The sequence below is a fragment of the Platalea leucorodia genome (assembly GCF_965183815.1).
Source record: "Platalea leucorodia genome assembly, chromosome: 6".
Taxonomy (NCBI): domain Eukaryota; kingdom Metazoa; phylum Chordata; class Aves; order Pelecaniformes; family Threskiornithidae; genus Platalea; species Platalea leucorodia.
The window spans coordinates 14,346,607-14,634,964 of record NC_138828.1 but is presented as its reverse complement, the minus strand read 5'-3'; the positions used below and the strand labels follow the sequence as shown (position 1 = coordinate 14,634,964).

At 42.2% G+C, this 288,358-nt stretch overlaps 3 protein-coding genes across 4 annotated transcripts; 2 read left to right on the top strand and 1 right to left on the bottom strand.

The window, feature by feature from the left end:
• Positions 1–27,289: 27,289 nt before the first annotated feature.
• On the bottom strand, positions 27,290–46,737 carry ZNF330 (zinc finger protein 330). 2 transcript variants are annotated; one of them, XM_082315683.1, is made up of 10 exons: positions 46,562–46,737; positions 41,964–42,093; positions 41,668–41,687; positions 41,483–41,553; positions 39,275–39,354; positions 37,786–37,912; positions 36,922–37,026; positions 34,312–34,358; positions 33,043–33,160; positions 27,290–32,366 (listed from the first exon to the last, which is right to left on the bottom strand). In XM_082315683.1, exons 2-10 carry the CDS (start codon positions 42,081–42,083, stop codon positions 32,089–32,091), a joined length of 966 nt encoding a protein of 321 aa, XP_082171809.1. In that variant the 5' UTR covers positions 42,084–42,093; positions 46,562–46,737; the 3' UTR covers positions 27,290–32,088. The 2 variants fall into 2 exon arrangements, with proteins under 2 accessions (XP_082171809.1, XP_082171808.1); XM_082315682.1 differs by having other exon boundaries at positions 27,291–32,366; positions 46,526–46,737.
• A 28,004-nt stretch (positions 46,738–74,741) lies between these two features.
• RNF150 (ring finger protein 150) lies at positions 74,742–194,019 on the top strand (the record flags this gene model as incomplete). The annotated part of the gene is made up of 7 exons (XM_082315275.1): positions 74,742–75,207; positions 147,511–147,761; positions 154,942–155,013; positions 155,435–155,517; positions 163,101–163,197; positions 169,383–169,593; positions 193,887–194,019. The coding sequence occupies 7 exons, from the start codon at positions 74,742–74,744 to the stop codon at positions 194,003–194,005; spliced, it is 1,299 nt and encodes a 432-aa protein (XP_082171401.1). The 3' UTR covers positions 194,006–194,019.
• Positions 194,020–249,407: 55,388 nt separating this feature from the next.
• TBC1D9 (TBC1 domain family member 9) lies at positions 249,408–288,059 on the top strand (the record flags this gene model as incomplete). Its single annotated transcript, XM_082315039.1, has 20 exons — positions 249,408–249,558; positions 255,897–256,015; positions 257,683–257,911; positions 258,974–259,235; positions 260,373–260,580; positions 263,917–264,123; positions 265,866–266,036; positions 266,479–266,629; positions 268,269–268,483; positions 270,400–270,517; positions 271,485–271,770; positions 272,923–273,052; positions 276,431–276,529; positions 276,650–276,718; positions 278,079–278,319; positions 283,520–283,585; positions 284,841–284,927; positions 285,840–285,914; positions 286,046–286,149; positions 287,100–288,059. The coding sequence occupies 20 exons, from the start codon at positions 249,408–249,410 to the stop codon at positions 287,823–287,825; spliced, it is 3,714 nt and encodes a 1,237-aa protein (XP_082171165.1). The 3' UTR covers positions 287,826–288,059.
• Positions 288,060–288,358: the final 299 nt, after the last annotated feature.

Here is a 288,358-nt window from a genome sequence, read left to right as displayed (position 1 = left end):
CTTTCTTTTCTTACTTCTGAACCTCTTTTTCATTTCAGCAACCACGCTTTGCTCCACTCCTTCTCCTGCCTTTTTTTGCCTTTTTCTTTTCTCTGCTTAACTCCTTCTTTCTTTACAGGATATGGCTTTACACGTGTGTGCATGCGCAAACACACACACACACACACACACACACACACACACAGAATTTAAGTAAATTGTAGAATCTGCTTCCAATAGACACCTACAGACCTTGCCATTTACCCAATTTTTCCTCTATGATTTCATATTGTTGCTGGTCTGCTGTCAGTCCCTGACTAATTAGAGTGATCGTGACACCAAAGCAGCATGCACGCACTCTTCCTAGTATTTTTGTCTTTAGTTGCATGTATTTGTTACTTCCTTTCTAAGAGATATGGAGCACCTTCCAAGGCACTGTTTCTTTGAAAATTAGCAATGTCAATGAATGATGTATCAGTAGTGATTTGCTGTGCAGGTGCATTGAGTCTTCCACAAATAATGATGAGAATGCTTAATTTAAAAATCTTGAATTTTATTAGAAAACTTGCCTTGGTCACATGAGAACTTTCACCTGGTGACAAATTTGCCTATATATCTACAGACAGCCCTTAATATGTGCCCCAAAAGATTGAAAAGACTGCAGAGGGAGGAGCTGAGGCTATCCAGAAGTCTGGTCCTCCATATCCCACAAAAGTCATTCTTTGTTCCTGCTGTCACGCTCCACAGCACAGACATCTTCCTCAGTGACAAGATTGGTGACTGCAGTTTGGCTCTGGGAAGAAAACCAGGTGCACAGACTCTATTCTGTGTACAGCGACACAGCTATTTATTTTTCAAGTGGTTGCCCTGTGACAATTCTTCATGAATAAAAAGGTGTAATGAGAAGATTCTCACTGTGACGAACCCTGCAGCACTTCGGCAGTGCTTCCACAGCTGATGACTGAAGTCAGTCAGAGGGAACCAAACCTTAGGCATATCAGCCTAATAAAGTGGATTGTAATGCAGCACTGTCACTTTTTGTCCCTGATCCTTTTAGGGACTTTATTTCTTTCTCATAGAATGATCCAGAAAGGTATCAGCAGGTGACTGCTCACAGAGCTCTTTCTAACCGAGGGTATCACAGTGATCCATTCCCACCTCCCCGAGGCAGCTGGCCAGGGAGCATACCACTTTATCCCAGCTGAAGGGAAAAGCCAGGGATGTTTGCAAAACTAAATACTCTAAATACAGCACACTCTGGGCCACATGAGGAACATGGCTTTCAGCCATGTATGTCCCAGGCTTTACGCGAGCTGAGATCTTGTGCACACACCTCTGAAAGGCTTAACCTCTCACCTTGTAATGGAGTGTTTCTAAAGCAGCCACATACTGTAGGAAACAAAGCCCGGCGCTCACCTCGTAAATCTTGTAACCTGAGTGCATGATAAGAAAATGAGCAGATGCAAAACTAAAGGTAGCATCCAGCTGAGCTTGAGAGTTTGGAATAAGTACAAAGGGAGTAACCACAGCATAGGGGCAATCAGTCACTGTCAGGTGTTATGTGCATGGGAAGGCATCAGTAAGTCTTAAGCAGAGATTTGAAGTGACTTTGTAGATTTTCTTTACAGGAAGCTTTTCATTTGCAAAAGGAACGTGATAAAAGAGGAAGGAGCAGTGCTAGAGAGCACCAGCAGCTGGAGAGCCATCTCTTATCTCCTTGGTCAGCTGCAAGCAAGTACTGACCGGCGCGTGCTTTGAGAGAAGTGGGTAATAGCAAGGTACAGAGCCTGTTTGATGCCTTAGGAGAAGAAAGAGGTAGATGAGGGATGCAGAGTGCGTGAAAATACAGTAGAGGTGGTAAGTCAGCAAGATAATTTTTACTGCAATGTGTTAAATGGTTTTGCAGGGAGAGAAAGATTTGTTGAAATGAGGAAAAGGAAGCTTCAGTTGTGGACATGTGAGACCATGAAAACCTAAACCGGAGCTTTACCAAAGAAAAAGGGGCTGGATTTTTAAGGCAGTATGCAGGAAGAATGAACATGATTTGTGTCGAACAGGTTGCCTCTTCTCTTGCCAGCTGTGCATGTTAAAGAGAATGCTGCTTTTTACCATTCACAGGTTACTCCTCTTAGAAAATTACAGAACATTTCCATGCCTGTCGTTATTTAGAAATGGTTACAATTAAGCTAATCTAATTATTTCAGTTCCCTCTGTTTTGGTTCCTCTTATTGTTGAAATTAGTTCCTCTGCTAGAATCTGCAAGCTTTTGCAACTTTTGTTTTACTCATTATTCCCAATGTAACCGTTTTGTCAGCATAGAAGTCCTCTCAGCTTGCACAGTATTTTTCTATAGTTCTGTCTTAGGCCATATAAGCTGAAATCCTGTGAGAAGCTTTTTGTTCAGGAACCTAAAACTTTAAGACTACCCAAACTGTGTTCCTTAATTTTTATCCTCTTGTTTATTTCACTAGTAAAAGCAAAAGCTCACACAACCGTTGGGCTTTTTTAATTAACCCTGATCTAGCTCCCACTAATGTTCGTAGAAATACTTCCTTCCATGTCACTGAGCCTGATCTGAGTAAAGTTAAAGCCTTAATAATACCAAGCTTACTGCAAGAATCCTGAAGATTGGCATAATATGAGCAAAGACCAATGCTTGTTATGAGCCGTAATGATGATATTGGTAAGAGACACTCTTTTAAAAAATTAAATAAAAATCAGAATCTGTTATGTTCCTACAGCTAATACCCAGGTTTGCTGGGAAAAAAGTTCTGTCTGGAACCATGAGAAATTGCTTAAACTCTCAACTATAGAATCCCTACTTTACCATACTGTACAGAAGGGATGTTTTCCAGTACAGCAGATGTTACTGAGGGTTTTCCAAATGTAGTTTTTACAATCTCTATTTAGCATAAATTGTAGTGTTCAATTCATCCTTATTATATGCAACCTACAATGAAAGAAATAACCCCTCTGGTTTGCAAGCACAAGGGAGGTAGGTAATAGGACACACCATGCCAGAGGGAGGTGATCAGCCAGAGGAACTGTAAGCACCTGGAGCCAGTTGTCTCTCCTGGAGGATGTCAGTGCTGAGAGGAGTCAACACCTGAGTTGGCCTAGGGAAGAAAGGTATGATGCCTTTGGCTTTTGTTTAGTTTACCAGTTTGTTTCCTTAACAAGATGAGAAGAGAAGTCAACGTTGGGCCAGGAGTGAACAAAAAGGAATATTTTGTATTGCTTTTCATTCTCAGGCAGAAAGGAAGTTCTCCAGGTCATGCTGATGTTTTTGTTGTTGAAAAGCATAGATGTGGAAACCCAGTGACTACAGGGGAAAAGAGAGTAATCTGGGGAAGGTACAAGATAGTACAAGACAGCCTTGCTCCTCTTCTTGTTACAGGGCCTGAGACTGAGGATCCAGTTTATGATGTTACGACACTATTCACAAAAACATTCAATAGGACTGACACATGGGGCTGTGGAAGTGAAGGTAACATATAAGGGCACACCTTCAAGCCATGGTCTGAAGTTTCTGACTTTTGTCTTCACGAGACAATACAAGTTTGGGGAAGATGAATAAAGCTGAGGCTGTGATTTTGCAGTCACTCTGTACTGACGCAAGCACAGGCTGCTGCCAAAGAGGCAAAGCCACACGTTTTGGCAACAGTCTGCCCTTATATTTGCTCAGGGTAACCAGGGAGTTATGCCCTCAGTTAACTCAGGCTTACTCGTTGACAGAAAATAGGGTGTTACTCTGGTTTGCATGTAAAAAGAAGCAAAAGACACAAAGGTAACGTTTTATAACTCCCTAATTACATAGGTAAGATTTCTCTTCTAGGTTTAATTCTTTCAAAACTGCTAAGGTGTTTGAGGCAATCTTATCTTACCTGCTACACCCAGTTTTTACATAAATTTGATAGTGAACATCAGCCATCATAGCAGCAAAAAAGGGGGAGAAAAAAATGATACCAGCAGGTTCAATTAGCCATGGGAGCCTCTTGTTAACAGGCATTATGCTCGCTGCGCCCACGAGGAGAGCAGTTTGTCTGTCCCCTGAGAAGGTGTGTTGGAACACGTTGGGTGCCTGGACGTGCTGGTGGCACCGCCTGCCTCCATCCCTGCTGTGCTCTGGCAGTAGGATCCAGCTGCGTGGCGAGCTCCAGCCTTTCTCACTTTCTTGGTACCGACACTCTGTCCGCAGGAAGCAGGGATGCGCAACCTCGGCTCCATTAGCTGCTGCTGGTTCCCGAGATGCTCTCCTGTCACTGCACTGACTCGAAAGGTCACATCTTCGTGGGCATGGTGCCGCCAGCTCAAACAGATGCACAGACTTCAGGAGAGGTACAGAAATGAATTATTCTATAATTAGCAGAAGAGAGGTACAAATCCAGAGAAATCAGCCAAAATCACTCCAGATTACTTGTATGTATTCCTCTGCATGAGTTTTTCATCCACTTGTATGGCATTCAGTAAATTTAAATCAAACTGAGGAAAATACTTTTCTCCTGAGCCCTGCACGCACAGTTTCTTTTCTTTTTTGAAATGCAGTCTCTTTCTCCACTACAGCCAGTTTCCTTCTTCCCTGTTAATCATCCACACACCCCACGCCGGCCCTTTCTTTTTTCTTGGTAGTGTCCAGTCCTCTTTAATGGTATCCCCTTGACAGCCTCTTCAGGCAAATGCCTGAAGTGGTGCCTCTAGCTGACGAGCTCTTTTGGTAACAGCCTCTCAACATACAAACATTCAAACAGTGTGAAGGACAGATGAAGGTTTACACACTGTTGCTAACTGTCCAAAACGTACGCCATCTGTGATTGGTTGGGGCTTTTTTTTTGTTACCCCTCCTCCTGCCCTCCCATTTTATACATGTCTGTATTTATCCACATTAGAGACTTGCCTTTCTTATCTGCCCAACACACTTTACAAGTGTGTGTAGACAGAATGCAGCACTATCATTGATGGAAGCCTGTACGCTAAGCGGACTTGAGAAAGGAGTATGGGCAAAACAGAACTAAAACAAGCACGAGATTAGTTTTGAGTAAAAGGCTGAAAGACTGAGAGCCTGGGGGGGTGTTTAATTCTGCGGGGTCGTATCGCTCCTAACACAAAACCTTCCTAGTGCTTCTCCCTTCCTGAGAGAGGAATAGAGCTTGAAATAGTGGAACAATATTGTTAGGCACAAACCATAAATGTAAGCTAAATGGTTCACTACAAAGGCGTTTAGGTCACTGGCTTTGAAGTTTGCAAATACAGTAGACAGGAGAACCGTAGGCACTTAGGTTTTCCCTGTTTGCGGTGGCTGACTCGGTGAGGTTTCAAACAAAAGGGAATGCATCAATGTTCTGTCTCTTCAGCTCTACTTCGCTACGCAAGGTGATTGTGCTTTTTCCACCTACAAAGGACAATAAAACGTTTTTGTCCCCCTTTAAAATTTTCTTGTGGGGTGATGCCTGAAAAAGCACTGATAGCAGGCCACATACCACAGAAGTGCCTACCCTACTGATCTCTGCTGTCTCTTGTTCTCACCATCTGTTAATTTGTGTTTTACGAAAGGTGTGAAGCAGAGATTACCTGTGTACAAAACCCAGCAGAGTACGGCTTTGATCTGTGACCCGCTCTTATTATCAAACTCATTAATTATAACATGGAGTTCCTTGAACACATTTTTTTGTGGAATACTGTCCCCAGGGGGAGTTAGCATATAATTTCCCCAGTGTCTAATGAAGGCTGTCACTCAACAGGTGCACAAATAGCATTCCTCTTCCTGACTACCGACTTTCATGAAACATGATAAAAGATAACATACAAGAGACTTTTCCATCTCTGTCAAGTTGAATTGCAGCTGGCCAGAGGTTCAGAATGATGAAGGTGGGAACTGAGAAATACCAGACCAAGGATCTATGTTTTGCCTTCAGATCTGCTAAGCTAAAAATGGGCTGCTTTAATTCCAGTTAAGGAAAAACGAAACTGGGATGATACCATAGCAAGCAGCGTGCAGAGCTAGCGTAAAATAGGCCACAGAGCAAAAGTAAGGCTGCCTTACCAGGCTGTAGCTTTAATGCTGTTCTGGGGTGTGGGACTCAGGGTTGTTTGTTTGTTTGTTTTGGTGTAATGCATTGCCAGTAATACATCTTTCTGCTAACAGAGGGCAATACAGAAGAGCGAACATGCACATACGAAGCCTACTCTTCTGTAAATGTGAACTCAAGCCATTTTTCCTTTGCTGCTTCATGTTAAGTCAGATCCATGTTTCTGGAATTCTTGTGCTTCATATAAAATCTTAAAGTATCTATAGCCAAATCTGTGATGAGGATACCCCAAATCACAGTCCTTGTGAAAACCTGCTTCAGTCCATACCAAGTCGCTGTCTTCATACTGAGCTCTCTTGGAACGAAAATCTAGAGGAAGTAAAATGAGATCTCACTATCTCCACTTTTTTCCCAGCCTCTTAGAAATAGTTCTATTAGAAGACAATAATTTCAGCAATTTTAAACCTGGGTTTAGAGGTTGTTGAAGGATTTGCTTTGCTTCATAAGAATGTGCTTCAGGTTCCTCATGCAGAGATGGGAGAAAAAAGTCATGCTGCCTCGTAGTCTGCAACGCTGATGGAGAGAATGCTGGGGAGACAAGCCAGTGTTTTGTGGTTTCTGGCTGGTTAACCAGCAATGGGATAACCAATCAAGTAAATAAATAATAATAGTATTTTTTTATCTTGTTAGATAGATTTGGATTTGGTAGGGATTAAATAGGAAACGTCTGAGCATAATCTTTCCTTAAGTGCACAGCGGCCACTGATATTCACGTTCTATGCCCTGGGTGAGAGGAGATTTCCCATTTGTCATTACTACTGCAGTGCTTCTGTTGACAGAGCGGCTGCATCTCTTGTCCCTCTACAGCAGTTGCACTGTATGCAACAACAGCAGCCAGCAGCACTGTAACATAAATATGTCCAAAATCATACTTCAATTTAATTACCTGTAAAACTTATTCTATAAAAGAGGGGGAAAGAATTCACTATTGCTTTCCTTAAATAGATCAAATTTCAGTAATAATCCTGAAGGTTCCTTTACCTTTGATTTAAAGAATGCAGGAGAGGCCTGGATAGTCACTAAATCAGCTGTCCCCTGGTAGGAGGAGCTTGGTACTGCAGCAGAGTTCAATGCTCTAATTAAAAAGTCTCAAGCTATCAGAATTTTCCATTATGAAAACAGAATGTCTGTTTGCCTCACAATTATGATGTTATCTTGACTTATCTCATATATCACAGACATATGGAAATTAATTTGGGAGAGGGAAATTTAGAATGTGTTCTTTTACAGCATTCTCTTTTGAGAAGGTGGGAAAAAAGAGCACTGACCCTTTAAAGGTCCTAAAATTTGTTTCCAGTGCTTTTGTATTGCATCCCAGTACCTGACTTTTTTTTTTCCCCATCACAAAAAAAAAACCCCACACCATCTGGATTTCTTATCTTGCTTAAGAAGTGCAATTCTGTAGGAGCTATAAAGGGCTTAAAATCTTTACTTACGTTGCAAATTCTTCCAATTTTCTGGGCGTAGGGCTTTGTACCACTGCCTGTATTTTCTCTAAGTAACCTGTTGCAGGTTGGTTTCCATTTCAAAAGAACCTCTTTCATTTGAAAGCATCGTTTCTTTTGTTCCTTTCTAAATATTTCTTGGAGGTCATATCTCTAAATTATGTAGGCAAATCTCCACAAAAAAGGTAGATCCTATCAGGAATCAAAGTCATGGAAATGGTATTCTCTGCTAAGTGGTATCTGGGCATGTTACTATTTAATATAAAGGCAAGAAGGTAATACAGTCCCAAGTACTTAGGAAGTCCTATTGAGAAGAATGGCAGAACTGAAGAATAGAGAAGCCATTTGATGATTGTGTTTTCAGCTGCAATCTGCAATACAAAGTTCTCTTGCTGCATATCTTCTTTTCAAGGTCTATTATAGAGAGAGAGAGAGTGTGTGTGTATATATATATATATATATAAAAAATTGTAAGGTATTGGGCTAGGCAGTAATTGGTGCATGGTGACTTGGCAATAATGAATACTGCGATTCCATAAATGAGCTTGTAAGAAGATATTTTCACTCCTTTGTGAGCAAACCTCCCTCTCTTAATTAACAGAGAGAGGGCCTTTTGTAAAGAGGAATAGAAACCACCCAGGGTAGACTCCTCTTCTGAATTGCCTTTCAGAGGAGCCCTTTTCTCCCTACTGAGAGCCCAGCCTCCTGATTTCAACATCACGATTAAGTCTCCAAAATTGGAATACACCAGGATAAACATCTCTATAAACAGACACTTAGGTGTGTAAGCCTATGCATGTTGAAACTAATTCTGAAAATAAACTCTCCTGAAGCAGACATTGCTTTCTGTAAAGCTTATTTCACACTTCACAGCTCACTTCACCTGAAACCACCTTTTTCACATCTTCTGTGTGGTTGTTATTCACAGAAGACTGTTACAGAACTAGGCTATATCTGAATGGCAGAACTTGGGCATGGTCCCATGCTCACAGACTTAAGCGCACGTCCAGTCACATCCCAACTTATATCAACCTAGAGAATGTAGATTTACAGTTTAGTTTCTGATGCAGGATTTTTGGCAAGTCTATGATTTGAGAATAAATTTGCTAATATTTTTAGTCTGAAATAACTTGATCTGCATTTGTAACTTCTCAAAGGAAATAATAAATACCTTGTTAAATGTGGAGATATTAGACTGTTAATTTTTCCTTGCATTGATTTTTTTTTTTTTTCTTTTTAAACATGCCATTTCTTTTTTATCCTATCTGAATTTTCTGTTTGGAAGAAAGAATCTCCACTTGCCTGCCACTGAATTGTCATGGAGCTCATTACCTCCGATGAGATGAGCAGTGGCGTGGAATAATTAAACTTACTTCCTGCTGGCAAGCGGGAAATCTTTCCACCCCGTTCCTTTTGATTTGACCTTTGACTAAACACATTTCTCTTTGCTACATGGATGGTATTTCATCCCCTGGATGCGGTGTGTTGCTTTATCCTGGATGAGGCAGTGATTTCTACAGCATTGTTTTCAAAACTATGTTTGCAAGAAAGAAAATGTGATCTTTTATATTGTTGAATGAAGACAAGATTTTGCCTGTGCAAATCCTTTTTAGATGGCAATAAAATCTGATTTTTCTGCCTATGTGAATTAATTTCGATACTGGAATTTCATTATTAATACTTTTTAATGAAGTTGTGTTGCTTTGTTTATACAATGTAGTGTTTAATCATGTAAGAATCTAAATCAGAGCTTTCTGGTGTAACCCACCATGTAAAGATAGCTCTTGAGAGGCTTCACAGAGACTCAGGAGTTAATTCATACTGAAATGAAGAGGAATAATGCTTCGATTATAAGTTTTTCCTTAGTTACCAGTAAAAAACATCTGACTTCTTAAAAAAAAAAAAAGCAAAAACCCTAGGCAAGAAAGTAATTTCCCTTCCTTGATTTTTCAGTCTGACCCTATTTTCTTTTTCTTGTTTTTCAGTGGAGAAACTTGCCTGCCAGGGATAACAGAGGAGAACATGTGGGCTCAAGTCCCTCTGTAGCAGAGAAGGGAGGATTAAACAAGGGTCGTCCCAATCCTGGGGGCGTTAGCTCACCCAGCACTGATGAGAACACTGTGCTGCTTGCGATTCTCCACTCCCAGCTGAAAAAGGCTGCTCAGTTTGTAAAAGAAAGATACTGGCACCTTTCCCCTCTGGAGAACGGATGGAGGTATGTCCCTAAAAATCCTGCCTCTCCATGCCAGCTTTGCCTTCTGATGCCCATAGGCATTTTCCTGGGGAGCGTGGGGTACCATGCAGACCCTGCTCGGAGCTACCGACTTCAGCTCGGGTTGCCTCCCCACATACCCCAGAGGCAGCGTGCACAAAACAAAGCTGCCTGGGTCCTGTCTGGGCTCTATTTCCAGTATCCCTGATAAGAACGCACCCACCAGTGAAGGGTCACCTCCCTGTCAGGTGGGAGTACGAAGGCTGCAGAGCCAAGCGCTTCAGGCTGAGTCTCTGGTCCATCCAGCACGGTCCCAATAGACCGTTGGGGACATCTGTGGCATCAGGCTGTGGAAGCAGGTCTGGTATCAGTGTGTTGTGCAGAGCAGGTGAGCTGTTTCTATCTGATATGTTCCTTCTGTTAGGACAAATGTTATCATTTGTTATTTTTAAGTATTGACAATAGTGAACTGGGACTGGGCATAACTCATAACTATGTGAGCTTAAAAACGAAGTGGAAAATCCAACAGCCAGCAACGTACATATGTAACTTTGACTTGAAGGAACATTTTTGTATACAAATTAAGCTCCTCACTTTCTAAAAATGTGTTCCAAAGCATATTAAAAGGTATAACTTTGAAATTGAAGCTGACTTTTAGGCAATAGAACTGAGGTAAAGTTTGCTAGTGGTATATCAGCACAAGATACTAAAAGAGCCTGTTAAACAGGATAGTGATGAATAACAGAATTCTGAGGAAAGTTAAGGATGAAATGTCCAACTTGCTAACCTCCCCCCCTCAAAAAAAAGAAACAAAAAACAACAAAAAACCACCCACATTTATTTGCAATCCTGCTATAGCTAGCTATTATTTACAAAAGGATTTTAGAGGTTCTTTTTGTTGTGCTTTGGGTGATTTTTTTTTTTTTTTAAATTTACTCACTGTAAATTGGAGATCAGTAAGCCTTGCTTCAATATAAAAGAAGTTAGATAAAATGATAATTAAATTTAGTTTTAAATAATGTAGTCCTGAGGTAGAGTGGCTTTTTAATGGAAAATAAAAGGGAGCTCAAAAGATTGGGAGTTAAAAATGTATGAGAAAATAATCTTATGAGGAACACAAAGCACATAATTGACCTCTGACAGATACTCAGTATTCAAAAGATATGGATTACCTTAATTTACTAAACACTTAAAAGGGATATAAATTCTTATGCTTCAGAGTTAAGCACAATTTCTAATGAATGGAACAAAGAAAAGAAACTTTCACTGTATATACGTGTCATTTTTTCATTGCCCATAAGGTAATTTCTTGGGATTCTTCTTCAGTACTAAATTCTGTTGGGAGCAGGTTGCTGGGGCTGATTCTGGCTGGTAATTCAAGTTACACTTCTGCTGTGCAAGTAACTGCAAGGTGAAGCAGATACAGTGCAGAAATGTAAAACATGGGAAAAGGAAACAGAACTATTTCCCCCTTTGAGAAACTGGTTACAGCACCAGCATGTCTTTTAGGAGATTTTTGTATCCCTGCTGTCCTCCTAAGATGCCCTAGTTCAGCCACTGGAAGGAAGACACATCCCAAATGACCCATTAGCAAAGAGCGGAATTGGGAGGCGCACACAGAAGAAAACAGGATCCCACAGGCCCTTTTATATTTTTTGTGCTTTGTGCAGGATTCACGTCAAAGGGAGTTTTGCTTTAAAAATATGTTTCTTGTTTCTAAAAAACCTTCTTTGTGAGAATGCTAATATTCTTTCCATAGCAAGGAAACTTTTTTCTTAAGCTTTGGCCAATGATCCAGTTTTTTCCAGCTCCTTTCCAATAAAGTTAGTCTTCTGAAGTCCCCAAGTGCACAAACAAGATAGATTGTAGTAAGCTCTCTAACAGCAGACTCTCATTTCACTGGAGTCGCAAGCAATATAATTTTATCCATATATCCAGTACCAAAAGGCTCTGATATGGTAATTTTTACCTCCTTTACTTCCCTTTCTCCTCCTTCCTTTGTATTCATCTCAATGTATTTAAAGCAAGAGACACATGGCTGTGTATATGCATTCATACTGGAGAGCTGAAAAGCACATGTGCTACACCCACCAGCGAAAACCGGAGACTAGGGCTGGCTTAGGATATATTCAGGCTGCTCCATTTTATCAGAAATAGCAGCTGAGAAGAGAACTGGTCAGGCTCCTCTCAGCAGAATGGTTTGCTGGATCGAGTTTGCTGTTACCACCTTTTTTTTAATTGCCTACTTGCCTTATAAAAGGCACCCACAGCTATCATGGACCCCTTGTAGTCAGTTGAATAAGCACAGCTTCTGGCTTTTAATGTGATTCCTTTCATAGCTTTCGATTTTCCTGTCAACTCAGAATTAATATTTTGGTAATACTTTCACGTACTGTCTTCCGGGGGCTCATACCCGTTTATTTTTTCAAAAGCTGCTGAGTCAAATTAAAATTCTAACAGATCTTTGGTTCCCTGATACCTAAGTTGCTCTTGAAAACTTTAAGCTGTAACTTGTTACATAAAAAAAAATTCAAAGTTTATATGTGTCATTTAAAAAAAAAAAAAAATGGTATTGAAGTTGCAAATTTTGACGTTCATCCTGCTCAAAGAAACTGGATTAAAACACAAACGGGCCTAAGGTCTATGTAAGCATTGTAATCAGAACAGGCAACTCTTTGTAATTCAGTCACAGCTATGGCGCAGAAAATTTCATCTCAAGTAAGAAAGGGAATATTCAAGAAAGTATTTTAGTTTTCTAATACCTCGTGTAACACAGAAGCAGCCCTGGGATGCACATCTAAGGCTGCATAATCCGGGAATTAGCTAAAGAAACAATGGCAGTAAAGATTCTTTAATTCAAAAAGCCAAGCGCTCAAACCACACAAAAACTGCTAAGAAAGTGCTACAAAAGATGAAGTGAACAAACTGCTGGCCATGTAATTATTCTCCCAGCAGGCTCATCAAACAACTCCCAGCATGCCCTCCTGCCTCTTCTGGGGATGTTTTGACTAAATCTAACAAAATAATAGCCGCAGTCACCTCCTTTTACAGTCACTTGCGATACAAATTGGATGCAGTGTCAAGCCCTTGAAGGAACTGATGGTTCTCATCAGCAGTATTTGACTGTCAGATGCAAACCACCTGGCAGACATGCAAACCTTTTGAAGGCAATTGGAAAAAACATCCATTTTTTTCTAGACTGAGAAATCCTCAGGGAGGAAGCATGCTGAAATACGTACTTCCGCTATGTTTCTTTTTAAGAGGAAAGAGATGGGGTTTTTATATCATTTTAGGTTGGTTTAGGAAAAGGTATCAATGCTTTTGGAAAATTCTCAAGCAAATCACTCGGTTCACTCTCCCTTAGCATAGGCATCATCTTTGTCCTCATTAGGAATAAGCAAGTTGAGCAAAACTAACTTTAGAAGCTGTTTCAAGGCACTTGTCCATTCATTATGTCTTTTAATCCTAATCATAAATATTTATTGTTTTAAGAATTTACTTCCAAAAATTGAACTAGAACTCAAAGCTTAATTACCACAGGTCTTTACCATGAAAATGATTCTCAACTTTAACACGCCTTGGTGAGACTTGAAGTGCTAATATAAATGTTTCTTTCATCCTCTGCATGACAAACCCAGAAAGTAGCCTAGAGCCAGAGCTTCACGGTTAGTTAGGTCTTTCACACCCATTGACCCTACAGCACAGTTTTGATAACTATAGCCATGTTTTATGTCTGAGTAGCATATAACAATGGCAGCAATTTTAGCAACTTGTGAGTTTTAACTGTAGAAAAAGCTGTCATATCTCCCAGAAGAATAACAGTATGATAAATTTGCAAGGTGAAGTGTGATTTCTCTGTGTCTTTCTGTACACTATCAGACATAAACATAAAGCAGTCTTACAACTCCTTTAGCTCATAAGAAGCTGAAAAAAAAAATCAGTTGTCCTCCTCAATGTACAGAAGTCTGATAGTTTTCACTAATAATGAGCAGTACGAGTTCACACAGCTCTTAGTCAGATTTTCTGGATTTGAATGAGGAATATCTTTGAAATCCACTTTTACTATCAGACATGAGCTTCCGAGCACCTCCCCTTCATTGTCCCAAATACAAGGCTACGTGCCTGTCTGTTAGTGGGAGAGGAGAGGGCACCACCCAGAATATCTGAGTAAGATCATGGTGGTCAGGATGGAGAGCTGATCTGTTGTCACCAGGAAGCTGCAAGGCTACACTAGGCATCCGTGAGACTTCAGGGTAGAACTGGTAGGAGATCCCATTTAGGTTTGGAGGGCTACAGCAAGAGGCTTTAGCCCTAATGTATTATGAGCCTGTCCTCCACTGGAGATTTCTGCTAATGTTGGATAGGCATCAAAATGCATTTCTCCCTCTCCCGACATGGAGCTGAAGCAGTACCTATGGCATAAGTCAAAATGGTCCTGTTGAAATCAGTTACCTCTGAGAGAAAAAAAGCATGATTCCTACTGCATGTGCTAGCTGTGTCTTGTCATACTTTTGTGGGGGAGAAAAGTTATGAATCTCCTGATGTTTCTGACTGCTTCAAAAGTTCATGTCCTTTAAGGTGAAGAAGGAACATTAACCTCTCTCTCTCCCAGCTGTGCCTCACATGGGTCACAGCATCTCATTGTCAGTGCAGCAAGGCATATAACGTGCAAGTTAGGAATAAGGACAAAACAAGGCCAGAATGAAAGCCCTGGGGTGCTCCTCCTGCTGCATCCCCCGAGGGCCATAGGAGCGTGTTTGGTGAGTGCCCACCCAGCACTGGCAATGAGCCCCCACCTCCTCCAGCCCAGGCAAGAGGCCCTGGCTGCCCCGTCCTAGGTAGGGAGGGAGCTATGCTTCTAGAAGTACTTGCTTGTGAAAAGATTATCAACTGGAAAACGTCGTCTTAACCACCTCTTTATATCACTGTATCCTCGTAAAGCAGATCATTTTAGTTTTGTTCTTTATTTTTTTTCCTTGCCTCTGCATGGTTTACAAGCTTAGGAGAGCTGAAAAATCCAACTTGCCTTTGGAGAAAGCTGTTTTCACTGGTGACAATTCAAAATGTTAGACTTATTCAAAACATGACATTTGCATGTCTAAGTGGATAGATCAGTTTCAGTGTGTGAGTTAGAAAGTCTGCTCTCATCTGTCATTGAGTTTATGGAAGTGTATGTTCTTGGAACAGGCTTCCCTATTTTTTAAGGTCCTTACCCACAAACTTCACCATCTCAAGTTACAAAATCAATACCGTGTTGACACAGTTTACCATGGTTTTTACAGCCTTTAGGGTAGTATGTTGGATAATGGATGACTTGCTCCAGATTTCATTGTAAGATCAAGTTAACAACAGGGTCATCCAGAATATTCCTCCTTTACACTATTTCAAGAATTGCAAATGTTCTTTCTGTACTAGCATGCGAATACAAATATGATCCCTAGCCTTTGTGAAGCTAAATTCCATGTGAGATAACTGGCAATTTCCTGCATCTTCCAGAAAGATTCCTTATCTTCTTCAGTCCTCAAGAGATCTGTTTCTCCTTTGTCTGGCCTACCCCACCACCTTTTCCTGGTCACGTTTGCTATGTAAGGATTGCTTCTGTCTCCACTGTCGCCTCTCGTTCTGGATCTAACAGAGCCAGCACTGAGACCAAGTTAATTGACTCGCGGATATGGCTGCAATGCTTTCCAGATCTCCTGCCTGCAGGAGCACAGGGCCTGCAGGACTTGCCTGCGTGTCATGGCCAGAGCTAGCACAACTGCGCCACAGTCCCAGCCTCTTTGCTGTCCCCAAAAAAGGGCATTTTACTATTCCCACTGAATTCAGTAGAGCCGGGATGTGGCAGCTGCTCCTTCTGCTCAGTCCCCAGAAACTTGTGTCTGTAGGTATAGACATCGTGGGTTCAGGCTGGACCATTTCTTCTGTCAGGATGGCCAGGAGCACAGGTTACAGTGGCAAGGAAGGGTGCGAGAAGACAAGTCCTCACCGCCTTCCTCGCACTCACGGGGATCCAGCCCCGCTCCATCTCTGCCTGCTGCAGCTGAAGGCAGAGCCAATCCCTCATCTTTCCAGCCTTATAGTCGTTCCCCTAAGGTCCCGAAGGCATTGACCCACTGTTTTATCTGAAAACTTCTAGTTTAAGATGCACTCTGAGAAAAAAGAACATTCTTTGTCTTTGGGGTATATATTTCCCCCTGCACATCTCATTACAGCCTGGTCTGTTTAAACATCAAAAGTGCCTGTGTAAATATATACAATGAGGCTAAGTGATTAGAATAATCTAATGCAAATTTCAAAGACTCTGAGCAGATCTGAGAAATCAACACTGTCATAAGTTTTATTTCCATAGCCTGAATGGAAGTAATATAACTAGAATACAGGTTGTACTTCAAAGAAAAGTAGTGTTGAAATTCTAATAAGTAAGAGGATTGCTTGAAGGTGGGGAGGGGAACATGGCAGGTGGAGGGAATACTCTTTCCCCGGTTGTAGATGCATTTTATTTGTTCATAAAGGCCTTTAAAATGTAATAATGTCTCCGCGAGCAGTGAGGCACTCTTTTCCATTAACTTTTGCCGTATACTATTTTCACACATCCTCATTCACCCGCTGAGCCTGGCTTCAGCTTCACAGGCAGTCCCTCCCCGGGCCATCACCCCGGCCTCTCCCGGCGGCACCGGCTGCGGCCACCGCAAGCGCTGAGGGTGAGAGCCATCTACAGGCGTCCCAGGGAAGGGAAGCGCTCCTCAGGCAGCACCCTGCCTTCAGCCACCCCTTTCCCACAGGCAAGGATCCCTCTTCAGCAAAAGAAAGCCTAGCAGAAAAGCAAAATACGGTGCACAGATTACCTGAAGGCAAGAAAGGGTGGGAGTGGCTAAGCCCCTACAAGATGCCACGAATCCAATATCTGCAGTTCTTGAAGTGTTTGTGGTCTGTCTGCCCTGTCCCCCGCACCTCCCTGATGTGGTAGCGTGTGTCACCGCTGAAGGGGACGATGGGGAAGAGAGTTAAGGTGTAGAGGCATTGTGTCTCCCGTCTGATGGGGACGTGAGGGAGCCTCATTAAAACAACCACTTTGGATCCCAGCTTTCACGAGGCTGCACAGCTTCGCCTGCCAGCAGCGAGCAGCAAGTTGCAAAAAAGCTCCCAGGCTCTGGAGCTGCCAGAGCAGAAGCTGCTGCCTCCCCATGAGGGAAGTGTGGTGCAGAGCAGATGGCACATCTGGTCCCTGAGCTGGTGCTGAGTCTCCCACCTCCCTTCCCTCTGCGTTATCCACCGAGACCCAGGGCAGCTCCACAGTCCAACGCGCTCATTTCCTCCATCGTCATCACTTCCACCTAAAGTGCGGTGGGTGCCTCGTCAGGGAGCTGATGGAGAGGTTGGCACACCAAGGCTAGGCATATGTCTTTTTTTAATTCTGAGGAGAGGCATTTTCATGAGAAAAAAGGTACATTTTTAGATCAATAATAGGTGAACAGTTCAGAAATAAAAGCCTTTCCCTGAGAAATGCAAATCATCTGGACTGCTCTAACATCTTCAGGGCTCTAATGATCCTAAGGCACTGTCTTTTTGCTGTCTGCAAAGCAACCGTAGCTTGACCTGTGAAGGACAATTTCATTTCAAGTGACCTGGGGAAGCAATAAAAATGCAAAGACAAAATGGAAATAAATATTTATTTGAACAATCATGGTACTATTTTTATTTGCATCATAGAGATCATTGACCAGTTCTGTATGATCTTTCCACTCCCTAGAAATTGCAATGTTCCACTGTAGCAAATGCACAGAGTTTAAGGTCAATGTCGAGTCATAAAATAGCTACAAGTACAATTTAAGCATTTGCAATTATGGGCAAAACAAGAAAAAAAGGTACTTTGTACTCCATCTGGAATTCTACTCGCTCTGTACACAGTGTTAATAAAATACAGATGCAACTCAGGCCAGCGGTAATTAACATCAGAAGCTGTTCAGTGGCCTGTATGAATTGTATTTTGTTGGTCTTAGCCCAGTGCCCATTAGACAGACATCTACATTACAGCCAGAGCCTTTGTGTCATTGGCAAAGACCAAGGGCCATAACGCATTTTCTCACTGAATTCCCCTTTTGGAAGTAGAGCTAATCACTTTTGGACACTGTGGGGCCCCTCCTCCTCGGCACTGCTCGTGCTTATAAAATTCGTGGTCTCTGAGGGCAGAACGTCCATCTGCAGGGCTGCTGGGTAAATAATAAAATTCAAATATGCATGAGCCAACCGAGAAAGCTGTGACTGATGTAAGTGCAGCAAGTAAAAACTATCAGACTGACTGTTTTACACGGAGAGGGGTGGTACCTCTTCACCACCTGCCCATCCAGAAGCAGTCCCATGTGCTGACTGCAGTCAAAGGCATTGCTGCAGACAAAAGACACAGCGTGCCTGCAAAGCAGCTCTCTAGGTGCACGACATCCAGCACTGTCTAATAGAACTCTAATCAATTAGAAGAAAAAGATTTGTAAGCACACCTCTCTTCTCTGCCGTGCAACTTCTCCCTAACCTGCCTGTGATTTTTCCCCATGGGAGGTTGCTAAATTCAGAGCTTAACACTGAGGCAGCATCTCCCATAGCACTCTCTCTGGTTTGTCCTGCTCTCTGTAAACCAGCCTGTACTTGCATTTGGCATGAGGGAGGCATAGGTTTCCAGTCCACATTTTGCAGGATCACCCTTTCTGAGAAACAGTGTCATTCACTGCCAGCGGAGCATGCCTTAGCCCACCACTCAGCCCAGCTTTCAAGCCTCATCGGATCCATATGCTTCGAACAATCAGGGTGATTTTTCTCCTAGTTTCTGCATGGGTATGACTTGTGGCTATCTCATCCATGCAATGATGGCCATATGCTCTTGGGTACTAGCAGAAGCATGAGAGAAAAGATTATGATCTTCAGAGAACTGTGTCTGTCGTTAGCGCAGCTGCCACCGTAACAGTACAGGGCCAGCGAGCTTCAAGTTTTCCTGTTAAGACTCGCTATTCTTCTATGACGTGACCTTTTTGAGCTCGGATTTGTCATGCACCTCACAGGTTGGAAATCATATCCTGAGCCATTAAATCCCCCAGTCCTATCTCGAATAATACGCTTTGTAGAAAAATTTCTTGAAGGCATTTCTGTGAAAATACAAGTAAATTTGTTTTTTAAGGCTGTAAGGATCTGGAAATATGTATTCGTTCACTGAGATGCTTTAAAAAGAATACAAAGCTTAGCAAGTGAAAATAAAATAGGTCTGATTTATACAGTAATACAGTAAAAAGGCTGTGCAGGAAAACTGCAAACAATCATTTTATATATGTTTATGCACATTAACTCTCTAAGTGATTATACAGTCTCTAACATCTAGATTTTCACGGGGTTTTGTAATGCTTCAAAGCAATATAGCTGCAAGTAGACAAGTATAAGTTTCATTTCTCTCACTTCAGTAACAGCAAACGCATATTTTTGCTTTCAGAAGCTGCCTCTTCTGTCAGTTGTACTTACATTTTTTTCTGCTTTTATGCTGATAAAATTCCACTGACATCAGCTATAGCAAACCTTCATGCTTCATAAATGTGTGACCAAGAAGAGAATCAGGGTCATACTAAACAAACAAATGTCAATCATCAAGGAATAAGTGGGGGTTTCAGCCTGCTCAGAGGAAAGGTAAGTGGAAGGGCCTTTGTATAACTCTTCCCCCATGCTCAAAGGTAATACGTGGATGGCTTTAGCTAAATAAAAGCTTGGTTTTTGCCTTCTTTTTTCCCTTGTGAAATTGGAAATGGAATTGAAAAGGCTAAAGCCACTGACATTTTGGTGTTGTGAAAGAGTGAGAATGTAAGCCAGAAATTAATGGAAATGCTCCCCTAAGTATATGATCCATTAAGTTGTTTTGCAACGCTGAGAAATGAAGCATAGAGCATTTTGTTGAAGTCAATATCCCATGGGGATGAAAGCAACAGTATGATCTTTCACTGCAACAGGCCAAGCCCTGCCAATGAGCACGTAGGTATAAATCCAGAATACCTCTAGTTTAGTTAAAGGAACCACCCTGAATTCACAGCGATGCAGCTGAGGACTAACCCAGGGCCTGTATCCCCAGTTCGGATGTCTCTGGGCCCGTGTGCCCAATGCTGTGAACCAGCCGGTGGCAGCTCGCTGGCCTCTGGGCAGAGAACTTCAGCCAGATGGGTTGATACAGGAGCAGCACAGGACATCACGGACTTCTCCTGCCCGCTCCGAAATGAGGGATACCTTGTTCAGCACTAGGATTTACTGTAGTTTTCTGAGTGACTTTTGTTTTGTTCTGACTGCATGGGGTTGCTTACCCTTTCAAGAAAATAAGATATCCAGTCAGTGGAGAAAGGGGTTTGTGCTATTTTTCTGCAAACAGCGTTTATAAAATTCAGTCTTTAACGCTTTGCCCACAGCTCTAGCACCGAAGGACGGCGTTTCACTCTGCCCTGGCAGAACAGATCAATTACCAGTTTTCACTGGTATGTATCTTGATGTGCTGCTGCCTTTTTCCTACAACTGCTGACTACCTTGACACTGTAGTTGCATTGCTCAGCAGTTTCTTCTCGATCTGCTAGGCATTTAGCTATTCACTTGGCGTTCCAGCATATTTTCTTCTGCTTTGCCTACAGACCTGAAGGGTAGGAAAAGGACCTCCCAGGCTTGGCCTGAGATGGATCTGAACCGGTGTTTTCAGGGGTGCTCAGCTGCAGCAGGTTTTCTTTTCAAACTCAACTCAGAGGATGAAATAAAGAAAAATAACTCTCTGGGGGTTTTCTTTGTACTGCATACCTGAAACTTGAATAAAAAGAGAAACCAGGCATTAAACAACTGCCAGCTTCAAAAAGTTGTTGGCACTGACAGAACGTGGCTGATCAATGGTGTTTTGTTGCTACAAGGGGAGCTTTAACTGAAGCTGTTTCCCCTTGGTATGCTGCCAGGGACAGCAGCAGAGGTCTCTTCTCTGAGGAGCTCAGGAGGGAAGGCAAAGGAGCCTGGAGGAATTCCTTTGTGGCAGTGGCTACAGACCAAGAGAAACCTCTCAGCCACGTACATTTTGTACAGCCAAAAGCTTAGTAAACATTAAAAGCAGGAAGCGTGCTGTTGAAAAGGAAGGCAAATCCATCATCAAATACCCTTTTCATGGTATTCTGACTTCAGGTTTTGTGAAATGGCAGGGGAGGTGAAACACATCTGAAGACAGTTGGGTACCTCTCCATCTTTCCCTCTGCATTTGGCATACTGCGATCTGAAAAGCAGCAGAATGATGAAGCCGCGGCTGCCCAGAGTATGGGCTCTCTCGCATCGTCAGTTCAAGAAAAGATCAGACCTCAGCAGGAGTTTTGCCCTAGTGAGGAGTCTTGCCCAAGCACAGCAAGAAGTTAGTTTGTGAAGGTTAGTGTGCCTCAACCTGAGATCTCCTGGCTGATCCCACGCTAGAGGTGCAGCAAGTCTGATGCTTCCAAAAACTGACATGTGCAATGCACTCCTGGAGCACAAACGTATGGGTGCTGTGCAGAGAGACTGACGCTCCCAGGGCACAGCAGACTCGCTCTCCTCTCCCCCCGGGACCAAGCAGTGCATTGCACAGCGAGCGCGGGCCTTGCTTGGGCTTTTTAAGGGAGGCTTCAGCCTCTGCTGTGAGTAGGTCTGGAAGCCATAGTGTCAGACTTGCAACATCAGGCCACATGTTGAGAGACGAATTCTGGCCCTACTGCACACAACACTGCTTTAGGGTACCCCGGGCCCGTGACCCAGGACTATGCTGTCTTGTACAGATGTACCCAAAGGAGCTTCAACCCACGTGGCTCAGGTGCTGCTGAGGCACCTTGGGCTCAGGAAGCTGGGGGCTCACCCACTGGCTTTGGGTGGGTTTTTTACCGCTTCACAGCTAAATCAGGTTTGTTTGCACAAGCTAAACCCACGCGTGACCCGCGCAGCTGACGTACTCCAGTTAGTGCCTCTCGGGTGGTGAAGGAGTTGTGCTGAAGTTAGCAGGGCTGCTGGTGTGACCGACAGTCACGTTTAGTAAGGGGTAGAGGCAGGACCACTGTCATTTTGCAGACTTAAAGTAACTCTGTCTTTCCAGTTCTGTCACACACTTTTTGAAGCAACGATTTTTAATTTTTCTTCTGGAAATAAAACGGATGCTTTTCATAAACAAGCAGAGCCCTTGGGTGCTGCATCTTTTTAACCAGATCACAGTGTGGCTAGAAACCATCTCTCAATATGATGACTTTTGCCTTATCTCTAAAGTAACACATTTGCCTGATCAATCGAATATAAAAATACAATGGCTACATGTTGGTTTTCTGAAATTCACTACATCTTTTGACTGTTACTCTTCTCCCCTAAGCTGCAATACAATTTTAGTTAATAACCTTCTCCTTCACCTTACAGTATAGTCCCACCAACGCTCCTTTCCTTTAAAATAAACTGATTTGATTTTTTGGCTGCTGCGGGGTGAGGAAAAGGAAAAACTGAGTTTGGAGAGGAAGCAGGATTGCTTTCGTGTTTTGCTTTTCTTTCTGTGCATATAAAATTTAGACAATAAGTAAACCTTTCCCACCTGTGATTATGCAGAAGTAGGTTACATTGCCTAGAGCGATTGCAATAACTCACTTGCCACTTTTACAGAACTCTCTGCTTTATTAGTTTTGTGCTGATAACTTTACAATTACTTTCCATATAAAAAGTAGGTAATCGAAATCACAAAGGTAGCTGAATACCTGAGTTACCATGTAAGCACCTGAGTGCATCTGAAACTGGATTAATACTATGTTAACTCTTTCATCTGGGCAGTGATGTAGTTTATGTATCAAGTAACTGACTGTTTTCCGTGTAAGGTGGACAAGTGACGGAAGGACCTCTTTTCCTGACAGTGCAACTTCTGTAATATTTAGGAGCACAAAGTTAAGACCATCTGGTCAGAAGCTACTCTTCTACTGATAAAGGAGCAATGGGATAAACCTGGAATCCGAATGTTTGGAGCAGTGGCATTAGTAACAGCAGAAAATTCTACGAATCTGCAGGATCTTCCAAGTGTTAAAGAACTTGGGTTTATTTATGTCAAAAGCTAGTACTTTCATGGCTTACAGGCACAGATGGAGAAACAGCTTGCACCATTTCGGCCATAATGAAACATTTCACAGTGGCTAACAGAATGCAAGAGTGAAATTAAAGACTTCTCTTTCCACTGCAGAAATAAGAATGAAGACCATGGGTTTCTGGTGCAGCCAGATCTCAGGATTAATCTGAACTGACTAAGGATGGCATGCAATTCCAACACCTCAAAATGTATCGCAGTATTCAGTAGACCTTCTCCTCCCACCTCTACTTAATATTCCACATCTTCAAAAGGCATTCCTTCAGTCCAGCATCCTATCAGTTTCCTCTTCCCTGCGGAGTGTGGCTGTAACAGCAAACGGTTCAGTCAGGGTGCCATAAATTTCCAATTAAGACGGCAATAGAGGTCTCATGGTATGTGAAAGCTCAATTTGGAAAAACTGTTTTCAGATTGGGCCCTTAGAAGCAACGTAAGGTATTTTGTTGTTCATATAGTAACAATTGGAAGCGGATACTTGGTATCTCAGCACATTTCCAACTTTCCCAGGATCAGTTGCACAACTCCCTTAATTTAAATGACAGGAAATTATCGTTTGCTTATTTCCTACACTAAACACAGAGGTAATCTGACCTGAGTATTAAGCGAGGGGTTTTTTAAACCACAGTCACTAATTCTACATTTACATATATTCATTAATTTTGTTTCTCAGAAGGTGGAAAGTCCTGTCATTAGCAGAAAACCAAAGGGTGCAAACAGCTTTTTGTGCTGGTCTTTCTGTTCAGCTTCAGAGAGAAATGTTGTGTGCTGTTAGCTTCGGTTAGCAAGGCTCTGCGCAGAGGCATTGCTCAAGAGAGTGTGGGCTCTGCCAGCAGCTGGAGCTTGTGCTCTTTGCCTTGGTCCTTGATTAGACTCGATTCTTTAGGCAGAAATGGCTCCCTGGAAACCAGTGACTGGTGCCGGGCTGAGATTCCTGAGACTAGAATTGCCTTCTGCTGTTCCCAGCTGCCAGCTCTCAGTAAATAAAAGTGAGTTGTACTTGGGCTCTCCGTCACTTACCATACTGCAAAAGCAACTTTCAAGGCTTCAAATGTTTGATCTCACATACTAAATGATCAATATTAGTGCCAGAAGGAACACTGACATTGGAAAATGGGCAACGCAATGGTGTGGCCCCTGCCGCAGTTTCGAGAGGCATGTCTGAGCCCCAGGGGGAGCGAGCAGGCGACCCCCCCCCAGGTCCTGCAGGCTCAGGCGAAGGAGGAGGTTGTCCAAAGACCACGTTCGCCCAGTCCACAGGCTATGTTTCATTGGCACCCAGCTCATCCTAACAGAGTCACGGCTTACTGGGTGCTAGACATCAGCTCCTGCAGTTCGACTGAACCTGACGGTGAGTGGGCAGCAGTGGGGTCTTTGGCAGGAGGGAAAAGCGCAGGGACTGAGATGAGCAAAGGACCACAGCCCACAGAGCGCTGTACGGCGCACAGGGAGCTGAAGGGCTGGAATAGATGGGTACAGGAAAACCATCCCTCAGGTTTATTAATAATGTGGTTTGACAATATTCCATGTATTAGAACAAAATGCAGACTCTACGCTTAGTCCAGTAAAGAACATGACAGATCATTTGGAAGTGGTACAATCACAGTCCCTGGAAGTATTCAAAAAACGTGTGGATGTGGTGCTTAGGGCCATGGTTGAGAGGTGGACCAGGCAGTTAGGTTAACAGGCTGGGCTCGATGATCTCAGAGGTCCTTTCCAACCTTAACGATTCTATGATTCTATGATTTGGCTTTTGTTCTCACCTTAGGATATTTCACCAAAGGACCTGAGCTTAGCTGGAAACAAAATCCCGTGTCCTGCAGCTTCATGGGTCAGATCACTGCTTGGGCTGCACACTACTTCTCTGTCGGCTCCAGCAACGTGTCACCCCAGGGCATGTTCTTCTGCTGGGCTGCAGCTTATGAGACCAGCAATGGAGCAAGCGGGAAGACCTCTTAACTTTCTCTATGAAGCTGGAAGCAAGCTGATTACCTGAAAGCCAAACACCTCCAACAGGACAAAGACTTTCAGCTATGTTTAAATTGCACTGTAGGGGCTATGGCTCATTTTTGCTGTTAATAATCTGATACAGCTACAATTTTTTTTTTTTTTTTAATATCCAAAGACAAATTACAGCATATAAAAGACCATGAGGTTATATTTTAGTTTTCTAGAAGCTGAGATAGTCATACTAATATATTATGAAGGCATTGTAACAAGAGTGCTAGTATTTTAATGATAAAACATCCAGGGTCAGTAGAAAATATATATCATCATCTGCAAATTCATTTTAGATGTAATAAAATAGCATAGCATAGGAGATCTCTCACATTTTAAATAGGATAAATGTTATTTATACTTTTTATACTGCAACATTTTATCTTTTGAAGCAGCAGGAAGGTGCAGCAGAACTCGGTACTTGATCACACAGCATCTGCAAATGTGCAGAGGGGCCATGGCAGCTCATCTGACAGCAACAGGCAAAGGCTGCGGTAATTATCGGGCTTGCTGATGCTGAAGGCTGGCTTCAGAGAGAGGCCACGCTCCCCTGTCCCGTCAGGGAGGGGCCAGCTGGGCCCTGCTGACGGGGTGCAGGTGGGGAGGAAGGTTATAAACAGGGGAGCAGGCACTAAGTGTGCTGTGAGCATCTACGGTGCAGAGGAGCATGGGCTGGTATCCTGGTCTGGAGTCATTTTGCCTGTGGGTGAGTGATAGTTTAGCTTTCTCTACAAGGGGAGTGCGATGGTCAGCACGCGGCAAGGAGCAGAGATGGTTCGTAGGCCTGGAGAGGAGGGGGAAAGCTTGTGGTGGTGAGTGGTGTCCCTTGCGAGCGAGCTCTGGTGCTTTCAAGGGTGGCTACGCAGGGCCGTGGGAAGGTGCTGCGTCTATGTTCTTGCATCCCGTAGCTGAGCTTGGGGCAGGGTTTGAGCATCCTGCGGTGCAGCAGCCAGGACGGAGCCCAGGGAATGGCGGGTGTATGTCTGCTCTCCAGTACTAGCAGTATGTTGGGTGCAGGTCCACCCTCAGTTGACTAAAACTTACTGACTTAAACCAAGGCCAGAAATGTTGCTTGCTAGAAAGGCTTCTTAAGCTGTTAATTTGATCATGGCTTTGTGAAGTGTTGGACAAAAGAAGAACAGTGTTCTTCCAAAGGTGTGATAAACCTAGGTGGTACCTGCTACGTTTTATGTTGGCAGTATCTGCTTAGAAGTGATTCCTGATGGTAGATCAGAGGAGCGTGCTTGTGCAGTATTAGCATGTAAATGTCATGCTGGGATCTTTGAAATACATGTAACATCAAGAAAGTGGGGAGAACATGCAATGAATGCAATTTATCATCTAACTTCTAAATTATTCTTAATGTTCCAAATCTGGTCGCGGTGGTTGTTGCACTAAATGCCTAGTAAGAAATTGTACAGTGCTCCTTTGGAACTGTTAATGCTTTGGCAAACAAAACCCCCGACGTTAAGCTCTGCGTAATGCTTTCTTGGCCTGCGCGTCCAAACTTAAGAGGAGTGCAGAAAAAGCCAATTGTGAGCATATGGTATTGTCTCTGCATCCCTCTCTTCCAAAGTGCTCAGTACGGCTTTGTTGTTCAGCTGTTGATAGGGTAACATCTTTATTTATCTTTCTGTTGCTGTTTCTTTTTCTCACTTAAATCCATGCTCAATAGATTATTATATTTTTAAAAAGGAAAAAACCAGTAATAATGATGTCTGTATAAGCTTGTGGATACATTCTGTTATCCCCGAGGAAGAAGTAGAGTGAAAAATACCTTCTTCATGGGATTCAGCTTTGTAGTTGTTGTTTTTCCAGCCAGTATGCATTTAAAGAGAGGTAGAGGCTGCAGCGTTTGGGTTTCTGCAGGCTTCCGAAATAATCTAGTGAAAGGTCACGTTTCAGTTGTTACCACCTTGAACTGGCAGGAGAGCGCACCACTTTGATGCTGACATCAGGGGCGAGGTCCTTGCGCATCTCTCCTGCTGGTGGGAAAGTCTCCAAGGGGCTCATCCTTGGCTCTGCCATCCAAATAAGGCTCTGAATTTAAATCGGACTGGAAGCAGCCCAGGGGTTTATGTGCCTGACTAGCAGTGATTCACTTTCAAAAGAATCAACCTCTTTCTCTGTGCCAAAAATAAAACAGTAGGAAGAGCAATGGGCAGCTATAGCAGTAAAATATTTGTATTACCTGCTAAAGAAATGGTGGGTCTTTGGCATTCTAATGCTATAATAAAAAATTAAAAAAAAACCAACTTAGTGGTTTTGTAATGTGAAAATCTACAACAGATGTCATGTAAGATCATGATGAAGTCAAAATATTACTCAGGCCCTGTAGGCACTCAGTACTTCTCATTTCAGAGGGGAAACAAAAGTGAATTTCCAATTACAGTTAAGTTTGGGGAACACTGTGGAAGAATCACTGGCTTCAGAAGCAGGGTTAAAAAGAATGCAGCAAACATCTTCGTGTACTTTAGTGTTAGAAAATAGTAGTAAAGATAGCTACAAAAGGCTTTCTCATGCTTTGCGGCTGTTTCTCTTTTGAAAAAACTTTGTGCAGTGCTTAAAAATGGGATGGTTGTAAACTAACAGTAATCCTGCATGCTTATTAGGAGTAGCTTAATTTGGCGAGAGACTGAAATGTGATTTTTTTTTTTTTTTTCCCCTCCTCCCTCCATATTGCATGAGTATCTAATCAAGTAAATAGCTGCAGCAGACAAAGTACAGGCTTGTGAGCCTATTGTTTGTTTAGCAAAGGGAAACCAGTGGCTTTGCCGTGGAATGATCCTCGTGTCTGCGACATTCTCTTGCTGATTTTCTTTTTGTCTGTCCTGGCGATGGAAGCTAAAAACTAGGCCCTGCTTCAAAATTCAGATGTGTGGTAGCTCATTACAGTACACATAATCTTAATAAAGAAGTGTCATTAGTTATAAAATATGTTTACTCTAGAGTTTCATGGGTAGGAGATGGAGAGTCCAAGCTGTAGAGGGCTGTTGCCAACTGGATGGCTCAGGCTTGATTTTGTCCATTACTGTGTTTTCTATTTATGTACCTACAAAGCAGAGATGATAAAATCTGTCTGTGTCCTAATTGCCTTGAGCTTTTAGCAAATGTTTATGGACTATGTGCAGTCTTTCAGGAGATGAGTAATTAGATTTCTACATCTTGTTAAATGTGTTTTGTAGAATCTTCTCTCTTCCTGCTGTAAACAGCTTCTTTCAGTCTTGAAAGCACTTTCCAGTAGAATTGTTGAAATTTGGAACAAATACTTTTATGCTAATGGTAGCACATTAACCTCATGTTAAGCTTTGCTCCATCTTCCTCACTTCAGCTTATCCTCATGTTTTGTTCCATAATGCCTCTTGACATTTTAAGATGAACTGTAAATACTAAAGGTTATTAAATTGCTCCCACTTGGATAAATGGAAGCATTGCCATTGGTTCCTCTGGAAATAGGATCAGGACCCGGATAGATGCATGGAATGTCTTGTAAGACACGCTAATACACTTTCTGTCTGACCAAATAGGACTCCAAGCACTTCTCAAGCTTGTCCTCTCGTTCTCTGTGACATGCATGCTACTACTTGATCAACTGGCAATTGAAACTGTTCAGTACATTACAAAGATCTTCACATTAATTTGCTGGAAACAAAGCCAGCAGCAGGATTGACCAAAAGACTTCCAGCCACAGGTGCTAAATCACACCTAAGTATCAATGAAAACGCATTAAATCCACATAAGCACTCCACGAATTCCTAATGAGCTGGTGCTGTCACCGTAACAAACTAATGCCAGAAAAAAAGCTCACAGAGGTGGCCAGAGCTCTTGTCTTTTGGGGTCTAGAGGCACAATAAATATTACTGTGATTTTGATTCAAATTCTACTTAAGCTTTGTTTAAATGTTTGTCATAGAGGTGGAAAAAAGCTAAAGTAAATGTAAGACTTTACCAAGATCTTGGCTTCCTGGCATACTATACATACCGCTCAGGTATTCCTGACTACGTGTTCAAACTATCCTTCTCTCAGCTCAGAATTTCCTTTAATCAGGGACAGGATTTTCGATGGAAAAGTCAATGCCATGTACAATCTCAAGATTTTATTTATCTGACTCTTGCCCCACCAGGAAGCGCACTCTGCAGTCTTAAAAACATGGAGTCATGCATGGGGTTTTTTGTGTGCCCAGGCATTAAGTCCTGGATTCCAGTGACTTGAAAAATCATCTCTTTTTGACAGAAGCAGCTCAGCAGTCACCTGAAAGTACTTGGTGGATTGCGGCAGTGTCTGAACTAGCTTGAGATCCTGCGAGTGGTAAAACCTATGCCATCAGTACCGCAGCATCCTCACCTTCAGATTTAGCAACAGCTAAATCAGCTGCTGAATTCAGAAGAATAAGTAAATGGAGCGCTCATTTACATTTTTAGGTGTCGAGCTGGCTTACTGCCCTGTCAGTGCCCTACTAACAGTCCTCCAAGACGCTTCTTCAAAGCAGACTTTGAATAGCAATGAAAAAAAAAAAAGGAGCTGACAAGATTGGAAGTTTGTCCCAGACCCGTTTTTCAATAAAGGTAGGATACGCGTTCATTCTCTATTTCATCCTGTTCCTGCAATTTACCTTAAGACAACCAAAATGATGCACTTTCTATGAAAGCAAGCTCTGAGGACCTATCCCCAACAGGCCACGTGCTTTTAATTTTACCAAATAAGCAGAGAAGGATGAGAAACTGCAACCCGCAGCATCGTATCCTGCCTGTCCCATCACAAACTGACCACCTCCGTTAGTAGAAAACAGGGTCATGTTTCTCTATTCTAGCTTGAACCCACCGGATTACTTTAAAGCAGCTTAAACTTGCTTGTTTTGATCCCCCGGAGGCCAGCCACAGCAGGTCGAATACCTGGGGCCTGTTTCCAGCCAGGCTGCTAGCACAGGCGTTTTCAGGGGTAGGACCGGCCGTACAAAGAAAAAGCAAATAAATGCCTCTGTCCGTTGAGTGGTGGCCTTGCTAAACTACAGCAGGTATCCTGGGCATCTGCTGCAGGCAGCGCTGTGGCCTTCTCTTACGGCAGCGTCACAGGAACACGCGTTAGCTCTGGAGGATTGATCTTGCAAGGATCAGTGCAAGGACATCTCAATGAGAAAATGAGTAATTCTTTACTCTGATTATGATGATTAATTCTGTTACGTCAGCAGCCTTTGGCACAGCCAGTGACAGCAGCAGATTTCATATGGGAAAAACCTGATTCAAGAGCCAAGAACCTTAAAGGGGAATTTTGTGTGGTTAAGTAGTAATATTAATAAATGACACACAAGCAGCTATAATTTTACATATATGCAGAAATACACATACTTTCCTCAATCCTATATAAGACTTTGTACTGATGTATAATTGTTTTGCATTTGAAACATCAGCCAAGATAAAAACTGGTGTTGTTGCTGGAACTGACCAGCCACAGATGGACTCAGCTGTGGAAGCTTTTGGACCGCATGAAGTTGAGCAGAAATTCTGCCACGGGTGCCAGTTTTACAAATAAGTAATCCCTGTTGAACTGGCAGGCATCCCACTTCCCTCACTTTGAGTTTGGTTATGCAAAAGACTAATCAAGACATCTATCAGGTACGTAATTTAAGATGGGTAGGTCTCTGCTAGCACGTGTAACTGGATGGCCCTAGAGTTTCAGTTTTTGAAGGGGATTTGGCTTTCGGACGGTGCATTCCCTCTCCCGTTCTGAAGGCAAGCACTTGCCATGCACTGATCAGGTCGTGTCTCTCTCTCCAGTAGTTTCTTCCCTCAGCTGCCATAACCAAGTTGTGCTCTTTGTCAGTTTGTTTTTGTCTTGGATGCATTCCAGCTCATGTCTTTTATGCATTTGAGAGGCATTTAGGAGGGGAGTATCAAGGCCAGGTTCCTCAATCCTGTTTTGTTAAGAAATGCTCATTTGGCAATCCTAACATCATTAAAAATTATTCTCAATAGGGTATGCTCTACTGACGTATGACCTTTAGCTGTTAAGAAACAGTAGAGAAAGCACCACAAAAGTAGGTAATTCTATAATCAGTTCAGATATTTGTCAGATAACAAGAAATAGCTCTCTTGCATTTAAGCATGGCATTTAGAAAGCTGGAGTAAGACTTCAGGCGGCTGCCCTTGTATCTTGATCTGTCTGCTGTTAAAGTTGCTATCCTCTCAATGTTCCCCCACAGGAGGAAACTAAATACTATCGCTTAGATATGTAGCTTGGTAATTAACATGTTGACTTTCAAATCAGAATCACTGCAAACTCTTCTGCAAGGGTCACCTCCTCAGCTCAGACGTGCTGGTCGCTTGCCTTGTACCAGCAGATTTGCACAGAACAGTATTTGAACCCAGTGTTGTGAACACCCCTGTTTTCTCACCTTATCAATTCATATACAGGGGGTGTTTCCTAGCAAGCGTTTTATTTTTTTGTATCGCGTGCAAGGAAAAGAGTTGAAGGCTAGGCACAGAAGAAACCAGCCTTTTTGATCTAATGAGAAATTGTCTTATCGATTGTAGTGGCAGAGAGGATACACCAACATTTTTATTGCAATAAATTTTTTTATTTTCTGGGGTGCACTTGTAATGACTGCATATAGCCTCACTGATTAATATCTAATACTAAAAATGCTGGAAAGGTAATGTTCAAGTACATAGATAACTACATTGATCTGCCTTACCTACATAAACAAGGAAGTTATTTTAGTGTCAATTTGCACTTTGTACACAACCTGCTTTCCAGCTATTCAAGGGAGATCAATATTTATGATAATTCATTAGAGAACGCAGCTGACGTTTATTGTGCAGACCAAAAACAAAAATATGCAGTCACCAACCCACCACTACATTAATTTTATGAAATCAGTTAACAAAATTATTGTAAAAAATAACTTAATTTCTGATGAGCAAATGGAAACAAGTTGTACAGCTCTCCCACGTTTCTGTATTGATAGGAGAAAATGGCATTGAGCAGTTATGCTCAGTAACTCAATGACAAAACCACTTCCGTTGTTTAGGGGAATAAAAATATTCCTGTTTTCTCCCCCAGTCCCAAACCCAATATTGGTTTATTAAAAAAAAAAAAAAAAATCTCACTTGGAGTTACTGCAGAAGTCCCACACTCTTTGCTCTCTAACTTTGATATGTAAGTACCCGATAGAGCTACCCTACTGGCGTGTACACGATTCAAGTGAAGCACTGCTTGGCTCCTTCCAAGTGTTTTTAGCTTGCCAGTATACTCAGCTTAATCTGCTGGTTCCTCATAATGTGCATACCCACTAGCATAGGTCCTTCCTAAATTCAAATTGCTGAATACATCCGTGGTCTCAGTATCGGAATCCTTCCCTCCCTCATCATTGTCATCTTCATCATCATCTTCTGCTTCATATTCATCATATTCATCCTCACGGTCACCTGCATCTCCAGCCTTGCTGGAGGAGAGGCTCTTCCAGTAGGCATCATAACCAGAAGCTCCATCTGCATCTTCACCTCCAGTCTGTCGGCCAAACTTCAAAGAGCGCGCTGCAGACAGAGAAAAATCATCATGTTCCCACCCCTCAACAGCAATTTGAGCTGAGCATCTGACATTTCTGTCCATTTTCACTACTCAGCAAAGAGCATACAATGTTAGACAGCCTTTTTCTAAGTAAGTAAGTCTGACATTTTCAGATTTAATCCTTACTCTGACAGAACCTTTCTGCTACACAGTCTGTCCCCCTGCAGCCATGTTTGTATAAACAATAACTGCCCCTGGAGCATGACTTAAGTTTTAGGATAAACCTTTGGTACTCTAGCCAAGAAAACCTGTAATGGGATGTGCTTTGCAGACACGATACGTATTGTGATTTATTCAAGAGCAGTTGAGGTAGATTGTATGCATGTCATCAAATCACACTTTGAAATTCATTAGCCAGCTTCTTGCAGGTGACATAAAGGCTTAAACAGTGATTTTTTTTTTGCAATTTTTCCATAACTAAAATCTCAAACTAAAAAGCTTTCCCTGTATTGGAATCAATTGATGATTAAGAATGAGACTGCTCAATTTTGGAACTAAGAAACACAAAGTTTTTCCCAAAACAAATGCAGCAAAGCCTTGCAAAACAATTGAAAGTAATCGGACTTTACTCAGTGCTCCTATGCAGAAAAGTAGTCACAATGTGGTACTTGTATGGCGTGTTAGCTAGAGAAGCGGGCTTACTTGACATGCTCAGATCCTTTGTCTGCTGAGTTTCATGGCCACATTTAGGGCAGGGAGGCTCTTTTCCTTTTTCCTGCTTGAAAACCTTACTTCGCACATGATCGTCACAAAAACAAGCCTGTGGGGTGAAAGGAGAATAAAAAGGCTAAATGTTTTAATCATAGAAGCATACTCTTCAGCAAGAAGCAAGCAAAAAACTGTCTAACAGCAGCAGGATTTTCTGGTTGGGATTAAAATTTAATGAGCTCTGTCTGTGGTGGAACTGGAGTCTGTGCACAGAGCAACCACTTCTGTGTTGAACGTAGTTTCACGGCTTCCTGGGGAAGAGGCTGGATGAAAGTGCTAATAAACGAGTGGAGAAAGTAACATACTGAAGGACTGGATTATAGTGCTTGCCCCCAAGGAGCCTGGCAAACTTTGGTTTATGTTGGCAAGCTTAAATAAAACACAATCAGAGACGTATGCCAGAACATAACTATGCAGTGACCTGAAGGCAAGAATTAGAGATTGAAATTTCACATGTCGAGCACCAGGGTGCCAGTGAAGTTATCTGGAGATGGGAACAATTTGGAATATGAAATCGATGCCATGGGAGACTGCAGGGAAACATATGGAGGGTAAGAAGGCTAAGAGCAGGCAATGAACCAGCACCTGGAGAAATCTGGGCAATGCTGATGATGAAGCAGGTGGAACTTTTTACACAGAATTACTTCTGAGTGTGTAAAATCAAAAGCCTGACATCAACAAATTAGCCTATGCATGTGTAAAACTGGATTAGCTGTGGTGATTACTTCTGTTGGATCCAGGCTGCAGTGTTTTCTGGTCAGATCACTACTTGACTGTACTTAAAAAAAAAAAAAAAAAAAAAAAAAAAAAACAAAACCACCCTTTTTTTAATTGTCTCAGTTCTATGCTGGATCAAAACATATTCCAAAGCCTTGGATTCTGTTCAAGACCAAGGATTTGGTTTGTTTGCCTCTTCTTTTTTAAAAGGCCCAAACATGGTGCAGCCCCAATTTAAACACAGAGGGCTGGACAAAGTGAAAATCGCCTCATCTGACGTAAGGATGCACAACCCTGGTTTGTGGTTAACAGGCAAGCAGAGCTGAAAGCCCTTTTGTCCCCCGTAAGTCTGCCCCCAGGTTTCAGAAACTAATACAAAAGTATGAATATTTTTTAATAACGTAGAGGAAGGCTCGATACCAGCCTGGGAGGCTACGGAGAACAAGTCTAAAATCATGGCTACTTGCAATGGCCTTTGCTCTTTACCTTGCAGCGCAGGCATGAATGCTGCCCCAGCCTGTTACAGGAAACACCTGTTGGAGAAAAATCAATATGTAAAATTCAGTGCTTGGAAACTGCATATCTGTGGTGTTTTTAAAACCTTGTAAAAGCGTGTAATAATGTAATTGAGGCATTTATTTTTAATTCCCTGACACAACTGCACTTTGGCAACACGAATCAGTCGCTTTACCATACAGTACCATTTTACTAGATTTTTTTTTTTTCCAAGTCTAAGCCTCATTGCAATAATGTAATTTGACACAAAAAGTACAAGTTGAAGAGGGGAAAAAGTTTAACTATTTCTTGAGTTTCTAAACTTTTAAAAACAGAAGCTTCAGAACCAATTTGGTATTAAGTGATCATCTTGCTTTTCCTTTTCTCACAATGTCAAAAGAAGGAGCGCTAGCATTTTACAGTTGCTTTTAACAATGCCATGGCAGCCGTTATTACCTTTATCTCACTTAAATGGGATGTGAGAACACTTAAAGCTTGCAAACTTCCAAACCGAGAACAGTTGTTTTGCTCTGTATTTTCTGTCATGTCCTCTGGAAACACACTTTATTGCACGCAACTTCATACGAAAATCTGTGTTAAAGAATTGTAGCTGGCACAGAATCGGTGCTCAAAATCTAACTTGTCTTGAAGCTTCAGACTGGTTTCTTTACTCCACTAGAGGGACTATAGTAAAGGCAACCACACAGGAATAGCCAGCAACACGAAGCTGGGTGAATAGTTACTCCTCAAGAAGTACTAATATGTATCTTATCAGTCTCTGCAAGTACTCATTCCCTTCCACCTTGCCTTACCCCTGTGCCAACTAAATTTTTGAATCTGAAGTAATAAATATTATGAGTTCTCCACATGAGCAGGACGGTTATGGGATTTAGTGCTCTGTCATGTGTTTGAAGATGGAATTGGAAATGCTAATGTGTGTATATTCAAACATTTCTGGAGTATCTGCACTTTAAAAAACTTCTCTCAGATAGCGATGGAAAGTAACAGCACCTTTTTCACAGCTAGACTGGGATTTAGACTACAATTGCATGACTGCATTTAAAGTTTACATATTCTGCAAAAGTTCAGGTTTTATGACCTTGTTACCACATGCTGACAAAAATCCTGCCTCTCTACCAAGACTGCACTGTGCCATGAAACGTTGACCACAGTGAAAACCCTCAAAAAAGCAAGTTCTCTGTTCAGGGTGTGACATCACATCTGTGAATTCAAAGCTTCCAACAATCACTGAAAAAACATTCTTGTGGAACAGCTGTTGCTGCTTCAGTATTGCTATGCAGGAAGATATTCTGGCAGAACACATCAAGGGAAGCTAATCAAGGCTTAGAAAATAGCTGGCTGGGAAAAAAAGGATGGGAGATGAAAAGGAGATAAGAGATTTCTAAAGACACAGACTCTAACATTGAAATCAACAAACATTCTGAATTGGGAGAAATCAATTAGGACCCGAGATCAGTCAGTTCTGAAGAAACCAGTCATGATAAAGAGCACCTTGAATTTCTATCATAAGACTTGAAAATGTTATAATGGTCAAAAACCACACATGCAAGTTTTGGAAAGGACAAATGCTTGTCTCATGGGATAAACCAAACAGTAGTTAATGGTGGGTAGAAAAGAAGTACTTCTACAAAAGATTAGTTATTTCAAACATGCATAGTCTTGGTTTGGTTTGAGGTTTGTTGTTTTTTTTTTTTTTTTTTACTTCCCTTGAAGTTTCCCTGTTTCAGCCAGAGATGAGTAGTGGATGAGGCATGGCCATCATGTGCTCTTACAAATACCAGTTTCAGTTTTGTCCACGCAATCAAAGTCAAAAAGGACATAAAGTCTTCAGCTACCTGTTCTTTACTCAGTAAAAGTGGACACGTATCGACATTCGATACATGATTGACACACATGTCCACTGGCCAGTGAAGAAACTAACACTGAGCTCATGCTCTGGATGAACACTATTTTTGTTACTTCCTTCCGTGCTCACCCTGTCTCTCTGAATCAGACAATGACTGCTTCCTGAGCCATGGCCTTCCTCAGGACTTGCTGCTTTTGCAAAATCGGCAGATGCAAACCCTCCACCAACATACAGGCCACTGACAGCAATCTGGGAAAGTTCAGCCAGGCTAACAGGTGGTATTATTTAAGGCAGCTGTTTTCCATGAGGAACAGCTATCTAGGAATAGCTCATCATATGGTCAGAAGACTGGAAGAGAGCTCCTTCTTGCCTGCAGAGCTTTGTAGAGTAAAAAAGCAGCATCAGCAGTTCTAGCAGTTCTGCTGCAGTTCTGGCCACTGCCAACACTGCAACTTCAGAGACTGCTGGCTCCTGCAAAGGCAACTTCCCACGGGAGGCCTGTAAGCACCAGGCAGGGAAACAACTGCCACGTACAGTCTGGCATAGAGGAAGGTCAGAGACAAAAGCTCTAGTCTAGGTAAGTGGACATCCAGACCAAGCACATAGGAAAGAGGCCCTTTCCTCCAGTGGTGGTAAAAGCCATTTGAAAAAGGCGAGGGAGAGTATTCTGGAGCACAGAGGAAGCAATTGGAGAGTCTGCTTAGCTGTTGTGAAAGGGATTATAACTAACTTACATTTAAATGTCTCTGCTTCCAGAACTTGGCAGCTGGCTTGATGTTCAAACTGATCATCTTCACAGAGGAAATTGTGGCAAAAAGAGCAGGCGAATATTCTGCCTCCTAAAAGATTTATCAAGGCAAAATAATCAGCAATGGGCATAGGCATCAAGTTCTGCTCTGCAAATAATTTAGGCAGTAACTTTGACTGAAGACCAGTTCTTCCTTCTGTCACAAATGCTTTGACAAAGTCCTAAATTAGACACTGCCATCCATTATTACACTGAAAAATACATGTATCCTATAATATAAGACAACATAAATATTAAGCAAGTATTACTTCTAGTCCTTTTCTTCGTATTAATTCGACTGTGGCATTACGTATTTTTTCTTAAATCGGATCACATTCTCTCTCACCCAGCCTCCTTCCCGCCCACCCCCTCACCTCTGATGCATACCTGCAATAGACACTTTAAAGGATTCCACACACGGAGATCGGTATGGTTTGCTAAGCAATTGGGAATCCAAATACCTGTACTAGCACAGATGCATGGAGTGGGAATGGCAGAAAATCGTGTGTTGACAATCTGATGCAGCGCTTAATTATGTGAAGCACTCAGCTGATAGGACAGTTAATACTTTAGAAGACATAACCATCCCCGAGTTGAGCACTGTATGTTGTTGAGCAGGTCGTTTACATTCCCCACTGCATAAGGTCTGTTTTTAAAACGGGAAGAATGCCTTGCTTCGAACAAACATACTGCAAGGACTAATCAGTGAAGATTAAAAATGCCACGTTAAGAATATAGGTACAACAACTTAAGCAATTTGAGGAGAAAAGTATTGTTTAGGTTTTCTTACTTTTAAGTGTGAGCAACCTACCGTGGTCCCAGACACTTCTTTCGCACTCAATACATTCTGCATCTGCGAGAGGGCAGATACACGCGTGTGTGCTGAGACACTTCCTCCCGTGACACACCCAAGCTTCACAGAAATCACAAATTGCACCCTGTAATTACAGAAAGATATCATCCTGGGACTTGTGCAATACCTAAGGGGAGACTCTTATTCCATAACCCTGAATGTATCCAAGTATCTGTTCTCTCAGTGGGTTCATTCCAGTTGAGCGAGAGAGTATGAACTGCATCTGTATTCCTATCAAGCTGCTCCACAGTTCATCTTGTTTGTTTGATATTCATTTCTGCAGCATTAAATATAACGCAAAATAACTTGGTTTTCTCCTTTTCTGTTTTTTTTACATTTCCTGTCTTAAATCTTATGCATGAAAACTGTGTCCTCCAGCTGAAACCTGAGATCCATAAATGATAACAATGTTCTGGCAAAAATGCAATTTCAAAAGAGACCTGAAAAATGCCACTAGATTCTTGCAGCTGAAATCACTCATTCAGATTTTAAACCATGCTAATTAGAACACAAGCTCCAGAGAAAGCAAAGATCAAATAACTCATTAGAAATAGTTAGACTCTAACTTTCATTTTGATTAAGCTACAAGATCTACACATCAACTATCCCTTAATTGTAGCATTTAAGAAGCCTTCTCAGCCCATATGTAATAAACTACCGTGTGCATTACATGCACACAAAACTAAGAAAACAATGGTGAATCTAAATTAATTGTTGATGAAAATATTGCACCAGTGAAAGCATGGAATGTGTTTAGGAACTTCAGACTGGAAAGGCCGGCTGTGCTACTGAGAAAAGCTGACTGCTGACTGGAGGCAGAAACAGGACAGAGGTTTGGTCCATACCGTATTTAATCCAGAGGCTATGACATGTCATACCTTGCTTTCCAGAATGGAGTAAGTAACTTGTCCTTCTCAACAAAAATGCAAAGGCCATAAGCTATGATTATCTCTGTTAAGAGCCCAAATTATTATTTTTTTTAAATAAAATTCCCCCCTAATGCCATGGAACAGATTCCTCTGTCATACTACTGATGGTTTCTGCAATACTGACAGGACAGTGACAAAAGTCCACTGGTTTCTACAGAATGATCCTAGATCTTAGTGGAGACTGGGAATTGGCTACGGGCCACGTAAGCTCCAGCGCTGTTAATGCGTGTGCTTACGGCCTGCCACCAACACAGATCTGTTAGCATCCAGGACATGTGTCAGAGTTTGCAGGAGTTGAATCTATAAATGCAGAATTTGGGTTTCCAGTATACGAGGAAAAATCAGTTTGTGATGGTAAAATGAGGAAAAGAAAACAAACAAACACACACCAAAAAAAAAACCAACCAAAACTTGGCATGGTACATGCTGTCATTCCGTACATCTGTGTTATCTTTTTCAGAAAGATTTGCATAGAATAACCCCATAGTGCAAAAAAGGCTGTAATTTTGTATACATACCACCATTGCTAGTCCAGTACTGTATACGCCAGCATGTTTTATAACACAGTCCGAAGACTTCATCATGCATTTGGTTTTTCCTGTTTGAAAAAAAAGGCAAGCAACCAGAAGAAAATTATATAAAAATAAAAAAAATTAGAATGTATGTTCATATAAGAGCAGTACTTCAACTAAATGCCTGTGCTTAAATGTAAATCTAGGTAAAAATAACACAAACACGTCTGCAACACACCCTTACATCTCCCTTAGATCAAATTAATTATTGTCTGTTTTCAGCCAAAATCTCTTGCCCCAGTCCTGAGACAGAGCAAGACAACACGTTGCCTTATTATGTTTTGAGGCATTGGCAAGAATTTCAAATGTCAAAACAAACCAAAGAACAAAATTAAGGTGAAAGTCAAGCAATGACATCTTAAGAAGTTGCATTTAAAACTGCTGCTAGTTCTCTCCCACCATAAAAGCAGCATGTGCTGTGTGAAAAGCTGAGGTCCTCTGAAAAAACATGTGCACCTGATGATTTCATTACTTACAGGTACTTGGATGCTTGGGTTTTTGGTGGTTGTTGTTGGTTTTTTTTATTTTTTTTAAACCATCTAAGATATTACTTCCTAGACAAAATAATTCCCTTTAAATGCTGGGGATGGGTGGGAGAAAAAGCCATACTCTGCACTCAAGTCATTCTGACACAAGCAAGCAGTTAGGGTGACAGCCTTCCCCTACTCCTTGCCTCTGACATAAATAGCTCTGCCAGAATGATCCACGCTCTGTATGCAGTTACACAAGCAAAAAAATCTTGTAGCTAGCCCTGGCTACTGCAGTGGAGTTTTATCACTGATTTAACTGCCCTGCCACAGACCCCTTTGGTGTCTCTGTTATTGCCTGCTTAGAGAAACCAAGGGTGCCCCCTGCAAACCCATTCAGGAGCTGACAAAACCAAATTCTGCTCTGAAAATGTAATTAAATCCCAGTATGCGGCATCAGCAGAGATACCAAATGGCACTTGGAGGGTGAGGAAGGACCAGTGGTGGGCTGAGCTGGGCAGTGTGAGGTGGTGGGGGTATTACCGGGTCTGGAGCACTGCAATACAGCTACCCTGCTCCCATCCCTCAGGGCCTTCTCTAAGAAAGATGCTGTTGGTTTGTAGGGGCTGTCCCCAACGCTTGATTAAGCGCCAAACAGCTCTAATGGTCTTTGCCTTGGAAAACCCTGGGACTCAATGTAATTTTGTGGTTGTTACTAGGAATGCTTTTCCTCCAGAAACATACTGTAGATTAAGATAAATTCAACGCACAGGAGTCAACTGCAGATGTATAATATACTGTTAAATAGACAGCACGGTTTTGTACTTCACTGCATGATGACAGAAGGAAGACTTATAAAGGATGACACGCTGCCACTGCACACTAACAGCCTGGCTTCCAGAAATGCTCAGTATCTGCAGGTCCCAGCAAAGGCACTGGAAGCTGCAGATGTCAGCAGCTCTGAGAGTCAAGCTACAAAACAGCCAAATTGCTTAATGACAAATTGAAAATCTGCAAGGATGTGTCGAAACAGTAAAACAACAAAATTCACCTCAAAGTATGAAATGATTATCAACGTTCCCTGCAAGCAAGCAGCTGTTTAAAAGAAACAAGGGCATTTTAGCCTGATTCAGAGCCAAGTTCTGTCACTAGGAGTCATTCTCTTGTTATTTCAAAGCATTGGCCCTTTAGCACATATAAATAACATGAGCAGCATATTACATTACAAAACCATGCAAGGTGAATAATGTACTGTTGCTTTAATTGATATTAAACTGATCAAAAATTATATCAACCCCAAACAGCAGTATTTCTAGGCACCTTGCTGGCAGTCAGAGCATTTTTAACTTTGCTGTTGTCATGAAACAATATCTGACACAGTCAATCTAGGGAAATGGTCAGTCGGATGTTCTCAATCCTAAAAGGCAGTGAGATAAATTCTTCTGAACATCAAATACTGAAGACAAGCCCGTGACCCAGACTTGCAAACCTCTGGGGGTCACAAGCACACGCATTAGTGCATGACCAAGCAAGATCTCTTCTCAAGGAGGATATTCACAGCAGACTTAAAAGAATCTGCTCCAAATATCACAAAGGTACTTTAAGACAAAGGTAATCTAACTGCTGAGAGTTTAACACCACAAATGGGACTGAGGATAGTATGTTTTCCTTCATTATTTCTACTTACCACATTGTGCACAAATGGGTAATTTTTGAACAGAGTTACAGAAGTAGCAAAAAGCTCTATTCTTCTGTCGTCTAGGCACATGGAGGGGAAAAAAAAAAAGAAATCAACCGTTAAAAAAAACCCTGTAAAATGTTTGAAACCAATTAACATTAAGCTACTGGTTTTAGAAGCGGAAAAATACTTACCTTTGGCACTTATCACATTCCTAAAGAAAATAAATAAAATACTGGTAATTATTTTTATTCTGGGTAAAATACACAAAATGTACAGACCCCACAGGGACTCTGAATTAGGTTCTGATTAGGAACCAAACTTTTTATTCGAGTATCATACATCTGATACAAATGTAACCTTAAATATAAAGGAAGGATGGCAGGAAGAATGGCACTCTAGTGGCATTAAATAGTCAATGTAATAATCACTGGGTTTAGATAATTTAAATTCAAGTATTGTAATATAAAAATACTTTAGGCTATTTTACCATTGAAGCATTACAAGGATGTTTGGCTAAATCTATGTTGGCTCTTGAAGCCCTTATCTGCTTTTCACGTTCACGACGGTTCTCAGCTTTCTTACGAGCACCAGTCTTCTTTTTAGGCATTTTTCACTATCTGTGGGGGGAAAAAAATAGGTATGCAATGAATGCGCACAAACCTATGTATGTAAATACATGGATACACATGACACATCCAGCACTAAAATTGCATTGTGGAGTTCCCATGTTAACTCTGTTTCATCTCCATTGGTTTCCTTTTCTGAGAGTTTCTTTTTCAAACGTAGAATAAGGGGCCAGTCCCTTAGGAAGAGTCACGTGATGAACCATGAAGAATCTTGTGATCTGGAAAGGACTTGGCTGTCTTAAACTTTGTACTTAACTATCTTTGAAGTGTTTTGCCTTAAAAAAAAAAAAAAAAAAAGGCAAGCTATGTTTTGTAGGGTTGTTTGTGATGGGTCTCTCTGGTTTTGGTTTGCCTTGCCTATTTAATAAGGACAATATTCAGCTCATTTTCTCTTTTATTTCTCTCTCATGCTCACTAACCACTTCAATCAGTTAAAAAGCAATCCTCAGGTAAGCGAATCATGGTGTACTGCAAAAATGCAAATTTCACACTTCTTAAAGGCTTAGAAAACAAAATGTCATTATACAGATTTAAAAGCTGTGACAAAGGGATGTCTGCACTGCTTATTTATCATTCCACCACATTAGCAATAACGAATAGATGAGCATGCATTGCTTTGAAGACGCCACTGTTTCCCAAGAAGGGCCTAGGCTAATCTAATTCCATCTGGTTCAACACGTGTGTCTTATTTTAGCATCCTAGGAGGGAACCAATCCAATACAGTGGTGAGACCATCAGGCAATCAATCAGACCACTGCTCTCTTGTCACCTCCACAACGAACTGCGCAGTACTCACATATGCTTAGTCTACTCTGTGTTTATAATAAATTAGGCAAGTATTGTCCTGACTTCATGAAATGGAGAACTGCGAGATTAAAGCTGTGATCTGATGTTAGAATTTCTCTCGTAACACAAGCACTCAAGATAGACACCCTTCCTTACGCTCCATCTTTATCATCCCCTCATTTCTGCTGATGAAACTGTTGTCAGTGTCACATTCTACACTAGATACAGGTTAAAAACAAAAAACCCAAACAACAAGCACCCCCAAGACCCAGATTAGCACAATCTGGTGGGGGAAGACAGTGAAAGGGGTAGCAGTGGTAGTTGCTTAGCAAGCATGGGAATAAGAAAGCAGCTAAGGAAGAGGCGAGGACCTCTCCACTGACCAAGAAATTGCCTTATTGAGCAAATTTCTAAAAAAACACTCCCAAGTCTATGGCCCAGGTGGGCACACTTCTTTGTGCTTGTAGCTACCAAACCATACTTCCTTGCAGATGACAAGATGGCTAAATGTTTGGAAGGGTTTAGCTCGTATTTTGGTACCTCACTACAGTGCTTCTGTTTTGAAAACCTGGCCTCTCTAGCAAGTTGCCCCAACACATATTGCACTGTACAACTAACCTGCAGTTCTTTTAGCTACAAGTACACCTAACGGCGCTCTGCCTTTGATTTCCCAAACTGCAGAAATATACTTTCAAACAATTGACAACTGAGCCTCAAGTGTCATCTTAAAATCTCAATCTCCGCTTAAGGAATTTGAAGAAAATCGCTACAGACTTGGGGCTTGGCAGAAATCAGCCCACATGATGGGATGGCTCTGCGCAGGCAAAGTTCTGCTGATGCTGGTGTGTCTGGGTGGCTACCAGGGGCCGCTGGCCTGAGGAAATGGGAGGTACCTGCTCTCCCCAGCCTCATCCCTAACTCCACGTAGACAGACACGCTGGCATCTGTAAGGAGAGCTGCAGCATCAACAGGCAGCGAATTGTGGCAGCTTAAACTTGGAAGAAAATTAGTATCTTTGTTCAAAAGGTCTTATAAAATAAACCCAACAATCAACCCAACAATCCTAACTTTCCCAAACAAAGAAATATATTGTCCTGACCAAATACTAAAATTTGGTTTTGATAGCACACATAAATCAGTTTGCTCACCCTGCAGCATTCTGCACCATGTTTAAATTGTATTAGTGTCACATTTTGTAGTCAAAATCATATTGCTGAGCTGCTTGCTAGCAACTGTCATTATTCCAGAGCATGGTATTTCTGACACTGGGAGTCCAAGATGAGGCTGCACACTAATTTTCAAACTGCTCGAATGCTGATTTAACAACAGAATCTAATGGTTAGTATTTATACCTTGACTTCTTCACGTTACCTCATAATCGAAAGCATCAAAATGACAAATTGTTTTCATGACAAACATTGTCTCAGTGATTACAGAGGACATAGATTATAAGAAATCTTTAAGACGGTAGTTTTTAGAAAGTTGCACTAAACTAATAACAAAACTGCAATGTCAGGTCCTTTTAACAAAGCTATCAAGTCAATATGGGCTTTCAAACACCATCCAATAAATAACAACATCCTATAGATCAATATTCTATTGCTTTTTCCCTCTGAGCTTCCACTTAAGATGTCTGTTGTCTTTGCCCTGAGTTCTAAACTTTTAGGGAATTTACCATCTTTTAATTTTCTGACTAGAGCTATTTTTTAATTTTCTGACTAGAGCTTAATAGTGTTATGATGCCAGAAATTGATAGTAGAAACTGTTTACCTGCAACTCCTTTCAAATCAGGGTATTGCACCTTTTAAAAGCACTAATCAGTATTTAAAATGCCTCTGCAGTATGTTCCACCTCCACTTTCCGCAACGCTTCTGTAATCTGAGGCTGATGGATGACCCAAAAATGTATTCAGGCACCACACCACCATTACTAAATGCTCAGACAGGAAAGAGCCAGTGGCATCTGTCTGCAGTCCAGCTCCCCCGCAGGGTGCATGGGAGAGAAAAGTGCCTCTGGGGCGGGCCTAAAACACCAGGTCCAATCATCAAGGAAATGTCTACAGCGAGCTACTCACTTAAGATCTGCTGGAAAGATTGTGTGAACCTTTTGCTTAAACAGAGTCTTTTTGCTGAAGGCAGAGACTTAGAGCCATGCTAGCACCCTCCTTTTCATCTGTGACGCTGCTGTTAGAGAAATTGCCCAGGACGCAGTAGGTCCATGCTTGGTTCCCTCCTCAGCCCCAGAAGGTATGATCCTGCTGCCCTACAGAGCATCTGAGCTCCCGAACGGGGAGCAGTTCTGCACGAGTGGTTCTTCTCCATTTGAAGTTTTCTACTCGGGAGCAAACTGCTAGAGTGACTGGGTCAGAGCAGCAGCAGGAGCGAGCGTGACTCTCCAACTTAATGGCTGATGCTGTGGCACAGAAAGCACAGAGTTCAGATATCAGGAGGCTGTGTATGAGGTGAGCAGTAGTTCGCAGGAAAAGGCCTAAAATGTGTTGCGTGCGTACTGGGTCCCCAGTACTGTGCATTTCGTTCTCTAAGTTTCACCTCCTGTTCCTCAGGTGCTGTGTTATTTGCTAAGGTAAACACAGGCAAGGACAGCAGAGTTCCCACCACAACTCGAAAGACCGCTTGTGTATTTTACCTGATGGTTGTGCTATCGAAAATACATAAACAATGTCTAGCATCTAAATTCTGCTGAGGTCGTAGCATGCCTATGCCATTTTTCCCCCTCTTGAAGATTGTCCTTGATGAGGTCCCAAAGACACACGCTAAGTTTGCAGCAGACAGGAAAGCACATTGCACCAGCAGATTTCTGGATCTTCTGTGCTGAGGACGACATACCCTTGCGTCGTATTATCTTATGTGATACGCTAACCACCCTGCTGTCACAAATACAATGAACAGCTGTATTCATCTGGGGGGCAGGGGAACTGTCGGGTTACTCTTGTCAGGCCACGCAAATACTAACAGCCAAAAGAGACTTTCCATATTCAAGACTTCTTGTACTTCACCACCAAATAGCTTCTACTTCATGCATAGAGGGATCAGGGTAAATTTCCCAGGTCACATCTGATTCTATTCAGAATTCAACAAAATCTGTTTTACCGCTTTGCAAGCATTACACAAGATCCCAGTATTAAAAAAATATGTATGTATTAGCAGTATTTCATACTTATGTCATTCCAGTCCGTGACGCCTCCTAATAATGAAATCATGTCCAAGGCGCTGTGCTTTCAGTGCCTGCCTCCACCTTTTAGTAAGGCGGCGGCTAACCGCACGGGCTGCTGCGCTGGCGAAGGGCCCAGCTGTGCACAGCGTTCCTCGGGCACGTCTCTCACCGATTCCCCCCTCTGGAAACGCACCTCGGCCCCGCCGGTAACGGCCGCCTGCCCGCCGGTAACGGCTGGCCCCGCCGGTAACGGCCGCCTGCCCGCCGGTAACGGCTGGCCCCGCCGGTAACGGCCGCCTGCCCGCCGGTAACGGCTGGCCCCGCCGTGAGGCCGACGCGGTCTCACCACCTGATTTAAGGCTGTTAGGTGAAACGCCAGCAGCAGGCTAGCTTTTCGCAAAACACGCGCACACTGCAGTTTTTCAGCTTTCGCTATTTTGACCTTATTTTTTAGTATTTTTACCTCGGCCCCCAACCCGTGTCGCAACACGTTTCCAACCTGGATCGCCGTGCTCCGTGTTTCCCGGCACTTATCTCTGGGGAAGCCAGCGACCGCTTCGCTTGCTCAAAGGGGGAAGCCGCGGGGGACCGGGACCGGGACCGCCGCCGCCCCCTCAGCGCCCCCCGGGCCGCCCGGCTCCAGCGGCCGTGCGGAAGCCGGAAGCGGTGCGGTGCGGTGCGCTGCCCGGCCGGCCCCGCGCGGCGCGGCGGGAAGGTTCCGAGGGCGGCCCCCCTCAGGCAGGCCCCTGTCCCCGGCGGGCCGCCGCCCTCTCCCGCCTTTCTCGTCCCGGCCGCGGCAGGCAGCCGCGGGGCGAGGGGGGGCACGGCCCGGCGTGCTGGGTCGGGGAGCCTGAAGGGGCAAAGTAAGCAGAAATGGAGGCTCGGGGAACCGGGAAAGCCTGAGGCTCTGTCTGACGGGAGTTAGGGAGGGAAAGAAATGCCAAAATAGCAAGTCTGCGCTTTCTCCTCACAGAATTGCAGTGTCCGCGGGTTGGACATCGAATGGTTGGGAACCGAGAAAGGGCACGATTTCCACACTGCAGAGAAAGGTGTTGCCAGAGTTTTGGAAGGAGACATCATAAAAAATGGTAAATATATGGATACCGAAGACAGCACTCTTAAGCAGGAGTAGTTAGCACCTGCATCTTGTGTACTAGTAAGCACTTGGTGTTATAACGCAAACTGATTTGCATGCACTTGCACCTTCTTGACACAGAAAAAAAAAAAAAGCCAAACTGCTATCTCCACATGAGTGTCTGTGTTCTGAAGAGAAATTAGGAAAAAAATGTCTTTTGGTGTTATTTTGAGGATCCTAATTAACGTAATCTTCCTCCTCACTTAAAATATGCTGTTGGTTTCACTGTGGTTGGGAAATCATTGAAGTTTTTATAAGCTGCTTACATGGATGTTATTGTTCAGTGTTTGTTCCGTTCTCAACTTTTGTTTGCTTTCGTAGGGATTGCCCCACAACTTTCGCTTGACAGAGACCAAATGTAGGGCACGGTAATTGCAACAATATGTTGTGATTGTAGTTGATTAGGGTTGGCACCTGAAAAGTTATCTCTGAAATCTTTCATCAGTGCCTCCATCTGTTTTCAGAATAAAGTGTTGTTTAATCTTAATGGTAGGAATATAATGTAGCTTAAAAAGGGAAATAATATCCGTACCATAAAAAAACCCCTGTATACAGCTCTGTCTCGCCTGAGGTTATGCAAGTCATGCTTTGTCACAGATCGACTTGCCTTTCAGAAGGAGAGTTCAACTGTTTCTCAGCAATTTCTGCTCATTTCCCAACTCAGCCATCTAGAGGTCTGGAACCTAGTGGTGCTTGCTTGACTTCTGCAAGAGCTGTGAGCTCTGGAGCTTGGTTTGGTTGGCACACATGAAAGATACCGCATGAGGTGTGAAGCGGTATGAAGTATGTGGTGATGCTGTATGGACTTGCTGCTCCCTTTTCTTTTTACGTAGGATGAGCACTTACTTAACTCCTCCTCATAAACAGCATACAACACAAGTAGAAACGTAAGGATGTCTTTGAGTCATTTTAATGTCAAAAGTTCTTCCTACAAGCATATTTATTGCTTTCGTGCGTATTGCCTAGAAAACACTTCGTGAAAATCATTAATGATGTATTGTATAGATACTTAAATGAAGATGAGTGCAAGGATCACAGAGCAGTTACATTCCAGTGTGTTTCATAGTCTTTTGCCTAGGAAGGGTTTGATACATGTTTCGTATAAATTAGTCCTAGGGCAGTGTTTTATTTCTTGTGTGCTTTGATCATCCATTCACTCAGGTGGGGCAGTTGTATTGCTTCAATTGTACGTGGTCATGCTCTTCTTCCTGAAAGTCTGCTGCTAATTACAGAACGTGATTTTGGCTTAATGAGAGAGGCAGGTATTCACTGGCCACCATTGCCTTTCCCGGAAGACTCTCTTAACTTTTGTGAAGCCAGGGTTGTATCTCCCACAAAAAATTGTTTGCTTGTCATGCTTTTCTTTCGAGATGTAATCTTCACACCAGGTTAGTGGGACACACAGAGAACAGCATTATTGTTTAAGACAATAATTCATGATGATCACTCAACTGGGCATTTCTCCTTTGTAAGAAAGTGGATGGAGAAGTAATTTTTAACTATTGTCAGTAGCCATGGCTACATGCTGTTTAACTAACAACCTAGGTAGAAAATATGATCTTTTGTATAAGACCTTAGAGCTTTTTTGTGTCATTCTCCCTTTTCTTAATGAATGCCATTAATCATTAATATTCTTTTATTCTGGTGGTGACCATTCTAGTCTGTTTTAGGCAGCCATGAATGCAAGAACACAATGAGAATAAATAATATAGCACTGGCAAAAAATACAAACAGAAAGCTTTAATCTATTTTAGAGTAAGTAACCTAGTCAGCTAATCTGCTTTCATGAATGAGTGGAGCTGTTGAAGAAAGGACTTATATACATCCATAGGTGTGATAATTGTCCTCTCATTTGAATGGGCATTTTTACATAAACAAACACATGAGTGAAAAAGAGGGAAAAATCTAGAAAACCCACAAGGAGACAGGTGGACACTAAGATTTTTATCTTAGTCTCACTTAAATGGCTTTTAAGCAGTTTTATTTTATCCTGTGGACCTGTATCTGCCTCGATTATGTTCCAGAACCACCCTCTAGATGGCAGGAGTTAGTTACTTCGCTCATGAACAGTAAAATATCTTCTTTCCAGAACCAGTAAAGTGGCCTAGGGCTGCAATACAAGTGAATAAAAAAAAAATTAGATGAGAATAGCCAATTCAGAGCTTACAGAATTGCCATTAGCAATACTGGACTACTCTCTGGGGGATTATTGTGGAGTATTGTTGTTTCAAAGATACATGCAGAAAGTAGTGAGAGTCACCCTCATTTTTAAAGGTGTTTTCAGTGACTTTTATAAGAGAAGCCATGGAAGGACAGTGTGTGTGTGTCTCTGAACTATCGTAATTCCATATTACTTTACAGACAATCGGAACTGTCATATTTTTGCTTAATGGCCACTGTCTGTCTAGCTGAGAAGACAGGACAAGACTCTGAGGGCCTCCCTACGTTGCTTGATGAAGGTATTTCAAGAGCTTGCATGACAGCACAAATATCCATGACTGTCTTAACCCTAAGCTGTGCTACCTGCAGAGTAAAAGCTGTACACTAGAGAGAACTGGCAGTGAAAGTCACTCTTGTAAAGTAAATGATGCAATGACAGCACAGCTGTCTTGGTTGGTATTTACGCGTTCAAGGCATGCCCTGCAGCATGCATTGTTTTTCATTCCTGTTTTACTGTGCTACACTGCCACGCATCTCACAAAGTTAGTTTCACCTATGCAGAGGGCCACAGGATGCCAATAAATCAGAATCCCTCCAAAATAAATTGCTGTCCAGGGTGCATAACAACAAAATTTTGGGCAATGTCTTTCCACCTCGCTTCTTTTTTCATTCACATTTTGGAGTCATGGCAGGGCAGAGCAGTAGCACTATGGATTACATACTGACCGCTGGTCAGATACGCATTTTTAAGGCAGTAAATTCACAAACATTTCAAATGGGAATAATTCAGTGAGAAGACGTGTTGGGAACAGTTGTCTGAGGGAAGGTGGGGGTTGCTTTTTCCAGTGACAAAGCTGAGTGGTACCATTGCAGCTCATGTGGGCACCAACCATCTTCAGAATTGCCCTGCTCACTCCTTCGTCTGCTCATCTCATAGAAATTCTTCCTTTCCAGTGAGGGCACGTTTTGGGGATGGACATTTCTTTATTCCTTAAGCTACTCAAGTAATAACAAAGGATTCATGCCATCTCACTTCTACTATTGAAAATTATTGAGATCAGAAAGGAAAATCAGGAAATTAAGCGTGTGCACAGTCTCTATCAGAATGGCAATATTCTGGGAGAGATAGGACCTTCATATGCAGTGACACTGGACTGTGCCGGATGGCAATGAAACGTTTTTACTGCCTTTTGCTGTAATATCTCAGTCCCTTTAAAGATACAATAAAGCGTGTTAACTATCAACTTGAAATAAATACTGACCTGAGTTGTTGTAATTTACTTTTAATTTAATACACTGTGATTTCTTTTCCTCTAAATAACATGCTTATTCTGATCTAATTAAGCCCCTATTATCTACCTACCTATTACCATAATTATCTTCATTATTGCAATGTCTCCTTACAGCATTCAATCTGTTTGCCTCCCTGGGGGTTGCATTGTAAAATGGGTGCAGCATATACCTTTCTAACTGACCTTTGAAATGGCATACATCAAATTTAATTTGTTTTTAAATCCTGGCCTTGCAGCAACTGACCTTAAAAGTTATGTCAATATTTGTTTGATGTAAGATAATTTTGTCTGTAGACATTTATCCTTGCTGATTTAACTACATAAAGAAAAGCAAAACAAGGAAAAGAACTTGAGGCAAAAATCTTTACTGATGTCTACTGAATTGGGATGTTCAAATATAATATTTTAAAATGGGCCTTCTTGAATTAGGCGTTGGAAAGACCTTTTGTGTGCGCATTTTCTTTTCCCCTTGCTATTACAACTGATGCTTACAATCATTAATCTTAGCCCTGGAAAATTATCCCCCAAGAAATTTCTAAATGGTTATTTTGTCTGGTCAATGTTTGTGAAATGTATCAAAAGGGAAAAGAAAACAAAAAAAGGAGAGCAAAGAGAAAGAGAGAATTTGCTGTTACGTGACTAGAGTCCTGATTCAGGGAGCCCACTCAGTTGTCAATTTCTTTATTAAAATCTTTATTAATCTTTCCTATGATATTCAAGTTGTATATTTTCACATTTCTTCCTTCACTTCAACAAAGAACTGAACGGCATTTTATTGTGGTAGCTTGTTGGGGCTTTTTTGTTTTGTTTTTTAAGATGAAAGACATGCAGTAAAGCTAATGCTGGGATTTCTGTAACGCATTTAATGTGGTATCATATGTTAATTATCATATGTTAATTAAGATTGCTGAGGTGAGGGGATAGTGCGGGACTAATCAGTTACTTATTTTCTAACAAAAGGGGTAAGCAATAATTACTTGTGATGGAAAAAGAACTTGTTGGCTCGTAGCAAGTTATTAGTATTGTTTTTCCATGATGAGATTGTAATGTCGTAAATTATCTTGTTTCTCTTCCCTCTGACCCCATCAAAAGACTGGCACATGGTGATAAATTTGCTGTGTATGTGACACTGGGAGGCTTTGTGTGTGAAGAAGAAGAGGGAGATACCTGATAGAAATAAACAGGAGCACCTGTGTGACAGAAATGGAAAAAGTGGAAAAAAAAAAAAAGAGGTCAGACAGTGGATGATTGATGACAAGAATTTCTCTCGCAGTGCTGGAGGCTTGTCAGGTGGAAGTGACAGAGGAGAATGAAAAATGTGAATGTTTTAATTGGTCACAGGATATGAGATTAATTCACCTAACTTCAGCTGTGTAATGATGAGCTCCTGGGTCTGAGCCTGTTGTCCCCCTCTCCCTCTAATCACCAGAGAGAGATGGGCACCTGAAGGAGGTCAAGCAGGGTGCCTACCAACTGTCCGTGCCAAAGAAAGTAAGGTTCTAGGGTATGCTGAAGGTGGTGTTTCCAACAGGGCTAGCAAAGAGATAGTGGTATCAAAAAGGTATCATGAGACATTATCTAGAATACTTGGTACAGTTACCCGAGTTCAGCCGTGATCTGAAGTGGGGGCTGCACAGCTGCAGCTGTACCCCATGAGTTAAGAGATGTGTTACACTGGAGGATGCTAAAGCAGAGAGGAAGGAGGAAGAGGGGCTGAAGTTTCTGTAGACTTCCCGCAAGTCCCCCTATAAGCATGGACCAATTAATACCCATTTATCCTTGTTCAGGGTACAGAATTCATACAGCCAGGTGGAAGGAAATTTTGCCAAGGTGATCAGGAAACTAAGAACCCCATCACACAGGAGGAAGCTGAAAAGATGTGCTGTATCTGGCAAAATGAACAGTCAAAATGGGGTGGGGTGGGGTTCCATCAGTGTGCTAAGTAAGGGGGGTGAGCAAAAAGCCCGTTCTGGCACAAGAGCAAATGGGTATGAAACTTTACAGCCTGGGGCCACATGGTGCAAGAGACATAACAACTGTGGGAGAGCATCAAGGTTCAGGGGCTGTAGTTGTGTGATATGTGAAGAGGTGGTTTAATCTAGAGAAGGGAAGGCTGAAAAGATCTAATTGCTGTTTTCAAGCACCTAAAGAGAATTTACAGAGAACACAGAGCCAGACTTTTCTCAAGGGTACACAGTGAAAGCATGAGAGGCAAGTCACAAGCTGCAGCAAGGGGAATTATGACTGGTATACAGAAAAAAATAGTTCATAGTGAGAGTGGTTAAGCAATTGAAAAGCTGTACTGAAGCCTCATACATTGATGACAAGAAACTCTTTTGTAATTTAGAATGGATATTATTAAAATAGCACAATGAATTAGATTAGAAGGGACCTCTGGAGGTCACCTAGCCAAGTCTCCTGCTGAAAATTTCCATATCAAATAAGGTTGGCCAGGGCCTTGTCTAGCTGAATCTTAAATGTTGCCAAGGATGGAAATTGCGCAACTGCTCTGGGCAACCTTTTCCCAGGCTTAACAACTCTCCCTGCAAAGATCCTGAATAGGAGGATCCTGTTGACTTCAAAGGCAGCTGGATTATGGCCTAGATGAGGCAGAGTATTTGTTTGCCATCATTTTCTTAAATATCTGTGCTAACAAATTCAGCATTTCAGCTGTTCCATGTTTTTCCTCAGTTATCGAGCTGTGTGACATGTTCCTCTTTTGTGTCACTTCTTATCTAGATGGCAATTTTTCTCCTTTAATTATGGCTTTTCCTTGTTCAGTAGAATTCGGTTGTAGAAATCTTATGCAAATACGAACTGAATGGTTTTCCTGTCTAATTATAGCTCCATTTAGATGAGACTAATGTCAGTGATACTGAGTGCTGGCTGAATTAAATACTGAATTTATTCAGCTAATGAAGGCTGAAGGACAGACTGTTTGCTTTACGGCATACAACATGGGTGGTTTAGCTGTTGGTTCAGAGGACTGAAAGAGGATTTTTGCAGCAACAGTTCACTTCCCTGATATTGCAGGGAACCCTCTCTTATCATCTCTTTCACAAACTTAACAAGCTCCCATCTTAGTTGCCCTCACCGTGTTTTTGAAAAGCATTGCGGATAAAGAACAGAATGACACCCAATGTTTATAACACCATCACTCAGCAATTCATCACATACCGAACTTCATGCTGTAGATGATGTAATACCTGTGTTATAAATGAGATGTTTGAATGCAGGTAATCGAGTGTCAAATCATATGCTTATGGCACCGTGAATAACAAGACTTGGAACCGTTTCTAGGCATGGACATCAGTCCTCAATATTCTGATTGATTTAGAAAACCCATTTGGTTATGTTCCACTGCTGTTAGCTGATATTCTGACGATAGTTTCTATTCATTCTCATTTGTATTTTATTTGTTAGATTTCATTTATAGTACAAAGTTACAGTAACAGTTCTATTGCTTCTCAAGTACCTGTACATTTAAGAGTTACTGAAGTGTCACTATAAATAGTCATGTGCTCACAATGTTCACTACACTCCTTATTTATATTTATTGTGGAGTAATGAATCTGTAGTCCTACTCTGAGCTAGAGCTTATCAATGGGTGATGTATTGTGAAATACATTTTCCTTTTATAGTAAGTGTTCCAAGTGTGGTGGTGTTAAAAAGCAGAGCAAAAGCCTTTTTAATGGAGTATAAGGGGGAACTGAAGAGTTTGTTTCAATTATTTTATTGTATTTGTGTATAACACTGGTGGAAAACTGCAACACTGAGGTACCTAAGGTAAAACTCTAAGACAAGGACAAGAAAAAAGCAAGCAGTTTCTGAAAACAGCATCCTGGACTGGCATCTGGTTTCTTTGCTAATTTTTACTAGGTTATAGTTCTTTTTGACAAGATGGAGTTCTCTCTAATCCGTGATAGATGTGCAGTCTCTGCATTGAGTGCATGTCTGATGGGTCATTGGAAGCATCATCAAGGTGTCTGAGGAGTTGTTTGCTTGTTTTATTATATTTCTTGCTCCTGTCATGTCACCGGACAGCCCGATGCCATCTGCAGCTAGGATGTGGCTGTGTATTTCATATGAAGTTAAATATTTGTCTACAAGGAATAGGGCCTTGAGGCTATGAATTTGCTATTTGCATGATGATGAGTGAAGATTGATAGCAATAACTTTTGGTCACTGCCAGGTTCTCTTGGTCTGACCCACTCTGACCTTGAAGACCTTCCAAGCATCCTACAAAAGCTAGCTGCATAACAGATTTGGGCTGCAAATGGATGGATGGGATGCCCCTGCCAGCCAGTAAGTCTCCAGAGCATTTCCATTTGTAACATTACCCAGCTGAAGTAAAATGTCACCTCCATTTGTTTTTTTCAAGTGGCTGCTTGGTGGAGTTTATTTGCACAGTGGTATTTTTGTCACTGGTCAGTTCATTTTAAATCTAATTTGTTTCAGAGAGCTCAGACCTTTTAAATGAGCACACTTTTTTCCAACGTTAAATCCAGCTAAAACAGCCTAGAATGAATTGGAGCACTGGCCTAGAAAGGAAAGGCTTCACAGCCCATTACTGATTCCCTGAGCCATCTCATCCCCTTGACTGTCATATAATGTTTGTTTAATGTAAAATTTCCATATAAAACAAAACAAAATAAAACCCGAAAAGCAGAACAGCAGCTCTTTGGCATTAAGATATTAAAATGTGAAGGTAGTGAAAATGAGATTTCCTTTCATAAGTACATTAGCGACCTTAGGGGAACCCTCAGCAGCAAAATGCTACAGCGGTGAGAGAAGGCTCCGCTCGGAGAAGGAGGTGGATGAGCGTGTTTGGCAGCGTGGGCTGGAGTCGCTGGGGAGTTTTGTTTTCAGCTTCAAGGGAGAGGAGGCCCTTCTGGGAGCCTGCAAGGATTTCTAAAATAAGTGCTCTGGGCCAGTCTGTCGCTGTGCATGATGTTACCAAGTATGTCTGGGCAGGAGTGTGTCACTGTGTTACTGAGGATTGCTATGCATAAGTAAGCACGTCATTTTGTGAGTCACTGAGGATTTCTATGCATGAGTGACTGTTTCTGTGCTCGAATATGAATAAATAACATCCAGAGCCTCCAGTCATTCTAAAAAGGTTTAATCAAGGCTATCAAATAACTGGATTGTCAAATAACATAGCTTGCTGAATTTATTCACGAGCGTTCAGGGACCGAAGTAAATTCAGCATCCCAGCAGCTTCTCCCAGGTCTTTTAAAGTTCCCAGGAAGATCAAAGAAAGACCCCTAATTAAGATCCTTAAAAGTGTAAAACCAAAATGGGATCGCTTGGGCGGAAGGTGGAAGTTGAGAGTCCTATGCACGTATCCCCTTTCGTGGGGTGCTCTCAAGTTCAACAAGTGTCTCCGCGGTCACTGGTGGATCTGTAGCTTCGCAGGGTATCAGGCATTGACTGTAACTTTCATCCATTGGTGGGCTGGGGATTGGAGGTACTTGGCAATGAGGAGAGTGTGTGTAAAATGTGAGTGACAGCCTGCAAATACCCGCTGAAGGTACCGGGAGAATGCAAGGGAGAGAATTTCAGAGCTCGCTCCCTGAGCATACGTTAACATGACGCTTTACCTAGTTGCATTTTCACGCAGGCCTACCGAGGCTGGCGCTTTCAGCGAGACACTCGCCCCAGCCTGCCCCTGCGTCCCGCTGCCGCTGCTGTCATCCCGGCCTTGCTTTACCTCCGCCTCGCGCTGGGACCCGGGGCACGCTTGTGTCACAGCCTCCCCCGCCTGCAGGTCTGTCATTTCATCTTAATCTCTGGGATGCCATCGCTCCCACCCACCATGGTGTGGCACAAATGAAGTTAAATGAGGTCAGTAGGCCGTTCTGTGGATGAATATAAAGACATCCCAGGAGTGAATACAATACAAAGAATTAAGACACCTGAAGGCTATCCACAGAGGTCAAGTTAGGAAGAAATGAATGGCTGAAAGGTTTATACAGCGGTCTTCGAACACAAGTTATCAGGCCTGAGCCCCTCTGTCGCAGCCCTTTCCCACGGCAGGCTTTCACAAGGGGAGGCTCTGAAGTCACCCTCTGCGCCCCGGGGAACCAGGTACTTCTGTGGTACACTTGCAGCAGGCTGAGCTCTGAGTAAATGGACCTCTGCTATGAACCTACCAGAGCTTTTCTAAAAGGCTATTTTTTTCACCACGGGTGTCACAGACTTGGTGAGTGAGTCTGAGTTTGGCCCTGAGAAGGCAAGATGCAGGTTTTGGAGCAGTACTCGTTAGAAAATGGTGTCATTTTTTTCATTTCATAATTGGGTAGGCACAAGCGTAAGGAGCCTCAGTGAATATCTGTGCCGTGCATCCCTGGAAGAGCACTGGGAGGGTGTCCTAAAAGAAAGCTAAAGAAATGAAACATTCTTTCCTCTCCGTAACCCAATCCGCCATTACATCAGGCTTCCTTGGATTCAACTTCAACAGTCGCTCTTCAGCCTGGTGCTGATCTCATCCAAATGTTTGGGTAGCTGGCAGATGGCATTGTTTGCAGCCGAGGTGAAGCTGATGTAAAGTTTGGACTGATTTTCTTATTGCTGATACTTTATCTTTGCTATGGAGCAATGTACACTAGAGGCTTACAGAGAACTCTGTGTGACACAGCCCATCTAAGAACAAAGCTGGAACTGAGGTGCTAAAATAAAAGCAGTTATTGAAAGCTAGTCAAATATTATCTGCAGAGAGTTTGGTGCCCTATCTCTGTTGTGCAGCTACATCTCTTGTGCAGCCGTCGCAGTTAATAAATAGGGTGCGGGAATACTACAGCCATCCTTGGAAAAGAAGGATGCAGAGATAAATGCAGATAAACACGAAATACAATTATCCAGCTTGGAAATGGGTTGCCACACAATTCTTATTGCCTTTCCTTTGGGGAATTTTACAGAAACAGACCTTCCACTTTCATTGTCTGATAGAAGATGACACCTCCCACAGCCTAATACACATTAGCAGCCCTCAAAAGCTTTTCTTCATTATTGACTGAAAGATAACATCCTCGCTGCCTACCAAATCACTGACTGACAGGGCTGCGAGGTTTTCCCTAGCTGAGGCTTGTTGGCAGTTGACTGATGAGCAAAACCTCTCGGCCAGCCCCGGGTAATCCCAGGGGTGCCCCCGCTGTGACTGGCAGCTGGGGGGGTTCTGCTCTTCCAGGGCAGGCGATGGAGCTCTCCGGGCTGGGCAGCAGCTGGAGCTTGTGGTGGCTGTGCCACGTCTGTTGGCTCGCATCCTGGTTTCTGTCCTGAGCTCGTGGGACTTGGCCGTTATCTCGGGTTCTGTTTCTGGCCATGGGTCCTCGGCGATATAACCTTGCTCCAGCCCTTGGCCCTAACAAATGGGCGAGATTGGTTGCACAGCCTAAGGCTGGCACTTCAATCCCCTCTCAGCCCATATAGTTATAGGGTTGTAGTGGTAAATCCCTGGTCGCTTGTGGGTCTGCACGCCTAATCCTTTTTCTGCATTTTCAGCTCCTAGCTGTGTTTGCCTTTCCTGTTGCAGCTTTTCTGCCTTTCATTCTGATTTCAGAGCTGACTCCTACAAACTGGAGGAAAAGTAAAATTGCAGTTCTTCTCATGCAAGAAATTCAAATTGCTAAATATCTCGTCTTTTTTTTTTTTTGCTTTGAAATAGTAACTCATTCAATAAAACTGAGCAAAGTAGAACTGTGGAAGAGAGAGAGGGAGAAGGAAGTCTCCAGAATATGCTAGGTGTTTGAGTGCTTCCATAAGGTGTGTGAGAGAAAAGGGCAAGATATGCAGTCCCCTGTCATCTCGAGCTGGGGTATGTGCAAAGATCACAGCTGTGGATAGTCATCACACAGAAAGGAAGCAAGCAGGAGATTTTTTTTCCCTGTGTTTTGAAACACACTGGATTAAATCTTTGGCACTAACAAATGGGACTTCCAACCCCTCCCTTTGCAATGGCTTCATGAAGTCATATTTCTGAGTAACACGTAGCTGATGTAGCAGGTGCATCACTCAAAGCAGAGGCAACAGCCTAAAACCATGGTACGTGCTAGCAAGCTGGAGTACAGCGTGGCCACATGTAGCATGTCTGCACTGGCCAAGTCCAGTAACAGAGGCATAATGTAAGGCAGGAGAAGAAACACAATTTCTTGAAGTGGCACTAGCTAAACCAGGGTATGGTGTAGTCTTTGTAGAACCCCTTTCCCTTGTCACTTGGGACTCTTTGCCACCTTCCCTGGTGTAGTTATGCCTGTAAAACTTGATAATGCAGGGAAAGCTTGTGTGGCTTTAAGCGATAAACCCAGCTACACTTTTTGGTTCCTTATCTAGCTATCTGCAGGGAATTAGCAGACAGAACAGATAAGCTGAGAGAAGATACGACAAAGGATTAGTAGATACAGCTAGAAGAAAGGCAGTTACTTTGGGTAGGAAGTGTTTGGGGTCAAATGCTGTGTTGAAGCCATGAGCAGAGAAATTTGGGGGGAGGGGGTTCCCCTGAACACAGAAAGAATCAAGGTTTTGTGTAGGATTTCTGAATAAAAAGGAGTGAAAACTCTGTCATCAATTTTCCCTTGTTTCATGAAATGCGTGGGGGATATTGAACTTTGAACTACCGAAAAGGGCCTGGATTCACTACTGATTGCAGAGCTGTGCTGGATTCATCTGTCTGGCTATAAAATAACTGATTTAGCAGAGTAATGAAAGCTAGCATACTTTTGTAACGCTTGGGCATTAATTAACAGAATATCTGTGCATATGCATAATATGATTTAGCAGACAATGTTCATTTGATGGAAGGTGGAAGATATGAAATCTTACGTTAAAGATAATTGGTATAAGCATTAAGAATATTTGGTATAAAAATTAAGAGAACTTTGCCTGCGTAAAGTATGTTGCAATTTTCATGGGAAATACAATAGAGATGTAAAACAATTGGAGTTGGTTTTGTTACACTACAGGAAGTAGCCGTAATAAGTTAGAAAATTTTAGACAGTACATTTTTTACTACATTCCTCTTCATGTAACATAAAAATGTATTGTCAGGTCTAGTAATCTAGTTAGAGTGTTCAGAGTAGTTGAATGTTGGACTGTGATTCATATAGTGTAAAAAAATAACCAACACTCTACATGAGGAGAAAGTCATCTGTTTGACAGAGATAGTCAGTAATTACAGCTTTCAAATGTAAGCCACAATACTGCGCTTTTCTTATACGTTAGTTGTATACAATTATTCAGAATATCTAACACATTTTGTCTGTACTGCAAGTTGAATGTACATCAGGAGTACATTTATTTCTCCAACATAATTCTTTTTCAGTTTGAATCTCTGTTTCTGTAATGTTAGTTAACAGCAATGCTGGTTAGAAAAAGTGAGATGAGGAGAGTCACGGATAAAATATGAAATAAATATTAATTGTGGAATTCTTTATTAAAAATAATTTTAAAGTACAATGACAAATATACTCTATAGCTAGAAAATTTGCATGTTGTAATATATCCATGAAATTAATGAATTGGGTTTCTTTCCTTTTGCAGTATCTGTCCTGCAAGCTTTTAGTATTTCAATAAATCCTAGCTGCTTGTGAGAGCAGCCTGACACTGGTGCTAATTGAACGCTACTGGATTGTTAGCTTTGATCTGTGATGAGGTTTCCATGGTGATATCAGCAGATGAGACTATGGCCACTACAACAATTTCTTTGTGCTGATGTGATTCTGAACTGCCTACCTAGCTGAGGATGAAATCCCAGCTCTGCGGAAAATCAATAGGCGTTTGCGGTTCATTTCAGTGAATGTGATATTATCTCTATCATGACGGGATTTGGAAACGTGCTCTGGAGTCATATAGGTCCCAGATGAAGGCAGTCTGTAGTCAAGATAATACTTTTGTTTTAAAGTGTTCACTGTGTTGCTAGAAGCCAGATGGAATTTGCTGACGTTCAAACCCATTCCCAGACTGACCATGTCTCCACATTAAATAAGTTATGCAAGCCATTTCCCTCATAACTTAAACCCTTAGTCTGTGCTTATTCGATTTCATTGCATAGAAGCCCTTAGAATGGAGTGGGACGATATTGCATAAGGGATCATAAAAATACAGAAGATCGTTCCCCTTCAAAGAGCTTACAGCTGGATACTGATGAGCTTATGAGAAAGACTGGGAAAGAATGAGGTAAGGAGAATTGGCAGTGATCAAAGGAAATCGGTTGCCTGACTGCATTGGGTTTGATATTTTGCCATTTGAATAACTGACATTGGTTTTAAGGAGGCTTTTGAAGGAAGACAAAGTGATTTGCGCTTCTGTGTGAAGCAGGTGGAAAAAAGCGTGACAGTGGTTTTTGGAAATTGAGTGGGCAGCAGAGACTGGCAGCGTGGGCAGAGGGATGGCAAGGCGGGTGAGGATGCAGCAGGGGCGAACCCAAGAGAGATTGCCATGCCCCTCAAGGCGAAGTTGGTAGCAAAAATTTAGTGTGACCAGGAAGGAAGAGCTAGTGGAGGAATATAAAGAAAGGGGGGGAAAGGGCCAAGATAAGATGATGATCTTATTTTAACAGTACTCTGAATTGGCCTAAATATGGCAAGACTGTATTTGCCAGGCCAAGACAAAAGGAAGCGCCTGTACATACATGAGATGGGTGAAGCCCCTTTTAGGACACGAGATGGGCTCCTAGATAAGAATTTTTACGTGCAAGTGTGGTTAAGAAAGTCTGTACTTTTCAAGAGATTGTGTGAAAAGAAATTGGCAAGCTTTAGATGTAATCTCTGGAGGGCTCTGAGTATAAAACAGTTTTCCAACTTTTCTACCTTTGTATGCTAGCAAGACAGCCTTGTATCAGATAACAAAGTAGAGAGAGAAGCATTTCTGTAATATTTCAACTGTTTTTTAAAGTTGAGAAAGGGACAAGGGACAGGGTTGATCGTAGAAGGTCAAAAGATCTCTTAAGGAAGGACATGAGCTGTGATTTTTACCATCCATTCTTTTGGACTGATAAGTAGCTGTTTTTCCTAGCAAGAAAAATATCCCAAATAATATCCTCTTCTTCGATCCTTGTGTTAAAGTTGAACTATCAGTGTGTGGAAAGGTTCAAGAAAAAAATTTAAGGGAAGTGAGAAAAGATGTATTAAAGATAAAGGTACATATTTTAAGAAATCGCTTTGAATTTATTGCAGAAACTCTTTGTTTTGCCTTCTTCATTAAAAAAAAAAAATATCAGTTGTGCCAGGTTTACGTTCAGTTCTTTAACTCGTGTAAATGTTGAGTAAATCCAATACACTTGCGAAGACACCAATGGTTTTCTTACCAGACTGCAGAGAAACTGTTCTCATGGAGCAATGATGACCTCTTGTGGTCATCTGGTAAAGCTTCAGGTTTGTCCCATGTATAAAGGCGTTCGAATTTTTATTAAATTGGGGAGAGTCACAACATTGGCTGCAACACAAACTATTCCTATACGAGTCCTTTATTTCAGTGGGGAGTACAAGCTGACTCTCAGAGAGTATGGTTTTGCCTCTTTGCTAGAATTTCACTCATGTCGAGGTTAATGTTCGAAGCTGAAATGGTTTGGTTTTTGGTTTTTTTTTTTGTTTTTTTTTTTTAATCCATAAAAGTGAAACAAAAAAAGCAAATAAATTTTGTGCAATTAAAGCCTTCTAGGTAAATGTTCCTATCAGTGTAAATGTGTGCAACCCAAAAGTTGTGGCACTGTGCTAGAGTACAGGAAAGTATTGTATTTTCACTGTTTATGCTGACTGAAGTACAGAGACTAAACATTCTGCATCAGCTGGTGAAAAACGTATTTCTGAAATTACTTCCTTATAAATAATCTAACTTAAATTCACATTGGCTAGTGTTTTTAATGATAGTTCATGCTCACAGTGTTCCCTTAGAGTTACAAAATTACCTTTAATCATGTAAAAAGCTTGTATTATTTAAGTTGAAATTGTTTATGTTCAACCATGGACCGAAAGTTGAAAATCTTCTGACTGACTTGAAATGTGGTTTAGACCAGCAGTGGGTTTGAGGGAGGAAACTCTCTCTCTCTTGTATAGCATCAAAATTATTGCTAGACTTCCTTTCTGCCTCTGCTAGGTAGTGCAGTATGCTGTGCAATGGGATGTGTAAGTAGCCCTCAGTGGCTGTGTACAGACCTGAGGTATGTCGTTTTTCTTTTGTTATGCGTTGCCAATGGAAATGTAACAGCCGTAGCCTGAAGATTGGGAAGTCAATATAAAAAAATTCTCATCTCAATATATTAGTGAAGGAGCACATCTAAACTTCTCAATAACCTTGGGAAGAAAGGCTTGATTAGAAACATACAGACAGACTTCATTATCATGAGATGTCATCGTAACTGAGAGTATTGGAAAACTCAGAGACTAGACTGTGAGGTATTGCAGGGTGCATCTTTCTGGTGGTTGATGCTAGCACAAAGCAAAGATCTGGTGCTTCAAGATTTAAGACAGTCATTTCTGGAAGGCAGTATAGTATGAGATGGAGGCAATGATGAGAGGACAAATCACCTCACATCAGCTTAGCATTGGGCTTTTTGTACCTTCCAATGTGTTTCCTTGTTTTGACCATTCAGAGGTGGGATGCTGATTCACGTAGATTTTATGTCTGCTAAAAGACATCCATTTCCAAGGTCCTATGAATAAATCACTAGCTTGATCATCAGAAAAAAACAGACCACCAGAAGAAAGCAGTTTTCTTTCCGCACAAATCACTCTGATATGCATGAACACAACACAAATATTTCCTAAATAGTGTGGAAATGTTGCCACTACCTGTGGATTGCAGCACACCAGGTACGTGAGATGTTTATTTTCCACCTACCCTGGTTGCTGCATCTCCATGGTTAGTGGGCACAATATTCTAGCGGTGTTACCTGGCCTGTTGTCCAGGACAATCAGTGTCCACAGGACACCAGAAGGTCTGCAAGAAACCCAAATTTAGAAACCATCACACATGCACATTACTACACAGTCAGCCAGGCATGAAGCAGTGCCTACACGCAAGCATTGTCCTGGTCTGCTCCTAACCTGTGTCAGTGACAGACACCTGCCCATTGTCCCTTCTCTCAGGTGGCCAACAGGCATGGGACACAAATGATGGATTTTCTTCTTTTGGTTTGTTTTTTTTTTTTCCAGGAGTCAGTAGCCCTCCAGTTTTGAAAGGCAGAGAAATGTTGAACTGTGGCTGCTGCTTGTAAGTTCCCATCTTGATTTAAAACACTGTGAGGGAACACTGGTCACATCCCTGGGGTCAGCACTAAAAACACAAGAGCAGCCTGAAGTTACTTATATGAGCCGTCAGTTCCTCAGGGGGCTGATCCATAGCCACAGATGAACTCTGGGGATGGCTATCAAGTGCTTCCTTGTACTGAGGGACTGGCTAGCTACCAGGTACCACATAATTGCCCTAAAAGTTTTAAACATATTTACAGAGGAGGTGGAGCATTTTCATGTTGGTGCACTTTCCCTTCTGCTTTAAAATAGAGAAGGAAGATACAGATGATTGTGTATCTGAGAGGATACTCATCCAGAAGACATTTCAGCAACATGAAGGTGCCAAATGAATCCCCTGATCCTAAAAGACATAATAAATAATATTTTTTTAAAAAGCAGAACATTGGCAGAAAATTCGCAAGTCTAGCTATCTCTGTAAAAATTGCACACACATGTTGGCAATCCTATGATCTTCCACCCCTCTTAAGAGTGTCAAGTAATGTTTCTCAATCACAGCCTGCCTTCCCTTCCCTTCGCCCCTGCAGCGCAGAGCCCCAGTTTGCCCCCGCATGGTGAGGAGAGAAGGCTGTGAGGCTTCTCCGGCTTCAAGGTGGAGAGAAAGTCTCTGTTTGCTTTCTCTGACCGCTTTGGAGGTCCTAGCAGACCAAAGGGTTGAGGGCTTCCTGACAAATCATTTCAGCCTCGTCTTTCCCTTGCCTAAAGGCTGATTTTCTAAAAGCTGGACTATGGAAGGCTTGATATTTGTAAAATATAATAAAATATTTCTTAGACCTCTCCGGGCTATTTAGAAGCAAGCAGGCTGTTGAGAGAAAACTTCTTGTTAGCTTATATGTGTCAGCTTATATGCATTCAGTTACTAAACCAAGCACTCTGTTTAGGACCGAAGTATTCAAGGTAAAGAAACCAAAACAAGGGGATGCTATGCCTGGAGAAAAGAACCTTGGTTCTTCTCTAAATGCATGTTTTACATTTATATATACTTTTTGTCATGCACAACATGAGCGGAGCAGCCTACCACCTATTGAAACATTTTGCTAGTTTTGTATTGACGGTTTGGATAGTAAGAGGAAAATGATTTATAGTGGAAGTAACATTTGCCTATGTTCGTGGGTAGCTTAGGAGTCAACTAATGAATTTGTACAAACTTACTTTGAAGATAAAAGAATTAGTTTGTAATGTTTGAGAAGTATAATGGAATATAAACCCTATGTAAATTCTTGAAATGCTAACAAGTTGAAAAATTACTTTTTTCTTTATGTCTCATAAAACATAGATCTAGGAATGATATCTGATATTAAAAACAATATTAACAATTTAAATGTTAATGACATCATTAGCGTTGTAGGAAATCAGAATAGGTGATCATAATGGCCCCTCTTACAGGAATCCTAATTAGTCTTTGCAATCTGTAACAAAAACAAACCAACCCATACTGACTCCAGACAAGCCTTTTATTCTCCCAAGACGATGTTATAATGAACCATTACATTGACTTGTATCACAAAAAAACTTTTAGTCTCTTCACAAAAAGAAGCTTTTAGACAAGATATTGACTAAGGCATACGCCAAATAAAGGTGCAATGTAATAAAGGGATTGGAGCAATTTGAGTTTAACTCTGTCAGACAAACAGCAGTGTTATTGCAAACTGCTGTGCTCAATTCTATATTAAAAAAAAAAAAAAAGCCCACATCAGAGATTAGAACTAGAACTTGATGAGCAAACTTCCTTGAACAACTTTTTTGCTAAAAGTACTTATAAATCATTCAACAGTTCTTACCCTGCATGGAACATTTCTCTGTCACTCTAGCATGGACCATTTCTCTGTCGTTCTAATTGTAGTGGTAAATGTAGTGGTAAATGTAGTTTATAAATGTATGAGATAAGAAGACACATTACAAAGAATAGGGCTATTATCTAAATTCTAAATGCAATGTCTGAAGCATTTGAGTGATGAATTCAGAACACTCACTTTTAAATACTAGCCTTATAGGAGGACAGAGATCTAAAGCACAAAGCAGATGAGAAGTGGTAATAGCCCTAAATTAATAAAACCCATCTGAGCTCTATCAATTTTTTAAATAACAACTAAGTGTACTTTTTCCTTTAACTCTATGTTCAAAGTCTTCATAGGCTGTAGTCTGAGTCGCAGTCCAGGTGACAAATATCCTTCCACTTAATTTAAAGAAAGATCCAATGAAGGAAATAAGAAAATGAGACAGCAAAATCCTGGGCGCTCATCTTTTTCATGTGCTTGGCATCCCTAAGATTCAGTGCAATTTTCATTGCACCCAGTGGTAAAAATACTATTTGAAGAGGAATCTTAATATCTACATATGAAAGTGCTTCCTTTCAGCAGTAGCACTGCTTCTAAGAACCTGTTGAGTCACAGATTTGAGCAGCAAACAAACTTTAATAGCATATGCAGGAACATCATAAAATATGCTTAATGTGACACAGCTACACAGCATTTTGGCCGTAACCTATAAAAATGGAAGTCTGGATGTACTGAGCTTATAAATCTGTCTGTGACAGCACCATCTGGTGTCTTTCAGTAATACTATTTATGCTATTTTTAGGGGAGGGAGAGGAAAGAAATATCCTGTCAACTTTTAAAGCTAAGTTTGGATATAGATAAAGGGGATTTCCTGGATCATCCAGTTCAAACCTTGCTATTGCATGCAATCACTTAATAATTGCTTCACATCAGTTTATCATGTCTTCTTTAATTCCAGTTAGGTAATGAGAAAATTTCACAGATCTATTAATTAAAAACTTGCCTTCATTTTTTGTGCATTCATTTATATACAATCAACTTGCAGTCTTTTTCTTAAGTGCCAAATCCTAAATTGCTATTTTCCTTCCACTGCATTTAGCCTTCCTGATATACCAACAGAGAGCAATCACATTCCCTTTGGCCTTCCCCTTGTTGCCAAGCTTTTAACTTTTTCATAAATAATTCTTCATTCTCTCTCTCTCCAAGCTGCCCTTTTCTGCATCTTCTACAAGTGCAGTCCCCTTACGCACGGCTCCAGGTGGGTTTTCATGGGGCCTCATGTGAGAAGATTTGTGTGCCCCCATCACTGCTGATCCTGACTGCTAATGCATTTTAAGGCCACATTTGAAAGGTGGTGGGAGGGGAGGTGTGTGTGTTAATGGGATCTTTGTGACATTGACATTGTTATGAACCAGTATCCCAACCAATGAGCTTCTAGTTAAGAGCAGAAATATGTTTTTTTAGTCTGTAAATTCATGAGCCGGCATTATGTACTATTGAATTTCATCACATCTCTCTCAGTCAGATCAATACGTTTCTCCTGTATTCCATACATGCCTTTCCCTCTGTTGCCGATGGCACCTTATTTTATGTCATCAATGAATTTCCCATTTTGTTTGTACACACCATGCTCATTAATCATCATATTAAATATGATAAATCCCAGGAATCACTCTTGGAAAACCTCCATCAGTACCCTCACACATCTCTTTTCAGCAGAATGTATTACTGTCTCCCATTTGGCCAAGTGTCTGTATTTGCTGCCCATGTGGCACTGTATAAATGCTCCGTTGAAGTTCATCAGCAAGGCGTATTAGTGTAGGAAAATGCCCAATTAATTCAGGGATATGCTTCCTGTCTCTCGAGCAAGACCAGGAATCTCTGCATGTGTCTGAACTGGGCCACGTAAACATTCCCACCATTATCCTGGGTATATTTATTTTCCATTATTGCATTCAGAGGCTTGTTGGTGGAAGTCTTGACAAGCATTAGCATCTCAGTGTCACTGGGTACACTCAAGTTTTGCTCTGGGTGTGGCAGCTTTATGGAAGTGTTACACTGCAAAGGAAATGTCACTTGTAAGCACAATCTCTGTATCCTAGCTAGGATGTGCACATGTAACTTGTCCTCTCTCACACACCTACTATGCTGGCAATTAATAGCTTCATTTTGCCAATGGTGGAAGAAATTTAGGGGTGTCCTTTCAAAAGCTGAGCCTCCCCCTAGAAAACCTTTCAGGGTGACTATGCCGCTCAGAACTTGTAGTGTAGCCTTGGCAAGGTGAACATTGTCTTTTGTAGCTCTGTACCGTCTTCTGCTGGTGATTACTTAAGGAGCAAGACGCAGGATGTCTGTTGAGCGAGTAACTTTGTCCGTGTGAATACTACCTCTTCTGCAGCATATTCACTGATATGTTCCAACAAAAATAGTATGAAGCAGGGTTCTGCCACTAATTTGAAAACTGCAGTACTATTTAATATATGCTGTCCACAATAGACAGTGTGCTGCTTCTGCACAGAGACAGATCTCTGTGTTTATGTCATGCATTAGAGAAAGGCATGTAGCTGGCAACCTCTACTACCAAGACTTATCATTATACCACAGAAGTTATGAGCCACCTAACTAGCACTTAGCATGACTCTCTTCATTCCAGATCACATGAACTTTCAGCATGAGGCACAGATGATCGCTAATCACACATTTCTATGCGGTTTCTGCAGCAAATACCGCTCTTTACACAATCTTGTCTAATACATTTCCAATTTGTCTGGTGTTATGGAAAGAATCTCTGTTAAAAGTTACAGCTTCTTTTAGGTTCTTCACAATATTTCCTCTGGAAGATGATTAAAACACTAGGAACTGGCACCGTTTTCGAGCTTGAATTCTTGTGTGTTAAGAAATTCTGCCTCAGCAGGACTGCGCTTCACTCTGTGTGCGCCTGTCAGCACCAGAACAGCTAGCACAGATGCAGAGATACAAATTTGAGCCTTATCCCACACTTAAGCTAAAGGCTGTGTCCAGTCGGTCTGGCTGACCGTTCAAGAAAGAAGAGGGACGTACCTGGATGCGATGCTGGTCACAGTAGTTCCCTCCCTTCCCCCTACGCTGCAGGCTATGGAAGATGGTAAGCTTAATAACAGTAGTTTATTAGGTCCTGGTAGACCTTTGATATATTTGGTTACACATGCTCTGCCTTAGGAGACAGGTAGGAAAGGAGCAGTAAGTAAGGTGAGCTCTTGTAATCAGGTTACCGGTGTGCTGCAGACGAAGCCGCCCGGCTGGGGTGGCGGGAAACACCAGCCCAGTGCTGACACCTTGGCTGCCCTGCAGAGCTGGGGCTGGATGTTGTCAGTTCACGTTTTCTCAGAGTAAGACGTTTAAATAACCCCCTTTATAGGAGAGCAAGGAAAATAACCTAGTAACAGGAGAAAACTAACTTTTTGATATTTTTACAGAGCAAAGGAAAAGCCAATATTTTGCCTGAGGGTTTAGTAAGCCTCTATAGGCGAGTAATGAGAAATGCAGAAAGTGCCTGAAGTGTAAGGGAGCTGAGTGAGCTATTACGGAAGAGAAAGAAATTGCAGAAAGGAGACATGTTTCTTTCAAATGTTCTTTGTTTTTAAGAAGCTGTAATAGAAGAAGGAACAGGCAGAAAGATGCTCATCAGCAGCAATCTCCTGGGTTCTTGGAGCTTACAAAAAAAATCTCTGTAACAAAAGCAGACGCTAAACAAACATGATAAGACATGGCAATTTTTGCCTCTGGGACACAGTGAGCACCATCTCACTGTGAAAACTTAATAAGGATCAAACAAGATAAAGCTCCCTTCAAGTCTTTTCATAATTTTTAAATGAAAATGTCACTTTCCCTATAAATTCTATTGAACCTTTCCTATAGCTCCCATGAGGAGTTTATCTTGGCTGGAACACAGGCTTTTTCTGGAACTTTACTCTGAAGATTTCTTTAGAGCATCAGAGCATTATCAAGAATATTAAATTGACCTAAGTAAATGAAACCAGAACTACAGTAGCAACTATAGTAATTCAAACAATGTTACAGAAGAATGAAGCAGTATTCCAATCTAAGGCAGGATTCTGTAATAAAGTAAGTGACAGGCAATACAGCTATTAGCATATGAATAGGAAGATGGATGGAGTATTAACAATGTCACTTAGGTCAAGAAAAGATGTATTGCTCAATTAACTCTCTAAATGAACAAACTTGCTAGGGTTTTTTAACTCAAAGCACAATACTGGCAGCGAACGGCTGAGGCGATGGTATTGCTTTATCCTTTGCGTGGTCTCCCGGTGTTAACATCTCTTCTGTTCTTCTCCAGCTGTAAACAAGAATCAATTTCAGTCTCATAGCTAGGGAAGGCAAAAGAATGCGTTTTCCTCAGCACCTGCAGAGAGATGGTATTTCAATCAACTTTTCCTGCTGTCCATCAGCATCAAGAAACCTTCAGGCTGAAATTAGCTCTAACCCTAAATCTCTCCCAGCTGGCACCTGCTGGGGTCCTGCCCCTGGGGGGACTCATCACACTCAATGCAGAGGGAACTGAGCTGCTGACCGAAGCCTCCTGAGAGTAGAGGTGGGATTTCTCACCTGCCCTTTGGTGTGTATTTTCCGTAGGTTTGCTTTTGCCTGTGCCCAGCTCAACACAGGATCACTGACCTTTGGGTGTATCTAGGTCCTATATACAATAAGGCATCAAGTTTGCACGCTCTGAATTGCTTGCTGGAGGATCTTTCCCTTAGTGGTAAAGGGAGCCAACGCACCTAATTTAGGCTTTTTCAATACCCTGCAATGCCATCTTCAGTATTCTTCTGGATTAAGATTCCTAACTTCCAGGTAAATCCCTACTTCAGCAGAATTTAGGCAGCCTAGTCTTTGAAAGCCTAGCTTTTAAACCTTTTGCCATTTTGCCTCTTGGCAATGATTGTCCCAACAGGCTGAGATAGAGGTCTCCAAAACACCATGGGATTCCATAACAGAGGGGCTTAGCAACCTGGAGGAGATTCCTCATCTTTAACTGAAGCAATTTCTAACCATTGCCTTTGAGATTGTTTGAAATTTTGGGTACAGACACAAAATCCAGCACAATCTAAGCATAAAAAAGTTACCTTATAAACCAAAAAGAGTATAAACTAACAAATTTTACCTTGTGAAAGGGCAATCTAACAAAGTATTGTGGCACATACTAGAGGTAGTCATGTAGTGAATTTCAGTCTGTCATTTGCTCACTATCCGGTGTTACTGAAATCCAGCTTCTGAGTTTCTGTATATCAAGAATCTGGAGCTGGAGTTCCCCACATGCTACTTCTCTTCTACTTACTGACCATATTTCACACACTCAATTTTGAATATGATGGTATTGTAATTTTATACAAGGTATAGTTCAGCTGGAATTACTCTCGCTTCAGAAGCGTGGAAAAAGGGGAGGAGAATTTGTAATATGTTATTGAAGTCATAAATAACATCCAAAATTCAGAGATACACCCCTCCACGCCAATGATACAGATACTGTAAAATGATTTTCAATAGTATTTTTCAAAGATTTCAAAGTAGAGATTTTCAAAGAGTAGATTTTCAAAGTAGAGATTGTGCTTTTTACTGTAATCCAGGCAAGGTGATCTGTGATCATGCTGGATGAGTGCCTTGTATGCTTCTGTGGAGGCTGGAGTGGGACAAAAGTCACAGGGTTTGGTTGTTAGCATAGGCCAGGGTAAGGTGGTGGCAAATGTCTTGTTGGCCTGAGAGGAAACATGTTTACAGCTGCTTGGACGTTCATTGAAAGTTCGGTGTTCTTGTGCTGGGACCCGAACAGAGCTCTGGGGAGCCAGGCAAAGAGAGTACCTCAGATGTTCCTGTGAACAGAAACAAATAATGTGGGAAGAACCACCACCAACTGTTATACCAAACTGGGTGATTGTAAGTCAAAGCATTGATCTAGTTAATTGTAGTTCAGCTTTCAGCAACAAAAGTAATCAAATATTCTGTTGTTTTTCATTCAGGAGTAATTTTAAGGTGAGAAGCGACCACTAGATTATAAATTAATTGTGAAGAATTTCATATCTTGCACTTAAAGCATGCTCTCCAGTGGTATTTTCGTTCGTTTGTTTAATTTCAATGTAAGAGTAGATTGTCTTTCACTTCCCAGGACAGTCTGACTTCTGAATTTTCTCCAATGGACAATCGCTGTTTAATGAGCTACTTTTGCTCTAAGGTACGTTGTCTAGTTTAAACTTTGGTTCTTCTTATGCCTTTATCCACTAGTTTAAAGAGCCTATTAGCACCTGCTGTTATATCCCGGTGATGGTACTTATACAATGTAATCATATTGCCTCTTTTCTTGAGAAGCTGAATAGACTGGGCACCTGAAATCTCTCCCCAAAGAGGAATTACTTCAAATTATTTTTAGGGTTCCTTTCTTAAACTTATGTAGTATTTCAATATCCTTTTTAAAATGCAGATACCAAAACTGGAAAGCTTCCAATATCTGTCTCACTGATGCTTCATACAGAGAGAAAATTGCTTCCCTACTCCTACTTGTTACTCCTCTGAAACATCTGAGGATAGCTGCATCCTCTTTAGGCCCTTTTCCCTAGGGGTACAGCACAATTCCTTCCTACTCTGACCACCAAATCCTTCCCTGTGTGCAGAGTAAACCACACACTCCCCAGTTCTGCTCCACAGTGGCTGGCAGTTTCGGTCACCTGGAGTCATATTTCTGCGTTGAGCTCTATTAAAACACGTTCTGTTTCAACTAAGCTCATCTTATCTCGTGCATAATAGGTTACACGTGTAATGAGAATGTCATGTATCATTGAATATCACACTTTTGAAAAACCTGTTATGGCCATGGCTGTGTAATTTTACTAACCACACTGATAATTTCCTCACAAAAACATGAATCGTGTTTGCTTTGGCAGGCCACTTCCCATAAAAACGAACTATCCATACATTGGATTTTTTTCTCTTGTTTTTCATGGGGTTGGTTAACGTTAGGCTAACCGGCCTGTAACTACCTGGTGGCCATAATTAATTTTTCTGGATCAGAAAGACCAAACAGTCTTTCAAGATTTTCCTGTTATGCCAAGACTTACTTGAAGTAGTGTCAGAGACCTGGTTATTCCCTCCGCCCTCCTGCCCACTCTTTTGGGACCCATGTGTGCCATTTTTCCACGTCTGCTGTTTTTTGTATGTTCTTAGGAGATGATGCTTAATCTCTCTTTTATGAGTCAAAAATCTGGCAAACACATCCTCCCTTTCTTTCCAAATATAAACCTGGAATATTTATTCAGCATTTAGACATTTTTGCCTTCTCTTCTAATACTACTTCTTACTCTCCCAAATATACAAATACTTCATTGCCCATAGCCCTTCCAGGCACAGATTTTCTCCTTATGGCTTTTGCTTCCCTTGGGAGATCTCAACACTATCTACTTAATGTTGATTGCCATCTACTTTCATCTCTCAATGTTAGTTCTACATGGTAATTTTTTCTTTTCAGTTTTTGACTTCACTTCTCCAGGAATGGGCTTTGAAGGAAAGTTATCCTCTTGCTTGATGGTAGGCTTTTTGGCAACCCACCATATTTCCCCTGTAAACTTCTCTATTTTATTCCCCTATTCGCCTGTACATTTTTCTCCCAAGTTCACTTTTTTCAGCATTGGGGAAATAACTTTTTCAAAGCAGCTTGTGCATATTTGTAAAATATGGTTAAGCCTGTCGTCTGTTTGCTTAGATCAATGGCAGCTATGGACATAAACTGGAAACGGGCAAATATTGACACTAGCGAGATACTCAGGCATTGCATCTAAAGGAAAGGGAATGGTATTTCTAGCAGCAGATTTTAATAACGAGGGGGCTAAAATAGGCAATATCTATTAATCTGGTGAAACATCCTTCTGTTACTGAACGTAGTTATGGAAAAGCAGGATTTTTGCTACTCACTTGCACTAGGATAGACAAACATAGAGTCAGTTGTGTGTTGACCCTTTTGAAAGGTATTTGAGTCTTGGCCAAAATCCTTTTGGGGGTGTTTTATACACTAAAAATCCCCAAATCTGGGCTTTCACTGATGGTGGAGTTCGAGCGTTCCCAGAGAGCGGCTCGGTCGTTCTTCGAGGTTTCACCTTCGCGGTTCTCTGTGTCCCTGTCAGTAGCGCACCCAATTTTGGTCAGCGTGCCTGTATAGTAAGAAATGTATTTGGTTTGTATGGTAAAACCTGGCGTACAAGCGATTATCCCTCTAAGCTCTGCGGCACAGTTACATTATAACACTGACTTTTGCAATTTTTTTAACTTATCCCACAGCAGTGAGGAAAAGAAGGGAAAAAGAAAATCGCAGTTAAAACCACGAGCCGGCTGCGCGACCGACTTCATGGCAACGCGCCCCGCAGCCGGGCTCCCCGCGGCTCCGCTCTCCCCCCGGGAGAGGCGCGGCCTCGGCTCGGCCCCCACCGCCCTGGCGGGGCCGCCGCTGGCGCTGCCGCCCCTCTGCCGCCAGGTGCCGCCGCCGCCGCGCCGCCCGCTCCTCCCGCCCTCACACGGCGGCCGCTCCTCCCTCACGCGGCGGCCGCTCCTCCCTCCCTCCGTCCCTCGCTCCCTCACGCCGCGGCCCCCCGCCGCCCCGCACCCCGGGGAGCGCAGCCCCTCCGCCGGGCTCCGCAGGGGCCGGGCCCGCAGCGGGAGCGGCGCCGCGCGTTTGTGCGTGCGTGTGGAAATCTCCCCCCCCGCCGCCTCCTCCTCCTCCGCGCCTTCCCCGCCCGGCGGCCGGCCGGGCCGCCAGCAGCGGGGAGGCAGCCGTGCGGGCAGGGCGAGGGAAGGGAGAGGGGAGGGCGGAGACGGGGCCAGCCCGAGGAAATCAAACGGCCCCGACATGAATTAGACAGCGGGCTGCAGAGGGGAGGGCCCCCCTCTCCTCCCCTCCCTCCCTCCCTCCCCGCAGGGCGCCCGGCGGGCTCAGCGCCGCCCCGCACGGAGCCGGCTGCTCGGGGCGCGCCGCACGCACACACAGGCAGGCGGCGGCGGGGGCGGGCCGGCCGGGGCGGGGGGGGCCCGGCAGATGAAGATGGCAATGTCCGTGATCCAAGCGTGCCGCAGCCTGGCTCTCTCAACATGGCTGCTGTCCTTTTGTTTCGTGCATCTGCTGTGCCTGGACTTCACCGTGGCCGAGAAGGAGGAGTGGTACACGGCCTTCGTCAACATCACCTACGCCGACCCGGCGGCCGGCAGCGCCGAGCTCCGCAGCGAGAAGAGCGAGTGCGGGCGTTACGGCGAGCAGTCGCCCAAGCAGGACGCCCGCGGGCAGGTGGCCGTCTCCGCCTCGCCCGCCGACCGCTACGCCTGCGACCCCGGCACCCGCTTCAACGCCCCGGCGCCGGGCAAGAGCTGGGTGGCCCTCATCCCGCGGGGCAACTGCACCTACAAGGACAAGATCCGCCACGCCGCCGCCCAGAACGCCTCCGCCGTGGTCATCTACAACGTGGGCTCCAGCAACGCCAACGAGACCATCACCATGCCCCACGCAGGTGAGTCCCGGCGCCCTGCCCGCGCTCCGCGGGCGCACCCCGGGGTCTGCGCTGGGTGGGCGGACGGGCTCCATTTTCCGCTGCGTGGCAGCCCGCTCTGCCGTCCCGCATCCTTGGGGTGGGAGCTGCTGGGGGGGAAGGTGTCCTTGCACCTCCTGGCAGGGAGCAGGGTGGGCTGCGGGCCTCGCCGGGCGCTGAGTGCCCATCCCGGGGGCCGTGGAGCACCTCTCCGTGCTGCCACGGCAAAGGATGGATGTGCCACTAGCAGCAATGCGCGCTGGTGCTCCAGGGGTGAAAAGTTTGGGAGATGATGTAAAGTTCGGGTCTAGTCGGAGGAATGGATGGGACCCTGAGCCCGCTGTGGGGCACCGATGTTTTGGTGTGTCCTGAGGATCCTCTGGCAGGTGCCGTGTGGGATCGGGTGTGATTGAGACCTTCAGAAGAGGAGAAGCCTAGTGTTTATGGTGCAGGCTTATCAAGAGGTGCAATAAAGTAGGGAACACAGCGTCCACTGTCTTGCCTATGATAGTATAAAAGCTGTGGGATCGCGTAGGAATGCCGCGTATCTGATTTGGTGAGAACATGAGCTATTTTGTCCAGGACTGGGGTGGGGTGTGGGGAGGTTGTCACTCTCCCAGGTGAACGCTCTGATGGAGTTTGTGCTCGTAGTGTCAGCACATGGGTGCTTGGGTCCCAACATGTGCTCGTCAGCTAGAACCGAGCAGAAAGCCGGTCGTCGGAAACAACCCTAACCTAGGGTGATGCCCACAAAAAGCGCTGTTTTTGTAACAATGTCTGATCTGAAATAATGTTGTTTTAAAAACAGATCACCAGCTTTATATTTAGGGACGGTGTTTTCTGCCAGGGGTCACTGGTCTTTTACACCAGCAGCCTATGCCATGGAGACTAAAATGCCACCTATTGTGAAATCTCAGTTTGGTTTGCATCCAGTAACTAATCATGCCCAGCTGTTTCATGCCAGTTGGATCTTAACAGAGTTAGGGGTAAATTGAAACACAGAAAGGCTGAAAAACAGGATGTTATTCTAATGCCATTTTAAATTTCCACAGAAAACTAGCTGGCGTTGATGTGCTGAAAAACAATTTGTTGCCTAACTATAATGCTATAATACTGCTGATGCAAAAGTAGCGCTTTTGGAACCGCTTGTGTGCAGCCTCTTTAAGAGATTAACCATTTATTTGAGCAAATTCATGTTTCTTTAGTAGCATTGGTGGAAGATGGGGTTTTTTAGTGTTTTCCATTGGTTTTGTGAGACAAGCACTTCATAACCTCTTGAGCTTCTTAAAACCGTGCTTTATAACCTGTACATGGTTTAGTAGCTGTTCAGATTATACTTCTTGGTACTTTAAGTATCAGAGATTATATCCTAAGCAGTATAAAGTAGTAGGAGTTTGGCATACTTACACACCCTTAAAGTAAAGCTCAGGCTGTTTCAAAACGTAAGATGCATCACTTGTTCTTGTCTAGTGAGTTTCTCTAAAACTGCCAACATGTTGGATCAATTAATGGTTTGCCTGTTTTTAAAGTATGCACTAAGCTGGTTTCCCACACAAATGGTGTTTTATTAAGAAACAGTGGGAGTAAAAAATGTGTCTAACCTTTTAAAATGTTAGAGCTTTTGTTTGTTTTAAAGTCTAAAATGAAGTAAGCAGGGGATCTTTCGTACTGAGTGGCCTCAGCTTTCAAAAATACAAACACTGTATCACTTATCTTGGGAGCAGCTTCTTTTATGTCATATGACTCCTTACAGTTTATTCTGAGAATCCTTTTTGCGTACTGAATTGATACCCAGCAGTGCGACTGTACAGTACCAGACACTGAAATGAAAGGAAACGTGCAGAAAATAACCTGGACTTGTTGAACGTGGTCAGTGAGACTGAAGGGCTTTGCTGATTGATGGTATGAAGTTGTCTTCGTTTTAAGGATTTTTGTTCTGTGAAGTTGAAAAATGGTTGTTGGTCTTACCTTAGGGAAAACCTGCCCTCTGTGTACAGGCAAAACTCAGAGGAGTTTTACAGCTTAAGTCTGCTGGAACAGGAGGAAAAATAGTTATTCTTAAGTATTTAACAAACTAGCAGGGATTCAGAACTGGATTTATCTCTACTCTTCCTGTTGTACCACCGTTACACTGGGACAAAGTGAATGTACAAGCTGTGTAAAATTATCTTTCTGACTTGCAGCCTTTGACATTTGCTTGGTTCCAGTCTAAATGATAGCACAAGATTCAAGGGAAGAATGAATCAGGTTCTTGGTTTCTGAGTTCAGCAGCATCTGCGATGCTCAACCCACGCCAAATCTTGGAGTGGGAAGAAGAAAATTCCATCCTGGAAAATACTTGGGGGGTGGGAGGGGAGGGTGAAATAGGACCTAAAAAGCAGTTTCAAAGTCGAAAGAAATATGATGTTACTCCCTCTTTTTTTTTTTCCTTTCTTTTCTCCCACAGATTTTTTTTTTGAGGTTTCATATAAGCTTAAATAAACTCTGTCTATACAGAAAACAGTATATCCTGTTGCATAACAATGTGGCTCTTGCCCTTACTGAAGAACTATTACTCCTATGAGAGATATTTTTCCTTATGTACATTCTTCTCTTCTGATGCTTTGCCTTCTTTCTTTTACTGTCATTTTATCTCTTTGTGCTTTTTTTTCTGCTCCTCTCACCCCCACTCTCGTTTCTTCAACTTTACCCTTGTGCTTCATTCCCTCTCTTGACCATGTTACTGTGCTACTTCATAGTGCTTTGCCCTTGCCACTCTCTTCCCAAAGTTCTTTTTCCTGCCAAAGATCTTACTTCACAGCTGCATGTTTAATTATATTTCCTGTTTTCTGCTACAGTGCATGTCAGTGACCCTTTGCTAACATGGTGCCTTCTGATTTTAAAATCTATAGGCAACTGAAGCAAGATACCATTCTTGAATTTGAGGGAGGGCTGGTAGACCCCCCCACACACACACTCCCCAGTCAAAACCAGGGTGGTATTGTATCGAAGCTTGTTGTGGAAATCTTCAAATACAGCTTTCCAGGATTTATTTATAGTGCACCAGACAGAACAGACCAAGTGTTCGATTTGAACCAGTTCACTCAGAGTATTGAAAGCCTTTGCTTTCAGGGAGCTTGTACGTAGGTGACTGCTTGTACATGCAGAAGAGTGAGGTAGATTTGTGACATCTGCGTTCACAGGGAGTGCAGAGCTCTGTGGTTCTCGCGCTAGGACACGCTTAGCTTTTGCATCATCTGCTACAGCCTTTGCAAACCGGCATCTTTATTTTTATTGGCTTGAAGTGTGGTATAGGAGCTGCGAGCCCAACTTTGTTTGCTTTTTGACTAAGTACACTTCAACCAGAGAAGGAACAAAAGCATCTAGAATTTCTGTTTCAGATGCTTTTTATTTCTCCTAAATCAACTTTTCTTGTAGAAAAGTACTCTAATAATATAGAGCATGTTCTTTTTCCTCCAGAAGAATAATCCATGGTGTTGGCCAGGGTTTCTGATTGGCATTTTTTCTTATTCAGAACAAATTAGCTGTTATTTAGGTCTGAAAAGGCTCTATCCACTGTCTCCATTTAATAACTTAGTATTAATTGGAAGTGTTCTTACTACCTGTTGTAGCACGTATCCTAACGCTTCCTCTGAGCTCTGAATAGATACAATAAGGGAGCCTTCCGGAAGATGATTCAAGATGAGAACTTCCCTCTCTCCAGCTCTTATTTGAGGGAACCTAGGTTGGCCACTTCTAACTTGGGCACATGTCAGGTGCTTGGGGCTAGGGAGGGATGTTAACTGCAGCTGCACACGTGATTCATATGTGGGCAAAAATCAAATCTTTAGTATTCGGTACAGCTTGTAACATTCAGTTTGAATTCTGGGGTGCATCAGGATATCTTACAGAATGGATATGATGATTACGTGAAGTAAATTACATCCTAAGTATTTCGCACTAGAAGCATATGTGAGTCAGGCAGTTTTGCATTCTCCATATTCTGCTTTTCCAGTGCATGCCATCACAAATTTTAAGTCACGTGCTGCGTGTGTGACAGCCTGTTTTCAATGAGAGGCAGATGCCTCGTTTTTTGTAATGGCTCGTACACACTGGCAGCAACTGTCAACTGTATCTTTGAGACATGAATCTCATATGTGGTCTAAGATGACTCTGACTTCTTCCCTCCCTCTTTGGCCCTCAAGTGCAGCATGTGTGCACCAGAGTGCATGAGGAGGGCATGGCCATCCCACTGCAAAACCAGGTGTGTCCCTCCACACATACTGTGAATGTGGCCAGCCTTGATTTGTGCGCATTCAGTTCTATAACAGTTTCTTTCCTTGTACTCAGATTTTTGTTCCACGATCAATGACTAGTCTTGCCCTTTACGTGTTTCAAGATGTGTTGGTAGTAGTTTTGGCTTTGGGCTGCCCTGTAGATTTGTACTGATGTGCAAATTAGAAGTTGAAGATTTCTCTCTTTACAGACTTAATTCAGCACTGTAGCTACATTTGTTCCTTTACTAAAACAATTGTTTTCCTAAACTTTTGTTGAATTCTAATGAGGAAAATGCGCTGACAGCACTCACACTGAATTTACATATGGATAAGTGTGAATTAATCAACGGTTGGAGATTTCAGGCTTCCAGGGCCTGCTATAATTATTTTCTGTTCCAGGCACCCAGGATTCATTCCCCAGCTCAATGGGGGAGGGAGATGGAGATTAGTGCATCTCTGAGCCTTACCCATCATGAAATTGAGGCATGGCTGGGGTGGGCTGCCATCCTTAGTAACTCAGAGGAGCTCCTGGATCCATCATGTAGGCCTGGCTTTCAGTAGTTTTTGAAAATCTGGTTCTTGATATTTATCAAAATTAAGGATTTATAACATTGGCTAGAGCCAGCAGTAGTGCCGACAAGCTGTCCCACTGCGTTCACTAGTGAGCCACACTTCTGCCTGCTGGTTCTGCTGCAGCTCAGTGCTCGACTTCCCTACTGCGGATGTGTTCAGTTATGCCAGGTGGTGGGGGGACTTTGTGGTGTTAGGTAACTGGTTTAGCTTTAACTGAATTAAAAGGGATGAATTTGACCTACAAGGACGAGAGCAACAAAATAATCTTAGTCTCCGGTACTACTTGGGACAGCCACTTCGGCACTGGGGCATTGAGTTTTGTCATTAGATGAGACTCGTTCTGCCTTGTTGAATCTCGCATCTTCTTTCAACCTCATGACTGGCTCGTGTATCCCCTTCAGAGCCCATTGCAGTCAGTGGAAAGACAGTGAGTCCACTGAGCTTTGGATCAAGTTTGTAAGGTACAGCTTTCCCTATAAAGTGGTGAAGTATCGATTCATTGAAGATTGCATTGATCCTCCAAGCTTACTGATTGCAAAAGCAGTTAGATTTCTGCATGCTCTTTGGTTATCTGCAGCGTTTGTTTGCAGTGATATTCATACAAGTGCTGTCTTCAGATCTCTGCAGTAAGAAGTGACACAGCAAGAAGAAAATCTTTCTCAGAAATAAATCAGCATTGATTCTAACCGCTGCCTGTTAATCTGGAGCACCTTTTGGTATACTGTCCTTAGGAGAATGGCTTGCTTTTGATGAAGTGATGGTTTGTTCTAGTGCCATTGGTATTTTGGCTTTAAAATGGTATATGTTACCTTGGGTTATTAGAATACTGTGGCAGCCTGTGGCTAGTGTGGCAACTCCATTGTAGCTCACTTAATTAACGCAGATGTATATCTGTGCTGCCCCCTTCATGGTACGTCACAGAGCACAGGAACATTTTCAGCAAAAGGGAAGTGAAACCTACGGTGAGTTCAGTGTTGGCACTTTAAGAGTCTCTTTTCCTGGTAAGAGAAGAGGACACTTTCTACTTTTCTCACGTAAGCGAAGGACTAAAAGAACCCGTTATTTTGCCGCACTTGTTTGATGGAGCTCATAGTGCATTGTCATGTGAGATGAGCGAGTTTCAAGTGACCTCTGCCTCCTTACACCGCAAGCCAGGCTGGTGAAGAGTTAGATCTTTATGAAGGGATAGCCCAACGACTTCTCCACTCTCCAATAACTTCTGCATAGCTAACCTGCACAGAAACAGCATTCATTTCGAGACAAGCCCCACTTCTGCCCTTTCAGTTGCATTTGAGTACTAGTCACTTGATGACTTCTTTGGTACAGAAGGGAGCGAACAATACGATCATTGACTCATAGAAATCAGATATGGAAAAGACCGAGTAGTCCATGTAATCTCTCACTTTACTAATGCAGGACTGCTTCCTACAGCGTTACCATCTACTGCTGTCACAGTGCTTTTTTGCTTAGCATCTTGCAAAGGAAAGCATCTTGGGGTGCTTCAGAACCAAATGCAGTTTATGTAAGCAGCAGAATGGTGCTGAGGCAAGAGGTATAAAATGTAGGATATTAAATAGTAGTACTATATATTGCAATAATATTTAATTCTCATAACTTCCACATAGTCATCTTGGCAGAGGCATAACTGCTAAAGGATAAGGTTTAAAGGCAACTGTATCCATTGTACCACACACTGTAGGGGAGTATATGGCAATTGCAAGAAGAAAGAGGAGACAAAATATTTTGTAATTGGTTATGTCCAAACAGGCTTACTCTGCTGTGTCTCGATTCCATAGTAGGATGTGACCCAGGACTTCATTAGTGCCCAGCTCTCTCCTCATTTCTCTCCATAGTGTTTTGGTTTCTCTGGAAGAGAAATCTAGATGGATAGGCCACATGTCAGCCACTGCGCAGTTTGACCAGGTCCTGAATGTGGATGAGCCGGGGTCACGGACCCCCCAGGGTACCCTGCTTGTTCATGAGAGCATTTAGGTGTAGCATCTCAGAAGGTAATTCTATTAAGAACTACAATTTCTGTTACCTGGAGGAGAAAACCCAAATCACTTAGGTGAAACCTCAACTTTTAAAATTTACTGTATTAAATCTAGCCAGCTTTATGTCTACTGTCTGACCCACTGCCCATATTAGTGGATGCCAAGCTTCATAAACCTACAAGTTTGCTAATGAATTTGCTGTGAATTGAAGCTCATCAATAATAGACTTACTGTTCTTCAGTGCATTTTGTGGACCACTTAGAAGTAATCCTTCAGCCAGGATAGACTGAAAATTACTGCTTCAGGTGAACTTACTACCCTGGTGGAAACAATGGTTTTTAGTTCAAAAATGGATGACTGGAAACACCTCTTCTTTCACCAGTTCTCGTAGATGGAGAAAGGTTGTAAAGGTTGGTTTGCTTATGAAACAACAGTACTATGCAGCTGTGTTTTACAAGAGAGGCTTAACAAGGGCATTATTTATTTTTTTGGCCCTTCTTCAATAAATTATTTGAGATAGACCTTAGAAAACTGAACTGAGGAGAACTGAAGGAGATCATGAAAAGATTAACCTGTTTGTTTTATTGCTATTCTACATTAAAATATGAAAAGCTGGCATCTTTGATTCTTTGCTACTTAAAGATATAGCTTTTTCAAATAATTTTTTCTTTTCCCTCTCAAGAGTGACTTATAAATACCATCAATAAAGTGAAATGCTTGTTCATTTGCTTCTGACAGTATAATCATAGTGATAATCAATTATACTGCTAGACCTAAGTGTGTGTCAGAGTTTCGATCTCAAATTTGATGTGTTTAACTGTGTTTATGTATGTAATATTCCCTGCTGTAAATTGGAAAGGTAGCCTATTTATCTTAACCTTATTTTCAGTTTGAGACAAAATTGGAGGAAAAAAATGTTTATCTTTTTAGTTCCCCAAACACAGAAACTTAAATTACGGCCACGTAACTCCATAGAGTCCTTGTTTGAGTATATCTTGTATACTCCTTAAACATGGATAGATGCATTGCATCTGCATAGGAATGTAGTTCCTCCAGGGATACATGGAAGAGGATGAGTTGGCAAGTGCTCCCTTGTGCTACACACTTAATGAGACATAGCTTTTTAAAATTAATTCATGTTCCATAGTGTCTCTAAGCCTTTATCATGAGAGAGGACCCCTGTCACTGGGGTACTCCATAACAAGACAGCCCCCTACTACTGACATAGTTGTCTATGAACCATCATCATTTATCCCTGAACATTAGCTTAATTATATAGGATATTATTCTTCTTCATAATTTGTTCCATACCTTGGGCTTCCTCCCTTTTTATATGCTCTTTGGTTTGCCTCTTGCTGTTCAAATCTCTCCTTACAAGACATCTCTTTTTTGCAAGTCATTGTAAGAATATCTCACCAGATAATATATGTATTTTAAGGAGAATTATGCATCACATTGATCTCCAGCTTCCAGTTTTATAAATCACACATCATTAAACTGTGCCCTTCTATTTATTGCTTGATCTTGCAGTCCTTGTCAAAAACTTCATTTCTAGTGCGGTCACTGTTATATTATGTTGAACGTGTCTGACATTACACAGCAGCACTAGGAATGGACTCGAGCCTAGTAAGTAGATTCATCTTTAGTTAATATATATGTCTAATCTTAAGATTACTGTAAAATGTGTCAACATTAGTTGAATGTGTGTTGTGGGTTGGCTGGGTTCAGACACAGTACAATAAGCTGTACAGTTTTGTTGTTTTACTTAAATTGATTTGTGGAGCACTTGAGAAGCTTTTGCACCTAGTTGTCACTGTCATACTAGCAGAGCAATTCCAGTTCCTCATGATCAAAGCTCTGGGTGTCTAACAAGTTTCACTCTAAAAGATTTCTTGGATTTTCCAATTATGCAAGAGGTCTGTATTAGTATCTGATAAGGATCTCTCTGGTTTTGTATCCTGTGATGCCGGCTAAAATGTTAGTATTCTTTTTCCTTTTGCATTTCAGTATTTTCTATTAGAAGACAGAAATATATTTCTGCTTTTCCTTTGCTCTTTCAGAAGGCTCTGTATTAAAGAATCTTAAATATTTCACCATATTTCTGGGGCATGTCTGTGTTCGTACTCAAAAAAAAAAAAAAAATCTTTAAAACAGAACAGTCTGATGCTGCAGTCCAGTTCATGATTGCTTCTTATACTTGTACAGAATATGCTTTCCCTTCTTGTGCCTTTTTAAGCTTTAATTTTACGCTCTCTGTCTCCTAGTTTTACCTGCCAGTGTCATGTTCCTTGAGTAAGGCAGCTTTTGCAAGATTGTGTAATCTCTGTGCCTGGTCTCTTATCGCTCTTTATATGTCCATGTGTTTGAAGTGCCATCTGGTTGTCCATGAAATTCATACCTTTACTAAATACTATATCAAGACTTCTCATGCTGGAAAATGAGAAGCTGTCTAAGTAAAATCCATTATGTCTTGTTATAATATTGCTTTGATGTCTTTCTCTTGCCTTATTTTTCCTTCAATCCTCTATCCTCTTCATCTTCTATTTAGTTTTTTTTCTCTTTTGGGGGGCGGGGGGGGGCAGGGAGTATAATTTCTTTACTTTCCATGCTTCCAATAAATCTTTCCCTTGGACTTCTCGCCCATTTTTTTTTTCTTCTTCACGTCTCTTTTTGTGGGCTCTGCACCTATTTTTCATCTCTTCTAGTTTTTTTTCCCTTTCTCCCCACCCCTTACCAGCCAAAGGCTATTGCTTTACATACAAAGTTGACTGCAAGGGGAAGCAGAGCAGCATTATGCTCTTCTGGTTGCTTTTCCTTTGCAGCTGACTCTGGGTTTAAAGAGCATCTGCTGACTGCTGTCTGCTGCTCAGGGTGGGCTTGGAGGAGTGGGACACCCGCAATCGGGAGGTGTGGCAGTGCCGTTTATGAACAGAAGACTGCCCATCAGGCATAGCACATTTGCTATGCAGAGAATGGCTTTGTGCTGAACACTCCTAAGTCTTTTTCATGAATTCTTAAAAGACTAAATTATGGTCCCCTCTATGTAAAGAGGCAGATCCTGTTCTTTCATGCTTTTGCAGAAGATGATTAAGTTTCTCCTGCTGGGTGCTAGAAAAACTGACTGGGAATTTTTCCATCAAAACTGTTTTTCTTTAGTAGCAAAATAGATTTTTTCAACAAAAAACTGTTTTGGAAAGTTTTTGCCTTCCAGAAAAGATCTTACAGTTCTGAGTTTGAAGAAAGATTTCATTTTAGTAAATATTTAATGTCTCAGAATTTCAGGTTCAGAACAGTTTGGTTTCCCTTTCCTTTTTTGATGATGTATTACATTTTAATCAGCTTCTACCAGCTTTAGACACTAGTTCCACCCCAGAGCACAGACCTGACGTCTTCCCAACTCAAATGTTACACTTCTCCAGGAATCAATGCATGCATTTGATTACAAGTAATATTTAAAGAAATTGAACTCAGGTTTGCAATGCTGAATTTCTTTTCCCTGTGACAGTGTGCCAGCAGCTTTCTGTCTGCCCATAGCTCAGTCCCTACGCTGTAAGATCTTTGGCCCTTGCTGTGTGTGTATATATCCTTACCAGCAGGCTAGACGTGACTTTAGCACTGTGTCTAGATACACGTGGCAATGATACTTGGTATGAGAGAAAGATTGCCCTCATAGGCAAAGACATAACAAGGATCAGTAGTTGTCAGTGGAAGTGAGACAAATCCAGGCTTGTAGGAAGATGCAATTTCCTAAATGGTTGCCCATAACTTAATGTTATTTGAATGGGCTTGGATAGCTCTCTAAATGTCCCATCCTGGAAGAATTACCCCATTCTCTGGGAAAATTGTGGTAGTATATGTACAAGGAAGGTTAGAGAAGGTGATCACGGTAGTTCCTTATGGTTTTAAGGACTGTACCTCTCTGGAACTACCACCCAGCTCTTTTCCACACTTGGAGATTGTCAAAACAGCTCTGGCAGAAGCTCTGCACAGCGGGCAGAGGTAAACCTTGTGGCCTGAAGCATCAGCTTTTCAAGATGGGATCTCTGCATAGCACGTCCTTTATCACCTGGAAGGAACTTAGCTGGGTGACGGTGATGAACCCATGTCAGTTCGTTATTTCTTTGTGACTGTTGCTTATAGAATAAGAAGCTGCAAGAAAACGCACTTGCAAGAAAAACATAGTCTGAGCGACTTCTGTTTTCTGTGTCTGAAGATAGCCAACAAATGCAGAGAGCTGCCTGTAAGCCTCCACAAAACAAGCATTTGCTGGAGCGTCTGTCTTGCATCGTAAAAGAAGTTGAAAGCCTTTCTCTTCCAAAACTTCTATTTAAATGTTGAATGCCAGCACAAGGGAATATCATGATTAAAGGCAAGCCAGAGCAGCAAAGGTATCACAGGTGAGGATGAAATACTTCAAAAGCCAATGGTACCATCATTCACTTTGCCAGAGAAAGGGCTAAAATGGCCATTAGATGAAAGTCATGTGAATGAACCTGAATCCTGGAGAGATGAATTCATGTTGATGGGAAAATAAGAGCCGTGGAAGTAGTCTGTGACGCCTGTGACATCATCACCAGGGAGACATTCTTCTTCTCAGAGACTACGAAACTTATTTGATTAATCCATATATCTTAATCCCTGTTTCAGTTCTGTACTGACTCCCAGGTCTCACTGGTACGCACTTTCATGATCTTTGAAATTTTCTTGTTTGCTGCCTCATTGCTGTTTGTTCCAGTCCTTCCTTGCTGCCTTTACAGGTGGTGGGAACATTCCCTGAGATGATGAGGATCTTGGTCACCTTGTGCTCAGGTTTGAGCTTGTACCGTTTCTAGTTGCCTTTAGCAGTTTTGCATGTTGCTTGGTGTTTGAGTATGGGGGATCGTATTGCTCACAGAATATTGCCCAACTGGATCCATAGGTGAATTAGACAAAGCTACCAAGCAGCTTAACTGCATGGGAAAGTAATGAGCTGTGTCTAAGGCAGTCGGGATCCTCTAGTGTGTATTGATTCTTCAGAGAACTCCTCTGTCCTTTTCACTCCCCTGGCTTGCCAACCCCTGCTTAAGAAACCACATAGGAAAATTTCATTTTTTTTAGTGTTGTTTTTTTTTTTTTTCCTCTAGAGACATTCTTTCTTTTTTAAATCTGTTTAAGTCCCAGACAGTCTCTTTTTTGTCTTTTTTTTTTTCTATCCAAGTCTATTAACCAGAACTTCTTGACATCCAATTTATGAGAGTCCATAGCTTATTTTTAAGAGAAAAATATGACTGTATAACTATTTTTTCTGAATTTATAATTTCTAATGGTTGGTAGTTCAAGGAAATTTTTGGTAACAGAGAATTGATATTATCTGGTTTCTAAATACACATGACCTATCACTTCTTTCTCCAATAATTAAGGGCTTCATTCCCGTTAATTAATTTATATAACCATCTTTCTGCTATTAGACTTACGAAAAAGAACAAAGCAAGCACCGAATTTTTAGTATAGAATGTTTTCTGTTGATTCTCTTGTACATTTGATGTGTAGAATCTGTTCTTAGTTCTCAACCAATAGTGTGTTGAGTCAGCACAATGATTGGTGTTGGTCTATTTTGGACAATTTATTTTCTGTCTAGAGAACAGAAACACTTTTTCCCAATGCAAAGATAACTCTGCTGGTTTTATCACAAAGCTGTCGTCTTTGGCTCTGACTAGCCAAATCTGTTGTGGATTAGCCTGCAAAACAGGAGCTATTGTGCATATGTAAAGCAATAGACTGTTTGGTAGTAACGATAGCAGGGAGGCAAGCATAACTGCGTCTCACCTAGGCCAATACGGCAACTCCTAAAATCTCTTACTTGCAAATGAGACAGATACTTAAAAATCACTTCTTACTTTACTAAGGTAGTGATTTTGCTGTCATAAAACTCACTAGTAGGTATTTTAAAAATTAGGTTAGACATTATTTCTAATGTCTACATTACATTAAGGTAATTTGGAGAATGCTTCATGTCCCAGTTCGAGATGATGTTTGCACAAATGGTTATAGTTAAGTTCATGGTTAGTTCTTGCTAAGAATGGGCCAGAAGTTGAGCACCTTGACTAAATGTGATTGAAAGTGGTTTTATGAGAAAATGTCATCTAGGAAAGAGGTAGAAGTGTCTGATGTAGCCCAGAGGTTTATTACTAAGAATGTTACTGTGGTAATCTTGGGGGATCTTATGCCCCCCTGTAGCACCGTGAATAAATAGTCAAGGTCCTTCCAGTAAGGCGTTTTTATTTATAATTGTAAATATAAGAGATATACTTTATATGTTTCATAAAAGAGGTGCTTTATAAATACCTATTAAAAGAGATGCTTTGATTATTTTACATTTCTCCACATAGATTGGCTTGTGCTTTCTGGGTTATCAGAGATGTCTGCATCACAGTAAGAAGCAAAGGTGCCTCTCTCAACTTCCAGTGAACACTGTTCCCCTTCCATCTGAGGAAGAGTTGACCACCCTAACCCTTTAAAAGCCAGGTGCTGTCTCTTCTTACCTGTGTTTTATTTCGTGTCTGTTACCAGTGCATGCGGAGGAACAATCATAGCTGTGAGAAGTGTCGATAGCTGATTCGTTATTTGCAGATGTCTCGGAGATTTCTATCAACCAGTCAGTTGTACCTGCTAGGTGAGCTAGAGGAGTTCATGTAATTTAGAACAGCCAGACAGCATTTCTTGCTAATCAGGGAGTTGCCTAATTTGGAAATACATACATATCTAAGGCCTATCAGATACACAGCAGCTCCATATCTTACACCCATTCCAGTTTGGGAGTAATATTGTAGTGTTTTGCAGATTTGGTTCCAGCAGATAAAATTTTGCATCCTTCCTTGTGGCCTTATCAGTCTGGTAGCTTCATTTTGCTTTGAGAAATTCAGGAGGGGTTTCCTTGATGTTCCCGATGGTACGTATCGATTTTGAACAGAACTTTCAGCCACTTGGACAGTTAGTTGTTGGGGTTATATTGAGAGGATGGGAAACTGAAACCAAGGAGGAGGGAAGTGTAAAATTAACAGATATTCCTCCATTAGACATTCCTAACAAGTTAACTGCCACATTTAGTTAGAGGGATCTGCCTGGAAATAATACAATACTTATTTTTAGTAACCTGTAAGTATGTAAGCATGCCCCACGACAACTGTGTTAAAATCACAGTAAGACTTGTCAGACTAGTCAAATATTAATGTATAATATGCAAATAATAATGAATACCTCAGGTGATTCAGTAGTGTCTTCAGTGCTCTGCAAATCTGCATTTATCAGCACAAGCCTCAGAGGTCCTCCATAATCTCCATCTGAAGGGACATCAGTGGGAGTGGAGGTGATTAGTATCCATTTGTGGGTGCTGTGCTTTTCACAGGCCTGGGCCTGAGTTTGCTTTCTCCTGTGTCTCCTTGTTTAGTAAAACAGAATTGGAATCCCTCCATCAGAGAATTATTGCAGGTGTGATCAATTTGAAAATAAACCTGATGTTCCTGCTGTTATCCAAGTTGTCTCCACCTGGTGACAAAAGTTTCAGGATCTGAGAGTGCATTAGGTCTTTATTCAAGTGCACAACATTCAGTCAGCTGCAAAAAAAAAAATAAATTACAATTTCATTTTTGTTTTCCATCTTTAATAACGGCAATGTCCCTATCACTGAAAGGGATAATATACACAGCATTTAAGCACCCTCAGGCTATAGCAATGAAGAGATTGTACCTTTTACTTGTGGAAAGATGCTATGCTGTGCAGACTTGGTGTCATGGAAACTGGAAGAATGTATGAAGTTTTAAATAGGCGGATGAATTTCAGATCTGTTTCTCTAGCTACTTTGAGGAAGCACACAAACGTCTTGGCTGGAAAAGTCACAAGAAGTTCACAGGAAAAAAAATTCTCCAGCACCAATATGATGGTCTCCATAGTTATTACATGGGGTATTGGGATTTGACTGGGCTTTAAACTGACTTTTCACAGGCCATATTTTCTTTATGCAGACTGCTTTCAGGCCAGCTAAGATGCTAATTTCTGAACTTTCAGGTTGGCCACCATTACTTTAAGAGTCTCCCAAGTCCCCATTTCATTTATTTACTTTTTTTTAATCTTATTAAGAGAAAACCAATAACCATCCTGTAAAATTCCAACTCCCAAATTTTCCATTAGAAAAAGCATTACAAGTTTGCTGATGGCCAGCAATGCACTTACCTATGCCGTTAATTTGTAACCTCTCCTTCTGAAATCCTAACCCTGCTGAAGTCAATGCCAAAACTTCCTAAGGATTTCATTGCCAAGTAGTTAAAGCAAGAAAATAAATACCTGAACTCATTATATATCTTCTGCTGCCCCCATAGTATTTCACACATTGTTGCCAAGTACAGAAAAGCCCCATTCATCGCAACCCAATAGAAATAGTTCCAGTCTTTCACCAGCAATCTCGGTGAAGTATTAACAGTCTTCGTTTTATATGAATTGCACACATCTATCGAATTCAAGTAACACAACAGACGACACCAGGGCTTCCTTAAGGTCATTTTGTAATTGAGTAGAATTATGGGCCAGCCTGTGAGTGCCTTGAAGCTGTAAGTATTAACTTGCATGAGTTCTCCAGCTCATTTAATAAAAGGTCCACCTGGCCTCAAGTGATTGTCTAAATTATGTAGCCCTTGTTACATTTATAATATAGGTAGAAGTTAATTTTCTTACTGTTTGAAGTGCTTGAGAATAGTAGGTCATGTCTTATGTGTATTTCTTACAGCGGGCTTCAAAACAAATTTTTCTGAGATCTACCGACAGCTAAAATTTAGTTCTTGCAAGGCTTACGGCTTTTGTGTGAAATGAAAGGAACCGGGGGGGTGTGGTGGTGTTAGAGCTGTGTTGCAGGAAGAGGCTGAAAAGCTTGGTTTGCAAGATGCACATGCCTGCTCGCTCATCTCAAGAACAGGGAGCAGCCAGGCTCACAAGAGCTGCGAGAGATGTTGCTGCCTGACAAAAGTCATAGCTGAGATAAAACCTTCTAAATCTCGAGCAGGTACTGGCTGGACACACTGCAAAAAGACCTGTTCTATGCTTGAAGGCCGAGAGCAGTATGGTTTTCACACCTTTCTTCGCTAACTGGTGTGCTAAGAAGGAATGGCAATGATGACAGCCTTATCACGGGGGGAGTGCTTCAGTGATGGTTGTTAGGAGAATGCTCAAAATTAGTATGTGCAATCTCCAATGAAGGAGTAGAGCCTACGTTTTATACCATCCATCTATATACCAAATAAATGTGGACAGTTGTCACAGAAATGGTTACAGAAACAAAGTCTATCCACATTAAGTCTAGCAGAGGTCATTCTTTACCTGTTTCCAGTCTGACCAAGTTAAGATGGCATTTAATATGGGCTGAATTTGTTCCAGACAGAGGATTAGTTATTAGATCTTGAAATATGTGCTTGGTTGGTGAATTTTCTTCTTTTTTTCTTAATTTTCCTGGAAATACCGTTCAGGTGAAGAGACAACTGTGCAGGCAATACTCCATGGCGATTTTGGTGCCTTTGTTCTAACATGCATATTGTGTTTTGAGTGATGCTGAGCTGTTTTGAGAGCTTGTGGGATTTTCAAAACCACTGCTACGTTAATCTCATTTGGCTCCTATAACATGCTTCAGATCACTCTCTCTTTTCAGGGTCTGATGACAAGATATTGAATGGTGTGATTTGTACTGCAAATGGTTTATTTTCAGTTTTCGCTACACCTTCTTTTGGAAATCTGTGACTGTTAACCCCTTTGTAAGTCTTCAGCATGCCTTATTACAGTGAATTTCTTTGCTAATTGAGATGTTTGCTAATGAGAGAATCGCTGTCTCTCAGTTAGTGTAGGCATTGCTGTATCCTGAAGACACTTTGCCTTTTGATCTCTTTGATCCAAATTAATTGTAGGAGGCTAAATGCAGACAGAAATATCAAATGCACAGCTATGCTTAACAGAAATGTTACAATTACATAAAAGTATCAGAAATCAAGAGAGAGATCCAGATAGGTGATTCAGCAGAGAAATAACAGGGTAGCTGAAGTTCACGATTTGAGCTGGTAGTTCTGATCTGCTCGTACTTAGGCACTGAGTCATCCAAGGCATAAAAGCTAAATGAAGAGAGAGCACATAAGCCATCATACAAGAACCAAGGTAACTAGAATTACCCTCCTTTCATGTCCTCTCACATGTGGGCAGAATTGGTCTCTGATGCAACCCAAACACAGGAATATGAGCAGCAGAAATATTACCAGCAGAGGGAAATTTCCGATAGTTATGACTAGTATTCCTCCTGGGGAGCCTATATGTGTTTTGTTTCTTGTTGGGTTTTTTGGTTTTTGAAGGAGATGGGAGGTGAAACAGGTATGTAAAATAGCATGCAAATGTCCGAAACAGCATGATACAGCATCTGAGTTGCATATTCAGGGAATAACTAGAAGTTACCATTAAACTGAAGACTGGCTTAAAACAAACCTTGGTTTGGATTCAACTGTATAACTTAAATACATCCGTTTCACATCTTCAGCTGCGTCTTGTGTACTAAAATTTGCTAAATTTGGTGCAAGATTTAGTTTCTGAACATCTTAGAACTTAAGTGTTTCATATCAAATTCTTGTTTCAAGTCATTTAAAGAGTTATGAAATTCACATTCAATCTAGAACTCTAATCTGAAATTTCTGGCTCTGGTACATGTTCAGATAATAAGATTTCAGTAGGGGAGTATGGCACTTACCTTATCTGTTGCAGATAGATCCAGCATGGAAAACCTTTATAATCAGCAGGTACTATAAAGAGATCTGCTCTGGTATTCATTTGAGTATTAAAAATAAGGAATCTAATTAGCAATGTACTGTGATATCAGCATTATGTTAAGTGCATTTGCTTTCATCATCCTCAAAGCTTGCCTAAATCTCACCGAGAAATGATGGAAACCATATAATGAACCATATAACAACATCAGTCACAGCTGTACAAAATGTAGTGTGGGCAAAAATGTGCTTTTCTGTGAAGCCTGCAAATACTGACAGGTAACTCTGACAAATGCTTTGTTTCAGAAATATGAGCACATGCAACGTGCTCTGAAGAGATCGTTTCAGTAGAGCATCATGAATTTGCCTGAGAAGTAAGGGGAATTTATTTCTGACTGAATAGTCAGAAGCAAAGTCTGTATTGCCATGTTCCTATAAAAGGAATAGTACAGAGGAAGGACTCTGCCTGCTTAAAACAGATTTATGCACATAACTTCCATCTAGGCATCTAAATACCTTTTTTTAGGAGTAGATAGCGTGAATCCTTTGCCTGTAGATACAGATGTGAGTATATGCCTATGTGTCCTTATTCACACACACGTATCTGTAAAAATAGTAACTTCCTCCAGGGAGACTGGCTACAGCAGATAACCCGCACCTGGTCTTGAACTCACAGATGAGACAAGGCATGTAGATATCAGATATAGTTATTTTGCCAATGAATGATCTATGTAGACATAAACAGCCCTAATTTGAGTCGACATGGCATGGTGGTAGTACTTTTGTGGGTTGCTTTGGGATTCATTTCAACTGCAGTTGTGCAGAACATGGAAAAAATGAAAATAGAAATTTTAAAAAGCTCTCTTTTTTTGACTGTTTCAAAGAAGCCCCTTTTCTGTGCTCCTTTCTGATTTGGAGGGGACTGAGGAGAGAGGGAGGAAGCAAAAATATGTCTCAGCTCTAATCCTTAACCTTTCAGGTCTTAGAATGTACATAAAATGTGTTATACAGTCAACTCATAATGCTGTCCTGCAGCATGTATATGCATAGGTGTAACAGAGTGGGGACAGGAATTTGTCTTCTATTCATTAGCATTTCAGAGTACTAGAAGCAAGAGATTCCATCTGGAGATGAGTTTCTCATAGTTTCTGGGTACAAAAATGGAATAAATGTTGTTCCCATATTATTCTAACTGCTTGATTAGAAATGAGTCAGCGAGTGGTCTCTGTCTTCTCCATCTGGACGTGTGTACTCCATGATGAGCTCAGATATGAAACTAAAAATTCTGTTAAAATGTTTAGCTCCTCAGCTAAAAAGACAAGGTTGTTTGTAGGAAAACTGTAGAGATTAGTTTTACAGTCTTGGGCCCTCACGCTGAAAATACTCATGCGGGCAAGTACCTCATGCATGTAATGAACTTGCTTGATCTATTTATAGCTTTATTCAGTGTATGTTTGTACCCAGATGGTGCTCCTTAAATTTCACTGGGCTGTGTGTATGGGCAGCAGTTCACACTACAGATCACAATGCAGGACAAGAATCCAGGTAGCAAACAAATATACTTAATTAAGTAGATGTTCACAGTTAGTTAATACAATACTTATGACTTTTTTTACTGGCGTCTCTCTGCAAGAAGGATCTGTAACTGACAGAACTTGCAAAATTGCTTTTAATTACTTTTTTAAAATTTTGGATAATTTTCTTTACAAGGATAAATAAATAACATTCAGTTTTAAGAATGGAGAAACTGACAAAAAGGGTGGAATAGCCAAATCTTGCGGTGTGTCAGGAGCAGATTCCAATCTTCCCGAGTCCCCTTCTCTCAGTAGTAATAGGTCATTTCCATCCCCACAGCACCTTGCTTCGCCAAGCTTGTTCTTTGCCAGTTTTGGTTCTCTATGTTTACTCCTTCCATATGCTTGAACTCCCATCAAGATTGGTTTGATTTCTTTTACAATAAGATTCTCTGAAATTTTCCTCCGTGCTTAACTGAAGTCCATTTGTATTCGCTTCTTCCATAAACTGTTCTCGTAATTCCATTTAAAAAATACATTGTCATTTTAATACATATTCTGAAACTCTACATCAATCTACCAATTCACAGTTTTGTAAATCTCAAAAAAAAAAAACGTAGCTGTGAAGGGGGAACATAATCCAGGCAATGAATGCTTACAGTGAACTATAGTTGGAGCAAATGCATTTCCCTGTGCCCCTCCCCTCCTACTGAAATAATAGATTTCATGTTAAATATAAAATTTGAATAATACACTTTTTCTGGACACCTCCAGCTACTGAATGGTGTTTCATCTGCTGATATTCTGATACTTGCAAAAGGTATCTGGTACGCATGAACACACCTAGGATGGCTAATTTGAACACTTGCAGGGGCAGAGATTATGACTGTGTGTAAGGATGCCTGCAGCTGTCTTTGAGAGGGTTACAAAGGAAAGCTCGCTATGAGTCCAGGCTAAAAGTACAGGGTTTTTTTTGTTTTGTTTTGTTTTCCTGTGCAGCAAGTGTCAGGAGGCTGGCTTCCCTTGTGCCGTTTGTTACTTTTAAAACCATTTGAAAATACAAATGTAATGATTTATCTGGGTGCGATGATTGCAAAGTATTTTCTATGACTTTTAGCAGGATAAATTACTAGATTGGGATTACATCAAAGAAACTGTAGGATTATTAGCGTTACAAATCTGCTTCTTGATCAGAACTATTTACCACATTGATTCAGCACATTGAGCTCGAGGTGGTGAGATTAATGTATTTCTGTAACGTGAATGAAACCCATCTCAGGTTCTAATACAGCCTCTTGTGCACAGCATATAACTTGACTCTGGAAGTAGCTAGCTGCTATGAGGCGCTGATTGCCAGTTTTAAGCTAATGGTAATTCACTGATTCTAATTTAGGAGACACTAAAAGTTACAGAGAAGCAGTGAAGAAGGGAATACTGCCTCTTTAGTCATAGCACTCCCAGCAGTAGCTCCGTCTTTATTGTAATTTCTGTACATTTGGCATGAAACCTTTATTTTTTAGAAAAGATTTTTGTCACTGCTCTGAGAGGACAGAGTTGAAATGGAAAACGTCCTTTGAAAAAAACCGGCAAGATCACTTTAATGAACTTTTAAATTTTTTCAAGACATTCATATATATGTATGGGTTTTAATACTGTTAGAAGTTTCGCATTAGTCTCCTCTGTCCTCCTTGCTCTTCTCTCCATGGGACAGTCTCTCCTTTCTTGTGGTCATGAATACCCCAGGTAGGACAAATTCTGCAGATTGTCTGCAGCAGCCCTGAGACAACACGAGAGTTAAGGACCCAGTGTATTTTCTTCAGAAGCATAGACGTCGTAGCAGTCTCTCCCCATTCTCCCTTGCTCTCTTCCTTCCTTGTCTTTCTCCAAGCTACTTGTTTGCCATTCCCATATTGCAGTTTTCTGCCCTTTTAGCTGTTCCAAAGTGAGCTGGGCTTTAAAAAAAAAATTAAAAATTAAAAAAGAAAAAAGTCTTGGGTTTTAGATCATATCAGACCTGAATCACCCTGCAGTCCCTTAGTACCATGTTGGCCCAGCTGAACGGTAGGTGAGTGGTGGTGCTGCGGCAGGAACAAGCAGCTGTTGGTGGGAAGGGTCAGTAACTTTGTAAAATGGCTTTGTTCCCAAAGAAAGTGTGTGGTGAAACTGCATATGGATTATGTCTTGAGTTGAGCATCAAATGCAGCTGTGTTTATTACACTGCAAAATAGAGCAAGAGTGTGCAGGCAAAGCTCAAAAGCCCCTTAGTGGCTTCCTAATCTGAGGTCAGTTGAGAAGGGATTCCCCTGCTCCTGGATTCAACTTCCAGCTTAGAGGAAGGCCCTGTACATAGATCTGCTGCATTCAAATGTTATTTGAAGTGGTTTGGGCTACAAAAAAAAAAAAACAGCTGATAGCTGTGTTAGAGGACCAAGGGACTGGAATTAGTGTAAATAACTTACATGTCATATGTGGGTGTTGGACTGTCCATATAATGTGTGCATGCCCCAGCTTCCCAGCCTCAGGCTGTTGACCTAGTCCTTCCCTGCCATACATCCCTGCCATGCTGTTTTCTTATGACAGCACTTCTATCGCAGCAGCTGCAGCTTCCCACTCCCCAGATCTTGGCATGTCCTGTGGGTTGGCTGGCTTGATGATATTCCCTGTTACAGCAGAGCGGTCTCTTCCTGCAGAACATCTATCATATCCTTGATGACCTCCTGTCCCGTTAGCAGTGCATCCTCACTTTCAGTCTCTTTCCTCTCTGTTCCGACTGTGATTTCAAGTCACGTCACATGCCACGCTGTTACAGAGCGTGTGTTTGCTCTTTCTTAGCCGTGTGCTTGCCTGATCACGTTAAATCAATGCTTTTCCTAAGGGTGGTCTCTAATTTTCTTGCAGTTTCAGTAGCTGCAGCTTGTTCAAACAGCTGTAATATTCTGACATGTAGTAGAACTAAATGTAGAATGTCTGTCTTTCCATCCAAAACATTTTAAGGAGCAGGGATTTTCAAAGAAAGGTAGCTGAGGTCAGGGAAGAGCAGTTACCTATGCTGGAAAATCTGTGAAAGCATCTCGGGTAAATCTGCCTCTGGCTTCTTGGTGGTGGTGGGGATGTTAATAGTTCCCAATAGCATGTACAAATGCAGTGTTCATGCTCGTTCTTCACATGACATGGCTGCATGGCTGTTCATTTCCTACCCATAGCCCAGTCAGATGTGGAGGAGCTATAAGTAAGCTGTATAGTAAGTGCAACTCTTCCCAAGTAAGCTTTTCTGATCAAGGCTACAAGTTGTATCTTCCACTCTATGTGTCTTCCTTCTGTCCTTTATGACTTCAATGAAAATCAGAAGCAGTTTTCTTCAACTTTCTTTTGTGTGCATAACAACTTCCTCATTGCAGCTTCAGGGAACCATTATGTTTTTCTGCTCCACTCTGCTATAGTCATCCGGCCTCTACAGATCGTCAGATGCTCTTCAGACCTACCAGAAGTTACTTAAATAGCAGAAACTGAACATTGCAAATCATGTCAGGATTGTGAAAAGCTGCCTCAAACTCCAAGTCCAGGTCAGACCTGACCTGGAGTTGTTGGCTTTCTCTTCTGCGTAGACCTGAACTGTTACAGGTATGGCTCAGTCTGTCTTTAAAATCAAGGCAGACCTTATTTTGTGGAGGTGTATCTGATCAGTCTAGTACATGAGTACCCTACTGCACAGCTCTTGCTAATGGCAATGAATTATCTGCTTAAGTTTCTGTCTGTATCACACTGTCTAGGCAGTGGATAGCGTCTTCTCCTTGTCGTCCTTCACATCTCTATTTATGAGTTTTCTTGTCAGTTAACAGAATTAATATTAAATCATTGCAAACAAATAGAAAATCTAGTCCTAAAGCAGTTATCCAACTTTCTATAAGACTTGGTGAATAAACCTATCTTTGGTTAAGATTCTGGACATTTTAAAATGCATTTGAAATTATTAAAATCCTTTTATAGACTATATTTTGTCCTGTTCTGTCTCCCTGTCAGAGATGTACTATTAATTCATTAACATGATTTTCTCTGTAATTTTATTAGCAGGCTTGGCAAAGGTGAAAATTGTAGCAATTGAAAAGGGGAGATAAAAAGTGAAGGTATTTGCTGACCGCAGTAAAGAGTGGAAAAGCATTTTTCTCAGCAAATGAAAAGGTTTTTATTTTATTTTGCAGATGGGAGATGTAACATGCTAAAAATGCGACTTAATATGCTTCCACATCTCATTTGAATAGACATCAAGCAAAGCAGATCTATATAGGATCAGAGTACTTGGCCTCAGTATTGCATAAACATGGATTGTTATTTTTTGGCTGTTTTGGTCTCCCACAGAGTCCAGCATATACTTTACATTTGAAATATGTGCTCGCGTTGCATTTGAGATGGGGTCCTTGTGTATCAGGAAAATTTACCAAAAGGTCTGTGATAGCAGCTGCCTTCATTAAACATTGCTTTTAATACATCAAATGTTACAGAGTAGGTACAGATTAGGAGAGAAACATTTTGCCTCTTAGGTCGGTGAGGATGGATGAGGAGTTAAAAAGCTGGTACTGGATTCTAGTATCAGTATAGGCTTATTGTCAGGCTGTTCATCACCAGCTGGAGAGCAGCGTTAGTAAAAATATCTATTATCACAAAATCTTGTTAAGAAGCGCATACTCAGGCTGCAATCATTATATCTTAATGCAAGAAGAATGCATTCTTTGGTTTTGGCTCTAGAAGAAAACGAAGTAGTTACCACATTAGAAGACAAGAGGCGAGCATAATTAAATGGTATTGTGTGATCTTATTTCACTTCTGCTTCCAGTTTTAGTTTTCTAAGTGCCATGTGTACCTAAGGCATCGCGGACAGTGCTAGCAGCGCTGGTAGCTACTTGTAGGAGAGCAGTTTATGGCTCAAGGCGGTTATTTATTTTGTTTGTTTAACAAACAGATTAGTAGAGTTGACTGTCCAATACATAGCTCAGTAAGGCTACCTGTGGCACAGCAGACTTTGAGCATTGAAACAGTCCCATCTGAAGTCAGAGACAACTTGTTTCTAAGGTTGGGCTTATGGTCAAGTATCCTTGTTGTATCAGGGCCTGTGACAAGGAGCCTTCTGAAGGAGGCTAATAACAAGTTTCCAGGTTTCCTTATTGTGTAGCACATTGTCTCAAAATTACATGTGCTGTGCCATCATTTCACACAGTTTCATTGACTCATCAGAGGCTTGTTGCCAACATTGTGCTTCATCAGTTACTGCCAGGAGAACAATCTCGTGAGAAGGCAGGCGTGCACGTTATGGAGCTATTCAGAGCTCCAAACAGGATGAGTGCTGAGAAAGAGGAAGCAGAAATGACAAAAAGCTACAGATGTGTGGAGAGCCAGAAGACTAACGCAGGAGCTGCCAAAGAAAGAACAGATAACAGCAAAAATAAGTGGAAGAGAAACACAGGAGTGTGGGATGTGGTAGAAATCCTTATGAAGGAAAAAGGTTTGAAATATTTGTCAAGATAGGAATCATCACCAGACCATGAGTGGTTTATGGCATTTCCTAAGGTCTTTTCTGTTTCACCACAGTTTGGTGATTTGATTCTATTTGATGAGATGATTTTCCTTCTGTTTATACTCATTTTCCCAGCTGAATGCTTGTGAGCTAGCAGAAGTATCATAGGTTTGTAGCCTTATATAGGATTATCTTGTTGTAATGTTTGATAACATTCAGTAGAAAAGGAAAGCTGATGGCCTAGAGTATTTGAAATGTAATTTTCTACAAGTATTTTAAGTGGGGTTTTTTATCAGTATTCTGAAAAGAAATACCTGTTCTTCCCTAGATCTGTGGAATTAAGTTCGGATGTAACACTAATATAATGAATACGCAATGACAAATCGGGGGCAAGCTTCGTCCCACAAGCCAGCTTAAGGTATGCTCGCCTAGAAAACAGCGGTGTGTTTATAACCCCTGAGGCCAAGCAGTGTTATCCTGGACTGGTAATAACAGCAGTGAGTGCTCAAGAGCATCAGCGGTGCCTGCATCGGCAGCAAGACTGTGTACTCCCGGCCTCTCCTGCTCGGTTTGCTACTGCACACTAACGCCCACTCCCTGTGTCTTCAGTGTTACTGTTATTTGTGCTAGCTGGAGTAAAGCGTGACAAGTAGGCAGCTTGTGTCACTGTACAGACATCCTTCTAGGCAAACTTGGTGGCTTGCCCAGCTGGGAGGTGGCAAAAGGAGGCCATTGCAGCAGCCAAGGAGTGCCAGAGAGCACAGGTATCTGTTAGCCATCCTGCTCTTTCCCCATATCTTCACGCTGTTGCTTCACACTATGAAAAGGTTCCTTAGGTTGTCACTTAACTGCGAGCAAGGTAAAGCACAAGTAACACAACTATCTGCATCGTGGATCCCGTCATTAGTGTTTTTCCTTCTGTCCTGTCTGTACTTTTCATGCCAGTTAGAGAACCGTCTCTAGCGCCCGCTGAAGCCTTCACTGAGGGCTGTTGTGCAGACAGGTCCTGCGGTGCAGAAACCTTCGGAAGGTGCATTTCCGTAAAGCTAAAGCAGAATCCTAAACAGCAGCCTCTTCAGGGTATTTCCTATCTCCTCTATGCAAAATATCAGTGTAGGCCAATCACAAACTCATTTTCTGCAGTGCTTGTAAATATAACGTTGTACATTTGTTAAGAAGAAAATGAGTTTGAATTTCCCTGTGAAATATGAAAAGAAGGTAGTCGCACAGTACTTCAGAGAGAGAGAGCTCCGAGATGTGTTCTAATGCTACAGCTGTCAGCCTCTCTATACATGCAAATGTCGTACTGTCAGAATTTAATAGGGTGAAATAGGTTTTCATTTTAGATGAACAAGAACTCCAATTATAACCTCTTACAATTCCAGTTACTGTACTCTGGGTGAATGTGTTTAACAGCAATTCAGTGTATGGCACAAAAAAAGTCCTTTGCATGTTGGCTGGAATTACAGTGCTAGTTACAATATCACACTGCCCCTACAATAGGGTAGATAAGGCCCTTCCATTAATCCCCCTGTATTTGGTTTTTGTAACTTATTTTTAACATGTCTTTTAAGCTTCAAGTTGTCACTCTTATTCTTAATCCAGAAGTCAGTTTCTCTTGGTAATTGGTGAAAGTCCCACCTGGCTAATTTAGAGCTCTCCAGGTTTTTAAAAATGGAGGTTTATGATTAGCTAAAGAAAAATAGTCTTATTCCGTGTTTTAACATTCCCGAAATATGCAAGATTAGAGCACTTAATATCATGAAAGAATGGTGATATCCATAATTGTAAGCATAAAATTTCAGTTGGCATTTTTGTTGTATTTCTGAAGGCAATTGCTTTGCTGAAAAGAATTATGTAATTGGTAGCGAAGTCAGTAAACTGTTACCAAAGTTGTACATGTGATCCTGAAACACCTATTTTGAAAGAGAATGTTCATGCACTGAAGTTAAAAAAAACTCTGCCTAGGTTTTATGTATCTCTTTGCATATTGAGATAAAAAACACAATTCAAATATTTTAAAGAATTCAGTTTATAAAAAAGAAAGCGTTTCCATTTTAAATTGCCTTTTGTGATAGTTTGGAATCACAATTAAAGTTCATTATAAATTTATATTTACAACCTGATGCATCTTCCTGTGCTACTTGTGTAAAAACAACATTGCTTTTTAACAAGATGGGCTAATTTGTTACATTCAAATCTATGCAATTTTACAATATTAAGTTTATATCTTGAAATCTATGCCATTTTAAGATACTAAGTTTAGACCTCCATTGAATCATAGTCCTGAGTTTTACAAACTGTGGCTCAGTCCTGGAAACACCCAGGAGCTTAGAGAGTGACAGGGTTGATGTCTGAGACAAGACAGGTAGGAAAAACTATTCCATTTTACTTTTCAAGGGGAGCCTCTACTGTGTAAAGTAGCTTTGGTGTGATACCTTCTTCTACTAAAGACATCTTCCCTGTATACACTCAAATTAATTCATGTTTATGGTATTTTTCTGTAAGGTTTTGAAAAGTTAACATAGCAGATAATTATCTGTCAGCGATAAGTTCACTTGCGGCTGCCTGTGTGCTTAAGCCTGTGTCTGTTATCGTGGTGCTGAACAGTTGTCCTGTGAAGACTGGAGAATACTGAAGGTATACCAAGACTTAACAGCTACAACAAAGCTTGACTCATTCGTTTGCTTATTTACCAACTGTGAGATATAATTTTATTTGTCGATTAAGAACATTTGATATGCAAGTTATTGAAAAAAACTGGTTAAAACTTCATGTGTCTCTTTCCTCTGAAATTCCTTGCAGAATAGGATTGTCTGGAGAAAACAGTCTGTTACTGCAGTCTGAAATGTTACTACTAGCATTAGTATATATTTCTGTTGTAACGGCTGAAGAAAGCAATTTGCTTAGAAAACCCATGTACCTACTATGGGCTTGTCATTTGTATAGCCTAGCAGCCTTGGTGTCTTTGTGTAGATCTGTGGTTGGTTTGCGGGGGGGGGGGGGGTATTTTAAAAAATACATATAAGATCAACACTGTTTATTACATATATATCTATTTCATGATCTAACTTTTTAAAAAAATATATGAAATGCAATACCTATAAAATAATACATAGCTATAATAGATTAAAGTATGTAAGAGTATTATTTATCAGACATTTCATCAAATTCAGACCTGAAAAAATAATCCATATCTGGGCTCTGTGATAAAAATAAGTGGGATATATTTTGATCACGAACTAAAATGAAATTCAGCAGTCTGTCAACACTGTTGATCTATTTCTGAATGCCATTTAATCTGGTAATGAAAGCCACAGTATCTTTTTTCTTATCCCCCCCCCCCCCCCCGCTGCTTAACTGGAACAATTTTTTCAGGTGGTAAGCACCTGTGACTCCAAATCAAACTGTAAGTGCCTTGCCTAGCATAAATTGAGAATTCTGCTTCAATCAGAAATGCTCTTCAACAAGTCCTTTTTATTGCAGAGATGACCGTCTGCCCTTGTAAGCTCTTGACAGTGCTATTTTAGGATGGTTTCACTAGTTAGCTCTGGAATGATTGGAACACATCTTAACAGCAACAAAAAACCTGATCTAAAACAAGTGCACTTAACTCTAGCTCTGACATGCTGGTAGATGATTCAACATCATATTGTGTTTGCTTCAGAGGAAGAAACTTTGGAGAAAATAATGTGAACGAACAGTGGAAGTGGCATTTAAGGCACGCTGGCAGACTTTAATTCCAGATTAAGCTTTACTGTCTGAATGCCAGTGCACTCACTTCCTTGCCATAAAAAGATCCTGTCTATCTCTTCACTTTAGTTGATTGCTGGAACGTAGAGAAAATGCTCACCGATGGAGTGAGATACAAAATGAAGTGCTGCAGATTAGTGCAGTCAGAATTTGCAGTGCATGGTGACTTCTGTCTCTGAGAAATTATCCGTTTAGGCATTTAAATGGGGCTTGGGGCAGAGAGATTGGGTTTTGGTTTTGTTTGTTTATTTAATGGCAATATTCATTTTATTGATGGAGAAATATGTTTGACAGCAGGGTATGCTTTTCACAAAATGAGTGTTTAACTTGTCCCACAGTAATTGATGCCTGGCTTGACCATGTCGTGCTCACATCCACTCTAAAATTACCAGGAAAAATGCAAGTGGAGTTGAGGGCAGAAACTTCTGCAGATTTACTCGCCTCCTTCCACCCCTAACTGGGGCTCTCAAGTTCAGAAATGAACACACTTGGAGAATTTGAACAAGAAATATTAAAGTAAGAGCCAATCAAATGCAGAATGTGTCACAGAGAGTAACTGATGCTGTCTTTTAGGAACAGCTAAAATATAGCCAGTTATCTCAGCACAGATAGCTTCAGGAGAAAAAAAAAAAATCCCTAAACCTGTGTCGTATACTTTATGACATAAATGTGAGTGTTTTTTCTTGTTACACGGTAAGTTTTTGTACATGCCATTCCTCACCAACTCCCACTGAAGCGGGAAATTACTCTTGAATCTCTTAAAGAGAGTGGGGAGAGTCGGATAGGGCACACTGGTCTAAATGGATGCTGCAGTTCTCTTCCGTGATCGCTTAGAAGAGGGCACGCCGTGAGATGCATGCAGCACAGCCTCTCACCACAGGTGACAAAATGGCACATTTTGGGGGCTGAACCTGTTTACGCTAATAATAGGCACTATTTTTGTTCAGTGCTGAACTGAATCATCAGGAATACTTTCTTTTGCTGAACTGCTCTGTCCTATGGGACAGAAACCTAGTAATGAGGTATTTGGATTATTTTGGGTTTACTGTGGCCAAGTTCAGGTTAAAAGTTTGGCAGTTTTCTCTGTGTGTTTTTCAGTACTGGCTGAAAGAAAAAAAAATAAATGCAACAAACTTTACATTTTAAGTGCACGTCCTTTTGCATGGGTGTAAATCTTCATTTGCTTGCTTTAACCACATTGAGCCATTGTAAGTTTGTTCTGTTGCGTATCACTGCTGCAGATTGTGTCAGTTTTAATGAGGAGATTTACATTATTATGCGTGCTCAAATTTGATACGAAAAGTTGCAAAGAGTGAACAGCTATGTCCTTCAGTGATTTAACTTTGGCTTCATGCATGGTCTTTTCTGAGAGATGCTGAGCACTTGCAACTCTTTTTGTTTTTTTTTTTCTTTAGTGAAAACAGTGGCTACTCAGGACCTTTGACAAGTGCGTCACAAATCTACTCGAAAATAGCCGTGATCCTCAGAAGCCCATTTCTTGGCATAATTCAGAACAAAGTAAAGGTGATTATCTCTGTGCAAATGCTCCAGTGTACAATTAAGGGCATAGTTTTCAGTGTTTCAACAATCAGAATGATTTTGACCCTGAAATATGCTATAGCGCGTCCCCAGGCTGCCTTCTCCCAGAAAGCATCACCTTAAGTTTAATAATATCAAACCTTGAGCAAAAAAAGCATTTTAAACTTGAAGTTTTTCTAGCTAGTCCTTTGCACCATTTGGATTGAATGGTTCCTTTGTCCCATCCCTGAGCATGTTTTCCTTAGTGCTGCTTATCTATAATGATGTGCTTGGTGGTTCAGGCCTATTAAGGAGGTTATTACAGCAATAGAATAATTTTCATTTGAACTTACTCAGAGGCGAATACAAATACCTATAAATAAGCAAAATTCACTTTCTTCATCTATCATTGCAGAGACATCTAAAAGCCAAAGATTCAAGAAAGAGTGGATAGCAGACAAAAGATAGTTTTGTTTACTCAAATTCATGAGTTTCTGTTCCACAGGACATTGGAAATTTAAAAAAAAAAAGGCAGGGGAATGCAGTTAACAGGAGACCGGAATGGGGGTGGGAAGTTGGAAAATGAACTTGACTAGGTGCATGCCCTTGTTGGAAGAGTTTCTGTAAATCACCAAATTATGGGCTCTCTGAGTCTTTGGATTGTCCCTTTTCTTTAATTTTAACATTGACCAAATAGCCTTTAGCAGGTCCAAGGAATGTGGAGTGCTTATTCTTTCTGTGAGAGCTGTTATTTAAGATGCAACAAGGTCCCTTAGTATGGAGGCCTAGGTACCAAGAACACTTGTAACATCGTAGCAGTGGTAATGAATTGACCTGCACTCGCTTCAGGGTGGAGTGAACACCAAGAGCTTCCCAATACTTATTGATCTGGTTTTGGAGAGTTTCCAGTGCTTTGTCCCATTTTCAGAGTACTTTCTGTTGCATACTGAGGATTTGAGTAACATGTGAAGTGCCTAAGTGATTGCAAGCCCCAGTGGGATAAAATTAAAACCTTGTAAGACTGAGCTCCCCCGTGAGATATCTCATACTTTGAAATAGTAAGGATGAATCTGGAAAAGATTATCGGCAGAGAGGACACACGTGAGACCAGAACTTGGCCAAGAGATGTACAATATATTGATGGTCAGGAATAAATGTTTTGGGTGTATTAAGAATCTGGTTTTATAACACCCTTTAAACAGGATTAAAATGGAAAAATAGGCAGATCGAGGTAAACGATTTAGCCTTCTCCCATGAAAACATTGAAGACATACTATCAGGTTCTTACTGGTGGGTAATTTGTCTGCTGATAGTGATGGATCCTTGATACCTATTCATTTTGCACTTTGATAATTCCTCTGAAAAGCTGGGGCAGTACGGCAGTAGCCTGTAATCAGTAGCTCACAGAGCACCAAAAATCAGGGAGATGTGGACTCAGGAGAGCCGGTATTTCCCATTTGGAGTTGTACTGCACACACTCCCCAGTTGCCAGGGGTGAGCGTACAGTTGTCAGTGGTGATGACTGGGAGGAAAATCAGAGATATAGTTTTATTTATTAACACTTAAGTTGGGTTTTTTTTTTTTTAAAAAAAAGTCACTCCATTATTTGTGTTATTGGGAAATATGCTGCTTACAGATCAGTGAGAAGATCTAAGTGCTGCTTAGGCCATGGGAACGAAGTACTTCAGGAGGATGCACAAGGAAAACAAGAGATTTCAGGCTGTAGTTTTAGGAACTGCATGGATTTGCAGTCCAAAAATCCAATTTGAGTGAAGTTAAAGTGGGATCTCTCATACTGGACCTCTGTTTTCATGTCAGAGCTCGCAGACTTCCGCAGAGCTTCTGGTACAATCAAGAGGCTTTCCTAGCAGATGGTAAGGTGAAAGTGGGACAATAGACTCAAATACTGGCTGTGGTTTGTCTCCGTGTCTGCGCTGTGATTTTAGTGCAGTTGGGAGATGTTTGAATTTCATTGTCTATTCAGCGATTGAATAGTATGGTTACTGGAATGTTTCATTAACCACCCTTTAAAAACGTTTCTTTTCAGTCTTCTCTTCTCCTGTTCTGAAAGCAGATAAAATATTTTAACGACGTCCAGCTTTTAAATTCTTATGAAGGTGTATTTGGTCAAAGAAGATGTTGCATTTCCCTCAGAAAGGGTGAAGGTTTCCTCACTCTCTGGGTGAAGGTTTAATCAGAGTGGATGGAATTAAACAGAGATTATTTAGTACTGCTTAACGAGCAAAGATTGATTAGTCAGGTATAAAGGCACAGTACTCTTCCTTTCTCTGAAAGCCTATTTCAGATCGAATTCCTCAGTTCAATGTAAAAGATGACTTGATCAGCTTGTAGTGAGCTGTAGCTAAATTGTACGTAATGAGACAGGGAGCTGTGTGTTGGAAGCGTCTGTCTGTATGTGTGTGCGAGTGAGAGGGGAAGGAGGGAAGGATTTTAGCTTGTTTAGAAAATAAAATGCATCATTAATCTAAATATGACAGTAGCATAAGCTGTAAGAGCTGTCTTCCAAACAGCATGCCATGAGCTTGCTTTGTTTGCTGCTCTCTGCCAGCTGCAATCACGTTTTTGCCTAACTGCTGGTTTGCTTGGATGGACCAATCGCTGCCTCTGCCAGAAAAAAGCATTGCGGGGAAAGACTGTCTGAAAAACGTCCACGGAAAGAATAATCTGCTGGGATGCAGTGTAGTGGGAATGCAGAGAAGAGAGATGCCAGTTCGTCACCGCTCCCAGCTGAATCTGAACACCGTGGAGAGACTTCATGCCCTCTGCCTGGAGTCTTAGAAAGAGATGTGCATGTTTGGTAGTGATGGGGCAAAGCTAGTGGAAAAAAGGGATTTGATAAGAAAAATCTGGCTGCAAAAGCTGGTTTTGTTTCATTTTTATTCTTGTTGGGGGTGACCTTTAGAATGATCACCTTTCTAGTTTGCTTCCCTTCTTCAAAAGCTAGATACAAAGGTAGTTACAGGACAGAATATGAATAACTAATAATTTCATGTATTTGTTACCGCACTGTTTTGCATACACAGTAGTTTTCTCCCTTCCCTGAATAGATGTTTTTCCTTTAAACACCCTGCAAGGTTTTGGTTTGTGGTTTTTTGGTTTGCTGCTGTTGTTTTTTGGTTTTGTTTTTTTTAATAACAAACAGGTCATGGGCAGGAGAGTGCAAAAGCTAATAAACATAAAGCGAACAGCAATTATGCATAAGAAATGCATGGAGAAATATACATAGATGTACAGGAAGTTTTTAAATAAACTGAATATAAATACAGTGGAAGCAGGAGAGGCTGAACTGCTGCCAGGAGGATAATTATATAATTGATGCGCTTGTCTATGAGACTGTTTTTTTCCGCGGTTTGATATATAGCTCCAGTAATGAGGTAGGTCTCACTCCAAGAATTTGGTCTCCTGTTCCATGTGTAAGCTTTAGATATACTTGGACAGCTCTATGAGGAATATGCCTGCAGCCTTTTGGAAATGAAACGCAGCTCTTCAAGGTAACGCGTACCGTGTCTTGCTGGTTTCTGGGCCACGCTATTTGCCACTTCCCATTCGGCGGAAGATGGCAGTGGAAGTTGGTACAAACAGAAAATTAGAGTCATTTTGTGCACACAGCGATTCGCCTCTCCTTTCCAACAGGAGTCATGTTTATTTACATGTATTTTCCTGATTGCTTTTGTAACTGAGTTCTCATTGAGCCTCCTTTGCAAATTAATCATACTCTTCATCTCATGCTTAAGCAGAAACTGATCTCAAGGGCAGATTGATGTGCTGATGAAGTCCGTGAAGGTCAGAAAAAAGGATGAGGTTCATAGGTGTGTGACTGGACGAATCAGGTTGTTTGCTGTTGTGCCACACCAAAGTACTGGTGCTTTGAAAAATAATTGAGTCTAAGCTGAATAATGCATTACCTGGGACCAATGAGATGACTCTGGTTGAAAATTTATTTTACTGTTCTGTTTCATTTGAAGATTATCAGATATCTATTTTTTTTTCCCTTGCTCTTTCTTTTAGTTTTCTACTATCCGAATTCTCTTCGTGTCTTTGGGCTTTCCTTGTAACTTTGTTCCCTCCTCGTGTGCACGCATGCACACATGCGTACACACTTCACAGGAGGATGTTGAGAAATTTCCAAGGTCCAGAGCTCCATCATTCTCTTTCAGAGGGGCAGGAAGATGAGAGGTTCCTCAGGATTTCTGTTTCCTCCTTTGCCTGTATTTCCATCTTGTCCCAGCCAAGAGTCCCACAAAGCAGTATTTCTTTGCTCGCAATTACTACTACCGCAGAAGACATTAGCATTGCAGCAGCCTGCTGGTGAGGCAAAGTGTCTCTCAGACCCTCCTTGAGTGAGCAGTGTGTCTCTGCCACGGTCCCAGGGCTTAACACCGACAGACACATTTCGATGAATATTTTTTCTGTAGTTCTTAAGAGAATGCTAATTAGTAACTAACAGCAAAAGTCCAACGTACTCCTGTTTCCTAGCATTCTATCTCTTGAATCTCTGTATATTTGTGTGCTGATTTATGTTCTCCAGTGACAATTAGATTGTCAAATCTGGAAATCCTGCATTTTAATAGGTAAGTTTAAAATAATTAAAAGCGGTTTGCAATTGATACGCTTTAGACAAAAGCACAAAGGAGACTAGTTTAACGATACAGACCAGAAGTTCTAGATGAATCTCCCAGAGTTACGCATGATTGTGCAATATGTACCTGAAAAAGAGATCCCAATGCGATGGGACAGCATCTGTTCACTGAACCAAAAGGACCGGCTCTTCTGCTCTGCCAGGCTTTGCTTTGCCACTTACACATCAAAGCTGGCATTTAAACCTTTACTGGAGGTATGATTCCTTAGTCTTGAAAAGGCACAGATCTTGAAAAAACAGGCAACAAACCATTAAAAGGGCGTTGTACTGCCAGAAAACGTGGGTTATATGCATGCAGCCTCAGATGGGAAGCGTGCCACCAGGGTCACTTAAGTGTTACCGGACTCTGGGAGCGGGATTCAGTCACTTAAACGGGGATTTCTAGTACCCTTGCAAGCACTGTAGCATACCCTGCTGCCCACTGGGCTCCCGAAGGTCCTGCGTCGTACCTGCCGGCCCTGTGCAGGTTTCTCACACACCCTAAGGAGTGTAAAGCGGCACTGGGCACCTCTCTTCAGGCCACTGAATTTGGTGGCAGAAGGAAGTGGCTGGGGGGCTACTAGAAGAAATGCCAGGAGCTGGGCAGCAATGAAAGCACAGCCAGAGCACGTGATAACGGGGGTGTGAGTGAGGCAAATAAAAAGAGTGTAGGTGCTGAGGAGCAGGCAGATAAAGAAACTTAAAATATAGGAGCCTGATTTTTATGCATTGACATGTGTTTCTTGACAGAAAATCACATTAGCTACTTTCCTCCTGCAGTTACAGAAAAGTAGTTCAGGCTGGATTTGTCTTCCCGTAGATCTTTTCCTGTGTATAATATGTTGCTGTGCTGTGGGTTAGGTTTGTTGACAAAATTCCTCTCCAAAGGGTTTGCAGTGTGCAAACTCACTTATTTGTCAATACCGTACGTGACTAATATGAACCAAATTGATGTTTCAAAACTGTTTGGAAGTAGGCTGGTCTTGGCATAAAGAGATATTTTCAAGGAAGTATAAAGCCAAAAATAGAGGTAAAGAAACTATATGCAGCAGAGCCATGACTGGAGAGTCATTAGCAATGATGTCGCTAACTAGGCCACGCTTAAAAAAAACCAAAAAAACAAAAAAACCAACAATCCAAATGGGAAGAAATGTAGCACATGTATGCTGCAGCGGGAAGCAGTATCTGGATAGGCTAATGAGAAGTGAGTGCCAGGTTTATGAATTTAAACAAAAAGTTCATGCATTTAAAAATCTGGCTGTAGACAGAACAACTTGGGAGCAAGTCAGCTTCGTGGCCAGAAGGAGAACGCGAGCGCTGCTCAGGACGGAGCCGAGCCAAGTCAGCGCTGCTCAGCGTGGCGGGCAAAACTGCGCTTTGTGGCAGGCCAGCCTGGGCAAGGGCCCCCCCAAAGGAAGAGGCAAGGAGGGAGCCAGTGAAAACTAAGAGGCGAGGACCCCAGAGAGGGTGTTTTGCAGGACCGTAGCTGCAGAAGGCCGGTGCTTGTGCAGCGCTGTGGCTGCACCTCCACGGTGGCTGCCGAGCCACGTGCTCCGAGCGAGCCCTGCCACAGCACCGGCAGCTGGCCTGGCTCTGCCCTTCCCTGACCTAACGCTGTCCCAGGCATCGGCCTGATTTGTCTAAGCCTAGACCTTGCTCCAAGTTACCCCGTGAATTACTCACTATTATTCTTAATGAGTTGTCAAGAGCTAGGTTAGCTCGGATCTTAGCCAGCAATATGTGGTCAGTACATTTACATTATTATTTTTAACTTTGTAAAGAGACTGTTGAATATATAGCTTGTGTTTCTTCTGGCAGTAAAAAAAAAAAATTTCCTTTTTAGCACTGCCATATCTCTTAATGTCCTCCTCTACCTCTGTGGTATTTTTTAGTTATAGCATCAATTACAAAATAATGTCTTAAAGTTTTGCAGCTTTTTACACAATGATAAGATGGTGATTTCTTTCACCAAGGGAGGCCATTGCACTAGGAACCAATTCTTCCTACTCCAGCATCTGGAAGTGAAAAAGAAAACGGGCCCATTTTGTTTTGTGGGTGGCCCCTGGCCGCCGGCACTCAGGCGCTGGGGGATATGCCCAGGAGCAGGCGTCTCCGTGCCTGGGGAAGCGTCACATCTCATACAGGTACGTGCAGTGAGCTGATGTGCCGACACGGTGAGCAGCACAGGGCAGCTGGAGAGGAGGTTGCTGAGTGACAGGGAGCAGGGGTACGCAAAGTCTCTCCAAGTCTGCATTTAGGTCCGACCCTTTGCAGCCCGTGTCTTTGGCAGCTCTTGTCAAAAATATGAGTCATTTGGCTGAAGACAGGGCAGTATATGCTTGTACAAGGTCCCAGGGTCGTCTTTTTTCTTTTCCTAGCTCTAAATGGCAAAGTATATGGGACTCACTTATATACTTGAAACAGGTGTTACAAAGGCCAGTATTAGCAAGGTGTCACAGCTGAAGAATAATTAAGACTGCCATGAGGAAGAAAGGTGGATTAAAACTTTTGCAATTAATCAGATTAGTTAGTTAGCACATTAAGTCAGGATCCAATCATGATCCATAAATAAGTATGTCACAAAACTTATGCTTATTGTAGATAGCAGGAATAAAAACATTGTTGGGAATACTGCTTGGGAATATAAAGGCACTGTGACTGAGTTTTAAATCTGCTTTGCAAGGGTAGTTTTGATATTGTTGAGTGCTATTGTTTCTTGACAAAAAGGTGTATTAGACGGTGTCTAATATTTGTGTATCAGTGGCATTACTAACCTTGTGATACCATAAAAATTAGATCTGCTTAATGTAACCACTTTTGAAAAAGAAAATCTTTAAATTTCTTATGCTGTTATTCTTTCATTTTTTATTAATACATTCCATATACCTTTTTCCCTAAACTTGTAGAGGATCGGTATGAAGCTGACCATACAGTATTTTATCCTTTCTAAACGATCACTTAAATTTACTCAACTTTGTTAATTTTGATACTTGTGCCTTTTATGCATCATTTGTTACCCTCTTTGCCTGGTATTTAAGCATTTTGTTTGCTCCAGGTATATATTGAGGGAAATCTTTAATATCCTTGGATGGCCGTGGATGTTTGACTGATTTGATTACCTTCTCTTGTCCGGTTTTCCCTTTTTTCTGCATGAAGCACAAACCTTATATTCATGCATATTCTTTCTAGTGGTTACCCTTACTTCCCTGCTTTGAGAAACTCCTGTAGAAGAGCTCATTGCTGCAGCCATTGCCTCTCTGACGTGTCGTTTGTGAAGTTCAGGTTCTTTTTTTGCTAATATTACAGTCATGGATAAATACCACTTACAAATTCTGCTCCTGTCCTTGACAAGGTGAAGTTATTAAGACTCATTTACAGCCTGTTAGAGGAGATGTCTGGAGATGAAGTCTAGTGCTACTAAAACATTAGTATATCTGTCTACTTGTTACTGATCATTGCTGTCAGGTGAGAAGACCTGTGGTACACGTTCCTCTCATCATCTAAGAATTTATTCACACGAATCTTAACCAGCATTAGTCTGAGCTGGAAAGAGAAGGGAGTCATACACCTGCCAGAACAAAGGCATGCCTGGAAAGTTCATGTTGCAATTAAACGTACAAAAGAAAAAAAAAAAACAAACCAGGAATATAAATGGTAGGCAGGTATGAAGACAGGTTAACTAAACATTGGGCTCTCCAGTTTCCGCTAGCAGAAACATAAGTATTTGCACAGAGGATGTTTTGCTTTTGTTTTCCTTTTGTTTTTTTAGTTAACTTTTTTTTTTTTTTTTTTTTTTTTTTTTTTTTTTTTTTAAATAAGCTATTTTCCTGTTTGGTTCACACTAGTTTTCAACTTTCCATTTCAGTGCTTTACAGAAGCCTTTTTTCACCCTCAGCACTGCGAAGGGAAGCTGCTGTAATGTGACCTTTTCAGAAACTAGGATCAGTGTTGCAGAGGACAAAGCTGTTGCAATAGTCCTCTGAATTTTGAGTGTTGACTAATCTCCCCCAATGGAAGAAGAAGTAATGATGCTAATTAATCCTCTGTAAAATACATTAAGAGCTCTGATTCCCATATAGTTAAGTTTCTTTAAATAAACAAAAAGTGAAGAGATACAATTTTAATTAAATACGAGTAAGATTCTTATTTGTCTATACGTGAATCTGTTTATATAGCATTGCTTATACCTGGAGAATGACTGCAGGAATGTCAGGAAGTAAAAGGAGAAAAGTTGAAAACCATTTTTTTAACATTCCTCTCCCTTCCTTACCCACCCCTGCAGTCCCCTGCTATGAATTTTATTTTAAGTATCCATTTCAAAATATTCTTTTACCTACACTGATATAGTCCATCCTCACATATTTCGTTTCAGGCCTCCAACCCTTTGAAAATGCAGTCTTTTCAGCCCTCAGCATTCAAATTTCCATCAGTTAAGTTCCCCTTTCCAACCCCCAAACTGAGACAAAAAAGTGCTGTAGGTTTTTTCTCTGTTACTTTCTTGTGTGAGACTTGAAAGTGTAGTCATTTTAAACTTTTGCTTTTTTTTCTTAAGGCTTTTTTTCTTTTTTCCTCAGAAAAAGCTCTGAGGTCCAGAAACATTTTCTAAGGAAAGTTGAGGTTCATGCATAATTACTTAATTTTTCCTTCCTCCACAGTGTCCTCTCATCCCCTTAGCACTTCTATCTAGCTGCTGAACATTCAGATCATCTTTTATCTGAGGACTTGTTTTTGGAGAAAAGATGGATGGCTTCCCCACAGCCCTGACACTGTCTTTGGACTGTTTTAAGAGGTTGCTGAGCATCCCACACTGGGAGCATCCCGCAGTCATTGAGTGCTTTGTCATTCATCCCATGGGCACTACCCAGAGCTTCAACAAGGTGTCAGGATGTACAGCTTCTGCAGCAGGATACTAAACGGGTGAGGTTTTATTTCAGGAAAGACTTGCAGAGCTATGTGTCCTCCGGTCTACTTTGTAGTGACGTTTGCAGGTGGGAGGGATGGGCACATATCGAAGTCAAGAGGGAGAAAGCAAATCCACCAACTTGCTAAATGAGATTTCCAACCCTAATCAGACCTTCCATCACAGTCAGGTTTTCCAGTTATGTTTACGAGAAGTTAATCAAGCCCAATATGTGGAATTTCTGGGTACATTCAATATTTTCATTACTTTTCCAAAATATGGTTCCAGGTCATAAGATTAACTATGCTTGTTACAGAATCCCAACAGAAATTTAAGACCCTCACTGTACTGTGTTGTCAGCCTTGTCTTTTACCTCTCAGTCATTTCATGTGTTTCTTTGAAGCTTTTCTTTTTTAAACCATCTTTTACATTGCGGAAATGAAACTTCCAAATTAAGTGTGAAATAGTCCCTTTGTCGACAAGTAACTTATTGCAATTCTGCTGTGTTATGGATATAGGTGTTCTTTGAAAGATGAACTGCTGTTTTTGCTCTGAACACTCACTCTTTCACACTTTGTACGGGCTAGGAAAAGGCTCTTGTACCTTTTCCCTTTCTTCTTTTTCTCCCCCAGTGGAGTATTAATGAATTATTCATCCAAAACTCTCAGAACACAAGGCATAAAAAGGAAGAGTACCTGAATTCCCCGAGATCTTCATTTTGCGCTGCTTTTCACTAAAAAAAAAATCCTGAAGTGATACATACATCCAGGTCTGCAAACAAGCACTATCGAATATATAATATGTGATCCTGGGAAGATCCATGTGTGTTTTAAGTGCAGGAGCCATTGACTTCAAAAACACAGCTACTGGTAATAAGCATTCTATATGAACCCTCATATGTTAAATATAAAAGAGCCAATTCTGTGGAAAGAAGCTGGACTTCTTTATTCTGCCAACCTATGGTTGTCTTTTCTCTTGATTTATTCCCTTATTTTTCTTAATTTTTTCGTTATTCCTTGCTTTGTGGTGCTTGCATGTAGAAACCTGTGACAGTTAATGATGGTAATAGAGAGAAAGCCAATAACTATGCATACTTGAAATCTCTGTTGTTCTGCTGGGAGCAACATTTCCAATACAGCATTAATTTCAAACGAGCTTGCTTGATGATGGAGAAGTCTTTTAGAATATTTGCTTTGAGACTTTATGCTTGGTTGTGTCAGGTATGATGCCTAATATTTTTAAGACTTCGTTAAAATAGGAGAATTAGGAAATCGGGGGGGGGGAAGGAAAGTAAAGATTTTTCTCTTCTTGATTTGAAATATCATTTCTGATGGCAGCCTGACTTCTCTTAGTCTAAAGAGCTATTGTGGAAGAAAAGTCATAACTGAAAATAAAATAAATTGTAAAGTTTTTGTCTTGGTGCAAGTTTTTTTGCATTTGCATATAAATTAGTCTCAAGGTTCAAATGTGATGCTTTAGAGAGTTGTCAGCAATTGTACCACCCTGCCTTTTTTTTTTTTTTTTTTTTCTCTCCCCTCCCCAGTGTGCTTCAGAAATTAAAATAAAGGCATGGAGAATTTTATTTCTCCTAACACAAAAAACCTGAAATCCTCTCATCTCATAAGTGATACATTTGGCATTTTCAATTTTGTGGCCCTTAACCATTATTCAAGGTGATCGTGAACAAAATTTCTGGTATCTGAGGAGTCCTTCTGCTGTTGAATCCTACTGCAAGTTACATTGCCTTGCCTTCCCCCCCCCCCGCTGAAAAAGTGCCCCATGGTAGATGTAAAAATATTGGTAGAGGACTTGGTTCTAGACAGTGCAGAAAGTTATTTCCTTAGTGTAATTTTACAATAAAAGCTTTTTCTTCTCATTCATCTCATTAATTTTGTTGGCTCAGTGTTTTCAGAGTGCTTCAGTTACAAGGCTCAAGATTCAGGAGAGGTCTTCTGCCATTAGAGCATAATGTGATGAACCACTACAATATTAATTTGTATATTTAATGTGGTTCATAGTATGTCCATTGTGAGTAGAGATCTTTGCAATTAGAATTATAGTACAGTTCCCATAATTGTTTTCTTTGTCTGGATCCACTCCTTGTTTGTCTGTCCTCCACTCTGAAAAGCCTGATCTAAGCTGGTATTAAAAGGCCAAGTTCTGCTGCATCTTATTTTGAAGGCTAAATGATTTAGGAAAGATGGACTAATGTTCTTTTCATCTAGAACATGGAAAACATTTTGTTTCAGATTTTTTTTTAAGTAAAAAAACAGTATATGTCAAATGTGGATTGATTTGGATAGGAAGATGCATGGAAATGGCAGAACATTTCATAGACATTTTTGCAGAAAATTTCATTTTTCATTCTCCAGCAATATTTTATTAATATTTTGAATAGAAATTAATTTTTTTTCAGTCTGTGTTGGCATAGATTCATTCTACAAGGAACAATTTTTAGTTGTCTGATCTGTCATCAGATCCATGAATCCTCAGCAGTTGTTTCTGCTCCTATATTTTAGCCACTTTTTAGTTAGAGAAGAATGAAGAATACTGTTCTGAGCAAAAAAACTATAATGGTGATGATAGAAGTTCTAACCAATTTTATGCAATGAGCTGTAACAAAGTTACTCGTGTTTACATGCAGTATGAGAACAGACATCAAAGAGAAGTAAATATACTAGCACTTGAAATTTGTTTAGGAGGAAAAAAATGTTGGTTTTACTTAAATATACCTATATTTTCCATTAATATAGAATGTGATTCTAATATAATGTAAGCCAAGATAATGTAATTCACTACATGTGTACCAATAGCTGGGTTAGGGGTTGCTTGTTGTCAGTTTGTTGGTATGATAGTGTCTACAAAATGATGCCTTTCTTTCTCCTGTACTCTTTTATGGATGCAGTAAGCTGTAACCCTGCAAAGCATCCTTGGTTTATAAATGGACTACAGCAAAAAGGCCTAGATGGTGCGGAAATCATAGAATGGTTTGGGTTGGAAGGGACCTTAAAGATCATCTGGTTCCAACCCCCCGCCACGGGCAGGGACACCTTCCACTAGGCCAGGTTGCTCAAAGCCCCGTCCAACCTGGCCTTGAACACTTCCAGGGATGGGGCATCCACAGCTCCGCTGGGCAACCTGTGCCAGGGCCTCACCACCCTCACAGTGAAGAGTTTCTTCCTTATATCTAGTCTAAATCTACCCTCTTTCAGTTTCAAGCCATTCCCCCTTGTCCTATCACTACCTGCCCTTGTAAAAAGTCCCTCTCCAGCTTTCTTGCAGGCCCCCTTCAGGTACTGGAAGGCTGCTGTAAGGTCTCCCCGGAGCCTTCTCTTCTCCAGGCTGAGCAACCCCGGCTCTCTCAGCCTGTCCTCATAGCAGAGGTGCTCCAGCCCTCTGATCATCTTCGTGGCCCTCCTCTGGGCTCGCTCCAACAGGTCCATGTCCTTCTTATGTTGGAGGCCCCAGAGCTGAACGCAGCGCTCCAGGTGGGACCTCACGAGAGCGGAGCAGTGAAGGAGAATCACCTCCCTGGACCTGCTGGCCACGCTTCCTTTGATGCAGCCCAGGACACGGTTGGCTTTCTGGGCTGCGAGCACACATTGCCAGGTCATGTTGAGCTGCTCATCAACCAGCACCCCCAAGTCCCTCTCCTCAGGGCTGCTCTCGATCCATTCCCCACCCAGCCTGTATCTGTGCTTGGGAAATGTTTGGTTTGTGCTTTGTCCCAACAGAGAAAACTGACCTTTTAAGTCCATCTTGCTATTAACAGGATGGTGGGATGAAAGTAGGCAGAGAAATGGGAAGTACACAGGGTTTTTTTTGTTCATTGGACATTGGAAAGCTGATTTCTGTTCTTTCTATAGTAGATCTAGGAAAATAAATGTGTACAGAACTATCTTCCATTACTCAGTTAACAATAGCATAGCAGACAGAGAAACAAAAAGGTAGAATAAATTCTTTCTTATTAGTCATAAAATATCATATTTTACCACTTGCTTCATGCTCAATAGTTATTCATTCAGTCAGGTTCCTCCCGGAGCACAGCAGAGGTGGCAGGATTAGGCCCAAAATTTGAATGACACCCTTATGTTCTGTTTAGCTGCAACATTATGGTTTAAATGGAAGTTGATCCATCTGGTATTTTCATCCTACATCAAAAGCTCCTTCTTGAAAACTGTTTGTTATGAGAAAGAATAATTAGACTGTCTAGTTTAATACAGGGTATTGAAATTGAAAACTGTGCCAAATACTTATGTAGTTACGGAGGAGAACAGGTCTATTGGCAGCGGCCAAAGTGATGTGACATCAAGGTCATCTATCAGTGCAACTTAGCGGAAGTTGGGAAAGTCTTTGCGGTGCATAGTGCTTTGGCTTTTTGCACTCCAGGGAATGCTGGACCTACGAAACACCAGATTCCTAAACAGCACCATAAGAACCTTCAAAAAGTAAAACACTGAAAACATACCATATTTATAGTGGATGTTTTTAGAGAGCGTAGCGTAACACAGTGGAGTACGATGTGTTGAAAAAGGTCATTGAATGTCTCTCTTGTAAATCTTTCATAAAATATACCCTTCCTGTCTCAGAACTTCTGTCAGCCTCCCATCTCCTGACTTTAACAAAACTTCAGTTATTGACATCAAACTTATGTGTGGCGGTACTGGGTACAGAAGCAATAACCTCTTTTTTTTTTTTTTTTTTTTTTTCCTCCTGCCTCATGGATTTACTTATTTGAAATGCATTATGAAGGGGATCCGCAAAAGATGAAAGCGTAAGACATTTTGTACAAGGTGTGGTCCAAATCCTTTTTAACTCCAGCTGCCTCCAATCTAATTACCTACTTTGTCCAGCTAGGCTGTTCAGACAGGAGGAGGAAACTGAAGAATTAGATTGAGAAGCTGAGCAGGCTGCTCCCAATTTTCTGTTCTGTTGAACCAGTGCCCTGGGAGTGAGGGACTTAAACACTTTCCCTGAGATCTCATTAAAGGGGCATGCTTCTTTGGTATTAGGTTTTGCGTTTGCCTTTGGCTTTCACCACGTACAAGGAGCCTCAGCACTGAAAAGATTTTTATAGTGTGTTATAGAGGAAAGGTAACTTTTACGTGGGGATGAAGAATTCCGTGTGATAAACCTCTTTAGCTTAGAAAGGAGGAAGATGGCAGGTTTTCTGCCTGTGGTGGTCCTGATTTCATTATGAGTGTTTTGGCTGGTTAATCGCTTTTTAAACAGAAAAAAAAAACAAAAACAAAAACAAAACCTGCAATGCCTTAACCAGATTTGAGGTGTCTGAGAAGTTGCGTGCTAATGTTTTGAAGAAAAACTACTACAGAAAACCTTGAAGGCCACACACATACACACGCAGAAGTGGGGGAATCAAATAGCAACTTGTGCTTTTTGGCAGTGGCGACTTACACGTGGATCCTCAAATGCAGAATGCCTGAGCCCTTGTGCCTGAGGCATGATATGTGACATGGCAGATGTGGCAGATCTGGGATTTCTCCTAGCTTAGACTGGAACTAGCATAAAAGTCTTTCTTGACCAAGAAGAGGTTGGACTAGAACCCCAGCTAAAATTTTGGGGGTCTATAGATATGTCTAAAATGACGTAAGACCATTTTTACTACAGAAGACATTTGATCATAAGAAAGACTTTTGGACTAGCTTTTAAGATCGGTTTGGGGAATCTTTGGAAATTTGGCCCTGTAGGTGGTATCTTTCCTTTCTGCTGAGATAAGGACTTAATCCTCAGAGGCTGATTGTGTTGAGATCCAAGGGTTTGGCTCAGAACCCGTTTTGTACGTTAATGATGCAAAATTGCAGGAACTTTGCAGGTTCTTTGCAGCCAGGAACAACTGAACTATATACTTATGGAGAAATCAGCCAGGCTCCCGCTAGTTAAACTGTGGTGGGAGAAAAGTTGCACACGTGGAACTTGACTCTATTTCCATTGAAGTCAAGGCATTTTCATTCCAAGAAGAATAGGATCTGTTTTGGTTTTCCTCTCAACGTTGGAAATGAGTCTCTCGCAGATTTTTGAACTCTGTGAAGCATTGTTAGAGATTTTTTTCCATTTAGTGTAACTCTGCTTCCACTTTCTGAATCTTTTTGTTTGTTTGTTCAAAATTATTATTGGCATTGTTAGAAAAAATATATATGCTATGTTGGGCGGGGTGGTGGTTAATTTTTAAAGAGCTGTTTAGTTGCCCGACATAATTGCAAGCATACATTTCTATATCGCTAAAGGCAATGACTTACACAACTTTAGCTTGAACTAAAGAGAATGTTTTTGTGATTTCAGAGCTGGTTTTATGACAGTATGAATTCATGGCTCCCCTACAAAAAAAAAAAAAACTGAAACCATATTGTTTCATTGAATGGTGCCTGTAATTTTTGGTGTGGCAAAGAACCAAAACATCCCTAGGAAGCTGTATGTTTGTTTGTCTTTTTATTAACAAGCTGTTGGCTAAATAAATTTCCATTGTTGAATGACTAAGACAGTCAAATATTTATGATGCAGACATAGGGCAGTTCCTTTTAAAGGCTGTGTAAGAAACATCTGGCCAAATGACTGAACATCTTTTGTAACAGGGAATTTCTGGGGTTAATGGTCAAGGATTCTGACTAATTGCAGGCACTAACTCTCAATGAGTGCCAAATGTGCACCTGCTTGCCTCTCTCCCTAGCACCTCCATAAATATGTTGCATGGATGATGTTCTGGTGGGTGGTTGTTTCGTACTGTAGCTTGAAGGTCATTTTTTCTGCAGCTCCATTTTGTTTCACACATCTGGGCACATCATGCACACAACAGGATGTCAGCACTGTTATTCAGCTGGAATCTGATGGCCCTACGTATGCACTAAATCAGTTCCTTGGGCTGTACTTACAAATTCTTCTTGTACTTATTGCTCTGTATTAGACAACGTAGTCAACTGTTTTGTCAGTATTTGTCAGTTCTTCAGAATTTCAGTGATTCTGTTCTGAGATGCCTTCCATGCCCTCCAGCACATAACATTACAGCCTAAACAAAGGCAGAAGGGTTTGCATTGACAATTTAGGGTCTGGATCACTACTTTGCTAGTTTTAGATGGATTTAATGCCACTGCAGGGAAGCAAGCCCAGGGAGGACGTGCTCTGCAAACCACAGTCCCTGTCTGGCAATGAAATTTGCAGAGAACAGGCCTCAAATACCCCTTCCAAGCCCAGTCAGTGCAGATCTCACCCCTGTAATCTGTACTGATTGCTGAGGTACCTGTGCTAAGCTGTGCCTTTGCCTTCAAGGTGCTAAACAGGCTTACAGAGTGAAATTCCCTCATCTGCATGGTCCCTATGGACCAATTTAAGCCAGGGCCTTCCTAGGCGTTTGGGAGATTTCCAGCAAGCATGCAGATTTGTTGCATGGAGAACCTACAGCACACATGCAGTGTTGCTGTACAGAGAGAGACGAGTGTCACCTTGCACTTGCAATGTAGGCTCTCGTGCACCTGTGGAGCAATAGGTCTTCTGGCTGTAGGGATCTTCAGAGATGGAGCCCCAGAATATAGGGTTGTGAAGATATCACTGCTTGAGTCCTCAGGACAGAGTTAGAGTAGGGCAGAACCTCTTACTGACAGCTTTCTTCGGGTGCAAAGTAGCAGGCCAGCAGTCCTGTGAAAATGTTTGGCTTTAATATTATAATGCATATATGCCAGAGAGAGAAAAGTGAAACAAAAAGAAATTTAAGAAAATTAGAAAGGACAGCCTACGGGCAAGTCGTGTGCCGGTAAGGAAACTAATAAATGGGACATTTGGTGAGCTAAAAGTAGTGGCCCTTATCCTCAGTTTAGGATTACAATAAATGCGTTGTTGAACTAAAAATCAATAAGGTGAAACTTTCACCTAAATAATTTTGTAATGGCTACTTAAATCCATAAAAACTTCCTCTGTTGTGAAATGTGGTATGGGTTAGTTTGCGGTATGACTTTGAGAATCGGGTACTTAACAGCACCTTTGTGCACGTCTCCTTTCCTTTTTGCACTTAGGAATTCATTCACTTCATAATATTTAGGAAAGACTTAAAGTGACACAGAATAATGGTTTGTTTCTGAAGCCCAGACAAAACAAATCAAGATTCCTAGCACCTGTGTAAATGTGATAAATTACAAAAAGCAAACTCAGGTCCTAATTTTGAAAAGCCAATGTACTGCTATGATGTTTTCAGCTTGTTGCTGTCCAGCTGCTCAGAAAAGCAGCAGCTGCTGTGCTTCATTGCCTGCTTCTTTCCTGGAAGGTGCTTTATGATTTAAATCACTTCCTTGGGTGGAAAAAAGCAGACGTCTCTAATTCAGCAACAGCCATTTACATTGACTTGACACCAAGAAATATAACCAATTGAAAAAGGATCACTGCAAGGATAGAGAAGAATAGGCTTAACTAATAAAAAGCTGCTGAAAGCAAAATAAAAAAAAGAAGACATATTACCAGGGTTTAACTCTCTACTTCAGAACATAAAAAGCATGCATGCAGTTTTATGCATTTAAAAGTAAAGTGTTGTTTGGTGGGGTTTTGTTGGTTTGTTTTTTTAAGGCAGGTTTTATAACTTTCATTGCTTATAGGTCTAGAATAATCTCTTAAATCAGAGAGCAGCATCCATGTGCTATGTGGGCATTTTAAGTAAAGAGCTGACTGTCACCACATGAAATCCTTTTGCCTTTTTTGGCTGGAGAAGAAATGCTTCCAGACTCAGTGCAAAGGCAAGAGGAGGACCAGCCTTATACAGCCTGATATTTGTGACTCTTTATGCCATGTGCTTTTAGCAGAGTGTGGCATGGCTAGCGGGTACCCCCCCGCCCCCCATCAGATTATCTACCAGTTAATCTGTTTTGTTGATGTGCTGAGTGACAGCAGCTCAGTCGGGAACAGACTCGGGGCGGGAGGGGGGAGCACTTCTGAGAGCAAGCTGTTTCAACCAGGCATTTTCCTTTTAGTGATTCGTAGGATTAAATTTCAGGCTGTTGCCTATGGTTAACAGCCAACGCGTTCGTCACGTTAGCTTTTCTCCTGAACTTCCCTTATGGAAAAAAATAGAGCTGTAGTTTGGCACCATCAGTCTCCCTTGACCAGCTTATAAGGCTGTGATTACCCTTTTTCATCGCCTTTTAATACTGCCCGAAACAGAGGTGGTTAAATTCACAATCCCCTCACCTTTTTTCTTTGTGTCTGTGTGTGTTTCTTTTCAGCATATACAGAATAGTTCTGAAATGAGCTGGAATTATCTATGCTACTGTTAACCTCCTTCCTTTCTAGACAGATTATTATTATTTCTCAGCATACGTGTGTATGTAACCATCCATATTCAAGCTATGTAGTAAGCCTCCTCACCTAGAGGCAAGGTGGGAATACAGGTCTTGTTTTGTCAACGTTTATTGCACTGTCTTTCTCTTGTTTCAGTTAAATCCATTAGTCTGTAGATCTTGATATGGCTCCTGAGTACCAGTTTATATAGTGCTTGGTAGTTTATATAATGTCAGAATGGTGAAGCCTCTTGTAGTCATCTTTCTCTCTTTTCATGACAAAGGGGGCAGGGAAGACCGAAGTCTAATTAGAGTGAATGAATCTGTGTCTTGTACGTGCTGCTCAGAGGCTTTGCTGTCTCTTATCCATATTACTGTCGCAGCTGAGGAGCACATCACAAGGGCACCCTGGTGCGGACCCCGGGTGCTTTATCTGTGTAGATTACTGCAGTGTGTTCGTGCAGGGTGAATCCAGACTCTGCAGCTTCGGCTTTCACAAAGCCTCTTCGCAAGGGGAAAACAAATTATGTTAGCTAACATGTAGCAACTGTCAGGAGGTAAGAGCCTAATGAAATTAAGACAATGTGCAGTTCTCACAGGTTGAAGCAAGTGCTATGGGGAAGCTGAGAGATAATCAGAGCCTGGTAATAGGCACTAAAACTACAGATACCTTGCCTTTTCCAGAACTGCATTTCGCTTTAGTCTATGTGTAAATGGTGTAAGAACATATTTTGACATCACAGAGATGAGATTTCAGCCAGTACAGACAGGGCTGAACCAATAACAGTGTAGGGGACAAGCCAAGAACTAGACAACCTTGCCAGGGTAACAGGAAACCTCAGCGTGGAGTCACAGGGTCATAATGTGTGTATTTTATTTGAGAATGCTGTGTTTGCTTAGCTGGACCTGCTAAACTTGTCCTAACCACTGTAGGGAAGCATCCTGTCTCATTATATACCTATGGTATTTGTATCTGGATTTTTCTGTCTGTGGAGAGTGTATAAATTGCACGATATTTCTCACCATGGTGTTTAGAAGATCCTGAAGGCAATAGATTGAGAGATGCCAAGTGGCCTTTTGGGAGGGCTCAGTGGCACAAAATGCTGGGAGAAGCGCCAGTTGTGGTGGTGAAGGAGAGGGTGTAGTGTCCGTGTACGAATGTGATGGCTTCAGGGATTGTCCAGGGCTGTGAGTAATCTGGGAGCCACCGTAGTCAGGAAAGAGTCCCCTTGGGCTACTGGATCGATAGAAGTGGATTTTTAGCTTCTAGACAAATAGCTAGAAGGGTCACAAATAAACCTTCTCTGTCTGCGATCAAAGCTGGTGGTCTGCCATCTCCTCTCCATTTCCAAAGGATGGCGAACAGCAGTGGCTGGAGCAGCCCAGGTTGTTGAATCTTCTATTTGTCCTCTCTGAGCTTGCTTTTTTCCCATGTTATTTTTCAGGTCTGCCCTATATATGACTCTTGACTCCTGCCCTAACCCTTAGCCCTATTGTAAATGTAACCCTTTCACTCTCCTTTGATTATCATAGTCAATCAGTCTGTTTCTAAGTCAACGCCTGTTATTCTGGAGGGTTCAACATGGAGAGACACCTTGTACAGTGCCACATGGTATCCAGCCACAGCCCTCATTCCCTCTGATTCAGCAAGCTGCCCTGAAAACCCCACTGAAACAAAGCACCCCTTTGGCCCGCTGTGGTTCAGGCACCGGTTTTATTCTGTTTTGAAGCCCAGCGTCGGTCTACCTTGGCCCAAGATACAGAACTGCAGAAGTCTTCTTTCTTTACATCCCCAGATGTCTGCCTCTCTTGGGTCAGTTTCTCCAGTTCCTTCTAATTAGACTTGTAAGGTTTTGCCATCAGAGCATTTGGCTAATATAGTATGCCAAACAAAGACAGTTTGAAGATTAACTATCTGCATGTCAGGAGTATGTAAATACTTACTATTTGCTTATGTAACAGGTTCTTTTAAGTGGTGACTTTTGGCAGCTACAGTTCAATTTTACCAACTGTTTCTTTCTAAAAATGAAGAAAATATAAGATAGCAAGAGCAGAAATTATACTTTTTAAAGTAAACAAGTTGGGTTTAGGGAGTTAATGAATGAAGCAACTATTGAAAGATGTAAAAAGCATTGTATTAGTGAATAGAAATGTGAAGAGCCATGTATAATTCAAAACCAAATCCCCCAGGAAGAGTTCACATAATGTACATGAACTGTTGAGAGGCTTAATAAACAAGGAAACTGAAAAGGGCAGCATCCGCTGTAATCCAGACGTCTTGTTAATGCATACAGGTATCTGCAGCCAAGCGAAGAACACTGTATTTAACACTGAAGTGTATCTGAGGGAGAAACAAGACAGGGAATTGATAATACCAGAGTGGTTAAGCACTTTAGAGTAATACAGCAGTCTTCTATTCCTAAAAGGCAAGAAAATTTTATCAAACCTCTGAAACCTTTTGGGATTCACTTTCCCAGTCAGGAGTAGCGATACAAGAATCTCTAAACTGAACATCTGAACTCACCGCACTCCAGCGGCATTATGTGTTAGTAACTATAGAAGCCATTACCAACATATAACCTGGCAGCATTTGGCTTATTTTCAACAAGCATTGTAGAGATCACATAACAGTGATACGAGAGTTTCGGTTCCTTCGGTGGTAACTTCTTCCCAGGGTCTTGGCAAAATGGAGAGCTCTAAAAACTTCATGTTGTAATCAAAGCTCCGGTGAACCAAACTTTGCTCCAAGTTAAAGAGTAATGTCATTGATCCACGGAAGTCACTTTGTATCATTTGGCCCAGATGTTACTTTTTTTCGCAGCTAAATCTGAAATGGGAATCACCATCCCAGCAAAAGCCACTGATGTAGATCTTCAATGTGATAGCTGAAGTGTTTTCTTTTTTTGCAGGGTCCTACTGCCCTTTAGCATTTTCGGTAGCGCTCTCAGTCAGGCTTTACGTAGCAGCTATCACCAGCTTGCACAGGCTACAGCTTCCAGCCAGAAGCAGGGCTCCCTGCCTCGGGATGACTGCTCTGCCTGGTTTCTCTGGGGCTAGGTGAAAGTCAGCTTTTGTTTGTCTTTTTTGTGCTCTGCTTTGTGCTGTCTGAGCTGCCTGACATAGGAGAACTGATTTAAAAGCTGCCCAAAATATTTCCTAATAGAAGGAAGTCTGAAGAAATCAGACTGAAGAGAACCTTAGATTTTTGCATGCATTTTGTGTGTGTGTGTATTTCTGCATGGCTGTGTACCTCCGCACATACGGAGAATGAAAATATAATGGACTGACATAGATTTCAAACCTCTAGGTCAGTGCGGCTCACTGTGGTAATTGCCTAGTGACCTCCCTTTTGGGTCCTTGACAAAGCCTGTCTTTTTAACAACACGCACTTCTGCTATGACCTCTGATTATGGATATAAAAAAAGTATTCCATTCTTGGTCTTTCTCTCACTTCTTGTCAACAAATAGGTGTTGACTAGCGTGGTCTTTATTCCCCGAGGGCTTTCTGTAACCATTTTTCAAATAAGTCTATACTGAGATGAACAGCTTTGTGGTTCGGGGCAGCCGTCGGTGTGTGGAGATCGAGTTCCTTGGTCTCCCACAGATTTTGTTTAATGACAGTGGGTGGATTGCTTTGGAGGGCATTCATTCTTTTTTTTTTTTAACCAAAGTTATCTAAAAGTGAGGCCACTAATCAGAATGAGTCAGGTGGGCTCCATTTATTGTTGAAGAGGAGAGCAAGGCATCTGCAGAGGGTGAATATCTCATCTATTTTGACTGTAGGAAGAGCATTGAGGTAGCTAACTTGTTACCAACTGAGTTGAGGTGACATTAATTCCATGTTACGATTTTAAATCAGACCACTCATTGATTTTGATGGGAGCACACCTGAGCACCCTCTTATTTCCTTTTCTGGGCACTGACTCATCCAACGTGAGGCATCCCATGTTTAGAGTATTAGATTTAACTTTTCTGTGTTTTTCTTATCTTTCCTCTACCGTTCAGATTGCCATATTCAGGTTTTGAGATGAAACTCACTAACAACTGATCTACAGAAGTGTCTCAAGCAGAATGCATTGTTTCTATGGGGTTTTTCCTACTTTTTCTTTTTTTTTTTTTTTTGGCAAGTACATTTCCACTAAATATTTTTAGGAGCTACCATGATGCCTGTAAGTGCTACAAACTAGTAACTGTGAGAGAATCATGTAAAAATAGCATTGGAAGGGAGCTCAAAAAGTCATTTAGACCATCTCTCTACACTTCAAGGTAGAAGCAACTGTTCTTACGGGGCACAAAGGTTTGGTTTGCATCTTTATTAACCTGAGTGCTCTTACTCACTGGTGCCCTTTCTGTACTGGCTTAAATGTTTTTCACAATGCACCAGGATTTTGAAAAAGGCACATCTTTTATTAAGATAGGTGCGTTTTACTTTTATTTTGTTTGTAGATGGGATACTGTCTGAAATGGCTGCGCCATATGTGTGGGACTCCATCTTATATTGTTAGTAACCTGACAGTGCTTCACAGAGCAAAGCGGTAGTCCATCTGCAGGGAAGAGAGAAGGTCTAAAAGAATTCACTAACAGACCTGAAATCTTTGTGGGTATACTTTGTTTGCATCGCAGTGCTGTGTTGAAAGAACATTAAAAAATTACCACTGAAAGTCTGGATAGGAGAAGAATTTCATTCAATTTTGGGTCTTTTTTTATTCTTTCTCTTTTGGCTTCTGGAAGTGGCTGTTCAGGTTTAAGTGTCTGGAGCATATTTTTGGCATAGAAGACTTGTATATTTTGACTTTTAACATACCAATCTTTGAGGCTGCCAGCCTCGCCTTCTGGGGAAATTTTATATAATTGGAGCGTCACATAAAGTATGTTGCTTTTTTATTAAATTCCTTTAAAGTCTTTGGTATTTCCCTCTTTTATTTCTGAAGTTCCTTCATTTCATGTCATAAATAACACTGAACTTGCTGAATCGCTGCCCATGAATTGCTTCAGGACTGGGTGAACAGAACAAAAAGGGAAGTGAGAGAGGATTTATTCAAACTTGACATTAACATGAGTGACTGACACCCTGAGGTGCTGCCCTAAATACTAAGAACCCCAAAACATTTACAAGAATTACAGTACTGATGTGCTACTTTAAAGCCATCCTGAACCTAAGCAGAATCAGAAAAATTAGCAGGAAAGACCAAAGGTTAACAGTGCTGCTGCCTCATGACACAGAGATTTAAACACCCAAGCACACAGACAGCAGCGTTATCGTTGTTAAATGTGTATATAAGGCAGTAACTTTGCACTAAAAAAATCCACATCCTTGTATTCTCAGAATTATCATCCTTTAGGAATGTGGGCTCTCAGGAAATCGGTTTTGCTTTCCATGAGCTTTGGCACCTCACGCAGGCGCAGCTTTGATGGTAAGTGACCACACGTTCCTTAGTTTCTGCTGCCCTTGCCTTGCGTCGCTGCTTGCACCAGTGGTACCCGATCAGTTCTGCCTACTTTGCGGTCACTCTGCGCTCCCGTGCCTTGTGTGGGTGCAGAATGATGCCATAAAAGCCACACAGCCATGTTTTTGAGGCTTTTATATTAACTGTCGGAATAATGCTGAGGTTTTTGCAGAGGATTATTGCAGACTTTGTTTTACATTTCCAAATGAAGTATGGAAGAAACATCTATATTCTTGGAGAATCTTGTATCTCCTCAAGTACTACGTGAGGGCTAGGTGTTTCCTCCATGTGGTGGTGACTCTTCTCCTGAAACCAGGCTAATCCCTGGGTAGTAGATACGAGTGATACAGTAATTGCCCTGTTAGTCCAGAATACCTCCCCATGGGGCAGGAAATACTGTTTTATTTCTTGATTTCGTTTCCAGCCTTTGCTTAGTGAATGTCTTGAGAGCCTCTGAATAAAGGTAATTCCAGGAGAAAGGTACTGAAAGTGTTTGCAAAGAAAAATGCTTGAAAAAAAATTGTTGGCTGATATTTTCACTGAAGGAGATTGCTCTTAGCTGCCCTGGTGTTATAAATAGTGGCTTTAACAAACACAAGATTTTCTTTGCCCAATGTAGCACATACTGGACGCGTATGCAGTTGCATGTATATCCTGCATATCCTAGCGTCGTTGGAGATATCTCAACTTGATTTGAATCGTGTGTTTTCTTAAGTCTGTGTTTCCAGTGAGAATACTTAAAAGGCTAAGAAGCATTGCATGTAAACATAAAGAAGATTCATTTCTCTGTATCATTCAATTATGAAGCATACAGCTCTATAGGGTTTGATAATGGTGACATAAAAATAATGGTATCTTTAAAGAAATATAGAGATGTTATATCTGAAAGGTACGTCAGAGCTATAACCCTTTTCTTCTCATCATGCCCACGTGCTTTTACAGCGGAAAAAGGATGCGCTGAGCAGCTGAAGAGGGATTTCTTTGTCTGCAGGGGGAGCGTTCTTCAATAATTATAACTCCTTTTAAGTAACTCTTCGGAAATAGCATCTCTGAAATGAGATTGTGGAGTTGCTTTAGCCAGGGCATATATCTGGCAGTGATTCATTCAGATGCTGTTTAAAATGGCTTTTCATGAAGTCTGCAGTTCTACTTTGCTGACAATGACAACCAATAAAATGCTGGGACGTACTGTAGCATTTTAAGACAATGTTTTGCTCTTACACCTGCCAGGACTTTTAGGGCCCTGTTCCCTTTCTCCAGGATGTCTGTAACTTCCATATATAATCAATAGGAATTGCTCATATCCTGTTCTAGGAAAATAAGGCCTGTGAGACAGTCTTTTAAAACCTATTGTCTAAAGAGCAGTGTATAAATACCACCAGGTTTTTCACTGGTGGTAGATGTTTTTCCCTCTCTTATGTAGACCTTTAATAGTTGGCCTTACGTACTAAAGGTCTGGTTCTGCATCATTTTAAGCCAGTGGGGGATTTAACTTGTGGGGAGAACTGGCCTTGTGGAGAAAAGGTGCATGACTTCTGAGTAGAAACATGTACCTCTCCTCCCTGGTTGTAGGGTGGGAAAATAAGGTTTATAAGACATTTGCTTTTCATGCATTATAAATGTGCTTTTGAGGTGTTTATATTACTGTCATAGCAAGGTCTGCATTGTAAAGATTTTTAAAAGAAGCTGCGTATCCAAGCTCCACGTAGATTTAATAATCATAAGGTCCCAGACTATAATTGTTTCTCTGTATTGCATTAGAATGCATTCCAGTGACTTTCTTCATGTGAAGTCAGGAGAGATAAACAGTGTGCCTCTATAGAAGTATAAATATTTTTCTCCAAGACATTTAGACTTTCACATGCTGTTGAGGGTTGTTTTTCTTTTTTTCTGCTGTGAGAAGGCCTGCATATTCAAAACAGTTTCAGGCTTGATGTGTAGTTTTAGCTAAGGGTGGGTGTATCTTGCAGAGCTTGAGGTTTGGTTAACGCTGCCAACTATTTCTGGGTTCACACAGTTCATTCGTCTAGTTGAAGCCTAAAAAAACACTTCTCCTGTGTTTCATTTGTGGAGTTTTTCCTCTTTTTAGTTTGCTTTTGTTTGTTCTGTTTTCTGATTTGAATTAGGATTTCTGCTCTGTGCTCGAGTTGGAACATCACCTTATGAAAGATTGTGTGTGTTTTGTAATGTGCAGCTTGTGGTGCCTCTCCAGTCTTGCTCCTGGAGCCAAGGATGACCAGCTCAATAACAAATATTACGGAATTCTTTAGTGAGACTGTCGCATGTGAACAGCAACATCTGGCGATCTTGAACTTCCCATCAAATAATTTCATTTCAGCACTCCGGTTACTTTAAGCCCAAATGCAAATGGTAGTTCCAGTTGCCATGGCAAGTCTTGGTCACTGTACCGAATAAACACACGCACGTACATGTCCTCGCTGAACGCTTGTTTGGACTTCTGTCCACGTGGAAAGAAACCCAGTAAAGTGCATATTTTGTCAAACTTTGTTCTTGTAATAGCTGAGTGCGTTTGAAATTAGACCAGGTAAGTTTACCATCCCGAAGTTTCAAAGCTTCTGAGAAGCTGGAATGCACATCTAAGAAATGGCAGGGTGCTTTTTACGTTTTTCTAATCTGATCTCTTTACTACATATAATCAAGCTTCAGTCAGTTTCTCCTGCGCTGTCTGAATAGGTTATTCAGCTCAAATTACATGCACTCCCAAAAAAATACTTTTTCCCCTGTCTAATCACCCTCACGGTTTAAAAATTTGTGATTTATTTGTGATTTATTTCTGATTTGAAAAGACTACCTTAGGTCTCCGGCTATTGATTTTAGCTATGCCTTTTTCCAGGTAGACAGAGGCCCTCTTACTAACCATTATTTTCTCTCATTCAGAGCATGTGTACAGAGAGAGGGAGGTATGTGTATACATGTAATCAAGTCACCTCTTGGTCCTGTTTTCAATAAACCAAGCTGCTGGCATTCTTCAGGTCTCCCTGAAACCCTTTCTCTGCAGCCGGGAGCAGTTGCCTTATTCTGCTGTTCCTCTCAGTTGCTCTTTGCTTCTGCTCACTGTTTCCTGTTTATAAATCGCAGGATCGTACTTTTTTTGCCACAAGGTTACCCTTGAACTCCATCCTGATGTGGCACTTTTTTGTTTGGTTGGCTATCCTGCCAGAAGAACTGCTTTCCCGGTTTCAGGCTCTTTATTTTTTCTGGTTTGTTTTTTTTTTCCTTTCCTTTTTTTTTCTCCTCCCCCCCCTTATTTGTTTGCCCAGTCTGGCTTCCTGGTTCCTAGAAATACTACCTTGCTTGTAGGCATGTATTAGGAAAAGTGTATTGCCTCAGGGGGCCAGGTGACACCTGACAACCCTCCTCTGCCATTCAGTCTGCCTTGTTACGCTATTTCATATAAGAAACAGGCGCTATTGTGATATGCACGGTTGGGCTGGGTTTTCCTCAGGAACATTACTATGTGTTGGGGAGTTACACAAAGTAAATGTAAGAACTGATGTATCGGAAGATATTCCTTATTCTGCGTTGGGTCATTAGTGAGTTGGATTGCTCTCTCCTGTGCTTTAGTGGAGCCAGAAAGCGGGACTTGCAGGCTAGAGCATGGGTGAGTCGGGGAAGCCAGAGCTACGTTACCAGCTCTGCTATTGATTTTCTCTGTGACTTGGACACCTTGCCCCACTCTAAGCCGATAATATTTACCCACTACATTACAGCCACTGGAGAAAGAAGGTGATGGTGTTACAGCTGCAGAGAATAACATCCAACCTTTCGGTGGGATCAGAAGCAATCATTTCTAAACAGGGTCAAATGAAAAAAGCAGAATCCATGGTGCAAGCCAGGTTAGTTCAACTCGCTGGTACTGCTAAAGACTGGCACAGAGAGAGCTCAGCGGCTGTGATGGTAAATAGAGAATTTTAGGTGCTTCCAGACATTCTTTTGCTATGTGAGTCAGGGCTCAGGTTGGTTATTTATGTAGACTGAACAGAAGCAGACAAGGTTAAATCATCCCTACCCTAGACTACTGAGCTGGCAGTTGAATCGGTCACTCAGAGGAATTTTAGCTAACACCAAGATAGCTCACTTCGGGGGAAAAAAAACCCAAACCAAACAAAACAAAAATCTAGGAGTCTATTTAAGCAAACCCTCTGCCACCCCAAAACAGCATTTTTAGGTGGCTTGTTCTCAATTTTGTCTCAATTGTTCTCAATTGTGACATAGTTATGTCTCTATTCCTGTTATTCTGTCTTTTTTGTCATATAAACCAAACTGCTACTGAATTTTGTGTGTAGAAAACCCTGACACCATAGTTGGAAATGGAGTTTGTTACGTGCCAGACCTTTTCCATGGTGTACAAAGAGGCCCTGAGAGTTTGACTTCATTCTAAAAGCTCTCTCTTTCTCTGAAGTTGATGTTTTTAAAAATTGTTTTAACCTGGTTTGCATTGGTGTAGGTAATTTAACTAAAATCAGATTTCAAACTGATATAGTTAAGCTTATGTCTGTTCATAACGTAGGAAAGACCTAAAATTTATCTTCTGCTTGATTTTTTTTTTTTTTTCCATTAGACATTTTAAGTGTTGTTTACCCTAAGGGACTGTAGGGACAGCTGGAGAACTGCAAAATTAACAGTGTTAGAGACTAATGAAATAAAACTTGATTTCTTGAGAAAGAAGGTGAATTTTATTATCTGAATAATATGGTTTTGCCCTGATTTTTGTCTGATTTATACTAGTTTTAACTTTTTGATTTCAGTATGTGGAATAGGTCCCCAGTTTTAAGTGACTTTTAACCAAACTACATGAAAATGAAGGCCAAAGGTTCAGCAGCTCTGCCCCATCCTCAGGATGGAAGGTTTCCCTGACAAGGTTCTTGAGCAAACAAAATCTCTCCGGCAAAAACTACAGAGACTTTATTATTCCTGTTTATGTCTGAGGTAAAGTGAAGTAAGACATGTCCCCCTCTATTTTGAAGTGTTTGCTTGATTTTTTGTTTCTTTATTTAATTCGGGAAGTCACTGGCATTTGGGTTTTTAACAGCTCATAAACAGGGGCTACAGATGTTCCCTCCTAATTGGTGTATGGCCTTCACCAGGCTGGGGCAGCGAAGAAACCTTCTGCAGTGGGGCTGGGTGACATTTCGAGGGAAGCAGCTGGCACCGCGCTGCACGTTTCCCCTCCTTTCCTTCCTCTGCTCCTCGTGCCCCAGCACGCGAAGGGTGCTTTCTTTCCCATTCTCCCCAGACCTGGAAGACGTGCCGTGCTGGGTTGCTGGTGTGCAGAAAGGTTGCTTTGCAGGCGAGATGTGAGGCTGTTGCTGGACCCATAGGAGTGGGTGTTTTACCAAAGGGTTGGGAAGGCATACAGGGAAGGGTTACTTGAACTGAAAAATAAGGACATTTCCACATTTCTTTGTAGTTTTCTCAACGATTTTGTTATCACTGGTGAAAAACAAATGAGGGCTAATTCTGCATGAAAGCTAGACTGCCACTTTTGCAGAAGGTACAAAGACTTGTGGCATCGGTCATCCCTGCGACACTAACATGAGGTGACAAAGAAGGTGGTTCAGGCTTGTGGCTACAACTTAAACTGAGCGTAATGACCAAAGCCTTTTTTCTTCCTGGGAAAGTCTTTAAGATGGCAGCAACTAGAAAAAAAGTGATGGCAAACATGCTACTGTTAATCAAACCTATCCATCCCCTATATGGAAAAGTATGTTCAAAGGTATGGAATGGCTTCCGTATGAGGAGCAGCTGAGTAAGATGGGGATCATTCAACTTGGAAAAGAAATGACTAAGAGCACATATTGTAGAGGTCTACAAAACTGCCAGAAAAATCTAATGGCACTGAGATTTGTTCAGCAATTTTGGAGGGTTTGGCAATGTGTTGGTGATACTCTGCCTCAGATTTGGCTTGTTCCATTCTGCTCATGTGTTCCTAGCCTTCTGCCTGAGATTTGGCTTATTTGTCCTTTTGCTTTGTTTTTACTATTCATTTTCACCGTTGTCTTTCTTTTGCTCCATTTTAATTCATTGTTCTTATGGGTTATTTTTAATCCTATCCCCCTGCACAGAGTGATAAAAGCAGTTAGTGTTTTTGCACCTTGGGGGAAGTTTTATCTGAGCGAGGCCAGAGGAAATCCCCTGAAGTAATTTTACAAAGTTCCCGGATTGCTGCTCCAAACCTGTTTCTTGCCCAGCTAATTTGAGGTCACTTGAACTGGAACATGCCCAGCAGCGTTGCTTAAAACCACACCAAATGTGCTGTGCTGTTTTCTAGCTCTTTACTCTTTCAGTCGTCTGTGCTTTTTAAATAGCAAACCACTCTGGCCCACGCAGAGCCATCGGGGTTGTAGTATGTGGCTTCAACCACAGTTGTCTTAATCTCTTGGTTTGGGGATTTTGCATGTTGGATTTGTAGGCAAAGGTGTCTGAGGGACGCTTCATCTTCTCTGGAGAAAAACAGGTGCCCTGTAAGGCTGCTTGGACCAGCAGGTTTGCTGGTGCAGGAGGAGGATGTGCACAGTCGTGCCTCTCCAAGCAGCAGACAGCATTGCCACGTCCCCTTTCCTCCAGCCTGCAGCCCTTGGCGCCCAGTCCTTGGGTCACCGTGAAAGGGGGGGAGAGGGGGCTGCAGGGAAGCTAAGGCAGCCTCGAGCTGTCCCTGTGTAATAATTCAGATGCCGAGGTGGAAGACCTTCAGCAGGAGCCCTGCCAACTGGTGGGATGACCTGCTGCACCTAGGAGGTGCTGGGAGAGATGAGGAGGGTGCAGGAGAAATCAAGGGTCAGAGCAGCACCGCGGCGGGGGCTCCGCAGTGCCCGGGGGGGCCCTCAGCAGCCCGCAGGTCCTGCAGTGCCTTTGAAGCTGCTCGGACTTGCACTGGGAACTGATGTAGTCCCAGTCATGGGGACCGGTGATGATAACCGGTGATTAAGAAACCCTCATCTGGTCCCCATCTATTTCCTTTAATGAATAGTTTTCAGCCAGAGTTGTAGATGAAGCCTCATGGGTTTAAGAGGTATTTTCAGCTGTGTTAAAAGTGTTTGAAACATCATTTTAGGACACAGGCATTTCGGTTGAAATGAGATTTTTGCATATGTATCTTTCTCCCTGTCTTGTTTTCTTTTTTTAATGGTTTAGAAAGTTCCTAATGATACTTTACTCTCCAGGGTCAAATACTGTTTTATTTTGCATACGGCACTAATGTTTTTTTAACACTTTCTCTGACGTTATGAGTAAATGGGCAGGATTTGTCACTACATGAAAAAAATCACTGATTCTGACTCTGAATTTAGGTTAAAAGCAGTAATTAATCTACATAATAATGGCTACATTTTTTTCTGGGTGTAGTCTCATGCTTATTTCCTAATTTTCTGTGTGTTTTCAATATTCTTTGTTCATGAAGTTTGCAAAACACAAACAGCACATAACTCTATTAGCAGGACATAATTCCATACAGGTTATTTAATTATGCAAACAGCAGCTCCTGTTACTTCCAGTGTCATTAATTTGTTTCCCTCATTTTATCTTTGAGTATTCCATGCATCTTTGCGCACCTGTAAGTTGCATTTCTACCGAACGTGTTCATGCATTGTCAAGGTATAGGATTAAAGTTCGGAAGGAGGAATTGCAGGTCCCTGCTGCAGTTAGCCGTGCTAGAGGTAGCTGGCCTGGTGTTCGCAGCGGGAAGCTGTGCTTCTTGCCAGGCTTCACCAACTCAAGCCTCTCCTGGCTGCCGGCACTTCCCCGTGCCGGGTGTTGTGGGAGCAGTCACAAACAGCGAGGAGTACTGCCCTCCTAAACCATGCGAGTATGATTAGCTGACTGTTTTTATGCCATATTCTGTGCAAGCATCTTGATTCACCCAAATATGGGCTTACCTGGGGAGGGATCTGTGGTTTGAAGGGAGGAGGGTTTAAAGCAGGGGTACAGTGACAAACTCGGCACGCATTTGTCCGTCCCGGGCAGGGAGTGGACAACGATGGCATCTGCCAGCTGTTGCTGAATTGCCCTGCTAGCAGAGGGAAGGGCACCTCGGGCAGGCAGGGCTGTGCTGAACCCTGCCTCTGTTTCCAAGGCAGACGTGAGCAGCTCCAGCCGTTCTGCTTATTCATCCTGCCTTTTTGGAGGAGGATCGGTGCTGCTCGCCTGTTGGGGATGAGCCTGGGATTTAGATGCTCTGCCCTTATCTTTCATGAGCCTTTATCAAGTTGTTCAGCACACTTGCTCTAGTTGCCCCATTTGTAAATGAAAATATATTTATATCTGTTCTAAGAGTGCCGGGCACCGTAACTAGCTTGTCTTTGCATTGTACTCTACCCTGTCTACGTAAGATGCTATTTAAGACATATTTTCTTTTGGCACGATTACAGTGAAGATAGCAAAGCAGCTTCTGCTTTAAACAGTGGGTGTGTTTTGCCACAACTCTGAAAAGGTTGTATTTTACTAATAAATTATCCCTGTAGCATATTTTGCTCTGAGTTGGAGCATATCCTAGCTGTAAGGCCTGCATGGAGTCTGTCTGGCCACCTTGTACATGAAAAAAATCATAAAGCATTGCAGTGCAAATTCCAGAACAGAGAACTTGCAACAAGTGGCATATGCCATTAACAGGATATGTTGTTTAGAAACTAAGGGAGATTTTTAGAGAGGTCTTCAGTACAAATGATCAGCAGTTATAATGAAGTGCTATCCTGGTTATGATAACAGAGTCTCAAAAATTTGTGCCTTGGGTTGGGGTCGGAGGAAACCTCTCTGAGAACCACCCGTTTTCTGTAATTAAGTGTGAATAAGTAACACCACTGTGGTTCATGAGCATTGGTTAGTTCAGCAGACTAATGAGCTGACGCTGTGGGAACCAAGCCCAGGAAAAACGCAGCTATCATGCTGAATTTGATTTTGTGAGTTATGTAGCTTTTTACTTCTTTTTCCTTTGCTGCAGTTTCTGCATAAAATCAGAGGAAGTCAATATATTCTGAGCTCTTACAGCCTTGGCAAGATCAGCGTTGATTACAAAAACATGAACAGAAATTTCTTTGTCCCTAAACAGTAATAAACAGTGGCTGAGACTGCTTTTCACAGGAAAGATCACAGCCAGAAGCATCTTGCCTCTCCTGGTTTTAGCATCGAAAGAAATGAACCGAGAGCAGCTCTGCTGGAGGTTATTGTTGTTCACATCAGGACCCAATAGAAAACTTTTGTATCTGTTACTTAAATACTGTAGCCAGTCATTAACATCAGTAGGTGTTTTTTCTTTACAGGTCACTTAATTATCCTACGCGATATCTGTGCTTCTGCAATGAAAAGCGTTTCGTGACAATAAGGTTGTCCAAGAAAAAAAAATAGTTTGCATAAAAGAGTTTCCTTCTTTTACAAATGGGAAAAGTGCTGTAGGGAAAAGGTGTCGCTCCTCTCTCTGTGGTTGCTGCATTTGCCTTTTAAGGAAACCTGATTTACAGTTAAATGTTTTGGAAGATGGGCAAAGGACCAAGGCGAGTGCTAACAGTGCCAAGGAGAAGCGGGAAATGAGGGAGAGGATAAGTTGAAGGAAATATCTCTCTGCTTTTAAACAGAGAAGGAAAACAAATTGGAAACATGGGTGGGGGGAGATGAAAGAACCTATGTCATTGCAAAGCAAGGGCTCTGGACTAAAAAAGAAAAAAGATTATATGGTGAAAACTCGTGTTCTGATAACTTCAGTAGCTTGATATCCACAAAAACGGAGCTACGTGCTGTTATGCTGTCTTTGCTTCTGGCCATCCCCTGCATTTTTTTTAACTCTCAGGCTGGGCACCCTAGAAGGGGGTGAGCTCTGCCTGCTTGGTGTGTCGCAGTTTTAGCAGCGGGGACGGGGAACGGTCGCGCTCTGCTTTCCTTTGCTGGCTGGCAGCTCTCCTCCTCCAGCCGGCAGGGTGCGAGGGCAGAGGGGGGCTGCTGCGTGGGGGGCAGCTGGGGGCAGGCAATGCCTGCGGGCCCCACAAGTGGGTAGGCAACGACTTCTGCATCCTGCTCTGCAGCCTTCCATCACTGGAGGGTGAAATCTTTCCCCAAACCTCACCAATCCCTTGCCCTTGATGGCAGTGATACCCTTCTGGGATGGGCACTGAGAGAAGAGGTAGACAGGCCCATCTGCAGGACCCAGGTGTGATGCTCAGTGTAGAGGGTGATGCAGTCCCTCTCTCCGGGCTGGCAGGTGCTTCTCCCATCTTGCTACTGCTTTCCTCTGCTTTGTGCCTGTGTTCACACCCCCAGGGTGGCAGCTGAACACTTGATGCTCACATATGGGGTGCACAGCTCTGAGCTACCAACCAACCCTCCTGCCTCCGCATCAGAAACACACCCTTCTGCCTTGGGTCAAGCCCTGACTGGGGCTTTGAGAAGCAAGAGGCACCAACCATCTTGGCCCCAGTCCTTTCTTGTTCATCACTAGCGCGCTGGTTTTGTCTGGGATAGTTTTCTTCATGGTAGCTAGTATGAGGCTATGTTTTGGATTTGTGCTGGAAACAGTGCTGATAACACAGGGGTGTTTTAGTTCCTGCTGAGCAGTGCTTACACAGAGTCAAGGCCTTCTCTGCCTCTCCCACCGCCCCACCAGCGAGCAGGCTGGGGGTGCGCAAGAAGCTGGGAGGGGACACGGCTGGGACAGCTGACCCCAACTGACCAAAGGGCTATGCCGTACCATATGACATCATGCTCAGCGTAGAAAGCTGAGGGAAGAAGGAGGAAGGGGGAGACGTTCAGAGTGGTGGTGTTGGTCTTACCAAGTAACGTTACGTGTGATGGAGCCCTGCTTTCCTGGAGCTGGCTGCACACCTGCCTGCCCATGGGAAGTGGTGAATGAATTCCTTATTTTGCTTTGCTTGTGTGCATGGCTTTTGCTTTCCCTATGAAACTGTCTTTATCTCAACCCATGCGGTTTTCTCACTTTTACCCTTCCGATTCTCTCCCCCACCCACCAGAGGGGAGTAAGCCAGCGGCTGTGTGGGGCTTAGTTGCAGGCTGGGGTTAAACGACGATAATAGGTATGGTTTCCCCACTCTGTCTCAGAGAGGGACTTTTTGGCATAAACAGACCTCTGACTTTGGCCCTGTTGTTTCGCTGTCATGACTTGACTTAATCTTTCTTCTCTCCAGGGGAGATACAACTTCCAGTTCCCAGTTAACGTAAAAGCAAGTCTATGGTTTGAGACCAAAGGTCCATCTGTCCCAGCATCGTGTTTCTCATAATGGCAAACAGCAGCTGCTTGAGGAAGAGTTTAAGTGCAGGGTGAACGTTAAGTCCTGTCTCCCCAGAATCGCTCTCCCAGCCTCCAGCAGTTTGTGGTCCCTGTGTGTCTTTTGTACTTGGTGGCTCTCTGATGTTTTGGAACACCAAGATCCTGGTTTTTAACCCCTTATTTTCTCATGTGAGGCCCTTCCTATTTTATTCAGAGCCACCTTTTTTACTTAAGAGTCTTTGATGAGGAACCTCACTGAATAACTTTGGACAACCTGATCTGTAGTTGCCCATATCTGTTATGAATCCTCATTAGAAACTGGTGTCCTTTCTAGTCCTCTGGCATTGAGACTGTTTATGCAAGAGATCATAGATGACAGTTTGTAGTCATTTCACCTATGATATATGATGTATTGACTATGTATTACTGTTACTTATTATATATTGCTCTGCTCTTTGCCAGTTTTTTCTATAGTCTCATTTGCTGATACTTCAATTTGGGACCAATGTCGTGAATGCCCCATAAAGGAGAGTTCCTGCAGGGAGCAGTCCTTTACCCAGTTTGATTTCTTACTGGTAATCCTTCCCAGTCGGCCTACAGAAGAGTCTAGGATGTTGTTTAAACAATATTATGCTGCTGCTTCTCTGAAATGGGTGAAGCTCGGAAATCAGCTTTTCTAAAATACTGCTTTGGTTTCCAAAAGTAATTTTTGAGATCACAAAAATGTAATTAAAGCCTATGTTTATTTTTAAAGGAGAAAAACAGGTAACAGCTGATACTCTTGTCAGTTTATAATTGCACCATACAGAACAGAAGAATTGGGACTGAACTCTCATTGGATGGTCTTAAAGACTTGGAACCCTTGTTGCAACTATGAAAATATTAGAACAATTTACATAGCATTAAAATTCAATTGAAATGCCATCTGATTAACCTATCTACCATTTCCCATGTAATTTCATTGTAAAGAAACCAAACACAGTTATAAAGCAATACTATTTTCAAAGAGAACGAGGTCTGTAGCAAAAGGTAGTATCTTCTGATAGCCTAACACACCATTCTTGGTTGTAGCTTAGACAATCACAACTACAGCACCATCACCATGGATTCCTTTTCATTCTCTCCAGTACTAATTTTTCAGCTGAACTGCTGTTCTGGAGAAAAAAAAAATATAGTATTTTTTAAAAAATAATGTCTGTGCTTCGCTCCAAATTTGCTTTATCCAGATCATACTGTAAACTCCATTCACACAGACGCAGGCAGCAGCAGGAGCTACGGCAGGACAGCGCTGGCGTGGTTGGCAGCACAGTAGGTCCTTGTGCGGAGCGAGCGCTGCTGAGCTCGCAGGAAGCACCACCGCCGAATTGGCTCACGCTGCGTGGGGCTGGCAGGACCCACAGACCACGGGCTGAGCCCGGGGAGGGTGCTCCAGAGCTAGGCATGGGCAGGCTGTCGAATTGTTTAGATCTACGTTTGTTTTGCTTTTTTCCAATAGCTGATAGTTACTGAAATTGATTCCTAAAAATGAGATTATTTCTTCAAGAAGTAAAGGAAGAGTTGCTTAGGTTCTTGCACCCTCCTGCGAGGTTTCTGTTCCTGGGCTCCGAGCAGGACTGAACACTATCTGTTTTGTCAGGGCAATTTCTGAACTCTAAAATAGTGTTTGAGTTTTCAGTAACAAAATCTGAAAAAGGAAATACTTTAGTACTTGATTTTGATGTACAACATAAAAGAAATCCTTATTTATCTTGGTAGGATATCTTGGAGAAGACTCTGTATGCCTCCCAAATTGGAATTCTATTCAAATAATTAATTACTTCTCTAAGTGACTTCTGACAGTCGCCAAGCATGAAAAATTAAATCGTCTCTTCTAAGATGTGTCAGAAACGTACCACTTTTTAGAACCTCCATCAAAAATGGACAAAAGCATTAAAGCAGCAGCCCGCCACTGCTGGGCCTGACTGCTAATTAGGAGAACAGAGGACCGTTTTCAGTATCACCCCTGAAGCTCCCAGAGCAGAATGAAGAAATATCACAGGTTTGTCAGCACAGCCTGTGGCCAAGGTGGAGAATTTACGTACATCTTCTGGCCGTAAAAATCTGTTAATTTCTTCTACAAAAGCCACTGCTACAGAACTGAAGTCTGTCTTTTCCCCTGTCACCAGTGGGTAGATTGTTACACTTGAAAAAGTTTGCAATTTTGCCTAAAAGCATCCCAGCTGAAATGTATTTCCATAGCCAAGTACTGTGTGGAGGAGGAAGGTTTGGAGAGGGTCTTCCAGGTCTTTTTCCAAAGTCCGTGTCTTGCCATTGAAAACACTCTCTGACTTTATCGCTGCTTCGCAACTCTCGTCCGCTGCCACGTGTAGGTGTCAGAGGGCGACTGGCGCCTGCTGCAGGCTCGCTCTGCATCTCCCCTCCCTCCGCGCTTCCTCCTGCTCTTAGCAGTTCCTTAGGAGATGGGACTCCTTCTCCTGCAGGCTGGGGTGAGGGAGAGCCCAGGATGACCCACACAGGAAGGTACAGTGCTTAGGGGATTCAGTACACCAAGGTCTATTAATTCCAGAGCAACTCTTTGTACGTGAATGAATTAGCCACAGCTTGGTGTGGCTGTTGTGCTGTCGATGGATCAGCCACAGGGCTACGCGTTTGGCCCAGTGACTGGGAAACAAGCTGAGCCTGTCCACAGCTCTCCAGCACGGCCCTTCGGGAGCCAGCAATGCCCAAGCCTGTCCACCGCCCGCTGATAACCGTGCCGATGGCCCTCCTACGTAAGGCCGTGGGATGCAGAGCCCAGAAGCAGAATAGCTGCCTGAAGACCGGCAGCACATTTTCTCCACCCAGAAATATTTGATTAGGTGAATATTCTGCAGTCAGTTAAAGTGATTTAAATCATCCCAAATGCCTGTAAGTTCTACCTTACTTGTTTTGTTTTTGGCTCATAAGGAGAGAGCACTGATATGTTAAATGTTTCCTAAGCCAAAAAAAGAAGAAGAAAAATCCATTCACTGCAGCCTGAATACCTTTGATTTATGAATCTCTGATTCATCCTGACAGCTACTTAAAAATTCATGTCAAACTCTGCATTAATCTTGGCCAGAAAAAGAAAAGAAATGTGTTAGGTAACGAAAGTGCCACAAAATGCAGTTACTATTGTGGGTGTGTTTAATGAAAGGCATCATTAGCATTTAACTCACCAGAGAAGCATCAGTACATATTACCAGATACTTTCTCTTTTCTGAAGCCTGTTGAACAAATGTGTACTTGGGTGTAGAAATGCATCTCTAACATTGATGTCTCATTACATTATTTCCCTTCTTTAATGTGTATAGTTTTCATCTATGTCAGAGCTTCTCGTGTGCCATTAGATACTGAAACTGAGATAATACAAACATTTTGTTGTATAAGGGAGGAAAAGGAAATAAATTACTTGCTCTTTCTTTTTTTTAATTTTCTTCCCAATATTGGGCATATTTGAGATTGAAAACTTAGCTTAATGACTTGATTGATCAAATAGCATTCTCTGTAGTGCCTTGGAGAAATTACCATAAACTCAATAAAATGTTTTAAAAAAAAATTCCTGATTATTATTTGTTGCTGATTTGGTTATTTTTTTCCAAAAGTGCTTCATTACAAATGGTAATGTTTTCCAGGAAAATAACCAGATAGCCTGAAATTTGAATATATTAAGGGTTTGAATATATAAAAGCAGCTGCTTTCCTCTTGCAATAGCTGTCTTCTACTTTGCATTTCTAAACGCAATTTTACTTAGCATATATCCGTGGCAATTTACTTACTCTCTTGTGTTTTTTAAAGTATCTCAGAAGGCCCTAGGCCCAAGGTGGCAGTAGACCATCCTGGCGGAGATGTAAGGAGGGAGCAGAGAAGGGAGGCGTGTGGCTGCACTCCTGTTCAAAACCAGTTATGTTTCCACCGTGAATTGAAGCCAGAAAGCTGTGCTGTAGCTTAATTAGAAAGGGCAGGTGATGAAAAACATGAATGACATTAAATTTATGCAGGAGATCACAATTTTTTTCCTCCCTCTTTCATTACTTTACTGCTAAAGAAAGATAGGACATTACTGTGGGGTGCTTGTTTTATTATTACAAAAATATTAATTTCATAACTGAACAATTGAATGTGATTCTTTATTTGCAATATGCCATATCTGGCCTGTGCCCATTATTTACACTTCTTCAGAAATACACTAAGCTATATTCAGCTGAATTAAACATAATTAAACATGTTGTTAAAGTTTTTAAAGAAATTTAAGATAATTCATTTTAATAAGATTTTACTTAAGATAATTAAACAGTTAAGATACTACCTGTATTTTCTACGGAAAATGTTTTTGTCTGTATCTCCCATTTTATAGGCTTTCAGGTACCATCATTCATACAGTGTCCCAGATTGTACTGAAGATGATGTTAGAGGTCCGTACCGGACAAGTGAGTGGTCAGAATGGTGGCTTTTGAGAGGAGCTGGTGAAATTAATTTTGGGATTTTTGGCTGTGGGATTTTTCACTATGGATTCTTTTTGGCTATGTGTGAGGTGGTTGCTTTGGTTTTCTTGCAGAGTGATTTTAAAATTTTTATTTTCTTTAAAGAAAGGGAAGACAACAAAGGCAGGCATATGGGCAGCCAAGCACTGCTCCAGACAATTTGTCTTATTGACTGCAGGAAAATTACTGGCATGGCACCAGTGCCCTTCTCAGCCACTTTGAGACTTGGCAAATTCTCCCTAGGTTGTTAGGGTAATGTTTGCATTAGCCTTTTGTAATAAACAGGTATCAGAAGAGTTGCAAAGGTAGGTTTATCTTGGCTGCTGAAGGTGAGCTCTTACTAAACAAATAAAGGGAAATAGCTGAAAATTATTAATGCTTTATGGAAGAATATCAGTAGAAAGGTTAAGTTTCCTGTCACGGATATCTAAAATTCTTGCCTCAGCCAAACTATTGATTTCCCCCTATTGATTGACTGGCCTGTTCATAATCAGGAAGGTGTTATGATGGAAAGTCTCATGAGAGGAAGAGTGGTGCAGTTTGCACTTCAAGACTTGAGAGAGGAGGGTTCAGTTCCCAGCTTTGCAGCAGATTTCGTGTGTGAGTAGCAACAGTCTGTCACAGCTATTTCAGTACTTCCAATTGATCCAGGCACCCAGCAGAATTTGATAAAGTTTCCACCGCGGTTAGTGTTTTACATTGAACGCCACCCACCTGTCTGCTTTAGTATATCCAAAGTCCCGCTAGACACCTCCTGGTCTTTAGCATCTAAATACCTTTGAAAACCTGGTTTATATCTCCCGGGGGTTTTCGGTGGAGAAATGTCTGAGCCAGCCCATGAGGACCAACGCACAGTGCTGCACCAGTGAAGCTCGGGCTGGATATCAGCTTGGAGGGGGATGCTGTTGGAAATACAAGTCGCCCTCTCACATCTCCATTCATGGCCGAGCAATCCCTTCCCGCCTCCACGAATGTCCCGAGGCAGGCAGCACTTTGTCCTCCTGCCACAGTCAAAATACAGGTAGCCATAACAACACGCTGGCTGATTTCCTGGGATTTCAGCTGAAATTCTGAAACCCCAGCCCAGCATCATCTCTCTGACTTCAGATACCCCCAGTTCGTACCTTTCTTTCTAAATGCCAGTTTGTGATCATTGCATATGCTGTCATTTCTAGCATGTTTCTGCATTAAAATACATCCTGTTTGTCCTTAGCCGCTCAGTACAATTCAGGATTTGACTATTGCAAAACATAGCTTAGGTGTAAAAATTGTCTACGTACTTGGTTTGTGAAATGGAAGAACAGAATGTCCCTAATATTAAACCATAAAGCAGTGATAGTTTATTTAGAAAGCCAGAAAAGGCATTTAACAAGCTACCCAATCCCTGATAATTTCAGACTATATTTGTCATGTACATAGGGGACATAAAATTATGAAAGGAAAATAGTTTCAGCAGCATGTGATGCAAGTAAAATGAAACAGCACCGTACAGAAAGGAAAGCTAGTGCAGACTCGAGGCTTGATAGATGGGTGGAGGGCCCATTTCACGGGGTCGTGGCTTCAGAAACATTGACAGGACTGTAGGAAGTCCCTGCCCCATCCCATTAGTGGAGACCTCTTTGCCCCCTCGGCTGTGCTGACTCATGTCCTGGTGGGGCCATGCTGCAGACTGTGTTGGCGGCTGATCTGGGCTGCAGTAGCATTTTTCGTGGAATAAAACAGTGCTCTTGACTTTAAACTTGCATCAGTTGGCAAGTCCAGCTCCCAGCAGGGGCTCCCAAATGTCTGCGTGGGCTCGGGCTGTGGGGAGCCTCCGGCGGCATGGGGCAGCGGGTGAGCCGGGAACGTGTTGAGCTGCTCTTGTCCCTGCAGCCTTCTCCTGTTGCCAGCCCCGGGCGAGGGCAGCGATGCTTTGGTGCCTTCAGGCTGTGAAACCAGGTGGGGGTTTGTGATTGGAAGTATTTCTGATCTGAATGTGGAGTTTAGAGGGGCTTCTCTGACAGACTCGTGACCCTGCAAAATGGGTTATGGTAAATGTACATGGAGTGTTGAATGCAAGGATGCTGGCTGCAGAATGTCTCCCTTTCTGCACTGCTTACAGCAATATCGTCTAGGTAAGCCTCAGTAGCACTGGCAATCCATGTTTATGTCAACCCATGAAACACATTTTACATATCTCACCGAGACTAGTTTATAGAAACACAGTGTGTAACTGGTTCTGGTTGAAACCTTCACCAGATCCATCTGACTTACCTTGTGGTGAAAACCAGCAGGAGAAAGGGGAGCTTTTTTGTTACTGTGTTTTGCCCTCTTTTTTTTTTATTTTTTTTGCCTTGCCACGTCCTCTTGTCACTTTATTATGAGGCAATCACTTGTTTTACTTCAGGTTTCTTTTCTCTCTCTCCTGTCTGATAGGCCTAGAAGATGTTGTAGCAATAATGATTCCTGAACCCAAAGGAAAAGAGATAGTGAGCCTCCTGGAGAGGAACATTACTGTGATGATGTACATAACCATCGGGACACGCAACTTGCAGAAGTATGTCAGCCGGACCTCTGTGGTGTTTGTCTCCATCTCCTTCATTGTGCTGATGATCATCTCGCTGGCATGGCTGGTCTTCTATTACATCCAGCGATTCCGCTACGCAAATGCCAGAGACAGAAATCAGGTGAGCGGTGCTGGAATGGCTGTTTGTGTTTCCAAAAAGTCACCATGGGATTCAGCTTAAAAGTAAAATTTGAGGAAATTGTGAATATGTGGTAAAAAAAAAACAAAAAACAAAACACCAAAAAAAACCCCAAACCAAAACAAAAAACAAGAAAGTGAAAAGAATGACGATATAAAAATGCCTGTGTTTGGGGAAAGCCAAGACTTTGTCAATATAGATGGGATTCAGGAAAAAAGAAATTAATGAATATAGCGTGTATATATTATGGGGTTTTTCCCCTGCACAAAACGCAAAAAATAGAAAGTTGATAATGTTTATTAGCAAAAAGATTGCCTTGGTACATATAGCTAAGTGACATAGAAATGTATATAACTAATAACCCTTGAGATCAAAATATAGTGAGGTATGTGAAGGTCTGTGTGTGAAACAAGGGTTCACGATAAGTGAAAAAAGAAAAAAAAACCAGAAAGTGTTTTCATTTTAATACTTCTTTAGAAGGGTCTTGGGCTTGAAAGGCAAACATGTCTCTGTTCATTTGACAATGATCACTGAACATATAAGTGCTGTAGCGATAGCCACCAATATTGTTAAACCATTGCTTTTGGTTTTGGCATCTTGTCCAAACCCCCTGAAAGAGATACAAAACCTACAGAGCTGGAGAGAAGTCAACAGCAGTGGGAATGAGCCCTAGGTCCTGAGGCCCTCTGGATTTATAAAGCGCTGTGCATCTTTATGGTAGTTCAGCAATGAATAATAATAGCAATGATAATAATAAATTTAATCTTTTCTTGTCTGGATGCAAGTATCTTGGCATCAGCAGAACTGTGAAGCTGAGGCTTCTACATTTCATTCTAATGGTACAGCAGAAAATGTTATCAATGTATGAAATCTGAGGAGATAACCATTTTTCTGCAGGGGAAAAAATGCACTGTAATTTGGAGATGTTTCTGGACCCTTAATAAATTACTCTTGGGGCAGGGGAAGGGTTGCCTTCCTTGCTCTGCAGAAAAAGTAAAACTGAGAATGTTAATAATCATCTTGTAGAGAAAAGCACTGCCACACATTCTGTAACGTGTACTTAACATATAGGGATCCCTCACCCTCCCCCACTGAAATTCAGGCATCCTCTGAGATAGAGAGCAGCTGCTCTGTATTTACAGACAGAAAGAATATATTTTCCTTTTAAATATACAGTATGAAATTTTGGATAGCGAGAATGAGACTATCCCAGCTGGAATTTGAACATCACTGGCAGCAGATTCGCTGTGTCTGTAACGGCTGTGATAATTTTTAGATGCTTTGGCTACAAAAGCACATGTGTGCCTAATTTATGTATGTGAGTACCGTAAGCGTGCTTTCAATCAAGTAATTTTACAGGCAGAGTAGCAGCGTAAATAGACATACATAAACATGAAACCAGCAAAATAAGCAGCTCATTCAGGTAATATGCTATAGTTTGGAACTCGTAGGTTTAGATATTCAAGAAGACTTCCTTTTCAGTATTTTCTTTCCAAAGTTTAAACAAGACTAACATGTGCACAAGCAATTGTCCTGTGCAGAAGTTTTAGTAACTTTGTTATTATATTAGTTCTGTTCTTCAGAAGAGTAAGAAAGCATGCCTCCTAAACAATTATTTATTACTAATTTTTTGCCAAAGCTGTAGTAATGATACGGGGCAAACTAGAATTTCTTCATATACTTTCTTCATCCAGTTTTGCCTGACATCTCCTCTAATCTCTTTATTAGCTCTTGTCATATGAAAAATGGTAGTGATATACAGGCGAAGCTCGACCATTTGTGTTAATGAGTTGCTGTGGTTTGTTTTTTTTCTCTTTTAGTCCTAGCTATGGAATATAATGATGTAGTTAGTTCAGCAAAAGCTCAGCTTGCTTTTGCCCTTTCCATGAGCGTTCCTCTTTGTTTCCCCTAAAGTTCTGCTTGCCTTTTTTTTTTTTTTGCCTTGACACATTTTCTTGTAGCACAAGGATGGGATCACAAAGTTCTGTGTTAATATCTTGGATATTCAGATACATACAAGAAAAATTGTGTTGCTTTGCTGCAGCAAGATTCTTTTGTCATTGCACTCAAAAGCTTTTGCAATTATAACTTGCGTGTCTGTTTGTATGAGGGTATTGTGCTTACTTGTTGGAAAGCCTTGCATGTGTTGTAAGCACCTTCATTACTTTATTAAGCAACTTTAGGAAAGATGCTTCCTTCTATTTGTATTTGATCTACTCAGGCTAAAGTTTATCCAAAGGTTGAAATGTTTGGATAAACAGAGCATCAGATGAAGGGGGAGCCAGCTGGCCTATTCAAAGAAAGTTGTGCTATCAGTTCCTACCCCGCAATGCGATAAAATCTTGACTGTGCAGACTGACTGCGCTGTTCTGAAAGTGTGAAAAACTGTGGCTCATGTATTCGACTTCAGTTAAAATTTAAAATAATTTAGAAAGCTTAAATTCACTTTGACATCTGAATGACTTAAAATCCCACAGTTTTAAAACAAAGGCTTGCGAGGGCCCTATGCCTACCTCTTTAACCTCTGTCATGCATGCGTTTCCTAGGTTTGGCTGATACTGGAGTTGCTACCAGCAGCAGTTCAGCCTCCTCTGGATTGGTAGTCTGGGCACTGTGCTGAGGGAATGGGACAGTGTGACTGACTGCAAAATATGATTGGCAGAAAAAGCTGTTATCTCCAAGCAGGAGGGGTGTTGTACTGGTACATGAAAGCAAGATTTCTGAACATCTTTCCTTGGTCACTCCAAGTCTCCCTAAGTCGTGTCCCATTTTGCCTCTTCCAAGCTGACCCATTGCAACTATGTCTTCCTTTCATGAAAAACATGGAGTCTCCTTTTGTCAAGCCTCATAACCACCTTTGCCTCCTTGTCCTCTTTTACATAGTGACCCTTCTTTCCAGGTCCACTTCCCTTCTTGCACACAGCATAAGTTGCTGATCAGGCAGTAAACCCAAAAGGAACTGATTTAATTATCCATCAAGAAAGCAATGAGTCCAGCTAGTGAGAGAGGCAGCTAGAAAGACTGAAGAATCTCCTGGAAACATTTCCCATGACTCCACAGTGAGATGAAACCTAGACATAGAGCATGTACATCTTTAGCCACCACTCTTCCTCACCATGTGTGCAAAATCCAGGTTCATGTGCCAGAAGGAAGACACAGGTCACTCCAGTTAGGTGCCTGATTTTGATGACTGGAGAATCAGGACTTCAAGGATTCTCACTGAATGCCCTTGCCTGTTCGTCCCAACTTGACTGGGAATTAATGCAGCGGAGTGCAAAACTGTCTTCCATTATGGGTTTGTGCACCTGCAGCCAGGGTGTCAGCTACAAATATGGCTAGATTTCAATTTTGATTTTAATACATTTAATCTTGAAGAGTATCTCTAGCACAGACAACTGTACGGTACATGTGGAAGTAGAAGATAAGTAGCGATATTCACATGGATGAAAATCCAAGGCCTTCTCTTTTTTTCCCACCTAACAAGATGTCCAGGAAGTAGGTGGTTGCCCTGATGATAGGCCCCTTTGATACAAAGAGGATAAATTTGTGTAAGGAAAGCGTAGGCAATCTGATTTCTCAGTGGCTTATTCCTGGAGCTCTTCTGAAGAGGAGAGAGTTTCTCTGTGAAAGACTGCGGGAATTGTTTGCATCAAGAGACATCAGGTTGCAGAGGTAATTGAAAGCAGTTTGGAATTACATGACAAGTTAAGTCCTAGAGATAGTTCAGCAAAATGTGACTTGCTGTCTCAGCCCTGTAACAGCCAGGACACAGGCTTTAAAAAAAGAAAAAAAACCAACCCTGTCAGTGTGTCAGATTTCATATTTCACCAGGAATAGCAGAGTTCTCTTTTTGTTGTCTGTGAGACGGGAAGATGGCAAGGGGATGATGTTTAAGTGCCAGGCCTGCTGACCATATTTCTTCCATGTCATTTCTTGTTAAGAAGAGGTTTTCTGTAAAGTCATTTTGAAACCAGGTGGGCTCCGTGAGTTTTGTAGGATAGCAAAAGCCAAAGCAGGCAGTGATCCCACTGGGGCTGAGGGGGGTCCTGTGCATCCTGGGTTAATCTCCAGTGAAGGATCTCATTTACTATGTGACTGGCAGCATCTGGAGGGTCAAGCAATTATCTGAGAAGGAAGACTGATGGCCGTGGCTTTGAATGAGAGTTTTGGGCTATTGAATAGAGGCATCAATCTTTGAAACAGTCTTGGGAAGAAGCCTCCCATGATGGAGTCCGCAAACTTTATCTGTGGCATAGGAGATGTGCCTGATGCTTCATTCTGCACAAGGCACAAGGCAATCTCCTCCCTGCGAAGGTGACAGTTTAGTAAGGCCATTAAGAGAGAAGCACTTACCATAATTTCTCTTCCACAGCATCTGTGGTCGTTTACTTCCTCAGGAACAGACGAGTGATGCTTTCCATGCTACTGTCCTTTCTTTTGAACTAGTATCGCCATCTCCACAAGACCACTGCATCTGATATGCTTAACTCATTCTGTTCCAGTACTGACTGTTGCAGCCTTGCTAATGAGATTATGAGATTTATGATTGTAAATCTCTAAGCCTCACTTTAAACCCTTAAACTATTGTAATGCCTCTTATCTTTCAGGGGAAGTCATTGGTTAGTGATAGCATGCCTTTTGTTCAAATGGAAGAATCCTTTGAAAATATGACTACTCCAAGATATTCCTGTTCTTTCAAAAACTAAATTATTCTCATTTGCATGTAAGTCATGAACTTGTCTATTTAAGATAGATAAGAGAAAGCAAACATGAAAACAAGCAGATCAAAGATGTACATGAGTCTTTAATCTTGTCCTTTCCCCTTGAAGAACGTGCAAAAAAGAACTGAGACATTTCATTAGTTTAAGTAATAATAATGATAAAAAGAAATCACAAGCAATTCCCAAAGCAGGACATAATGGCTCTTGTCTTGCTGTATGTTATCAGTCTGTCTTTGATTACACTAAAGAAACAAATAACTGGCAAGAAATGTTTCCAGCTCTTGTCTGATCCCTTTATTTAAGGGAAACTGTGAGAAAAATGTACCACAGAAAAGATATTGTATAACTACAGGATACTCGCTCATGTGTAATAATTAGTTATGCTGGAAAGCTCATATGTAAATCTGGTATGATAGCCAAGATTGTTTTTACCTCTTTAGCCAGATCTGAAATTGCTCTTTGCTTTCAGTATTGCATGCATTTTGTCAGTCTTCCATGTCTTTCCAATCCAATAAGCTTACTCTCTAAATTTAATTCAGTGATTTTAATTGAATCTGAAGAAGAAAGTAGTAATTTATTAATTGTATCTGTATGGTGATTAGGTCTCAATTTACAAACTACATCCAGCTTCCTTCCATTTTTGGCTTCATGCTCTCAACCCCTCCAGCTGGAAACCCTTCCCGCTGACAGGCCCCTCTGAACTCCGGCACAGGCAGTGTTCCCAGCCCGAAAAGTTGAATGTCTTCTGAGTCACCAAAGCTCCTAAGACTCCCTCCTATCTAACGACACATGGCTGGAAACATGGATGGGGAGGAGAGGTGAAGAAAAGAGTTTAAGTCATTTATTGGTGGCAAATTGGGATGCACTGTGTCATGAACTGTTATAAAACTGACAAGAAGACATCAGAGTAGGTGTTGCTGCATTAAACTGTACTAGAAAGGCATGAAAAAAACTGGAGAGCGCCCAGAAGGGGGTCACCAGTGGGATCTGGGGACACGAGCACACAACATCCGAGGAGAGGCAGAGGGAGCTCGGCTTGCTAAGCCGGGAGGGGAGCAGAGGAGGAGGAAGGGCTCTGCTTGCAGCCTTCAGCTGCGTAACGGGTGGTTGGAGAGGAGGCAGAGTCAGACTCTTCTGGGAGATGCACAGAGAAAGGACAAGGATAATGGTCACATATTACAACAAGGCAAATTCCATTTGTATGTTTAAGGAAAAAAAAAAAAAGTGAGACTGGTTAAGCACTGGAACAAATTATCCCCAGAGGTTGTGAAATCTCCCTTCCTGGAGATATTCGAAACTTGACTGGACACAGCTCTGACTTTGAAGTTGACCCAGCCTTGAGCAGGGGGTGGGAGTACATGACCTCTCCAAGACCTTTCCAGCCTGGGAGTCTGTCTCCAGATCGCCTTGTTGTTGGGTTAGCACAAGCAAGCAGCCAAGTCCTTGGAGCACATAGTGCCTTGATACAGGCACAAGCTCGATAGCACAGGGTGCAGAGGTAGCTCTGCTGAGCAGCGATTGTATGAACTGCCCCATAATGTTCTCAGCCTCTTGCAAGAGGCAGGCGTCTCCATCTTCAGTGTTTGAGAACAGGGTGTTTTGCGTCAGGCTGTTATTACATATTTCAATCCTGAGTGACTATGACCCTGCCAGCACAGTAACAGTGTTTTGGAAATATGGGAGAACAGTCAGAAACATCATGTGGTAAGCAGTTCATGGTCCGCTGGAGGGAAGGATATAAGGCAAAGAACAAGCAAACCGTTATGTACGGATAGGATGTTACTGCAGGACTATATAGTGCTTTACCTGTAAGAAACTGCAGATGCTTTCACCTTGTTTTTATACCTTGCATTGCTCCTATAAAGTAGGTAACTCTGTATTGCAGGAAAAGAGAACAACAGAGATTATTCATGGTTTTTGTGGTTAACAAATTAACAGCTCACTTTCAGCACTTACATCTTGCTGAAGATCATGAACTAGTTCTGGAACAACGTAAGAATAAAGACCTTCTGAATCTTAAGTCCAGTGTTCACTCTGCTTACTAGCCCAGGCCTCATTTAACAATGTATTTTTTACAAGTATCATTAAAAAAGAGAGGGGAGAAGTAGGATACCCAAATAGTGGACTTGTTACATGCATTGCTACTCACTGGAATAGTAAAGGTGCTGTAGTGTAGCATCATGATGGGCTCACGTGCAGTCTCCACTGGAACTCCGTTAGAGCAGCTTTGCCTCATTGGCCGTGGGTTACCAGCAAGCCCGGAATACCTACTGTGCCCTTGTTGTGAATAACAGCATGACTGACCTCATCTGTTTATATTTATGCAGCACTGTCCTGTTTCATGTACAGTCACTTCAGATTATTAAGAAGCCTAGGGAGAAAAGGTGATGATTTCTGCATGAAGAGATACTCTTTGCTTAAGAGCAAATTTTGTATTACAGCGCCGGCTTGGAGATGCTGCAAAGAAAGCAATCAGCAAGCTGCAAGTCAGAACAATCAGGAAAGGTGATAAGGTAATTTTTTAAATTGCTCATTACCAAATGAAACTCTGTACTGAGGATTCCTTCAGACCACTGGGACAAGGAGGCAGAACAGAAATGGCAATTGCTTATTTAGCTACTATGTGTCCTTCAGGCGGGGAAGGAATACTGGTAAGTAATTTACGGGTGGAATGGAGTAGAGAGAGAAGAAGGTGATTCTGTGAAGATGCAGAAAATCCTGAAAGTTAAAATATGCTAACTAAATCTGCATGCTTCCCAGGGCAAGTTTCCAGCTGGAAACATGTTGGAAAATCTGACTCGCTTGTCTTGAAATGCATTATTGGATTTCCAGCATGCCTCAGTGACTGTTTTACTTTGTCACATAGGCTGTTGTATGAAGAGATTAGCTGACAAAATCAAAAAATTAAAATGATGAATCTTCTCTTTCCTGTAGGAAACTGAGCCAGACTTTGATAACTGTGCTGTTTGTATTGAAGGCTACAAGCCCAATGATGTTGTCAGAATTTTGCCTTGCAGGTAAGTTGAAGGTTGAAGGTGCTTTTGGCTTTGATAGTCTCTCTACTTCAAGACAGGCTCTGTTCTCACAGTATCGTGCTGATGAGATTACCTGAGAGCTTGGGGAGGGAAGGGTGAGTTTATCATTTTGATTTATTCAAAGTCTGTCCTGTAAAGATATCTGAAATGCCTCTTTATTCGACTTGAAGTGAAAGTAGTATTAATGGTGGTGAGAACCTGAGTTGGTAGTCAGATAGCATGATAGTCAGACATTTTGTCTGATCTGGACCTATTACAAAGTCTTAGGTAGGATTTTTAAACTAAAGGTTTTGATTCCTCTATTTTGCTCACTGGTTTTATATCAGTCCAGAATAACTCCCTTAGAAGAATTTGCCCCTGACTTCATAGGGTGCCCTGGGCACAACAGCCAGGGATAGAGCAGGCTCCTGCTCCCCATGGAGCCACTTCTTTTGCTGTCCTGGGCCATGTCTAGACGCTGAGAAAGGGGTGACTTTACCAAAAAAAACCACAAGCATAAGAAGAGATAAGCTGAGTAGAAACAGTAAAGCAAAAAGGGAATGTGGCAAAGACCATATTATCTGTTGCTGCCATGAAAATATTCTCAGGCATGTGGGACATGGAGGAGACAAGAAGAGCTTTTGGGCTTGTTCTTTCTTTTTTCTTCCCCTCATATGAACATGCCCTGTGCAGTACATACACTCGCAGTGATGTGACACAGGAGCGCAGCCTCTTGCCAGCCGTAACAGTTGTATTCATCGCTCTGTGCTGTTGTATTGTCATCTGTGAAGTGTTAGCTAATGAAGGATTTGTCTAAGGAAATCAATTTCTTAGGAAATTTCCTAGGAACGGTGCTTCCCTTAGGAGTGCAAGAGCAAGTGTTTGATTTCCCTAGAAATAGGAATCTCAAGTGCTGTACATACAGAACAGATTTTTTTTTTTTTTTTTAAATAGAATTTATTTCTTCTCCCACAGGCATTTTCACTGGCTTGAGAAACTGAAATATTTGTTTCTTTTCCTGCTATGTTGTTCCCTAGTAGATATTTGAATGTTACAAGCTGTCCATTTCTGTTCGTTCATGTGACTCATTAAATCTGTTTACTGACATCACTAAATGGCAAACAAAAAGCAACAGATTAATCATAAATTTGACCTACTGTAAATCCTCCACAATGACAAATGGCATGTGAACTCTTTTTTTCTACAAACACACACAAACGCATCACTTCATGAAGCAGAAATACAGAAAAATAAGAAATTACCAGAAAATGTGGACCTTGGCTTGACATCAAGCCTGTTTTCATAGAAGCATAATAAAGCTTGGAAATTTTGCATGATGGAGACAGGCAGTTTTTGGAGGTAGTTATACAACAGTGAAAAATATGTCTAAGCTCTAGCTTTCACTTGTGTCTCGCCTCATAATTCAATGAGGCTCCAGTCAGACTTTGTCATCCACAGTATTGAGTCAAGCAGAGTGAATAGGAAACACATAGTTAACAGGTGATGTTCAGTTCTTGGCTGACTTAAAAGGTCGCCTAGAAAATGACTCATGCTAAAAGGTTAGCAGCAGCAGAACTGTCTTGTAAAATACTCACAGTTTGAGCCTCAGCAGTTCTGAATTACAAAAACTCAAAGATCTTTCTCGAGCAGCTACTTCACAAACCCTGGCTTTCCTGCTACGCAAATTGTGAGGGCAGTATTTTACACATTCACATGGGTTTGGACTTCCAAAACAGGAAATGGTAGTCATGATTCTTTCTGCTGTTGTCAGTCTCGTCTCCTCATCGGAAAAAAAAAGAAAGGAAAAAAAAAAAAAAGAAAGAAAGGAAAAAAAAAAAAAAAGAAAAAAAAAGTGGATTAATTTCTGTCTCTGTTAAGTGAGTAGGAGTGTGTTATATCTTGATAAAGACCTACAGACTCTGTAGGTTTCTTCTTCCAGCATCCTCAGTTAAACTGTGTGCAGTTTCTAGTATGGGAACCTCATTAGGCTGCTGTTTTAATAAGAGGCTGGCATTTCACCAGGCCTTACAGAAACCAGCACGATATGACACCAGTGCTGACTGACCTTGATGTTTCTATCCAAGAGGTGCTCAAGATGTAGAACTTTTTACCTGCAAAGCCAAATATGCCCCAAGAGCTGCACATGCAAGATGCTGCTTTGTACTGCAGACAGTACTGGGAAAACTACTGCTAGCAGGCACACTCTGTATAAGTCCTCTATATCTTGAGATTTCTTTTGAAGGCTGGTGGAGCCTGAATCTCCTAAGAAACTGGTACCAAAAATCCACCAGCCAGTATTGCAGTGGATGAGCTCTGAAGTCACGTAGCTACGTGTTTACTAGTGCTTACGCGGTTTCCTCAAATGTCCTCTCTTTTCTGTTGGCAGAGAGCAGGCACTGGGATAGCCTGTTGTTACGTATCCTACTCTGGAGAGCTAGGAGGAGAATTCCAGTTAACTTGTACTTCTTCCTCTTTGTCCTCTTCAGCCAGCTCCCACAACTGACTGTATTAATAAACTTCACTCTACAGAATGTATTAAATAAATAAGGACTGACGCTTGATAAAAAAGAAGTGTTGGCTTGCAGCTGGTTTTATGTTTAATGGTAGCAAGCATCACTGAAGTTATCTTTGAGGGCACTGACACAACATCAAATATAACCAAGTTCATTGTTCCCAGAGTGACATCTCTTGTCATAGCCCTAGTTCCTTCTGCTTGTCCTCCATCTCTAGCTTCAAAACGCCTTTGTCTTTTTTACTCTGCCTTTGGAGAAGTTACTGGTGCCTTTTACTAAACTTTTACTAACTTTACTAAACTTCTACAGACAGGCAAGACAATTCTTTCAACCTCATCTCTACTGAGTTCTCCATAAGCTCTTTTTTTGGTTTCATTTCTCTTACCAATAAACACGCTTTCTGACCCCGTTCCAGCTCGTTCCCTTCCCCTGAACCTTCACTTCATGAACAACTGTGATTTCAGAGACCGCTTCACTCCTCCTTCCTCTTTTTATTAGCTTCCTGTGAAAATTATTTCATCACACACATTCTTCCCTCTGATTCCTTCCTCTCACTTACCTTCATCATCAGCTTCTTTTGTCCTTCCTTCTTCCTCAAAAATAAACGAATAATACCATATGTGCACCCCCAAAAGCCCACACCTCATTGGATACTATGGTGCTGCTCAGTCTCTCACCAAAACCCTTCTTAATCCTCTGCTTCGGCTCTATGTCTAATCCAGGCAACTGATGCTCTTACGTGGGGTCCCTAGGCATGTACCTCTCTTTCTGCTTTTGCCTCCTGTTCTCTTAGCTCATGCTTTTCTTCTGAGAAAAATTACGACTGCTAGGTTTGTTTGCGTACAGTTTGGAAAGTTGGGACTAGGAGTAGAAGGTGGGAGGAGAACAGTTTCCCTTACCCTGGAAAAAAAGCTTCTCAAAATTATGGGCAAGCTGAAAGCTTTACAATAGTTTTACAACAATGAAATTATTATTATTTTGGGGTGAGCCCAAAATGAAATTTTTTTCCTTGTATGATTAAAATTGCAGCTTTAAAGAAAATTTAAATACATTTCAAACAAAAGCAATCTCCAGTTAAAAAATATGAAGTGCTATTTAGTTAATAGTAAATTAAATGCTCTGGGATTTTGAGGTTCTTTTTCTCTGTGCTCTGTGAGCTTTACACAGCAATGTGCAGTCACAGAGTCGCAGAAGAGAGCAGGAGGGATCCCAGGAGGCCACCACCTCTGGAACAGCACAGGGGCACTGGCCGTGCACGTGTCATTCCTGGGAGTTTTTTTCCAACACATCCTGCAGTCTCCTGGGATGAAGGCTCTGCAAATTCCCCTGATAATTTATTGCAGTGCTTCGCTACCCTGATTGTGGTGAAGCTTTTCCTATTGTGTAACCTGGATCTCACTTGCTGCAGTTTAAACACATCACTGTGTCTTTTATCCCTGGGAGAGGTGCAGAGCAGTTGTTTCCTTTCTCCTTATGGACGTCTTTGTTTTGTATGAGGATTCTTACAACATCTCCTCTCCTCTCTCCTTCCTCTCTCTCAACTAATCAATTACAGTTCTTTGGAGAAACTTTTCAACCCATCCAAATCAACATAGTTTTGCAATGCATGTGGTTGCACACAACAGAAGGAAACCATATTTTTTTGTAGCTCTGACTGATTGTCAAAGCCATGTCCTGAGCCTGTGCTTGAAACATCTCTTCTGCTGTCTCCCTGTATGGGTCATTACTTCTGAACTCATCCACAATGCCCCTACCCTCTCTTTCCTTTTAAAACTTGCAACAGTCAGAACTGCAGAGGGAGAGGGATTTTTGTTGCAGTTGATCTTTTAACATCTTTGTCTTACCATGTGGCAGTGAAACATTGCAGTTGCTCTCTCATCTTACTTTGTGCTGACCCTTATTTTGCCTGAATTTGGGTGATAAACTTATCAGGACATCAAACAATTCACAATTTGTTGAAAGCCATAAGCATGTATATAGTGCTGTAGCTAATAACAAATAAAATAAACTTTGAAATCCAAATCTGCAAAGCCTGCCACCTCACTTCTCTGCACAAATGTTTACGTGTTCAAAAATAGATATTATGAGCACTCTAATTATATAATGTGGTACAAAAATTTAAAAATGCAAATCTTTATCTGATTTTCAGTAACATTCCATTTCTCTGTAGATTTCCGTCAAATAATCAAGTTCCTTCTGTTGTTCACATTAAATCTGAAAATAATAGAGCCATAATACACTGTGCTAATTTAATGTTGAGAAGTGCAAAGTGACATGATCTGTCATGTATTTAAATTATTCGGCATTGGTGGGATTTCTTTTAGAATATCGTTTTTTTGAAGCCAACTTCAGGAACACTAAACTTCAGTTTTTAAAGTCTTTAAGGCATGAAAGTTCCAAGCTTTTGGTGATTAACAAACATTATGAAATGCTGTAATACGAACCACAGCTTGACTGAGGCTTGCAAAGCTTGAACTTGAAAACAAAAGGAGACTTTCTAGTCCATGGTAAAATGGCTGGATGGAAGTTACGTATTTTTTATCCAAAACAGATTTTGGAAATCTGGTTTTTTTCAAGAGAATAATAAATATGTCAGATTTTGTAAATGTACTGATTGTTTTGGCACGAATGTGTTTCAGATATTTGCAGTTAAACATACTTGTTTATGAATTTGAGTATGTAATCAAAGAAAACCAATCACTATCAAGAATTTCACAGTTATTTCAAATAGCTGAAAAGCAAGACATTGACTTTCAGTACTCTCCGTGAGTCAACACACTCAAGGAATTCTGTTGGTTAGACTTCTAAATGTAAAATTACACGTGCCTGAGGACTGTATCTTTATGCTTTCACCTATTCAGAATGCTTGCCTGATGATGTGCTGAATATGTCCCTCCTGAGAGAAAAGGAGGGAAGAGTTACGCAGGACAGAGACCAAAATTTGACATGTTGTGCTTTTACCCAGTAAAGCAAGTCTTGTTTGGAAGGAGGGTTGTGGACTTTAGTAGCCTCTAGTAAAGTAGTGGTTTAAACTTCAAGTATCATGATACTTCATTTGTGTTAATCATGTTGACATACGGGATCAGATGAGGTTTGACAAAGTTTGGTATTGCAGCCAACTGATATAATTAGATTAGGTCAAACTTCCAAGAACAGATTTGCCCTTTGCCATAGTTGTGTGAAGTCGGGCCAAGTACAGGAATGTAATAATTTGCCATGTAGCTTTGTTCACAAAGGACCCGTTTCTTCTAGAAGTAGTGAGAAAAAACATCACAGTGAAAAGAATAAGATTCTGAGATTTCACACAGTTTTGGCTTTGAATTTCTAGTGTTATTTAGGACTGAAGCCAGCTAGTAAGCCAGCCAGCTAGTATGTGGACCGATACCGTGTTAGTAAGAGCCAGGGTTGCAAATCAATATTGGTGAAAGTGCACCTAAACATCTTCCATCAAGTTGAAAGGCCGTGTGTCTCTTGTGTGAGAAAGGCCGTGACACAATGCAGCAGCCAACCCATTCAGCTGGATACGTACCACTTAAATATTTAAAATTATTTGGGTGCATTAAGTGATTCTAGCTTTCTCAGAGACTGCGTTTCCTCGTGGCGGCTGGTATGTGCCCTGCGCCGGACGGAGCCTTGGGCAGCTGTGAGCTGTGCCCGCCTGCGGTTACCTGGCTGTGCTGTACGAGCGACGCGCACGGGGCAGTGACAGCACAGGGAAGGACAGGCTGGGTGCTGCTCAAATGTGAAAGTTCAAGCAGACTGAAACGTGGCTATCAGGCTCTGCCAGCTAAAACATGGGACACCTGTTGCAAGCTTGAGAAGGGAAGTTTAGAGCTGATCTATATGGTGTTTCAAAACAAGCAAATTAGTCTTACTTTACACCTTTTGGAGCAAGACTGTATGTGTATCGAGCCTCATATTTCAGAATAAAATGCCCTTTTTCAATTTTACTTAAGTTATTATTATTAAGTTATATTAGACAGTTGGACTAAGGTCCCTTCCAACTGAACTACTCTATTCAATTAATTGATTAAAAAAGATTTTTAGGAAGGCAAGTCAATTTTCAGTTTCCTACGTGCCATTGTAATTTCTGGCTACGTGCATGGTAGGAAACTTTCCTTCTTCTCTTCAGAATGAGTGGGGCTGAACAAACTTCACTGCCTTGGGCTGAGCCCCGACGCCTCTACTTGACCTACTCAATAGTGTTTCTTAAATCCTGAGCCACGTTCCTGTGTTTTATAACGTTCGTTCTCTATAACCACAAAGTAGCAGAATATGCTCGCAAGAGAAAATACAATCTGACAGTCAGGTACATGCACTAAATCTCTCTATAGTCAATCTCAGTTTGTGTCAGGAGAAGCTAGGCAAGAAGCTTTCAGTTCCTCCACCTGGATAATGTCTAAGAAAAGCGGCCCGCAGCAGCCACAGGGCCCAGGTAGTTGCTTGGTGGTCACCTCAGAGCGAGCACAGGATTAGCAACAACCCTTTCAGGGTTGGAATTGTTGAGGAGCTCACTCTGATGGGCAGCTTCTAAAGAGCAGGAAAGTCAGGCAGAATGTTTAAAAAGCATCATCCTGTTTTTTGCATTTAAATGAAAAGTAGCATTTTTTTTAAATTCACTTTATTTCCTTATGCCTGCATCCTAAAAAATACCAGACCCCCATGGCTTCACATTTAAATTATGTGTAATCAGGTTTGTCTGTAGAACCATCAAAAAATACTAATGTGCTTTTTACCTTTATCAGCAAGCAGGTTTTGTTTACTGACAGCCTTTAACATTTAAAGAATATGGGGTTTGCTGATGTATTTTGTGTATTTTTCCTAATTCTCTAATTATGTACATGTCTTCTTTTCCAAACTCAGTTGAGCAACAGTGTGCACATGTGCTTGAGATGCTGCAGAAATAATTTTACTCTTGTGTGCATAGGATGTAGTTTTGCAGTCCTTGCAGAGGTCACAGACAACACCATTTGGAATACTCTCACTTTACTGAATTCAGAACGAGCATCTGGTACTAAGTGGTAAATTGTGCTGTGGTGGATTTGAATTAAAATATCCTGGTTTTCATTGCAGGCATCTTTTCCACAAGTCCTGTGTAGACCCCTGGCTGCTAGACCATCGTACCTGCCCGATGTGTAAAATGAATATTCTAAAAGCTCTAGGGATCCCGGTAAGCACGTCGCAGAGCAGCCGGTCGGGGCAGAAGGGAAACATCAGCTACTTGGGTATATCGCTAGCCCTTTGCCTGTCTGTTCCCACCTTACTCTTCTTGCCATGTTATTGATTTATTAATTGATTTATTAAGGGGAGTACAAGCTGAAATGTCTGACTCTACCTCTCTTCTGCACCCCACTTTTATTAGCAAGCAAGAGTGTGTGTCCGGGTGTTGGCTGGGTATTGAGATTTGTGTGTCTGTGGTTGCCTGCTTTGTGGAGCAGAGGGTTGTTTGCTGGTGTTTTGGTGGATTTATAGATTCTTTCACATAGCTTTTGTTTGTGTTTTAAATGAGGACTGGATTTACTTTTTTAAGCATGCTCTCAGTTCAAATCTCAAAGCAGAAGGTCTGCAAATAAAATTTTCCCTGCTATCCTAGTCGAGGACAACTAATTGCTCATTCTTGGGAGCCAAATCTTTTTTTTTTGTCAGATTTCTCTTGAAGTTTATCTGTAGCAAGCTCTGTACTCCTAATTCCAATTAGGGAGCATTTCTCCCAGTAACTAAGCGTGGGGCGGACCGCATGACATACAAGAAATTGTTAAGCTCTTTGTTATTTGGAACATTCAGATGTGGCTAGAAGCTGCCAAAGCAATTGATCTTTTTAGGTTGTGTGTTTACATTCAGATAGTGCACGTCTTGTCTGCCATACAGTTTCCTAACCGCAGCTATCACAGAGATCAGGGGCTTCACCACGAAGAAGTGAGTCACTTTGTCACACCGTGCGAGCCTTGCTGCATGATAGTGAAGTTCAATACTGAAACGCTACCAGTTGATGCGTTAACAGGTGCTGTAAATACCCTCCCCAGTTACAGATGGTGACGTGCCAGCTCACGTATGAAAGAGCTATATAAAGTAAAATAGCTCATGTGAACATACTAGGGGAGCTGATGCAGCCATTCCTCAAGAGTTCCTTTTCATGGAGCCTAGGAAGCCAAGCAGGTTGCTGCAGAACGGGTTCCGCAGCAAGTGAAGAAGTATGTTTTTACTGAAGTAGGCGGATATGTTAATCAACCTAATATAATCCAAACTAAAAACACGTAATGGGAAAAAATGAAGTAGAGCGTTGTAGTTAGGGTAACATGTCATCACAGTTGGGCTACTTTTTCTGCTAAGCATGTATATTATCTTTAGAATATTAAAAGATGATACAACTGTTAAATCAGTATTTAAGATGTCAGGAAAGGCTGGAATGAAGGCTGGCTCTGCCATTCAGCATCTCTGCACCTAGGCTTAAATACAGAAATTTTTCCGCAGGTTCCGTGTCTCAGTTCACAGGCCTGCCAGTGAGCAGTTACCCAGGATTTTGACACCTCTTCTCCCTACCCAGTATATTGTTCCATGGCTTTCTTCTGCACCACGCAGGACCACACGATTTCTGCTCTCACACTGGTCCATTCACATTTCTGCCCAAGCATTTCATTAACATAGTCTTCATCCAGCTTCATAATCAGGGGATATAGACAAATCAGACCTCCACTTTTTGGAGGCCTGCGGTGTGATGTTAAGGTCTTTCCAGAAAGTTTAGTAGCGTTAGTATTTACATCCAGAATACTGCTCTCACTGACTTCACTGACAGCTGCTGAAGGCTAAACGTGTCCGCAGGCTGTCTGAGGCTGGGTACATCGAGGGGAAGGGAAAACATGCCCAGAGGCATGGTTTTGGTAAAGGTTTTGGTTTACATGACTGGCTTTTACTACACATGAACAGCTCTGTAGTGGCAGATATAGAACCTAATTGCCAGGAATAATTAAAAGCGCCATTCAGTTTCCTCAGCCATTGTTTCTCTTCTCACAGCTCTCTGTCGCATTCTCTCTGTACCACGTAGCAGAAGGGGGATCCATCCTGCTCCCCTCACAGAGAGCTTTCCACATGGAGCTTCTGTGGAAATAATTGTACTGGGCATGTAAATAAAGATACTGCTGTAACCAACATAAACAACTGGGTCAAATTAAGATGTCAGAATCAGCCTTAGCGCTGGCCTGTCTTAACACTAAAAATCAAGCACTTGGATGTTAATGTTCCACTAGCAAAGTTTGTTTAGAGGATTTTAGCGTATGAATTTCTGTAAAAAATTCCCTAGGTTGTTCTAAGACAACAAACTGAAAATAACCAGCACCATCATTTGGAGAAAGCATACTGGCTCCCGCCCGCATGGATCATCAGTTGGGCTCGTGAAGGGAGAGCTGCATGCTAGAGCCTTACCCCTCGAGCTGACTTACAGTAGGAGCTGTTGTCCAGGGGAACTGGGAGCAGATGGTAGCCTTCGTGACAGGGGTTTCCTCTGCTGACAGCAAAGGAAGTGGGAGTCTAAGAGCATCTGGTACCTTGGGGGTTAAAAATTCCTATAATGCTATCAGTTGCTCCTCTCCCTCTGCTTTCTCTGCCTTCTCTTTCTAAAATATGCCTGTGGGGTGCTTTCTGGTGGCACCGTCAGCTTGCAGGCACCATGCAAAGCCCTCTTCTCTTTGCAGAGTGTAGTAGTTGGTCCTGAATAAGCCACCAGTCTCTATCAGCACACATGAACTGATATTTTCAGAGACTCATAACTTAGCCAGATGTCAGTAGGCTGTTGTGGGAAAGGACATTTCCCTGGAAGAAGCTGTAAAGCTCTAGGGCTTCTCAGTGAGAGGTGGCAAACATTTCTGTAGAGTGGATAAAGCAAAATGCCATTCCCTAACCACATTCTTGAGTCTTGCTGAGCAATCTTAGCAGAAATTTCCACACACAGAAAAGCAGCCTTAGGCAGGCAGCAGTCTCTGATGGGATACTTGAGCGCAAATTTGCCAAAGTCCTTTTGCAGGCTTTTACAATGGGAGGGATGAGGACCTCGTACCATAGGCAGGGCTAATATGATATTTTTTTTCCTGCCAGCTGCCTGTTTGTCCTGTGGTTGTTATTAAAGAGCTGGCTTATGTGACTGTGGATATATTGCGCTTCATTTAGCAGGAAGACTCAGGATTTTCCAGGAAATGATTGGTTAAAACCCAAATATCCAAATGCTTCAATTCAGTTCACATCTAAACTCTCCATTTACTTTGTAACAGAGACTTCAAATATTATCTGCCCTAAAACCAGGTTCCCCAGGCTGCTGTGAGGCACCAAAATGACTGCACTCATTTTCACGGTAGCTGAGCACCCTAGCATCTCTGCTTTTTATCATGGCTCTCTGCAGTTCCAGAGGATTATTAACTATCTATCTATCAGCAAACAGCTGGCATTACGTTTTCTATTGTCTCTTTGCTGGTGAATCCAGCTCAGACTATACCTATTTTGGCTGTAATATTTGAAGTGAATTATCAGTGCAAGTGTCTTGCACTTTCAAAGAGCTACATTGCTATTGGGATGATCATATCACATAGAATAGTTTCCCTCTGCTTCTCCCCCTTTTCTGCAAATATCTGCTGGATATGCAGACAGCTGCATTTTTGGCAGCAGATTGGATGACTTGAAGCTATTCACTAAGAGCCTTCGCCAAGCCCTCAGAAGTCAATACAAAGCCTTCCCTTGACTTCAGTGGAATTGTGCCCTCAAAGCACTTACATGCAGGGAATGAGTGAAAGCAATATGATTAAACTTAGAAAATGTATCTGGGCCACTCTGACAGCAAAAGCCATAATGTATTTTTTTTTCAATCAGTATTTCATATCATTAGTTTTATAGTATGCTGCTTAGTTTGGGGTATTTTTTCCAACAAAAATGATTCAGGAGTAAAGGGGTTCATTATATCGAGCAATGCTGGTTTTGCATCTTTAATGTTTGGTTTGGCTTTCAATTATAATCCCCCATTTTTAAAGGTTTAAAAGTTAGTGATAAAACCCCATTCTAGGAATAACTGGAATCAGAGCAAAGGACAGACAACTGATCCCCTGAAAAAAATTTGAAATACTTTTTCCTACAGTAGAAAAGAAAAAACAGGCTTTTTTCTTTAAGATACACTGCCATCAAAGCCAAATTTAAGTTAAAAATGAAATTCTGAAAGCATTTGTTACAACAGCTAAGGGTGAGGGAAAGAGTGATAGATCTAAGGAATAATTTTGGATCCAGGTCCTGCAGATAAATGATTGGTATTTCACTTAGACAAGTACAGGTTCAATGAGTTTCATTAAAACCTGGTATAGCTGAAGGTGCCTTTATCCCAGTTCTGAGGAGCTCTCGCTGCTTGTGGATTAGACTGGAGCCAGACAACAACAATTCTAATTTTTATCCCAAACTTCAGTTTGTGGCTACAAGTTACCTGAGAATTGTTTAAAATGCCTGCCTTTTTCACTAGGAACATTTGTGAAAAAATATTTGTGAGGTAGCAATAATCAGAGAGGGAATGTATGGGAAAATAAAAAACATGCTAAGTTCCAGGTTCTGCAAAAAATGTAAGCATATGGTAACCTTCTATGCCTGAGTTCAAAGGGATTACTCTTGTGCTTAAAGCTAAGCTTCTCTTTAAGTCTTTGCTGTATCATATTTTGCTTAGTTTCTAGGTGCCTGCTGTTGGAGATAGGCAGGTAGTGAGATTTTCAAAAATGCCTTAGCAAGTGGGACAGCTAAGCGTACCAAAATCAGATCCACAGAGCAGAGTACATCCCCTCTGACTTTAGCCATCCGGACGCTGGATTTCCAGTCCAGCAGCTTAAGCCCCATCTCTGCTTAGTGCTGAGCAGTGGGAAGGCAGAGGGGGTAATTCGTACCACTTACCTGAGGGTGGGATGAATCACACAGCGAAATTGTCTCAAACCGTTGAAGTTAGAGGAAACCTAAGTGACTGATCCAGATTAGCTGTCTGACTCCTGGACAATAAAGATAAATGGGAACAACTTAACTTTACGTTTCGTAACTTAACAAGGTATCTGTGTAATTGCAGCTCGACCTTGCTATGTCCCTGTGTCATTTTGGAAGCTTCGCACCCTGACACACAGCATCCTCATTTCAGAATTAGCCTTGTTTTTGTTAAAATATGTTAAAACTTCAAAACCTGGTTCTTGAAATAGTTATGCAAACAATTTTTCTTCATGCCTTGGGGAGAACTAGACCTGGTTCTATGGGCAAATGGCGCAATAATCTGTTTCCTCTTAGAGGAAAAAGAGCTTTTTCACTCATATGTTTGTCACCAATGTTTATGGGGAGCTCCACAGAAATCACTGCTGTATGAATGGGAGCATCGGGCTTATAATAAGCCCAGAGAAATCAGGGCTAGAAACTAGTCTGACTGTTTTAAGTGCCCAGCTTGGACATAGTGTCACTGGACAAACGACCCTCATTGCCCCCCAGTGCCCACTTGAAGTGTCGGTGCCCTTTGTGAAGAGGCGCTCAATGTGCAAGAGAGGTGGGCACCACAGCCCCCCTCATTGCTTCCCTATAAGGCCAATGGAAAGGCAGACACCTGACTTGAAGAGCTTGGCTCATTCTGGAGGTGTTGGTGCGTTCACTATGTAACTGCAAGAGAGAAGTGTCTAAATTCCCCAGAACTGGGTTTCATCCTTGGTCTCTCTGAATCACAATGCAAGAAAGACCATGGATTGAATAATACTCTTCAAAGTCTCATTATTGCTTGTTTGTTTCTTTTCTCATAATTTTATTTTGTAGGAAATATAGGATTAGTAAAGGAAAAGATCTTTTGATGTTAAAAAGCTTGTCTTATAAACAGCTTTAGCTTCTATTTTTGCACCCCACACATAGATGCGCCCACAGGCAGTTCCCTTGAATTCCTATTCCTGAAAGCTCTGATATCAGCTCTATAAAATGTGTATTTAGGGAAAAGATAATCATTCCCCTTCAGCTACCGTCTCTGTTTACATTTGTAATCTGACTCAGCAGTCTGCCTATGTTGAACAGATCATATCAATAAGTGAGTTACTTTTTCAAGGTACACTCTCCCCAAAACCTTTAAAAAATATAAATAAGAATATTTAGAGATTGTAGGTGACACAGTTTAATACTGAATATTTGCAATGCATACTTCAGGTCTCTTTTCCAACAATTTGTAGTAAGAGGTTTTAAGTACATGAAAACAAACAAACTGTGCATGTTTATTCATTGTATGGTGCCATTTTCAGTACTGAAAGAAAGTGAAAAACCTGAAAGTGAAATGAAATCTTTTTATCAGGTGGAAGCTCAAATTTCTTTTTTTTTTTTTCTTCCCATTAGCCAAATGCAGACTGCATGGATGATATACCTCCAGACTTGGAAGCTTCCATAGGAGGACCACCAACCAACCAGATAACGGGAGCCAGCGATATAACAGTGAACGAGAGCTCTGTAACCCTGGATCCTCCGGTGCGGACTGTGGGAGTACTACAAGTCATCCAAGACGTAGACTCCTTTCCCCAGGTTGGGGAGGGTAACTTCACAACAAGCAGTAAGTTCCTCTTTCTGGCAGAATTTGCACTGAAATAAATGTTTAGGAACCCAAATCACAAACCGATCTCTAGTGTGGGAAAAAATGGCCTTTGAGGGCTTTTTCACTGGAGCAATGGCCTTACTTGAAGCCTACCAGAAATCTACAGGGTAAGTAAACTGTAATATCATGTCATTCCGCTGTACTGCAAACACTTCCAGCCTGTGTGCAAATCAGTGTGTTGAATAGCAAACTCTAATTGGAGTCCCCTGCATGGACAGAACAAGCTATTTCAGTCAACACAAAACAATATAAACTTAGGTCATCTTCAGCTATTGCTTATAGTAAGTGATCCCATTCACCATGACAACCCGCCAGGTATCACCTGGCTTCTTTGTGAAGCAGATAGGTGCATGTCCTTTGGCCTGCCATTCCTCACTGGCCTACATGTGACCTTGTGGAAGTTACTCTTACCTGCATATCATAAAATAAATAGTGAACGCAGCAACCACTTTTACTGCCTTTGGTCAAGAAAAAAAAAAGAATGTTGAATTCTGGTTTTGCCTTTCCTTTATCTTCTTACATCAACTTAAGTTTGTATGGTTATTTATTCATACTTGAACTTCTCATTCCGGAAGGACTGATGGTCAGAGTTCCTGTACTTGAAAACCTGAGCGTAGTGAAATAACGCTGCAGATTTGTACAAAAAAAGGAGAATTTTGGATGCTTTCAATGTGTTTAGTTTTCACTTGTTTAAGGGGCACCATTTGAACCAGTAACTCTCAAAATGTCTGCATGTCTCACTGTTCCTAAAAATGATGTTCTTTGTTGAAAATCTACCTCTGACAGTTTAAAAAGAATGTTGTCAGCTGTTTTGAGTGAGGGTTGTACTAGTCTGAAATTCTCATTTTTAGGTAAAATAGCAGATCAGTAGAAAATACATATCTGTGTGATACCAGTTGGTGTATTAGTATTGACAAGACTATTGTAGAAAATCATCAGATGTACTTGAAGGGAGGTAGAAGAATGTGATAAAATATAGGTTTGTGTATGGAGTCAGTGTAGGTCCTGGAAAAAACTATACATTTTCAACCATTTCTAGGTACTAGTATGTGCCTGGGCGTGAAAAAAAAAAGGCAAGTAAAAATATGATGTGTAAAAGGTAGGAGAAAGATGAGGGGACTAGGCTGAAATGATTTTACATTAGTCTCCTTACTCTGTGGAGAGACTTGATAATCCCATTTTCCCTCATATTGCAGCCAGTGTCATGGCAGTGAAAATAACTTCTGGAAACGCTGCACTTGCGACCTTAGCCACAAGTGACCCAGAAGTGGATTTTTAAGTTCTCCCTTTGTGGATTAGGTACCGGTTTCAGGTTTGGTCCTTTTATGGTCTAAGTCCTGGATCCAGCAAGGGGTGAGCAGCAAGGTTATAGGCCCAGCTGTCATCCATGGCCAGCCTGTCAGCTGGTGGCATACAACTTTCTCAAGCCTCCTGGAGTGCTGGCAAGAGCTGTTCAAAACAAGATGTTGTTTTATTCTAGGGGTAGTCTGTGCTTTTTGTCCCAGGATCTTGGCACACCAACAAGCAGTTCTGGTTTGTCATCAGGGGTGACAATGGTGTTGAGGCAGCCAGGGAGCACGAGAGCTCAGTAACTCTCCAGCCGCTCTTCCCCTCCAGTTTTGTTTCCAGAGTCTGCAGAAGGATCAGTGTCAGTCCAAACACATTTGTTCTTCATTTTTCAAGTTGCCAACTAAGTAACTGGATGAAAAAACTTGCTCTGAGCCAGCAGAGCCTGCAGGGCCTGCAGACATGCTTTATTTTGCCTTGGTGCTCTCTGTTTTCCCCTTACCTTTAATAACATTGGGCAATAGACACCAACACTGGGCAATCCTAAGGGCTGACAGCAGAGCCCATGGACAAGGAACTCACACCAAGACCAGTGGTCTGTCCAGGCACATGGGTAATGTGCAAATCATGGAGCAAGAGATCTCCATCACCTGAAGAGGCTGGCCATGTGGTCAGGGTTTTTTCTCTGATTATTTGAGACAGAGAGGGAGAAGAGAGCAGGGAGGGGAAACTGGCAGATGGCCTAAGCTCTGTGAAGGTTGTGAGCCTCACGCCATCACAGGGGTGGCTGGGGACCCACTGCTAAAAACAGACCTTTCCAGTTGTTTTGTGAGGAAAGAAGAGTCCTGAGAAAAGCTCAAAGGACCGTGGGAGCTTCCAAACCCTGGTGGGTGCCTGCCTACGCTGCGGCTGTCACACACAGTTACTCAGGGAACTCTGGTTTAATGCTTGGTTAGCTGTTGTCACTCACCCGTCATTGATATGTAGACATGAATCTTCATCTGAATTGCTTATCTGATATGTAGACATGAATCTTCATCTGAATTGCTTATCTCAAAGTGGAGTACAATACTTGAATATTAGTCAGTGGCAGGTGTTCAAGTTTACATGCTGTCATCACCACATCCAAAGTGGTGCAATTTGCAGTAGTTTACCGAAACAGAGCCGTTTGGTCCCTTTTTGCAGCAGAGCTGCAGCAAAGAAGAGGTCTTTGGTTGGGAGTTAGGGGCTGAGTTCCAGCTGTGATGGGAATTTGTCCCTCCAGCTGCCTCATGTGAATTGGGGTGTTCAGGCACTCTGAAAGGTAGAACTTAGCATCTTAGGCAACCTGAACTCTTAAGCCAGTGAAAGGGGAACGTCCAGGACCACTGTATAGTTGTGGTGTGAAACCAGATGCTAACTAGATCAGAGGGCAACTGTAGGCTAAATAACTGGGTCATAGCTGTCATATAGATGGGGCTTTATAGGTATTGTGTCTGTTTATTGGATTCAGGCATTGTATTTCTCATTTCCAGAATCCTCGTAGTTACACAACTGCAGAGCTTTCTGAGCGTGCCCTTTCTGTGAACTAGCCTGCCTGGGAATTTGTCAGCGATGACGCTGATTGCTCATAGGAATCTTTGCTGAAGTTGCTAGGTTCTGGCCTCTTTATATAGCATTAGTGACGGGAGTATACTCCAAGGCTGAATCTGTGCTAGAAGTTTTTCTTCCTCTTGTTATTGAATCTGTGCAGACTGCCTCCAGTGCAGTCTTGACGTGGCACCCTGTACCCAGCACCACGGGTCCTTGCATCCCTCCTTATTCCTGGCAAAGTTTGGTAGTCCAGGAGGTAAAGGAATTGCTGCCTTCTTTCCACCCACTTCTGCAATACTTTTTGCTTAATTGTTGTTGCATCCTTTTTGTTTGTTGATTAATCATTCTGGTATTGTTGTCTTGTTTGGGGTTTCATTTCCCTTTCTGTGTTTCCAGTGAGTATTCAGAGCCAGAAGAGCTCCCACAGTGTGTCTGGAGGGAGGATATTTCCAGAGTACTGTTCACATCGGGTGAAATTCTGTCTCCATTGAAATCTGGTGGCAGAGCTCCCACCTACTTCAGTGGGGCCAGATTTTAATTTCTGGAACTCAGCCAGTGCTTTTCTTTTTATTTCTCTGTGTGTGTTCAGCAGACATTTCCTCATCTCTCCCTCCCTTTTTCTCCCCATGCTCCTGAATAGATAATGTCTTCCATGGGACTCTGGGCAATATAGTGTACTATGAGCATCTGGATGGGACTTCATTTGGGGGCCCATCCCTAGGGTTCCTTGCTAAACCAAGCATCTCCTGTGTAGTATCACTGAGCACTTAAAAATGGACCAGCAGTTTCTCTCAGCTGTCTTCTACCAAGATCCAAGCCTTCATCAAGTCCCTGGGGCGTATCTACAGCCCCAAGTCTGTTCAGTATTTAGTCTTCGTGACTGTTTGCTCTCTGTGGTGGGATTTTGTGCAGGATCCTGGGATAGTATCTTGTAATGTGATATTTCTGTAATCAGTTGCTGAAAATGGATGGATGGAAAAATTGAAAAACTGGAATTGGAAAAAAAAAAGGGGGGGGGGGAATTGTGTGAAATACATAAGAGTTCATCTCAGCTGAGTTTCCTGCTTTGACCCTATTACTTTTCAGCTCTCCAGAGGGTATGAAAGAAGATAAGCTAAGGATCTTTTTCCACAATAATGCATCATAGCAATCTGTGTTGCCTAATTTTTAGTAGTGAGTAATGCAAAATGCTAACATCTTTGGAAATTGCAGCGCAGGTGGAATTTCCTGCTCTACAGATGATGTGAGTGTGAGCTGGACTTGGACTTGGCTAAGATCTGAACGTGAAGAAGCTCTGAGCTACACCAGCTTGGGAGGAGAGGAAGGTGGATTTGGGATTTGAGGACGACATTGCAATATTCTTTGGGTCAGGCTCAGCTGGGATTGAATGATATGGTTAAAAAAAAGTAGTTCGCTGGGAAAGTAGCATCTAGATATTTTAAAGGTTGTATGGTGACACTTGCAGGGGAAAAAGTAGTTATTCATTTTTTTCATCTTTTATAGCATCCGTGGTCATTCGTCTCCCTCAACCCATGCCGCACTTGCTAATTTCTGCAGTAGATAATATGCACTGCCTGAATCTTTGCTCTCTGTTGGTAAATACCTCTAGTTTTTCAATTTAGACAAGCTTTTATGTTCTTTTCGGCAGGATGTCTCATCACACTGCATAAGGCTTCAGAAATCCCACCAGCACTGTCTCTGTAGTTGGAGGAAGAGCCATAAATAATTCTACTGCAAACATGGGCAGGAGTTTTAGTACGAAAAACCACACACTCTCCCCCAAGGTGTCATATCACCTGCAAAGTCTACCAAGTTTGGCGGGCTGTACAGCAGTGGGGGCAGTCTAGAGAATGCTAGCAGTTCCTTTTCTGCCTCTTGTTTTGTTCTTTCCATAAAACCCTGCCAACGTATAGCTCATCGTGACTGTTAGGACACTTTCAGGTCTCTGATAGCTCTTCATTAAATCTATTAATATAACTTCTCAAGTCATTATTTTGATCTGTGTATGTTTAAAATGTCTTTGTGAAGAATAATCAGCCTTTGGAAGTGGATGAAAGTGCATGATAAGAATGTGATCCACTGTTGTCTTGCGACCACTTGACTGTTCCTCCTTGCTATTAATGGGGTTTTTTTAGGTAGAATGTAAAGGGGGAGGAAAAGGTGGAAAAACTCCCTAGACAGTAGTTAATACGGAAAGTTATTAACACTTGCATTAGCACCTAACACTGTCCTGGAGACAGAATACTGATGGGACCTAGTTAAAGATTGAGCAGATTGGGTCCCATGTGCCTGGAGTATGACATAAGTCCTAGTGGCTCTATTAAAAGCCTGTGTGGGGGTTGCACTAAATAGTTATCATGAACTGAAAATTCCAGTGAGCTGAGGTCCTAGATTCGTTTTGAGACTCACACCAGTGCCGACATAGCACTGGTGGTTTGAAAGGCCAGCAGTGGTTTGAAAGAATCACCAAGTGAAACCTAACCGGCACTAAAAATGGGCTCTGGATTATTACATACACCTACAAGACTCCTGCCAGGCTCTGTGAATGGACAGTGAAGTTTTCCTGTTATAAAACTGCTCTTCCTTTCCATATGTTAAGATGTGAAATAAGACGAAGTGTCTCTGTACAGCAAATTGCAAAAAGGGATGTACAAAAATGCTGTGAAACAAGGAGCAAATGTAAAGTCTAATTTTTTTTTTTGTTTTCTGTTTCACGTCTGCTATGTACACTGACGTTGTGTGCAGAGCAAGGATGAAACCATCGGTTCCTGAATCTCCCTTCTTCCCTGCAGACACACTGAGCTGTCTGTGGCCCAGTCAGGGGGCGTGGTAGGTACACGTGGTAGTCTAGCCTAACCTAGGGTGCCAAAAGGCTGCAGATCTTAAGAAACTTGCTTAATAATTGACTCTAGGGAGAGATTTAGAAGAAAAGGTTCTTCCTCAGTAGTGGAAGCTCCATTTAGAAGTCTGTCTCTACATATAAATGCTGTGGCAGTTACCAGCTTGCCTCTCTGTCCTGGATTACTTGTTCCTGCCTCCGTGTTGCAGCTACCTTGTGAGCCCAATCCAGAAGCTAACCAATTTCTTCCTGTTGTGGTTTTTTTTTTTTTTTTTTCATTTGGATCAGTTCCCTGATCCAGAAGTAGTTATGCCAGTACAACAGGAGGAAAGAAATGTGGAGCGCAAGAGAAGAGAGGGACAGATAAGCCAGCTTTCACAACACTGTTGCCAAAAGCAAGCACGCTATCTCAAGCACAACTAGACTCTATACAGCTGTCTGTTTTGCCCAGAAATCAGGATAAACAAATAGGCAAAGTAAGCATGAAGTTTCAAATCTCATTTGAATGCGCATGTCTGAGTATACAGGCATTTTATTAATGGTCAGTGAATATGAGAGACATAAGGGATTTATCCTCTATGATAATGAAACTCAGTAAGGAAAAGTGGCATTGTAAAAACTGATGGCACACAAGCGTGTCCTTAGAAACATCATTCCTCATTACTCTGAATGTGCATTGCACGTGTTCAGGGAAAAAGGGGATCTGAGGACTGGCATCAGTGATAACATAGCTTATATCTGTCTTTATACTTCACTGTCTTAAGCAGATAGCTAGATAAAACATCGAACAAGAAAGCTTTTAAAGCAAAAGGGACAAATAATATAGAGTAAAATATAAATCTGAACTGGAGAGAGATGAGATGACTTAATACTAGCTGGTCTCTTTGATTTATACTTGAGAATCAAAGCCTTGCCTTGCAAGAGATGTTTAGCATCTTGCATACAATCTGCTTGATTATTTAGGACTCATTCTCACATCTCTAATGTCTGCGGAGTTTTTATTCTCATCAGTTTTTACACAAAAGCCTCCACTGAAATTGTCAGGAAGTGCTGTTTAAGATACAATGTGCTGCTGTGATTCTGAATCTTTTTCTGACCAATTCAGGAACAAAGACAAATGGGAGATACAAGGAACCAGCTTGGATCAGCACCTGAATGTGAGAATTAAGAAGTAAGACTGAGTAACAGCCCTCTAGCTGGGCAGGCAGAGGAAGGGCAGGATTCCAGGGTCAGCCCTGCTGGTTGCTGCCATTATTTCAGACAGATAAGCAATGCAAAAGTAATGCTTGCCTGTACTGCGCAGACCCCAGAGACCTCTACCAGGGTCAGGCTCTGCTGTACCAGTCATTATATACACAGATAGTAACAGTTGGACCCACTTCTGAAAAATTCACAGGGAAGAGCGGGTTATAGCAAGCAAACAAATCTAATAAATTTAGTGGGAAAAGACAGACAGTGAAAAGGCAGCTGTGCCTATGGGAGAGTAAAAACACGAGGTGGAGACAGAGGAGGTACTCATAGAAAGTAGCACCATTTCTACAGCGGTCACCCTTCATTCTGCTTGCATGTGTTTTGTTCTGGTTCCATTGCTTCATAACGGAGTGTACATTTGCCTCAGTGCTCCCGTAGTGTCATGACCACTTTGAAGGTAACTCAAATGAAAGAAGTATGCTAGGCAAAAGCTCTACTGATGTACTGTTTCCAATCATTGGTATATAAGGTTTTTTTTTTCCTTATTCAATCTAGACTTTGAGTCTGTAAACGTACAAGAGAATCATTTGCACATGGAAGCCGTCTGGCTTCTCACAAGCATTTAAAGGATCACGTGCATGCTTACACCTGCACTTCTCGTGTTATAACCAGCAGTTTTGATTTCTCACAAAGCATGACAGAGTTGCATTTAGAGGCAGATTAAGTGGAAGAGGTTTGTGCCCGTGTGATGTTTTTTGTTTGATAGGTGTTTGTCTTTCAGGAGTTGTTTGGCCTGCAAGAAGCATCCAAAACTGCTCTGCTTTAAATTTTCTCCAGATCCTTCTAGGGACAACAGCTCAGATTTCTACATACAGTGTCTAGTACTTATGATTTCAGCCTGGGCAAAAAAATTTGGTAGTAGTATTTGCTCATAAAATACCAGTCATGTCCCAGTGTGTTTTTGAAACAACTCTTTCTTTTGTTACTTGCCTCCAACTCCAGCAAAAATTAGGGTGGTTCAGGGATCCCTTAGGGTTACCACAGTAACCAGGTCACTTCATCTAGAAGTGAGAGTTCTCACTAAATCTTTAGTAATTGGACTTGTATCTTTATTGTGCTGGATGTGCGCCGGTTTAAGTGAAGACAGTGCCTGAAACTGATGCTTTGAAACCGATAGGCCAGATGGAGAAAACGGCTTATGAGTGTTTATAAAAAACATGAATGATCAGAAGAAAAGTAGGTATGGCATGGGTGTTAGGGGAGGATTTTCTCCTGCCTCAGAGCCTGGGGGGAATGGGAGAGATGTAAGCCCTCACATTTTGGGGTGCTGGAAATAGGACCCACGTGGTTGTATTCTAGCCCAACTAGATGCCACCTTTGCCACTCCAGTGACAAGGCTGATACCCTGAGGAACATGCTCAGGCTGTACTCAGCACAGTAGCATCAGAGTTCCATTAATGACTATCCGGGCTTCCAAAGTGCCCAGGAGATACATGATGAAATATCCACCCAACTTGGCCTTTTATTGTGACTATCTTTTCCAAGTGCCAATACCTTTGACTGTTCTTTTCCTTTTAACTCATGTTAACATATCTGAGGCACTCAGCATAGAACATATGCTCTGTTGTGGCAATAATTAATCCCTATGTTAATTCACATATTAATGTGCAAAACAACTTAGCTGGAGATCTCTGGTGAATTTCTGCTCTATTTGCCACTGTCTAGGTAGCATAGTGCTGTAAGACAATGAAAAACCATACTCCTACAGGAAAAATGCATGGAAAATGTATAGAACGAAGATACCACTGGTGAAGTCAGAATATGAAAAGCACTTAGCTAAAATAGCTTTATTAAATCGTAGTATTTTCGGGGCGGGGAGGGAGGGGGGCTATCACACAAAGGAGGCTTAAAATCTGCCAGTTCCTTGTGCAGGTAGTTAAATAATGCAATGTTTTCAGCTGCTAACGTTTCTTTGGCAGACAGCCACCAAATGTGGTATGTCAGGTACAGATGACAAACCTTGCTTCAGATTTTGCCCCCATGTGCAGGGGATTTTGAATTGAACTGAGATGTTGCTAAACTTTATTGCTTCTTTAGAATTGCTTTTTGAAAAGGCAGTGGCACCAGCAAATTGTCTTTCTGTGCATGAAAAGCTATCAGTCTGTAAGATCAAAGTAGTCTCAGAGTAGGAGATTTTAGAAAAATGACCCTCTGCCAACCTGCTCTGGGAGGTGTAACGTGCTCCTAGCTGCCAAGTAACCTGCAGCCTAAAGATACACTTCAAAGGAAACAGTTTTGAAGAAAAGCTATGACAGAAATATTATATTTTCAGTTGTTCACCCTCAAAAGTGTCTTGTTAAACTACTGTAATGGCTGCATATTCCACAGGGTGGAAACAATTACGCTTGTTTGTGGTAATTCATTCCTTCTGTTTCTCTCTCTTCCCCCCCCCCCCCCATTAATCCTTCAAGTTTTGCCTGATTATGACTGAAAGATGCAAGTCCATTTCCCTTGTAAAAACTGAAAATTTACTGGAAATTTATATTCATCTAAAAGTCCTCTTTCTAGACTAGACAAATAGTGTAACAATATTTTAATGTTTAATTTTTTCTGAAAGCTCCTGAGGTCTAAATATTCTTCTGGAACTGCCTGGGAACCTTCTGGAAACTACGACTTTTCAATGAGAAGAGTTGAAATTGAAGAACTTGAATGGAAAAGGAGAGGCAGAAGGGGTTAAAACCAAACTTAATGTCACAAAATTTTGACTCTAACTTTACAGTAGTGTTCCCAGGGGAAATAATAATGAACCAGTGCAAAGGCATTTACATTTTTTGAAGTTATATGGTTGGTTTCCAGGTTTTCAGAGAGCTTTTGTTATTTTTACTTTTCCAGGTACGTATTGCATAGGGTAAAATCTCTTTCTTCTGCCTCTCTGAAGAGTGAGAATGCTCAGAACGTAAAAGAAGGTGGGACAGGAGTATATATTCACTGAAAAGATTGAAACAGAGATAAAATGTTTTAATGCAGAGAAACAGTATTTTAAAATTACTCTGTTCCAATTTGAGTTTCACTTGTGGAGTGTTACGGAGGTCTTGATGGTAGTGGTGGTGTCCAAGTGACGTAATGAACATATTTTCTAGTAAAATTCCAGCTATAATTTGTTGAAACTTAAATTGACCTTTCCCCTCCGCTGGTCCGAGAAGAAACTCTGAAAATTGATGTCTTGGTCTTGGCCTTTCTCATGTTCTCGTGAGCATTTCAGCAAGAGTCCCTGATAAAAACAGTGGCTTGGAGGGGATTTTCTGATGCCAGAAGTTGTTCGCTTGAAACTAGATTGTGACTGCAAGCTTATTTGAAAGGAAATGCTAAATGGTCCTAGATTTGTATAGCCTAAAACTAGTTTCTATTGATGTCCCTACTGGGTTTCCTACCAGCCAACCCCAGGCCTTCAAGGGCACTTGGCCAGTGAGAAATTAGCCTGGGTGCTAGGACTGAGGTGCCCTTCTGGCACATTTAGTGGCCCTTAGGTGAGATTGAGTTCCCTCTTTAGTGTTAGCCTTGCTGCTTATTGTCCTGGTTGCCTCTCTCTGGGTTTTAATTGTCACATCTAGCATTTTGTAAGCCAGAAAATGGAGCTCACTTTTTTTGTGGTGTCACTTGTGTGAACCATGAGCAAGGAAAGCAAAAGGAGCTAGTTGATTAAGGAGGGAACACACACGCGCTCTTGCTTTATGCTGGTGAGACAAAACCGCTGGTTTCACATCGCAGGTCAAGGAGTCAGGTCAAGTAAAACTGTGCTATGTTCTTTTTCATAAAGGCCCATTTTGGGAGGAAAGGGAGACAGGCAGGAAGGAGACACGGGACCGGAGGGAGACTCACATTCAATTAATTCAAAATCTTTAACTCAGAAAGCTTGTTATTTTGGTTTCAGTTTTTGTAAAGGCTGATTTTTTTTTTTTTTTCCTTCTTTACATAAGGCATTTTTATAAATGTATTTTCAGGTAAGAGTGAAATGTAGCAGGCCTGGCCTGGCAGATCAAAGATTTATTTTTTAGCGGGAAAAAACAAAAATGTTGAGGTATTGCAGCATTGTCAAAGAAGCATTCCAATCAAAAAGAGATTGGCATCAATTGATTTCAGATTTCTTAGATGAACATAACAAAAGATAAACTGTTGACCTTTTTCTTTATTAATATTTTTCTTGATTGTTGTTCTGTACTCCTGTGTTTCTCTGTGAATGTGCATAAATATACACAGCCTAGCTTGTTAGAATTTTATCTGGTGCACTAGCCCTGCTGCAAGAAACGATAACATTTTGGACATTTCTGTTCCAAATAGACAGTGGTTCTGTATACCTCCTAGTCGTATTTTAATCCTCCTTTCATGTGCTTGTAATGAGTTTTAAATGTGCTTATTTTTCTTTCCTATAGAATGCTTTTGGTTATATGAAAAATATTGCTAAATCCTTTAAGCAAACTGTGAAAGCAACCTAAAGGAGATCCAAAGGGCATTTAAGAGGTTTTACTTTTCCAAAAAGAAAAGGTTTTGATACAGTCTCTGTTGGGGGGCAGGGTGGTGTCTCATTTCTAAACTAATGAAAAGAGCCACATTTCTCATAAAAACCACTATGCAGAGACAGATTAAATCAGTTTTTTTGCTTAAGTTTGCAGGAAGTCCTAGGAAATGTTCCTGCTGGAAATCATGGGCTGTTTCTGGCTGCATAGATCTACTTTACTCTTTCCGCTAGTACTCACGGTTATACAAGATTTCTAGATTATACCAGCACTGACAACGTCATATCCCACCTGCCAATCCATACATGTCAGCAGCAGGTTGAGTGCCGACCCACAGCCTGGCAGAAGGCACCTTCTGCTTACACCTGCCCAGCGGCACACAAGGACCTTCCTGGTACAGGGACCATGCCCATAGTGGGAAGCTCGCACTTTAGGAAGCCTTAAGTACAAAAGTTCACTTTTTGATAGGGAGCTTTCTGTTTGTGGCCATGGTCAGATTCACTTCTGAATCAGAGAACTGGCCACAGCTGTAGGTAGCAAATGTTACTGATCGTGGAACTATTGAGTAGGCTGCAGGGAAGATCAGAGCTGGAATAATTCCTGTTCAAAAACTGCATAATTACCCTGGAATGTAAAATGTGTTGCAAGGTTTGATAGGCTTGTGAGGTTTAAGAGAAAGGAACGTTAGCAGCTGAACTCATCTGTCATCGTAGGATGTAAAAAAAAATTTAAATCTCTGTGGGTTGGTGTTGCATGAAGGGCTCTTTTGAAAACCAGCTATAATAGCTTTTAACTGACATCCGGCTGCGGTTCTGCACTGGCAAAGAGATGAACTAAGTAGCTGGGGAGCTTGTACAGTGAATGATGCTAATTGCTAGCAAATCTGAAAGGGATTATATCGTGCAGCCACTACAATAGTGGAGAGTAGACTCAACTACCCAGGACATCCCTTCCAGTGCAAGTCTTCTAAGCCTTCCTCTTTAAGTAAAGAGAGATACTCTGTGCATTAAAGAAATTGTGCTACTGAAGCTATTTTGAAGCATGGTTTCTGCACTATGCACCCTTTCTTGCTATTGTTTTAAAACAACATCATCACTTAGACTCCAGAGCAGATGAAGAATCTGAAAACAGTGCAGCATTACAGGTTACTTATTTTAAAGGAGACATTTATGGTAGCTCCAGCAGTTGGTAGTGACTCATCTTAAGTGTTTGCCGGTGCTCAGTGAAGGTCAGGGCTGTCCTTCCTGTGCGCGTATGAGGGAGGATCAGACACAAGTACCTACCAAGAGTGCATCTGAACACAGGGCACTAGAAATGAAGTGTACACTGTTTTCGATTAGGGTAAAATTTCCTCATGTAAAGATTCTGTGAAACTGGATATTAAAGAAAGCTTCCTTGCAGAATTTTTAAATCATCCTAGGGGCCTCAAAGGAGAAGTGTATGAATGCTGTAAGAAGCCTGTAGGAAGATTCAAATTAGTAGAATATGTTACTCTGAAAGCATCTAGAATTTATTTTAAAAAACTACTGCAATTCTAATGAAATTAAGGGGTGACACTTCAGCTTGTCACGTTATTTTTCTTCATTGCTAATGCACATATAAATGGCTGAAATTGTTTCTTCTGTATGGAAAACTGGATGCTCGTATTTAATTGATCATTCTATTAATTCTTAAGTGGTTTGCATAGACATAAAAAAATGCCTGGCTAACCAACTGAACTGTCCCCTCCATGTATTCAGAAAAATGTCTATTTAACTATGTGCCCATCTTAGCACATATATAGGTTACGGCTATAGGATACGGCTGTAGTCATCTGTTCAGGTTCTTTGTTCCAATACATGCATCAGACCTGTCTACAGAATACTGTACTGTTGCTGATGCCACACCATCAAGAACGACTATATCTTCCAGTACCTGGGGGAGTTTGTGAGACTGAAAAGCATGCACTTTGCTTTTAAGCAGGGGATTTCTTACAGAGTCACTGAGGCACTGTACAGTTGAGGCTCCGTGATTCTGCTTTTCTGTTGTTGTTGTTACAAGAGATTTTTCTACAGCTGAATTGCACTTAAATCAATCTTTGTCTTTTGAACTACAGTAAGTAGATAAGCCATGGCCTATGACAAAATATATAATTAAGCTGTCCAATTCAAATCAGGTTGGACAGTCCCGTAAAGTTCAAGAACATATTTTCTCTGGGTTGTTGTGCTGTTTCTGTCATGTATTCTCTGTTTTTATGGACTTTGAGAATTGATCTTTAACCAACTTTGGTCAAATGTCTCCCCATTTTTGGGGGGCATGTACCTGACAGTCCTGTAGGAGCGTGAGCATGTGACAGGAGACTAGAAATGGTCAAATCCTGCAAGTCCACATGTGGCTGGTGGGAAGCAAGACACTGATTTCACTGCGAGGTGTCAGGGGGGAAGTGTGACACACAGTGTTATGGTCTCTGCACGTCTGTTGTTTGTGGGCACCCCTTGGGTAGCGTGGGGGATGCTGAAGCTGTGTGAATGGGTGACCACTGAATGCCATACTAATCTGCACAGACTTGGCAGGCATGGTGGTCCCACAGCTGTGCCCTGCTTCAGGCATCGGAGCTGTTGCTGCATCAGAGCCAGACTCGTTCTCAGGCATGTTGTTTCCCTATGCTGAACAAAAAGGAAGACTCTTTTCCCCTTAAGGTAAAAGTTACACTGTTAAAAGTTGTATTTTGCTAGTGACAGCAGTAAAAATCACATATCCGATATGCGGGTTCCTCCACCACCACTGTGGGATTTTTCTCTTTTGGCTTCATTGCAGTGTGCATTTTTTTCATATCTAATGAGAAGACATCCCTGGGTGAAATTTTTATTATGGACATTTCTAACGGAATTAAATTTCAGTCAAGCATCACCATCACCAACATGCGTGGTGAGGATGGGGACCCTAGCGACATGCACAAAATTCAAGAGGAAGTGCTGGGCTAATGACTTGCCCCTTCATCCTGGAAATGTCCTGGAGCCCAGTGTTAGCAGCACTGGAAAGGAAGGCAGGACCATGCGTGTGAGAGAGGGAGAGAAGATACACATGCACTTTATTCAAGTAATTCCATCACTGTTGAGCTTTTCAGCCACCTCCTTGTGCGTTTTCTTATTAAATCCTCTAATATATGCACAGGCATTTTTGTGATGTCTTTGCATAAGGATGATCTTTGTAACTGCTCTTGAAAGTTGTGGATATGATTCCTCAGTACTGTGTTTTGCTAGTGACCTAGGTTTTTTGAGACCTTATGCAGTAAAAGGTATTTAAAGAGACAGATTTGAAAATCATGCACATGCTGCCATGACAGACGAACTCGGCCAGACTAACGTGAGCTTTTCCAACCCCCTCATTCAAAAATTAACAGGAGTCGTCTTTAAAGCAAGCTGTTGTTTTCTGTTACAGCTGTGTGCATACTTGCGGTTGAGGAAGCAGTTCATAGCGATTAGGCAGAAATGGGTTTTTTTTCTGCTTGTCACAGCAGCCTGCGTTTCACATGAAGTTCTCAGAATTAATTGCCCCTGTGCAGATTTTCACTGGCTAGTAGCCACCTTGTACATGAGCTGAAGCAGAAGTGAGAAGCTTCTAACATCCTTGAAGAAAAGCTGCAGTAATCTGAGATCTCTTACAACAACCTAGCCAGGCCTTGCTCTGCAGGTCCACTTTCATGTGCTGGTCTCGTTCTGTGCCCTTGGTGGGTTGCTCTTCCAAGCACCAAACGCCCCTTCTTGCGTTCCCCTGAGTGCCAGAGGTGGCACTCCCACTTCCCAGCAGGGCCGCAGTCCTGGGTGCCTTTGCAGGATCCCACATTTCTAAATTACCCCATGAAAGGATGTTTCTTACTTATATTCCGTAAGAACCGAACAGAACTGAAGTTTCTCTTGCCATTACATCCTCGCTCGTTCAATCCAGCACATGATATGTCTGAGTCAGGCTGTAATTTCCTTCTCCTTTCAGGCTCGCAGGAAGCAGAGTGCACTGCTGACACGGGTTTTTAAAATATGAATAAGAAAGTTCAGTCACAATAGCAGTCACCCGTATAGCCCATGGAAACTGCGATGCACACGATTAAATTGTGTGATTATACTTCTTCGATGTAAAAGTCTCTTTATTATGAGAGCCTGCCAATAGACCATATAGCGTATAACACGTGCTAGTACATACAGCATTTAACTCTACTTTTGTCACATACCTGCTGTCTCTTCAGTTTTTTAAATGGCTGGCAGTGTGATTAAAGGAATAGCAGAGCTGACTCAGGATAGGTGGCAGGAGGGTGAGCTAGGGCAGGGGAGCTGGACTTCCACTTCTTGGCTCTGTCATGCTGCTGGTACACGGAACTATACATCAGCTAAGTCAGAAACCTGGTCTGCATACAGAGAAATTAAATGGAAGAATAATAGAAATGATCAGAGAATAATAGCCGCACATGAAGTGTTTGTAGTAGTGCTTGGGATGGCACGATAATAGTGATTTTAGTTCAGTCTGGGCCTAAGAGACATTTTTGTGGGTGAATTTGGTGAAGAGTTGAATTAGACTTTTTGTTTAACATGAAATGGAAAACGTAATTTAATGTTTCTTAGGATTCTTGGAGTGGTGTAGGAAATGGCAGGATGTTACTAAAAGTAGCTAAATTCTTTCAGAATTAAAGATCTTTGACTATTTAATATATTACCAGACGTAGCTAAGGTACTTGAGAATCGAAACTGTCATGTAGTTACAGCCCTGTGCTTCAGTATTTGTTAATCTTTTCCCTTTTTATGGGAGATCTCATTTTCTGATTTTCAATGAAATACATGAATAATTTTGCATGTTCTACATAATAATAATTTCTAAGAGGCTGTACAGTGAATGAAATGCATTCAGATTTATTTCTGAAACTTACTGTGGGCATCAGAAGAACGTGCTGTCCTGACCAGAGGTGCTTCTGGTGCAGGATTTGGGCACTGAGGATGGCCGGTGGTGAACAGTAAGGAGGGTGTGCAGCGGCATCCCACTGTCACTCTCCCCTTCCAGAGAGTGGGAAGGCTTGGAGGGAGAAAGGAGAAGCAGCTTTGCAAAGGTTTAAGAGGCTGGATGCCCTGTTGTGAAGGAAGTAGGGTGGTTCTTGTCTGGCAATCAAACAAGGGGAGAGTGTGAGACTGAAGAACGGGGTCAGTCAGAGATGGAAGAAAATACTTTGTAGTGAATAAGACCAGATGCACAGATAAACTGTGAAGGACCTTGGCTATGGGTATTGGCTGATACAAGAGCATAGAGGCTGGTGCAAGAGGCCTTAGTGTGATGACTCAATTGACTGTTCAGGTAACCTTTCTGATCATATTTTGACTGAGTTTCCAATAGGAAAAAAGGAAAGACCAGTCATGGGAAGAGAAAATGGTATTGCAGTATCTAGGCCACAGAAGGAGTTTCCCTGCTGGTCCCCGGGCAGGAATGTGATGAGCATGACCCATAAGAGTAAGAAGAAAGAGCAAAGTATACTGAAAGCAGAAATACTAGGTTTTCTTGTGGTGCACTTGGCGGAGGCATGTTCATTGTATCACAGAGAGGGTTGGCAGCTCCCCGCTAAGACGGCTGATCAAGAGTTCCCAAAACATCAGCCAGCCTCTCCTAGAGAGAAGACAGATCTCCAAAGTGTTGAGTCCTAAAATAATGTTAATCGTGCTGTGAATTTCAAAGGCTTTGTGTTCTGATTCGCGGACAAAGTCCCAAGGAGCTAGTACTTGCTCATTAAAGATAGATATATCAAATGAAAAAATGCTTTGCTTTTCCAGCCAATCAGGTCCAACTGTCTCCATGCAATAACATCTGGTATGTGTTCTTGCCCTTTTGCTCAGCTTTCTGCAAATGTGTTTGCTATCTGCTCTCTGTGCTTTATATCATATGTCCTCATTCAGACAGATTTTTTTTTTTTTTTTTTTTTTTGGAGAGAGCGTTTGGGTGCTGATAGTTTCTACGCTGTTTATGAAAATGAGTTTAGTGGTCTTGCCAAAACACAAAATGTCTTCTCAGGTAACTGGTGTTAAAGTTTATTACTTAAGTACAACATGTTCCAAATTTAGGCTTCAGAAAATTGGTTGTATTACTAATAATTTCCCCTTTGCTTTTGATGCTTGACTTGAGATACAGGGACATGATTTCCAGGAGTGCTGAGTACTTACAGCTGAAGCTGAAGTTAGTAGAAGACATGCTTGGGGCATACAATGTGCAGGTTAATGCTGTAACTGAAAAATCAGGTTTACAATGTCTTAACTGGGCACCCAGAATCAGTGAATGCCTTGCAGAGTCGTGACTCTCCATCTCAGTAGCTCATGTCTATAATGATGATGATGATGATGTTACCCCTTCGCACTGCAGGCTGTTTGAAGACAGAGAACTATGTCTTCAGCCGTTTTCCATTAAGAGATGCTGTATGTTCTCCCAAAACATATATCCTAGAGAAAGATTAAGGGAAGAAAGTTTGTTGCCTTCTCACTCAATAAGAAGAAAAAAACAAGTTTGCTTTTGGGAGGGACTCTAGTGTTTTATGTCATATCCAGGCCCATCTATCACGTCTCTCAACTGCTTAGGGGTTTGATCCAGTTAAACACATGTTGTCTTGAATGAATCTTGCCAGGTCATGGCATTTGGTTCGTCCTGGTGTGCTGATATTGGGTGCTTTTCGCAATATGTTTCAGACATCATCTGCTTTAACCTCTGGATGAAGCCCTGTTGCCGTTAGTACATTCACAGAGCTCTGGCTTGTTATTTATGGAAAAGACTCTAACCTCTTCTTCCAAAAGTAGTTACCATGCTCAAGTACTTTTTTCCCCTTGCTGCTCAGATAAGTCTCTCTCTGATGCTAGGGAACAGCAATAAAATATTTCCCCAGTAATTTGCTCTCAACTGTAGCCAGCCAGACTTCTTCATCCATTTTATTAGCCTCTGTGTACAAAAAAAAGGTGTTAGTAACAGGTTTTTTATAACCCTTTCTCGTCAAACATATTCCCACTACTTCTTTGGCGTTAGAGATTTTATAGGCGTTTTTTCCATGTGTTTTATTTCAGTCGTTTTGTTAGTGCAGCTATGGCCTGTTCTAAAGCATTACGATTATCAAGATGATATGGAAGGAATTACTTATAAAATGATCCAATAAGAAGTATTGGATGATTAATTTGAGAATAATTTTAAGAATTGGTAGTATTTTTAAAGAAGAGGGTCTTAGCGATAAAATTAATTTGATTGGTACTGTTGTGGAAGGAGTTGGCACTTGAGGTACTAACTGCATAGGACCCTGCTCCTCCTCTCAGACTGTAAGCTGCAAAGCGATGCTGTGGCAAGGCTGCAGGAGGAGGGAGCAATAAACTGTAATGGTGGAGTGCATTCGTGGGCAGACAAAGAAAAACAGAGGGCTCTAGAAATGTCTCTCTCCCTGTCATAAATCAAATGTGATGAATAGTGTTCTGGTTGTTCTGATACTGGAAGCAAAATCTGGATAACACTGCTTGCGTTGGCAGTTCGTTGTGGCTTCATGCTGAACAGAGTCCGTTTTGATAAAGGTCCCATATCAATGCTTCTAATGACCCCAGATATATTTTCTTCTCAGGTCCTCAGAGCTCCAGGAGATGATCACATTTCTGGTTTCTTCTGGAGCAAAATGCTTCTAGACACATCTGACTGGGGGCAATGTTTGTTTAGTAGAAGTGAGCCCCAGACTGGAATAAGATTCATACTAACACATACATTTTAGATATTTGTCTAGATCCAAGAGCATAGCTGTCACCAGCGATTTCATGTTTTGTCTTGGGTCTATCTTCAGAAAATGAAGAGTTCTGAAATAAGGTGTATTTCACAGTAGTGAGAATGTGAAATGAATAATGAAATCAAGTTCCAAGTTTTGCTGTATATTTATTGTCAAAACAAGGTTTTAGACAGAGTCCCATTGTCCGCTGTACAATTTCTGCCAGCAAAGGATGGGATAGTAACTGATAAATTTTTCACAGCATTTCATTAGATGAAGAAATCAATAATTATTCATTCCTCCTCAAAGCTGGGCATTTACCATCAAGAACGGAAGATCTGTACAAAGCAAGGCTTGTTTCGTGTGCTAAATGCTCGGCTTTATAGCTAGGCAAATAGGTTACACCTAAGTCAGTAGCACGGTAGCAGCTTTTCCTTACCTGCTGATTCCTGTGACTGTCATAAGATGAAGAAAACCATTAGCAGCTGCACAGCTCTGTGCAGCGGTTTAATTGTGTGTGGAGCAGGACTGAGCATGCTGAATTAGTTCACGGAGAGCTGATAATAAATGAGGGAAGGGAGACTGACTCCCAACTGCATGGTTTATTGCTGTGGCCCATGTTTTTAATCCGCAAGAATAGGAGATTGGTAGCTTTACTTACACTTTCAGTAGATGAATTACACACTTGGTGGCAGCTCTCATTTGACGTGTAATAATCGATACTTCTCTGCTTACTCACAAATTAGTGTAATAGCAGAGAGCTACCTGAAAGCCCAGAGAAGGAAAAAAGTCTGTCATCTTGGACAAACTTTGTACGCATTCAATGGTGAGAAACTTTTGCTGTACAACATTTTAGTGTATTCTATTTTTCTGCTGATCTCCTGCATGCAAATTGCTTGGGGACCTTTTTGAGCCCAGTCATGGGGTTCTGCGGCTTTTCCAGCTCCGTGAGCTTGGGGGAAATCTCAGCCTCAGGGGCAAGCAGGAGCAACTTTAGAAGAGCCCCGTGGCACTGCCCATGTCCTAGGGACATCAGAGCACAGTGTCAGATGTGGCCTCCTTGGGAGAAGCACAGTGGTGAGCAGGAGCGAGGGCTCCACGACTGCAAAACCCGCCACACTTCTATCAGCTTGTTCCTCATCCATGAGTGGGTCGTTACTAGTGTATCTTGATTTGTGCCCTTGCCTGTATGCTTACCTACACATGGCAGATGAATGTTTTTGTAAATGAACTTTTTGCTCACAGTTGAGTGCTTAGGTCCCTCCCAAGACTCTTGCAAACAGTATCAAATTCTTAGAAACCTGTCATCTGACCTTTTTCTTGTGGAATATTTATTACAGTACAACAGCTACAGACTTAACTCAAAGTGTAGCAGCAAAGAGTAGCAGCAGCAGTAGATAACTATTACTAGTGCGCAGTCTTACTGTTTTTAAAGCACCAGGGTAATTAGCTATTTTCATCCTTGTTTGATTGCAATTATACTCAAATATAAACATCACTTAATGAACTTTGCAACAAGTAAGGGCTGTACCACTGTTATGTAGGGCAGTTCCGTATCTACGTGGTGATATTCTTCCTGCATTACCATAATTAAATTTAAAGTAATATTGGCTAGAGAAGGAGTTTATTTTATTGCACCTCTCAAACGAATGTGTGTCAGGGAATATAAGTGAGTGGAAAAAGTCTGTCTGGAAGTAGGCAGCCTGCTGTGGTGTATTGTGTTTCGCTGACATGAGAGGAATGTGGCAGTGAGGTCTACAGTTGCCTGCTGTAGGCACTAGCACTCGGGCTGAAAAGCAGCTTGGGATGTGCCTTTTGCTTCATTAAGCAAAAGGCTTTATGCCTGTGACATGAGGTGCTATAGCCACAGTGGAAGTATTATAGTGTATGTTGTTAGACAGGATTGCCAGTCTCAAACATCTAAAATCACAAGTCAGATACTCCAGCATAAAATCTGTCTAGAAACTAGGGATATGGTTTTTTTAAACTCTATTTCCTTTTTACTCCTTAAGATTCGTTTAGTTTTAAGTGAAAGCTGAGATCTTCACTGAAAGTTGAGATCCTTACCTGACTTCAGGAGCTTTAAGAAAAACACCAAATTTCAAAAAACTTGCAAAAAGGTCATAAAAATTCTTAACAGTGAGTCAGGCATCTTCTCTAGAAGCTGTGTGATTGTATAAGCTTTGTCATTGTAAATAGGATCTAAAAATCAGGGATGCAAAATGCCCGCTAAGCTCCTGGCACTTGCAGTTTAGTTGGGGGTTGCTTACCTTTAACAAATGTCACTAACTGTGGTGGCTCATGTTATTGAGCAGCTGGCCAAAAAAAAACAAAAAAAAAAAACCACACCCAAAAAACCCCACCACCACAGTCTAGAAAGCCTGTGTTGGGGGGGGAGGCTGCGGTGAAGCCGTCTGTAGACTTCGCAGGCAGAGTTGCCTACAGCTGAGCTGTATCTGGTGTAAGTTCTGCAGCCTCCCAGAGTTTCCTCCTGGGCGTGTTGGGGTCAGGAGCAGGACTCCTGTTTACAAGAGCAAGCATGTAACGCTGAGGGATGCATTAATTTCCTTGTGTTGTCTGCGTCTTCCAAAGAAACATCAGTGCTAACCCCTTGCTGAAAGGGAAGGTGTAAGGGCTGGTGACGTCCGAGTTCTTCTCCCCACTGCTGAAGCGGCAGGCTGTAGCTTGAGGATTTTGAACTGCTGCACTGTTAGCAAGCAAGGAAGGTGGAGCATTCATGTTTCTAGGCACTTTCGCAGTGCTGGAAAAGCAATGCCAGGGCATATGTGTGGGCATTTTTAGGATCCTTTTTTCATTGTTCCTACTGACCTGCGCTTCAGTCCCAAAGACAACAAACTACAAAGCCTACACTTTGGAAAGACTAAGATCCAAGAATTTGAATAACTGTGTAGGATTTTTCATGTAAAATTCAAGTTTGCTGGTTTGGAAAGCGAGTGCTCCTGTACCTAGCTGAGACAGTTGGTAGGTGAGCTGTAAATCTGCTTCTGTTCTATCTGCCTGTCTTGAACTCAGTTGAGATCTTTTTCTGCTGTGCAACCCTAGAAGAAACGACGATTCTTGAAATAACATTTCAGCATCATAAACACTTCTCATTTGACGCTATGACATTTGGTGTTGGCAGCTCAGCCTGCCTCTTCAGCATGCGTGTGGCTGTCACCATTCAGCCAGTCCTTCTTTCCTGCACAGCTAGTTCAGATGAAAATCACCTTTCTCTCAAGAGTGCTCCAAGCGGCTGTTTATCACAGCTAAGCCTCAGGAACTCTGTCATGCAAATATAAACTTGCTCTTAGGTCAACATTTAAAGCATCATTTTCATTGTTTTCAAGAATCCTATTAGTTACAGAGGAATGATAAATAATCCAGTGGTCTGGAACCACATCGTTCTGGCTCAGGGAGCTGTTACCACTACAGATGATGCTTTAGGTCTTGGAGGTGCATGCGATGCACTTTTGTACTCTTGGGTCTAGCAGTTCACCTAAGGGTCCGATGTAATTGAAGCTCACTGAAGGCTGTAGGAGACATCATTCACTTTATAAATACTTCCTCCACCTCCAGTGGAAACATTTATAGTCAGAAGCAATGCCTTGAAATGTTTTACTACTGTCATATTGTTAGGAAAAAAATATACAGATATAAAGAGGTTGTGTGCATTAATTATTTATCTTGCAATCAAGAAAGTATAAAAATAATCCAGGGTGAAAATTGGGAAGGGTTGTAAAGGAAAGCACTAGCTCATTCAGTTTGAATAATGCAGACCCCACTCAGGCTTTCTCTGCAGAACATGAGGTCTAATCCCAGCACAAGTAAATATATGTTTTTTTCTCTAAAGCAGATTTAAAAATCATGCCGCTCTTGAGAGGAGACTAATTGTGCTCACTTAGCTTCAAGTGAATAATTAAACTGTGTAGAGTTATTCTTTTCCTGGCTCCACTGTAATGTTTCTTACTTATTAATTCTTAGTTATTCAACTTTTAGACTTTTTAGCATCAATCAAGCTCTGCTTCTATTGTCTGAAAAATAAAATACGTAAAGGAAAAATTGCCACAGATTTAAATACATTGTATTGTTACAGTATAAATATCATCGTTGTAATTAAACTACTTGAAAATATGAACCATCAACTTTTTCTCCCAGGGACTCAGCCACCTATGGGATTTTTGTGCCTTTGAAAACCTCCCCAGAGATCTAGTGTGCTTTGCTGCTTCTGATTGTTCTTGGAATAAAATTAGCTTTTAGTCCTTTAGAATCTGTTGGCTTTATCTGCTACTAAATACACACACAGTAATTGCTGTGGGATCAAAACAAAAACAAGTTACTCCTCCTACGCTTGTAGTTTTGATGGGACTTGCAGTTTGGCAAAAGTCAATAATCCGACTCTTACTGTATTTGGGGTCATGGTGGATTAAGGTAGATCCCTTCGGCCTGGATCAAGAACCTGCAAGGTATCTTCAAACCAGAGGAAAGGGTGAATAGAAAAGAGACTGGAAAAGGATGAGAGAAGGCACCTGAGAAGGCAGGTAGCCTGGTCCTGAGTCCTGGGGCGGAACTAATGACACCCATGTTGCTCCTTCCAGACATTAGCCTAGCACCCTCTTAAAAGTCTCTGCTAACAGAGATTCTGTCACTTAACGAGGGCTTGGGCAGATTTTTTTCCTGTTAGAAATGTTTCCCTGATGGCCGTCTCGCTCCGCCAGGTGCCTGTGCCTTTGTCCTTGACTGGCTGCCTTCGTGGGGAGAGTGGGATGATGCCAGGGTGAGGAAGTGAAAGGGGACGGGGAGGGAAGTGCTCAGGCGGTGGGAGGAAGGTCATGGAGATGAAGGGCCTGGATGGAGAGCCCTGGGAGGATTAGGAGGAGAAGAAAGTGCTACCCATCCAGGCTCCTTGTCATTGTGTTTCTCACTACTGATGGCTTCAACTTTCTGATATTTTTGAAATGCTTTAGACAGATACTGAATAAGAGCAAAGTTTGGAATCTAAGCACCACCTCAGTGGCGGAGAAACCTCTGGGTCCCATCTGTAGAACTAAAAAATAGTAATACATTGACAGAAAGATGTGATCATAATGCCCTTTTTCTATCTTTTCTACCCTCACAGATGAACAGGAGCCAGCAGTCAGCAGTGATTCAGATATTTCATTGATTATGGCAATGGAAGTTGGACTGTCCGATGTGGAGCTTTCCACTGATCAAGACTGCGAAGAGGTGAAGTCTTGAAAAACAAACAGAGATCCAACACTAAACTACAGGGAAGGGTCACAGGGAGGGACCGAGTCAGCTTTCTAGGATTTGGACCAGTCATGCACATGCCTCCAGAGCACTGTCACTCCTGCACACTCCATTCTGAGATGGTCACGAAAAGCAATAGCAACAGTTGTGTCTGCCTGGATGCAGTTTCATCATCTACATACGTTCATTTTGTTCACATGGGAGATGAACACTTCCAGTTTACCCACGTGCTTGAGAGCAGTCATGTAACTCTTCAGTGGCTCATAAATACGCAACTGAAATGACAGCTTGAGTGTTTTCTACACTTGTTTGATCCGGTTTTTGTTTCTTTTTTTTGAAAAGACATATGTTTGTTACGTTTTTTTGTTTGTTTATAGTTTGGTATGGATGGACACTCTGTTTTTGTTGACTGACCCCAGCTTTTTCAAGAGTTCAATCCAGAAATCTGAATTCCCGTTCACTGGTCACTTCATGATCTGACTCCAGAATTTATCATTGCCTTGTTGTTTCTGCATGAAGTACACGTGGTTTCAGAAGCATGGTGCACCAGCACCCTGCATTAATGTGAAGCCTGCTTTCATTAAGTGGGAGCCTTGGAAATGGTATATTCTGAAGGCCTTTATTTGTAACAGAGCTCTGGATTAACAGAGATTGCTGAGATTTGGGTTAAAACTGTATTATGTTGGCTTTTACTTAGAGCTCTGTTCTAGAAAGTATCATACAGTGTGAAGGAGAGAAAGAAAAGCTTAAAGCTTCACTCCGTCCTTATAGTCCTTTGCTATATTTTATGCTATTAGCAGTTGTCAGTACATTAATGGTCTTCCTTCAAGTCACAATTCAGTAGCTGGAAAAGAAGATGTAGTATAACATCATGTCTTTTCTTAATTTTACAGACCAAAATCTGACCGGTAGGCTAAAGGAGTGTCTGAGAGGTTTCCAGAGACTGCTTGTTAACAGCTCTGCATTACGCAGATGACAAGAATATTCTTCGAAAGGGTCTAGAGATGCTGATATCGGTGTCAGAAATTGCTAATGAAGCAGGAGGCAGCTGTTTGGAATGTTTACTTCCTAGTTTGATTTGGTTTGTTTTTGTTTTTGTTTTTTTTTCCTTCCTGCCTTTCACTTCTTATGTTTTGAGGGCAGTTTTTGCCTGCTTGTTGTTGAACACAAGAGTTCAGGTGGTTCCTTGCCCTCCAGAGTCCCTGTCAACATTGTTGCAAGCATAATGGAATACTTGCAATTTATATATAGACATACATACCAAAATATTTTAGGTAGAGGGGAGGGAATTTGAAAATAAACAGAACTAACATAAATCAAAACACCTAAATAATAATGACCTGTGGTGATTTTTTTAGTTCATCCTGACCTCTGCTTTCCAGGGGAAAGCTTATTGTTACTTGTTCAGCGTACGATTTTGTTTTTCAGTCAAAATACTCAACTGTGAAGAAGCATTTTTAGCTTACTGTTATACAAGAGTAAATGGTTTCTGATGACAGTCAGATGGTTTGAATCACATTACTGCCTCCTGAGTAAGTCCATAGAATCAACAATTCATCTTACATCGAAATTTCATGGAGAGGTCAAATGTTTTGACTTGATGGTGTCATGGCAGCATCTCAAAATGCAACTGTTAGAGTTCTTGCTGCATTTAATCTTCTTGTGGATTTACTCGTTAGATGTGGAAACCAACTTCCAGCCAAAACTGGGTTTGTCAGATACTATTTAGGAACAAATCTGTTTATTCCTAAAATTTTGGCCAACTTGCTTCTTTAGTACAGGAAGAGGAAAAATTGTACTTCATGCTTTTCGGGCCAGTTAGAACTCAGTTCATTTTATAGCGTAATTTTTTTGATGTTCTTAGTCACTAAATAGCAGGGTAACTTTGAGGCAAAGGAGCACAGCCTAATCATCCCTCAAAACCACGATCCGGAAATGTGCCGTTACATTTTTCTAAGCCATTTGAAAGGACATTGCTTTTTAATTAAAGAGATAACAGGCAGCTGGAAATCTGCTTTGTTTAAAAAGAAAGTTAGAGATCATTCCAGAGGATGCAGCTAGGTCAGTCTTGCCAATATTTGTGGGTCTGTAATCGTATTTTCCTTATTCTTTAATGTCTTCTCTGTTCCTTTCTGCTATGGGAAAGGCCCACAGCGTCAGGGGAACTGACCCCTACACAAAAGAGTTTGCACAAGGTACCACATCAGCTCCACTTAAGCTCTGGAAATAACGCTGAAAGGGGATTTAAGTGGCGCTTACACCAAATACTGGCCCTTCACACAGGAATGAAATTCATCTCAAATGACTGCAGGGGAAAGAGCGAAGCTGGTTCTACACAGTCAGGTCTCCCTCTGGAAAGTACACACACTGGAACAATTTCTTCTCTAGCGCTGGAGCCTGGGTGCTACATGTCACAGGAACATCAGGAACACGATGTCCGAGTTGTCAGCGATCCTTTAACATCCGCCCGCTGCAGCCCAGCATGCAGGCAAAAAACTCCCGGCCGAACTGTTTGGGTTTCAGAGGAGCTGTCGCAAAGTCTTCATTTTGTTTCACAAACTTAATTAAGTTAATCTCAATGGATAGATCGACCAATTATCTGTTGCTGTAGCAGAGTCGCCCGCAGCACAGCAGAGCGAGCAAGGTCTGTGGAAAAGCAAGGCAGGAGGCGAAACTCCCAGCTGATACGGCACTGCATCCTTTGCCCAGCAAAATCATTAAAGGGAGCTGTGCTCAAAGGGGCATCACACTGATGGTAACCGAGACCCTGCCCGTATTTCTAGGAGTTAGTGAAGGATTTTGGAGAGGGATCGCACTGTGCATGCTCTTTTCCTAAGGATCCCATATTAGATGTGGTCTCTTGGGGTCCACAGGTGGCCACTGGCAGAGGCAGGCTGCTAGGCTGGCTGAGACGTTTTTACATATCACCATACTGTGGTCTTTCAAAAGCGGCGTCCTAGCAAATCTGGGTCAGGAGTCTTCCTGCTTTTGTTTTCCCAGTTCTACCTGCAGTTTCGCTCAGGAAAGATGTTTTTCCGTCCCTGTCCTCAGGTGTTCTACAGCTCTGAGCGCTGTGAAGCGATAACGAGCACAAAGCCAGGTTACACATCCCTGAAGCCAGAACTTAGGAAAGCACCCAAGTAAATATTTTCTTCCGTCCTTCTTCAGAGAAGCACTTATGACTAATTTTGGACTTGTACCAAAATCATGTTATTTTCAACAGGTCTTCTATGAGCATAACTAAGCCCCTGTGTCAAATGGAAATATTTTCCTATGGCAGGACCTGGCTGACAATATTCTTTGTATATATAACCTGTGAAATGCCTTGGGAATTTGCGGTGCTTCATAAATATTAAGACCCCCAGATGTATGTTTGTAACACGTATGAAAGCCTTAATTCTGCAGATCTTCATGCCCATGCACATTTTTGCTTACGTGAGTCTCTCCACTGAGATTCCTCGCAGGGTAAAGTTAAACCTCCCGATTTTCAGCTTTGGGCAAGATTAGTCCCATCCTGAGCATGGTGTGAGTCCTCAGTATTGCTGCCCACTAAGCTTGGGCTTCGGCATTAAATACGTTGGATTCAGATGCCGGGGACACAGCACTGCCTGTTCAGACGGGAAAGCAGCCTTTAGCATTCAGCCAGGAAAAAAACAAAATCCTCTGGTGCCCTCTGACGAACAAGTGCTCATGCACATAACTGTGCAGGCTCACGGCGTGGGCGGCTTTGCCGTGGCTGCCGCTGCCAGCCCAGCGTGGCCGGGGCAGAGGGGCACCTCCTGCGTGGGGCCAGCGGCCAGGGGACGGTGCAGCTCTCTGAGAAAGGCCCTCTTGTCATGAAGCTGACCTTGTGGCTCTGCGAGCTCTTCCCAGCCTGTCATCTGAGGCTCGTTTCTTTTCCGTGAGCGAGTCGTAGGTGGGAGAAGCATTCGCCTTAGCGAGGCTCATCTTCATTCAGGCTGGGTTGCAGGATGGAACTTGGACAGACAGAGACTGCGCTCTGAATATCCTTTGCTTTTTCATGGGTTTCACTAAACTGCCTTCCCAAAGGTCTGTTCAATAGGTAGGACACACACAAAAAATTTACGTGGGCAGATTTTTGCACTCACAACCAACCTAATGTGTGCGTGCGGGTGTGCGAGGCACCAGCTCTGCGTCCCTTCCCCACAGCTGACCCATTCTGGTGGGGATACAGATCTGGCACTTGCGGAGGGTTTGGGTTTTTTTTTTTTATTTTCTGACTGCTTTAGAGCCTCAAAACCAGGATCAGGACAATCATAGCACTGCAGTTCATTCTTTAAGCGTTCTATAGAATTAAATTGCCATGTATGCATATAGAAGTACAGTGCTATGACTATGGAAACTGTATTGTAGTGAAAACAGAAGCAGCTGCCATTTTTAGACTTTTTATATGAGGGAGATTGTGGCACTAAAGAAAAAGGCTTTATAGAGGAAATTTGGAAAAAAAAAAAAAAAAAGATTATTGAAATCACACATCATAAGAGGTCCCTGGGATCTCACTACTTTAATGACCCCTGGATCAGATCCAGAGGAAGTCATTGCAAGAAGGGCCGTACTTCGTCTCCTGTTGAGTGACTCCTTTGGGATACATTCTTCTTTTGTTAACAAAATGAACCCAAGCACCAGAGATGGATCCAGCTCTGAATTTAATCTTTCTCAAAGAATATGCATTTTGTGATCCAAAGGTTTTGTTATCAAACCTGTAAACCCACCCTCTTTCCACCCTCGCTAAATAAAAAGAAATGCTTGTCCAATTTGAAAAATGTCTAGCTCAGAAGACCTTTGCGTATGGGCAGGTTGCCCTGGCAGGTATCTGCAGATCACCTAACACTTCTGTGTACTTTTAGTCATCAGTACAACACAGTTAAAGATTTTCCATAAAGTGTGTTTCATTTGCCGTTCTTGTTAAACCTGGAGTGCAGTCGTCATACAGATTTTCCAGAGTTTTGCCTTACAGACTTTTTCCTTTGAATATATGCCACAGCCCTTTGAGCAGATTCTGTGGTTAAAAGGCAAAGATCGGGGCACAAGTCTTTATATATAAATCTCTGGACTGCAAGTCCTTGTTGTGGCAACTGGTCTGTACTGAAATGACGACAGAGGTTATGCGTACCTGCGGGAAATGCCTTTCAGCCCAGGCAGCTGGGAAGCTCCCGGGCTCTTTTTGTAAGAGGCTCTTTCCTTCGTGGTCTCTGTCTGTAGAAGAGCTCATGACTAAGCATATAGTTTGAAATAAGTCAGGAATAGGAATTTATAGGCTGTGCAAACCAAGAAAACCAATAGTCATTTATTGATTTCTATTCGTTAGCAATAATGGACTTAACCATTTGTTGTTCTTGTAGATCCCCATTGTAGGGCCGAAGTTACCAGTTTGCTAGGAGTAGGGCCCAGGACAAGCTGACACTCTAAACAGAAGAGGGAGGGCTTGGTTTGCTGTTGGGATGCATCCCTTGCGCAGGACTGAAATGGCAGAGAAATCCAGCCTGTTCCTTCCCAGCCCCTCTCGCAAATGTTTGCTCTAGCGGGAGCCTTCGCTGCTGGGGAAGGAGATGGCGGGATCGAACTAAGGCTGTGCCGCTCCCTCTCCGGCGTTTTGCGCTGCCTGTGTCTCTCCTTGCAGGTGGGACAGCTCCCGTTCTGCACGGGGGAAGGAGCCAGCCTAAGTTCAGCTTAAGGGCTTAAGGAAAGATAGGCCCAGGGGTTAGGGCAGCCGAGCTTCTTCGTAACCACTGCTCACCGTGATTGCTGCTTCACTGAAGAACGCTGAGCATTGACTCGTTTGGTTTATAGGTGCAAAATGTGCGAGCGTGTATGGGGCAACCAGCGTGACAGAAATTAATGGGCTTGGTTAACGCAAGCGGTGAAAAACAATGTCATGAAATATTTCAGGGGCGAGGGAAAATAAGGGTGAAGGTCTTGTTTTAGCAGACTTTTTAAATAGGGACAATTGATCCAACGCAAGCGCTTCTTTTATTTTACCAAGCTGTTACCTGAACTAATTGATAGTTTCGCAGTTGGAAGAGGAACGCCAGATGGACTTTTTAGTCCGGATTTGTTTGCGTAGCAGATGGCAGCTGCGGGCTGGGACGGCGAGCGAGGGAGAAGGCTGCCCTCCACCACGCAGCTTTCCCCGCCGGGCTGGAAACCCGCTCCGCTCCCTTTCTCTTCTCTGGCACTTCTTTTCCAAGAAAAAAACCTTCTGAGCAGGAGCTATATTTCAAAGGGAGAAACAGAGAAGATGAATGAAAGATGTTGCGGATTTTGCATGAAAAGCCAATGGGTGAATTTTCCATCTGAAATTAATCTTGCCTCTAAACTATTTTAATTGTGAATTGGTGGAAGTTATTTCTTTCTGGAGTGAATGCAAAAAAAAAAAGGGGGGGAGAGGAAAAAAGAAATAGCGTTTTCCCTTTCTTGTTTATTTCTTGATTCTTCTGTGTAGCATTAAAAACAACAGCAAGATTAAGATGCTTGTCTGCTCTGAATGTATACAGTTATTTTGGATGTCAAATACGTAAATGTTTTGTATGTGTACGTAATACCATCCTTACTTCTTGTTTCATGTTAGGAACCTGAAATGACTGTACCGTTTTATAATTAGAAATGTAAAGAGGGGACAGTGGGTGGGAGGGTCTGTTATTTTTATAGCAAGATGTTCCTTGTATTTAGTGAACATTTAAAATGGTTTTGTACTTGTCAAAATACACATTCCATCCATTTCCAGAAGAGAATTATTTTTATTTAGATTAGTTTTTAAGCAAACCAAAAAAATGTGGCGTCCCACTTGTACGCAGTTCATGAACAGAGCAGAAGTATCCTGGTTTTCAGTGATGGCTCCAAAGCTTTTTCCAGCCGTGTCTCTTCTCAGACACAAATGCCAATGTTAAAAAGGGAAGAAAAATCTCAAGCGAAAGAAATACCATATGGATCAGTGCACAGCTTACCGAAATAACTTCCAGTTTGGAGACAATGGTCTGTCCCAGTGAAATTCTCCAAGGTAATCAGTCCTGCTCTGGGCAGCAGGACTGGGTTTACTGGGAGGCCTTCAGCCCTGCCCCTGCCCGGCGGGGCTGCCGGCCCTGGCAAGCTGGGGGGTGGCAGGGTTGCCACGCTCGCGCGCCGCGTCGCCGGTTGCGCTGCGGCTCCCTCGGGATGGGAGCCTGGTTTTGGCTGAATTTCTTTTGCTGGTAAGGCAGCAGGTTTCTGCAGGCTGACCACGTTGTGTTTCTTTTGACTCTGGAAATCAACCCTTCTTCTCCACGTTAAAAAAAAAAGTTCCTTTCTCCAGACATCTTGTGCTTCGCTTTGCAAAACACCTAGCAAAGACCATGGCAAAATCACACAGTGGCATTTGCATAGGCGGTTCTTTTTCTTGTAGTTAGCTTTTCTCCCCCCCCCCCCCCGCTACCTGTGACTTGCTGCCAAAACAGTGCAGTAGCAGTTTGTGAAGCAAGCCTTTTTTTTTCTAGCATTACTTTCCGTACAGTATTGCAAATATACTTTAACTCTTTGCAGATATTTTATAATGTGTACATCTTCCCCTCCAATGCACTTTATCTCTCTTGAAAAATGTGGGGGTCGGCTAACTACCATCTTAAAGGGATTTGCCTGAAATCATGAGGCACACACTTTTTATTTTTTTTCCTTCTTGCTTTGTTATATACTGTAAATGCTAAAGAGCATGGACAGTGACTCAGCTGGGGGAAGTACCGAAATGTTGAGGCTAGCATTTGGAAGCATTATTCAGTAGTACAACATGGCTATTTTTGTTATATAGAGGATTATAATGTAAATATGTGAGACTGTGTTATTATGTACTAGTAAAATATTGCAACTCTCGAAGTTAAGATGGTGAATTCCAAGGAATTTTATTGCAAGTTTTTTAATAAAACAACTCTGATTACTGTGTGGTACATATTTTCTAACGGACTGTGTAAAACTGGCATTTCCTGACGTGTGGAACTTGCTGATTGTTTCGTCCTGAACTCGGCCGCGGCAGCCTTTGGCGTTCGCCGGAGGCAGAAGCTATAGCGGGAAGGGACCCGAGTGGCCGCCCGGCCTCCGGGCCACCCCTCCAGCCCCAGTCGCTGCTCTGGTCCCCCCGTCCTTCAGCTTCTTTTGATCAGAAAGCAGCGGCTGTGTGGGAAATAAATGCCCCTGCTTCCCTGAGGGAGAGCCGCAGCCTCGCCCCAGGTGCTGGGCACGATGGGTTAAAGTAGCTTTAAAGGGTGACGGCTCTGCCATGCCTCAGTGGGAGTCGCGCTGCCGTAGTGCGGGGTTGTCCGCTGCTCTTCCCTCGCCCCATCGGCCGCCGCTCCGTATCCCTGGGAGCAGGGGGCCGTGGCAGAGCCCCAGGCGTTGTCATGCCATCCAGCAGAGGTGTGCGGCTCGCAAGAGGTTCGAAGCACAGTAAAAACCCTGCCTAAAAGAAATCTGAGAGACTTGAAGAAAAGTTTTCCAGTCGATGCAAAAGAAGGCAGACGGAAATCCCTGAAGGAGGGCCAAATCCTGGCGCGAGCCACAGCCCCGCCGCGGGGGCCCAGCCTGCCCCCATCCTGGCCCACATTTTGTGCTTGCTGGCCGGTGCCGCCGGCGCGGATGCCTCTCTCCCCCAGCCGCAGCGGTGCGTTCGAGGCATCAACGTGCCAAATCGGGTGGGGCCCTAACTCGGCTTTCGCCCAGGAGCGAGGAAGGCAGCAGCCATGGGCTACATCGCACCCAGCCCCCCGTGCCTCCTTGCTCCCATGTGCCCACCCTCCCGCCGGGCTTTGCTCTTGCTGTTCACGACAGAGAGGCAGCAAGCTGGCTCAGAGCAGGAAAACTGCCTGTGATTTAATGTGGCTTTATCAGCAATGCCGGGAATTATTTTTCCCCTCCCAACCCGTGTCAGCCAGTTGGCGGCACAGCCTGGAGCTCCCCATCCCACCAGCCCTGCTCCGAGGGCAGAAGCCCTCCGCACCGAAACAAACCCCAGGCTGCCTTCGGAGGGAGATTTTAGGTATTGCTAGCCAAGGAACCTGGTCTCGCTCTTCCCCATGCTTCTCCCTCCCTGCCCGCTGCTTTGTTCTCTGCCTTCATTTAATGACTGGCCAGGGGAGCGAGCGAGCGGGGCCGGTTTGCCTTGGCCGGCAGCTGTGCGCAGTTGCTATGTGATCTGCACACACAACACAGCTGCTGCCGCCGGCGCGGATCTGGCGGGAGGCAGCGCGCCCGAGTAGCGCGGCAGAAGTAACGCAGCGTGGAGCTGCTGGGAATGGCACCAGGGCTATAAATAGCAAGGGGCGTAAGGCAATTAATTCCAGGATGCAAGCACATACTTAGAGCTTGGGTTACATCACTCTCTTCTCTACTGTATATGGGATTCGTTCCTGGTCAAAATACACAAATAAAGCTGGGCTGGCCTACGCTCTGGTTTTTTTTTTTCTCTCCAGAAGAAACAAGGCAAAATGTATTCACTCCTGTGGTTCAAGGAGGTGACCCTCAGACCCGTCACAGTCCATGGAGACAACTCGGGGTTCAAAGGGTATTTATCCAGATTTGCATGACGCAGGGTCCCTTCTGACCCGTGATACCCAAACCATGCTAGGAAAGAAAGCTTTGTGCTGCATGTTTGAGGGTGCCTGAAGGGGAGCCGCAGTCGCCCGTGCTGGGTCTTGGGGAGCCACTCCAGAAAAGCCACTCCGAGAAGGCAGTTCTGTAACATGGGGAGATCGGGTCTGGGGGCATCCCAGAGGGAATCAGAGGACTTCACAGCCCGAACAAAATCTAATGGGTTGGTGTATTTGTCATAGGTAAGCCACAGGAAATCAGTGCTCAGTAAGTGAGGGTGTAATTTTGCAACACGCTCATTCCTCAGCCTCCAATCCCCGTGCAAACAAGGTGCTGGCAAGCCCTGGCAGCGGCAGAAGCGGGCAAAGTGTCACCACCCTCATGTGCCTGGGCCACCCTCTGCTGCAGGCCATCCCATTGCTCCTCTGGACACCCTCCTGGGCATCGGCATCTCAGCAGCTTGGCTTCAGAGTCCATCCTCGCACCTGAGAGCAAAGGCAGGCTTGCACAGGGAGGCCGGCAGCGACTCGTGGTGGTTGAAGCCCAGCCCTCCTCCTGCTCCAGCTAGGAAGCATGCTAGCTCCTGGCAGAGGAACAGAGCAGCCATCTGGGAGCGGTAACGCCGTAGATGCGTTGGCAGAGCCCCAGAGCTCGTCTGTCAGAGCCCATAGCTCCAATGAAGTTGTTCCTCTGTCCCTGCTTGGGCCAGCTGCGCTGGCTCAGACCAGCAGCCGGCCCAGCCCGTGTCTGACTCAACCGAGGCCAGGAGCAGGCGCCCACAAAGGAGCAACACCAGGGCAGTCGCCTCCCTCCACATCGCTCTGGGTTTTGCAGCGGTCTGGTATATCCCTGTGGTGTCAACACTTCCCAGCCGCAGGGGCTGAGCCTGCTCGGTCGTGTTTGGTGGGACGCTGCTCCGTGCCTCAGCACGGCCTCGCTGCCTTTCTCCGGACCCCACCGCCCTTTCCTTAACTGCACGGCGTGGGGGTCCCAGCCAGCGCATGATGCCAGGAAGGGAGGATGGAGACAAGATAACCAAGGTATCACCCAGCGCCGTGGCGGGAAAGCCCCCCAGCTCCCACGGGCTTCGGACGTGACCTGCGTGCACCGACCCAGCGTGCAAGCGCTGCACCCCAGCCAGGTGCTGTGGGGCTTCCCCAAAGGGCGGGGCTGCCAGCCCCCCGTTACCATCGGTGTGAGAGCTGATGTTTTCTGCCGAGCCTCAGCTTTTGGAGGCAAAAGAGCGAGGGTCAGAGGGGAGGGAGGGCGAGGCCGGCGTGCAGCCCGGACGGCGGAGGAGAAAGCGCTCCAGCCAAGGAGCGATGAGGGGCGTGGATCGCCCCGGGGGCGCAGGCGGCTGCCTGGATCCCGCGCGTCCCCGCTCCGCCTCTCTCCAGCAGGAGGCTCCCCCGCCCCGCAAATCCCTCGCCCAGCCCGGGCACCCACCCCTGGGCCTGCGGCACCCACCCCTGGGCTGGGGCACCCACCCCTGGGCCTGCGGGCACCCACCCCTGGGTCTGTGGCACCCACCCCCGGGCTGGGGCACCCACCCCTGGGCCTGCGGGCACCCACCCCTGGGTCTGTGGCACCCACCCCTGGGCCTGCGGCACCCACCCCTGCGTCTGTGGGCACCCACCCCTGGGCTGGGGCACCCACCCCTGGGCCTGCGGGCACCCACCCCTGGGCCTGCGGCACCCACCCCTGGGTCTGTGGGCACCCACCCCCGGGCTGGGGCACCCACCCCTGGGTCTGTGGGCACCCACCCCTGGGCCTGCGGCACCCACCCCTGGGCCTGCGGGCACCCACCCCTGGGCTGGGGCACCCACCCCTGGGTCTGTGGGCACCCACCCCTGGGCTGGGGCACCCACCCCTGGGCCTGTGGCACCCACCCGCGGGCCTGCGGGCACCCGTGGGCTGGTGCGGGCCCCTCCCGCGGCCCCCCGGCGCCGCTGGGCTGGCTGGGGCCGCCGGCTGATGGTTACATCTCCATCCAGCGGGACTGGCTTTATTTATTGAGTTAAATCACCGAATAGTTACCGTGTGAAATAAGTGAAAGGCACCACTGGGGAGTTTTTCCCTGCTCTTCCTTGAGTGTTCCCCCTTGCGCACCGCCCGGGTCTCCCCCAGCCGATAAAGCAGAGAGCGCCCTGCCGGGCTTCCCCCCGTGGCCATCACACCGGCGGGGAAAAGCGCTCTGTCCTTCTCAGCGGCGTGAGGAAGCACAGGGGTCCCCCCAAGCCAGCCCCTCCAGGTTTGGGGCGTCAGTCGGCATGGGCCAGAGCAGCACAGCACCCTGCGGGACGGGACCGAGGGCTGGAGGTCACTTAACTAACTGGCTGCGATTAGCCCTTGATGGCCACTTGGAGAGGTCCCCCAGGGTGTATCTGCAGGAAAGCCCAGGAACGCTGTGAGCGCAACTGGGTTTGTGCTTGCTGCCACGTCCGTCGGGCCCAGTAGCCAGCAGATTTGGCGGAGGGGAGCAGGACTGCTACCCTGGTCCATAGACAGGAAAACCAAAGCAAAACCCAGCAAGGACACCTGCTGACGGTGGCTTTAGCAGCAGGACAGGGACAAGAACGGGGCTGGAGACCAGCGCTGCAGCCCCCACCACAGCCCAACCCTTTGGGTGACTGAGATGGCACATTTTAGCTACGCTTTAGCTTTTAAAGCATATCGGTTGAACTTCTGTTTGTGCACGCACTTACACCATTGAAAAGTGGGTTATTTTGGCATAGCTTTGGCTACAGATGGGTCTGTGGGGGCACGACAGACCCAGGCACGAATTCCTGGAGTCACCCTGCATGGGGAATTGCACTTGAACGGGAGAAGGACTTTTTGGGGAGGGGGGAAATCCCAAATTGGAGCATGATGCCCATTGTAGGGTGCTGGATCTCACTTCCTATTCTAGCCCAACCATGAGAAACCCCGATTTGTACACAGGCACCTTTAACTGGACTCAATTCAACCGAAATCCGGGTCCGCTTCAGTACCATTCACCGCCTCAGCCAACGTCCTCACCTACCCCGGCTGAGTTTCGGGCCCGCGAGGCACAGCGCAGGCAGGCGGTACGGCTTCAGGGTGTGAATTACTTCACCCCGCCAGCCCCGGTGTGCATTCACCTGCAGAGAGACGCTTGGCAGCAGCTCTCTTCACCCTGCAGCGCTGCCGGGGAGCAGGGGAGGGTGTTCGCACCCAGGCGGCTCCGCAGGAGCTTTGGGGCGGCAGGAGATGAGCTTCGCTTTCAGCCTGACTTGGGTGCGAAAGTCAGAAAATACTGAAGAATGGATGAGGAGAATTGCACGGAGGTGTGTTACAGTGCTGTTGTGATGAGGGTGGTGGTTTTAAAATAATTGTTCTAAAGGACAATAGAGAAGGGGCTTTTCTTACAGAAAATTGACCGTGACTGACTTTCAGCTGTGAAGCTGCTCTGAAAAGGATTGTTAGCACCGAGGAAAAAAACAAATCTCTATTTGCTTATGCTCAGTGAAGTCCTAAATACAAGCAGCTGCCAAAATTCCCCAGCTGCATGTGACGACTCATGAGCAATGCCCAGCCTGGGTCATTCCTGCTGAGCCAGGTGTGCGGGAGGGGGGATGCTCCGCAGGCTGGGAAGGCAAATGTGGTACCTGGCGGGGCTGGTGGTATAAAGCAAACCCACAGAGCCTGTGAAAAGTGCTGCTTGTTTGTTTTCCTTTTGCTTGCTGTGCCTTAGGGGCTTTCTTTGCCTTCTTTTTTGGTGGAAAAAAAGGGCTCAGAGGAACACCAGGGAGCTGTTCTTCAGGGTGTGAAGAAAAGACTTGCCTGTGCTTTGACTGGTAGGAAAATGTATTTTTTTCCCTGAAGCTGGTCGTCCCTTGCTGGAGTGGTCTGCCCAGCTCCTGGCCTAATATGCTCCTTGAGTGCACCTGGTGCGTTGCTGCCTGGGACCCTTCGCTTTGCTTGGGTTTGTCATGCACCCCTTATTAAAAGATAAAATGTTTTTCCCCAAAATCACTTGGGCTGGGGGCCTCCCCTGGTGGCTTAATTTGGGTGAATCGCTGACGGAGGGCTGAGTGAACCGACTGAGTGCATCCTCAGCAAACGGCCTGGGGGGTGATAGCTATTGCTTGAGCGCTGTACACGTGTTTTGCTGGCAGCCAGACTCCATCAATGGCGAGGGAGCTTTGCTCTGACCACAGAGTTTCTCTCTCCTGTGTTGAAGATGATAATCGTATGCAGCGGTGAGATCATCTCTCGTGAGATGAAATCTTGCCAGCGAAGGAGCAAATCCACGCTACTGAATCTCGCTCCTCAGATGTCTGAGATGTTAAACGGAGCAATTCAGAAATGCATTCAGCCATCTCCGAGATGTGAAGTCTGACTCCACACAAGTGACACGTTAATACAAACTGCATGTGGAGCGTAAATATGATTTTGACTTTCTAGCAGAAGAGTGTCAGCTTGCTTTGGTTTGCCCTTGATTGTAATGCCAGAAACCTTCCTAAATACCGTTACTCTTGCTGGTGTTAGGAAACATTATCTGTCTTGTTTATTCTCTAATTTGGATGGAAACAGAGATTACTCCTGCCTTTTGGTTTATGTAATGCTTGCTGATAGCCAGGGAGTCAAATGCTTTTCTTTTGGTTTAAATTCTTTACTGTAAATGTGGTCATCCTTGTTGCTCCTTTCTCACTGACTTTGTTACCCCCTTTCAAAGGACTGTGGCCCTCTGATACCAAACGGGGGCTGCAGAAACTGCAGGTATTCCAAGGACCTGACTGAGAGCTTGTATTAAAGTGTTTAAAGCTCAGACAGCATCCATGCTTCTGTTCTCTCCTCTTCAGAAGGAGGTGACACTGCTGACCCTCCTTTTTTTTTTTTTTAAAAAAAAGGAGAAAAAAATGTTTTGAAGGCAACATGTCAAAGTATTTCATTTTTTTATAGAGATCTCGGGGGTTCAGCTGGCTGGAGGGAGGATTCAGTGTTGTACATGGTATGTGTGCATTAAGGAAGAGGTGTTTGTTTGGTGTTTTTTTGATGGAAACCATTGGAGCTGGGAATCGATGGTCTTTTGGAGCACTGGTGTGAGCTGCAAGAGCAGGAGCTCAGCAGGGCTGTTCAGGAGGTGCTGTTTAGGACTTTTTTGCAGGAGGGACGCTGGTGGCCAGAGAAGAAGACCAGTAGCTCAGGCTGGGGCAGCACCTCAGTGGGAGAGACCCATGGGATGGCATCTTTTGAGTTTGATAGAGGAGCAGGAGCCAGACCTACAAGTTGCTTGCAGACCTGCTGGGTGCCTGCCTTTCCCACACGTGTAAGACATGACAATAGATGGAGTCCCCTAAACTTCCCTTCTTTTGTATGATTTTTGGCGTGGAGCCTCTTGGTCAGACCCAGTTTGCTGTTCCAACCCTGCAGGCATTGATGGCTTTATTCCTGACTCCCATTCAGTGAGGTTGCAATCAGGCCTCTGGTTCTTTGGGTTATGCTTATATTTCCTCTACCACTTACTTCTGCAGAAGTCTTGATGCTCAGGAGCATTTTCCCTCCTTCCCTGCCTTTTCTCCATTACTGCTGTAATTCTTTGTGTTGACCTGACTTTGAGCTTGTCATGTGGCAACAAATTATCACGTGCAAACAGCTGCAAACAAGTTATTATGCCTTAAAGATCTGATATATGTACTGCCTTTTCTGATGTAGTCCAACTTGCAAAGCAGAAGAAATGAGGAGAAAAGAAGGGGCATACCAGACGACACAGCCTCCTCATTTCTTTACGCCCCAGCAATATTTATGTGTGCGGAACGGCTTCAGCAGGGAATATGCCCCCGCTGGTGGTCAGGGCTGAGCCCCGAATAGCTGCTGTAGGTCGCTCACCCACCCTTGGGGACGCTTGAAGCCTGGGGCTGCCATGTGGAAGGGTTCGTCTTCCTCCCCATGTCCCAGCCAGAGGGAAAATGCCCCCCGTCAGTCAGGCCTCCTGCCGACGGGGCCCACGTCTGGGAAACCAGATAAACATGAGCGGCACCCAAACCAGTCCAACAGGGCATGTCAGGCACCGTACGGCATCCCAACGCCTTTTCCAGTCCCTTTTCCTTTGCAGGGAGCAATCCCTCAAAAGCATTTTGGGCAATACACAAAGGGGGAGGGCAGGAGTCCTCTCTGCGTTGTGCCTCTGAGGTATCCTGGCCAGGCACTAGCAGCAAATCACTGGCAAAAAGCAGCGCGGTTATTTTGATGTATTTCGCAGTGCATTTTTCTTTTTCTTCTATCCTTTTAGTGCAAGTTTTCAGCTGTTCATATTCTGGTCACACAGGAGGAGCTATTTTCTGCAGCAACACCTTTCTGCGTTGGCTGTGCTCATGCAGCTCTGGCCTGGTTTTTGCTCATCACTAAAAAGGTGGAGGAGAAGGTGGTTCTCTGTGTTTGGGGTGGATATGAATGAGCTTGAAGTATGGTGGGTGTTTTTTGGTTTGGGATTATTTGTTTTCCACCCAAAATCTTTGCGCTTTGGCTGTGGGGAGTCTATAATCTCCCTGCAGTTTGTACCTACAGAAATTCAGGCCCAGCAGCTGTGTGCCTCTCACAGCGATGGGCATCATCCACCTTCACTTATCATCTGCTCTGCACGTTCAGAGCACCACAAGCCCAGGCTCCTGGGCAACATGATGGCGGGGAAGCTTGCCCTACAGGGATGCAATACAAAACCCGCGTTGGCGATGCACGTTAGCAAGGAAAGCCGCTCGCTGTGTGTCGAGGGTTGTGCCTCTTGCAACCTGTCTTCGGGAGCTGGCGCGGGCAGGGGAGACATGGCTGCCGGCCAAGCTGGCTGCTTGGAGGGGCTGGAAATCCCACCGGGGTTCGTGTGGGCTGGTGTTCAGTCCTGTGTCTGCAGTGCTTTGGGCGCCTCCAGTCAGTCCTCAGAAAACTGATACCTGCCATAAGAAGCACCCAGAGAGCTGTAAATTTTGTAGGATACAAAGCACTTTCCACCCCCATTAAAGACGGTTTGTACAGGAAGCTTAAGGGATGTGTAAAATACTACTGCAGAAAACAATAATGTAGTTATTTACTCCTGCCTGAGATAAAGGCATGAAAGATGTGAAACCTAGAAGCAATGAAAGCAAATACCATAATGCAACGTCCTATTGATCTGTGGGATTCACTGCTGCTTAAGAGGATGGTGCCACAAGTAACATTTGCAGCTGTACTAACTAGAATTAAAATCATTATAGGATGGGAACAAATCAAAAAACAAGCTCCTTCGGCTTAAATCTTTCTGCTGCTCACTTGTTAGCTGGTGAGGCCCAGAAGAAAGGCTTTCTGCCATCCACGCATATTACTGCAGTGCCCAGTTAGACATGCTATGAATGTTTTATGTCTCGCTCTAAAGTAGCTCATAACATCTCCTCGGGAAGGCTGAGTGCCAGGCCCTCGGCTGATAGAAATCGATGTAGCGCCACTGACTTTGGAAGCAGGCTGCCCTTGCCCTGGGCTCAGCCAGCTCCCTCCCAGCCCAGCACTGGTAGGGATCTCATGCATGCAATAAAATCGTATGATGTCCAAAAAAATAGTAAAAAATGAAGGAAAACCCTACCTCTGCTGGCGGCGGGGCGGCGGGAACATAACTGACTGGCACCTCAGAGCAAGCAGGGGAGCAGGCACCAGCGACTCGGATAGCAGAAGGCAGCGGGATGGTGCAGTGCCTGCCGTGCAGGCTGGGGAGGCAGCAGGAGGGACGGTGTTTTTAACAGCCCCTCTGCGCCGGTGCCTCTACCCCCCAGCATGGCAGGATGGCTGCAACGGCTTAGCAGCTGCCTGGACTTCTACGGGTGGCACCCATTTGTGGTCGGAGGTAATCAGGAGCACCGTGGCACTAAGCAAATGATGAATTTTAATTATGGTGTATCACAGAGCTGTAGTTGAAAGCATTTTTCTTAATTGCAAGCCCTAGTTAATACATTGCTGTTAACAACTAGCCCAGCAAACGCAGATGTTGAATATTAGCACACTGAGCAAGTGTGAGCGCTGGAGGACCGGCAATAGGAAAGAGGCAGCTCGACCTTTCCCTAAGCACCGTTTCTGTGTGCATTATAACAGTTTAGCGTTGTGGATGCTGCTACAATAGCTTTTATTTCTTCCTTTTTCAGAGTCCAGAGAGGGTCAGGCTCTTCAGGAGCTGCCTCGCCACCCCCACGGAGCTTCCCGGCTGCCCACGTCCAGCCTGGGTATGGAGATTCCTTGCTGCCTGCTTGCACTCAGGTCAGCTACGTACTTGAGGGCATTCATGCCAAGCAATAGATAACTGCTTAGATGATTTCTTTCCAGTACGCAGCCAGAGTTTCCATTGCACTTCAGACCAAATATACTTTCTGCTATCAGAAAGAAAAGAAAAAAAAAAAAAAAAAGGCGCAAAAAAAAAAAAAAAACAGGGACTGCAGGAACCAGGGGGCTGATTCTTGGAAAGTTTTGGCTACTTTTGATTTGCATTAAAGCTGATCAATGGGGGCTCAGGTTGCATCATCCTTTATAAGAGAAACCCAGCTCACAGGAATAGAAGCTCCTCCAGTGATGTGCTGCTTCAACAGGCAGGTCTCGGAGACTGCACAGGGATGTAAACATGCAAACTCTAGCCTCCAAGGGTATCCCCATCCGCCCTCTCTGAAGTGATGCATAACAAAGTTATGTATAAGAACAAGGCAGTTCACAAAAGACGGATGCCTTCCCCCCACAACCCGCCCCAACCCCAGTAGCTCCTGTATCCTTGGACCCTACCAAACAGTGTTTACTCATTGGGTCTGTGGGTCTTCTCTTCACGACAACCCGTAGGGAGACCAGGTGGGAGCTGAGACTCGAGCAATGGACTTTCATACAGGCAGGGAAGCAGGGGCTTCAATTATTACCCACAGGACTGGCTGTGAAAAAAACCTCAAAATTTCTGGGTTTTCAGCTGTGCATCTAGGAGTAGGCACTCGCAAGGCTCTGGTTTTGTTTCCACCAGTCCAATAATGCGTGAGGGCAATGTTCCTGTGAGAGCCAGGTAAGAGGATTTCCCTTCCAGTTCCAAATATCCTGCTACCTTGCCATAACACCTTGTTTCCCATGTTCAGTTTCTTTTCTAAAGAGAGCCCCAAAGGCAGGTGAACAAAAGCCTTTGCCCGCTTTGACTCCCTCTCTCGTATGATGCTTCAGCACGGCTTTGAATGAGGCTCCGGTATCAGCCCACAGGGATTTTGCAGGCTCCGTAGCGCAGTGTCTGAGTCATACTCTAAAAATAGCCAGGAAAATGTCAGCCCAGCCAAAGTCATTGGCTGATTAACAATGAAGTTTCATGATTACAGCTACCTCCAGATACACTCCTGATCTTAACTATATATCTGAGCTTAAAAAAAAAAAAAAAATGGGTAGGGACTTTCTATTTAAAGAAAAAAATGTTAGAGGCAACGCAGAACCAGCTTTCCCTCTCCTCACCAGGAAGGTATGTGATTAACACAGCGATCAGGTAGTAAAGGGCGAGAGGGACTGTCCGGCTGGAAGTGCAGCATGTCCCTTCTAGCAAGAAGAATGAGAAAGAACTTAAAAACTGGACAGGAGTGAAGCTGAAGCAAATCTTTGGTCCTTGAGGCAATGCGGTACTGTGGCCGCTGCCTCCCATGGGAGTAGGAGATGGTCTGTGGACAACCGGGCTCCAGGACATGGTGGGGGAGCAGCCACGGTGCCCGTCTGCAGCCCTGGGAGCTGGCCAGGCACAGGCCGGGGGAAGCCCCCTTGTCAGGAGGAGCTGGGCTTGCCCAAGGAGGCAGCTCTGCTTTACAAGGACCCATCCAGTTAAAGTCTCCCTCCAGCACTGGTGTGCAGTGTTGTCAGGGTGCCTGCGGGCGAGCGGCCGGTCTCTGAGCTGTGGCCAGACAGGGGAGCTTGGCCAGAGCTGCTGATGGAGGCAGGAGAGAACGCCCCAGCGCCAGAAATGTCTGTCTGCTGCAAGGGCTGAGGGCATACCTGAAAGAGCATCTGGCAACAGCTCCTTCAAGAGCCTTGGAAAACAAATAAGATGAAACTAATAGCTCTAAAAGCTCATGTGCTGCCAGCGCAGGGGCTGCAATGCTGCAGCAGCACCTTGTGACGGCCACGTGTCCCTCGGGCCAGGCACACCAAATGGCTCGCAGTCCAAACGTGGTACAGACAGAGGCCCTGGGGAAAGGAGCTGCAATACCTCATCTGGAGAAACAAGGGAATGAATCAACAGTGAGCAGATTGGGCACTGGTGCCTGACAGCTATCACCAGACAGTGTACGCTTTGCTGGCTGAGTTACCTGTTCCTGTATTCGTTCTGGAAAAGGCTTTGCTCCTGGTTGCTGATTTCTTACATGGGGGGCTCAACCAAAGGCTGCTGCCCGCATGGTCAAGGGGAGAAGAGGAGGGATGCTCAGACATAGCCAAGCTGTTGGAAATGGCAAGGACAAGGGTGGTGACACTGACACCCTGTCCAGTAATGGGTCTGCTTTGTGTGCCAGGGAGGGAGCGTTATTTTACTGCAGCTTTGGCAGTCCCATCACATCCCCCTGCTGAGCTCATCACCAGTACAGTGCCCAGGCGAGTTATACTGGGAGCCAGGACCATACCAACAGAAGTACAAACGGGCACACTGCCCCTGCATACAGTCCCTAAGTCATCCTGGCAAGTAAATGAGCTTTTCTACAGCTTATTCTCAGGCAGTGAGTATGTTAAGTTACATGAAAAGATGTCTACCTAGGGTGAACAGCTAAACAAAATTGCCATTAATGGCAAGGAAGCAGGGGGGGAAGCTTTTAACCTGATATTTCTGCGGAGCTTTCCTTCGAAAGAGGAAGGAGATGCAACTCCCTGCCAGACCTCATCACGCTTGATGCAGCACAGCAGGATGCTCTCTGCAGGTGCACGCTGCAAATAGCTTTTCCACCTCAGAAGTCATCACCTTCCCCCCGCACAGCACGGCTCTGGCGTAAAATAAACAGTGCTGGAGTGGGGTCACCCTGTGAGAGGCCCTGGTGCCTCCTTGGGGTGGATGTGCCTCTGCATCCAGCCAAGCAGATGCTGGTGGGAAAGCTGCTGACACCCCTGGCATCACTCCCAGTGTTTGCCCTTTAAAGGTGGACGCATGGCACTGCCCGTCTGAGCCAGTGGGTGGGAGGGCTGGGCGGCACCCATCGGGGAGGGGGTCACATTTGGCACCCCATGGTGCTGCAGGGGTGTCCCAGCAAGGTGACAACAGCCGGGCTGCAAGTGCCAGCCCATCCCTTGAGTTGATGGCTCTGCAGGGGCAGCCTCTGCCCCCACCACGGGAGCTTCTTGTTTCTCCTGAGCTCACTGCCTCACCCCTTTTACTTTTAAGGTCACTGACACGTGGAGGAGCTACCTTCTTGTCAGCTTGCTGAGCCTCGTGGACATTGCCTCCAAGGCTGATGCTCAGCTGCTTGGCGTGTGAAACACTGAGGATGTGCAACTTGCTCTCCTGGGTCCCTCCTGTGCCAGGTAAAGGTTTCCATCTCTTGCAGAGGAAGCCTGACTCCTCTCCAAAAGCATTTCCCTCCCGGTGCACCACAAAAACCTTTGTGTGCCCCAGTGAGGGAAGGTGGCAGAGCTTGGCTGACCCCGTTCTGGGATTTTAAATAGTACCCCTTGTTCACAGTGCCATAGAAAGGTATATTTTCATGGTAAGCGGAGCAGCCCCCCTTTTCCAGCTCCTGTCCAGGCCTAGCTGCTATTGGAGATTAGAGAGGTGAGCGAGCAGCTCTATGCTTCCCAAAGAGGATGCAGAGATGGGGGGTGGGTGGATTCCTTGATGCACTCTGAAATCCAGATCTGCTGGAGCAAGGGCAAGGCTGCGGATCTGGATCAAGCAGTACAGGAAAGCCCGTGGCAGTGACCCGGCTGGTGTCTGAATTAATGCAATTATTAGAAAGAGGTTTAAAAGTTCAAAGGGATGAAATGTTTAAATCTTTCACTGATGCTGTGTACCACTGAAATGTATGCTATGAAAAAGAAAATATTTCTACCAAGGGACTTGTAAATAAGTATTCTTCCACGACTTCTGAGCTTTAGTACATGCATTTTTATAAGCTGAATAAATGCAAATTAGCAATAATGTTTCCCTGTTTTGGCAGTCCTTCCTCTTGCACTGAGGACAACGGAGGCGCAGCAGATAACGGGGGTATGTTTATCTATGCTAGGACAGGCCTCTTCCTTCTCAATAATCAAAGAATAATTTTTCATGCCATCTTGGTGTGGTAATGTGCTCTCACCATCTATCAGTCTTCCCCTGCATTGTAACCCCATCTCTCATCCCTCATAAATAAGTTTGAAAGCTGTGATTGTTAAGCCGGCAGTGCAGCTTTATCAAATAAATATTTCAGGAGCACAGATAACAAAGCGGAGCGAGGCAGGGGGACAGAAAATCTCCTCCATGATGGGCCTCGCTATTCTGGCCGTTACCAGACCACCTTCCAGCTGAGCATGTGGGTGAGCATCTGGAAACAAGCATGCGGGCACTCCCGGCCACCCAGGCCGTCAGCATAGGGGGAGATTGGCCAAGTTGGGATGCATGGCAACAAAATATCAAGTTGTTAACTATAGATCCCGAGAGTCCAGAGGCATATCTGAAATACATCGGCATAAGTCTGTTGATGTGTTGATTTGCACCAGGTGAAAGCCGCGGTTGTCTTCCCCGTGGTGTCACTCCAGTTCTACCCTGGTCTGGGTCTGTTGGGCGAAGCGACGATTGGCAATCGATGGAAAATCCCCAAGCCTCCAAATTATCCCTGCTGCCATGTTCATTAACTAAGATGCAGCCACTAAAGTATCATTTGAAAATATTTATAATAGGAATCATTTTTAATTTTGTCCTTCCGCACAGCACAGGTCTACACATGAAAATTAAGGTAGGTTATGGGAGGCTGTGGATTCATACTGCGATATTTGTATCTGGATGATTCCTTGGAGCATAATCTTACTCGGGGGGGCGGAAAAAGGAGTCCCTTAATCCAGATCAGTATAATCCACTTTCGGATTTATGCTTGATGAAAGCAAAATTATTCTTAAATGTGTCTGAACATGGGGTTATTTTGGAATGATTACAGAGGTTATTCATTACATTGGAGCTTTGTTCTTTGAACAAATTACCCAGATTACACTGACTTTATCTTTTTTTCCCCCCCACCTGTTTTTCTCCTCCTTCTTCTCCAATTACTTTGATACTCAGCTACTAAAGAGCACATGGGAAATGCTGAGAGACTGACTGACCGCTGGCAGCCAGCCCATGAAAAACTCAACAGGTCAGAACAATTTTTCTTTAGCACTGTTTTTTTGGTTTTTTTTTTCCTTGCTTTTTGAAACTAGTACTGGCACTTTATTGCCAAGACTATCTGAGGGTAAATGCCTCTCTACAAATCAGCTGGGTTTGTGTTTTTGGTTTTTTTTTTACGGCAAAGGTAGAGGAAACAGGTGTGTAACTATTTTGCACATTCTCCACCTGTGACTGGAGCTCTTATTTCTTGTATATGTTAAATGTCGTGGACTGACTATGTCACCCTCTCGTTATCCTGCCGAGGGCCTGCACAGGAGAGTGCTCTTGAGCTCCTTCTGCATTAGGAAGGCACATTTCTGCATCTGAGCCAAGCGAGAGACAACTCTAAGTTTAAAGAGAATTTATCTTGTTCATGATCACCGATTACAGGAAGCTTCCAACGAGGATGGTGGCAATTCATGGATCCCTTCAGCGTTGTTCTTGCCCAGGTTTGTGTTTGGTGTCTGAAGATGTGAGAAGTTCCCTTTGTATTTTTGGGGACACTTAACGCTCCCACAGGTTTGAACCAAGGGCGTCAGATACTTTTGCAGGCACACTCAGAGGGCTGGGATCTAACGCAAGTGGCAAAGCCACGTTCAACAGGTAGTGAGTGCATTTAGTGTTACAGACAGCTAAACTGTTGAAACTTGCAGGGTTGGCTCCAAAAGGCATTTTTGACTACACCATCAGTTTTTACGAAAACAATCAGAATGAGAAGAACACACCGTAAAAATGTAGATGGGCAAGAAAGCCTGTGACTGCTTTGCTGAAACATGCATGCAACAACAGGACCTTTGGTTACCCAAAATTCGTCTGTGTACGCGTTTGTGTGAGCCTGTCTTCATCTTCTATAGCAATTTCCTTCTGTCTCAAGAGCTTGCTTCCTTTATTTTTTCTTGCTTTTTTTAGAGAAGAAAAAAAAAAATCAATATGATTAAGACACATTTTCCAGTCTCTGAAAAGCTCTGTGTCTGTTCTTGCCTTGAGAGCAGTTATACTTCATCTTTTCAGAGCAAACCACAAATAAAATAAGTCATGAAGCTGTACAGAGAATGCAAAGTATTCCTGGCTGCTTCTCTCTCAGGTTTCAACAAATTGACTTCTGAGGTTTTTCCATTATATGTATACATACGTGCATTTTGAAATATGTTAGGACTGCAACTACTTTAATGATTATTTTATGTAAAATTGAATTGATCTGTTCTGAAGTTGTTATGCCAGATATTACCTTCAATACTTTTCAACCCAAAGTTGTCTGACTAACTTCCTTGATTTCCCACAACTGGTTTTCATGGCTACAGAAATATTCACTTCTGGGCATAGGTAAGCTGTCGGAAAAATTGAGTTCTGAGATACAAAATAGTTATTTCTCCTAAATTACTTGTTGTAAAATTTTGGAGATTGAATGCTCGAGCCTCCATCCCACACCACAAAACTGATATATGCAGTGACACAAGCTTTGATCTTTATGTGGAAGCCATCTGTACTTCCATAGAGGGGAAAAAAAAAAGTATCATATTTTATGGTCATTATTTTCAACCCTAATTTTCTGTTGCCTGTAGTTGCTGATTTGTAAAGAGCTATGAGCTGTGGACTTTTGAGATAGTTGCTGCACCTGAATGCTTCTGAATGGGGAAGAGAGGTGTTGTCCCCTTCCCTGCCCCCAACCACAGGCTCATTACACGGGCTGAGGTAGCAGCACCACCACCATCTCTGAGGAATGGAGTCACAGACGAGGTAAAGATGCTTTAGAAACAAAACTGAATGTAGGGGTTGTGCGTTAGTCATGTTTGATTTTTTATTTATTTATTTTATTATCATCTTTTATTTTTATTTTAAAACATGCATCCAAATGATGCCTTCTTTTTTATCATAGGGGAAGAGTCTGAGCCAGCCACGCAGGTCCCAGCAGCTGGGGGTGCAGAGGCCGACCTTCCATCCCTACGAGCAAGCGTGCGAAGGGCAGCGTGCTGTGGCCGCCCGGCCCTCCCACGAGCTCCAGGGACCGTCGGCATGCAGCTCCGGCAGTATCGCCGCCTTCCCGGTGACGCCATCTGCCCTTTCGCCCCCAGCGCGTAGAAGATGGAGACAGGCGCACCTCCAGGTTGTCCACTGCTTCTAGCTAAAGGATCCCATAAGCTCTTTGGGGGAGAAAAAATACCCACAGGTCATCAGGTATTTCATTGGCATTTGGCAGCTCCTGGAAGGGGACAATATCAAAGTCATTAGCGCGGGTTTACAAAGCTGTTAATAATGCATACACATACAATATGCATAATAATGCATAATAAATAATTTCTACAGAGAAACTAATGGAGTTTATCAGTGGGGGACCTTTAGAAACTCTGAAACCACTCTCTACACTATTCTATCTGGTAAAAATGTTCACTTGTTAAAAGGCTGTGGGCTGTCGTTAACAGAAAATTTTAATGTTTTGTACCTAAACTTGTTTGAGTCTTGGAATTGGTTTAAGATAGATTACGAGTTACCAGAAAGGAGTTTTATCTTTTTGTATGTTGGTATGTTTATGGACTGCTCTGTATAATTCATAGCTGATATTTTATGGGATAGTGTTTCCAAAAAAGATATTATATTTTAAAAAATATGCTTAACTGCTCAGCATAGCTGAAGATTAAGTAACACCTCTGATGCTCTACCTGTTGTGAAACAATTTCATACTTAGTCATACCCAGAAAAATTAGTGAAAGTGGTGAAAGTGGTTTCCTGTTGCGGTTATGTGCCACTAACAACTCTGCTTCCGGGGTGCTGCGTAGGAAAAAAACCACAGAAGCAGCCTTTTTTGTGCTTTAATGGAGCATATAATACTACTTTAAATGTGTATTTCTTGACAAATTATTTTGAAAGATTCATTCAATACATCTCTCTCTCTTTTTTTTTTCTTTACATGACAAAATAGAGATTTCAAGAATAACTAATTTCAGTAAGACAGCCATGGTGTGCACATGGATATACTTACTAGCTGTGAGATAATGACTTTTCTCCATGAGTCTGTTAAGTAACTTCTTCCACTCTCAGTCTTAGGTACTGGCATATTTTATTCCCTTCCTTTTTCATCGTTGTCATCTTTCATTTATTTTCTGTCTTCTTTGTTAACTGTTTTCCTCTTTTCTTTCCAGCAATAATTTTGTCCCTCCTGACATGAAACCCTTTCTGCACTGGTTCCTTTAATTTTTTTGTTCTTCTGGTGCCTCATCACCAGGTTCAGTCATACTTAAGCCCTCATCCAATCTATTTTCCTTTCCCACTTTAACTGAATGACTCCTCCTTCAACTTCTGAATTATTTATGTGCTCCAGATCACATTGGTTTTACCGTTCTTAGTAGGTTGGTTTGTTTTTCCCTTAGCCAGTAGCATGTCTCTTATTCTTTTCTCTGTAATGGGCAAATGATTATGCTGCTCAAATTGGGCTAACGCTAAGCAGCGGGATTAATGGGGATAAGGCTTGCTTTATGTGAAGTGATCTCTCATCAGAAGCCGTTTGTTTTAATCACAGAATCATAGAATGGTTTGGGTTGGAAGGGACCTTAAAGATCGTCTGGTTCCAACCCCCCTGCCGTGGGCAGGGACACCTTCCACTAGGCCGGGTTGCTCAAAGCCCCGTCCAACCTGGCCTTGCAATTTTTTATTTTTTTTTTTAACCTTGCAATTGTGCCCTGAAAGGAGGCAATTTAATTCTGCTGTGGCGGAGTGAGCCTGACCCTGCTTAACAGGCAGCTGAGCAGCCGGCTTATATCAGAGGCTCTTCCCCTGATTTCAGTGGCGCTCCAAGGACAGTACAGTATTTGGATACCTCGCTGGTATAAATCCAGATAATTCAGCCCTCAAGCTTACCTAGAACTGGTGCATGGCTTGTGCAGGCACAAAACAAAGTTGGGTGATCCACAGCTGTATTGACATCAACAGTAACCTTGTCCAAGAATGAACACATTCGTTTATGATTTTTCTATGATAAATTACCATTTTTCGTATTACTTAACATTCCTTTCCACATTACCTCCAGCCCCTATATGAAAAGGTGATGTACAGGTGAAGTTTGTTGCACCTGTGTCTCCATAGGCAATTTTCGGAATCCCCATTCATCACCTAAAATAACCACAAGTAAATGCCGTCTTTGGGGATGTGGTTCAACAATATGGTACTTGTAACTTAGGGCTCTGTACGGGATCCAATCCTGTGGAACATCTGATTCTCCAAATCTTGTCCAAAACCTGTGACTGATTAACTTTGTGACAGGCTTGGGGATAGATCAAATATTTTGTCCTTTGGAGCTAGCACAGGGCTGGCGTTATTAGCGTGCTCTGGTTAATTTGATGGCAAGGTGATCCTGCGTGGATCAGACGGCTACCGCTGGGTGGGCTGGCAGGGCCGGACACAGTTACTGATCTGGAGAGTGCGGCTCCTGGGTTAGGCTCGCCTTCATTGCAAGCTCCACCTCGCAGGCAGGAATGCTCCGCGTGGAGGCAGCTGCCTGCGAACAGCCTCGGGTTTCCGCGGGGTACAGCCCCGCAGACTGCCAGGTGGAGAAACAGCTCCTGAACTGGGCAGAGGATTTCTGACACTTCTGCGTGCTGTTTCACCACCTTCTAGGTGTATAGGAAGGCAAAGCGAGGTCAGGCTATGTAGCGCATACTGATGCAGGAGCAAGAGTAAATTGGCCCGGAAGACGGAGAAAATCTCTTAATTTGTATGTCTGTAATCTTGCCTGCAGAAATTTTATTTGGGGTGCTATGGGCACCTGGTTTGCTTCCATGCCTTCATTAGAGGGTTAAGTGATACACATGTTGCAAACTAAAAGCCAAGTTAATGAGTTAAGTGAAGAGTTTTAATTCCTTTTTGTTCCTGTTCATGCGCAAACACATCCAATCACGGTGGAGAAAGGGGAAAATAACGCAGTGATAGAGAAGACAGTGGCACTCCTAGGAAGCTGTGGGCCTATGCAATCACTAGCCAAAGTACCAAGAGATTTGCCTTCCACTGAGGTTGAAAGCCACAGCCGGAAAGAAACCACCCCTGACAAAAGGGAGTTGCCTAGAGGAGCTAGAAAAGGAGACAGTTGGAGCAGAAAGCGATGCACTAGCCCTGCAAAGCACGGGGCACATCGCTCTGGCAGCACTTGCCAGGATCCAGCAGAATTGGCTTTGCATACACCTTGCCGTGAATTGCCATGATGTTTTTGTTGACTGAATTCTGCCGTGGTGCAAGAAAGCCAGTACCAAGGCAGTGAAAGAATCTGCCAATGTTAAAACACTCATAGTTTGGTGTGCTGCCTCAGTCCTTACTTTTATTTCTTCCTTTTTGTCTTTCAGTTCTTCTCCACCCCTTCTTCCATATACTTCTACTAGTTGCTTTTCTCTTTCTCTGCTTTTTATTTCTGTATTTATGCATCTTTCTCTTCTTTTTCCTTCAACATTCAACCATTTCCTTGTACGTTCTCCTTCTTCCATTTCTCTCATCCCTTTCTTTCACTTCGGTTTGCAAATAGCCAAGAATGGGTTGAAGAATGACGCATCTTCCTCTCTTAGCCCCCGGCAGAGATTACCAGAATGGCTCAAAGGCACAGTTTTGCCCTGAACTCTGACGCTATCAAGCAATGACATACGAGGGTGTCACCACTGATAGCAAATATTTTGCATAGTTGCATCCAGGCAGGGTATGAGCCTCCACCAAGCACGTTTTTTGGGGGTTTAACAGTGCTTTTGCTGTTGCTGCATATGCGTATGGGAGTAGGTACCCTGGTGCTTTCTACTAATATGTTTTGATCCGGTGCCACAAATACGGGAAAGCCTGTCTTTGCCTCGGGGGGAACTGTGGGAAGACTTTAGGACCTTTATGGATACCTGGAAAGCAGGCAACTACTGAGCTGAATTAACCTGGAGCCTAGGTTGCCATGCAGCTGACAGCCACTTAGACTAGGCTAGATCTAGCTCAAAACACCTATTGTACCAGAGGCTGGCTGTGCGATGGTAAGGGGACTGGTGGAGAAGCTGGCCGAGCGCCCGGGCTAGCACTGCAGCCAGTAAAAGCAGGCGTTTTGTGTGGAGACAGAAGCCCTGACCCCAGATTCCCAGCAGCTGCTTGGTGGGCAGGCAGGAGGAGTGGGACAGAGGGAGAGCAGCAGCCAGGAGCCCGCCAAAGAGCTGCTTTCGTCTGCGCTGCTAAAATTGCGTGTGACTTACTGTGGCTTAATTAACACAGAAACCCAAATGAAGACAAGCTCCCTGTAGCCATGCAGGTTATAAGCAGAACAAAATGATAGATATTAGCCTTTTAATTGGATATTACCTTAAAATGAGAGCGTTTGTTTTACCTTGGAGGTACCTCAGTTCCGTCAGTAGCATACGTGGCTCAGAAGTCTCTCAGTTCTTTCTTTCTTACATCTGAACTTTAACCTTCCTGTTTGTCTCAGTTTTCTGAGACATCTGAAACTGCAAGTTGCTCCAAACTGTTGCAGTTCAGGACTGCTGGAAATTCTGTCATGGGAATGTGACCACAGTATGTATACTGATAAATTCCTTTAAAAATAAAATTAGCGAATGGTTCACTAGATATCGACTGCCACCCTTTATTATTGGCAAATGCATCTTATTATATATAAATACATACATACAGATTAATAAAATGTATATCTATATATTTACAAATGCTCACGTTATTTCAGTGTTATTTTTTTCCTTTGCATAAGTTACTACAGTTTTCATGAGCTCAAAATCCTTACCACAAACAGGGCTGTTTGTGGGGTTTTTTTCTCCCCCTGAAATGTAATGTGTAAAATTACAGTTTACATCAATATGTAAGGTTCTACAGATATAGCTTAACTGGCAGCGACAAGCAGGGTGGCAGTTCAGCTGAGGGTACCTAGCCTCTATACTAGATTTCTGAAAGGGTTAAGACCAGATTTGGGTATGTACGTGTAGTGGAAAGCACAGGCATGATCCTCTCTGCTACAGCAGATATAATTTCTCTGGTGTCCTAAATGCCTTCTCTAACACAAATTTCCACCCCCAAAAAATTAGAAACAAGAAGTTCTTCACACAGACATACTTCTTCCTGACGATTGATTTCTACCATCTCTGATACGTTGCTCTCTAAACTATAGTAAAAATGTACTGGGTTTTTAGAACAGAAACAATTTTAAAACTTCTGACATGTTTAACAGAGAAGTTTCATTTCTGATACAGATCAACTTTTACATATCCTTCCTGCTACATCAGGGTAAGTGAGCAGAGAAGAGTAAAAAGATGTCAGAATTACTATAGGACATTTTATGAAACTACACAAATCACTACAAATGCTGTTAAGACCAACTTGGACATAACAGTCCATGCGAATTGCAAACCAAATGAACACCAAAATAAAATATTAATTGCATTGAAAGCTCTTGGCGTAGTCCATGTTGTAGTTCAGGTTGCAATCCAATTGCCATAGCTGTGCATGTTCATGACTTGACAGATATGTGTGACTTTCTCAACAGATTTCTTTTAGAGTGGATATTTTCCACGACCGCTCTCAGTGGCTGTTTTCAAGCAAAAGAGGAAAATATGCAGAAATTCTGCTTCTCGGTTTTTGAGGTCTGCACCACTGGGAATATCCACCTGAAAATGATCCCAACTATACTTTTCTACAGAAAGCTGCTGCTAATACACCTAGTCAACTGCAACATTTGATTTATTGTAGATAGTTTTTCCTAGGCGGTGGGATGGAAGGGAAATTGTTATAAATGACTGAAGAATCATTTTTAAGCATTCCTGAGGGGCAGCTTATTCTTACCAGCTGGTCCCTTATTCCCTCACTCCAAATTCTTCCCATACAGCTCCATCAGCACAGGGAGTATAGAGCAGCTCCTTCCATAGGAGCCATTAGCACAAGACATAATCATGAGCAAACACATGAAGTAATCGCCCAGCCCGCAACAGCAATTTCTTCCGGCGGGGGGGAGGGGGTGTGAGTTGTTGTATTCTGCAATATACCGCTAGTTTTGCATTTTTATTTTCAAACAATCAACCTCTGTATTTTTCCGTAACGTGCACAATGAAGCCTGCTTGCTGGTCATGTGTTCCTTGGCCAGCAGGCAGCTGTGCAGAAAGTGCATCAGCTGTGCTGGTTTCTACATTCATTTGGGTGGACACCCTTATTTGAGCTCTTCACTATGGATGTATTGTAATACCGAAATAAACTGCCACTCTCTTCTGCCTACAGGGAGAAGAAGTGGTTGGAAGAAGGTAAAGAAGATCCTAACGAAGAAATACCAGGCTTTACAGGCTGGGACTAGAGAGGCAAGAATGACCAGATGAAACAGAAAGGCTGAGGGGTGAGTCGTGACTGGATCCCCTCCCTAACATTCACCCAAGCATGGTAACAGCCCCCTGTAGTGACCTCTGCAACTCCAGACAGGTCAGGAGCCAGCCGCCGGTGCTAAGTTGATGAAGCAACGTGCCCATGGCCAGGCATATTTCAATTCACTTCCCCTCAGCTACCACCTTGGAGGGATCCCGTCATTGAACAGAGATGGGGTAGGGCTGAACTGTGCAAGTGAAGGGGGGCAGTTGGGTTGGTTTGTTTTTTGAAAGGAATCAGAGTGGGCCTTCTGTGCTTTTTCACAAAATTGTTTCATACCTTTTTCTCTTCCTGTGGTAATCAAAGACTTTTTATCTCCCTCCACCTGAATATCCTCTTCCAAATTTCCTCAGAATTAAAGATTCATTAAGAGTCCAGTTGGCATCACATTGTCTTACACTGAGTACCACCTCATCCCAAAGTTATAGGCATGCATTTCAAAGCCTCCTTTGGCCACACCTTTTTGGCGAACCCTGAAATGTATGTTTTCTTTTTTGATCTACAAAACCAATAATAATAATAACAACAATAAAAACTTGCATGCTTTCTTCTTCTTTTAGGTTTCAGAGAGCTAAACACACAATATAGTCTTGTAAGCCCATGATTACATATAGGCAACAGTGCTCTATGAAACTGAAAAACATCTCAACGTTATCCAGGTCAGTGTTTCTTTATATGGTTCGTTCAGGAAATTAGCACAAACCAATTAATGTATTTGATTTTGCGAGGCTACGTGGATCAACTGCTGTGGCAAACCTGGCCTGCTGGGTTATACCAAGTACAACGATATTATTTACGGGGGATTTTAATGTGTTCAACTAGAACAGATGTGATGTTTTCAAAGAATATGCTAAATTAAGCATATTTTATCAGCATTTCAGGAACCATCTAGTTCCTTTAAGATATATAACAGGAATTTCTAAGTACCAATTCAGATACCAGCTGCCACGTAATAAACTATTAAGCATTCAGAAACATAAACCAAGATTCCCCTTTAATGTATTTTCACTGATTGCACTAGAGTTCTATTAGAAATTTATTTGGTGTACACTGCATATTCTTCTATTTTATAAGTAAGTAGAGGACATCTCAGAGGCACTTAAAAAGAAACAGACAAAAATAAAAAAGGTAAAATGAAGCAACAATACACTGCACAATAATTCGTGAAATATTAAGGTAGTGATTATTCAACTATACCCTATTTACCCCAACTGTTTTTTAAAAAGGGCCCTGGTAAGATCATCAAGGAGTTCAATCTAAAAAATTATGTCCCCTGTTTGATGCATATTCAAAAGTCTATCATACATGTGGCACTGCGTCAGAAATAGGTATCAAAGATAATTCATTTTCTGAAAAGCCTGTTCAATTAAAGAGACATTAGTAGAACTCAGAGCACAAGTGTATATTAACCTTTCCTTTATAAAACAAAACAAAAAACCCCAAACCCCACAAATAAACAACCCCCCACCCCCATGTATACACTCACTCTGAACAGACACATCCACACCCACAAATTTTGTTACCATCTCTATGCCAGCACTTGCCAAACCAACATCTTTGTTGACTCCCTCCATAATCACATCGAATTATTTGGTAATGGGTAAGGGTCATCACAATTAAGCATAAGAATTGCAATTATAATAATACATTACTGTGGTTCTTATTTATTAACTCTGAGTTTGTAAACCAAACCAAGGGGGAAAATTCTGCATTTTGCTTCATGAGGTCTCCCTGCCCAGTTACGCTTTGGAGATCTGTGAGCCAGTTTTCAGGTTTCTGGTTTCAGCAACAAGAAACATTGCTGAAGACCCCAGACTAACAGTGAGGAAAGCACTAGAGTAAACTAACTGCAAATTTAATTAACTCTGTAAATCATTCAAAACACAAATGAGCAAATGGACAGCCCAGTACCCTTGCTTTTCCCTGTGTTTCCATAGGTCTAACATAGGTTCAGTCCCCATCTCCGATGGAATGTTGCTTCTCTAAATAATTTCATATCAGATGTGCAGTCTAGTTTAGCATAACACAGATAATAAAAACAATGCATAGAAAAGCAAGGAATGTCATCGGAGGGTTAACAAAACTTATTCTGAATTTAAGGATAAACCAACCTAGCCAGTTTATGAACGGGCAAAGTTACTTAAGTCTTATGACACATAATAAAGTATTTAAATTCAGGCACTTAGCATATGTAATTAATGAAGAAGTTCTGGAGTAAGTAATTACTGAGTATTAGCACTCTTAAAGCTAAATTAAGTCCAGCATTTCTCTGTTGTCCAACATAACTTATGTTGTCCCTCAAGAAATCTATCATCTCCAACTGGTACAAGTTATTAATTACAAGAGCATGTAATGAAACCATCAAAATCGTTAAAAGAAACCTCATTCCTTGCCAGTGTTTTTCTTCAAACTTTCTCACTCCTGTCACGCTGAAGAAGCAGTGCCAAGGAAGCCGCTTGCTGAACTGGTTCGGTGACTTCTCATCTGCCTGACTGCTGGTGGCTCCCGAAGGTGCTAACAGGAAGGTGCAAGATGGAGTGGGATCGCGGGATCTGCGAGAAAGGGGCAGATCGTGCTGCCACCAAGACGCAGACCTCCCTTTTTTCCTAGCATTTCACTGAAGTATGATAACAGTGCCTTTTTCAGGACACTGTTGCACTTAAAATATGAGCTGCCATCAAATGTTTGTTGGCTTTCCACTTACATTAGTAACATTAGTTCAGCTGTGTGTAGCCTCCTAAGGCATATTCAAAGGGCTGTTGTTTTTCTTCTCAGTTTTATGATTATGTCAGTTTTGTTTTGTTGTATGAAATTTTAATAACTTCTTTGGAGTTTTAATTCTTAAGCTTTTTCTATTTTCATTCCACTGGAAAATAGCAGATGTTGAAATTTTTATACATTCGTCCTTATCCTGCTGTAGTTCCCACATTTAAAAACAACAAGCTGTGTTAGTTAGTTAGTTAGACCTAACAAACTATGGACTAGTTAGTCTGTCACTGAACTTTGTTACAATAACAGAATGATTAATCTGCCACAATGTTAACAAATAGTTCCAGGATGAGAATATAATTGTATTTTATCTTGAACAGTCGATATGTGGTCTCGTGGAAGTAGGTCCTGTCAAACAAAGCTTGTTTCTTTTTTTGGCAGGGTAAAAGCTTTGGTCAATAGAGATAGTAGAGTTGGTATCACATGTCTGGATTTTGCCAAAGCAATTTTAATTCTAAAGACGGATCATATATGGAATTAACTTGGTCATAACAGCTGGGTATAAAATGAACACACAGACTTCAGAACAAGGGGATAATAGTGAGTGGGATGGTTTGTAGCAGTCCATATATAATTTTAATATTATACATGATCGATACAGTGCTAAAGGATATTTCATGACAATGTTTCTAAATGACATAGGGATTGACAAGATAATAAACAGTGATGTAAGGTCACTGCTATATCAGGACCCAGATCATTCACTACAGCCCAGTGCTTATGTCCATAAACCAGATATACGGCAAAGAGTGCCAGTTATATCCAAAATATGGGTGGCTGCTTTGGAAAGCTCTTCCTGCATGCAGATTTTGGATGAAGTGATCAATGTGTTCCCAGCGCAGTGCTGTGTCAAAAAAAGGTGATTCAGACAGAGTGTCTCCAAAGTAGCAAAGACCTTGCTTCTGTCAAAACAAAACAAAAATTGGTAAAGCTCTGTTAAAATACCGTGTCCAGTTCTGACACCTACGCTTCAGAAATGATCGGAGTTCAAAGGATAGTATAGACCTGACAGGAGAGCTGGAAACGGAGAGTCTTATCTGACGCACCTCACGAAGCAAGGCAGGCCACAAACGGCCCTGGGGGCTGTGGGCGGGCAGCTGCCTCACCTGCGGAGAGCCTGGTGCACCGACACTGCTTTGTACAGAGGAAAGTAGCCAGGATGATACCTGAGGGTGGTTAAGTATAACGTCTTGCCAGAATGAGGGGAACTGCTTTTTATCAACCCGCAACAAGTTGTCCCTTTGCCATGGGAGAGTGGCAGAATCTCACAAAAGACTGGCCTAAAAAAGCCATCACTCACAGTGAGAGAAAAAGTAGTAACTGGCATATTCAAGAAGAGCTGTCATAATTATAGGGAAGTGCAAAAAATTGCATTGCAGAATATGAAATTGTTTTCTTTAACCTTCCTTGGAAATGTAGGTTCCTGAACCAGTCTGAAAGCGTGCAGTTTGTTTCTCCTGAATTTGACAGTCTTGCCAGGCAATGAAAATTTTCTGGGAAGAGAAACAGGCAACTGGGTATTATCTTTAAAGTTGATATTTCCTCTCAAATACGCAAACATAAAACAATTCAGCTGTAACAGACCTCCTGGCAGGTAGGTAGCTGTAGTAAAAGCCTCTTGTTGAGTACGGTAAATTAGAGAGTCGCTGTCGACAGCTCCTGCCTGAGGGTCAGGTGCTCTCCCTGCTGCCTTGCTGCGTGCCTGAGCCGGTCCAAACGCTGCTCTGCTGTTCCACCTCCGGTGTGCCAAGCTCCAGAGCTGGCCGCTGGAGCTCGGTGGAGATCCACCCTGCTGCTCTGCAGGTACCCAGAAGCAATGCCGGACATTTCCCTTTTAAGAATCACCACATCAATAGGAACAGAATGCCCTGCTGCTAGCCTGTTATTTTGACATCACCTTTCACTCCAGCTACATTAAAGCAGAAGCCAATAAATGTTTTCATTTATGGCATAGAGGACAGGCGAGAGAGGTTACAGAAAGGAAAACGGTAAAAAAAAACGCATGAGATTTGTTCTTCTGCAAAGCAGCAAATCCAAACCTCTTCTGTCAGCATCCTTTTAATGAGGTGCAGATGCTTACCTAGCCTATGCAGTAAGGGCACATTTTGTCCTCTCAAATTGCTTTCGTGCAGGCAAACGCGCCCCCACCTCTTGTTGCAAACTCCTGGGGCTTGTTTGGGATTCTTTCTCATCCATTCTCACTCCTTGACCTTGAAATATTTTGTTTCCGGATTCCCTTGGGAGACATTTTGACGCTGTCCTCCTGGGATAGTAAATGATATTTCTGGCGGCCCGGTACTGAATAGCTGCCTCAATCCTGCAAAAATTAACTCTTTCCGATCAGGCAGGTCGTGTTCCAATTTGGAGTAAAGACTTGACACGTGTTGAATCTTTTACTCCATACAAAACGTACATCTTGCAGCAGGCACTTGACACAAATGGGACTCACGCATGCAACCAATCCATTAATGGCTTTTGAGATTAGACCCAAGGAATATAAAATTATTCGGGGATGATAAAGGGCTTGAGAGTGACTGGCCCTGGTCCCGCCTTTGAGGGCTACGGTGATCACAGCTGGGAAGTGGGGAGCTGCGGGCAGCGGGTGCTGTGATTTGATTACTTTTACTTGCAGGCTTGCTGGACGACCCAAAGCAAGAATCACTTTGTATGATTCAGTTTGCTCACCTGTAAAAGTGCTCCTAATACGTACTGGCAGGAGCATGATAAAAGTGACAATGTTTTTGAATGCTTTGAGTTACTTAAATATGGGGTGTTAGGGGCATATAAACACTAAGGTTTGTGGCGCTTGAGCTGACCACGCACTAAGAAATCTCAGATACGTTTTTTTTCTCCCCACGTTCTGTTCCACCCCACATCCCACCTAAAGCAATGTCCTCCAGTCTTTTAAAGCTGTAGTACTATCTATAAAATAAAACACTTCTCACAAAAATCTAAACACCCTCCCCCCCATGTACAAATAAGGTATTGATTTACAGCAGTTGAAGGCCCTAAGCTCCTAGATAACGATGGCTAGGTGCTTCTCCATGCTGAGGCAAGTCCTCCTGTAGGACCTACACAGCTATTGTTCCAACCTGAACAACGTGTGTGTTTCTCAAAGACAATTTTTGACATCCTGGTATTTTATCTTTGCTCCTAGTCAACTGAATGGCTGTCCTGAACCACTAGCAAACGCTGGTTGGCTGTATCTAGAAAAAGAGGTCCATTGTAAGAAGGTCTCTGGGGAATAAATGGTAAAATGTCTGCTTTATTTCATCTTTTTCCTGCTTGAGTACTGTTATTGTCCGTTAGTCTGATGGCATTGCGCACAATGGTTGTCCTTCTAGAATCGTGTTTATTTTCTGTCCTGAGAGGTTTATAATATAGCGTTATAAGAAATAACTCCTTAGTTTGTATTGGTATCTGCTGCTGATTAATTAGTTTTTCAAACCTGAGTGGCATATGTTGAAGTTTTAAATCTAATGGCATAGAGATCTTTAAACAGTCCCATTCAGTGTTAAAACCACACTGAGGTTCCAACCTGATAAGTATTTTCAACAAAATACTACAAAACAAGCTGGGGCAATTATTCCTTTATTTGCATCTAAGATTTTTTAAATTCCTACTGTAACTCACAGGACTGGCCAGAAGTTCTTTATTTTCTTCCCAAGCTACCTGATGAAAAAGAAACTTTTCAATGGAGCACTAAGATCTGAAAAAATACACATAGACAAGCATTTTACGTGAGGGATAAAAATACGCGATAGGCAAAAATATTACAGGAGAAAATATTTGCATTGGCTTCAACAAAAAGGTCAGCCATGATAGAGCAACACCTATTTGTCATACTGTGCAAGCAGATCAGGTTTCCATTTCAGAACGCCTTGATACTATCTACAACACAGCAACAAAAAGACACCTCATTTTAAATGCCATTTACTTGAGTGATGACATTTTATTTCTTTCCAGTTTTATTCAAATGTTCTAGAACGCTTAATGGAAAATAAATAGGAAGGATGTTAGAAGTTATGCTTTTGGTGTTCTTTATGCCATCAATATATGTCACCCTACTCGCATCTAAAACTGACTAATTGGCACTAATAAGGCCTGGCAGCTGTTTCCAGTGCTTACAGTTTTGCATGCGTAACTGTCTGTGCCCGCTGTTGAAAAGGAAGTTAGGAATGGGAAGCGGGAGGAGTTCCCAGCCTCTGATCATGCTCTGTTCCTTCTTGAGGTCAGCTGCCCTGTTCACAAAGAAAATGAACTTCATCACCAGCTCTGACTGCAGCAGAGTGTCATTTGGTTATTCTTTCCTGAAATGTCGGTGTGGCTTCAGTAGTTCTACTGCAGGTTGTTGGCGGTGATGACATCACTAGTATGTAATGCCAGCAGCAACCCTACAACAACACAGGAGCATTGACGAGCCTTGTGTGTGTGACATCCTGCCTTTACTAAAGGAAGCTACTAGGAGTTTTTGCCACTACTTTTAGCCAGGCTAGAATTTAATTTTCAATCTGTTATTTGGCATGAAGGTTTTAACTAGAGCTGCTTTAAAAAAAAAAAAAATCCTGAAATTTCTTCTCAAAACCATAAGAAATTTGCTTGTTCAGAGATTTTCCTTTAAAAATACTACCCCCTCCCAAAATCTTCCAGTTAAAAGGACAAGGTCATTTCAACAATACTAAAATTCAAAATAATCTGACTCTATGATAAATTCGGAAAGGGTGAAGAAGCTCTTCTGCATTCCCATTTAGATCGCAGTCTCCTGCCTAGTGACAATGACGAATACTCCCCATGGTGCAGCGGGACCAGCAGCAGTACTGTCAATTTTTAAGCGTTCATCAGAGACGGTCACTTCCCTCTCCTGAACTTTTTACCTACACAGTAACAGCCGCATGACCGCTACCTCCGACGAAGACTCCTTTCTCCCGTGGCCGCGTGTCCATCCCCACAGGGTGAGCGCTGGGTATCCAGCTCCACCCCAGCACCAGGCGACGAAAGGCTGAACGCTACTGTAAAGCTGTGCCCTGTGCATGAAAAGTTTGTGCTTGGAACGTGGTCTTGTTATTTCCTTTGGGGTTTAATTTACTCTTCTCCATGTCTTTAATAACTGAAGGTAAGTATCTGATCAGAGAGTAACAGTTTTCTGACTAAAGGGAGGCCAGCGAGTCTAACTCAGAAATCAAAATAGCGTTCAGAGCCGCAGGGGTCCGAAACTTGTTATCTGTACATGCTATACCTTCTGAGTGTGCCTGGCACACCTGCCAAATACACCGGTTTATTTTAGGGCTTTTCAGGCCCTCAGAAATTCCCCCAGTCTTAGGCAGCAGGCACGACGTGGCCTTCAGCAGCAGAGGTGAGCTTCGAAAGCAGCGCCGGGCACGGCAGAGAAGGGGTACGGCAAAAGGGGCTGCCGCAAGCGGGCAGCCCCACCGCCTCCCGTGGGAGGCTGCTTCTAAGTGGAGGCCAGAGCCCTCTCTTCCTTCCAACACCCGATGTTACACACTCCTCCGCGCCACGGGCTGAAACGGCCAAATCCTTCAAGGCAGGTGGTTAAAAACGGGACGTAGCTACCTCCTCCCCAAGCGACCCTGCAGATTAACCCCAGGGGCGGGCCGCCAGCCAGCGATGGCTGCTGAAGGGGCCAAGCCCCTTCGGCGCCCCGAGGCGTGCGGGGGAAGGACGGCGACGCGGGACGGGAAACGGCCGCGCTGCGGGGAACGGCCGCGCTGCGGGGAACGGCCGCCGCGGCGCGCACGCCCCAGCCCCGCCCCCCTTCCCGGCGCGCGGCGGCCCCGCCCCACCGTGCGCGCAGGTGCAGGGAGCGCGGCGCGCGCCCCCCGCCCCGACAGGCAGAGCGCGCGGAGGCGCGCGGGGTGCGGGTGCGCGGCGGCCGCCGCCGGCTTTGTGCGGGGAGGCGAGCGCGCGGCGGGCTGCGTGGCGTCACCGCCGGCCGCTGATGTCACTGCCGCCCTCGGCGCTGCGGCGGGTGCTGCCGGGGCCGCCGCCGCCGCCCCTGGCCGCTGCGGCCGCCCCTCCGCGCCCGGCGGTGGGCGGGTAGGCGGCGGGAGCATGCGGCTGCCGCCCCTCCGCCCTGCGCCCGCCGGTGCCCGCCGGGTTGCGCCGTCCGCCGCGGCGGCCGGGCATGGTGGCGTCTGATGCGGAGGGTGCGTGCGTGAGTCACCGCGCCCCGCGGGCAGGCAGCCGGTCGGGCCGGGCTTTGTCTGCGCCGGGAGCATGTGGGTGAACCCCGAGGAGGTGCTGCTGGCGAACGCCCTGTGGGTGACGGAGCGGGCCAACCCCTACTTCATCCTCCAGAGGAGGAAGGGGCACGGAGGCGATGGCGGCGGCGGGGGACTGGCGGGTAAGGGCGGCGGCGGCGGGGTCCCGGGGCCGGCAGGGCAGGGCAGGGCGGGGCGGGGCCGCGTTTCGCGCCCTCTCCTTCAGCGGCTCCCCTGGGTGGCGGCGGGTCCCGCCGGGATCGCGGCCCTCGGGGAGCCACGGCCGCCGTCCCGGGGGGCAGCCGGCGCCCCCGCCGCGGCCGAGGGCGGCGGCCGGTGCCTGGCGGGGCGGCGGGGGCCGCGCTGGCCGGGCGGTGCTCGGCCGTGTGCAACGGGTGAAGCTTTCCCCGAGGGTTTACGCGCCGTGAAGCCGTGTGCGGGTGGTCACCGGCGTCCGATGCCTTCGTGCGTCAGGGTGTGACTTGCCCAGGTGCTTGCAGGTTTTATTTTTGAACCTCCAACAGGCATTGTTTAAAATAAGACCAAGCTGTAATTCACAAACGCGTACTATGAGAAGAGATTCGCTTTGGCTTCTGCGTGTTCTTCAGGATGTCCTTGTAAAGTATGTTCCCTGAATGCTTTGTTTTTGACCACGGGCAACTGGAGATGCTTCTGTAGATGTTTGGGTCGTACGCATCTTGGTCTCCGTAATACTGTGCATATACCTTTGTCGAAACCTTTCATCATTTTTAGGCAACGTGTGTGCATTTCTATAAAATTGCAGGTACAGAACCCGGTGGTGTTACCACCAGTTCTTGAATTGGCAGAAAACAGTCAAACTCGTTCTCTGAAAAGCTGTGGTTTCTTCCTTACCCACTTGCATTGCAGCTAGTTCTTCAGGCTAATCAAAATAAACATATGGACTACATCTATGTTTGGTTCAAGGTCCTGTGCATATTTACTGGGAGATTAAGTGTCTCTTCAGCCTTTGAATGCTCTGTGGACTTGTAAACGATTTATAATCTAAACTTACACTCACTGTAAAGTGTGTTTTCATGTAGGCTCTTGAGATCTTCAGTCTTCTTCAGTGTTGTATGTTGATAAACCACCTCATTCTTGCATGGAAAGTGACCAGCAGCCACCCCACCTTGGCTGTAGATTTTCTTTTTTTTTTTTTTTTTTAAATTATGGGCAGTGTTGACAAATCCATGAAAAGATTTTCTTGCCTTAAAAATTTGCCCCTGCTGTGTTTACTGAGGAATTCTCTGCAGACTCTCCTTTCATGGATTACCCCTGGCCTCTTAAGGATTTCTTCCTCTGTCTCACTGTAGGTGGTCCAACGAGGCGTTCTTGTACCTTTCTGACTTTGTTATCCTTGAATTAGAGACTGTTTGAGACACCCAGTCAATTTTCCAAACATTTTTTAGTTATTGGGGAAACATTTTGAGAATTTTGGGTTTGCTCTTCAACCTGTTCGCACAGTGCATGTTTATCTAGGCCTTCTTGCAGTTGTACGTATAATAGTCTGATTGATGATACCACTGTACAGATGGAGGGATCGCTTTTGAAGATATAGTCCTTGAGTGGGAGTAGGATCCATAAATGTGCACACCTTTTGTGAAGGTCAGATAAACCAGCAGCATTTGATAAGGGTTCAGAATACAGAAATAGTTCTGTCTTTGTTTCTGCATATTTTTCCCCTTGGAATTTAGGTAGGTTTTGTGCACTGTATCCATTATTTCAGTATGCAAATGCAGTCTGTATAGTGAATATTGATTTAGAATGCAAAAGTTCTATGCATATTTTGAAAACTGCTCTCCATGTAGCTTTTATTAGTGTCTGTGCTTTGCCTGTGGGCAAAGCTGTGGGATTGAGGTAGTAGCAACAAGTAGCTAAACAATTTCTAGGGGTTTTGTTTGTATGGGGAAGGGATGGAAAAAAGTTGTAGCTGTTTTTCATTATGTTGCCAGAACCATAACTAAACAAACACTTGCTACTAGCAGGCAGAAAGTGATTAGTGCTGGCAGTATTTAAAGGGCTGTATGGGAGCTTGTCAGACCTTGCCATTTTAGCACATGGGTTTTTGACACAGTGGTCGACAAAAGCTGGGAGAGGAAGAAAGAATGATGTAGATGTAGAGTATCCAGGCCACTCCCAGCTTGGTAGGCACAGTAGGAAGTGGAACTTAGAATTATTTGTTTTTCATGGAAATACTGGAATTTTGCACCGGTTGTTCTAACAGCTGTGGTCTGCCCATTGAGGGCCAAGGCAGGTGAAGGAAGCCAGTGGATTCTTGTTGGTAGGTAAGACTGGCTAAAAGCAAGGTATTGAGGGACCTAGCCGATCCTGAGGGTTCAAAATAAACAAATCTGCTGAAACGGTCAACAGGCTACATCATTTGTAATAACGATAACATGTAGGGTGATCCTGCGGAAGTTCTGTAGATCATAACGATACATTTCTTGTGACAGAGGCGGAGGTTGAACATATAGAAACAGAAAAAAAGAACCTTTTGTGGGTGTGTTTTGGTTTTGGTGGGGGGTTTTTTTGTTAATTGCACTTTCTGTAGTGACATAATCCTGAAATTTGCACAGATATAATCTAAAAAGTTATCCACCCGTGAACATGGTATAAAATTTGGCCTGGTTGCTCTGTGGGAAATCAGATTGTGTGTCCTTGAAGTTGACTAGAAATATTGTATGTACGATTTTTTCGCTGTGGTGAGAGTGGTCTGAATTTATATATGCAAGAGAGGATGTAAATACAGCTGTCACTTTTTTTTGTGATCTAGCTTCTGCTGACTTGTACTCCCTCATTATTAACTCTTGAAGTCATTTGTCTTAAATTGTAGAATGACAATTGACTTTCAAATTGATGAGGCTGTGGGCTTGATGACATGAGGTGGCTTCACTCTGGAACTTAAACAGTGGTTCGACAATGAGAAGCATTGATTCTCCAGCATTGCCCTCAATTCTAGGTTTGCTGTGAAACTAACGCATCAGCAAACTGATCAGAGTTAAGTGTGATGCCCTTCTATTCATCTGCAAACATGTCAAACTTCGAAGAGCTTAAGTTGGGGCTGTACTGTAATGCGGTTGTGTTGGCATAGCTGAAAGAAGAGAGAGAGCGCTTTCCTGTGGATGAATGGGAATGAGGAGGGAACACTGGGGACAGACCTCTTCAGAGAGCGCTGTGGCTGGATGCCGTGACTGTGAAAATGTGGCTGAAGGCCGATGAGTACCCTCGAAGCAGCTGACGGGGTCTCGGTGTTACCTGTTCTCCATCACTTACCTCCATCCTGTGGATGGAGGTTGCCATCACCAGAGCAAAGTCCAGAAGACTGGATCTTTTAGGTCTTTCGACACGTCTCGGTCTAAAAACAAGCAGTTTATATAGCCTTCGGGGTGGGTGAAAGTCATTCTCCGTGTCTTTATGTGGAAGCAGAAGAGCAGTGCTTGCATTACCTGTTCTCCTGGATCCACTCTGAGTACAGCAACCCCTTGCAGGAAAAGGAGTATCCGTCGCTTTGGAGGAAGGGGTGAAATATCAGTCCTTTCTGTACTGATTCTCTCCTCTTGGGCTCGATTTATGCATCTTAGCTGAACAGAGAAAGCTCTCTTATTTAAACGCTCATTTTGTCATTGGAGACATTTTCTGCACTTATTTTAATATTGGATAGTAACAAGTTAGAAGCATGATGATCATGTTGTTGTGTGTTAGGGCAGTGCCTAATTAGTGAGTCCCTAGAAGTCATCTCTGCTAACAAAATGTATCTGAGTTTAGTTTACTGTAGCTCTTCTACTAAGCAGCGTAGATTCAATTTTATACTGAATTAAGGCCTGGGCTCTTTTAAATGATTGTGTCTGTGTCAGTACCGGTCACATCAGTGTGACTTTCCTTTGTAAGCATGCCTTAACTTAAGGATTGTTTGGGTTTTGTTTTCCCTTTTAACAAAAGAAAAATGGGAAAGACTTATAAATTGGATTTTAAATTGGGTTTTCATAGCTGTTCTGCAAACTCACATTATCTTGCATCGCTGCACTAATCTTCCAGGACAAAACCAAAAGATGTACTTTTCTGCTTTAAAACTATTTGATGGTTGATGAGCTTTCTCCATAAAGAAATTGCTTCATGGCTTGTACATAATGCCATGCCTGTATTCTGCTTCTGTGTGGCCCTCACTCAAGCGTTTCATCTTCCTTTTGTTCACCAACAGGGGGAAAAAGTCTTTTCTTTCCTCTAGTTTTCTCAAAGGTGCCGGATGTTTTAAACCCTCCCTCCGTCATACCTATTCTGCTTCCCACTTGTCCGCCGCCTTCCCTGGGCAGCCTGTATGAAATCCATCCTTCTCCAGGGGGATCCAGTGTCTTACACAGCAGCCTGCATCGGCTGAAGCATTTGGGGAGAACATGAACCCACATCTCTCCCATCATTTGGGCACCGTGTGCCGTGTATGACCATACTACTTTCATGGATGTAAGGATCTTGGACATGTCATGAAGTTTCTAAATAACTAAAAGGCTCATGGTTTTGTGTTATTAAGTATATCTTGCATTCTGATGCAACAAATAGGTTAAAAATGCCTCTAACTGCTTTCTGCTGTACTGTGGTAATGCTTGCCAAACTCTTTTTATTTGGAAACGATATTGCAAGGAATTAGTGTGACTAGTAGTTGACAGCAGAGCAATGTATTCACACAGAGCTTACAGGGAGAGATGGAGGGTATGGTACCATTAGCTTGTGACTGCTGTGCACCTTTTGCATGTGTGCATTTGTGTGTGAAGTGGAGATGAAATTCTAAGTAATTTTATTTAAAATGTTGTTTTAAGATCTTTTTGAATCCCAAGGCAAATAAATTGTTCTTAGTTTGCAAGAGCTGTTTTTAGGAGTGAATTATTTTGCACATAGGGTATTTATTCTTACAGCTGGGACGGTGCATGTGTGAGAGATTCAGTACGAGTTTGTAAGTCCATGAGACGTTGCCAAAGATGATTCAAATGCTTAAGCAGAAGAGAGCAGATGGAAATTTGCTGACTTCTGGTCATAAAAGAAATTGATGAAGTACTGTCTTTCTCCCCAGATATTTTTGCAGAGGGGGTTATCATGTAATTTCCACATTGGAAAGGCAGAAAGGAGAGGTTCTGAGCTCAGCTGGCTGGTGCAAGCCTCCAGTGTCAAATCTAATATAATTTTTAATACTGTGACAGTGTTTTATCTTAGAACGCTTTTCTGCAGCCTTGCTGGACAACACAATTAGCAGCTCAAATTTGGAGATAAGATTCTATCTTGCTCTTAACCTCTCAATTAAGAGGGTTGAGGATGAGGTTGCTTGAAAACCTGTTTATACTTAAGATTTAGAAAAGCTTTTGGCCAGTATATCATCTGCCTGATGAAAGGATGGTACATGCTTTAACAAACTAGACACTTTCTGTCCTTGTTGACTCAACAAGGTAGGATTTTGCATGTCAAGCTTGGTACACTTGAGTAGAAAGCACGTGCTTTCTGATACTTGAAATACAGTGTTTATCAAAATGCATGCAATTAGCATAACTGACATGAGTGGTCATCCCATCCATCGGCTTTCCGTGTTCATTTTGACTCATGGGGTGGAAACTAGTCTCTTCCGCTCCGCTCTGTCATTTGGTCTTACACCAAATCTGCTCTGATGCTGCTGAGCTTCTCGTTAGGATCCGCCGTGGGTGTGTTTGCTTCTTCACACTAGTAGATTTCCACTTCAAGAGGACATGCAGATGTCTAGGGTTGAACTGCTGTTTGATTCTCCAGATTGAGTCACCAGTCTTTCTGTTGAATTCCCAGATGCTTTCACGGGTGCTTAACTGGAAGGTGTCTCATTTCCTGCCTAATGCTTCTCTTCATCTCCGGTTCTTAGAGGGAATGCGCTGTTTGCACAGACACAGCGCCTGAGATGTTGCTTGGTGTAGCTCTGGTTTCTGTACTGTAATGCTTCTTGGTCAAAGACCTTCCTTGATGTTAATTCATCTTTTACATTTTGAGTCGTGTAACCCATCAAGGCCTCTGAGCTGAGCTGTCGTTTGCCATTTTTGCCTTCTGACATAATGTTATTGCTTGACACATGGAATTCAAGGATGGCCCGCTGTTTCTCCTGACATTCCTGTTTGTATGAAACCCTGTTGGAAATGTCACACGGGATTGCAACATAGTAAGCAATAACCGTCTAGGCCTCTTGGTAATTTTCTGCCTTATAACAGAGTTTGTATTGCTTACAGGGTTTTCGGTATTACTCTGTTCCCACGCTGAAAGCTATAGAGAAAGTAGCACTTCTTCACATCAGTTTCCATATTGCCGTCGCTCCACTGTCCAGTTATGCATCCTTGTAAGAATATATCATATTTCACAGAGGTTTGGGCCCTTGGCAGTTTCGGTTAACGTTCTGTAGAATTAAAAACTGTTCCACAAGGCATGCTGGTATGTATTTTCAAATGCTTTTGAAAGTTAATTAAAACGTACGTGTCCTCATATGATTATCGTTCTTGTAAATATTTGGTATAGGCAGAACCCATTCAGCTTTCTCAGTTCTTCCCTAAGCTTTGTGACCTCTACTTTTTTTATCCTTCATAACACCACACTGTGTATGGCTTTTCCTGTAATAGACAGGAGTTATTGCTGCTGCTGACTTCGCTAAAGTACAAGGTGTACAAAGGGCTGTAAGCATTTCACTGAAATATTGGTTTTCTTTAGCTCTCTGATTACTAATCATGCTTCTGATGTCTGATCAATGTTGATATTCAGTAATCTGCATTTGCATTTTGCCTTTAAATCTGGTGCTGAGGGTCTGGAGGACTTCTTCAAAATCTTTCAATTTGTTTTCTTTTCAAAAGAACTGCTGTAAGTATTTTCTAGGCCCGATTTCTGATTGTTCTTTTCCCATTTTTCTGAAGTTTCCAGATAGGGGTGTATGAATTCCTACCACAGCAGCAGTCTTAGTTTCAGCTAGGAAGTTCCTAATGTGTTTTTCGTTCTTTGCTCACCGTCCTGTCTCGTGCTTCCCCTCTGTGTTTTCCAGTATTTCATTAGCCAAAATTCTTGAGATTTTCTGTTCAGCATCATTTCTTTCCCTGGCAAAGTGCCTCCCTTGATAGCTTATTGAAATCTGATCTATCTGCAGGTATTCAATCAGAACAGTTAGAATTTGAATATTATTTTTTTTTCTGAAACTCTTGCTTCTCTTCAGATTTAGCTTGTATTTGACCATGCTGTGCTTCAGGACTGTTCCTTAATTCAAGCTGAACTTACTGTGCACGCTTCAGTTCTCAATTTGTACCATTGATTTTGTTGGCTAGATTCAGATTACAGTTGTTATTCTTAGTTTAGTGGTGGTGGTGGTTGTTGTTTGTTTGTTTGTTTTCTTCAATTGCTTACTTGATTTGCTCTTTAATCGTATATTGTTTATCTGAATCTTACTGGTGCAGATGTAGTTGATTTAAACTTTGCTCTTGGGTGAAAGCTGTTTAATTTGCTTATGCTACTCTGAGAGAATGGGGTACTTAACAAGAATTAGTTTTGAGTAGAATTCAGTGACTTCCCTGCTGTCTCGGTCAATGGTTCTTGGTCATGGTTTTCCCAAGCGTTGTAGGTTGTGGTTTGTTGGTTTTGTTTTGTTTGTTTTTACAAACTTATAAGTAAATTTTTAAATCCTAGCTTGACAGCATTTATTAACTCAATCTCTGTTCTTCTTACTGTTTCTCCATCACTTCATATAGCCTGCTGTGACTGACATGTAGTATAAAATTTATTTTCTTCAGATGTATGAGATTATTTGTTTTTTTTTCCAGATATCAGTTTCCTCTGTGTTGTAAGCCTTCGCATACCTGTAACTGTCTAGCATGTCCTGCCGGTGCTCATCTCTCTACTCAGCCTTTTCCTACTTCTGCTAGGTTTTTGCTTCAGGTCAAGTCAAGTGGGTTTGTTTCTGGGAATTTATTGTTTGGATGTATCATTGTGTGAGTTACTGTGCCTGGACATTTCATCATCTGTAAACTGGGCCTCAGTGGAAATAAAGCCAATTCTTTTGCTGTATGTATCTGTATGTAATGATCGGTATGGGTTGTGATGCACGTTCTGGTTTCCGCTCTGTTGAAGAGAAAACCAGCGAAGTTTTACAACTCTAAAATATTTTAAATGTTGCTTAGTAGCTTACACTGAGAAACGTGGTTACATCTTACAATGATTAGGGCCCTTCAGCTTAGCAGACAAAGTTACAAAAAGTTCTAAAAGCTGAAAGTCTAAACCCAGTCAGATTTAGGTTTGAGTTAAGATACAGATTTTTACATGGGTGGTCACGAGTTGTTTGGACACTTTGACAAGTACTGTGGTAGACATTCAATTGCTGATCACTTTTAAATTAAGATATTTAGAAGATACTCTCATTCAATCACAGTTGTTAAGCTTGAAGGGAGGCTGACAGCTTTATCCTGTAGTAGTCAAGCCAGATCATCACATTGGCCCTTCCTGAGCTTTTTTTTTTTTTTTTTAAAAGATTAGTGGTTAGGTTTGCAGTCTTCTCTCATGTGTGTTTATCAGCCTGAAGACAGAAGCAGCGAGCACTGTTTTTGCTGCTTGTGTCGCTAAATGTCAGCGGAGTGGCAGTACTTCCTCAAAGGCAGTTTCGCACACAAACATGTTTGAAAACTTGCGTGCAAAGGAAAGGGTGGCTGGGCAAATCGGTGCTCTATAAAACTGCACTGGTAGAAAGAAAGAGCAAGAAAGGCAGGTGTTGGGGAAGGCTTAGCAAATCTTAGGCCTTAATTTCATTGGAAGAATTTGTTTTTCTTGATACCACATTACATGTCCATATAAGCCAATGCTATATAACCCACATGGGAAGACAGTTATCAAACAAGTATTTAGAGGTTATTTTGCTTTCATTTATATGAATGAACACCTATAAAACAAAACTGTATAACCCTTCATAAAGTTCCAAGGGTGATGTTCACAATGAAGAGGTTATTTTCATACTTTTGTGGATACTATTACCGGGATTGGAAGTTTAACATTGTAATTATTTTTGATTGGTGTATAATATGTACTATTCATTTAGGCTCTCCCATGGAATGAAATCAAATAGAAGTGACCCCCCTCTTTAAAAGGATTTGTCCATAATATTAGCTATGGAGTTGAGATTGTTGCTCTAGGTTAAGTTTTGACAGACAAGTAATTGGATGACCTCATCCTGTAATAACAAATGAGAGAGCTAATCACATAAACACGTGGGCTGCCTTGAGAAAGAATGGAAGAGTAATGATTCATGATAGCTACTAGGAAAAACAATAGCTTATACTCTACATTTTAGCTATGTGTTGTTATGAGTTATTGTTTTTATAGTCCAGGAAGTGACACTTAAACTTTAGGAAGAGTTTATTCATTGTCCATGAAATCAATATAAAACTGAACGCTCAGGGTGCAAATATGACTTAAGTCGACCCTATTGATTGAGGCTTTCTCAGAAATCAGCTGACATCTACAGTCCAAATAGATCCCTTGGATGTTTCAGGTTTATGACCAGAGCTCATTATGTGTCCATCTTGCCTTAGCGGAAGGAGAAGGGGTCACCAGCACACTTTAAACATTGGGAACCGTTTAAGCAGTGTGTGTTTCATTCAGTGTTGGAATGTCACAATGCCTGTTTTGAAAAATTCTTACTAATGACACATGTGACTTTGCAATCTTTCCTAGTTGCGGTGTTGAGCTCATACACAAATAGGCTGCTGACATCCGTGGGACTATTTGAGTGATAGCTCATGAGCATGACTCCAAGAGTCACGGTCTGACCTGTATTAAATCTTAGCTCTTTTGGAGGGTATACTTATGTATTTGCTATACATGCTAAAAGGATGTATGCTGTTTGTTTAGGCATTTTTAAGATAAAAATCTCTTAACAGAAGTTGCCTTGAGAGACTGTCAGGCTGTAGATTATATTAGTGTAGAGCTGGGAGAAGGATATGGCAGGGCAGGGCTTGGCTCTCAGGAGCCAGGTGAATAACACATGGAGGGGAGGGTGTCCCTGGGTGACAGTACCAGGCACAACAGTGGCAACAACTGCGGAGTGACCGGCTGCCAGCTCTAGGGCAGGCTTGATGCAAGTTGCCTGTGACACTGAAGAACGGATGTATGACCGGTCACTGGTGTGGCTGGAGCTGAATGGGAAGTGTCGCTATCTGATACCCTCCCGAGCTTTTTGATAGTGTTTGTTGTGCAACAAAGCCGTGGCTGCTGGTAATTTTTAAGGTCTGAAGTGTCATTATTTATTATCATTCATAAACAGTAAATAAATTGGCTTTGGTGTTTTACTAAGGTGCGCTAAAGGTAATATATAACCCAGCTCTTCGCTCTTGAATATGTAATCCATTTTAGTTTGAGAACCCTGTGTATTTTAGCAGGTAAAACACTGCAGGCTCACAAACATAAGCCTAAGATTGCTATCAGGGGGACTGTAGAAAGGTGATAAAGACCACTTGATCTTTGTGTGTGCTTTATTTAAATCAAAGCATGACTTTTTGTGAAAGAGGGTTACTGTTTGTCAGTAAGAAAATCCTTTTATAATAGAAAAGATTGTTCATGTGTAAGGCGCATAAACTTGCTTTTCCTTTAAAAACACCAGAAATCATTTGGCTTAAAGGGGGTCTCTGTTATGCAGGAGGCCAGGCTTCATGTGGTCATAATCCCTTCTAGCACAAAACAGTTTGAAAATTGGTTGCTAGTGTAAGGATACCATCATAATTTAAAGTATGAGTACAGACTACTAATCTGTATACTTTGTGCAATGGTTATAGGCTCCCTCTCCAGCTTACAACTAAACGTGAGGCACAGTGGTCAGATAAGTAAAATGTAGTATGGTTTGTTCCTTCAGCATAAATTGCATCAGGTAACTCAACCCCTTTCCAGTAATACCCTCTAGTGCATTGTATGTCCTTCCAGTAACATGATGCAAGAGCAATTGCCAGGGCCCCCTAGCCAGTTGTGGCTTTGTATTCCCTGGTTTCAGATATTACATTTCACTGCTTTTCCTCTCCTAATACCTATATTTTACAGAAAAGAAAGAAAATATTGAACAATTTTCGGGACCTTTGCTTTAGAATACAAGTTTCCAAAAGAGGAAGCTGGCTTTATTCAAAAAGTTGTATCAAACAGAATAGAGGCATTATCCCTCTGCCATGTATAGGTATGGTTGCTCTAGACGTTTGGCATGTGTGTCTGATGAGACTGTTCCTCCATGTAAGGTTGCTTGTGCTTCAGCGCCTTCAGGATTGGGGCTGTCATCAGTTAGCCAGATACTAATCCCACAAACTTTAGCACGTGCTTTAAAACTTTGCTCATGAAAACTGCTTGCTTGAACAAGGGCTTGCAGATTTAGTGTTCTTAGATTGGTAACTCCTTCCCTTATTTCACTATGTAGTAGAAACCTGATGAAATAATGGGAAGAAAATTTGCAATCGGTATAGTCACATGGTTTGATGCCTGGATAATTCACTGGCTCTTGCCCAAGGACCAGTCTAATCTAAGGAATATGATTCTTTTTTGCCTCTTCTGTTTCTATAGAAACTTTCAGTTAGTTATTTCTTAATCATGTTTCAAAAGCTACTTGCTATATGAAGAATTAATGAACATTATTAAAATAAATTGTTATTCTTTTTTATTTTATTTTATTATGATCACTTCATGTAGAAATTCCTCGGAGATTATCAGTTTGAACTGCTGTGATTTCATTCTGGTTGCATCACATGCCTGCATTAAAAAACAAACAACAACAACAACAACAACAAAAACAAAACCAAAAAAAACCCCAACAAAAACCCCAAACCCCCCAAACCAACACTGACCTACAATGCAAAATGGAACCATTCCTGAGGGACAGCAATCAGGGGTAGCTGCATGATTACAAGAGTAAATATTAATTGGCTTTAATGTATATAAGAACACATAAATTGTTTCTTAAATATCACATGTATCAGCTATCAAAACAGCTATTTCATGATATGAGTAAAATTTTACTGATAAACTGTCTGTTGCAATTAACTTGGTAAGCTAGGCTTTGAATTTCTGTGGGGTCTTCTGGAGTTCTGTGAATTTTCTCCCTTTAACCTCACTGCATGGATATTTCTGCAACCTGTTTCCATTGCTGAAAGGGCACTGGGCAACTCCTACTTACTGCACCAGGGGAAAGTATTCTTTCTTTCCTTTTCCTTACCTACCTCCCAGCTGTTGTTTCAGTGCTGGCTAGGTGTGTTGGGTTTTTGTTTGTTTTTGTTTGTTTTAAATATAGCTCTCTCCACATTTCTTGAATACACTGCTCTATCTCACATTGTTTCTGTTTGGTGGGGCAGGGGAATGTTCCTCCTCTTCTGCTACCTCCAGTACCTCAGGAAGAAGGAGGTAGGATGGGAAGCTCCTCTTAACTCGATGGTGCTGTCAGGAGGTTTGTTCTGGCTCTCTGACCTTAGCTGCCTATCCCAGTTTTTACAGCTGCAGTGCCCTCCTAGAACTGGTGGCAGAATTGGTTGGTAGGACCACCCACACACCAACAGATTTGGAAATACAGCAGGAGGAAAGAAACAAGCATATTTTTAAAGATTACAGGGACTTAACAGTGTATCTGTACCTCAGAGAAGACTACATTTGGCCAGCACACAACTTTATTTAGGTATTACATCATGCCTATTGCATATTTAGTACTGTCAGTAGTTGCATGAAACGGCAAAGCATGAAGAATCTTTGGCATAAGCCCTGCCGCATGTTTGCAGCAAACCCAGATGATAAAGGTGGTGTAGTGTCTGGCTTGGTCTGCACTCCAGTTGAGCAATGCCCTTGAGCTCAGTAGTAGCTTTAAGCATTTGAGGATCTTTGCCCATGTTTGAAGTGAAATGTGCACACGTGCTTTCTGGACTAGGGCCATACTGGTTTTGTGAAGCTAGAAAGGAGAGTATATATAACAGAAAAAATGTTGAAAAGAACATTATAACCTACTGCAGTCTGCTGAGTTTGAAAGTATCTAGGAGGGCTGGTGGAGGATTGTCAGAGGCAGCTCATCAGTGTACACCAATAGTCAAAATGCATGAGAGATGAGGGTTTAAGATGGCAATAGGAACAACTAAAGCTAGTTAGACTAATGAACATTGGGATATTTTCCATTATTATTTTGTGTTCATATCCTATAATCAGGAGACAGCTCTCTAACACTGCTTGCTAATGAATGACCTGATGTTTTGTCCAGACTTGTTTCTCGTGTATTTCAGAATTCTTGGATTAAAAAGTGGTAGATATTAAGGCATCAGGAAGGAAGAGATTACATTTGATCTGGCCTGTGAACATCTGTATAAAACAAAATACAAATAAAAAACATAGAATGGGGGGAATACAAAATCACTGATAAGTAGGGTATTTCCAAATCTCAGTTTCAGTTCGGATTTAGGGGATCTACTAAGATGGAAAATGGGTAGTGCTTTTATATCTTTATGATGCATAAGGCAAATCTGAAAGAAGAACAGCAAGGGAAGCAGTCTTCTGTACCAGTTATGACAATCCAGAATGAGGAACTAATAAAACTATGACAGTAAAAGATGAAAACAGACACTTGAAACGAGAAGAGGATTTTAACAGGAGAGTTTTAAACTGTGCTCACCAAAAAATCATTCTATTTCAGCTTTTTAAAAAAACTCCTCATTTCTACCCCAATAAATATTTACAAAAAAAAAAAAAATCTTTGAAAGTTCATCCATCTGTTTTCAATATGTGAATTTGTTGAGAACTTCAACATGAGAATTTAAATCTGACATCTCTGCAGGGGAGATGAAAATTCTTTGTGGAGGTAAAAAAGGGGAAAACTTTTACATCTTTTAAAAATAAATAGGGCTTCTTGTGGGCGAGGGTTTGGGGGTTGGAGTTTGTTTTGTGTGTAATTTCATATTAAAATAGGATCTAGAATTTGTGGAAACATAGTTAGGAATTACTGGTAGCATTTGGTATTGCAACTGTTGATGGCTTCCTCAGTAGCAAAGAATTTTCAAAGCTACTTCAGGAAAACAGTATGGCTTTGTCTTTCATCAGTATCCTTTCAGCTGAAAAACAGCCTGACTGTTAGGCATTTTGATCCTTTCTACCCTAAAGAATCAGACCATTAAGTAGCATAATTATTTTTGCTGGAAGTCTTAGTTTTTCCTAGCTGACATTTGAGTTTTGAACCCTTCTAGGGTGTATTGTGTGGGGTTTTTTGTTGGTGTTGTGGTGGTTTTTTTGTTTGTTTTTCCCCAGGGCTCCAAAAGTATATGAAATGCAGAAAAGAACAAAATAACTTTTAAATGTGGTTTTATAAAACGGTTACCTTCTGCTTTGCTTCAGTTTGTCTGCCTTTATGCTGGAATCAATGTGTGTTTAAAAGTTGAAGTCTTGTTGAAACTGAAGATTTTTTCCCTCTCGAGTCACTTTCCCTCATTACAACATGAGGCAAGAAGCGTGGAGATGAATGCATAGGTGTCATGGTTTAACCCCAGCTGGTAACTAAGCCCCACACACCCACTCGCTCGCTCCCCCCGGTGGGATGGAGGAGAGAATCGGCTGAGTAAATGTGAGACAACTCATAGGTTGAGATAACGACAGTTTGATAGGGAAAGCAAAAGCCACACACACAAGCAAAGCCAAACAAGGAATTCATTCACTGCTTCCCACGGGCAGGCAGGTGTGCAGCCACCTCCAGGAAAGCAGGGCTCTGTCACGCGTAATGGTTACTTGAGAACACAAAATGCCATAACCCTGAATGTCCCCCCTTTCCTTCTTCTTCCTGCAGCTTTCTATGCTGAGCATGATGTCATATGGTACGGCATAGCCCTTTGGTCAGTTGGGGTCAGCTGTCCCAGCTGTGCCCCCTCCCAACTCCTTGTGCACCCCCGGCCTGCTCGCTGGTGGGGTGGGGTGAGAGGCAGAAAAGGCCTTGACTCTGTGTAAGCACTGCTCAGCAGTAACTAAATCACCCCTGTGTTATCAACACTGTTTCCAGCACAGGTCCAACACACAGCCCCATACTAGCTACTATGAAGAAAATCAACTCTATCCCAGCCAAAACCAGCCCAATAGGTTTGCATTTTGCTGTGGAGGGTGAAATGGAAGGGGGGGAGGGAGGGCTGTGGAGCCCCCTCCTGTGGGATCTTGGATGATGCATCGCCGTGTATTCATCAGAATTTCCTGTTCCATAGGTCTCCTTGTGGGTACTCTTGATGTCGTGTTGGACTCCAGTGCCAGAGTGGCACCGTATCGAATCCTCTACCAAGCACCAGACTCCTTGGTCTATTGGACTATTGCCTGTGGTAAGGACAAACATACAGACATGTGGATTTTTATTCTTCCTGGGTACTGTGCCACATAACTAATAGAGCATCCTGCCTGCTGAGCACAGTCATTTCAGGACAAATAAATAGGTCAGGATGAAAACCTGCTCTAGTGGCTAAATTAAGAAGCTCCAAAGCTTCTAAAATTCAGACCTTGAATGCCAGCATGTATGTATGTGTTATGCACAATGACTGAGTAAAACCAGAAATGGCCATGGAACAGAGACAGAAGCCTCTGTTATTTCCCACCCTTCATCTCCCAAGTATGTGCCCAGACAAGCAGTCTAGTAGCCGTCCCTCCTCCTTGCATGTTCTTCTCCATGCCCATGGCTCACTTCTACAGCACTTCTAAAGTGCAGCATTCCTGGGTGATGTGATATCTCTAAAGAGCATGGTAGGAGGAGTACCTGGGTTATAGCCCCCAAATTACCCAGACGGGGCACCCGGCTTCCCTTGAAATGGAAACCGGGAAGATAGCGCAACCCCAGCTCTCACCCAAGTACTGAATATCCGTATGGCATTTCCTGGATAGTGAGCTCTGTCTCCTCCAGGATAAATACCATCTAGATCCCAGGGATGCCCACCTCCTGGACATTTATTTCAGACAATGTGTTGTACTTCTAAATATGATGTACTTAGAAATTCAGCAAGATGGTAGCTAAATTAGAGTTTAACAGACAAGTGTATGTTATTACATGGATGCAACAACTCTTAAGAGTTTTGCTCTTTAAGGCTCAAACTTTCACATCTCTAACTGTAAGACTGTTTCTTCTGTCATTATAGTAGTTGGTGAAATCAATCAATTCGATAATCTGGTACATTAAGTAGGATTTTTGCATGCATCAGATCCTGTGAATACTAAATGCTTATTTCTGTGGTCAGGTGCCTATTGCAAGTAGCATAAAGCAGTATGTAGTTAGTCTCTGGTTCTGCTTGCCGGCTCTGAAGAAAGTGTCTGAAGCTGAATGCAGAAGGTCGAGGTTATTTAGCTTTGATTGGCCAAGGTCAGATCCTCACTTTGATAGTATTGCTTTTCAATCTTAGCAAATGGAAATTTTTGAATGCAGCTCTTCTAGCTCTAAAGTTTCAAACACAGCAGCCAGAACTCTGTTCATTTGAAAGAAAATTGAGAAAGGACAAATGAGAAGTGCACACATGCCTGTTATCTCTTTAACAGACTGGTAACTTCCAGCACCCCCAATGCTGCCTGACATTCAAAAATGCTAGTTAATGAAGCTGTAGGCTTCTGGCCTAACAGTGCCCTCTCATCTGTGCCCATTCTCCCAGTAAAATTTGACATTTACATTATTTGGATGACTTTTTTCCTCCAGACAAATGTTTTCTTTTGGGAAAGGAAGAGGAGGAGGAATGGATGAAGGTTTGCCATAGATCTAATAATTTTAGCAGTTCAAAGCAGGCTCTATTCTTATGAGCATATGATTTGTGTGTCTGGCAAAGGTGATACCGAAGCTGTGTCATGTTCTGAATCCAATAGGAAGTTTTTGAATAGCTTGTATTAGCACAAGTAACAGCCTGGAACAGGCTGCCCAGGGAAGTGGTTGAGTCTCCATCCCTGGAGGTATGTAAAGAACGGATAGATGTGGTGCTTGAGGACATGGTATAGTGATGGACTTGGCAGTGATAGGTTAACGGTTGGACTCGATGATCTTAAGGGTCTTTTCCAACCTTAACGATTCTGTGATTCTATCATTCTAAGTATTTCTTGCTACTTTTGATGGTATCAGACCTGAAAGAAGGCATCGATTTAAACAGCTGTGTTTCCCTCTGCACCTATTAGTACCAACTCGCTGAAGATTTTAAAATTCGTATAACATAATTTGCCTTTAGTGACAGCTAGTAGTAAAAACAGATATTCATGAAATTGTCAATATTATGAAGGTCATTTCCAAATCTTCATTTAACTGCTTGCTTTGTACTGTCAGCTACTCTGCTGTGACCATAAGTATTGGGACCTTGCATGTCAGCTTTCCGTGGATCTCAGTCATGAGAAAGAAGGGTAAAAGTACTTGCCAGTATGTTTACGCTATTTGTGCACAAGCAGAGGTAGTTGCAAGTGCACGTACAATCCCTTCTTCCCTTCATCCAAATGTCAGCGTGCAGCGATTAAAGAACCTCTGTCCCATAAACTTGAAAGGGAGCAACTGAGAGCACAAATTTTCTTGCTGTTTGCAGACTCCCTTCCAAAGAAAATAACATATCACTAAGTTCTCAAGAAAATAGTGTTTCTTCAAAGACATTCGTACTGTGCGCATATTCAGAATTGAATTTTTAAGACTTTATAAGTAGGCCATGTGACTTTTCTTTAAGTGCATTTTCAGGTTTTTTGCATGACACGTATAGATAATTACTATAATTTTATACCTACAATGTATGTCCTCAGATAACCAGGGCCACAAAATTGAAGGCGGATGAGTTATGGCCCCAGAATAAACAAATGTAACATATGTGTTGAAATTTATGCTGCTGCTGAACTGTGAGGGTTTTGTTTCTCTTCTGTGACAGATATTGCAGGTTTTATGTAGAAATATGGTACTGTGTTTACATTTAAGTTAGTTTTAATAAGTGCTCTTCAATTATGAGTCTTAACCCTAATTGAAATTGCTAAAGTAGTTAATGAATATATCTGTGCTTCCATTTTGTGGAATGTTTCTTGAATTTTTAGTCTCCTGATATCTAGCTGGTTGATTGGCTTAGTTATTTTTGTTGAATTATAAGACTGCACTGGCTTAGTCTCATCCCTTGAGGAGAGTAGTGTGGCTCTTACAAGAAGGTAAAATTTTACAGAGAGCAAATTATTTATCTAAGCAACCTTGAAGCTGAGCTGCCCAGTGTTGCCTAAGGCCCTGTGCTGTGGTTATTTTATGAACTTGCAACTAAAGCAATTCCTTCTGAACTGATCGAGGGTTGTTACCATTATACAGGTTACTAAGGGATTTGGCTGCCTTTAGCTATGCAACTCTGATTTGTCCGGCATTGTACAGCTGTCCCTCCCTGTTCCCTAGGGGTAGACTGCTGGTTATTTGGTACTTGTAATCTCTTATTTTTACAGAAATTTGTCATATTCTCCCCTGCCTTCCATAAAGCAATAATCTCCATCTTCAGTAAGTAGCTCTACAGAGTGACTGGAAGAAATGTGATTGTTTCCTATTCATTCATGCTGCATGGCATTTGGTCTTGTTCTGTACAAGAGTATTCTGGGGGTAAAAAATAATCCAAGGGGCTTTGTTTGCTCTAAATAGTCATTTTAGGTGTTTAGACCCCAGATTTGTTTATAATTCATTTTGGATGTGAATTTTCTTGGGTATTAACTCTACTGTTAGAGTGCTGTTGAGTTTACCAGCTGTAACTATTGTCTTCTCCCGCTCTGCACAAATTGAGGTTTTGTGAGGCCACTCCTGAACCTGCCATTACTGGCAAGAACAATTTTAGGCTCCCCAGAGTGTTACAGGTTGTCTTGCAGTTCATTCTGTTAAGGCAGCAGTTCAGGTTGACTAATAAGTATCTCAGGTAAGTATCTACTTGGGAGAGAAGACCGGACATGACAGCCTCATCAGCTGTCTCAAGTTAAACCTTTCCTATTCTCAGTCACTGACTGAAACAATACTGACATTATACTTCTGAGTGTGTTTGAAAGCACATTTATATAACTTGTTAGTTTTCTTCTCAGTCCTGAACTCAGTCATACTCCCTCTGTACCTTCACCTCTTACTTTATACAAACCAACCCAGATGCTAGAAACCTAACCCTGACACCCAGAGATGTTCCCATGTTGCTCATGCTGTTACTGCACCCCACCTGCCAGGCAATTGCCCCTTCTCATCCTCTCTCCAGCACCATGCATCCTTCCTCCATCCAGCTCTTCTGGTCTAGACCTCCTTTAGCTCTCCAACTTCTGTTTAACACGCTTATTAGTTTCCTCCCTGAAGACGGAGGAGAATAGCTCAGTCTACCAGGTATGCTGGCCAACATTACACTATTTCAACCATCGAGCGCACCATAAGCTGAGCGTATCATTTAGAGGAGGGGACGGAGTGTTTAGGAGCCTACTGTATGCGTTGTAGCTATTTTCCCTTTTATTTCCTGCCAGTCTTGAGGGTTTTGTATTCCAAAGTGCAGTGGTTTAACTGTTCTTTTCCCTTCCCTGAGAGTTAGAGATATTGCTTAATTTACCTAAAAGGCCAGTGATGGCAAAATAGTGAATGCTTTTAATATGCTAAGATAGGCAAAGACTTGCCAGTAGCAGAGTTAAAATAGACCTATAGTTTAAAACATTGCAGCAAAAGTGTTTTTTTAATCCTGAGTGAACAAAGCAAAGAGAAAGATCTAGACTGTGGTGATAAATTGATGAGAGCTGGGGTGTGGGTTTTGGCCTGATTGCATGATCTGCTGTAGATGAGACTGGGAGAGTAAACAGTAAGATAGTGGAGACAAAAAGCAATTGAAACAAGGAGATGGATTGCTATAATCAACCAAAGCTGTTTCGTAAGAAGTGATGAAAAATAATTGATGAACCGCAAACAAAAAAATAGACAGCTGTAAGAAATAGTTTGTCATGATAGTGCATCTGCACTGCTTGTCTCTGCTCTTCAAGAGATGAGCGATTTTTCTGATGACAGTCTGGTTTTATATACATAGCTCATGTATTTCATCATTGCTTTTTACAGCAGTGTAAAAGCCAAGAAGAAATAAATTAGTCTTCAGACCACCTCCTGAGTTCCAGAAAGGTCTGGTTGCATCCAGTAGTTTTAAGGAGAAGCAGCAGTGGCGATCACTTGTGGTTCTGAAATATTGGTTACATATGCAGGCTATTCTGCAGCATGATTTATGTACCCATACTACAACTAGAATTGTGAAATTCCCCTGGAAGTTGCACTGAATGTTGTGTTCTGTTGCTTTCATTGGAGTTGTGTAAAGCTCTGATTGTATACTGTAGAAAGAATATTTTTCCCCATCGTTTGTTGCTGAACAACAAGGAAAACGATTGTTTGGTATGTATTCAAGATGGTTGCATTGAGTTCTTCTACAAACCACGGAAACACTTATGCGCAGACATGTGACAGTTTGTGCCTGTAGTGAAGCTGAAGAAGTTATTAGCAACAGCTTGTTGTAATTGAACCTCTTTCGAATGGTTGCTTCACATGATCCCCTTCGCTTTGTTGGGTTCTATAGGCATTAGTAGGTAGGTACATTTACTTGCTAGTTCTGAGTGAAATGAGCCAAATTTGTGATTTGAACAAAAAGATGACGTAGTAGTGATGCTGTTTCCTGCCTGGATTGAGATACTTTTAATCAAGCTTCAGGTACAGATGTTCCTATGTGAACATGTAATGTTTGTTTTCTGAAAATACTTAAAAGTCCCAGTTTTGACATAGTTCCCTCAATATCCTTTTTTGGGGCAACAATTTTTTTGTGAGTGCTTGAATTTATTCTTCCTTTAGGGTGGGCACAGAGAGATCCTGAAGAGCACCAACAACTTTATTCTGCGAGATGTTGAGAACGGGGTCAAAATGGAAGTTGTATTTATTGCAATCCATCTCAAGTAAAATAGAAGCAAAAGTTTGCATATATAAACTCTAGTTCATACAAGAAGCTTTTTCATCCCTATTCTGTACTACTTTACAGACCACACGTATGCTGATTCCTCAGTATCAAAGATATCTCCCTTGACCCCTTTTGGTCTCCGAAGCAAACTAGGGTGATCGAAGTTTAGTTTATTCTTTCATCATTAAAAGCAAACCACCTCTGACAACCCCCATCCCCTAAAAAGATACAGCTTTCTTCGAGGTCTTTCAGCACTGTTCTTTTGAGGAAGACACGTTGTAACAGACTTGTCAGGAAAATGATCCTTTTCAGCTTTTACTCTTCAGATTTTTGTCAGTTTCATAATTTATAGATGTATATAATGGTGAAGAATTAGGAGCCAATGGTAGAATATACAACTGTTGGGTTTTTTTTGTCAGCTCCTAGCAGATGCAGGTGATACCTTTGCTAACTCTTTAATGTGACATTGGGCAGCTCGGTGGTGTTATTGTGGTTAGAATTCTACGTGTAGGGGGGTTTTGCTTGTGATACTGACATAAGTAGCTTGTGCTTCTCACAGAATAATCTTGAAGATTGCTACCTATTATGAAATTCAAGACTATGGGAGAAAATTTTGGAATTTCCAGGGACACAGCATCTGGTGAAATATTGCATCTCCAGTTACTGCCACGTTTTATTAGAGTCTTTTGATTATGATTAAGAGGACATTGACATTGGTGAATTTCTTATTTTGTGACTTTTTTTTTTATATACAGGTTGCTCAAGGAAGGAAATCACTGAACACTGGGAATGGCTTGAACAGAATTTGTTGCAAACTCTTTCAATCTTTGAAAATGAGAATGACATAAATACATTTGTCAGAGGAAAAATACAGGTAGTTAAATATATTATTATAAATGTTGTTAATGATAAATGTGACTGTGGAAGGAAAACTGACGTGAATTCTAAACAAATTTGACCTGGTAGTCCCCAGGCTGCTCCACCTTTTTGAAGGAAAGACAGATTCTAGGTAGCAACATGTATGTAAAAATTAGGAAAATGGGGGTTAGTGCACATAACTACAGTAGTGTGATTAATATAAATAAATATATATAAAATATATATATAGGCAGGTCTTCAAACATTATATGTTCTAAAATTAATTACAATGTTGCTTCTGTCTTAAACTTTGACAGTTTTTTATGTAACTGCTTTTCCAGTGCAAAGCTTTAATTTTTTTTTTTCATGCACTCATCGTATAATGTCTCCTTACCCTCTTCTGTGTAGTTAAATCCTGTAGTGTTGGCATTTACACTTCGTATAGGTGTTAGGGGTTGCTGGTTGATTTTTTTGTTTGTTTGGTGTTGTTTGTTTGAGGGGGTTTTTTGTTGATTTTACTACAACTCCTTTTTCTCCTTATAGGAGAGATCGTAGCTATACTGGTAAAAAGTACTTTATCCACACGACAAATTATCTAAAAATAAATATTTTAGTAAAAGATTGCTTGTAAGCAAAATTACTGTGCTTGGTGCGTATTCTAAGCATTGGCTTTGTCTCATTCCTCTTTTTAACATTTCATGTAGTAAGTCAGCTGTCTTAAGAATCCCCTAGTTGTTTGTGTTTCACTAGTGAATCAGGTATGAGGGCTATAGATGATCACGGAAACACCTTATGCAAGAAGACATCTGTCTTGTGAAATGTAATCCTTTAAGGAAATTGTTACTTTTTAGAGCTGGACAAATATTAAATGTGAATGATGGTTCGCTGTCTTCCACTCTGCTTTCCATGTAAATGGAGCAATTTGAAGGCAAGAAGTAACTTTCCTTTTTGTAACTTTAATATAGAAGGCAACAGAGAAGATTTATAAAAGAGATTGGGAAAATAAGTGAGTGGACCAGAGCTTCAGTAGAGAACAGAAGGAACTGTAGTCTTTGAGATGTCAAAAAGCAGCTTTTCACAAGACTGCTGCCACTTCAAATTTGATGAAGAAGTGTCTGCACCTGAAAGTGTGAATGATTTTTCCATCCTACCAGTTAATCTAATAGGAGATTTTTTTTTTCTCTTGCTCTTTTCTTTTGCTCAAGATCCACTAAGAGGGGTCATAAAAGTTGTTTAATATTTTCCCTAATGAATAACAGATCCTTTTTTCCTTTGACTTTTTTACTTCCTTTTAGAAGAAAATTTTCTGGTGAAATCCTATCCCTGTCTCCCCAGGGAGCATATTTACATGGAAGGGGAAAATCTTACAAATTATAGGCTCTTTACAGAGTTGTTAGGAGTATTTGAGATAGGCCGATTGATTTAAAACAGGGTACTGGCAAGTGGTTGGTGTTTGGTTGCTTTTGAAATAGGCATGGAAGGGAGCAAGGCATCAGAAAGACAGCCTTGAATAGTGTAAATAACTATATAAGCAAAAGAATGAGCAGAAGAATAAGGGATAAGCAAAAGACTTTCTTGACGTTGCAGTAACTCTTGTGGCCTCTGGCCCAGACAGCAATGGTAATTACGATATCCGATACCCCATAGCAACTAACATGCTGTACTTCTTTCACTCCCCACTAGGGCATCATCGCTGAGTACAACAAAATCAATGGCATCAAGGAGGATGACGATACAGAAAAATTTAAGGAAGCCATAGTGAAATTTCACAAGCTATTTGGGATGCCAGAAGAAGAGAAATTAGTGAACTACTACTCCTGCAGTTACTGGAAGGGGAAAGTTCCCCGTCAGGGCTGGGTGTATCTCAGCATTAATCACCTTTGCTTTTATTCTTTCCTCATGGGCAGGGAAGGTATGTTTTACAGTGGAATGGTGGTCTGTGCATCTAAGAATTGTTAGGAAACCTTCTGTAGTTGTTACTGTTCATGTGCCGAACTGCTGGGGGTGCAAAGACACAGCTGAGGAAAAGAGGAGCAGGGAGCAATTCCCTGATTGTCACACTGCTTAACTGTGTGCTTGTTCCCTTGTTTGTTTTGTATTTCTCAAAGTAGTTCTCTGTAAAACAATACCTGGGCATCATTTAGAGGCATGGTTCACTTCAGGGACTATGCCCAAAAGGGAATAGGGATGAGATCACACCAGTTTTTGGCTCCTTCTGCTCTTATACAATCCTCCAGTACTACCCTGGCAGACTTTGCCACCTCAAATGCTGCATTTACTCTTGTACAACACTGGGGCATCACAAAGGGCTCAAAGCAGATGCAGTATCACGAGCTACATAGTGTGGATGCAACCAGTCTGCTCTAGAGGGAGTTAATCCTGAGCAGTGTGGAGGTGAGCGAGTCTGCAGTACTTGGGTGTGGGCAATGGATCAGTCCCAGGTCTTTCTATTTAGCTGTGTAGACTTACCCTAGTGAATAACTGGATTTTTTTTTTTTTTTTTTTTGACAAAAACAAATGTAGATTTAGTCCCTACTTTAAGGACAATATCCTAACCTGTAGTGGTGTTGGAAAAGCCAAGGATCTGTCATTACTGTAATATTTGAAACTTTTTCATGTATAAAAATAATGCAAGCCTGTCTGATGTGTTTAGATTGTGTTTCTTTGCTTCCATAGGAAAAGAGGACATCAGAGCCTGAGCAAGTTCTGTGGCCGTGACAAATTATGTTAGCCCACCTAGCTTTGTAATGCTTTTGTGTGGTGTTTTGTACAGAAGTAAACGATATTTAAACTTTTATCTGCTGTTTGTCAGGTGATCATAATTTGTACAAGCTGGGTCTATTTATGCTGTCCTCCCAACTTTTCAAGATGGAAGAAAATTTCAGCTGAATACATTTTATAGGAAGAGGAAGTTAAATGTTTTTGAATATGCTAAATTTTGTACTGAATCTTTTTTTTGTTTGCTTCTGTTCAGCGAAGTTAGTTATCCGCTGGGTTGATATCACTCAACTTGAGAAGAATGCTACACTGCTCTTCCCTGATATGATCAAAGTGAGCACAAGGTCAAGTGAACATTTCTTCTCAGTATTCCTTAATATCAGCGAGACATTTAAACTAATGGAACAGCTTGCCAATATAGCTATGCGACAGCTTTTGGACAATGAAGGATTTGAACAAGACAGGTCATTACCCAAACTGAAAAAGAAATCCCCCAAAAAAGTATCTGCACTAAAACGGTAGGTAGCACTGGCTCTTAGTCATTTGTTTCTCCTCAGTCCTTTTACTTGCAGCATTTTGTCCAAAAGCTTTCTAATGTTGCTGCCATTTACTGTTACTCCAAAAGGAAGGATTGATTCCAGCCGTGGTAAAATGTGAATAATTATTTAAAAATAATTACTTGGTCTCCTGTTGAAACAGGAAAGGGATAACATTTGAATATGAACATGTTGCAAAAATAAAAGAAACATATTTGAGCCAAATTCTCATTTGTTTAGAAGTTCTGTAACATATCTCTCAACATTGGCTGCATTAGGTATCTGTTGTAAGGCCCTTTTATGTTACCAGGGGAAGGTAATAAAGTGATTTAAGTGTTATTAAGAAATGTGCCTAACATTCATACTTGGTCCTATAACTGGAACTGAAAAATTACTTTAGATGATTAATTCTATCTAGAACTTATTTTAGGTAACAGAGATATAAAAAATGACATAAAATTCTAAGGGATGAAAAATAATCTGGAAAATATTTCTGCTTCTTTTATAGATATCATACTGCAATTTGATAGTTTCTTGTTAATTTTTTCATGATTTTATATGTTGGTCATGTTAGTGAATCATACAGAATTGTAACCAGTGCTTGCTTATATTTCTCATTACTTAGTGACATCTGACATGCATTATATCACTACTCAGTGTTTTGCACTGAATGCATTATCAAGATTAAGTCTTGAAATTGCTAACAAACTCTAGCCCTAAGGATTCCATCATGTTAATAAATAAGCCTCAAAGAAGCATTTTTGGTGTAATATTACAGGCGGTCATGTGTTATTTAGTAATAAACGGATTCACTGTGTATGTATTCTCAGAAAGTAGGGCTGAATGTGAAAAGATCACCCAGTCTCTCCCCTCTGAGAAGTCAGGATCAATGTATCTAAGTCATTCATGGCAGAATTCTTTTTTCATGTAGTTTTAGAGTCTTCCAGTGGTGGAAACTATACATCCCCTATATGCAAACTGTTTCCACTGTTTTGCTGTACACTCACTGCTTAACTGAGTTGTATGTTGCAGGTAACTTGCAATGATTTGTATAAAATATATCTTAAAATGTATTATGTATTTCTTAAAACAAGAAAAGCTTTCTGTGGGTTTTTTTAGGGATCTTGATGCCAGAGCAAAGAGTGAGAGATACCGTGCATTGTTCCGACTTCCCAAGGATGAGAAATTAGATGGACACACAGACTGTACTCTCTGGACTCCATTCAACAAAATGCATATTTTGGGTCAGATGTTTGTTTCTACAAACTACATTTGCTTTACTAGTAAAGAAGAGAACTTGTGCAGCCTTATTATCCCTCTTCGAGAGGTAAATATTTGTATTTGTAAATTTATAGGGCAAATAATAAAGCAGTATCCTATTGGAAATTGCATCCTAGCTTTGATGGTTTTTTTTATTATTGGAGAAAAACCTCTTTTCATCCCTTTAATCTCTTGTGAGCACAATATTCTGATGTGTTCTAAGTAATATTTAATGACTGTGTATCTTAGTTCAAAGCAGCTACTACTGAAATTCACAGGGAGTTTTCTCTTGTCAGTTTTTACAACCCTCATGAGTCCTTCCTCTCCCATAATTTATATTCTGATCTGCAGCCCCACAGTACATTTTTTTTGTGCCTCATAGGGAGGGAGGGATGATAAAACTTCCTAGACTGGTGAGTGGAACTTCTATTAAAGAATCTGTCAGATAAAATTTGCCTTCGTCAGATGTAAAAAGGTTCATAATCCTAAAGATTTGAATTATCTCTTCACACAGACTTACAGTCATTTATTCCTGTATATGGAAAATTTTTGTCAGCATTTTGAAAATTGGTGTGCTTCCCTTTTTAAAGCTGGCTGCTTAAAGCAGATGTTCAGTAAAAAGAATTTGTTTGATGAAATAAAAAAAAAATTACGTTGGGGAGGTTTTTATGATTGACTTGATTTGTGGGTTAATGGAAAACCGTGTAAAGTAAGTCTTGGAAATAGTAGCAAAGCTGATGTAACCAAGGACATTTTGGCTTGACTGAAGAACCATGGAATATTTCAAGGCGCTGTTTTCCCCCACAAATCATGAAGAGTTGAAAACAAATGGTATTTGTTTGGAAACTTTGAAGTACAGCTTCTCCACAGTGTGTTGCAATGACTTTGGTTATTTGAGGAGAGACATTTGATTATGGTTGCGCTGTTTGTCTGGAACTCCAAGGGAACAACAGTCCTCCAGGTAAAGTGGTGGAGGAGGAGAACAAAGTCTGCATTTAACAGGACCTCTTTTCCTGGATGCAGATTCAGCAACTGCTTTTGATAACCACAGCCGCAGCAGCATGGGATTCAAAGCAGCTCTAAAGCTTTAAGACAAGTAAATATCTCGTGGTTTAACCCCAGCCAGCAACCAAGCACCACACAGCTGCTTGCTCATCACCCCACCCCAACTCCCCCCAGTAGGATGGGGTAGAGAATCGGAAGAGTAAAAGTGAGAACACTGTGAGTTAAAAACAGTTTAATAACTGAAATAAAAGAAAGTAAAATAGTAGTAGTGATAATAATATACAAAGCAAGTGATGCATGATGCAATTGCTCACCACCTGCTGACCGATGCCCAGCCTGTCCCTGAGCAGTGCTCTCTGCCCCCGGGGCCAGCTCCCCCAGTTCATATACTGGGCATGACGCCATACGGGATGGCAGAGCCCTTGGGCCAGTCGGGGTCAGCTGTCCTGGCTGTGCCCCCTCCCAGCTTCTTGTGCACTGGGCAGAGCAGGGGAAGCTGAAAAGTCCTGGACTGGTGTGAGCACTACTGAGCAACAACTAAACCATCAGTGTGTTACCAACATCATTCTCATCCTAAATCCAAAATACAGCACTGTACCAGCTACTAGGAAGAAAATTAACTTTATCCCAGCCAAAACCAGGACAAAATAGCTGAAGGAATAAGTGCTTTTGTGTGAACAGGTTAAGTCTGAGCAGCAGCAAGGAGCACAGTAACACACTGGGTAGCGCTAGTCCTCAGAACAACTGATCAGTACCCTTAATAATTAAAGGGAAACTTTCTATTTAATTAAAGCTTTGGGTCAGACCCTAACCAGACCCTTCCAGTATTCTGTGATATCCTGGAGATGTTTTGACAGACAAGACAATAACAAAGCACTGATTCAAAAATGATGATGAGAAAAGATGATTTTCAGTGGCTGACTGCACTGCTCACTGCACCCAGTAGGTGCAGTCTCCAAGATCAGCACTTCAGATATGGGTGTGTCTCTACCTGAATAGGAAATAAGTGGATATTTGTTCTCATTATAGCAGAGCATGCTTTCTATAATGTCTGTCCTGTGCCTCTAGAACTTGTCTTTTTTGTGCTGATTATGCTCAGAGTTTTGAAGTGGAACAGAAAAATGACAGGAATGCTTTTTAGCTAATTTCAATATGCTGTTAGTGAAGGTCCTTTAAGTTAATGAAGAACTAATAGCTTTTTAGTTAACAGAAAGATAAAAGGAAGTTGGAAGGACAGAGAAGTGATTTAGCATCTGAGCAGTGCATTGCAGTCTTTAAATACGTCTTCAAAGAAAATGTTGTGTGAAAAATGGTTATCGTATCCTTTTAGCTAGAGAAATATTAATATTAGAGCACTAATGTCTCACCATTGATCTCTATTTTAAAAAGGGTTAAAAAAAAAGAGCAAAAGTAAAGGTCCTGGTAAATGGAAGTGCACCCTCTTCTATTCTGAAGGCAGTAAGACAGTTTTCATTACTTCGGAAATTTTTTAAAGTCATAAGCAGTGGTTAAAAGTACTTATAATTGTGCCTTGTGTTTTGTTCAATGCATGAACTGGACAAACTTGATTGATTCGTTTATTTGTTTTTAAGGCTAATAATTGGTAATGTTTAGAACACACAGCTGTTTTATAATTCATCCACAGTGCATGACTTATCCCTGAGATTTTTTTGTGTTAATGTGCTTTACCGAAAGCTCAGGGAACCAGTGCCCTGTGCTCAGTAGATTGTGGTGTGAGTGCTGTTTACAGGTTGGAGTTTGGTTAGGTTAGTGACCCTCTCACGAACAACTGAAGGCCGAACAGAAACCTCCACCTCCCAGGGTTTGGTGCTTTCCTTTGCAAGGAAAGACATGGGGTTAGTTTCCCTTTGTTGCAGGTTTCTGTGTACCGTGAAAATACAGTGGCAGTAACAGTTGTTATCACAGTGTACAGCTATAATAGAGTAGAACAGGAGCGTTAGCCAAAAAGAAAGGCTTAGTCACATACATATATTGGCAATAAAAAGTAAGCAAAAGTCTCTGTTGATTCAACCTGTACTGGTGTTGGGGAGCAGGAGAGGGATTCGGAGGTCCTACAAAAAAGTCCATAGACCTGCATCCCACAGAAGAAATTTTGTTTTACTGATTCTTTTAAAATAAAGCCTGAGGAAAATAAACTAAGCAGTGCAAAGGAGTTTTGCTGGAAAATGTACTGAAGGCAGTTGTTTGAGGGATGACAGTCTTCATCTTTCAGACTTGTAAGTCCTTGTATCCAAATCCTGTTTTCCCGCGGGGAGATGTCCATAGTGATTCGATATGAGGGGGGAAGGGGCATGGGTTTGTTGTATTAAGATGGTTTCTTAGACCAAGCAACTTGATTAATTAAAGATCTTAAGCTGTAGCTACTGTTTCTCCCTAGGTGACAATAGTGGAAAAGGCAGACAGCTCCAGTGTGTTGCCTAGCCCATTATCCATCAGCACGAAAAACAGAATGACATTCCTCTTTGCCAACTTGAAAGACAGAGACTTTCTTGTACAGAGGATCTCAGACTTTCTGCAACAAACCACTTCAAAAATATACTTGGAAAAAAACATTTCTGGAAGCTATATCAGCTCAGATGATGAGGTACGTGGAGGAACATGAATCTTACTAGAAGAAGGGGATTTTAACTAGTGTGGAGAGAAAGAAGCCAGGAAAAACCTTTTAAGTTTTTGTAAAACTAAACCTTTGTACACAGATACGTTACCTCTTTTGTGTTAATGCCTTTAGCTTCCTTCAGCTGAACAGTTAAAATGTTACAATTAGGATATCTATTTTTTTTTCATGTTAGACCTAAGAGAAATGACCATTGCTGAGGAAGAGCTACTCTAACTCCTGCTGCTGCATTCTGAAATTACAGTGTATCTTGTTGGAAAGCGTCATAGTTAACTAACTGGTTAATTGAATAACACTGTTTAATATCTTATCGACTTTTCCAAGTCAAAGCGTAATCGTGGAATTTTAATAATTTGAAGAAATTATCAGTTGATATAAAACTCTTTCTATTCAAGACTAGCTGCTAAATTGTATCCTTTGATTCTTCAGAAAACAATACCTGAGCTGAGCAAGTTTGCATGTGCGCTGCTAGCGAACTTTGGAACATTTGAACTAACAAAAAAAATCCCCCTGTCCTGGGCATCAGATGGCCCTATTCTGAACCACCTCCCGATTTACCTATGCAAAGTAAATGGTTCTTAAAAGATATGATTAGATAAACTTTTCTCAGACACTTTGAATATCAATGCTTCTGCTGAATTCCTAGGTTTTACTTATGAAATGTAGGTGCTTCGTATCACCTCATCAGATCTGTTAAACCCAGCAAAGTTTAGCAGTTCAGATCTCAAAGCAGAAAAGGCTTTTGTGGTGTATCATTTTGGTTTTTGTGCAGGTAGATCTCATGTTCCAAGTCTGTACTAAGCCATACCTTAGTATTGTGCTGAGTAGCCCTACCCTGTTTGCTATGTAAATCTTAAAAGTCAGTTTTTTACTTGCTTTGTTGATGGTGAGGTATAATTGGTGTGTCGTGTAGTTGTATACCAGCGCACATACGCATATATGTATAATGCTGAAACTTTGTCTTGCGTTTTGCCCTAAATGGATCTACGTATTCTACCTACTGAATTATAAACACAAATTAATAATTGAAAGCATTATTATTATATGTAGTAATAGACTACATATGTAGACATGCATGACTACTAATTTCAATTTCAGGCATTTGGTGTTAACTGCTATACGAGATCTTACTGTGATAAATTTTCAAAGCTGTTTGAGAAGTCAGAAAATCCTTTTCATTCCATATCACAATCTGACAGCGTTGAATTTTCTATAGAACATTTTCTTAAGTGAGGGGAACAAAATATTTATTTTGTGTATGTCTGTATAAACATATATACAGATATAAACGTGTGTGTATGTGTACACACAGAGATATAAATATATGTTATATATAAAATCTTACATTCTGGACCGTCGAGGAGCTACCTGGGGAGCCAACGGTCCTATGATGTTGACAGGAGACCAAGGGAGCTGGTTTAATTGCCCAGGGCTACTTAAAATGAACACTACCTTAGCAATTCTAATTAGAGGATTTGATTACTTTTCCGGGGTGAGGGAGGGGAGCTATTGAGAAACTGGAAACAATTTCATTATTCTATACTGGTTTAATTTCTGCTGTCATACGCTCAGCCTGTGAATGTGCCTGGGTGATTTAATTTGCTCAGTTTTTGTTAGCTGTTAGCATGTATAAATTTTGAAGTAAAATGAAGTAAAAAGTCCAGACTCTGGCTTAGCCCCATGTCTGTGTTGCTTGTGACTGCTTTCTACAGGTGTTTACAAGATCAGGTAGTTTAATTTCTGCCAGCCCTCATAAAAGCCTCAGCTCCGAGTCGGAGGGAGAGCGGCAGTTCAATCTCAACGACAATGGCATTCCAACAGCAACTCAAGCTTTAATGACGATGTATCGGCGGAGGTCACCTGAGGAGTTCAACCCCAAGCTGGTAAAATGCACCTCTGAGTGCTGTACCTGACTGAAAAAGTTGTTAAACTATGTTTTCTTTAAAATACATGTTTCTGACCCAGAGGAGTTTCATTCTGTCATGGACAGTTAAGAGGCAGTATTTTTCACAGAAGTAAAGCATTGAACATGCTGTCATTTTACCAAGACAGACAACTTCACTACATTAAAAAGTAAAGTTGGATGTAAATCGAGGAGAGGCTGTATGCCTGCTCTTAAGTGCAACTGCTTCAATGATACTTTTTTAACAGCAGCTAGGAAATGGGAGGAGGCAGCCCATTAAGAAGAGAATTGGACTGTAGCCAAGTTATTCCTTGCTCCCTTGGAAAGTTAGGACGTTGCAGGCTTTTTAGCATGTAGCGTTTCAGCGGGGCAGAGTGTTAGAAAGAGTAGGTGCATCTTTATGCCTGCCTCTTTGCTTTTAGGCTAAAGAGTTTTTGAAGGAACAGGCCTGGAAGATTCACTTTGCTGAATATGGCCAAGGAGTCTGTATGTATCGCACAGAGAAAACCAGAGACCTTGTGCTGAAGGGCATTCCAGAAAGCATGAGAGGGGAACTTTGGCTACTATTTTCAGGTAGGTATTCATTCAAATGTGACTGTGGGATATAGGCAAAGCATGAGGGAAGAAAGGATTTCAAAGATGTTTGGAGGTGCAATAAGTGTCCAAAAATATTTGGAGCAAGTAAGGCTGTGATTGTTAGCAAGCACCAGACTGCTTTAGACAAGAGTTCTGTTTAGACCGGTAAATACCCTTTCTCAAACAGGCTCAAATAATTAGGGAAGAATATAAAAAAGCAGAACGCACACTCTGTTACCAGAAGCCAGCAGTCTAGGGGCTCCTAGATGTTCAGTAGCCACCTGCAGGCATACTTCCCATTTGTTTAATCATTTCTGACTCCAGCTAAGCTTCTGGTCAAGCTTTTGGCCAAAAGCTTTGGCTTTTTTGGCCAAGTTGTTGCAAGGAATTCCAAAGTTTAAGCATGTTGCATGGAACCACTTTTTTTTTTTTTTTTTTTAATAATTTAAAAAAAGTTACTTTTATCTTTTTATTAGGTTCCCCCAGTATGTGAAAAATGGTGAGAAAATATTTCTGTCCATCTTCCATGCCATCAAGGATTCTCTAGATCTTTGTGCCATTAGGCTTTTTTTCAAAGTTAAAGAATTTTATTCATTTTGTTACTAGTTACATGCAAAGCAGTCCATACCTCAGTCTTTCTTCATAACCTTTCATTTACTATATGCCTTCTCTAGCTCTGCCCCTCCCTGACATAGTTACCACAGCTACCCACACCATTTAGGTTATGAGCACATGAGGGACTTTATATGATAACCTAATGATGCTTGCTGGTTTGTTTTCTATTTCTTCCCTAATAATGCTTAATCTTGTACATCTTCTGTTTGCTGCTGGGCATTAAACAAATGTTTTTGGAAAATATACACAGGAATGCACAGATCTGTCCTGTGTCTGATTAATAGCTAGTTTGGACCAGTTTTCATGGGGTATGTATAATTAGTATTTTCCATGTGCATTACTTTGTGCTACTGACACTTGATTTCCTTTGCTGCTGAAATTTTCATTTCCAAAGAAGTTTTAAAGTCAGCAGTGAAATCTCATAGCAACTCTGCAAGCATGCGATAGTATCCCTAAGACAGGGTAAGTGCCCTGCCCAAAATGACAGAGTCATTTTCAGAAGCAAGAATAGAGCTCAGGAGTTCCTATCCCTTGCTTTTGGCCGAGATATCATACTTTCTGCAACCAAGCATTAATTTACTTCCTCCTCAGGGCAAGTAGCTTTCTCAGAGGCATGTTTTGAGTTATTTAGGATAATCAAACCCACGGCCAGCTGCAGAGAGAGCTCATGATACCATGTGACTGCACAGCTGGTTTGTTCTTCATGCCTCTTGTTTCTTTCTGGCTGAAAGAGGGAAAGGCTTTATCTTCTTTTGGTTTTGGGGATTTTTTTTTCACCTCATTATAAATTGCCTCTAGAGAAGAAGACAAGAAGGGATGATACCTCAATCACCTAAGAACATCCCTTTTTTTTTTTTTTTTTTTAATTGCCTTTACAAAAATAACATTTCATATTTGCTTTCAAAGTGCTTGTTGGTAACATTCAAGATGAAAGGGTAGCAGAAGATCATCGTGTTGGGATATGGTATCTGCTAACCCTTGCTTTTTTCTTCTGGTTTTAATACTGTTCTCCCACTCCCAGGAGCCATTAATGAAATGGCCACTCATCCTGGCTATTATGAGGACCTAGTGGAGAAATCGATGGGGAAGTATAATCTTGCTACAGAAGAGATAGAGAGGGATCTGCACCGCTCCCTTCCGGAACACCCTGCGTTCCAGAATGAGATGGGTATTGCTGCTCTAAGGAGAGTCTTGACAGCTTATGCTTTTAGAAATCCAAACATAGGATATTGTCAGGTAATTGAAATACCTTGGCACTCTTTCAATTTCTGGAATTCCTGTTCTTTCCTTATGCTTCTATTTCTTCAGTCATGTACACGAGTATTTGGCTGTGTGAAGTACATCGATACTTGTATAATGCTGTGAGGTAAAGCGTCGATGCTGCAGAATTACAGTAATGCTGAGGTCAGAGGGATTTGACACAAGGTCTTGCTCTAACAGAAGTATTAGCAGCGCATGCTGAGAGATGTGCATAGTTTTCTGTAAGCATATTTTCTGCCCATAAATCTAGAGACTGGACAGAGGATAACAACAGAGCTGTCCCGAAGTGCATCTACAGAAAATGACAAATGGACCCTGAAGAAAGGTTATTTTCTTTTAAGCAGCAAAAAAACCCCACAACCTTTAATTGTTCCGCCTTAAAATTTTTACCTACTTATTCGATGTATTAGTTGTAATAACCCTCCAGAACCTCCTTTGCTTTTTTTCAATGATGCCATTCAATGATACAAAACAAAACTTAAAAAAAAAAAAAAAAATAAAGCACCTTAGAAGATATCTTATCACTGTGCATCACAACCGTGTGTTGGTAGAGTTAATGCTGACCAGTGCATGGTTTTGGGGTTCTTATGCCTGTGATTCAGGTCGCTTTAGTTTCTGGTCCCAAATCATTCTTTCTTGCTGTGTAACTTTGACTTATCACCTGGGCCCTTTTTTGCCTTCCTACCTATTTCTGCAAAAAGGAAACTTGAATTTATGAGTATTAGGAAGCCTGATTAATGTCTGACTGTTAAGACTCCTAGATACAACATGAGTAAGTGTAAGTGCAAGCAATTCTAATAGATACCATCATAAATTATTTCATAACAAATATAATAGTAATAGCTGCAATAACTTTTTGTAAGGGTTGTTTAACAGAGGAGCAGTAGAAAGACACTGTGATTCCTAAAGCTGTCACAGTAATTGTTAGTAGCCTTGCGACTTGGTCCGTGGCATTCAGAATGCTGATTCACAGTTACAGGGGGAATCCAGGCACTGAAGTATTTCATGCATGGTAGACAAGATAAGACGGAATAGCATAGACTTTGGTGGAGTTGTAACATTGTTCCGAGCTTCAGGTGAAACCTTAGTTGCTGTTTCAAACAAGTAATGATCAAACTGGAGTCTTAAAATGTTGCAGGATCTGAAATGAGCAGCTAATTCCTTAGGAGGTGAACTGAGAAGAAAATGGTACCAAAATACTTCATTTGTTCAGACTAACAGAGGTCTAGTCAGAGGCTGTAAGGAAATAATTCAGAGGTCATTGTACAATGCTGTGATATTTGAAATGGAGTGAAACAGCCGTAAAAAACTGTCATGTACACAGTCAAACGTGAGGAGTGAGCAACAGCAAGAGACTTCTGTTTCACTATGCTCTGGTTGTTCGTGACTGGCACTATTACAGGCATTTGCCTCAGGCTACAGATGCTGTGTCTTGACCTTCTCATAGGAGCAGAAAGGATGGGGAGTGCAAACTGCCTCTGCAAGGAGTGGTACAGTAGTGGCCACCGTTAGTGCTGTAGGAGGCATTTTGTCTGCATCAGACCCAGATTCCCCAAGAGCACCTATTGGCAGAATATCAGCAGCAGTGTAACTGGATGCTTGCAGGCCTGAGTAGGCCCTTGATTACGAAAAGAAATCTTGATTATTTCTTTTTCTTTTTTTAAAAAAAAAAGCTAACAATTTTTTGTGGTTTCTTTCAGACTTTCTTAAGCCTTCCTTTGAGCACTGGGAAAACACTGCCTGCTGTTTTTACAGGAAAATACTTGAACAGTTTGGGGTCTGCAGGGGGAGATGTAGCTAATTTCCTAACCATAATAACCACTTATCTGCCCAGTTACTGTGCTAGATATCGAATGAATGGGTCTAGCAATTTATATTTCTCTTTCTTTTAGGCTATGAATATTGTCACTTCAGTACTCCTCCTTTACGCAAAAGAGGAGGAAGCTTTCTGGCTGCTGGTCGCTCTGTGTGAACGTATGCTACCTGACTACTACAACACAAGAGTTGTTGGTATGTTATGGGGAAATTTTCTAAAATGACAGTACAAAAATTAACCAAATTAATTGGTATTATTTGTATCGAAGCAAGCGTATGTGTAGAAGCATGTGTGGCGTAGACACAACTGTGAATGCTAGTGGCAAGACAGCTTGCTCAGGAGCGTAGAAGGAATTCCCTAAAGAGGTGCTGTGATAGCTAATGGTTCTTCACTTAGGATTAGATGGCATTCTAAAGTGGGTTTAAACAAAGTGAATAAAAAAGAGATGGGAGGCTAAAATTTGAATTTTAGATGATCCAGTTATCTAATTAAGGTAAGGTGGAAACAGGAGCTTTGGCTATTTGCAGTAGGAGTCTTTGTGCCTGTTTATCTCTGATTTGAAAGCGCACAAGTGTCTGAAAGCTGTTGTTGTCAGATGACAGTTTCCTTGTGTATGTGGAAGTGAATGGCTCTTCAGTTTATCATGGAAACTGTCTTTACTGTAGCTCACAAATGCTTGAGGTACTCATTCAGCCTTAGAAATGATTCTTCCTGGCCTTGCTTAAGACACCTGATGTTATGGCATAGATATTTATAACACAGAGTTCTCTTAAAATAAATCCAAACCCTCACAGACAGTCACCCTGGCCTCCTTCAACAGGCGATGCTGAGAAGTGTTATTCTAATTAGTATCAGTAAGTACTAAGCCATTGTAACTTCTGTAGGTGCTAGAGCAAATTGACCCCTTTGTTAGCTCTTATGAAGTGTATAATTAAAACAAAAAAAACTTATTACAGTTCAATTGGTATGTACAGCTCCGTAGTGGAATAGAATCTGTTATTTATCTGAAAGTGAGAAAATGTGTGTTAGCGTCATGTAGAATATTCTTAGGTTTTGTACTTATATAATGTAGAATATGTGTATATATTTTTCTCCCCTAAATGGTGTTGTGGTCAGTTGCTCCTGAATTAATGGACATCCAACCTTATTTATTTTCAACAGGAGCACTGGTGGATCAGGGTGTCTTTGAAGAGTTGGCTCGTGACTATGTTCCACAGCTTTATGACTGCATGCAGGACTTGGGTGTAATATCCACCATTTCCCTGTCCTGGTTCCTCACTCTTTTCCTCAGTGTAATGCCATTTGAAAGTGCGGTGGTGGTTGTGGATTGTTTCTTCTGTGAAGGAATAAAGGTGATATTTCAATTAGCGCTCGCTGTCCTCGATGCTAATGTAGACAAGCTGCTTAACTGTAAAGATGATGGAGAAGCCATGACAGTCTTGGGAAGGTATTTATTACAGAAAATAAAGTCTCTTCATTTTATTTTTCTTTTTGCTTGCTTTTCTGATTTGTGTTCCTCTATGTTGAAATACTCAATTTAAACCAGTACAACATATGTAAATCTTTTACACACTTATAGTCCCCTTTCACCCATATAAGATACTCTTTATATTATCTTAAAACAATGTTAAGTGACCAACAAGATATAAATTCTTCTTTCAAGACATTCAAATAAACTTCCCAAACCTGGTTATAGAAACTTATTTTGGTTGATTAATTTAGTAGATTATATGGTTTTTGTTACTTCATCTTTTGCCTGCTACCTTTTAAATGCTGCTAAGAAAAAGCCTTGATCTCAAGGAAAATTGTTTTGAGAATGGAATGAACAGAACTCAGAAAAATTAGGTAGACTCTTGAATGAGTAGATTTCAGTGAAACGGGAGGCTGATAAATAGACCAGATTGAGTCATTTAATACAAACTAGTACTGCTGAGTGTAACCTCTGATTTCCTCGTTTGTGGTAGTAGTGTTTAGTTTTCAAGATGCTGCTGAAACTTCGGAATTTTTTTTCCTAATAAGTTTCATTAGTATAGCCTTACTGAAGTCTGTTTTTAATTTCTTTGGGATTAAAGAAGACTGTGGTTGTGTTTTCTCTGAAGTAAGCCCCAGTGCTTGCTGAGGATTTAAGTGTTCTGCAGGGTAGAAGACAGATGATCTACAGCAGCTGTAGCGGTGGGAGGAACAAGCCCTTAAAACCCCTTACAACAGTTGGGCAGTAGTAGGATGGGGCGGGGTATGTAGACTGAAGCACACTGACCCTTGTTCCCATGGTGTCGTCATTCCTTTGGCATATTTAAACAGCCAGAAGCAACAAACCTGTTCAGTAAGCCACTTGTTTGTGACTAGCTATATTTGAGCTATTTCTTGATAAGGATAAGGAATTACCAGGGTTACCTTAGCTCTCTTTGAGAAAAAACAGTGTTAGGATTTGTCAAATAACTGATGTTAAAAATCATGTAGTTCATTAGTAGAGAGTGGCTTGATCATTTTTACATTTAATGATCTGTATGTAACCTTTATTCTGTTAACCCTCAGAAGGGAGGCGGGTACAAACGAATCTTGGGTTTCTCATTTCTGATTTTTTTTTTTCTCCCACCAGATATTTGGACAGTGTAACTAATAAGGACAGCACTCTTCCACCCATTCCTCATCTTCACTCACTGCTCAGTGATGATGTAGAGCCTTATCCTGAGGTGGATATCTTCAGACTAATCAGGTCTTCCTATGAGGTAGGGTAGGATTTCTTAATAGGAACTTGCCGACCCACACTAGCTCTGCTTTGCAGAGGAACTTCATGCTCTATAGTTTGGCTTTGCTTGGAACTGAAAGAGTATCAAAGAAATATAGACTCATCTCAGAAGTCTGAAATGGAGCAGGGGAGAGGGGTTAGTCTGTCTTTTTTCTTTTAACCAAAACATTTAATTGGAGCTGTTTTGTACAGGAGCCTGCAGCATGAAAGGAGAGCAGCCCGCAACCAAAAAGTGATTTACAAACAAAAGGCTGAACTTGTAATTCAAATAGGGTTAATTCTCATCTAAGCTTTTTCACGCTTTTCCAAACTGAAATATTAGTAAAATCTTATGATTTCAGAAGACCTATCATTTCTATTATCAGTGGAACTTTGTTTCTTTTACTTTTTTTTTCAGCAAATGCTGATTATGACCATGGGCCACTAGCTTCTGTGTTATCACCAAAGCTAAAAAAAATTCAGGTGAAAGGAGCTGGTAATAATTAATATCTGTAAAGCACAGGACAAAGCTGGCAAAAAACCTAAAATTTGCAAACCAGTGTCATTGTCCTTAAATTTTAAAAATAAGCCATCAGTTAAAATACTCCTGATGATTACACTGACATATTAATTTTTTATAAAAATTAAAGAATAACTTTAAAGAGTTATTCTCCTTAATTTCCTTTTTTCCTTCCATTGACATGCAGGGTAAATTAGTATTTTTAGTTTGAGATGTAGGTTCATACTTGGCAATATGACAGCTGTTTCAGAGGCACTTCCTATGTCCCTTGCTTTAATAACATGATATCTATTTAACAAGGAGGTAGGTAGTCCTTAGCGTATTCTACACTGAAGGGCAAACTGAATCAAGTTACGTGTATAGTTCTTCTCCTTCACACAATATTAGAATGGGGAGAAGGATGTTTAAGTGAAATTCTGTTTCCCTTGTATTTTTCCGATTTCCTCATTGTGAAGGAATATATCCCGATATATTCCTCAATATATTCCTCATCGTGAAGAAATATATCCAGCTGCTAGGAACAAAAATAAATCTCGAAAGCTATCAGGATAGAAAAGCTTCAAGGCATCTGTTACTCAATGACTGTTACATTCCTCAATTAGTTGTGTGCAGTCAGGGCTGGGAACTCACTGTTAGCTTTGTTGCAACTACAAGGAGCGAAATGCCAAGTAAGCAGGCATATCTTTGCGGTTAAAGGTACTTGTTGGGTAACCATCTATCCTTAAGCTTTTAGATATTTATTGTTTACAAAAAAAACAGGAAGACCTGCAGCTGAAAAAAACGTTTTTTCTTGGAGTCCTTTGCCCTGCCTCAAACACACACACACACCACCTGCAAGGAGGGGGGGAACCTTGTCCCTTGCAGAGTGTCCTGTGATATTTGTCATGGGAGCATGGTGAGTCTGACAACTTGGTGAAGGTGTAGTACTGGCAAAAGCACAATATTTGGATTGTTTCATGAAGAGCTACTTTCCATCATGCTCTGATCCTGTCCAGCTCTTAGGTAATCATGTGAGATGCATATATGAGAAGTCTCCAGTGAGAGCTGAAGTGATGCAGAGGAATTTTTTTGTAATTAAGCAATTAGCACCTGTCTCTGTGATGATACTGAACTGACTTTCTACTTTTAAGAGAGAAACGTTCTTGAAATAAGGGAATATACATAACACATTTTACGCTGCCAGTAATTTTTTTATTTACTAAAAATACTTTTTAGTAAGAAATCTATCTTTTCATTCAATTTTGCAATTAATAGAGAAGCCATAGAGCTTGGCATTACAATAATTATAATAGAAGTGACTGAAATAATGCATAATCACTACAGCTTTAAAAGCCTGTGCATAGCTCAGTAGCTGTCAATGGAGTGTAGACTCAGATAGTCAGAGCTGTGCTTAACTCCTTTGTGTGTTAGTTAATTTAGAAAAAAATAAGCCTTAAACACTTAAGCTACATCTATAGTAGTATCTGGATCTTGGCCATTTTAACTAAACAACTGGCGCTTAGAGGTCTATGCTGTTGAAAGGTTTGATACAGTTTTGACCTAGAACAAGTGACATGCTTCCAACAGTTCCTTGTGTGATTTGGAAGTTAACATGGGCAAGGGACCATTCCCAGAAGGTAATTGCATGCAACCTTCCTTTTCTGTAGGCTACATGAGTTTTAGTTGTATGGATGTGGACAGACCATCTCATTTGGCCTCTGGACCAGAGAATCAGCCCTGATTACTGGAATAGATGTGGTCTCAGAGCCACAAAAGACCTCTCTTTTCAAGGTTTTATGACCTCTGTGATGCTTGATATTCACGGATGTTTATCTAGATTCCATTTTTTCAAAAGACTTACTTATTTGCAAAATGCTCCAAGTACATGAAACATCTTTTTACTCCCAAGGTACATGATAAAGGTGCACAGCTTTGCAGATAAATGCAGCTTTAGCGTTAATTTGATCACACAAGAACGTGCTAGCAAATTATTTATGACCTACTTACGTAGATGCACTTGCACTGGAAATATAAATCCATCCTGTATGAAAGCATATCTTGCCACGCCCTTTTAGTTTTACATGTGGCATACTCGGTGTCTGGCATTCTTGTCTGTCTGACAGGCATATTATATGTCTGTTCCTGCTGGTCATCTGTGCATTTCTAAGTATGTTACAAGTGTTTCCTTGATGGCAAAAAGCTGCTTATAGTTCACAAAAATAAATATTAGGGATTAGGCATTCCACTACATGGGAAAACATGGAATATTATTCCTAATAGGTTTTCCCCTAGGATGCTTCTGTAGTATATGCAGGAGCTCCCTGAGACTGTTACCTGCATTGTGGAAAAAAAACTTGTGAAAATAGGACTTGGGCACTTGAGAGAATCTTTTTCCTAATGGAAGTTGCATTCTTAATGCTTGGATTCAGATCCTCACGAACGTAAGGACTGGTATACTGTCTCAGCCATTAGAGATCCAGTTAGTCTAAATCTCTTCTCTCTCTGTAGCAATTAAGAGCTATTCCACGACAAGCTGAAACAAAACCCTGCAGAAGGAGTTATGAAACAATCTCTTCAGAGATTTGGCAAGCAAGAAATTTCTGAGATTATGGTTTGAAAAGTGAGGATTTGTAACTTAATAAAGACCTTTCAAATTAAATGAAAATAAGTTACTGGGGAAAAAAAGAAATCTAGTGATATATTCCTAAAGTCTTCGTAACTTTGTCATGTGTTAGAAAAATGCGTTAACAGCAGTTTTTTTAAATGTACCATTTGTCGTATATCACATAATTAAATTAATTTCTCAAATACTTTAAAGGCATGCTAAGTATTCCAAATATTAACACAAAGACTATCCTGTACTTCTTTTTATCTTTTAAGAAATTTGGAAGTATCCGAGCAGATTTAATTGAACAAATGAGATTCAAACAAAGGCTGAAAGTTATTCAAACCCTTGAAGATACTACAAAGCGCAATGTGGTAAGTACTGAAATAATGTGCTTTGCAAAGATTAAGGTCAGTCAGTTTCTGAAATTTAAATTAGCTTTTAAATGAGACATGGATTTCAAATCCGTAACTGTTAATGTTATATTTCAAAAGGTACGAACTATTGTGACAGAGACTTCTTTTACTATCGATGAACTGGAGGAACTGTATGCTCTTTTCAAGGTAAAGCTAACTGAAGATAAGATCATGGGCCTGCAGGAAATGCAAACATCTATTTTTTTTATATGGGACTGTGTCTTTTCTAAAGACTAGGTTGAGTCTGTGAGTTACTTACTGTCAGGTATCTTAATACAGACTTGAATTAGCTGCTGTGTTATTGAATATACAAAAAAAAAACCCAACCAGATTTTAAAAGCTCAGGAAATAAGTAATACACTAAACGATTTGTCTGTGGAAAAAAATGAATATACTGATGAATACTATTGTAATGAAAAAGTGAATAGATAGAGGCTTTTGATCAGTCTTTAGAAACTTACATATGTCTCTCTCTACCTGACCCAAGTTTTGGAATTTAGCACAGAAATACCTTTATTCTGTTATCTCAGGCAGTTTAATACTTCCGTATCACAATAGCTGATTTTTGCCATTGTTAATGCTTTAATGCATACTGTATTACATGGAAATTTAGTGTCACAAAGTGATAGGTCTTTTTAAGTTGATTGTACAGCAATACCATTAGATCCACAAATTTAAAGGTGAGCAGTTAAAATGGTTTAGCTTCATGTTCGTGCACGGTGCCTTAAAAACAAGATACTTTCTTCTTCTGCTTTGTTATAATGGAGATTTTTTGGTAAACCATGAAGAATTTCTTTCCTTTAAATTTCCCATCTGTAATGTCAGGTCTTACAACTGTCCAAATCCTGCAGTGCCTTCTTTCAGTCTTCCATGGAATCAGTGAGACCAAGTCAGACAGTCCACCCCGGCTGATCACTGTGCCAGCACTAGGATCCCTTTCTCTAAGCTTCTGAATCATTTTGAATTAGATTCCACCAAAATCAGTTCCAGAACTTCCACTGACTTCAGTAAGACTGAAAGAGTAGGACTTTACACAGTATTTTTGAGACTATACAGTTTAACAAAAAGTATTTCAAATAAACAGCTATTTTCATATGCTCTAAAATTAAAGATTTCATGAGAGTCCCCTTTCTGACTTGCCTGTGTGGTGAGGTTGAAGGGGGTGACTAAGCACAACAAGCCTGCGTATATATGCAAGTCACAGCTGCTTACTGCTCTCTTCAAAACAGGTATTTCATGTTTCATCTGCCTAGGAAGCAGAAAAAGTTTTGCTTTATCTTGTTTTTTTTTTTTGTAGAGGGATGTCTTTTTGTGCTGCTTAGAGGAGAAACCTTTTGCAGAAGTGCAAAGGCTAGGTAGATGGAAATACATCTGCTAGTGTTGTGTTGTTTTAAGAATGTGTGTGTGAGTTGTTTGGATTTTTTTTTTTTTTTTTTTTTAAATCATTGATAGCTATGAGTTGTTTACAGACGTGATGATAATCTCACAGCATTTACTTTCTGTTCAGGCAGAACATCTGACTAGCTGCTACTGGGGAGGAAACAGCAATGCTATTGACCGGCACGATCCCAGCCTGCCTTATCTGGAGCAGTACCGTATTGACTTTGAGCAGTTCAAGGGGATGTTCGCTCTCCTCTTTCCTTGGGCATGTGGAACTCATTCAGATGTATTAGCTGCACGCTTATTCAGGCTTCTTGATGAAAACGGAGACTTGCTCATCAACTTCCGCGAATTCGTCTCTGGGCTAAGTAAGGAAAATTCACAGCACTCTCAAAATAGTCTGACCAAACCAGTTTGTTTCTAAAGGGGATCCTGTCCTTCAGAAACACAGATGTTATATTAGCTATCAGATAATGAGTTTGAGTTTGACATATGCCAATTTGCATGTCACCTTTGTTTTAAGAGCTGTTCATGCTACCATTCAGTTCATTTTATCATGCCTGTGACAGTGGTTCCCACTGGGGTTTAGGCTGGTCTCAGTAGGTGCACCTACATTAGCCAGTGGTGTATCACACTGGGAGAAGGACCACACATGAACTACACGTCTGTTAGGGTCTGAGGATTTCCCTGACCGCTAACTCTCAATATGAAAATGACCTGCAACTTGTGCGCTTAATGGTGCGATTACTTCTAATCAAAGTATTTCCTTTGGGAATGTCTTTTGTGTGTTCTTCTGTAATGTTCCTCTCTCAGTGACGCTGCAGTTTGTTATCTGCTCCTTAAACTTTCCCTGAAAGCTGGGAATTTATACTTGTTGTCAGTGCTACCAGCTCTGGAAAGGGGAGAGAGGCAGTATTTGCTCCTTTGGTTGTTCAGGAAGAAGACTTTTGAGAAATTTATGTGCACATAAAAGGAGCAGGGGAAGGATAGAGTGAAGATGCTAGTCTTGTTTGCCCCTGAATAAAAGTGCTTCTCTTCAGAAATCTGCCGACACCCCACATACATGTGTCCTGGTGTGAGGGGAGGGTGTTACACCTCACAGCATGTGCAGTGAGAGGTATTACCTACATTACTTCTGAAATCAATAACCAAGACTGCAGACTATAAGAAGAGAGCAGGATGGAAGACACCTAAAGAGGAGAAAGTGGAGGTGCAGGTCAGATAGGGAGGCTGAATGTCGTTAATGGAGATGACGGCCCATGCAAGTCTTGAAGAAGCAAGATTTCAAGACATGAAAGTCAATATTGCAACAAAGGGAATGTGCAATCCCCAGGATTAACATGAAGAAGCAAAGATGAGGCAGGAGCTAGCCACCCCTTTTTTGAATATAGCAGGAGTTATTCCCTGTAAATGACCAACATCTCACCATCTATCTTGTGTTATTTCACAGCAACCTGACGTTTCCTCCAGCTTTACATTTTGATCCTTTTTGAGAGCGAAAAGTTTCCCAATCTGGCTTTCAGCAACTATTTGTAACTGTATTTTTAAGTATTAGGGCTCCAAATGCAGCCTTACATTAAACCTTCTGTAGAGCAATGGTAACATGTGTTCTCTCACAGGTGCAAAATAGCTATGTGACAGTAAAACTGATTGCATACCTCCCTTTCGCACCATCCAAAAAAACAGTGCTTCCTGTGATGCAGTCCTGAATTGTATCTGAGGAACTGTTTACCAGGGAAAACTTAATGGCCTTTTGAGACATGACCCATGGATTAACTACTCTTGCTGCTTACAGGATGCTGTCAATAACAATCAACCAATTACTGGTTGAGACAGTATTTCAGCATTTTTTAGAACCAATAATGAGTAATAAGAACAAGGAACAGTGTTGACCACTGTGAACAGAAATGAATGTAAGATGCACAAGTGTGGCTATAAGCCAACATGACTGAACTAAAATCTTCAATGGGCTAAACAATCCAAACTGCTCATTCTGCAAACCCACATTTTTTTCAGAAACTAAGCCCAATGTGGCATAGCTTGAAAACTTTTTTTTTTTTTTTAAAAAGTCAACCCCCCGACCCCTTTTTTGTTTAAGAAGCACATGAATGGTAGCAAGGACAGCACAGTCAACAAAAACAACATGGGATTTTTTTGAGCATATTTCACAATGCCCCAGAACTTTTTAAAATTCCAGAAACATGAGCTGCTTCAGTCTGCCTCACCAACCCAATATGCCTTGGGTAGGAAAATCTCCTAAATGAGGAAGATCTGTTGGAGCAAGATGCATCTGCTCGACGGGGGACTGTGTCTTGTTACTCAAGTCTAGCTTTCCTAGAGGATGCATCCTAGTCAAGTACTTCCTAGGCTTGGCCCATCTCAGAGGGTGCTTGTTGACGGCTGAAGCAGCCATGGCACCTGAAGCATTTCAGTTTCACAACTCTCTCTTTCAGTGGCCTTATTCCATGTAACCATAAGGATTCGTTCCCTCGAAGCCTCTCTTTGATGCCGCTGACTCCTTCTGGGAGCTCCATGAAGAGGAGGTAAAGAGGGGTGCTGCGTGTCCCAGCATGGGCTCATGGCCCTTTCTTGTGTCAGCATGAAATCCTTGGGGTATGAGAGCACTGTAATTCCACCTGGGAATATCCATTTCCTTTTCATAGCCCCTGCAGCAAGTAGCTCAAGAACCTCCTACTTCGGGTGCCTCTAGGGCCTCAGCTGAGCAATGATGGAACAACCTGGCATATTCTTCTGTACATTTACTCTGTGTTGCGTTACTGCAAGTTCAAATAAAGGAGTGATCTTGATTAGTTTGCTCTAGGAGTCGTGCTCAGAAAGGGTTGTCAGCCTTGGTTATGAGCTGTTTGGAGTATTCACTTGTGAAGAAGCTCACCTGCACCCCCATGCCACACTGGATTACAGCATGTCAGGTGTTGACTCAGGATCCCAATAAGCTAGAGAGATTTCCACATAGACTCAAAGTGGCCCCCTGCCTCCCATCATGTTTTTGCAATACTCCCTTCTCCGAGCATGCAGCTCTTCCACCTCTCCGGTAGCTGCTGGTGGCTGCAGCACTCACCACAGCCTTGTGCAAAAGTCAGCACCATGAAAACTGTATCTCTCAAGGGGTACCTAAGTGTACTTTTTTTGTTTGTTTTTCTTTTCCCTGAAAAGAGCTTTTCTCCAAGCACAGGTTGCAGGAGGATGTTCGGAAAGCAGAGTGTCAACCTCACCACTCCTCCGATCCTTTCAGGGAGCTAAACACTGTACAAACACTCTGCACCTCTCCACCTGTGTTCAAGAGAGGGGCAACTGAAGCCAACGCTTTTGTGTTGCTACTAAGTTTTATATTAACAGAATAAAGTTCTAACCTGTTTAATTACTTTGTTAATGGCCTCAAAGAAGACAGGGGGAAAACTGTACACATATGACATTATGCCCAGAAAAGACCTGACACCTGCATAGTGTTGACAGAAGGAGAACAGTCAGAAAGGGGGGCTCAGTGAAGGTTGTTCCTTGTCATGCCATGAAAAGGGGTTGTGGGGTAAGAGCAGGTGTGTCTGAGGACATTGGTTGCAGTGTGACGGTGACAGCTTTCACTGTTGCTGTTTCAGGTAGAAAGATTCAAAGGACGTAGTCATGCTCTCTTCCAAGCACAGTTTCTCCTCTCACCACAAAGTAAATTTAAAACTTCCAGATAAAAACCAGCAACGCATCATCTGAGACTTGTACTGCAAAAAGACAAGGCTTGTTGAAAGTTGCTGAAGGTTTTAAGACCTGTGACGCCAGAGTGCTAGGAAGGAAGTATATCTGGTTGGGACTAAGAATGGGCTTACCACCGCCCCAGTGCTGTTCACAGGCCCTCAGCGGGGTCATCTGCTTTGCTGTTGAGGGATGCAGGGGCCATGCAGGAGGCCACTGAATTCTCTGGGCTCTCCTACAAAATTATCCCTGTACCGCAGCGTGCAGGTCAAAATGGCAGCCTGAGCTGAGATATCCACCCATACAAAGGTTGTCCCTTACTCTCTATAACAGGGGCACGTCTACCAGAGGTCCATTCCTCTTCTGTTGTCTTTATGAATGTAGCCTAATATTTTTAATGTTTACTACAGCATCAATCCTCAGATCTTGGGTAGCCCGCATCAGCTAACTGTCAGGCAGTTCCTGCAAATTGCCAGTAGCCTGTTCTTCCCTTTGTAAAGCTTTCTGACCTCTGCCGGGGGAGACCCAGCGGGTTGTGTCTGAGAGAGTCCGGATAACATCTGTGGTAGACTTGCCCAATATTGCGTTGTCTTCATTCACGTACATTTTGATGGGAAAAAGGGCCTGACATTAGGAAGCACACACAGATTCATCTCAGGCAAAAAGCGAAAAGCAGTAGCAGTTGAGTTTTTTTCAGTTCTCTTCACATCTGGGGACAGGGAGAGGAAGAAGCTTACGTGTGACACCAGATACCCTGCGCCCTGAATCCTATTTTGGTGAATGCATCCCTAGCTGTTGCTGGAGGACGCAGAACTGCATCCCATTTTGTGCTTTGGTTATTTCATGTTGTCTTTGGCAGTGAGGCACTTCACGTGATACCTGGGTGCATAACCTAAGACATAGTTTCACCAGAAGAGAAAGCATTATCTGCACGGTGTGGTACACCAGATAGGAACATAAGGAGGTTTCGTGCTTAAAAAGGACCAAGGTCAAAGCAAAATGGCTAATGTAGATGTACTCAGTTCTTTGGCCGAACATCTGTGTTTATTGTAGTCTTAAGCTTTACAATAGACTGTGATTGTTAGTATTTGCCAAACCAGACTTTGTAGTTTGCATAGCAGAGGTAAGTTGACACGGTAGCCTGTAAGGTAAAATAAATCTCTGCGTAACCTGATTAATGAAGGTCAATTCATTTGTTTATGAATTACATGTCACGAGATTTATGAAGAAGTCTGATAAGTGGTTATTTCAGTAAGTTAAAATTAACTAATATCCGTTTAATTAATTGGAAGAAGGGGCTACAGTAGACTCCTTGGATTTCATACAGCTGATTGTAGTGTAGACCAGAAAGGAATAGGGGTTGAGGTGGATAAATCACCTCAAAGTATTGCCTGAACATCAGTTTAGCCCATGGCTAAGCTGTGATAAATGCTGTTTACTTGAATTTCTCTCTTTTTTTGGTAAACATCTTATTATTCTAAAACATGTGATGCTATTATTGGAGCCTCAGATTAGAAAGTTTGAAGTCCACACAAAAAGGTCTTCTTAACTTTCAGCTGGAGGCCTTTCTGAGTGGTAATGTGATGATCATAGATTATTTTCAAGCACTAGAAAATAGACATTTAATGAAGGACCCAAGGTTGAAGTACAAAATTCAGGGTAAGGTAGTCTGTGTTCTCTTGCTATTTCTACTGCAGACCATATGATCTTAGAAGTCAAGTGCCTGCCTTATGATCTCAGGCTGTAAAGGGAACATAGTGCTGACCAGCGTGAATGTAGCAGCTTCTAAAATGAAATATTGTAGCAGTAATAAATAGAACGGCATTGAATGCTGAGTATTAACATACTGTATATAATGCTGTTTAGGTGCAGCATGCCATGGAGATCTTACAGAGAAACTGAAGCTACTGTATAAAATGCATGTTTTGCCCGGTAAGTAAATGATGTTAAAATAGCTGTCGTCTTGTTGAGAACAGAAATTTGGAGCAGAGTTGTTTATGACTAGCTTTCCCAATTAAAAATTAATCCATGGGAATTATTGTAGCTGTTTATGCAGCAGTAAAACAAGAGAGCTGCTACCATAACCAGACGTGGATTTGGAAAATCTGAAAGCACCCATGCAGCCCCCTATTGCTCCAGCCACAAACAGGCCATTTATATGTGTCTCTTACCTGTTTAGCCGGGGCTGGCGTCTTCCCCCATGCATAACAAATACAGTATTCTTCAGCATTTGTTGCCATAATACACTTTATTTAACAGTGAAGCTAGCTTAAAATGTTCCTGCATGCCCTGGCTACTCATTTCTGTCCCCAGGCCTTCTTGGTTTCCCCTCTGGGCTGGTACCACTGTTTGCAGAGGGAAGCTCCAGATCGTTTCATAGATGTGTTTTCCAGGGAGCTATACAAACTGTTGGACTCGGCCTAACGAAAAAGGCAGTTTAGGGTGGAGAGGGGATGGAAACATCTCAAAACAGTTTTGCCCCTGAAGAAAATGATGTCTTGGAACGATATCCTCTCTGGCTTGTCACGCATGTGCCGTAAAGAACCTATTGCTGTCCGCATTGAATCTCCAATTTAAGTACGTTGCAAGTGTTTGGGTGCACATTTACATCCTCTGGTAAAGATATCTAAAAGCTTTGAGAGGATATTCACCTTCATGTGCTTTGAACATGTGTCCCTGATTGCTCCCAGCTGGCTCTGCTGGAGGTAGGCTTGAGTGATTCACTAATTTAACTAGAAAAAAAAAAAAATATTGAGCTATAACAGAAGAGATCCATTTTTAAGAATGCGGCTTCTGGTGTTTGGGGACTGGTAAGCTCATACCAAATCATGACAGACTGTCTCCAGCTAGGAAAGGGTTCATACCTGCTTAGGACACGCTGAGCTGCACAGAAGAAAGTAATGGAAGTAGACATGGGAAGATGGGCAAGCCAGCCTCTGAAGGCAAACAGCTACTTGTTACTCAGACAGTATCAGCTATCGGGGAGGAGACAGTACAGGTCCAGTTGTTCATGTCCTGAGAGCTGAAAAGAGATGATTCCTAACCCTCACACTTTTAATTCTACATCCTCGCATCCTCACACTTTTAATTCTAGAAACTGACATTCTAAATGTATCGATGGAAATATGTTCTGGTTTTTAATTAAAGGGTGGAATTTTTAATGAAAGAATTTCATTATATTACTTAGATCCATCCCCTGAGCAAGAAGAACCGGACTCTGCTTTTGAAGCTACTCAGTACTTTTTTGAAGACATCACACCAGAATGTACACACGGTAGGCATCTTCTGCCTCGGGTATGAAAAGATGACGTAATACATTTCAAACAATATGTCTTTTTAGGAAGCTACTTTTTTATTGCATTAAACTTTGTAAGTGAAGTATTCTCTCTAAAAATAAGTATGTAGTCTTTGTATGTATTTTGATATCCTTAGAGGTGCAGACGTGTGTACACTAAGAACTCCCCTGGATTGTGCGTTGCAGAAGTACTCTCGGAATAATGTCTTCAGTGTGTTGCAACAGAAGTAATTTTGTGATAAGTGCAGCGTATATGCCTTGATGGAGAATAAGAACAAATATATTGGCTTTCAAGATATATTTGGATCAGAACTTAAAATACTCTAAAAAACTGAAGCCAAAAGATATATCAAAGTGTTGTTCAGCAGTTTGAAATCTTTTTGTGCCCTAATGAGAACATGGGTCTCGTCACTGTTGTCTTAAGTGGCATTCTCTTTCTTGAGATATTGGATACTAAGTTTCTCTCCTAAGATTCAAGAAAAATATTGCCCATCCTTCAGATTACAGGGGGAAGGAAGGTTGTTTGAAAATACAGGTAGGAATTAATAGACTAGAGATGGCAATTTTAAGTCCTGATAGACAAAAGAAAATGCACTAATATAATCACCAAACATAGTATTGTGCTGTTTGTGTTGTGGTAACAGAGGCTAATCATTGTACCACACAAACAAAAGCTAAGGTGGTCCCTGTCTTAGTATTTATATTATCAGTTATATGGAATTTGTCAGCAGAGTTAAGAATGAGCAAAATTCATCATTTAGTTCTATCCTTTTTTACTTTGCATTTTCTGCAGTGTAAACATTTTCTTTATTTTGCGCTGTACGCATGAAAAGTATGTATGTATCTAAAACCGCACTGCTCTCTCTCTCCCCCCACCCCTCCACTTCCCAGTTGTTGGCCTAGACAGCAGGAACAAACAAGGAGTAGATGATGGGTTTGTTACAGTGAGTCTGAAAACAGACAAAGGTATGCATGGTGTCTCCATTTGAATTACATCTTTCATTTCTTGTAAAGACGCTCCTTTTGAAAATGGAAAAAAAGTATTAATTTAAGGTTTCTTCATGGACTTTTCCTGCATCCGGGTAATTTGTTGACAGTAGGCAAGAAGAGCTCACAAGAGAATCGAAATTATCTGAGAATGTGGAGCCAAGAGAATAAATCCAAAGCAAAAAACACAAAGGACTTGCCTAAACTGAATCAGGTACTTCTGCTGGTACTTATTTTTCATTAACTCTAAACTTTCTTCACATACCTATAAATATTCAATACATTAACACTGACTAAAGGTTTTCTTTTGAGGCAGACACTTTTTTAGCAGAGCAGCAGTGAGCTGATTACAGAAGTTGTTTTCAACATACTGTCACTGGCATTCAGCTCCCAAAACATCCTAAAAATGAGATACACGCATATAGAAATGAGAACATATTATTTTGATCTCTAGCAAAGGGTGATATGACACTGATTATCACCGGCTAGCTCATAATGTCCAATACACATTACCTGAAAGAAGCGTTTTACGGTTTGTAATTTATACTGTCAGTCTCATTCCCCTTAGATCCATAGCTGCTAAGGAGGAGGAGACCCACTGGGACAGCCGGTTCCTCCAGAGCTTAGAGGCAAGGTTTATTCCCTGTAGAGCAATGCTTCTTACTTAAGGTAGCCCTAAGCAAATCCCTTCCTGTTAAATTCATGAGTTTTGAATTCGAAAAGGCTCGCATCTAACTAAGTTACCACTGTCAATTAAAAGAGTGCTGAAGGTCTCTTATTTCATTTTTCATTACTTCTCATTAGTTTTGTCAGACCCCTAGTTGTACTTACCATCATTCCTACAAGAAAATCCACCAAAATGAATGCCGAGTGTCTCACTGCTTACCCTCTGTTGCCCTCCTGTGGCTGCAGAGAAATGAATTTGTCATCTGTTGGAAGAAACATCCAACAGTTTATTCTAAAAAGCTTTGGGAGAGGCAACGCATCTGGCTGCCCAGTCATAGAAAATGCTTTCTAGACTGCACCTAGATTATTTCCAGTTTCGGTTTAATCACAGGAACTGCTGTGTCATACCTCCATTCCAGACTTTTTAAACTGATTGAGGAGGTCTCAGCCTGATTTGTTTGCTGCTTTCTCATTCATGTTTCCTCCCCCTGTGTTTAGGGACAGTTCATTGAACTGTGCAAGACAATGTACAATATGTTCAGTGAAGACCCCAATGAACAAGATCTGTACCACGCTACCGCTGCTGTGACAAGCTTGCTTTTGGAGATCGGCGAGGTTGGTAAGCTCTTCAGTGTGCAGCCCACGAAAGAGACAGACAGCAGCAGTAACAGTTGCGGCAAAACTATTCAGAGCGAGCTGTTTCAGAAGAAAGAGCACCAGCAGTACCCCCTCGAACAGCACAAGCCGTTCCAAAGCAGCCTCGTCACCAACGATGAGGAGGCCGTTTGCACCGACAGCGCCCTGGGCATGCAGATGGAAGACATTAAACTTGAAGACTCTTCTCCCAGGGACAACGGAGCCTGTTCTTCCATGCTCATTTCCGATGACGATACAAAAGACGATAGTTCGATGTCCTCCTACTCTGTACTGAGTGCAGGTTCGCATGAGGAAGAAAAGCTGCACTGCGAGGACATCGGTGAAGACACCGTTTTGGTACGGAGCAACCACACCGCTTCTCTTCGTAGAAGCACTAGCATTGACAGAGACTGGGCCATTACCTTTGAGCAATTTTTAGCCTCCCTTTTGACTGAGCCAGCGCTGGTTAGGTACTTCGACAAGCCTGTGTCCATGATGGCTAGGATTACTAATGCTAAAAACATAAGGATGATGGGTAAACCAATAACCTCGGCCATTGACTATGAAATCTCTACTATGTCGGGATAAAAGGCAGTCGGGTTTTTTATTTTTTTTTTTTATTCTGTATTTATTAGTACCTGGCACAGGCCCTGGTATTTTCAAAACATGATTGTTTTCACTAATGTGAAAATGTTGGGGTGCAAACTTAACTATCTTGAAGTATAATCACTCTTTCTGTGGGAAATGTTACACAAATGCAAATTTTATTCAAAATACAGAAAAAAAAAATAACAGTTGTCAGTGAAGTGTGTGTATTATTAACCTTGCTGTCAATATGAAATGGTAAAGATTAGTTCTTAATTTCTAAACGTAAACTTAATGCCGATATTTATGTGCATTTTTAAGATAGACATATATAGGGATCTGATTCTTGGGGAAAAAAATGAACAAATCAGGAAGTACCTAAAATTTAAAGGGACACTGTCAACCTGAATAGGACCTCAGGTGAAATTAAGTTCCAGGCAACATCCCTGAAGGATAATTTTATTTCGTAGAACTTTTTTTTCAAAGAGGATAATGGGTTTTAACGTATGCTTCAATTTTATCTTTTTGAAAATATG

What these genes read in the sequence shown, in the direction of transcription:
- ZNF330 (XM_082315683.1), bottom strand. Translation starts at nt 42,083, where the DNA reads ATGCCTAAAAAGAAGACTGGTGCTCGTAAGAAAGCTGAGAACCGTCGT. An exon ending in GTACTGGACTAGCAATGGTG is followed by an intron (nt 37,913 to 39,274) that starts GTATGTATACAA and finishes CTGTAATTACAG; the next exon opens with GGTGCAATTTGTGATTTCTG. An exon ending in AAAGGATCTGAGCATGTCAA is followed by an intron (nt 32,367 to 33,042) that starts GTAAGCCCGCTT and finishes CTCTGTCTGCAG; the next exon opens with CGCGCTCTTTGAAGTTTGGC.